At 40.0% G+C, this 267,749-nt stretch overlaps 3 protein-coding genes across 7 annotated transcripts in view; all 3 read left to right on the top strand.

The window, feature by feature from the left end:
• The window catches only part of osa (trithorax group protein osa), a 224,733-nt gene extending 193,263 nt beyond the window's left edge, over positions 1 to 31,470 (top strand). The window contains exons 21-29 of the mRNA XM_071599114.1: positions 6,136 to 6,351; positions 8,628 to 8,808; positions 9,613 to 9,877; positions 10,478 to 10,733; positions 12,502 to 12,752; positions 16,791 to 16,967; positions 18,063 to 18,374; positions 23,319 to 23,860; positions 26,680 to 31,470. Of these exons, the coding sequence (XP_071455215.1) occupies positions 6,136 to 6,351; positions 8,628 to 8,808; positions 9,613 to 9,877; positions 10,478 to 10,733; positions 12,502 to 12,752; positions 16,791 to 16,967; positions 18,063 to 18,374; positions 23,319 to 23,860; positions 26,680 to 28,792 (4,313 nt within the window). The 3' untranslated portion in view covers positions 28,793 to 31,470. The remainder of the gene's footprint in view (positions 1 to 6,135; positions 6,352 to 8,627; positions 8,809 to 9,612; positions 9,878 to 10,477; positions 10,734 to 12,501; positions 12,753 to 16,790; positions 16,968 to 18,062; positions 18,375 to 23,318; positions 23,861 to 26,679) is intronic.
• A 16,329-nt stretch (positions 31,471 to 47,799) lies between these two features.
• Positions 47,800 to 196,699, top strand: Sobp (Sine oculis-binding protein). Its single transcript, XM_071596106.1, has 5 exons — positions 47,800 to 48,289; positions 145,678 to 146,269; positions 188,485 to 188,762; positions 192,065 to 192,192; positions 194,579 to 196,699. Exons 1-5 carry the CDS (start codon positions 48,194 to 48,196, stop codon positions 195,945 to 195,947), a joined length of 2,463 nt encoding a protein of 820 aa, XP_071452207.1. The 5' UTR covers positions 47,800 to 48,193; the 3' UTR covers positions 195,948 to 196,699.
• Positions 196,700 to 209,434: 12,735 nt separating this feature from the next.
• Positions 209,435 to 263,505, top strand: Su(var)2-10 (E3 SUMO-protein ligase Su(var)2-10). Of its 5 annotated transcripts, none has more exons than XM_071589456.1 (12): positions 209,435 to 209,653; positions 216,597 to 216,763; positions 220,967 to 221,174; positions 223,681 to 223,837; positions 224,174 to 224,298; positions 224,572 to 224,673; positions 226,429 to 226,669; positions 228,669 to 228,903; positions 231,931 to 232,057; positions 234,505 to 234,550; positions 246,015 to 246,221; positions 260,006 to 263,505. In XM_071589456.1, the coding sequence occupies exons 1-12, from the start codon at positions 209,618 to 209,620 to the stop codon at positions 260,932 to 260,934; spliced, it is 2,580 nt and encodes an 859-aa protein (XP_071445557.1). In that variant the 5' UTR covers positions 209,435 to 209,617; the 3' UTR covers positions 260,935 to 263,505. The 5 variants fall into 5 exon arrangements, with proteins under 5 accessions (XP_071445557.1, XP_071445548.1, XP_071445540.1 ...); XM_071589447.1 differs by having other exon boundaries at positions 220,964 to 221,174; XM_071589439.1 differs by having other exon boundaries at positions 220,919 to 221,174.
• The last annotated feature ends 4,244 nt before the right edge of the window (positions 263,506 to 267,749 follow it).

Raw genomic sequence — 267,749 nt, 5'->3', positions numbered from 1 at the left:
ATTTATTTTTGCGGGACTCTTCTTTAAATTATTTTATGCATATGAATGTAAATGTTTGGATTTTTTTAAATTTTCATTACGTAATGTGCATCGTTATTTTTTCGATCATCTGAACATTTTTGTATAGATAACACGCAGGTTATCGATGGGAAAATACAGTGATTTTACTGTCAATCCTTCAGGAAAATTGTTGTTATGAGAATTTTATTTGATGAGTAAAAGTACTTAGAATCACAGAATCTGGTAATACACTGGAAAATATGGTTATTGTTCTAGATTGCTTAACTGTTCACCATATCACTGAAATGCAATTTCATGTCATGTGTTCAAAGTCCCTCATACGAGGGTCATCCGGAAAGTAGTACCCGTTCGTGCCGCATGAAGTGCTGATGACGCGAGTAGCCGCTGGACGAGGTCAGATAGCTTCAGTGGCTTGTCTGCCTTCTCTGAGCCAAGTTGCGTGACGCTAGCATTGCCTGTGTTGTTTCTGTGATTGTTTACAATGTTTAAAAAAATTGAGAACGCCGCCAGTTGTGAAGTGAGGGCAGTGATTAAATTCCTCAATGCAAGAAACGTTCGCCCATGTGATATTCATCGCCAATTAAAGGAGGTGTATGGAGACAATGTAATGGACGAGTCGTCTGTTCGGCGGTGGTGTCGCAACTTCAACATGGGGAGGGGGAACACACACGATGATGAGCGTTCGGGGAGACCGTCTGTCATTACAGACCAACTGGTGAGCTCAGTTGACGAATTCGTGAGGAACGATCGGCGCGTCACAATTGATGACATCTGTGAGCATTTTCCCAATGTTTCTCGAACAATTGTTCATGAAATTGTTAAACACCATCTGCATTATGCAAAAATTTGTGCAAGATGGGTCCCTCGCAAGCTTACAGATGAGCACAAAACCAAGCGTATGGCTGCAGCACTGACGTTTTTGGGACGTTATTCTGATGAAGGAGACTCTTTCTTGACTCGCATAATTACTGGTGACGAAACATGGGTTTGTTATGCATCACCTGAGAGTAAACGACAGTCAATGGAGTGGCATCATGCTCATTCACCAAACAAACCAAAAAAATTCAAGACAGTTCTGTCCACCAGGAAACTCATGGCAACCATTTTCTGGGATCGACGAGGTGTATTGCTTATTGATTTTATGGCCCGTGGAGACACTATTAATGCCAATGCGTATTGTGAAACATTAAAGAAATTACGGCGGGCAATACAAAATCGGCGGCGAGGTCTATTGTCTACTGGTGTCATTCTCGTTCATGACAATGCCAGGCCTCATGCAGCTGGGATAACACAAAAACTTTTGCAGCAATTCAAATGGGAAACTTTCGACCATCGACCGTATAGCCCGGACTTGGCCCCTTCAGATTTTCATCTCTTTACAAAGCTTAAAGACTTTTTGGCAGGAAAAAGATTTGACAGCGATGAAGAACTTAAAGGAGTGACCCTGTATCTCAATGAGCTGGCGGCGAAGGACTATGCAGCAGGAATACAGAAACTTGTCACACGTTATGACAAATGCCTTAATTTGCTTGGAGATTATGTTGAGAAGTAGTTTAAAGTATCCTCTTTCAAATAAAATTTTTTATGTTTGTTAATATTTACTTTTGTGTCTTTATTTCACGAACGGGTACTACTTTCCGGATGACCCTCGTAGATAGGGCTCACCATTAATAATGTGACAATCTGTTTTAATGATGATTTTCATTTAGGAAAATATCATGGTTAGTCAATAGAGTTGAGAATTTCAAGAATATTGGTTTGTTTAGTGAAAAATATGAGGTTGTAATCTAGGTTTCAAACTGAACTTCTACTGGAATTTTGGGTCTTTAGTTGCACAAAAACTAAAATAGCTAGGTGCACTGCTTAAGTAAAAATTCTTAATTATGAAAGTGAACACTTAACATACGTAGTTGATCTTGATATTAACTGAGATACCTTATACATTTTTAGCCAATTTTTCTTAACATCGAAGGAAAAATGTCATTACTTTCATATTTTGTGGCATTCTAAAGGTAATTGCGGTGTGAACTGAATGTGAAATTTATCAATTGTGGGCTTTTAGATTTAATCATCTAAGGTTAAAGAGTTACCTCTTTAAGACTTAAAAAAACCTTGTGTAATAGATATTCTTCATTGTGTTAGGCTAATTTGGTATATGCAGAGCTGTAGTTTTAAAGCATGCTGCAGCCTCACTAATAATGGACCAGAATATACATTATTTATTTGTATCTTTTTTAATGCTGATATGCAAGTGTTAAATTCTTAATGTGTACAAAGTCATAGTTACAATTGAATGGGAAAGAATTAATTTTCAACAAATGAGAATACAGAGAGTAATGAAACATGCAATGAAAATGTAATGTGATGTGGATAATTTCATGATTTATTGTCACACTAAGCAATGGTTCATTAGAAATCCTTTATTCTATTATTAGTTTGATTCATTAAATGGGATATTTCAAAAATTTTGCCAGTCTGTAGTTCAGGCAAAGAAGGCCTATGTTTGTGTGAAAAGAAAGTTATGTGGTTTAGTCACTCTATGGTACCCTTTAGACATTTCTAAAAGGGGTGCAGGGAAAATCAATATTTAAATACTGGTAGTAGTGAGGCAGATTGAAATAGTTAAAGGCTTTTAAAGTACTCATTTTTTTTAAATTTCATCAAATGCATACCATGCAACCTTTTTAAAAACCTTCTCCATATGTCTATAAGTTCCCATTTACATATTCCTTTCAGTACAAAACCAAAATGTTGGGAGTTACTCGGATTCCCTTATATATTACCCAGACTATTCTGTAGGATGTTGCCTGTTTTGCAGGTTAATCTATTGTCATGTGTGGAAGTGCATCTCTGAGGATACATGAATGTGGTGACCATTTACCAAAGTTTTCAGTCCAACTGGTTTGCTTGCCTAATGTAAAGTGGAAGCTGCAAGCAATGAGAAATGGTAGTAATTTGGTGTTCGGGCATTGTGTCCCCTGAGAGCAAAAATCTAGTCTCTATGGCAAAAAGAATAGACTGCAACTATAGTGGTGCATCCACTATCTTTCTTTTTTACTGTCTTCCCCCACTATGGCACAAATTTCAGGAATCATCTGGTTCAAGACAGACTTTGAAGATTCAGTTTGATGTTCTAAATGTTGACAAGGTTCATGCAACGGTTGACAAGGTTCATGCAACGAGCCTTAACAGTTGTTAATAATCTCTCTGGTCGGGCATTCATCATAGCAGTGTTCTTATTTCTTAATTTCTGTCAGATATGATCTTGTAGTCTACGTGCAAAAGTTTTGAATCCATTGTAAATAGTTTTGAAAGGACTGATTATCCTCGAAAAGAAGTTCTTTCCTAAAAAATGTCATGCTAACTCTCTCATCCCATCTACTGAACTATTTTTTATCTAACGAGATTATTTTTGCTTCCTTGTCCGGTCCATTACAATTAATACTGCTACTGAGGAAGAAGTAAAATGTCCACTTTTTAGCTTTTTAATATAATTTCAACCTTTTGTATGGCACAAACGGCCCTGGTGCGCACTTTTTTTCAAATGTGTTTGAGTTTTCGGGCCTCCCTGTGCACGCTTTACGCTTTGTCAGAATATGCGGGTTTCTTTCTATACACTGAAATGCATGCTCAAAGGAATATGTTCATGGCCAATGTAAAGATTTTTTCACTTCTATTCAAATGCTTTTTGTAAACGGTGACTAAAGCTTTTCCATTTTTCAAGTGACTGTCATTGCCCACACTTGTAGGTTAAAGTTTAAGAGTAAGAATATTTTGGCATTACAAAAGTTAAATCAAGGTGCATAGTGTATGTTGATGATGACATGACTTCTTTTGCTGTAATTTCACATTTGGCTGAAGGGTTGGTTAACCATCACATGAAGTTGTGACCTACCGAACACATTCCATGTAATCTCAGTTTTTTCTGTACATAATCTGTTGCTTCAGCTCTTCTTAATGTCCACTTCTTCATGCTCTCCGAAATTGCATATGTTGTCCTCCCTCCTATCTGTTAAACTGCATTTTCCCTTTTAATAACTCAACCTAAACATTCCTCCTTAAAGGTTTACTGTATTTCCCTTACTGACTTCACCATTTGTTAACATTCTATTAACCTCTTTGAGTTTTTTCTTCTTCCTATTCATTTCTGTGTTCACCACTCGTACACCTGAAGACATTTTCTTTCCTTAAAAACCGGATTTCTTTATCTAATCTTAATCAAATGCAGTTTTGATCTATTTAAAAATGTTCTGGCCTTTTCTTTATCATGCATTTATTCTAATTTCCTTGCTACTGTAACAGCTAAATAGGCTTTAGGCTTATTTATCCTGAAGTACTTTACCCTCATTTTTTTGGCCTTTTTTTTTAAGTCCATTAGCAAGGTATTTCTGAGAAAGAAATGTATTCTTACTGACATCATTTTTAATTATACATTTACAAAGTTGGAGTACAGTTGTTGAAATTTGCAACACATACATTTGGAATGCTATATACCAAGTGGAGCATAAACATCAGTGGCTTGTCAATAGTGTGAAAAAAATAAATAGCACCACCCAAAACTCAATAATGGAGGCCGGTGAACAACACACTATCATTAGTGATTACTTGTGTTAACTATGGAGATTTGCAGATGAGATTATATATATATATGTGATTATATATATATGTGATTATATATATATGTGAAGTCACATGTTAACGTGGGAGGTACAACAGTAGTATCTTTAGCAGTGTCACAGAATTTAATAAATGGTTATTCATTGGAGATGAAAGTAATGCAAATGTAAAGTATACAAGTACTAATCAAGCAAAAAATGCCTATAAAATCTAGTTTTTGCAGTTCTTTAACATCACAAAGACAGCAATTTCTGTGCATATGACACAGTTTCCAAGGTATTTGATTTTAAAATTTGGCATCATTATTCAGCATCTCAAACAATATGTTATTCATTCTCTTGATGTATTTGTGGATATTGTATGTGTATATCTCTAGTTTTATTCATGCAAAAAAAGAAATCATAACATTTTCAGAAGGATCCAATATTGTATTAATTTGTATTATGTTAATAATTTTATCATAACATTTTTCAATCAAAAAGCAGTTAATTACATTCAGTAACCAAGTTAGTTTATTTAATACGTCGTATCACACAGTTTTTATATTTAGCAAAGTAAGAGAAGCTCTATTGTGCATAATTATTTAATTTTTTTTAACTACAAGCTCACTCAAGATTTACATGTGCTTTTGCTTCTGTTACTTCTACTACTTATGGCAAAATATCTGGTAACCATTGCACCTATCATAATTTTTATGGGCATCTAACCCCATGTTTAATTCAGTCAATTTACAGAACAACTCAATTAAACTTCTTTAAAAGTTTACTAAAGTTAAGGTTGAGAAACATCCAATTGATACTGTGACTTTGCACATGTTGGTTACATGAAATTGTTTGTAGTAGCCCATTTCATGCTTGCTAAGTATGGGAGATATTCTCAAGCTTGTACTTAAAAATGATTTTAACCTTGGTTAAAGTCATTTTGTATAGACTTCAAATGAAATTTCAATATATACAATAGACAAATCTTGATGTTCTTAAATAATTTTGTTGCTCCTTTTAAGAATACAGTTGTTAAATCTTAATTGTATTTCATACTGCCTTATATCGTGTATTGTGTAGAATGCATTAATAGGGTTGTTAAGAGCACTTTAATTTGATGAACATGTTGATTACTTGAAGTTAGTTTCTACCATTATTGCTGCATTTCCCCAATTTCATTTATCTTGCCTCAAGTTCTTTGCTTAGAAAGTTTTATATCTTATTGGCTTGTTCTGCTAGGCCTAGTGAAAAATAGGTAGTCAATGATATCTTTTGGGGAAAATATCCTTTGTGTCTCGCCTCATGTGCCAACATGTTACTGAATTGTATTGGCCTTGGTGCCACTTAAATTGCCAAGCTTTACTAAACAAGGATTGGCTGGAATCAAAAGACACAAATGTTTCCCCAAAAACATTGAGAGCTTTTGAGATGGTGCGCTTGTCCCCCCCCCCTTTTCCTGCTGCCTTCTTGTCTTCGGTTGTCACCCCCTATTCCTTGTGCCCTGCCCTTGTGACAGGTGCTGTGGGAGCAGGGGATAACGTAAGCGTTTCCAACCCCTTCGATGATCACCTCGTACCACCCCCAGCAGGTCGGGGGCCCGTGCCTGCTTCCTCGGCCACTCCCACAACCCCTCCAACCACGCAGCAGTTTGCTGCCATCGCCCACCATCCTCCTCACTCCCATCCTCCACCTACGCCTCACTTTGGGAACTCCGTGCCCATCCGTTCCCCAGGTAAAATTGCCTTAGAAACAATTAGAGGTTGCTGTCTGATTGGTCTTGTTTTGTTTGTTTGTTTCTCTAATTGTGTCCTCGTTAACTCTTTCCTCATTAACTCTTGTGATATTGGCTGTAGCATGCCTTGAGTGTGGTGACTTCTTTCTTTTGGTTTTCATTTTTGCATTGAAATTCTTCCTTTTCTTACAAAGAAAACTTTTAAGTAGTATTCCTATAATGTTAATTCTTCAACCTTCGTGGATGACACATGAAATTGAAACAGCTTAGGTATGCCTGAAAATTATGCCAGTTCATAAAAGGATGTTAGAATATGATGATAGGAAGACGATTTAGATGATGTGTTGGCTAAGTTATGTTGTTCTAAGCTTTTTTAAAAACCAGAATTCTTGCAGAGCCTAGTTAATCTTCCATGTGCTATCTCTAATGTTAAGGATGCCTTGCTGTGAAATGAATTTTATGTGGCTTAACCTACAGCTGAATATGATTAATATCAATCTATTGGAGTAGCTTAATCTGGAGGTTGTTGTGAGCCAGCCACATATTTTTACTTCGACATTTTTTTGTTTCAAAGCTCATGTAATTATTTTGGTAAATTGATAAAAGATGGTGCTGCCCATCACATGGCTTGAAACAAATTATGAATTTTTAATTGATGAAAACTTATTTTAGAGATAGGTTTCTGAGTAAAGGTAGGATTTATCAACTTTTAATAATGTTAGTTTGCCGTAGGCTTCTTAAAATCACAGGCCAAGTGAATAGCTCTAAACTTATGTTTGCTATAGTTTTCCATTGTTATAATTTAAAAAATTTGAAATCTTGCAACATATTGCCAACTGATTTCTGCTTGAAAAAGCCTTTGAAGTCCATTAAATGGATATACTGTCCGGGAAAAATACAGCATACAACATGAGCAGAAGTATGTTAAATGATCTCTTTCTCAATGTTTTGGTAGCTTATCTTCAATGTTATGTGTTGTTTTATATCAGTGGTGGACAGTTGGCTACTTGTTCTCCTTTTTTTATTCCACAATTGGAACAAAGGCTGCACTTGGAATACCCTTGCATAAGATGTTATGTATCCCTCAAATGCATCATATTGTTCATCTTCTTTTGTTCCGTCTACCATGCGCTGGGTATATTCCTTTGCCCGACTCAGCCAAAAATGCATTTCTTCGGCTCTTCAATTGTAATTAAATGCTCAATGCAAATCCTAGCTTTCCAGAAGTCACAATTGACAGAAACATTCCTTTAACAAGCTGGATTATGATTTTTACAAGAAAAGGTCGCACAGTTTTTAATAGAAAATTAGGGACCGAAGGTATGGGGATAATTATTCTCATAAAATGCACAAAAACTTGAAGGTTTTCTTTTAAATAGCAGGTCTATAATTTTTGCTTTAATATGATTTGTTTCCCGATCTCTTGTGGAAATAAATTTATATTATTTTTTCACGTGTGCCAAACAATTCTGAATGAAGTGCAATGCTTAACCCTCATTCTTTGGAACAAATTTTATGTTGTTCCATATGAACGCAACTGGTGCATGCCTATCTTTTCATTATTAAATGGCAATGTATGTACATATAGATGTGCTTTGATAATTATTCCAACAGCAACCACTCTGTTTTCCATGTCATTACATGTATATTTTCCCCTAAGAAATCAAAGCAGACAACAATTTTAGCACAATTAATAAAGTCATGGCTAGTAAAAGATTGTCTTTTTTATGAGCAATTACAAAACAACATTGTAAACTCTTAGTTAAATACATAAAATCTCGTATGGACATAGTCAGATTATTCATTACATACTAATACAAAATTGATTTGAAATATTTGTCTTTGATAATTTAATTTTTATTAAAGGTATGCGAAACAGATTGAATTAATCGTTTTTTCATTTGTTCTGTATGATGTCCAGTATATTGTGTACCATGTATTTATCATAGGCATGTAAATTATCGGAATATAATTTTATTTTGATGCATGTTAATTTGGTAAAAAGTCTTAGTTTTTGTTATGTGTTTTTTTCTATGTTTTCAAATTAAAGTAGCATAAAGTTGGTTGGTAAATTTAATATAATTGAAAATAAATAAACTCCACAACTTGTTGACATGTTGATATTAAATCAGTTTGTTTGTGAATTGCTACTAAAATTATTTTGAAACATGATAATTTTAATAACATATTAAGGTTCAAGTTAAAATAAATATAGCTCATTTCATATGCAAGTTATCATAAATACATTCATTTAACGTTGCTGTTTCTTGTCATAGGTTTACAGCAAGGTTACCAAAGTCAGGGGCCATATTCTCAGTATGCACCCCATCAAGATCAGTATGGCCGTGGTCCTCCACCACCCCACCCAGGGGCAGTGGGGCCAATGGGTCAAGAGTTTGGACAGCAGTACCCTGGACGACCTATGTACCAGCCCTATGGTCCCGAGGCCACAGACAGGTACAAATATTGTCATTAATGCAACGAGACCTTAAGTGCTTTGGGAGGATGGAGCATTTTGGTTACCAAATAGGAATGACCAATTCTTTAAATTTGAATTATGATCAACTTACCAGCTATTGCTGGCTCTTATCTTGAGAAGCATCTGTTTTCGGATAAATATTTTAGGATAGGAAAAACAAGTGATGATGAGTGCTTCAATTTACATCGGGATTCCTCCTCCCTCTCTCAATCCTCTTCCATAGGTGACCATTTCCAAATCATGTAATGCATGTCGTAATTAATTTTTAAAACTCTATATGCTGAAATTTATTATTTCTGGTTCTGAAGCTAAGAATTGTTGGAATCCATTCTTATAGACCTCTTGTCATGGATAACTCTTGAAATAAAATATTTTGTAGTTAAATACTTCATTTATTACAAATTCATATGATAAAGTTGAGATGAGGATTGTATATCTTCGTGTGTAAGGTATAAATTCCTTGCCTTTTAGTTAAATCTAAATTAAATTGTGATTGATTCAAATGATGTTAAACTTATGGTTAATAATTCACATTTCTCAAAAGAAATTGTTTCGGTCACATCTGACTCAAATACCAAGAATATTTGTGGTGCATTATTTTTTATTAAATTCACTATGAATATTTTTTATTTGCTACTACTTGTAATTTTATGCAATTTTTAAACTTTTTATTATTTACTTGTCTTCAAATCATGTTAGAATTGCGTGGTATACTGAAATTAATACATGTATAATTTATGATAAGATGAAATGGCGAACCTTAATGATCCTGTTTATTTCAGGGGTTACAGTCAGCAGTCTGGAGGTGCAGCCCAAGGTTCAGCGGTGGCTGCTCCACCTATGCCAGGGGCAGGCAGTGGGGGGCAGGACCCCTATAACCGCTATATGCCTGGCCCTGGCGGTCAGCCTCAAGGCTATGTTGCTAGAGCCACAGCAGGCTATGCGGCTCCGGTACAGCCACCCCCTCCCACTGCAGGTCCTAACCAACAACCCCCTGCTGCACCAGGAGGCTATCCAGGGCAACAAGATTATTACAGACAGGATCAGGTAAATACATGTTTAAATCAGGGTGGGCTATGGTTATTTAACCTGATTACACAAGTTGTATTGAATGCAAGAACTAAAGAACTAGTGTTACAACTCATAAGTCAATCGATGCCATAAATATAGGATGGCATGTGGTTTGAGATCCGATGCATTAAGATGAATAAAGTGTGCTCCAGTGTTTCTCAAATTACATTTGGGAATTTTTTTGTTGTCAGTTTTCTCTATATGTCAGTAAGAAATCCAGTTTATAAGTGTATTATAATGGTTTTTAATAAGAAGTTTCAGAAAAAACCTGTAAATATTAACTCTATAACCAAGAGCGTTGATCATGTTCTGGGCGCTGTGTGATGCTAGATGAAGAGGTGGCAAGAAATTTGCTTTACTTTTAAATTTGAAAAGGAAAATGTCTGCAGTAAATGAGACTCAATTTCTAATCTTCATGTTTCTTTCACATTTTCAAGATAACTGTCCTTATAATTTCAAATTTCTGTGGCCACTTCACTCATGTCTCTGCTGAGTTTTATCATGAAATTTGTCTTTATTTAGTAAATGTGTAATGCTGGATTATGGCATTTTAATAACTTTTTCTTTTCCATTCAGGTGTATCCCAGTCAACAGCAAGGTCAGCAAGGCCCTCAACAAGGTCAGGGTCCCCAAGGACAACAAGGTGGTGGTCCTCCCCCTGTTGCAGCAGGGGCACCACCACCCTCCAGTGCTCAGATGTACCCTGGTGCTCCCCCTAACAGTAAGGCAATGCCCCCACCTGCACCGCAACCACGAAGACATCCTGATTTTGCCAAGGACCAGCCACCTTATCCTCCTTATGGACAACAAAGGCCACCAGCTATGTATCCAGGTATAGTACTGCTTGGGATTAATGTTGACGGAAATAATGTAATCACTCTGGTCATGATGCTTTGAGTATCGAATTACAAATTAGGTGGCATGTGCCCAAGTCTCCTTGAACTAGAAAGTTGCTGCATTGGCATAATAGCAGTGGCAAGTTAGTTTCTTATGTCAGTTGTGGTTCATTAGTAGTTGTTGAAGGAGTTGCATTTCATGGAAAGCTGATAGATGGAAAAATACTTCTAAGTGCTTGGTTGAGATGTAGAAGACCTTACACTGATCACTTCTGGCATTGCCTCAAGGCTTGGAAATTTAAGATTTTTTATGCTTGGCCAGATGTTAAAGACAGCAATATCATTTTGGTGGTGGGCATAGAAATCGTTGTTTTCATATAGCATTTAACAAACCAAAATCACCAATACTGAATGGCACAGAAATGAAATGCCATGTTCCAATATGCCCTTGTACCTTAGCCTGTCGGTAGAACATTTCTTCGTAGAGTATCCATTTCTTTAGGTTCCGAGTCCCAATCCAAGTAAATAATTACAGTTACCACAGTGTGATTACCTCTCTTGTGCATTTGATGAAAGATCAACATTAAAATTGCTAGTGATAAGTTGACAACCCAGAGGCAAAATTAGTTAATACCTTATGTTAAAGTATATTTCCTATAGTGTTTCATTCAGTGAAAGAAATGTAAAAAAATTATTACAATATTTGTTTAAAAGGAAATAATCATGACCATTAGTAGTATCTAGTAGAAGTATCTAATTTTATTTTTCATAACATCACCTCAATGTGCAATATTTTCCTAAATGTATGTCGGTTTTGAAAATGTTGATGGCTGTGTTATCAAATTAGCATGAGTGAACTTGTTTAGTGTTGTTAGAAGTGAGTCATGCTGGAATCTCAGTGGGGGAGAAACATGTTGTCAAAAGGCAAATTTCAACTAGAAAAAATCTTGTGTCTCTCAGAGTAGTTGACAAAAAATGTTCAGAATATTGAGTCTCCTCAAAAACCTCCATAAAGTTTACTCTGTATTTTAAAACTATACATTATTTTTGTGTGTGTGCATGCATGCCTACTTTATATTGCTTTGTAATCTATGTCATTGGAGTGTGAATTTTTTCACCCAATAATTAATGAAACTGCCATTGGGCTAATGCAAAAATGCTAAGGATATCTATGCATTCATGGCTGTTGGACCATTTTGGGGTGGTATTTTAGTTAATTCCAATTTTTTTTATATTTAGGTTAGTTTTAAAACCTCTGTTAAAGTTTCTGCTGTATTATTTGTAAATAGCAAATAATGACATTTTCACATGTGAAGGATTTATTAATACTTAACAACCAAGTGCATGTTGGGAAGGAGAGAAAATTTCTATTTGAAAGCGGTTAAGAAGCTTCTTCAAAGCATATTACGCATATCTCATGTATTTTCCATTGTCCTGAATGTCATAGTAAGCAGTTCTTTTAAAACATTGTGGGTACACACATTTTCATAATTAGGTTGAAAGAAACTCATTCTGGTGTTTTATCAAGACCAGCACTGATCAGCTACTTGGAATACCAACTATTGACATTTTTTTGTTCTCTCGGTGAATATTTGGAAATAAACACAAGGGTAATGCCATATGGAGACGCCAGGAAATCAAAAATAATTGTCCTCTTGTGTGAAGTTTTTTTTATCAATCGGAGGTGGGTGTTTTATTTACACCGATAATCTTGTGTGCTAGTTTGATGCTGTTGGACTCACTCTGAGGTATTTCTTATTCCAGGTTGGTCTAATAACAGCCAGTATAGAGGGCCATATCCACAGCCAGCCCCTGGTGGCCCTCCACCACCTGGTCCCCCTCAGCAATGGGGTCAGGGCCCTCCCCGACCAGCTCCTGGGGGAGGCCCGCCCGTAGCTGGTCAACAACCGCCACAGCAGCCACAACCTCAGCCCACACCACAAACAAACAACCAATGGGACCAACATAGATATCCTCCGGGAAATCAACAATCGCCTTATCAGACCAACCAGCAGGTGAGAGAATTGTTCTCTGTTTTAGGTTGTGTGAGTATTTGGGAATCATCGTCTTAATTTTTTTATTATTAATTGTTGTAAATCCATTACAAGGCATGAGTTATTATTTCTTTCCATCCTTATTTCATTTGCTTGATTCTTATTAGTTTTCTTTTAAGTACAAACACAGCTTAGTAGAAATAGTTATGTGTTTAGGGATCCTTATTTATTTTATAGAAATGAAATGTATAATATATCTGATGCGATGGCCATTGTTGCTTACATCATAGGCAATTCACTATCATGGTTATGCATTATTTCCAGATTCCATTGAGTAAAGATGTATTACATCATATCTTATACAGACGGTATAAATGTCTCTTGCTCAGTAGTTTTATACTGTTGAAGTTTTTATGTTATCACAATTTTTCTTTTATCACTTTTTAATACAGAATCAGATACCAATGTGAAGCTTCATGTACAACTGGCCAAGAGCAAATACTCTTGTCATTTTCATTCTTCAGGAACATTACACCTGTCTTTATCCAGAAATCCTCTTTTTGTAATGTAATTATTTTTCAAAATTAGCTGAGAGGAAAATGTTGTTGACTCAGGATTTAAAATTATTAAAATTAAATGGTAAATGACCACTGGATTGTGCGGATGTTGAGGGAGTTATGGTGTAACACTTTAAATTTGTATTAAGTTTCTGGAGATGTCAAATCTCCAGCAAAAAAATTGCAATTTTGATTTTCCCCTTTCAATTTATATCCATTATCTGCCGTCGTAGATAGAATATATACAAATGTTCAACAAATCATTAGCACATTCAGTAATATAAAAGTACATTTCACAAAATGTTAGAAGTGTGTAATAGTTAATTATTATTGTAATGGGTTGAAATATTACATTGGTTTAATAATATTATTTGGAGGACTTCGCTGTAAAGCCTTGATGAATTTTTCTTTCGTATGAAGCTCCTGAAAACATAGCATAAGATATAAATTAATCTGTATAACTGCCCACGGTTATACATGGTCTCAGCTAACATTGCTTGAGTAGTTTTATGCTCCAGCAAATCATTCTACTCCAATATTTTTCCTTGCACCCCCCCTGAAGCAACCACTCAACAAACTTTTCCTTGATTTTAGGCATTTTAGCATATGTTGTCATTGATACATGCTACCTTAATTGCTTATTGATTGCGATATCAACAATTCAAGAATCATGGAAGAGCACTATTTACCAATGAAAGTTTGTTCACTAAACATTTAATTGTTGTATTGACATTATGGAATTAGAGGTCAAAAGTTATATTGGTCACTGTAATATTATCAGCACAGTTTCATTGTGAAGATTCTTGAGCATTAAATTTGTACATACAGTAGAATTTTGAACCCAAGGAAACTTATCCCAAGTGTTCATAATTGATATAAAATAGTCAAAGTTACTAATTATCACGTGAATATATATTAAATGCACTTCAAATGAAAATAAACTTTTTTTTTGCTTTGCTTTTTTTGATTTGCTTGTCAAATCATTTTTATCATTAATTATTCACATAATATTTAGATTTTTGTTGTGCACGTATACATCATCTGCGTATGGCTTAATGATAGTTTATACCCCTCAAATCTCCAATTTTCTAACCTCTTTATGTTGTATTACTTTCATATTTTCCATTGTCCATTTCATCCACCAACTAGTTCTCCCCATTTCCCTTATTTTCAGTGTTGTATTTGTGATATCATCAAACTGTCAAATTAAAATAAAAACAAACTGGGTGATGAATAACTGCATGACACTATGAATAGGGTCATCAAGGTGCAGCGTAAACGTAATAAAGTAAAATGTTGCAGGAATAGGATTGCAGTTTTTTCCTAATATGAGGAGTGTTATCAGTTTATTATTCAAGTTTTTTGTAGGAATTTATCCTGTCATCTTAGATAGCCCAAGGCAGTTTTTTTTTTTAACTGCGTGTGTTTTAGAATTGGCAGGGTTTCACTCATGTTTCTTTGAAAAGTAAAATGTTTTAAATTTTATGTGGTGAATAATTACTTTGTAATAATTTTGATTTCAACATATTTTAAGTTATTTCCTAAAAGAAAATATAGTATTCACCAATGGTAGATGCTAATTTTCATAAATTTCTTTTGTCAAGCTGCTTATTTCCATATTTGTGTGGTTTAATCCTAACAGTAATTCCCTGCTTTTTTAACAGTAGTATATAGCATGCTGCTTTTCAATTGAATTAGCATTTTTGGGTTTTCATAGATTTATGTTGCCATTATTAAATGCTATCATGTTGTAATGGAACACTGGAAGTTATGCTGATTTTTTCAAAACTTAAATGTCCATTTAGCGAGTATATACTGTTGGTTGGTTAGAAGCGCTGTATTAGCATGCAATTGCAGAATTTAGTGAGTTACATATATTTTTTTGTTAATTTTATGCTTTGATTGGTGGATCCATTGGGTAACACTGAATTAAGATAATCTCATTCAGTACATTTACATTTATAACAGTTTGGAAGAAGTAAAAAAATAATTTTGTAAAAATATGAATTAATAAAAAAATTGGAATAAATGGAAAAAATTTTAATGAAGTGCATTAAATAAAAAAATTAAATCAAATTAAGGTGAAATGATAAGGCAGGTTCAAGATGCTGAAAGTGTACCTAATTTTACTATATTTTAAGCATTTTTCCAGTTTTTCCTGTGCTCAAGTTGTTTTGTTTGGTTGGATATTAAATTTATTGAACAGTTTTTAATTGAGCAGATATATTAACTATGGTATAATCTTTCTACAATATGGTTAGAAGCATTACTTCAAACAGTTGATTTATAATTTCAAAATATATAGTGTCTACTGGGAGATTGTTTAGCACATTTAGAGTGAAATGCTGTGGGGTAGATTCCAAGAAACTGCGTGAGATACCATAACAGTAGCTTTTAATAGAGTCATCCGCTAAATTAAAACCATTCTCTGAAATTGTTGAATGAATTAGGTGAATATAAATTCATACTTTACTTAAAGAGACAATGCTAACATTACCATGAAATATGTTTAACTCAAAATTTTCGGATTGACCCCTTACATTTTTAGCAAACTTTGGTCCACTGTGCATCAAAAGTTTGGTCTTAAAAAAAAGAGCTCAAATACGTAACGTCAAATATTTGGTGTTGTCTCAGAGTTGGGCCATTATGATATATTGAGGATGGCAATGCGTAAGAATCAGTCTACATGATATTCTGCTGAGTCACTTGATACCTTTCTGCAATGTAGTGAAGTTTTTTTGATGAAGTGTATTTGCAAAGTTATTCTCATCAATCAACTATTATCATTGTAAATATAGACTGAGTCAACCTCATAATACTGAAATGTGCAGATGAATGGGAAATGTGGTTATGGAAGGGATAGAAATTGGGAGACGGAGTTGAAAAAATGACCAGCAGAGACATCACTCCAGCAGAATCTCTTCATTTCTGCAAAAGTTTCTTTTTGAGCCAATAGACGGTACACTTCTTTTATCTAGGATTCTTATACCCACTAAAACTCCCCCAGGTCAGGTCCCCAAATTTTAAATCTCTGTATAGTTCAACTTGGTACAATGCTAATGATACATGGTTCTCATGTCCATGCCAATAGTCAACTCCCAGATCTTGTATGTTGGTACCTTCCCGCTGCCCAGAAATAGTTAGATTTTGCCAATGTTCAGAAACAAATTTTTAGTTTGAATTTTAAAGGATATATTTTAATTTCTTGTTGATTTTATTATTTACCACATGAATTTTATAATTTTGATTGCCAACAAGCAGGTGACAAAATTAGGTGAGGGCCATCTTTTATTGTGTTGCCTTACTATTTTACCAAGCTCACAGTTGGTTCAAGGTTTAATTGAATGTAAACTGTTCTTTGGTGTTATAATATGGGTCCACTGATGTGATTAGGTGGCTTTTTTTAATTACTGTTGAAGAGAGCCTAATGGTAATAAAGCATGGAATGCAAAGATTAATGTTTTGATGATTTGCTGGGATTTTTGCTACCTCACAATGTAAGTGGGTCCTACCTCTTGCCACGGGCCAGTCTCAGCAGCAGCAGCAGTGGGTCCCCTCAATGCCAGCCCCCGGCATTGGCCAGAGCTCTCCATTGCGGCCGCCCCTGGGACCCATGAGGCCTCCGTACCGCCCCGATGCCAAGGGCACATTTCCAATGCCACCTCCTTCAGGCATGAAGGTCTGTTGATAAGTTTATTTTTCTAAGATAGTGCTTTACTTGCTATTCTCTCTCTCAGATCTTTCTATCTCATTCTTTCTTCTTCAGCCTTCTGCATCACAATTCTTTGCCGCTAACCAATTCTTTCTTTCTCATGTCTATTAACATGCTTGTTGCCCATTCTGGCACACTTGCTCTTTTTATAGCTCTATAATGCTAAGATGGACCATCTCTGCACACAATAGTCCTCGAATACGTCTCTTCTTGCTTATATATCTGTTTAGATATTTAATGGTGGTATTTTAGATTCATAATTGTGTCCTAACCTGTTCATAAAAGTTCATACGTTGGATGTCCTTGGATTTATTTTTCCCTCTGAACTTCACACATCTTAGCTAATATATGTTGGTAGCTTTGAGGTAACAACATGTCATGTGAAGAAAAAAGGGTGTCTGTTTTTGTTTTTAATTTCTTTGCTAATTAATGATGTGCTATCCCTCAGATGAGGAATGTCCTGGCCTATGTTGGTGTAAAAAATTTAATCCATTTATGTTCTCTGGGGAAATCATATGGTGATTGCATTGAAAAGGGGTGGCTGTTTATTTAAACTTATCACAGGTGGAGAGAATTTAGAAATAACTTCTCTTATGTTTGGAGGGGGAGGCATCACCATGAGATTTCACATGTGTAAATTAACTGGGACTTGCCTTTGGGTTTTATGGAGTGATTTCAATGTAAAACTTGGATAAATGTTAATCTCTTGTATAAAAGTTAGTATTTCACATATGTATATTCTTTATTTTCAAGGAAATCTCTATTATAATGAAATCATTTCATATCTGTAAATGTTATTTTATTCATCATATGCACATAGGGATGTAAAGTACACATTCAAATGAATTCAAGTGTTGTGGAAAAATACTCTTATGAAAATTTGATGATGCAAGCAAGCCAGGCCAAAATGGTTGAAGGGGCTTTAAAATAAAGAGGTTCTTTTGAGGCCCAAACAATGAGGCCCCATCATTCGGGGCCATAAGAGTGTTCCCTATGAAAACGGTTGAAGGCATTTTACTACATTCCCACCATCCGTGCACCACTCCCAATTGCCATATCCAGGGGCCACCTGGGTCAGCCGGGGGTTACGTTGGGGGCCCCTCCCCACAGCCCCTTCCTCCCCAACCCCTACACCCCCACCAGCAGCCGCCTCCACCTCAGCCGGGACAGGCCACGACTGCCCCCACATCGGTGGCACAGCTGCAAGCTCCACCTCTCCCTGCGGGTCAACAGCCAAGGCAACAGGGGGCCACGGTGGCCCCACCGTCGTCACTGCAGGCCCAACCACCCCTCTCGCAGGCGCCCCCACCCCCATCATCACTGGCACCTCCGGCGGCCACCTTAACCCCTCACCAGCACCAACAGCACCAGCAGGTAGGGAGAGGCCGCGGTTGGCCGGGCCACCTCCCGTGGCACTCGTCCGGGGGGTCATCTTTCTCAAAAACCCACACCCCCTCTTTTTCCATGCTGCAAGGGATGCCCTGTCAATTAGGGATCCAGTTGTGGCAAGGATGGGGAGTGGTCAACCCCCGTGCCATGGCAGAGTAGTTGGTAAATGCTGTGGAATGGCTGGCTGCATTGTGCGTAACGTCTGGTCTAGGTCCTTTGGTGTGCACCGAGGCATTGTAGTGGCTGTTGACGTGACCTGTAGGCTTTCAATGAGGCTCGCTGGCCCCATCTTTATGAGCTACTAAAACATATCATTGCTTACACTCATCCATTGGAAACCTGAGGTCTCGGCATATGTTTGATTTTGGCTTAATTAACCTACAGCTTCATAAGTTCTTTGTGCTTGGACTAACTTGACATTCTTGGTGTATAAATGTCAGTTACTCATCACTGACGTGTCAGTGAGACTTCTGTATTTTTGTATTGACTCATTCTTGAACTCACACCTCCGGCCTGTGGCTCCCTTGGTCCCTGAAAGCCGTCCCTGCATCTCCCTCTGTTTTATTTGTCCAGTGAATCGGTATGCATTGGGAATGAAAATTTTTTAACCTAATGGTGCAAAATTATGTGTTTATTGTTGTGGATGTCAGATGAAGGAAAGGAAAACTTGTCTGTGTCTGCCTGTGCACCTTATATTCCTTCCCTGCCAGGCATGATTTTGCTGTTTGGCTTGTCTTGCCTCCACCTCTGTTTTGTTCAAGATATGTTTCTCCCATTTGATGTAACATTTTGACTTTTTTTATCCATGGTGTTGGTAGATGCTTTACTTAGGCAAAGGAACAGCTCCTCCTTTGCTTTGCCATTTGATGTTTTGGCTGTTGAGGTAAAAGGTTGTTTTAGGTTTTCTTAATTTTTGCGTTAACACATATTTAAATTAAAGATTTAGTGATTGATGTTGGTCTAGTATTTTTATGAGCAGTATTTTTAAATTATTTTTTGCTTTCTCTTGAGAATGAGTAAATAATTTAAAGCTTTTAAGTTACAAAAAATCCCTAAACTGGTAAATCAAAAACTAGAGTGAACATGTCAACTAATAAACAAATAATTATTAAAATAGCATAACTTTAAAAAAGTCCTACGTCTATCAATCGCCTGTATAAGTGTTGTTTTATTTCAATTTTGCATATACTTTGGCTATTGCTCTTTATGAGCTAATACAGTAATTATTTCCTCCTTGCCTAAGGCATGTGCATCGCTGTTGGCCTTTTCCATTTTCAACTGAAATATTTGTAAACTATTGTCAGACTTAGGTGCCTGGACTTCTTTGCCCTTAGAAGCTTTTTCCAAATCAATATGAATGCTGTTAGAAACTAATCATTGAATTCACTTTATGTCATGTGCAATTCAATATATTCTAAAATTCATAGCTTGAATTTTAGTGCATAGTGTCATTGTGCCTTAATATTTAATCTATGTAAATGGGGGTTTAAAAGTGTAATGAGTATAAACTATATTTTTAATTAATACTCTGATATGCAATGGTATTATTTCCAGATCTTATAAGGTTGCTTTAAAAAACAAAATAATTTCAGAGATAAGTTTGTGAAAAGAATTTTGAAATTTCAAGTCCAAAATGGTGAAGGTTTATCTAGTGTTTAACAAATGAAAAGGAAAGTGGTGTTGAACATCTTCTTAGTCAAAGATGTTACCATAGAGTAAAATTATAAATAATTTCTCTATACACTTTAGTATTTATCCAGTTATAAGATAAACCTTTGTAGACTCTTCCTCTGAGCCTTTGCAAAAAATAGTTTTATATGAAAAATCTTTGCCTTGATTTTTCGTTTCTTTCGTGTTTATTTGTTCAAAGGGTTATGATATTACTTGAGTTGATATTTTCCATGGACTATTCCATCAGTTAATCCTTTTTTCAACATATAGTTTATTTAGACATGTGTTATTGTTTTGGAAGGCAGTTCACAATAGCTGTCAAAAATGTTTCAACTAGTACATTCAGTTTTACTTTTGTTTAAGTTATTGTTAAATATCTTTCTCTGTGGTTCTTTAAATTAAAAGAGTTTATATAGGTGAAAGATAAAATCTGAATATAGTTTTTAATATGGTATTGTTTTTATATAATTTGATTATGGAAGACTTAAACCTGTTAGATAGAATTTCACAGTAGCCATGTTTTCCAAACCTAAATATTAAGCCCTTTTTTGCTTGAATAAAATTAATTTCTAAAAAAGTTCCTAGTAAGTTCAGAAAATTAGGTGAAAACTGAGATTCTTGTTATAATTTTTCGTCACAATTTTTTTTTCGGCAAAGTCGCATAATCATGGGTGGCCACGAGAGAGGGTATGTGTGCCCTGAATTCTAGTTTTTCCTGCTGCCTCTACACTCAGTTTCATCAATTATTTTATCTATTTCTGCAAAATCAGTCTCATATTGTTAAGAATCTGCTTTGGTTAACCAAATAATTATTGTTTCATGTGTGTTAATTTAGCCCGTACAGATATTTATTGGAGTTAAATTTCCAACACAAAACATAGGTGATGACACATGGTATCATCAGTCTACATTGTATCCAAAATATATATGTTTTGTGTCAGGCTTTGATTTTGCAGCATTAGTTTCTAATCATATTTTGATTTGGTTATGCACTTTTATTATTTAGATTTTGTATTAGCCAAAATATTATCAACATAATAAATGCAGTTAATGCCCCTGCAAGAAATTACTTTCAATTTCCAGTATTTGTGTTTGGTGAAGCGTGGCAAATCCCAGCAGTCTGCAATTGCTTGAGCCTATAATGCTCTCTGAAAGTCGAATGTTTCCTCATCTACTCAATAAAATTCGTCAGAATTTTTCTAGGCTAATACTACACTAACTGTGCAGTTTGGAAAATCACAAGTTCTGTTTTCTATTTCTCATTTTAAATATTATTCATAGCCTTTGCCTGCCTTCCTAATTGGTCATTGCCTCTTTCATGCCAAGACCCATCATCGCCACTGATTCAGTTGTCTTTCTTTGATTAGCTAGTGATGCACAAGTAGTATGTTTGGAAAGGATTCGTACTATCTTTTAATTTCCAGATAAGCAAAAAATTTTTGCTACTATTTCCCAGTGCTTCCCGTGCATTAATAAGCTGTGCCACACTTTTTAAATCACAACTCTAACACATTTTAACTTTGGGAAAAGATAAAAAAACTTTTTTATTTATAAATAACATTCTGTCAAATTCTTACCTTGATCTCTAATATTGTTTTGATAAGATAAAACTTATAGTGGAAATACAAAGCAATTAAAAAGTGCAACCCAAGCATCTTAAAAATAATTAATTGGCTAATTATATTAATTAAACATCTTAGTGGTTATGATTCATTTTTATTTCAATATAAGAAATCAAATAATCAATTCACTTGTTGTTTTGAATTTGATACATGGTATTAGAATGACGTATTTTAGGCCATTCATATATAAATCATCAGGAAATAGGAATAAAACTAGTCTACGGTGCTAATTAACTAATTTTATAATCTCCTGTGAAAAGAATTTCATGATATTTCAGAGGTTTAATGATTATTTAATAACAGTTGAAAATCTTAATGATGGGGTGATTATGAAATGGGATTGAGTCTTAAGCCTACCCCTCAATGCTGGATAGCTTGAAGTCAATTTACAAGCACTAAAAAGAGTCATGAGTACAATATAAAATTCTCTGCTTTGTAATATTTCAATGTTCAAAGTGTTATCAGAGCTATGTTATTCTTATGATTACGTACTGCAAAATTTGTAAATTGGTTTTAAGCTGTAATAGATTCCTGGGTGCAGAAGGTGCAATATCTCTTCTGCTCAAAATTATGCTAAGGTTCATTATTAAATACAGTGCCAAATAAGTATAGTCATCATTGGTACTTCATTAAAAACAAGTTCTTTAAAGTGAAATTTTGTAGATGTGGTACATAATATTAGGTTATAATATTTAATATTATTAATTTTAATAACATTTAGACATCTTGATAAGCAGGCTAATGTATGTGGCATGCTAGAATTGATGGAAAATTCCTCGCCCACATATTTACTTACTGTAAAAATGCATTATTTTTATGGAAATATTTGGATTATTGAATGAATGGAATATATCTGAAAAAAAATATGTGCAATTTGAATGGAACATTTTTGACTTTGAAATTGTAGCAACCACAATTTAGGATACTTGTAAGTGTATGGACTGTAATGGTAGTATATGACTAGTATGAAACTACTTATTGCTGTTTATAAAAAAACTGAGTGTGGTCCAATCTTTTAGTGATCATAATTATTGGCTCAAGGCCTTAGCTAGGAGATAGAGGATATTCAAGAGCAAAATGATGATGCATTGGACGTTTTAAAAATATTTCTGGTACCTTCCCATGCTTGCATGATATAGTAGGTGTCTAGTAATTTTGCACTTCCCCATAACCAAAGCCTGATTGTTTTTGGCTTTATTTAGTAAAATTAGTTATATATTTGTACAAATAATCTTGTTGTACCAAATTTGAGGAGTGTCATTTTACAATACAATTAATGTTAGAACTCCTCATGATATGAACTAAAAGTTGTTGGAAAGATGAAACTGGATGATAAATGTCTCCTGTGCTTTGATATTCAAAATTAAATACACATGGTGCTGACAACTTTTTTGTACCTCTCTGAATACACTCTTTTTTGTGGTACTATTTAGACAGTTTCAGGCCAAATGTTTTGTATAATCTGTGAAGTTAGTTTATCTTTTGGATTTTTCTTGGGTAATAGTTTCCAGCATGCATTTAAATGATTTATTAGCATGTTATTTAAATCACCTCTCCATTGATAGTTACTTAAACTAAACTTTAAACGATTTTATGCTTTTCATTGAGTATCATTTTACAATTTGAAATTCTCCAGCCGGGATACATGGCTAGTGATCCCCACCTGCCCAGAATGCCTCGCTCTCCGAACTCTACGCCCATATCCTCTGCTCATCACCACTCACAGTCCCAGCAACAACAGGCGACAGCAACTGCAACTACAGCAGTGGTGGCAGCCAGCTGCAAGCGAGAGTTGGTGTTTCCTCCGGACAGTGTTGAGGCGACCACGCCAGTTCTCCACAAAAGAAGAAGGCTATGCCGTGCCGATGTGGCACCTGTGGATGCTTGGCGGCTGATGATGTGCCTGAGGTCTGGGCTATTAGCCGAGACAGCTTATGCTCTTGATGCACTTAGTGTTTTACTATTTGATGACTCTTCAGTGGCTTATTTTGGGCTTGCCCACATGCCGGGACTGCTTGATGTTCTTCTCGAGCACTTTCATCGCTCTCTGATGGATGTTTTTGGAGCAGATGGTGGAGACTTGGAAGCAGGGCATTCACCAGGTACAGCTGTTTCACGTGTTTCATCTTCTGTGGGAGCTGGCTCTTACCATGATCGATTGAAGGCAGAAAGAAAATGGTGAGTGTCATCGTCAAGTTACTTGGTATCTAATGTAAAATTTCAAATGTATAATCTCTTGAAATTTTTTTTTCTGGAGCAAAGTATGGGAATCATTAAAAGCTATTGAGTTTTATGGGGAAATAAATGTTATGTATCATGTAAACATAATAATAATATAATGTAAATAGAATATCTGCTGACCCAGAATATTTGCTCATCTGAATAACTAGAATTTAGTGGGCATTCTGGAGAAATCCGTTATTATAGAGATTTTAGGGGATATTTCTTGCCTATGATTTTCAATTGTATTAGGGTCAACCAATGTGGCCAGTATATCATGCTAAACTATGGCGAAGGATTGATAAAATAGCTCTGGAATTTCATTTTATGCCTTTTTAATTTCATTTTTTTCAATTTACACATGATGTCAGAGTGGGTGTGTTTTTTGTTACTTGGAGATGAATTGTAGTTTTCTTCTTGGCTTCTAATTACCTGTTAACGGTTTTATTGGGTTTCCAAGTAAATTTCAGGCGATTTGTTGCTTTATAATTCCTACAAATTTTGCCTCTGTGTTAATTCAGTGCTGCCTACTTCATCCAACAATATTGCCAATCTGGTGAAGTAGCATAATTTTTAAGACAGCTCAAAAATTCTCCTGGAAATCCCAAAGAATTTATAAACATCTTGAAAATGATACTCTCTTTAAATTGCCCATGAAAATATATATGTTCAATTAACAAGAAAATATGGTTTCATGATGTACTTGATGAGATGTGTGTATATGCACTTAGTTTACCTAGAGTTGTGCTTTGAAATAATGACAATTTCATATTCTCATCGGTGATATCAGCTTCAGTGTATTTTACTTGGAGCATTCTAATATGCTAAATAAATATACATTATTTTCTGCCATTTATTGGTTAATAATGTTGTATAGTTAATGATGACATTACAAAAACTTTTCCTGTAGCTTAAATACAATGGCTAACGATTATTATGTTATTCCTTGGAAACTCAGCAAAGGGAAGGTTTTAACAAAACTTAATATCGTTGCTTTTTACTATTTTTTATAATTTAATTTAGGGTTTGGTGAAAATGATAATTTTAGCTTAAGGTGTGCACCCTTCAGCCTTTAATTAATTTTAGACTCATTGCTCAATCAAATATTATTCATAGCTCTGTATGCGTAAATATGCTGTATTTTTAGGAGTATAGCACTTATATTAGTTTTTAATCCAAGTAGTAGACGTTATTATTAATGTTGTGGAAAAAAGCAAGGATGGCCTGAGTATTTTAAGCAGGTAATCAATAATGCTTTTATGACATTTTTTTCTCACTGAGATATAATATTTGCAATATAAATTAAAACCTGTATTTTTAATGATAGGTTTTTCATGAATTTCATTCAAATTATGTTTTTATAGTACTTTGCATTATTATATTTATTAGTTATCCAAAGGAATTAGATTTTTTTTTTGAGGTTTTAGAATTAGAAGTTTTAAGTCTGGCAGAAGGCATTTAACTAGAAAGTCTTGACAAATTCCAAAGAAACCAAATTCCAAAATTTCAGAGTTTAGAAGGACACCTCGATAGCTTAACTGGCTAAAGCACTCAACCGGACATTGAGGGATATGGGTTCAAATCCTGGTCAAGGGGAATGATTTTTACACTCTGAAATTGTTGCATTGCATAGAAAGTCATTGAGTTCAAAGATTGGAGAGTCTCCAACACATACCACTTTTGACATTATACTCTCAATACTTTTGATAGCTTAATCAATTATTGGCTGATCCCACCAGAACTTCTGGTAAAGGAAATGACATATATGATAAAAACAAATTTGCACTTTTCTACTGATTTATTTGTAATGTACAACGCGTTTCAGTTCATCTAGCCATCTTAAGGTACTAGACTGAATCTGTTCAATGTACTCTTGTACCTGAAGTTGGTTTGATGAACTGAAGCGTATGATATGTTACAAATAAATTGTGGAAGAATTTAGACATCTCACAGACTTGTAAATTAGAACTTTATTTAACTTAAAATTTTGGGACTAGAAAATAATACCCTAAGTGGATATACTTCACGAATTAAACTAAACCAGTATGGTTCTAAACCAGTTCCAAACCTCAGTGTAAGAGTTTCCTTAAACATTCACCTATAGTCAGTTTCTTCCTGAACTTTGGTCTCTGATTGACCTGGGGCAGCACACTCTCAGCTGACTTATTTGTGAACAACAAAACATATTGGAAATAAGCAGGCATAAAGCAGGTCATATTTTATTTCTGATAGTATAGTTTTAACTGTAACAAATCTTGCATTTGTGTTAAAAGATAATTCAGTCATAATTGTTGATGTGTATTGATTATGTAGCTCATTTCATAAGTGTTCACTATTTACTGAGCTGTACATTGTTCTTTAATTTTTTAAAAATTTTGGTATTTTCAACTGAGTTTTAATTTTTCTAATATAACTTTCATTACCATTACCAATGTTACAGATGTTCATAAATGAACTATAATGTAATTACTGATCCAATATTGGTGGGCAATGTTAAATTGCTTGTTTTTGCTCTATCATCCATCTTCAGTACATTTTTTGTCTCACCACATTTAAACTTAATTCTCATATTACACCAGTTGTACTTAAAAGTTTAAAAATTAAGGGAAGTTTTGGTCTCCCTTCTGATGTGTTGTGGATGTTAATTTATATGAATCATATACTAGTGTTATACTTGTTAATTTTAAGTGTGTTGTGTCATTTCATGTTTCATTCAGGCTCATTATTTTTTTATACTAATTGCTTCAAATGGTGCAAAAACCAAAACCCATACCCAGGTATTACTCTTTGTCCAGGTATGAAACACCAGAGATGGTAGAGGAAGAGGTAGATCTTGGAGCAGCCACCCCTATTGATCCATCCGAGCATGTCGTGTTACTCCAGGGATCCAGCTACACCATGGTTTCTAGACGAGGGGAGCCAGTGAAGATCGTGGCTCGTGAGTCGGACGTGTTTGTCATGGATGGCCATCGATCATGGGATGAAGGTGCCGCATTGGTGGGCCCTGAGGGTGTTGCAGCAGCCGGAGCGACGGCAGAGACAGCCACTGCTCCCACAACAGTTGTTGTTCCCAGTGATAGCACTCGTTATATTGTGCCCTGTTTTCGTAGCGAGTATGGAAATGTGACCTTTGTGCGTGTGCTTAATGGTAAAGTGAAAGAAAGTAGCAAGTTAGGGCATCCAAAGGTGGACTCTGAGGTGAAAAAGTCTAATTCTTCAGACAATGGGTGTGTGGCTTTGAGTGAAGGAGAGAGTGTGTCAGTGGAGTTGGTTATAAAGAAGGAGGTTGTGGAGGAGGATGAGGTAGAGACTGAGAAGATGGCTGGGCAAGACGAGGAGGAGCAGAGGCTAGTGGCTGGGGACAGAGTGAAGGAGGAGGAGGAGGAGGAAGGTGATGTTACGGGGGAGAGTGGTGGGGATGATTCCTTGAAGTCACCGACCTTAGAAAGGTTGAACTGTGAGCGGAAGAGGCGGACTAATAAGAGCAGTAGTGATACTCTGTGCATAAAGAAGGAGTCAGGGATTGAGGATGCCCAAAGTAAGGATGAAGACAGTGTCGACACCCTCAAATCAGAGATTACAGAGGACAAGTCGGAGGAAGAGGCAGCTGTGAAAGTGGTTGGGAATGGTGTTTCTGGTGGTGAAGAGGAGAATGATGGCTGCAGCCTTGTGAATGGGGAAAAGGAGAATGCGGATAGCGAGGAGGACTCAGATGCACAAAAGAAGTCGATGACGCTGTCACCTCAGAACCCTACTCTGAAAATTCGAGATCCAGCAGGGACCCTCAAGAGAAGACGTTTGGAAGACTATGAGGACGAGTGTTATTCAAGAGATGAGGGAAGTCTTCTCTTGGTCACGGAGACGCAAGAGTCCCTTTCGAGACGATGTCTTTGTCTATCAAACATCCTGCGTAACCTCACATTTGTGCCAGGCAATGAGTCAGAATTTGCTCGTTCCCCAGCTTTTCTCTCTCTTCTTGGCAAATTATTACTTCTACACCATGAACACCCTCGTCGTGCTGCTGGTCACCGCCGAAATTACGACCGAGAAGAAGAAAGCTCCACTTCCAACACCTCTGGAATCTTGCCGCCTGGTGCCGACTCTTTGAGCAATGGCACGGGCCGTTCCATTTCAGATCCTTCCGGGGAGTGGTGGTGGGACACACTGCACCAGCTAAGGGAAGATGTGTTGGTGATGGCAGCAAACGTGGCTGGAAGAATCGATCTCACGCAATATCCTGAGGAGATTTCGAGGCCGTTGCTCGATGGCCTCTTGCATTGGGCAGTGTGTCCCGCGGCATATGGCCAGGATCCCCTGCCCACCGTTCCTCCCTCGTCACCTCTCTCTCCTCAGCGACTGGCCCTTGAGGCATTGTGTAAACTTTGTGTGGCCGACGGCAATGTGGACCTTGTGTTAGCCACTCCCCCTCGAGCACGGCTCTCAAAGCTGTGTGCATCGCTTGCCCGGCTCCTGTGCAAGGGGGAAGAACAGGCCTTGAGAGAATTTGCAGTGAATCTGTTGCACTGTTTTGCCGCTGCAGATTCTGGTGTGGCTCGATCAGTGGCCCTGGGCTCCCCTCCCGTTGTGTCCCTTCTCGTAGGTTTTGTGGAGCAGGCTGAGGCAAGTGCCTTGGGTGTTGCCAATCAACACGGTATTCAAGCTCTTAGGGATAACCCTGAGGCTATGGGGACCAGCCTCGATATGTTGAGACGTGCAGCTGGCACCCTCCTACACCTTGCCCGCCATCCCGGGAATAGACCTCTTTTCCTGCAGCAAGAACATCGACTTCTTGCCCTAGTAATGAGCCAGATTCTTGATCAGCATGTTGCAGCAATTATTTCTCGTGTGTTGTACCAGTGTTCACGTACGGATGATGAGTACACCTCCTAACATGAATAGAAACCGGCTTCAGAAATTACCTGCAACCCAGTGAAAAATCAGAGTCCTCAGTGTATCCCTCTCTGTTGGGTGAGCAAGGGGTGAGGGTGGCAGCTCAGAATGCTTGCTTGTGTCCACACAGACTCAAGGGAAGCTGTGACCTGATGAAATACTTACTCGTTTTCTCTTGCTGCCATGTCCTCATGGAGGCTTGGCCAATGGAGGAGGGTTAATCTTGTAATCTTAGGATCTTGCCTCTTGAGAGATTTGAGGGCCATCGGGTATTAGGAATGGCTATTTGCTTTCATGTCCATTCCAATGGAGTACCGGGGGTGTGCATGCATGGGTGTGTGCTTTATTTTGAAATGTATGCTGTGTGTGATTGGTGTGTGGTTGTGTTTATTGTTAGGGAGAATTGGCTCTTCCCTGCCTCATGTCCCTCAAGTACTATCTTCTTTTTTTTAGTACGACAAGATTTTGTATGTACGGACAGAAAATGGAAAAAAATGAAGCATAGGTTTTCCTACTTAGTATTGAGTCATCATTGTTTGTAGACTGGTCTTTTCCCTGTGATTCTTCCTCCACTCATCTACAAACATCCCCACCCCAGGAACCAGAGTGCTTCTTTTCTCCTGTATACACACTGGTTGGTGCCAAAGCACTGCACTTGCCTCGGCTATGGTAAAAGTGGAACAATATGTGTGAATAAAGGCCACAGGAAGGTGTAATTGAGTGTGAGGGCAAGGATTTATATGCCTCACATTATGTGTGTGTCGTATGCGTGAGTGTATTTTTTTCTTTTTTCAGCCGTGTACATGCGTGTGGAAAAGTTTTGTTGATGGATAATGGCTAAAAAAAATATCCTACCGCTGTCCTGTTCATCCATTATTGGATTCAAGATTGTAGGATCATTGAAAATAAGTTTGTACAAAGAGTATATATAGATAGAGAAGATTGGAGCAAGTTGTTAAGTAAATTTAGCATTCAAAGGACAAGATGCTCCGTTAGCAGACTTCAAAAATGAGTGCATGTTAATAAAGGAAACCGAGGTGTAGCATTGGCACACATTATATAAGCAGTTTTATGAAAAAGACATGTAATTAGGTTGTTTGAAAATTTTCTCTTCAAGGAAGGGATTTGCATTTCCAAGAAGGAGTTGGGGTTAAAAAAAAAAGCTAAAGCTAAAACATGGTACTTCATTTTAATAATTGCTATTGCAGCTATTCCATGTGCCACAAGAATGGAGCATCTTTGGGACGTCAACCCCAAAGTGTAGCTACAAAAGAACCGGTTACGATAAGCTTGAAAGTTGGGGTGGATGGTTAAAAAGCATATGCGGTTGGTGATAGTCTGCCATTGTGTGGAAGTGATGGGAGATTAGGGGGGGGGGGGCAGGGGCGGCAACATTTTACTTTTTACCTTATTGGACGTGTACCCTTTAAATAGAGGGAGAGAAGGTGGCAAGTGGATAGTTAGTCTGGTGTGCATGAAAATATTTGGGAAACTGTGTGTATGAATGGGTCTGCGTGGATGTGATTGAGAGGGAAAGGGGGGGTGAAGGGGTGGGATTAGGAAGCAAGGTTGATAGGTGGATAGAAAAGATTTTGGCATAATTTATAATCATGCAGTGGCAAAAGAGGGGAATTTACATTACAAAGAGATGCTTTGTTGATAATTATGACTAGAAAATTATAATTTTTTTGTACATATGATTTTGTTGGCAGTTGGCAGGTTCCAAGGTGACACAACGTGTTGAGAAATTTTTATGTATACTTGGATGTTATGTTTATTTCTTTTTACCACTGCATAATTTCTTGACCAGACTACCCCTCACAACACTGTTGCTTTCTGATCCAGAAACAAGATAAGAAAGGACGGTCAAACCAGTACTGACGAATGACAAACAGAGTTTGATCTGCTATGTTGTCATGTTGAATATTGACTGTTGTATTTATTATTTTTTAATTGTATGTAATTCTTTGTTCCCCCAAAGTCTCTCATTTCATATTTTGCAAATGCTGGTGTGGAAATGTGAGTGCAAGTTGCGTTTAGATGAAGTGAGTGGTGAGGTTCTGGAGGTTTGGTATTACTTCACACGAGAGGGCTGTTTTATACACAGCAGGCAGTACAAAAAAAGAGGAGTGTCTGTCGCTCTGTTTGAGCTTGCCCAGTCTCTCCCCCTTCTCTATCTTCATTTTCCACAACAATGCCTTTTATACCCGCAGTAACTTCTTCCATTTTTAGAATGTTACCATGTTCACCTGATTTTTTGCCAGTTTTCTTTGTTTCCTAAAAAAATCAGTCTGTTACTCAAAAAAAGGATTTTGCAGACCTTTGCTGTGAAACATTTGAGTGACAAAGTTAGCCAAGGTTTTGGTAAAAGAAAAAAAGTGTGTACCATCTGGCCCATCTCCTTGAAGAAATCCACTCTTGTGCCTCCTTTCCATGAAATTTAAACGTGCAAACACCCAAAAAATCTCTTCTGTTGATTGTATTGTATATTTTATAAGTTGCCAATCCAGTGGTCCCCTGCCCCAACTCGTATTATGAGAGGAAACACCTCCAACGTCCTCTGCCCACCCTTCTAGGTTTACCTTGGTTCTCATTTCATATTTGAATTTACTTGTGCAAATGCTGCTTTATATATGTCTGAATACTGAAAATAAATAAATGTACATAAGGAGTACTAATATGGCACCATTTGTATATTATTTTTTCTGAAATTGATTTGGTAATTCCAGAATGAGCTCCTTACCAAATAAAAAGTGCGGTTGCATTGCAACATAAGTTTCATAAATCTCAAATTTGATTGTTGATGTAGTGAAATAGGAAATGAAATGCTGTGTTGGAAGGGCAGAGAAGTAAGTACTTAACTGTTTGTTTCATTTGAGTACGGTAAAATGTTTCAAGTATGAACTCTAAGAGGTGAAAAGCTCTCCAATCCGGAAATATCAAAATAGTAATTTTTTAATGATGACTTTTTTCTCTGAAAGACTGGACATGTGAGGCATCAGTTAAGCATGAAATAATTATATTTGAACCAAAATATTCATTTCCATTTTTTTTTTAACTGCCATTCCCATAAATATTGCATGGTCTCCCATCATTCTGCCTATAAGAAGTTTCATTGTACTACAAGTTGGGAAAATGCATGAAATTTGTGTGCAAAAATCATTCCAACTTATTGGAATGTAAATCTGGATTCCATAATTTCCATCAGAGTGCTTTTGCTAGACAAGCCACCAGGTTATCACCTAGTATTGGTTGAAGTGGTTGTTAATGGCTAAATTACTTGACTAAAATTAAGAGATCCAGGTTCAGTATCCACTCTTGGTGAATGATTCTTGCACTGTGAAGTTCTTATATGTGTATGGACAGCAATGGGATTCTCAATTAAAAGTTACTCTCATGTCTTTCTCACAGATTCTTTGAATTACTCTGTTTGTTTTTACCAACTTAACAAGTATATAATAAAGAACCAATGTTCTTTTCATCAGCTTGGCTACTATTAGACAAGAATTTTTCATGATTAAAAAAGTTTGTTTGGAAGTTTCCTGTATAACTATTTCCTAAAAGTAAATCATGACTGCAGCATTCCTGGAGGCTACCTGAGCTGGGCATCAAGAACCAAGAGGAAATATGAAATGGTAAACGTTTTTGCTATATAACAAAGTCAAATTTGTCTGTGTTGTTGCTCATTCCCATTCTATATTGCGATTTAATTCCAAATTATTAGCTGCTTTTTGCCTAATTGAACAGTTTAAAGTATGTGATTAATATGAAAAGATATACCAAATCCTATCCAAGCCGTTGACGTGTATATTTTTTCAGTTGATTCTATTTTTTTTCACTTTAATAATTGCTATGAATTTTATTATTAGTCATTTAAAACTAAGAAAGATGCTGAAGAAATTCCATACTCGTTGAAAAAGGGAACAATATGCAGTAATGCTAAATTAATTTTAAATTAAAGTTACCTGCAATTAAAGATATGGGATTGAAATGTGCTGGAAGGGAATAAGATGCCTTATCATTGTATAGAATCATATTTCTCGGTAATGTAAAAATAGTTTGAATATATGGTGGTGTTTTACAATTGTTTTAGATAAGCATCATGGAATATCATGCATGGTAATTTACCGTTTGAAGCATGTTTCGATGCCATTGCCTTTGTGTCCGATGATGATGCATTGGTATTGAAATGGATTTTACACAAATTACTGTGGAGGATTACAATTTTATCATTTTGCAATGTTTCATTTCCGCTAATTATAGCCTGCCACTTCCACTTGGAATGCCCATTGCTCTTACTATTGCTATTTAGTAGAAGTGAATTGAGGAAGAAAGCTGAAAATTTCCAGGTGCTGAAATTGTTTCAATTTGTGTTCGAGCAAAAGTAACAAAATTTTAAAAATATAAATAGGATGATGACCATCCCCTCCCTCACTAGCACAGCAATATTAATTACCTGAGTTAGGAAGGGAAAAGAAAATGCCAGAAAAATTGCTGTAAGAGGGCACATAGCTCACTGTCTTCTCCAAATTACATATTCAAAAGGCAGGAGAACAAATTGGTAGCACTTAAAAGCACATTACTTGACAGAAGTTCATAAGTTTCATGAATGAGTTAAACCATAATTTTTTTAATTTCCAAAATTTTCTTTTTCTCGTTTTTTTAAATTCCTTGATCAATGCAAAGTAATAGGTAAGCTGATATTTTTGAATGTGTGTGAGGTGACGCCCCTATTCACTGGAGAGAGTCAATTAAGGAAGGGAAATATGTAATGCTCCACTGGAAGCAGAAATAATTATGAGAAATATTTCGTGTACTTCTAATCACTCCTTTGTGTACCTCGACCACTGTCCATGAATTAGTTAACTTAATATGTTAGTTTGAATGGATGACAAATAAGCATATATTTTCCAGAGTTACAGTGATGTTACTTTTCCTAAGTAGGTAATGCCAAGTTCCAATTTTTTTGGGAATATTAAAAAAAATGCCTGTAATTAAAGGTACATGCATTGTCCAATTTATTCTGAAGCTTCTTGAGACTTGTCTGCATTTTCTTGTAGATTTTTGTCTTAATATCACAATTTAAGTTTAATAGAGCGTTGGACTGCTGACCAGAGGGGCCCGGGTTAGATTCCTGGGCACAGCACTCTGGGCACCTGCATCTCCACCCAAGCTAAGTGATTTTTCAAGTAGCAGGTCTTCCTGGGAAACCATAACGGGTACAGGGAAAGGAACTGGCCCCCCTACCCTGATGTGTGAATTACACACTCCATCGGGCATAGTACTGGGTGAGCACTATCATCACCTACCCGAACCAACCTTCGGGTTGATTACTGTGTTTATGGTTACATGGTATTTACATAATTTAAATGGAATCCCTTGCCTCACCCTAGAACCGATTACCTGGGTAGCAGAGATGTCAGCCAGGCCTAAAATTTTCAGTGAAGGAAGGGTTGAAATATCACGGGAACAAATTATGGTTTATACATAATTTAAAGTAGGTTATTATGTTCAATTTCTTATGTAATTGAGTTACCAAGCTACCTGGTGTGCTTATAAAATGGTTTAGTTATCATAACCATAATGATGTGGCTGAATCATTGTAGCTCTTCAACCAATTCAAACTAGAGACACTTATTCAGCAGCCTTACAAAAAATCTAAATTCATCTAATTTTATTAAAAATTAAAAGGTTAAAGTTTCGATTCAGGAGATGCACTCAGTTTTCCTTCATACTTAAAAAATAAATGGGTACAAACCACCCATGTTTGCTTAATAAGTACATTTTTCTCTTGAAGATACACCTCAGATTATTTTCTTCTCTAGTTACCAAAATACCTTGGGTGGACATTCCCCATTGGCAGTGGAACATTCTCGACTTAACCTTTTGAAAATGATTGGCTTCTATTTTCTCTGGTTAAAGTGAAAGATCATTCCAATGTACAAGTTGAATCAGAATATATTTTGAATTAGAATTCAACGTTTATCAAAAGTTAATATAAATTTTTCCACAAGAAACAATAATGAGACAAATGCTAGGTCACCATATTTTTGTTTGAGCATAAAATTATTAACTGGCTTTATGCAATTATGAAACTGCATTTCACAATCTTTTTATGAAGCAGACTAAATTGTGGCATCTTGTTGCTGGGGCCAATGCTACACAGATTTTCTCTTATATATAAGCCAATTATTAATTAATCATTGATTTTCAGCTGGGTTTTGGTTAATTTTACTGATTGTCATTTTATAACCCTGTTATTAATATGGGAATGTTAATCAATTTAATTGAAACATGCAAAAATTTGCAGGACTAGGTAGGCATGCTTTATTATACTGTGAAGAGAACATTGTGGGCTAGGCAGTCTCTATGGGTACAGAGGCCTCCCATGGTTTATATCCTCCTATTTTGAATGTGTATGTTTTTCTTTTCATAGAAAAAATAATAGGTGTACCAAAGTTTAAATCTCTTTTTGTTGGCCTTTCAAATATATTAATAATTGGTAGCCTTCGGTTTCCTGTCTCTATTTAATGCATGCATGGCACAATTTATCGAATTATGGCTTTCATTTTTCTTATTCTGCCTGATATTTCTTCGTGCCTTGATGGACGATTCCATGAGGTTATCCAGGTAAGTAGGCACATTTTGAAGCGTACTCTACAAGAGAGTCTCTCCTCTTTTGTGCAGACACTTTTATAAAATCTTCCGAAATCAGGGCACCCGTCCTCTGGAACGAAAATTGTTAGCATTTTCCATTAATTCTTAATCTTTCCCGCTGACTCTGCCTCAACCGAAGAATTTTTTAAAATAATTTATTTCTTGTAATTTGTTTGCATTTGCTAAGTACTCGTGATACCTGTAAAACTCGAAAATATACAACCAGATTTGCCTTCTGTTAAAAAAATATCTATCTTCCTACTATTATTGCTTGACAGTTAATGCGCGCAAGCATGAACATTTTCGTTCATCTTTTTGTTATATTTGAGCCTCGCCCAATCGGACTAATTGTTCTATGAACTAACAGTTACCAGCAAAGGAATTCAAAATGAGCACGAGCTACTTTCACGCATGCATTTTCTACTGCTAAAAAAATCTTGAATAATTTTATAATTACCATTTCATATTGATGAAATGGTGCTTTTTATGAATATTACTCATAAGCAGTTGGTACCTTTTAAAATTATTATTTGTGGGCAAGAATCAAAATTGTGAGTTCAGTTCAGCAAGGTCTGAATGGTTGGCGACAAATTATGACAGCTCTCGCCGAAATGCCCTGCCACACACCTTTTTGGTGGCTTGCAGGGTATTGATGTAGATGTAGAAATGATTTCGAGATACAGGTTTAACGCGTTACAGGAGGATGATGAGTTAGGAAGTATTGTTCTCATGTGCAGTCTGAAAGCGAAATGCTGACTACCTGATAACGCTGAGTTTCTTTAAAGGATGAAAGAGTTCCTCACGATGGATATGGGTAAGTAGAGCAATATTATTTTCCTGATACCTATACTGGCCATGAATTTGTGAACAACTCGTTATTTTTCATTAGTTCATAACATGTTATTATCCTAATTGGCTAATGCTTTAATTATTTTTGCTGACTAATTGGTATTGGCTGCATACAATAATAAGTCAAATACGTATGTCTTGGTTATATTCGTAAACTAATTTTGTACCCTTCAAACATTCACTCCGAATATAAGAGTGCGGTGTTATATTCAGTTTATAGTGCTTATCAAGTGAGAATGTGTCGTTCGTAAATCGAATCATTAGTTTGGTTACAAATATGAAAATTAATCGATACTGTGTTTTAACATGAACTTAAAGCTACTCAACACGTGGACTTTATCTTGAAATATTAGCAGCGCTTTATGCATTGCATTGAATATGCATGTATGCATTCATACTAGTAATGATACGTAATAATTTGTAGTCACACTGACGCTACTCTCTCAGTAGAGCTCTCGTTGCTCGTACTCGTAAATCGTTATTTTGTAGTTGTGTTCAATCGTTTTTAGCTATAGGCGAACAAATACATAAATGCCGTTGCAATATTGCATAAGGCTTTGGTTAACAAACCTTTTTGGGTTTATGTGGGACATTTGGCCCAAAAAGGGACGCACGCGCGCACAACGTTCTCCATTTATTGGATAATTTAAGAAAATGATGAATATCCCTCTCTGGTGCTCATAAAAAGAGGTCATGTCCTTTAAAAACCGGATATTTGTAGCCATAAGTAAAACGTAATTCTTCCCTGTGTTATAGCCGATAATGTCATCGAAATCCAAGTCCTGTTAAATTCCACCATGGCATATCATGAAGGCGACTCGTTTGTTACGACTGCCTTTTACTTGTTGAGTTTTAAGATTGATCGATTTTGTTAGGTTTACTAGTAATGAGGTAAATTTTAATTGTGATGAATATAAGAAATGCACCAAAAATATTTATCGTCAAAATAATGAAGAAAAGGGCAAATGATTACTTGGGAGAAGATCAGTTTGGGGTTAGAACGGCAATGGTTATGCTTGAGGTCAAATCAGTAATGAGTTAAATGGAAGAAAGGGTAGCATATAGTAATAACGCATTTATAGGCCTTATACATTTTGAGAAGGCTCTCGGCAGAATACATTGGGCACGATTAACTGATGTGCTGTTGAAGATGAAGAGGTCAACTGAAGGGATATGCAGATTCGCTCATTCGCGCTTTCTTGGGGCGGGGGGATGAATTTGTGTGCCACTCACTGGTCTGCCTTTTCGATTATGGGTCGTACTCGAACATCCAGGATTCGTCTCCTGTTACGACAGAGTTAGGAAAGTCCGGCTCATTTTGAATCAAATCCAACAATTCTTGACAGCGCGAAACTCGAAGTTCTTTCTGATCTTCCGTTAACATTTTCGGCACGAGCTTCGCGCAGACCCTGGGCATTTCCAGATCCTCGGCCACTATCCTATTTACCGCAAATGTGAACATGTGTATGAAGATTGTCAGCCATTTGCTGGGTGGACGGTCAGAACACAAAACTTCGCGCCCACGATTCACGTTTTCGTCGGTTCTGGCCGTTATTGGGCGTCCAGAACGGAGTTCGTCGGCGACCTTCTCCTCCCGCCCCTATTTTAACGCCTTGTGCCACCTTCCGGACTGTGACCTTGTAATGAAGTCGTCCTTGAAGGCCTTTTGAAGCATCTGGAATGTTTCGGTTGCATTCTCTCCAAGCTGCCCGTGAAACTTGATGGCGTATCGCTGTTCAAGCGAATGCTCTGTCGCGCCGTGTTAAAAAGTCGAAAAACACACTTCACGCGAAACACTCTTTCCGCTCATACTGCTTGGAGCAAACTAGCGACTGGCTGCGTTGGAAGGGCAGACCTCTTACCACATTTCCCGACTGGTTTTACCGCGCTACCATGGATAGTCGCGTCACAATATAATGGACCATAAAGGACCACGTGAGGCTATGTTTACTGCCCATAAAATGTTTATGTTAGGCAATATTCAAACATATAATTATTATTCTAAGGCAATCTACCGGTTAAGGTAGGTTTTTGGATAGACACAACTACCAAATAAATATTTTGTGACTCCTAACAACACACAATCCAGCAACCCAGTTTACATCAGATCCCTCTTCATTTCTGAGTACTTCCTTCCTGCCAGTCAATATGCCCTTCATCCATTTTTCCTGCCTCCATAGGATTTCTCCCAACAAACCCCTCTCTTCGCCCACCATATCGAGTACTTCCTCATTTGTTTTTTCTCGGTCCATTTCACCATCTCCATTCTTCTCCAAACCCACATTTCATAAGCCTCCACTCTACGTCTCTCCTCCTGCTTCGATGACCAGGTCTCCGCGCCAGCTACGCTCCATATCAAAGTTTTTACGAGTCTTTTCTTAACATCCTTACTCAACGTCCCTGTCATCAACTCCCTCCTCCTTGTGAAAGCCTCTTTGCCTAGCGCAATTCTTCTCCTCACGTCCCTACTACATTGACCGTGTTGTTCCAAAACACTTCCGAGATACTTAAACTGCTCTACCTGCTCTAGTTTGTGCCCTCCTATTTTAATGTTTACCTTAGCCTTTTTCTCTCTGGAAAATCGCATAACCTTTGTTTTTTTAATATTGATTTTCATCCCCGGTCTCTCTAGGAGGTCTCTATAGCAGTGACGTTAAAAATGTATTATTACTCCATCGTACTACGGTAGGAGAGATCATGCCAATAAAATTAGAGAGATTGAGTGTAGAACAGATAGATTTAAGATATCATTTTTTCCTTGAAAAATAAGGGATCAGAATAACATTTTCCGACCGCGGGAGGGTCATGTTCGGGTAAAAATTAGTCTGGTTTGTATGAACCCCCTGCCACATACCCTAATGGTGGCTTGCAGGGTACTAAAATATCAAATAATATCTAATATAGAGGACCTTCTGCATCGGCATGGAGAAGATTCCCCAACCCCCTTACAGTCCCGACTTGGCACCAGCAAACTATTTCCTATCCCCAAATATAAAATCCTCCCTCAAAGATCTCCACCATAGGACCCTAAGTGCCGTCAAAGAACCTTACACGCGTACTCTTAAGGACCTTCGGAAATCTGCCTACCGGGGAGTCTTCGAGTCGGGGAAAAGTCGCTGGCAAACGCTCAAGGGATGTACTTTGAAGAATTTTGAGGTTTTGTAGTAACACCTAAAATAAATATTTTTTCCAAAACTTTTCCCGATACTTTTTACATACTATATACCATGCATTGAAGAGTGTTGGAGACAGAGCAATCATGCCCCACACCTCTACCAAACCAAACCACACTACTCTGTTATTTCTCTAAAGCAAGCTAGTCTGTTCTTTCATACCCTAGTGGCAATCATTCCGTCTGCTTCATAGATAATCTTTTGATTTTGAACGTGTTCTTTCAATTCACTCCTTTTCTCCTCAATATACGCATCCTCTACACAATCAAACACCTTCAGCAAATCAATAAAACGCAGACCACATCCTTCGCCATATTCTAGATTCCTCTCAACAATTAGCCTTTACCATTCCAAAAGCATCCTTTGTTCCCATTTCCTTCCTAAATCCAAACTGTTTTTCGGCCACATTTTCTTCCATTACTTTTTTCAGTCTTCTGCTCCATATTCTCAGCTTGATTTTTGCGGTATTCGATATTTTACATATGGTCCGGCATTCATCGCATTTTTCCCATTCTTCTTTGCTAATGAAATCATTTCAGTTATCAGAAAGTCTTTAGGCCACTCTCCCATCTTTTATATTTCTTTACAATAAGATATGATCTCTCTCATGTCTCTCTCCTTTTGATATTTCATTAGCTCTACAAGGATATCATCCACACTTAGATATTTCCCGTTCCTCGCATTATTGATCGCTGCTAATAATTAATTCTTTCGCCAAAATATTTTCCCCTTTCCCATCTCTGTCTACATGTGATGTTTTTTCAAGTTCTAGTTCTAGTCGTTTTCTTTTGCTCCGTGAAGCTCTTTTAGATACTCTTCCCATCATTCTGTAATCTCTTTTCTTTTAGTACTTTTCCGCTCTCATCCTCTGTCTTTGGCGAAGGAACCTTTATTGCTTCCATCCTAGGTTATGGTAATTACTTTCTCACACATTTGATCGCTTCTTTCTTTATTTCTCTCTGTTCTAATTCTTTGCATTCTTCCTGCAGTCAGTGCCCTATAGCTTTCTCCATTTCTTTTCACAGCTCATCATCCAATCACATTTAGTTCTTTTTGCTTTCTTCTGAGTTCGACCTCTTATATTTTCTTCTTTCCTGCATTTTCAATATCACCTCTGGCGTTACCCGTGGTTTTTTCTGCCCACCACGTACCCAGCGTCGTTCTCCGCAGCGGCGGGTAGACGTACCCTTCCTCACATGACTCTTTAAGTGCTCTCGAATCCTCCCTTACAACATGACTTTTAACTTTTCTATTTCACCTTCCATTATATTTCCAGCGTCATTAGTCTCCATGTTCTTGAGTTTTTCTGTCTCACTTCTTGGTTTATTGATTCCTTTCAACTTTATTTCCACTTCCGCCGCCTCTAACAATATGGCCACGGTCTGTAATCGTCCCAGATAGTCTATTTGATCTTTGTTGAGCCAAGGTATGACTGATCTTTTTCCTGGACCTGTCCCCTGGTGCTTTCCACGTGTGTAATCTTAGTTTATGATTTTTGTACCAAATTTTTTCCACCGCCAGATCATTTTCCCTGAAGAAATCTATTCATCTTTCATCTCTATCGTTTCTCGGGCCCAGTCCATATCCACCGATTTTGCTTTCTCTCCTCTTTTCCATACTAGCATTCCAGTCTATAAGCATTATATTACAGTGCCTTCTTCTTTTCTCCTTCATGATCTCATCAGGCCTTTCATATATGCCTGCCACTTCGTCGTGATCACTCGTGGGGATTTGCAGTTGAATGAATGGTATTCCTATGTTCCATTTAATCTTAATAGCTATTACTCATTCGCTGCCGAATACTAAAAATATACTACTCCACGCATTCTCTGGTCTTCTGGCTCACATTAAGTGTGCTTTTTTGTGAGTAAACTAACAATATGGCATAAAATTTAGCACACGATATGAAAGAACACATAAACACAGATATCAACCAGATGGTTGGTTTGGTAGGCGATGATAGATTCCACATAATTAAGCCCAACGGCGGGTGAAATTCGCACATCAGGGTATCAGGGGGGCCAGATCATTTCCCTGTGCCGCTTATGGTTTCCCAGAAAATCCTAATACCCGAAAAATCACGCAGCTCGGGTTAAGCTGAGGGTGCCCAGAGAGGCGTGCCCAGCAATCGAGCTCGGGCCATCTTGTCAGTAGTTCAACGCTCTACCCCTGGGCTCCCACGTCCCGATGGGCTCCCACCACGATGATTTCATAATACATTTTTAACATCACTTCTAAAGACACGTCCTTCCAATTAATGCAAGAGCTTCAATCTGTAATTTAACCTTCGCTCCTTGAGTAATTTCCAGCCTAGCTGCTCTAATATTTTGGATACACCACTAAGTTTATCATAACGACGTTTTACGGCTCTAGCTCCTCTCCGATGCACGCGATCAAATTCGGAATTAATCCACCTTCGTGAGGATCCCATATACTAGCAACATATTCTAAATTAGGCCTAACCAGCGACAGATAACATTTCTCTCTGACCTTTTCATCACATTTACCCAGTACTCTTCTAATAAATCCTAATTTTTTGTTAGCTTGTTCACATATTCCCCGCATGTATTTCATCCAGGAGAGGTCGTGATTGAGGTTAACGCTTAAGTATTTTATCGTGTCAACACATTCCATTTCGGTGTTCCCGATGCAGTAGGCGTTCGCCTATATCAGTGCTCAAGCAGAAAGATTTCTTAAAAGTAATAGAAGACTCCAGAGATAAGTATAATGGCCGTGGCGACTAATGATTCTTCCTATCGTAGATAATTATTTTCATATTCAAAGAATTCTTCCATATATTCGTAACAGATAGGCTTTAGCCTCCCTGCCAGCTGACCAAATGTTCCTGCCAGCTGATCAAATGTTCCTGCCTGGTGCTTTAATGGGAAGTTATTATATGCTTCTCTCGCTTCCGTATAGTCGCTACAAATATTACGTATCCGAATTTTTTTTAAAATCTCAAATTCCAATTTTCGTTAATTAATCCATGTTGGGTTCTGAATCGGTCAGTAATTCAAATAATCGTATACGAATAGGATTTCACCCTTGGGCTGAAACCTTTTCTTTCAAGATAGTTCATTTTTGGGGATAATGGACCCCCTGCTATAGGACAAAACCCTTTAAGTGGTGGAAGGGCATGAAAGTTACGGCGTCTACTGGGACTGCTCCAAGTAGAGTCACCCATACCAGTGACCTCCAGGTGGATCGAATATTAAGAACCAGACGAAATGTCGTCCGCACAGTAATTTTGTTCATCGGCGAGAGGTCTGATCCCACGGGGCAGTTTTTCAGTTCTTGATTATAAACAGTGAAAATGCAATGGGGAATATATCAGTTATTTTTCCCATGAAAAAATGATGGGCCTAAAGAATAATGAATCCTGGCACTACGAGACAGCTGATTTTGACGTGTGTCCTCTCGACAGCGTGGAAGGCTAGGTCTCCGCAGCTATCATTAAATTCATTGATATGGAGTTGGTAGGACGATGGAAATTAGCTAGAGGAGTAAGGTCAACATGACCGGACATAATAAGTAAGGCGAAGTGTATATAATGTAAAGAGGTGAGTGATTGAACATTAGCAGTGAATATCAAAACCGATGTATCACATTTAGTAATGATTCAGTCGCACACGTAAACATGTAACAGGGAAGAAGATAATTAGTTACCCTTGCTATGATAATTGGGATCGCTCTCCGAAGAAAATATATGATAGTGATGAGGAATCAGAACGCAGTAGCGTACAATGGGAGAGTTATGGTTTAGGGAGGGGATTTATGACTAATGGACAAGTAATTGCTACCAAAGACCAAATGCAGCTGCTATAAGTGAAGAGTGCCTGGAGGCGTCTGAAATAATGGAATCCTGGCCTTCCGGGCAGTAGGTCAGCGCTATATCGGCTGGACTACTACTATCCTGATCAAGAAAAGATAGAGTCAAGTAGTGATTGTAGGGAAATCGACGGTTATTGTGACCGTGACGTCCTACAGAATGATATCCAAAAGGTGGAAAATCGGATATTATACAACGAAATGATATTTATATTTCAGAAAGTAGATCTATTACCCCCTCTGATAGTAAGACGGGCATGGAAAGGGAATATACGCAAATGGAGAGAAACGATCCGAGAAAGTGATAGTTGTGAATACTTCAAGTTGTACATGTACGAGGGTTTCTACGAGTATTTGTATTGCTAGCCTAATAATGAAAAGTGAGTAATTTATTGCTGAAAATGGCTTTAATGTATTTCGAAGCATTTTCGTAACACTTTTTCCACTCCGATTGAGGTACCTCCGAACCATGGTTTTTGAATACATCAACGGCTTCTTCAGGCGCCGAAAAACATTGACCACGCAATTTTTTCTTGATAAACGGGATTCAAAAGAAGTCATTTGATGCTAGATCAGGGCTTTGCGGAGGATGACTCATCAATTCGGCGTTTTGGCCAGACAAATTGGTATGTAGTTGTTTCATCCGATCTATGAGAGCTTGCATTATCATGATGAAGAATGATCCTTCGTTGCCGCTTCTTTTTCCGTATTTCACTAGCCACCTCTGGCAATCAAATACTCGTGTACTATTCAGAATTCACGGCTCTACGTTGCTCTAACGGTGCGGTTGCCACACATCCAGTTATTCCGAAGAAACAGGCGATCATTTGCTTCGATGTGCTTCGTGAACGAATCACTTTTGTCGGATTTGGCTCGTCTTGGATGACGAATACAGTGGATTGCTGTTTTGTTTCGGGCTCATACGCATTGATCCAAGATTCGTCACCTGTGTAGATGTTATGCTCAGCTTTTGATACACCGTAATTGTATTTGTTGAGCATTTCTTCGCACCAATTGACGCGAGCATCTTTTTGAGCTTTTTGAGCTTTTGTCAAATTATGCGGGATCCATAGCGAACAATCCTATTTCACAGCTAAATGTTCATGCAATATTTTATTGATTCTCGTCATGCTAATCCCCAAGGATGCCTCCTCAATCTCACGAAAAGTCGCACGACGATCTTCCTTTACCAGTTCTTGCACAGCATCAATGTTTTCAGGCACAATAACTGATTTTGGACGACCTTCACCTCTTTCGTCGCTGAGCGAACGGTGGCCATGATGGACTTCGTTTTACCAGCGTTTCACAGTGGCAAAGGATGGGGCTTCATTGCCAAAAGTGGAAGTAAGTTGATGGATGCAGTCCAGTCTTGATAATTTACATCGAGAGTCGGAAAAAAACGTCGCAAGAAATTGTGTACGAGTTGAACTCCATTGTTTCGCCGAGACTAAATTTTCGAGTCTCTGTAAGCAATGCACCATATGATCAAACGATAAAATGGTTTGAAGAGAGTTAGCGTTAAAAGGGTTAAACTTCCAGATGGAAACATCAGATAGCGCCTAAAGCACTTAGTGTTGTCAAGGCTCAAAGTATAAATAACAAACCTCGTATGTGTAAATTTAAAGTGTTCGTTGCACTCGAACTATTTTGTCGGCAAGGCTCCACTGAGTCTTGCATGACCTTTAAGGCAGTAACAGGACAATTAAGGAAATGGCTAACACAACCATTGAGTGACTCATTGTTGAATATGCCACCACGGTATGGGTCCCTCTTGGGACAGAACAATTAAAGAAACTAAAACGGTAAGAAGAAGGGAAAATAAAAAGAAGAAGAAAGGAAAAGGAAAGGCTGCTAGGTTGGAATAGGAGAGCGGATAGTGCTACTGAGATGTTAAAAGTACTGAGATGGGATTCCCTGTACAACTAGAAGGAAACTCGACAGGCTCTGCTCCTTATTGAGAATTATCGCAGGAGTCGAGAACTGGAAGGTTTTAAACGGAGTGAATAAATCAAGTTATAGAGGTAGAAGTGATCACCCTTTTGAAATAAAATTAAGAGCACAAAAGACCAACGCTGCCAAGTTTTCATTTTTGAGTATGGGTATAAAAGACCGCAACCAGCTGCCTGAGAAACGTTTTGAACCCTTTTTTTATATCCTTAAATCGTTAAGGAAGGAACATTAAACATATTCTAGAGAAAATCAATTTATCAAGTGTCATTCATGCATGTTGATAAACATTTTTATTTTAATTTCCACTCAGCATTAGCCCAAATTCGTCGTCAATAAGTAAGTAAACAAATATATTGTTTGAGAGGATATGGGGACGGGAGGGAACTTATTTGCAAAAAAATCTCGTGTGCTATAGAGAAAAAATATTTGGTAAATATGAAAAGAATTGGGGAGCCATGGATTCTTGGAGAGATTTTCAGTGTGTGCACTGGAAGGATTAAGCCCGTAGTTGGAAAGGAGATTGTAGGAGGAAGAGAGAGAGATTATCTTTTACTTTCATTATTTTCCCGCCACCTTCCAGCCCCCTCCTTAACTCCGGGTTTCCGTTCTTTCTCACTTTCAATTGATTTAGGCAATGAGCCAATCAAATAAAATAAATGTGATGGGAAGAACTGAGTGATAGTTACGAGTAATCACAGAGACGGTGAAATTGGCGATATAAAGAAAAATTCGACTTATTGTCTGAAACAGAAACTATAGCTATAATAAATTAGGATAAGGATTAAAAAACGAATGGGTAGAGATTTGGGGAAGGTTGAGAGAATATAATGAGGATGTTTTTGGCAACGATATTAGAACAAATAGTTTAAATATGGAAAGTGAATGTGATGCAGCAGCACTAGATAGCGAGGAAAAATAAACACCATGGAAAGAATAGCAAATAAGACAGTTGAGATACACAATATATTTGACGAAATACTCAGGAATCAAATAAAAAAGGACGGAATAGTTTTTATGGGCTGAGATGTATCATTTATGAGGAAGGAGGTTGTGGTGACAGGTGATTTTTAATACTCATCCCGAAGAGAATATGGCGATTGAATGAATGTGTGGAGTTAAAGACTAGTTAAATTTATTTCAGGGCTTAAGTAGAACGAGAATCATCGTTGAAAGACTGTAGTGCAGAGTAAACACCTATCGTAGTTGAATATTTATCATTGCAGAATCGATGTTAGAAGCATGCTGTTAAGAACAAACTAGAAAAAGAGAAAAAGGCATAATTTCTTAAGTTAAGCATTAAAAGAGAAATGGGCTGATGATAAAGTATGTGATTGCATTTCACGTATATTGGCATTACTTTGTAGGAAAATTTGGTCAGTAGTAAAAATTAGAGGAGAATACTTACTTTATCAAATGTATTTTCGAAGTTGTATTTGATAGCGAGAACTTAGTGCCTAAAAGAATTAGACCATTAAACATTTCATTAGAGGTACTTGGAGATGAAGAGGGACCTGATGTAGAGAGTAGGTTGCTGGATTGTGTTTTGTTAGGAGTCACAAAATATTTATTTGGTAGTTGTGTCCATCCAAAAACCTACCTTAACCGGTATATTACCTTATAATAATAATAATAAATGTAATTTTTTATGGTCCCCAAAGCTTGCCGTTGAGGATTTGCATGAATGGAAGTTAAATAGCTTAATACAGGAAACATTGAAACAACATTCTGCAGAGAGAGGACGACAAAATAAATGATAAGAAGGCAAGGTGAAGATTGGAAACTCTTAGGGAAATTCGAAGATGGCAGGAAAAAATGGATGAAAGGGATATTGCGATGAAGTGAGATTTTGAAGGTTGTGATAGAAACCTGAATGTTAGAAAAGCGGGAAAAATGGAAGAAATGAATTGGCATTTCGAAGGGAATGGAGAAGTGGTGTTAAGTACGTGGATATGGAGAGGTAAGTAAGCTAGGGATTTAAGAGTTTTAGCTGTCAAGGACGACGTTTAAAATTTTCAGGTTCTTCACAAAACCCAAATTCCAATTGGTGGACACTTATGATTGATTTATCGTAATGGAGGTTTCCGAATTGTAAATAATTTGCCTGTTATCGTTCCAACGAAAAGACGCATTTATATTTACTGTGCAGTTTTTTATTTGATGGAAAAGTATGATGGTTGATGGCAAGATCATAGAATTTTTTTCTGTTGTTTTTTCACAACTCCTCGCTCGCTATCGCGCCGCTTCCCCCTCCTCCCCCGCCCCGCCCCACCCGCCACCTCTCTTTTCCTCGGATGCCGTTTATGTGCTCATGCATACATGCCACCCTACCCCCAATCAAAAAAAATAAACATTCACTTCCTCCTCCCTTTCCTCGCCGCCTCTCCACCCGATGCCGGACGCACCCCACTCTCCCCCCTGCCTCCTCCCACGTCGTCTCCTCCCTCCCTGTCCTTCCCCTCCGTCCGCGGCGGTTCCCCGCCCTCTCCCTTCTGCTGGCAGCAGACACCACTCTCCTGCGTCGCCAGTGAGAGACTGGCGTTCGGAGTTGGAGGTAGTATTCCGATTCGTGCTGTGGCGGCCTCGGCTTCCCGTCTTCGAGGCGATGCTGTGGTGTCTTCGTTCCCACTTGCGCCCTAGTGCCGACGTGCATCGTCGGAGTTCTCGAGACGGGGATGAAGAGTGAAGGTTTCACGGTCGCGCGGACATTCGTCTTTTGCTCCTCCCTTCAGCGTTGTCGAATGAGAACTGGAAGTTCTTGCAGTCCCGAAGACGAACTCTTTTTTTGTTTCTTTCAAAGTGGGGGATACATCCCGGTGCCCATCAAGAGGCATCTGGCCGATCCGAGTGTTGGTAAGAGGTGCCGCTGCGAGTGAGTATCTCCGCCTCGTTGGATTGGGGAGTGAGCCGACGCGTCACAGAGGGAGGAGGCTCCGGAGGAGAGACAATGGCCAGCAGCACACCTTCGCCGGCGGCTGCGTCCGCCGAAGACTGCACTCCCCGGGTGGAGATTAAGAAGGAGTCGGCGGAGGATGAAATCAAGGTTGGAGGACGGTGATGACGATGATATTTTTCGCTCTATGACTTGATGGTTTTTAACTCCATGTTTATCGTTCGTATGCTGAAGAAAAAACATTGATTCTTTCGGTTTCTGTTTAATCACATGCCATCAAATTCGGTGGACAGGATAATCATTATCAGAACGTATGACCGTAATTAATTTTAATATACAGTAAAAACAAAACCTTCGTATTTAGTATCCAAGGTGCCGGCAGACATGGAATATCAAGGAGAATTTGGCTATTGTGCTGTCAACTGTTTTGGTTTCATCTAAAATTACCTAACTACAAATAATTAAATAAAACGTAAAAACATCTCCAAAGGAAACGTGCCCGATCTTCTTTGTTGTTCTCAAAATCTTAATGTGATGCGTATTCTTATTTTTTTCAACTTTTATGAAGATACCTGCATGAAATGTTGATGTAAGTGTTTTCTAACTTGACTCGAATGCAACCGTGGTGAGTTCTTACCTCAGTCTGCATATCCCTCATTTGTATGGTCAATGATGCGTTGCGAATACGGAAGATACGCCACCGCATTAGCAGTCAGCGCTTCGGAGCAGCTGCCCCCGTCTGCCATTATTTATTTCGAAATTACATTATCTTCCACCCAAATTCCGAATTCGTTCCGCTTATTGTGCGGGGAAATTCAGAGCTGTTTCCATTTGAAACATTTATTGTCGAAGCAGTTCCGCAGTCAGTTTTCTCACATATCTGAAGAAGATTTCGACCTCGACGAAAGAAAGTTTCACACAATTATGTCATCTTAAGGAATCGTGAATAGGTTTCCTTACTTGGTGAAATGTGGCATAATAGTCATATCTACCGTATTTCACTTGCGTATCCTTAATATATTTTCGGTCGATCATTTTTACTCTTCTGGTCTTTTCTGGACTAATACTTATTGTTTTTCTGCTTTACGGTGTACCCTTTTAGGAGCGTAGATTCCTTACAAGTCCGTGAGTGCTTTTCATACCACTCCTGTGTGCCGTAGTATTTTGAAAATTCACGATGGTCGGCGTTGATGCATCTGAAGCGGGTGGAGTACATACATTAAATAACGCCGCAGCCTTGCTTTCAGTTTTTTGCTGTCATCATCGGGATGTTTTTCGACTCCGATATAGGGCAAGGCTCGAAGTTTGCCGAGCGATGCATGAATGTTGCGGCTGACTTCGTGGAAGGGATTCTATTAAAAATAGTCTTCGACCTATTTAATCACCTTCATTTTCCTTCGAATTCGCTATTGAACATAACAATTGTAGCCTCAACCGGTTCAAGTAGTAGGATTTTTCAATTAATGGCTATTTGAAGATGGTGAATTACACATGTGTGGTCGTGTTGATACATTGCCAGAGAACATAACATACGACGTTCTATTAGACGTACTATTACGTACACCATCTCATCTCTTTCTCCGCATATTCATAATTTTTAGTACGGTGCCTTGAGTTCTAATTAATTGCTAGGTGCGTGCGTGTTGATTTTCCTACATTTTATTTTAAAACTATTAGTGCGCGGGTAATATTGAAATATGAAGTTCGATTCTTTATTTCCTTTTGCTGCACATTTTCTTTCGTCCACTCTCGTGATAGTATCTATTTAGGTTTTGGATTTTATGGAATAAGCTTATCCAATACTCACCTAGCAAAAATTTTGCAAGAAGTGGGCGTTATTTAAATTAAACCCAGCCATTGATATTGGGAAAGTTAAACCATATTTTTGTGTCGCTATAGTAATAACACTAATTTTAAAATGTTGCGTAGAAAAATAACGGACATTCATAATTTTGGCCGTTACTAATTTTCGTGGCGGAGATGGCATTTTTTTTAAGAATGCCCAAGGTAGAAGAAATCTCCCCAAATCTAGGAGTAGTTTTTACTTTAGCCGAGCCTAAGATTTTTTTGGTTGAGTCTTTGTTCATGTCCTCTTCATTTATAAATATTTTTTCTGCGAAATAATGCTTCGTTTATTTTTTGTGTGTTTAAAAAATAAAACATAAAAGCCATTTATTTGCAGGTGTTGAGTATTGACAAGATAGGAAATAACTCTAACTCTTAAGGAAATTCTAGGTCCAATAATCCCAAATGAGGCGGTGTCATTGGTTTTACCATGGAAGGAAGACGTAGATATATGTATTATATAGGAACATGACTTAATCAAAAAGGAAGTGCAGCCCCAGAGGCTTATTTGCCTTATATAGTTCTATTTGTTGTAATTGAAGGCGTTCCTTCGAGTTAAGCATTCGCTATAAGGGAAAATTTTGTATTTACAATTTTTTCGATTGGCTAACGGATAGATCATGTAATTTCATCTTTTGTATGACCGCAGTAATTAATCCGGAGGTTGGTTCGGTGGGGGACGGGGTAGAGATTACCTCGCACTATGTTTGCCCCAACTCCTGTGAAATTCACACTACAGAGTATGGGAGCCAGTTCCTTTCCCTGAGCCGCCTGTGGTTTACCAGCAAGATCTGGTGGCCGAAAAATCACGCAGCTTGAGTGAATCCTAGGGTGGCCAGAGGCGTCACCAGGAATTGAATCGGGGCCCTCCGGTTCATAGCCGTATGATCTATCAATTGGTCTGCCCTGTCTTTTCTTATAAAAAACTAAGGTATCGTAAAAAACGTAAAAAAACTAGGTATCTTATTGATAAAATTTGGCGTTCGTGAATATAAAAAAATGGATTATGTAATTATTTTGTTTAAAATATTTTATTCCTGAGAAACATCAGTGGGAAGTTGTCGAGTTAAAATTAAGATCGTAATTTTAACTGAAATCAGTTAATTTGGCATTTTCAGTTTTAGTAGATTCGATCTGACTATTTGCCTGTGCTATTTGTTTGCATTGTCCGAAGAAGGACGTGGCTGGTAGAGTTTCATCTAGGATACACGTCTGTAGAACTCGTTGAATGCTTCGAAGTCAGCAGTCATCATTCTGTGCGGCAGGAACAAAATGGTACTGCGTGAGGATGTCACAACAAACGTCAATAGAATGTGGAGAAGAGTAATGAATAATTTAATAGTGTGGGTCAAGGAGAAAATTTCATACTCTCTTCGCATTCTGTTAAATAAAAAATAAACACGACAGCTGATCAATTTCCGCTCATATTATATGATATGGGCAGTTTTTTCATAGCAGAAACATACCGATGCATTTCTGTAAGAATGGGGGAATCTGCTCATTTTACCCAGGTAAGGTAGCTGCTGACGAGGCAATCGACTCTTCCCCTAGTTTAATTTTTCGATGATACGTCAAACGCTTAGGTTTGCTTTCCACGAGACGCATATGTTCCGGTCGATTCAAGGTCTTCTCGCAGCTCACCTTAATAAGCTGTTTTGGTGTAAGCGTTTTTGCTGGAACTTTCATCGTTAACTGTATATAATTCACGCTGGGCGGAGGAATCCCTGTCGGAGTGGTGCGATCATTGATGCGTTAAGTTTCGCCAGTTTTTATATTTCTCTACATTGTCAAAAAATAAATAGTTCTGAGCCGGTCTTGTTACTTTAAGTCCATAGAAATAACATTAACATATGTAGTGCATGGAAGTGGTTAGGTACGTAGATTCAATCTACCAAAGTATATCCATGATATGTGGACGTAAGTATGTTAAGTACCTATTTTAGCATTTGGGGCATCCGAGCTCACGCCCCGCACAAAATGAGCACTCGGTGGTGTTGGTAGAGACCCTCGGTGACCGTTAAGTCCGTCGCATGGACCGTTTTCTCGGTTTTCTCATACCCTTTTATTCCCTTATTTATTACTTTGCTGACATACTCATAATTACCCAGCAGCGACGAAGGGGACCACCTCCATAAGCGTCTCTACTGCAACCGCGTGATTACTATAAATACAGGTATGTATACTTGAAATCCACCAGAAAGACGTCTAAGAGGGTGTGTCAGACCATCAGCTAGTTAGGAAGAGAAGGAAACAAGGACATAAATTGCGAAGGGAGGATAAGGAGCTTGGAGATAAATCGAATGCAAATGTAATACAAGGATGATACTGAATTATCACATCGTTGTGGAGGTGAAATGCCGATACGTTAGTGTACACAGACGTTGTGCGTGGTTCTTGTGGCCAAAGTTGTAACGATTTCCATTTAGTTTATACCTTATATACGTTTAAGTTTTACGTCTGTAATATGGAGACTGTATTTTGTAAATGAGCTGTGAAGGGGTAAGGTTTAATTTCTTTTGCATTGTTAATTATTTATTTAAATAAATAAATTTTACTTCAAATTTTGATCCTAAGGAAGAACAGCATGAAAATGAAATCAAGTACGTTTTAATGGTGGCGTGAGCGTGGTTAACTCCTCACTTCCGGCGTTTGTTTCTTTGTCAACTAGCGTCGCAAGTTTTCGGAGAACCGATTAACAAGTCTGCGGAATACTGTCTTTAAATGCCATGTAGAGCATACAAATTCGCATGTAGTAGCTGTAGTCAAGGCTGCTGTAAAACTGCGTAGTGTAGGCAAGGAGCAAGGGCTGCACCATCAGCTGACTCATTTTCGTGCAAATTACAAGGATTTGTTAATTGACTTGAAACTTAGAGGAACGGTTCCCAGATCGCCTTGGGCAGTATGAGTCGCCGAACGTAAGGAGAGGATCACCCCTGCTAGCTGCAGGCTCCACGTGAGTTAGGCACGCGGATTTTTTGTCTCCTTTCAATTTTTGTCGCGCATTAGTAACCTTTCCCGGCTAAAGCATCGCGATAGAATTCTGGGAAATACGAAAGAAAGTTTCAGCTCGCGCGTTGTTTTTAATACCCGGGGAATATTTAAAAGCAAAGAAAATTCCTACTCCACAACCCGAGATCCTTGAAGAGACCTGAACCTTTCGAGTCGTATCGTATTACGTGCGTTGAATTTGTCTGCCAGATCCAAAAAATACACGGCTGGCGGGAGTGTAACGCTACACCGCAGGCCGTGTCGTCTTTCAACAGGCTTCCCTCGACATCCGATCCTTTCAACGAACTCGAATTCGTTTTAGAATGACTGCGGCGGAGAGCGGTAGGAGAGAGAGAGATCAGGAGAGGAACGGGGGAGGGGGGAGAGGTGAGCTTAACGGCCAAGGACGGAGAGTAGCAATAACGTAATAATAAATTAAGGCCCACGAAGCATTGAATCATCAATTTTAATGGATAGCGAGCAAACTTTTTGATTTTTAAACTCATGGCTCGAAATTATTCACACCAATGGAATTAAAATAATAAGACAAAACTCAACCTAATCGATACACTGATTATGAATGGCATATAACGATGGGAGAGCGATACGAAAATAAAGGATTGGAGAATGATGCCTAATTCGTCAACTTTATTTAAAACTTAGTCATCCGTACCAGTTCAAACGTTATTATTATTGCTCAATAAATATTATGTAATTGAAACTTGCAAATTTGTCCAGAAGTATATTTTACATTCACGTATACAGAGATTGTGACGGAAGGCTTAGCGGAATATTATCACGTGCCTACTATCTCCGTCGATTCGTTTCGTCTTGTTCCAAGATCATATCCTTGAAATATGAACGATGAGACGACGCCCCATGTAGAAAGTAGTCAGTATCCTGATCTATTTGATGAGGCGATATTTCAGTTATTTAATGAACATAAAAATTTCGCAACGGATTTTCCCCGCGTAGTTTTATATGTATCCCCTGAAAACTGAAAAAGCGAAAGGTGTCGAAATTTTCAAGGTATGTTTATTTAGAGATTATCACGGATGCACTTTGAAATTTTCCGATGTACGCGATTGGAAATAGCTGTTTATCTAATACGTCTTTGTTACTGTTTTCCTTTCCATAAAAAGATTTTCCATTCTTCGCTTTCCATATTTTTTTATACTTGATGCGTACGTTCCTGTCTGCCGCTCGAATTGCGACGCGTAGGAGTGTCCTGCCGGGTGGGTGCTTTTTTCGGAAGCGTGGATTGATATTCCGAAGAAAAAACAAAAATAAGCGCACGCGGATGCATCATAGAAGCGAGCGCGTTGGAACGGCGAATTAAAAGCTCCGAGTGCAGCGCGAGAATCCGTAGAGGTTCGCCGCTTGGGGCGAGACCCTCTGGTTTGAGTGCGTCAGTTCCGGGTGGTTGAGAGATGGGAGTCAGAATTTGTTGAACCCACAGAGGAAACAGCAAGAGCGTCAATTGGTTTCAAGCATTCAATCACTGTGGGGACGTCAATGCAATCTTACTCGTGCATACCATCTCACGCAACGGAGGGGGAGAGGTGGATTAAGGCTCCCGAATTTTTTTCTGCCTGCGATGAAGAAGACACATGGGTGCCCCGAAATTAAACAAGTAAAGACGGAGTGATAATAAATGTCACTGTTACCATATCGAACAGCGATTTTAAAATCACGAGGAAAGGTGGTGTGCGTATTTGACGTAATATTGGTGGAAGAGATTTAAAAATTGGGGACGAAATGTGACGAGCGGAGGTAAAGGGTGTGTGCGTAGTGCGTGGTAAAGGGTGTGTGCGCGCCCGTCGGAAAAAAAACCTTGACGTAATACAAGGACATTACCCAGAATATATATAAAAATTGTTCGCCACTGTCATTGTGGGTTCGAGTGACCGTATCGGGAATGTTAAGTTTGACCCTTTTATTATTTTTCGGGCATTCCACAATCGGGACAAAAACAGTCGAATGGGAACATGTCAGACGATATTGTTGTGGGCTCGGGTCTTCACTTCTCTTCCGAGTTCCGAGACCGTCACCCTTAGGGAAAAGGGTTGAGATAATGGTATCCCTTCGAACGCTGGTCGAAATTATGCCACCTGGCGGCTGGAGAAGCCATGACTAAGCCAAAAAAAGTTTGCACCCTCCGTCAAATTGAGAATGAAAGTGAAAATAATAAATCCACTGTCACCGGCCTACCCACACCTTCCGCTCTTTTCAAATTTTTTTCGACGGGTGTCCCTTATGAAATAGTTAATGGCCTTCGTGTGTTCTCTGACTAGCCGCGCGAGGTTTTCTTTGGGGGACATGCCCGCAGTGGCACACTGCCACGCCTCCCTGCTCCATCAGGGACCACAACGAAGGCACTCCGTCTGGTTCGCCAACTCCGATATTTTCCCCAGCGAGTTCAATCCCATTTATTGTAAAAGCACCGCATCATTAACGAAACTCGTTTAACGTCGCATTCGTTGCTGATAAAACATGGTTGGGATTGATTCTTTCGGCGGTGGATTTTAAGACCGACGGATTAAGGAGGTTTTGTCATCAACGAGGGAATATTTGTTGAAGATGATACTCGTTTGTTTGGATAGATAATCGTCGCCAGCACCTCACAGGAAGATAACATTGGCACGAAGTGTAGCTATGTGCAGGATTTGGGTATTTTTGGTAGGGAAAGAAAGCCATTTAATGATATTCCTCCCTCGGATTACGTTTTCAATCAAAATAATGAGCTGTGGAGTTAAAATGAATTAAATAATTTTAGTCTTAATGTTGTCCCAATATTTTTTGGATGTTTATTGGGGATTCCGTCTAGCGGTGTATGAATCAATTATAATATAATGGAACAATGGGCGAGTTATTTCATGATTTAATTTACATATTCTTACCTCTCCTTCGAGACCTTCTACATTTTCTTCCCCTTCACTCACGTTTATGTCTGTCGTGGACCTCTTCCGCACTGGACTCCAACGTGATTTGCTTTGCGAATCATTTGAAAATGTTTTGTTGCCCAGAAACGACGTTATTCAAGGCTGTGCATTGTGGACTTCGAATTTCTGGTCGAGAGCTATCCAATTACCCCATCGACATATAATCCCATTCTTGTAAAATATCAGCATCTTTTGGTAAATAAACTCGGTATTTTTTTCATGAAGGCCTGCGTATGTTTGTTTTTAAAAAATGGTAAATATATTAAAGGGGTAGGGTTTTCACGTAGGCCCAATCATTGACGAAAGTTGATTTACTAGAATTAACAGTATAGATTCTATTCTCCACCAAATTACACGCTGTTTTCAGTTTTGCTGCTTATTTTTGTCAATTTACTTATCTGCCATGTTAAAACTGTAATTTGAATGCCTTACGGAGGTGGTATAAAAAAACAGTACCTATTGATAAACTTATCTATGGCTTTTGTTGATTTCTATGACAACTGGTTTTTGTACATTTGAAAGTAGTGTTATCTTGAAGTTTGTTTTAACTGAATGTTAACATCATAATTTCTGTTTCACCGTTATGTTATTTTTATCCAATAATGTATTGTAAATTACTTCGCCATCGAAGTGCGGGATTGCGTTAATATTTCCTCCCTCCACCCTGCAATTTTAGTATGAAATTGCTACGGTCAAAACGTTGCGTTTGAAATCCGAAATCCTGTAATGGTTTGTATCCGAGATACTTGGATAGTGTGCCTCGTTCGCTGAGTATCATCAATTTAAAAATCTGAAAAAAAGAATGATCTTTTTAAAGGTACGATTTGACGGAAATTGTTCATCGTATATTTGAACTAGTAAACGTCTTGTTTACTTGGAAATTTTACCATCTACATCCCTTTTCGAAAGTATCCTAATTTTTCAAAAATAGGGCAAAAGGTTCTGGTCAGCATTCCAGAGGGCTTTTGATTCTATCTTACAATTCTTTGATTATATCTTATAATACAATAAGATACCCTTAAAACCAGAGACTTTACCAATTCATATCCTTTGTGCCCATTCCACCCACATTCTGCCTTCGTGGATAAGCGAGCGACGGCAATGATCATGATACGTATAACGTAGGATACATATTTGCAGCCAAAACTACCCTGGGTGTTTGGCTGAAAATTGTCTGGTATTATAGTCACCTGAGATAAACTCTCTGGAAAAAATCGACGTCATTTCAAAGTGTGCCTAGTTAGATACTAAAATTTTAAATATTTGCCATTTGATTAAAATCGCGATATCATCCAATTCTGTGAAATAGACGAACGGAGAAGAGGAACAGAAATTTCCAGGGATGGTACATATTTACACTTTTTGGCTTAAACATAAAAGCTGTGTACCTGGGGGTCCCGGGTTCGACGGAACAGCTTCTGATATTTTTTTCATTTTATTTACACGTACATATAAAACAATTTTCCATCATGGGTGGTATAGTTTTCTTCACTCGGTGAAATAATCACTCGGAGGCTTCAAACTTTGAATGCCATGCTGGAAATAGGTCGGGTAATATAATTTCATCAACCGTTTATCACATTTTTCACAATATTTTGCGGAAAATTTCTTCAACCTTGAATCTTGAGTGATTATTCCGCTATCAAAATTTAGTGCTCCATGGATGTCCATTGCTTATTCCGGCGGTTTCTACCAGATTTCAATAGGTAATGCAAACTGATAATTCACAAGTACAATTATAACAGGGTCTTTTCCTCGCAATTTTAGGACAACAATGCCGTAGAGAATGAGAATATTCATTAATCCTTTTACCTAGATCCTTAGACTCAAGGTTACTTTCGAGCATTGTCATTGTCACGATAAATGACGATCGTCAACCATCCCTCTCTTCCCGTACTGTGATTGCATTCGTTAATCCCCGTAATTTTTTTCCTTTCTATTTTTATATTCCGACAGGCTTTCTTGCATTCAAATTAGTTCATGTGCCTTATCTAATTCTGTGTCAATTTCGGAAAACCCTTCGGTTTAAAACCCTAGTGTATAGGATCAGAGAAGGGCCGGTGGCGTAATCATTATTTGAAAGAATTTTGTGCTTCAAATGGTGTTTAGCCAAATTGAAAACACTCCCAAGTTTTCTCTTGTGTAAGTATATCAATCTTATTCAGCTTATTTACCCCGCTGTTTATTGATTTTTCATATTTATTTCTTTTGTCTGTTTCGTTTGCTTGTTTTTCGCTGTCGCCGGAGACCTAGGGTACTGTTGAAGTTATCCTTTCATCTTGAAAAGTGTTCTTATTTTTAAGATGTGCCAGCGACGTACGCATTTAGCCTTTAATTCTTTCTTCAATAGGTGGCATTCTCAACGTTTAATGGTAAAATTATAAAGGTAATATATTTGCTTTGATATTAATTCCGATTCTTTAATGTAAGTAATTTACGATGTATTTTTCCATATTGATCATTGTGAATAATTATCAGTATCTCTTCCAATGGCGTACTCATTTTGTTGAATCTGAGTATCTTATATTGAGTGAGATAGAGGTGATGAATGGGAAGTTAATGTAAGACATATTAAACTATGAATATTTAAGCAATGCAACTGCGACTGCAAATGATCAGCAAAGGATCTTCTAAACCTTGCCTCTTCCAACATGGTGAATGCATTCGTCAATACTGAATTTTCTCTTTTTGATTCTATTCCATGTTTGAATTTTTTGATTGTTTTTCGTAAATTTCATTCTCATTTGACCTTGATATCTTTCTTTACTCGCACTCAGCCTCGGTGAATGAGTACTGCCGTACAGACCACAGTATTGCATAAAGGTGCATGGAAGTTCATTCTACGTATTTCTGGGGGTGAAAGCCGGGGATTATTTGCAGAGGATTAAAGTTATATCACTAATAATGACCAATAGATTACAATAAATATACGCTCCAAAGGTGTTTTTTTAAAGATATATGCGTATCTCTTCCGGTATTCCATTCTTAATTGAAAACCGCTTGAAAACTGCAACCGTCCATTTACTGGTTATATATTAGGTGATGTATATGTACATATGTGGGTAATAAATGTAAAGAAGTACGAGAATTTTATTTCTAATTTATTCATTACCTACCTGTTCTGGACATACGGTTGTGGAGTTTCTTCTAGAATGTTCAACTATATTGATGGATCGAGCGCATATATTTTCCTGGTATGATTCATTTTCGTAATAAATTCCTCATGTCACCGTACTGTGGACCTCTAAGCGAAGGACGTCCCTCAGCAACTTTCGTCCAAATTTGCTTTTGAAAACATCCAACTCAGTTTATGAGCCCAGGTTTATGTGATCAGCCATAAAAAATATCGATGCCATGCCAGTAACATATTGTGGGTGATAATTTGTCTGAATTTTATTTTTCATATTCTATGGCCTCGATACTTAGATAGGGGAACGTGGTAGTCTAGGGTTAGAGCGCGGGTACGGGTGTGATTTTTCGGGCAACAGAACTTCCTGGGAAACCATAGGCGGAACAAGGAAAAGAACTGATCCCCCTACCGTGATGTGTGAATTTCATACGCCGTCGGGCTTAGTATGAAGTGAGCTCTGTTTTCGCCGATCAAACCAAACGTTTGATTACCGTGAGTTTCTCCTCAGATAATTTTGAGGATCGAAAATTTTTCACTTGACTAAACTGAAGAAAATATTACTTACTTTGCTGAATGTTCCTTAAATTTACATTAGGTATCGACAGAGGAGGTGCTCACTCGGATTATGGATGGTCAATAAACATATGAGCAAGCGAGGGTCTCGAATTTATTTTTAATTATGTAATAGCGCATTATGTTCATGTATTTGAGGCATACTTAAAATTTACCACCTATAAATTCGAAATTCGTCGTAATTGTCGAGGGTATGGTGTTATTGAGGGAAGGAAGTATTTTCAAGATTTAATGAAAAAAATACTTGAGTTTCCAGTAGTAACGTTTTTTATATATTCCCCAACAATGTAGAATTTGTACGAAGTGAAATCTGAAATAGTTTGTGGAATTGGACTCTTCCTTACAACCTGCTCTTCCTACATCTCAAGCCTAACTCCGTTTGCGCATTATGCATTATTTCTTTCTTCAATATTTCATATTTGTACAAAGTATATTTGCTTCTTCATTCCGTTCATATGCGTTTTTCTCCTCCCACTTCCCCACTTACCCGACATTCTTTCTTCTGCTTGGGCATTAGGCATCCTCCACTGATTCCTTAATTCTCCTCCATCCATTTTTTTTCTTCCCCAAAAATTTTCTCTGCTCCACTATCAGGGGTAAATGCTATTTTCCGTTATTCTCCATACCCACGTCTCAGAAGCATCTAACCTACGTGCATTCTCTCTCTTCGAGACCCTCGTACAATATTTTTTTTCGAAATAATATAAAAAAGGGCATCACATCGCCTACCTCGAAAAATTTCATTTTACGAGTGACTAATCTCCCGGACGGTTATATTTTGGGTGATATCAGAGTCCGTGAGAGATTTGGGTACCACGGTTTCTTAGTAATCAGGAGGAATGGAGCTAAAGTGAGATATCTCTTAGTGTATATGAATTCGCGATATTTTTAGAGACGGGAGAGTGAGACTCAAACCTATCCTGGACTCACAAAAATAACGTATCTCAGGGGCAGCTTTATTTTACCGCCTTTTTCCTACGCGAGCGCTCGTGTATTGGCCATTTTTTATGCCCTCCAGTCTAAAGTCTTAATTCTTACGTCGTTAAGTAAACACATTATATACTTGGATCATCCAGGGACACATTGCGTACAGACACGAGGTGGCGCCCTCGTTGAAGATTTTTTATTGCGACTGGTAAAATCACATCACTCCAAACCATATTTCGCACTGTGAATTTCGCAATCCTTTAATTTATGGCAGGGAAATTCGAACCGAAGGAAGCAACACTTCTGCTAATGTTTACCAAAATATTTTCACCCTCGCTCTATACTGAGCAAGACGAAATAGTAAATAAAACAGTATGTGGCGTTATGGTGTGGGAACCCTGCTGTGAGGAATCAGCAGAAAGACGCTCGGCAGTAAAATTCGGAGAGTTGAAAAAATTTGAATTGGATGATCAAAGTGTTTATTTTTTTCTGCTGTTTCCGTGAGGACGAAATCGATTGCCATAATCAACTTCGATTTTCACACTCATTGCGTCACCCCTTCTTCGTTAATGATGTAAGCCCCTCGCTCCCTCTTTCCCTTCCCTCCCTTGTAAGTTAACGACGGGTGCAACTTTTATTTACTTTTTTTGCATGCAGGAAATTACTTTTCCGGATGTGCGGGGGCGGGAGTGCTGTTGCGGTTACCTTTTTTTCTCTCTCTCTCTTTCCCCTTTTAACGCCCGAAGCGACCGAAATCGCTAAACGAGCCTTGATGGAGATGGCCCCGTTTTCCTTCGGGTGTAGAGAACGTACCACGGTGTGCGTTTTCGATTATTTCGTAGTCGGGTGCGTTGCGGCTCTCTCTCGTATTTTTTTCCATAAGCGGCCGAATCCTTCCCCCGACCCCCCAATCCCCATCCACATCGTTTCCATCGTCCAGATCACCCCCGCCCCACCCACCAACCCGTCTCTTCCCACCCCCACTCCCTCCTAACCCCACGCCCCTCGTTATCCTCCGTCCCCCTCACTCCCGCCCCCTCCTCCACCAACCACCCTCAGTCCCTCCTCGCCTCGGGCCCAAATAGCTCGACTCCTCCCACTCTCCCAATTATCCCCCTTCGCCCCCACCCCACCCCCGGCCACGCCACTACACACTCACTGGTCGGAACCCACCCGCTCCATCCGCATGGCATTTCGGGCACGAGGAGAGGGAGAGAGAGAGACATTGGCTCTCTGAATGGAGAGTAGGATGGCTATCGATCTATCTATCGGAGCGATTCCTGTGTGAGTAGCTGTGTCGGAGGTTGGAGAAGAAGGAAGGGTGAAGTCTGGGCCGGGGGAGGGGCAGGGCAGGTGGAGGGGTCACTGTAATTGGCATTAAGAAAAGGGAATCGGGTGGGAGAGGGCGGATGGGAGACGTGGGAGGGAGTCTCGTGGGAGGAGGAGGGTGGAATGACCCGGAGAAAAGGTCATAGTGGATTATTATTATCACTTTCATAAATATCGAGAGGGGGAATGGTGGGGTGGTTGGAAATTTAGGAGCGGCTCCCACCACTTTTTCGCCGGGGAACACTAAACTAGACCCCCCTCCCCCTTCTTCAATTGGTGCGTCTCAAGCAGGGCACGCGAGCCAGTCCCAACAGTTTCTTCCCATGTTGTGGCAGGCGCTTTTAACCTCTTTCGCTCAATTTTCGTTTGAAGCGATGGGAATGGGAAGTGTGGAGCGGGCTAGCCACGGATCGTCTATCGAATGAAGCCTTCTGCTTTCGCGTGCTCTCGCCTCCTTCGGTACTGAGTAATTCCGTTGGTAGACTTAGACGATGCTCTAAGAAGGCTGAATTCATTTCTTACGGTAATCTGATTTAGATAAAGATAATCTTTGCGACATTAGGACGTGGGGTGGTGTTCGAACTCGTGAATCTTGTTTTGTGATTGGAGATGGCAAGATCCTCTCTGATCGCGAACTGGTCTAGTGAACATCGCCTCTTCGCTCAGAAAGCCAAAACGAAAGCTTTTCCCGGAAAGCGAATGTGAATTTGCGCACACATCACTTCACATGTGTTCGCGGGTTGTAACCAGTGGGATGGGGGTACTCGTATGTTCATGCTATGGTAGGATGGGGAAAACAGCCCTAAGCGGCGCATTCGTTATGTTATGAGAATGCATCGCTGAATGAGAATGGTGGCCGTTCTTAATCCTCCTCTGCTGCTGCAGTTGGCAATCCCCTGCGTTGGGAATGTTTAATCATTTATTTCTTTGGCAGATAACGCGTTGTCATCGTGAGTCACACATCTGCGTGATTCTGGCCGGTCCGAGTCATTTAAGCCGTCGCGTTTCCAAACAAGCTTTCACCTTATTGTCTGTCTCCGCCGTCCGAGTCATCGGTTCCCCTCCGTTCAAAATGTGTCCAACTAGTGCACTTTTCCCCAAGGTCCAAGTCGGGCATCGACGTATCCGCCTGAGATGATGTGCGCTGAAGAAAACATTCGTTACTCCGTTCTTAAATTATCTTCGACGCGGGTGAATCCTTCTTCGCGAGTCGCCCGTGCCGCCATGAGCGTGTACCCGTTTTGACGACGAACGGTGAATATTTTTAGCAAATAGACATTTGATCTCATGTAATCAATTTTTCACTTGGGCGATTCCAATCACTACAAAGAATAAACATCCTTGGTGCGACACACGGAGGAATTTTGCGACGGTGCCTTTTCATTCCGATGTTTGTCCCTCGATATAATGACTTCCAAAATTGGACTCGCCGGAGGGCTAATCACTCTAATTATTGAACCGAAAATAGATAGACGGACAGGATTGTAAGTGCGGAAGATAGGGAACGGAGCGTATTTAGGGCGTTCGGGAACACGGCTGTGGCGATTGCGCAAAAATTAGGCTCGAGTTGGCAGGGGTCAGGACGGTTACCACACTCCGTCCGGTTTAAGTTTGCCGCTATCGTTGTTCCATCTCATCGATATTGATAGACACCACCTGTCTCATCTCCGGTTGGATTCGTACGATAAAAACCATGCATGTGGGATTGTATTTTCTTCGTCATGTGAGAACCAGCGTCGATCCTTCGAAGTCAGAATAATGTGGTCACCGGATACGTTATGCAACGTATCGAAATAAAGTTGTTGGCATCATAATCATCTGACTCACACAATTTAACAGGCTCTGCCTGGACTACCAGAAGGCATAAATGGAACTAAATGGCTGCTTTGGAAAAATTGCTTGGATAGTCATTTGATTTAACTTTTTCTGTTATGATTTATGATCTTACCGTGTTACGTCAATAGAACAGTCAAGGTAAAATGGGAAATGATAGAAGCGCTCCGCCTCGAATCTTTTCTCCACCGCGGAGAGAGAATTGATTCGTTTTGCCTACGACTAACGAGCAACTTCTGTTCCTCCACTTGCATTTCGCAGTGGTGTTCCACCTCAGCGTGGAGCTGCGTGCTCCCGTGGAACGGTGATTCTTCTTCGCGAGGTCATTTAGACCCAAACCACGTTTCAGTTGTGCCTTTTCGAAACGTCACAGTCACTATGCATCCAAGACTACATTCCTCAATGTTTCGAGCTTCAGCCGTATTTCAGTAATTATATGCATCGAAATGTCGAGTCCTTGATTTTGACGAGCAATGTTTGGTAACTGATTGGCTCTTGTCCCAAACAGTTCTCAAGGGCCTTCATATTTCAACAAGGGGCACGGTATTAAATCGCGTTTCCCCTTCACCACCTGCGGAGCACCAGCAACCAGATTGTCTGGCTCAGGTATAGAAAGTAGAGTAGTGGGAGGTGTGTACAATGGCCCCAGGTAGTTGATAGAGTAGTGATTGATTTGCATCTAGATTCGCGTCTCCCTAGATGAATTAAACGAATGTTCGGTCTCCCAAAAAAACATGTTTTAATCGGTTAAACGTGCGATTAATGAATAAGTCGCGCCTCCCGCTTTGTAAGACAATGGGACGGACTACGGAGAAGGAGTTAGTTATGGGAAATGGTCTCTCTGATACAGGCCATGAGCTCGCGTACTCAAAGGGCGACGAAAGTCACTTTATCCTGCACGGACTAGAGCCTACAGAGTACGGGTTGTCGGTCAGCGACCAAGTCGGCCCAAGTGATCGAAGTATTGGAAAATTATGTGCCAGTTCTCTACGGAGATCGTATGGCTCAATCCATGCAGCCGCGATGATCAGCCCCAAATTTTTTTGGTAATTGGAAGGTAGGGGTAGAGGTTACTCGGAACTGAGAATTAAGGGGTGTGAAATTCACGCAACAATAGGGTAAAGAGGGTATTTCCCCCGTGCCGTCATTCGGTTACCCACGAAGGAACCAGTAAACTATTTTAGGTGTTGTCCGTAAGCATCGGTCACAAACTCAGGTCGGTAACCGCTTGGCCACTTCCCCTTGGTACCACTACCTTGATAGGAAAATATGCTAATAAGGGCCGTTGAATTACCTGGTTCTGAATCGTGTTCCCGTAGAAATTAAGCCTTCATGAACAAATATAGGAAGTCACGTGCTTTGGATTATTTATTCACAAAATCACGCGAGAGAATCGAATTTATGGGAATCAATTCAAACTCAAAGGAATGGCAGGGTCCTTCCTTTCATCCGACATTAGTACGCCGCTAAACGGTAACAATCGGTTGATATCAAAATTTGGGATCGGTTGCAGTCCCTCGCGAATTCTCCGGCGTAAGTGAGTTAGCGGGTGTCTTCGACCTTGTAATGAGGAACGTGCGGATGTCAACAAATTCAGTGACATTTTCAATAATGCCGTCGGATCAGGCAGCGAAAAGTTGCGAAATACGCGCGTGTCGTGTTCCACATCGCCTTATCCGAAAAAAAATCGAATATGTACTTTTTCACTCCACGTTGAACTGAGTTACTTAGGTTAAGCGTACAAATGCTGACGTGTGCTAAACAATTCATGCTAAGCCTTGCGTGAAACAAGAGTTTCCCCTATGTTAATTTACTCCCACCATTACTAAACAATTTCATTTCCGCGTACCGGCGTGAGAACTGGAAGATAGTTCCCGAGTCTATGATTGGTCGAGGCGTTTCTTTCTCGCTTCGCTGCGGCGTGAGCGCGTAGACGTGCCTCCGTAAAAAATCATTTTTAAAACGCGCCGTCGTGATCTCCTAAGGAATCTTTCCACTCCCGTCTTTTGCTTTCTCTCCAGACAACACCCCTCCTCTCTACCCTCTGGCTTCGCCACCGCTTTGCAATAAACTTAATGTCCCGCTCGGGCATACGGAAGGCGTAGGAGGGTCGAGCGAAAGATAAAATACAGCCGCCGTCCGGAATAAAACTCGGGTCCTAACGAGTGGCAAGCCTCCGTCTCGCAGATGCCCACACTCTCTCTCTCTCTCTCTCCCGCCGAGCTACTTGCTTTTCCCTAGGAATGCCGGATTGTGTAGTGTGGCGGGGGGGGGGGACGGGGAACATCACCAGAATGGGTCGAAAGAGTCGTTGGTTTTGTTTCGGAGTGGACGTGGTGAGCATCTCCCCAGGACTTTCCCCTTCACCGCCTCCCTCGCTGTCCCCTCCCCGCCTCCTCAATGGTGACACTGCCCTCCACTCCTGAATGTATAAATACCCCTCGCCCCCCCTCGGAGCCTTACGCCACTCCGCTTCGTCCTCGCTAAAATATGACGGGGACGGAAAATTTCGACGTATTTCACTCGTCGCGTCCCTGTACACTCGTGGAAAGTATGTGTAAATATTTTTATGGCCTAGTGTTTCTGGTTCCAGGAGGTGGGGGGGGGAGGAGCATGCGTATTCAAATCACGGCAATTTGCGGACTAGTGGCTTGATGATTTAACGCGACGATTTAAGAGCGTCTCTACCGGAGTGACCGGGTGCGAGGAGTATAGAGTTTCCGCCCGTCGCATGCGATGGAAATTTAGAATTGTCTCCTGCCGATGTTACCCGAGTTGGAAACTACCCGTGATGAATGACGCGAAATTTATGCATTCAACCAAATTTCAAAACATTCACCTCATGCGATGCAATTATCCTCTGAAGGGTTGTTGAGCAGGGGTTTATGATTTACAATGGCGTTACATTTTATCTTGGCTCTTAAAAGATTCGGTAGCACTCAGGTGTGCGAACAAACATGGTACGTTATACGAAGCGCTAAATTAGATGCGATAAAAGAAAACAAGAATGTATTGAGTGAGTGGTTAAAGTGGGGAGTTGTCGTCAAAACCGCCCAGGGAATGATCGTCTTTATTGGGAAAAGGTAGCACCTAATGCGAGAGTAAAAATGACTGGCTCCATTCATCCGATGTTTGAATATCATCGTCCTGACTTCGAATGGAATATGCGGGGAAATGTCAAGAGGTTTGACCCGAAATCCACATGGTTTGTAAACAAGTATTCGTAACTGGGTATTAAGTTTCGTGAAGGACGATAGTCTTGCAAAGAGCGAAGCACCGATAACTCAAAACAATCATTAAAATCTCCCCCCTCCCTCCGCTCTACTCGCCTTCCCAGTGCGGTTTCCAGAAATGGTTGTGGACAGCGGGAAGCCTCGAAAGAAAAATATTGCATTATCCACTGGTATTTCTGTTGTACCTATCCATGCAATTTTTCACGAAGACGTCCACGAGCAATATTTCAACCAGATGACTTCCAAGGCGACTAGCATACTAGAGGACGACGATTGTGTTAGCTTGTCCTTCACATGAGAGGCTGCAAAAGGGAATGATGGTTCTCATTTCTTATCGCAGGTGGTTTCGGTTGAATCACAGGTTCCCCTATTTAATGCTGAAAAAAACGTAGTCCTGTTCAATAAGAGCACACTGATTCATTCATGTTAAAGAAGTTCCGTGGTTCCACGGGTACTGAAAATATGGTTTTTCTTTTCTCGATCGAGACAGAAAAGTCCGCACTCATTCATTTTTTCAAAGGTCTGTAGTAACAGAGAACAGATGTAAAGAAAGATTCTCCCAGTATTTTCAAGCAAAGGTCCAGCATGATAACTTGGTTCAAATAAGAATCCATTCATTCAATACATGCTCTACCCCATCGTACTGTAGGGTATCAAATTTTTTTAGAGATTTTTAGATATAGAGTATTCCACGTTCATACTCCCCTGACGATGCACCAGTTGGTATTTCTCGAAAATGAAACTTCTTGTGGCCGAAGTTACCTAAGCCTTGGGAGGACGAGGGGGAAAGCTACGCGAAAACAAGAATTTCCTCTGAAAGGCAAATATAACTAATTACTCAAAAATCCTAAATAAAATTAGCTTCTTAAAATTTTGGCAAACAGATAAAAAATTGGCGAATCGTTGACATTTTTACACTACAATGGCAATAGTAGGGTTTTACATTAACTTATCATGGAAATGACAGGCGGAATGTATTTTCCTAAAATGCGTCCAGGAGCGATTTTTTTCACAAGTATCCCAAGAAAATCCCCGAATGCCTTACTTTTCAAGATGATCAAGAATCTGTATTTTTATTCGATTTTCAGACAAACGGACACGCTGATTTGGGGCAACCGATTCGTAGAAAAGTTTTCCATTTAAGACGAAAGCATTACTTCACATCAATTTCTACATTATTTGTCAGTTTATCTACCAGGCTCAGTTAGGTATAATGCCTTTGCTTATAAAAATCGTTCTTGTATAATTGGAAAGCATTCCGCGAGGTCTTTTCCTAGTAGTAGTAGTTTTGAGGGGAGGCGACCGACAGCTGAGGTCATTTGCGCCATAGGGGATGGATAGGAAAGGATGAAGGGTGGAGAGAAACCCGGCGTCGGCATTAGCCTACTCTTTACGAAAGGCGCCAAGGGGTCCGCAGTTTAACGTCCCATCCGACGGACGGCGTACTCACTCAAAGTGCCCTCCACAAAGCACCTCAAGGAGGGATCGAGATACCTCTGAAAAATATTCAACACCGCCGGGATTTGAACCCGGGCCCTCTTGGTGGGAAGCCAGTGCGCTAGCCCCCGCACCATCTCGATCCCCAGGTCTTTTCCTTTTAACAACATAGTTTGTTGCCTAGTTTAAAACTGGAACTTTCGATTCTGGAAAGACAAATATGTAAGTTATTACACTGCAAAAAGAAATCCTTATTTTCATATATGATACCAGTTACATTGTATTTATCCTAAATTGCAATTTAAAACTTTGTTTGAGTAACTTAGGATTCTGACGTATGCTGGGAATAGTTTCACAGGGTAGTGGTGATTATTATTATTATTAGCAGGATACTACCGAGATAGGGAAAGATTTTGATCAACCCTGGTACTATACACTACTGTATTCCGGACTAACTGCCCCTGACTAATATGGCACAAGAATTTTGTAAATATTTATGATTTAAAATAATAGAAATGAAAATCATAATTTTCTATAAACAATTAGACCCCATAATACCTATTAAAATGACTCATCCTTCAGCTCTGCATACTTACTACCTCCCTTAATTTCGTCCGTAATGCCTCTTGTTTTTCTCCCTCATTACTGTCTTCAGTATTCTATCGACTCTCAGGATCTTCTGCTCTGGTGATTATCCCTGGGTTAACAATTGTTTCTAAATATCGACACTCACCAGAAGATAACAGGCGAGCGAACATTGCGGCTCTTGGGCCGGGTGCGGAAATGTAAGCACTCCGCCTCGCGAAGGTGCCACGAAATGGTACACCTGACTAAAAATACGTCAAAGAGGCCTTTAAACTGCACTCCTCCTGCACAACATCCACCTACTAACATTAAATAAAGTGCGTATCCTGGTGCCCTAAAGTATCCCGGCCCCACATTTAGAACGTCCAGAAACATAGATTTACTGTAAATGGACCAAACTACGATATCTGAAAGCACGTGGACACATCATACGTGTAGTTTTATTTCCTGGAAAGCTTCGGATTTAGACTTTTCTTTGTGATCCACCCACAAGATTAACACTTGCACCTGGAATAGTCCGTCAAAACATTTGTCATCGATGGCAGTGATTCTCCATCTACTGTATGTAAGTGTTCAAGTGCAACCGAAACATTTTTTATTCATAAAACACGACTGCAAATCAAGTATGGCGAATCGAAATGGAGTGCTTCAAGCCCAAGAACACCTGCAGAAGCTAAGGCACGGCTGAGATAGCCAGGTGGCCACGTGTAGAGTGCCTACTGCTTCTCTGCTGGCTTTGATATCGGTTTGAAATTCCAAAGAGTAAAAGGTGTGATGCAAACAATCAAAACTTGGAATCGTGAGAATGGCAAATTGAAGTATTTATTTATTTTTGTGGCAATTTACCTGTAAAAATGTTAACCTACGTTGTTTAGAATGGCTAATTAGTTCAGAATGACCTCCCTAACGTGGCGCACACTGTCCAACATGATTCCTTGATTTGATAATGAACTCAAATTGTCCACCAAATGATACGGAGCGTCTGAGAATCGAATCCATTGCCCCGGAAAATCTTTGGTTATTTAAGAAGGTCAACGATTGTGACATTTGGGGATCATTCATGCAGCCTCCATCCAAAATAAATCGTTTTTATTATGTTTGAAATTGGTTTCATGGCATGTAACGTGATTGAATTGGAATTAAAATTTGATGTATTCTCAAATACCTACAGAGTCAATAATATTATCAGTGATAACAGTTTCGGCGTTGCAACAGGGTACTTATTGTAAGACAGTAATGGCATTTTCTCTGTGTGAATAACCCTCGTGGGAAAGCACAGTTTGTCTTCCAGTTATTCAGGTAGCACTTGGCTCAAAAGAGTAACTCGACCGGCATGATCTCCTGCTGACTTTCGGACACTGGGGTACCGAAGGTGGTTAGAAATCATTCGCAGAATATTTTACTCCAAACAATCCTTTGGGCGGCGTATGACGTACAATGGATAAGAAGTAGTAAGTCATACAGCGAACAGCAGAATTGACTATGTAACAGTTGTGGCTGAATGAGAGTATGGTCATTTCAAAGGAGTTTCGGCTGATATAAGTAATACCTCCTAACGTGGATATGTTAACCTTTGGAGTGTTCACTTAAGCATCAGCAATAACAGGGAATGAAAGCAGCATAATATTTCCATTTCATATCATTTATTTATATTTCAATTATTACTATCAGAATCTGTGTTTTATCTTCATCTTTTTAATTTTATCTTCAACTCGTCGCCTTGTGTTTAAGTATTAACCCTTGCCCATCACATGAGTTGGATGATTCAGTCTCAAACGTAGTTCAGGTATTAGTTTATTCTGAATTTCAAGGGTATTATTATGCCATCCTTTGTAGAATTCGGATTTCTCTCATGATTCATAATTAATATAAATATGGCATTATTAGCCAACGCATGAAATTGGAGCTCTGTAATGCAATCCGTGTTCCCGAAGGCGGAACGGCGTGGCGGTGCGAAGGAAGAGGCGATTGACAGTGGCCTCGGCGAGATAGTATTGTTCCCTGCGGTATTCTGAAATCAAGATCCATGATGCTCATTCATCGCTTCCAAGTGTTGATAAAGGGTCTGAAACTCACTTTACATGCGTATCCGTTGTTAGGTCCCTCATTTAGCTATGCCTCCCTTTTTCCGCCGATTTAAGTCGCTCTTGTGCGGCGAATGGGAAAATAATTTGATTTTATCGACGCGTAAATTTGCGGATTTCAGTTCATTCACGCGATGGGAGAACACGGCATGGATTCTCGCGGGGTCGGGGTTTAAAGTTCACTTGGTGGTCGTGGTGTGCTTCTTGATTGCTTGGGTGTTAAAAGGCTTATGCGTCGAAGCAAAACGAAGTCGTGAACAGTTTCGACGCTTTAGACTCCAGCCCACTTACTGTGTTCTGCTATTACCTTGTTGATTTCATTTCTAGAAAATGGTTCCCCTAAGTCTCGAACGAACAAATGATTCCAGTGGATGGATAATTATTCAATCGGTAAGCTCTCTTCACAAAAATCAATTAATAACTTAATTTAATATCAAATTATAGGGCATAAACTAAAGAGGAGCCGTACTTAGCAGGTGTTATTGACAAAGATGGTCTAAGGAGTTTGGAAATAAGAAAAATGGCATCAAGTAAAGAAAATCTTACAAGAAGGAGGCAGTTGATGACAAGGACTTCGATTAATGATGTTAAAATTTGTGAAAACGTTGATATGGAGCATAATTTTGTGCAGCGTGGAAACTTGGTCGTTGAAGTAAAATTATAAGCTTATAAAAGAGGCTTTTCAGATGTGGGTGTGGGAAAGAATGAAAAAAGTAGATCTGACGGAATGAAAAACAAACGAAGTTATAGACACGGTAGGGGAGTAGGTTTTTGTGAGATTCGAATAAAGTGGGGAACATGGATGCAGTTTATTTCGGTTTGTGATGGAACGTTGAAGATTGTGATAGAGGGGAGGACGATAGCCATGGAAAGGGGGGGGGAGAAGGAAGATAATAGGCATTTGGACGGTATGAAGGGAGGTAGGAAGTACGTGCATGTGGCATTGAAGGAGGTGGTTAGTCTCTGTGCCCACCTAAAACCTACAGTAAACAGTAGACTGCCATTCATTGTTAATAACTGAAGATCGAGAGACGTGCCTCTGGGCACCACAAAGTAGCTAAGTTACCTGAGAGTGGAAAGAATGGCAAAAATGGAATACATATTTTATTTTTTTAATTTGAGTAGTCCTTATTTTTAAATTTTTAAAACGATGGAGTTTTCGGAAAGAAAAAACCGACGGCACGGGAAACTGAACCAATAAATACACTATTTCACAATTGCTTTACGTCTCAATTGAAATCTCATCTTTCGCTCCTGAAGCTTTTCGACCGGCGGCACATTCAAAAACTTCAAATGTTTCCAGGAAGGCTATATCTTGATAATTATGGACCAACGGATGGTGCATGTCCCACCAGCCCCGTTCACATGGTATCTTCAAAAGTTCCCGTTACATTTGCATGCCGTGACTGCTACTTTAGGTAATTTTTCTCTCCTAACGTGTTGCTCAAGGGAACACACACGGCGGTACTTAAGTCGTATACTTTTTATGCTGGGTTGAAGCTGAATAAATAAGTTGACGGCTCCCATGAAAATTCCCCTCGGGTGAGCGGAAATGTTGAAATTGTGTGTGGAAGTTCCGTTGTCTCGTGGAGGACGAGGCGCCATGCATGCGCACGAGTAATGAACGTGTAGCATAACAGGGCTAATACAAGGACGGGGTTTTGCGGGAGCGGGGGAGGAAGGGAGTAATGGGACACCCCTAACTTTTCTCGAACCCGTCCACGCCCCACGAAGGCATCTTCGGCCACAGTTGTGGGAACCACACCTGGGTCTCCCTGGCGAGTATCCACCGGCCAAGGAGTGAAGCCAGTTTGTGGGCTGGTGGGATGTTGACGCTTGAAGCCGCTGTAACCATTAAAAGGATGGGAAAATCGACCGAGGAGCATTGTATGGTTCTGGCCGATGTGTTACGATAGTGTTTCCCGCACATTGTCACGCTCTTTTGAAATTTCCGCGGAGCATTTTACTTAACATTGCACTAGTGCGATGAATTTGCCAATTAGAGCAATTGCGGCCGATTTTTTGAAAACTTCACGGAGAACATATGCGTATCCCCTTTCCGAACCAATCCAGTTATTTTGCTCAATTTTCGTACCGTTCGTTTTTTGTAAATATCGAGTATTTAATAACCTGTTTTCAATACCTTAAGAGCTCCTAGCAAAGGTGCCAGAAGGTTGAAATCTTAAGCGGGGAGAGAGGTGGAATAAAACTAACGAAATTTTCCCAATTAAGCATGACTTACTCTGTCCTCCCTACTTTATCAATCGGTTTTTATTTCCCTTCATATAATTGGCATTTTTAGTTGGACTTAATGTTTGGGTTAACTGAATAAATCACGGCCATCTAGAATTAATGAAAGCGACGAAAATGTAAGGCACTTGCTTCTCTCCCGTCGGTGCCCATGGCTCCCAGGACAAATCCTACCTGTTATGTTTCCCTGACGATACTCCATTAGAATGGCAAATGTTCACCCTAGTATACACCCTAGCATTGACGCCCCTCATAACCTCACTGAAATTTTCATTCGGTGGAATGAAGGCTTTGTCCCGGAAAAGTGGAAGAATTTTCTAAACCTCAGCCATGCGAATACTCCGGTGAAGCATTTGACTGCCGACACGGTGGTTCCAGGTTCGAATCGGTTGACGCCCCAACGGATGCCTCGAAGTCAATCCTCCACATTTCTATAATTTTCTCATTACCTTCAGTCTGATAAGAAACCAATTATCCCGTACCCAAAGAGCGTGTATATTTTTATCCGCCTTATGAAGTGAATGCCGCCTTCGTGCCATTCAAACTAAATCTTCTTGGTGATGATTTGACGGCTTAATCCAATTAAAAAAATATAATCAGTAATTTCGACTGGGAAATGCGGTTCAGGTACTCCGTCCCTCGCGTGACTCAAACTTGTCGGCGTGGTGACTTTTTTTTTCGTCGCCTCGGTGTACTGTATTTCACCAGTTCAACCAATGTCCCATTCTCTACGCATCCAATTAAATTATTTTTAAATTAATCCGATTCCAATGTAAAATCGAGTCGATCCTTAAAAAAAAATATCTGCGACGATTTCGGCCGAGAAATGTTGCTCAGGTACCACCACCCACACCCGTGGGATTCCTGTCGTGGGGCCTGCGGCTAAGGCCGATCGGAGAGATCGGACGGGCGCGGGAAGGGTTGGGTTTGCCAGCGGCCGTTCGGGACGTGTCACGTGCAAAACCCTCCGTCGATTTAAGAGGTGGGTTGGACGAGGACGACCGGGGTGCGCGCGCGCGGACCTCGACTTTGAAGTCTGTTTGGTGGGGGGATGGGGTCGACGGGAAATGTTCGATTGGGGGCAGAGGGGGGAGGCCCCGCGGTTGGCGTTTGACGGTTGAAGGTGGGACGACGACTGCGGGGCGTGAGGGGCCGCCGTCCTCACCGGAGCGGGTAAGGAGGGGAAGCGGACACCCCGAGAGGCGAGCATCGCCGCCGACGGGCGGGAGGGAGTTTTAGGAACGCGAGAGGGTTCGCATTTCTGCGCGCTGAGTCGTGTGCGGGGTGACTCACGTTTGGCGAAGGAGCGCGGGGGGGGGTGAGTGGTGGGAGAGAGAGGAGGGCGCGAGAATAAGAAGCGCGGGGGCGAAGGAGGGATGAGCCTCGACGTAAAGGAGCAGCCAGCCACCCCGTCGTCCCCGCGGGATTGTCCCGGTGGGGGGAAGAGAGTGAGCGCGGGGAGGGGGCCGGGGTGGGACCGCCGTGGATTTAGAGGAAGGAGCAATCCGTTGGCACGGTTTCAAAGTAGGCAGTGCCCCTTGATTTATCTTAATGCGGGAGGCAGGGCGGAACTGGAGGGGTCTGCAGAGGGTTCCGCGGGTTTGGGGGTGGGTGGTGTGCCTTCATGTGGGGAGGGCTTGTGGTGATGGCGGGGAAAGGGGAGGGTTTGGGATTTCGGGGGGGTGGGCGGGCGGGAGTGGTCGGCGGATGGCAGTGGGCGGGGGTGGGCAATGTTCCCTCGAAAGCAGAGAGCGTGTGTCGATTGATGAATAGTCCCGCCCCCCGTCCCGCCGCCGTCCTCCCTTCCGCCCCCATCCCCGCGCGAGCCCCTCCCTCTTGTTCCGTTCACCTTCCCGTCCGCCCACAGCCCTCCGCGAGACCCCCCCCTCCATTTCACTCCACCCACCGCCACCGACCCTCTCTTCCCTCCCTTCCCTTCACCTCCGACGTTTAGTCCCGTCCCCATTTAACTCCCCCGCCCCCTGCCCATTTACCCCCCTCGCAAACCCGACTCGCCACCCCCGCCACTCTTTAACCCCTCTCCTACCCCGCCTCCACCATCACGCCCAGCTCATCCGAAACCCACCCCCCTCGCACATCCCCCTCCTCCTCTACGGTTCCATCTCGCCCCCTCACTCCCTCTACGTAAAATCTTCTGTGTGCCACTCCCCATGTCCGTCCGTCTTCCCCAGGCATTGCGCATATTATTCCGCCCCCGCCCACAGCTCTCGGAGGCACCCTCCCCGTCCCTGCCACTCTATGCGAGAACACTCCCCATATGTCTCTTTTCTCTCACTCGATCCTCTCCCGTGGAGCCTTGCCATTCTGCCCGCGATGCTGCGAGGGTGCAGTGTGCGGGCTCGCTCCCGGGATTTTTATCCGTGTCGGCTTTTGCGCGCGCGTGTCCTCTCTCCTCTTCCTCCCTCGCCTCTCCTCCACCCCGCCTCTTTTCGTTATTTCCCATCCGACACCGCCTCCCCACCTAACCCACCCTCCCCCCCCACTTTATTAACAACGGCCACTCTTCCGTTGCCAATTTGCCACACAAATATGTAACCATTAGTCCTTCTGCATCGGCAGTATTGAATGCAGTGCGGGGCGTATCTGTCTGGTGAATAATGGCGTGGAGTTTTTTATTTTTTAAATAGATAAAACTTTACTTGAGTAGCACTTGGGAATAGTTTTTTTAGAGGCATAAAAATATTTTGTTGGTGGAAATCGTGGTAATGTCTTCTTCGTCTACCCGTGTAAAAGGAGCCGCTGGTGCATTGCTTCATTTTACAGTGACGTTGGCACTGGGCACGGAGTGCTAATAATTTTTTTAAAACGATGTGTTGATTGTTTATTACGTTAACGATCGCTGCTGTTCGCAGTTTCCTTTTTTTTGGGCTCCCCTGACGGCCTTAATTGATTCGGCGCGGTTTTTAAGTGCGCCCTCGGAGAACTTAATATCGACCTACCTTGCTGGGTTTTCTGAAATTCATAATTTATCATAATATTTCTTCGTCTTCCTTTCATTATTATATCTGTAGATAGATTTTCGAAGGTTTCTCAAATTTCCTCGGCGAGGTTTTACCGCTCTAGTGAAATTAGGGCGTTCATTCTTATTTTGATGCTCATTTATTTCTTCCTTTTGCTGAGCGGAATCGGATTTATAATCCATAGAAATTAAAAACATCAATAAGTGTGGCCTTCAGAATTTCCCCTCCAAGAACCCATCGAAGACTTAAAACCTTAAAATTATCTCCCTTCGTCATCCACATAATTAATATATGATAAACCATTAAAACTTCGGCCCTTCATCCTCTGTTAACTCTCAATTTCTGGAGCTCGTCTCTCTTCTCTCATGATTCTGTTTTAAACATCACCTTTGGATCATTCATGATTGAACTCTCATTTGTGGGTGTTTCCGAATAGTTCAAATCCGCAACGGACGAGTTCGCATAATTCAGGTAGGGCTCTGAACCCGTGCGCAAAAACCCACGATTGGAATATTGAATTTTGAAGAATTCTTCAATCTCTTGGTCGGCTCTTCCCTCTCTCTGTCTCCCTTATTTAAGAAAAAAGCGACCGAAGGAAGTTTTATAGACGCAGTGCACACTCCCGCTGTCCGAATAAAGTGCTCTCGACGTGGGACTCGCCGCTTGGGCTTCTCGCGGTGATCCTTGAGCGGACGTAGAAGGGCGCCGACTACGGGAGGGAACCTGGCTCGGGGAAGGTCTTCCCGCATTGATTGTTGAATAATTTCAATTTTTAAGGAGATGGGAGGGAGACGGAAACTTCGGGGAATGGAGTGGAGACGGCGGGAATCGAGGGTTGTGGTTTGTTCTTTAAGGAGGCAGTGGGCAGTCTGGGAGGAGGAGGAGAAGGAAAAGGAAGTGAGGAGATGCCGGAGGGGTTGGGCGACGTAGTTTGAGAGCAGGGATGGGGTGGGTAGGTCGGCGGGGGGCGGCGTATCTCCACTTCTGCACAATGGCCGACCCGTGTCGTCGTTCGCGGTGGCGTGGGAAATGCGATCTCCCGTGCCAGTCAGCCAGCCTCCTCTTCTTACCTCCTCCTCCTCCCACACACACACACAACATACTCACCTCTCCTTCGTTTCATCTCTCCTTTACCCCACCCCCATACCACCACCCCCCTCCACCGACACTCCTCCCACGGCTCTCCCGCCCCAAACTACACACACCCTCCTCCCTCTCTCATCGCCCCTGGTCATCTATACACGGATAGGCACGCACCAATCGCCGTGCCCACCGCAATCCATGTACATCATTAAAATTCGACCGGCGCGGCTTTAACCACCATTCGCCGCCTCGTTATCGTGAAGCTCGCTCATCACGCTCCTCCTTTCCCCCGCCTCGCCCTCTTTCTGCCTCTTTTCTGGCCTTGCGCCTGCGATTTCCATTCACTCGGACCTGTGAAATTTCGCTTCCCGCCACGCTTGCATTGAAATTTTCCGTGGTGGGTATTTATGCCCCTGTGGAGGAACTCGAACGGTCGGCATTTGTCGGAGGGTCCGACCGATGACCTATTCCCCAGACGACTCCCAGCGCCACAGACAGGAAGGATATACGTTTTTTTCGCTTTTCGCATATCATTTCGGTCGCAATTTTCTGGCTTTGATTTCAACTCGCTATATTTTGGGATCAATTGTTTTATCGGCAATTTAAAGCCAGCCTACAGTAATATGTCTGATAGTTTTGCTGAAGAATGAAATTTTTTCTTTCTTTGTCTAACCTTGAGCTTGTTTATGTTTTCTTTCGTGTCTTATTTTTAATGCAATTAATTTTGGGATTCATTATATTTTCTTGATGCACCTAATTGCTCTTCAACTTAATAGTTTTACTAGGTAATTTACTGCATTTAGTACCGTTTCTCTCCTTTAATCAGCTAAAATAATATAGATTGGATTAAATTCAGCCACGTGTACGAGAAAAATTAAAAAAATAACTAACTTCAATTGAACTGCAATATTTAATTAAAGACCTTGGATATATAATAAGGTTTTATCATGCACTATGTGTCGAAGTTATACAGACAAACGTTTGAAATTTTAATTTCAACCTTAACCTAATCGCAAGTCGAAGGCAATGATATGGAATTAATTGAACGAATTCTCTAAGATTCAGCTAATGGCGTGATTTTTTCATGGATGCAAATTCCTAGTGTTTAAGTACGGAAAGGTGTTAAATGACTCCTTTGTAGTCTAATCTGCCTCCCTAAAATGAAGGTTATAAACATCTAGGTGTATTCCAAAGAAACTGCGGGAGATGCCGCAACAGTAACTTTTTAACGGAGTCATCCGCTAATGTGCATTTCAATGCAACAATTTCAGAGTGTAAAAATCATTCGCCTTGACTGGGATCCCAGTCAAGGCGAATGATTTTTACACTCTGAAATTGTTGCATTGATCTAGGTGTATATTAAATACTAATATCCTAAATACAATATCCTAGCTCTGTTTTATTCACCATAGGACCGAGTGATGTAGAAAAAAATGAGTCAGGATGTCAGAAAAGTCAATGAAAGTATGTTGAATTTACGTTCAGTGTTAGATATATGTGTAGTTGATAACATATTGGTAACTTATCAACCAGCAATCTTTATACTACGAGATCTAACTTATCAAATTTAAATCAGTATCTCTTTCAATTAATAGTTTCTATATGAAAATATTTTCCTACTTCTGGTATCTGCAACTAGCTTAGCAATTAATTTGCGACAATGTTTACCTCGTGCCTCCTCTACTCCTCATCCCCCCCCCCCCCGCCGAGTCTCAGCGGCAACTTTTAGTGTCGGTAGGGAGTAGGTTGGTTTAGCTTTGCGCTTTTACTCTTGAGGTGGTCGTATTCCGAAGTTTTTACGAGCGCTGAAATGGCCACTGTCCTTACGCAGTCGTAAAAATATTGTTCGTTCGGATGTTAAGGACAGCGAGTTTTTTTTTTGCCCATAAATTTTCCTTGCGTGTTAGCATGTTGGAATGTTTCAGTCCGCGTAGGCTGTTCATTTTGTTTTCAGAAATTGCGGGTGACGGGAGAAAAATTTAATGATTAACCGGAGTGGAATGAAATAGGTGTGAACATAACTCGGAGAAGACTTGGTCTTCGTTTTAACGGATCACTGCGGTCGATTGTTTGTTGTTTCCATGAATGCCGATTGGCGTGATCGTTGTGCCCCCCTCACTCCATCCGTACCAAAGCACAAACACACAAAGACCCGCGTTATAAGGATTCGGTTTGGGATTCGAACGTGATCCCGTTTTAACGAGTACCAATGCAATATCGTATTGCTCTCTTTGCGCCATTAGTCGAGTAATTGGAGATCTTGCCACTCCACGACGAAGGAAAAAATAATATCTAGCATGTCTCGCCTCGGGGCGAGACGGTGGAACTCGGATGCAAGCATGAGTGCGTTTGTTTATATTTTCTTAACTTTTTCTTTTGCATTATCACGACATCTTGATGCGGTTCTCAGTCTTAATGCTTCGTCTCCAAGTTCTTCGAGTGTTATTTTTATCAAGACCTCTCTGCTTGTACATTGTTTAGGCTAATTACCTTTTAGTTTTAATCAAGATGCGTGCTAATTCAATGATGTTTGAATGGTTGTAAAAGGGATCCGAAAGAATTTTCTTCAAACGCAACGGATAACATTGGATAAAATTTGGTCAAGACGACGTGGAGAGAGAAAAAATTTGTTCATTGTCAATATTTTAACGTTTAGCAAGTGATTCCAGTGAAGGCATTGCAAGAAATTACATGGCAGTATATATATTTGTGCCGGTGTAACCTGATGATGTTCTGTGGTGTGTTCGAAAGACTTGCTGAAATTGTTGTTAGCCGTACGTAAATGATAAATCTTACACTCGAATGATGAATTTCTTAATCTGATTACTCTGTACCTGTATGAGTAAGGGTGGCGACCTGAGTTTGGCAAAATAATCGAAGGGACGCTAGGGAATTCCTATCTATGTCCGAAGTTCACTTACTTTCGAAGAAGCCTCAAAGGCGTGTCGAATTCACCAATTGTGGAAGTCGAACCAATGAAAAACTGCCCACCTACTACTTCGACTTGGTCAAATACCTTAATGGTGTCATCCATGTGGGCAATTTATCAATTAAAAAGTACTCTTTTCGTTTCCTCATGTTGTTGTTTAAAGGTTTGTGAACAGATTAGAATCGGTCATATTTGGTTTAATATTTATCTTTCGTCAGTTAAGAGTTTGAAGGAGTTGGAGGTTTCTCGCTTTGGATCATCCTTGAGCGAATAGCTAGACAGCCCGGCGTTGGCTTAATTTTAATACATTAATCTGTAATTTAGAACAACTGGCATCAGCTCAACGTCGCACGTGGATCGCAACCGATTGGGAAAAATGAGACAGGATCCATTTACCTTGAACATATTCCATTTCTGGATTTATAATCGTCCGAAGTACAGAAGCCAATCCTTACACTAATAGCTCCGGTTTCCATGGAGATGGAGAAACCATTCAAAGGACATAGTATTGCTGTTTTCCTTATATATTCCTTATGCCAAATTCCAGTGTCCATTTATTGATACTGCTCCTAGGAGATCTTTGCGATGCATCACTTATTGCCATGTGCATTCTGCACATTCGTTTATATTTTCTGAAATTTTCACACCACTGACTCCTACTTCCGACCGTTTCGGTATGAAGCACTTTCGTATGCCGTGATGAAATGCTTTCCACCCTCGTTTCCACGCTGAAACACTTCCGCCGGCGTATTAAGTCAGGATCAAATCGGTCACTTCAATGCGAAATTCCATCCAGATGCAAAGGTGGGAGTTCTTCCGATTTGACCTTTGCGAAATCGTGCGATAAGGTGCTGTCGGGTCGAGGCGGAAGGGGCGGAGGGATGGGCGGAGTGAGAACGGGCAGACAGCTCACGAAAAGGATTTCGCCGATGCAGAATAGGGGTGGGGGAGGTGAGAATCAACCAAAGAGGCATCGAGGGGGTGAGTTCTATCGACTACTTCTGATGAAGATAGGAGCGGGAGAGTCGGAGCAATGTGGAGAGGAAGAAGGGAGGACGAAGGATGAGGCTGGTAGGTACAGTTGATCGTCCGACTAATCGAATTTCGATTCAAAACTCCAAGCTCACACGTGAGAGTAAGATCAGAACTATTATATTTTCATCGAATCGAACATAAAAATTAATTCAACTTGTAGGGCGACTTGTGTCTGTTATACGATCAAAACTAGTATCGTGAACATGAACTCCCATACGAGACAACTCCTGTGTGTAACTTCGCCGCTTGCGATATACGTACACCCGTCGATTCATCGCGATGGCCTGAAGCCATTGTCATCGATGGCAAGGTGTGTTCGCTACCCAACCATCAATAAATCACGTGATTTTTTTCAAATATCTTAAGGATAGCAAACAAAGGTACCTGGCCAAGAATGACAATAGTGATGAAGGAAGTAGGTACCATCGGAGATAGTAAAAATTCATTAGTAAATGCCATCAATCAATAGAAAGTATAAAATCGCTCACACGCCCTAGAGTCATTTCGAGGCAATTGAAGGGGGGTGTGGGGAGGCGAGGAACAAAATTACCCAATGCCCCTGTCATCGAAATCACCGTAATCAACCCGAAGGTTGGGTTGATGGATTGGTTTACACGGGTTGACCTCATACTGAGCCCTACGGGGTGTGAAAATTAAACATTCAGGGAAGGTTTTTGGGTGGGGATGGGGCGTGGGGGAGGTCACTTCCTTTCTCTGCGCCACCTTCGTCTTCCCATGGAATTCTGGTTTCAAGAAAATCGCACTCCATGAATTCCAGCCCGAAGGTAACGGCCGGATATGAACCCGAGGCCGTCGGGTCGGTACCCGAACGCTCTTCCTGTCACGATAAGACGTCTTCGACATTTACCAGAATTAGGCATTGTTACGAAAACCTTAATTGAAATAGGTATAAAAACCCGATAGAGAATAGAAGTAAGTAATAGAGCCCTGTTTTCATCAACGCTTCCTTACCACCAGGAGTTCTTGTTTAGTAACCATGATGTATGTAGGTGAAAGCGACACCGTGTGAACATTCCTTAACATGTTACGTGTCAATAACAATTTTTTTCACAATGCGCCCCCTATATTCCTTGAATTTTCAAGACTTCCTCACCCCCAACATTTTGTTTAGTGGACAATAAGGATTGTTAAAAAGCCTACGACGATGCTGTGCTGTCGTAGATTCGGTGTTTCCTACCGGTACGTGTACTGGGTATTCAGTTGGCTCGATGAATCGATCAGATTAGAGTACCTACTCGTTGATTTAGATCAATCGTTCCTTTGGTTATTATTATTAATTATTGTTTCCATAATTTCGGTGATCCCAACCGATTCAGTATTCGACGATCATTTCGTGCGTCCACAAATTCGAATATTAACATCGATTTGTTTTCGACAGGCGAGGGTCATTCATCGAGGTTCGTAGTGCAAATTTGACCGTCGAGAAACTTTTCGGGGTGAACGGTTTGCGCGAGAGAGGGAGAGGTGAGAGAGGCGCGTGGTGGGGACAGGGGGGGGGATCCGGGATCGACTGACGGGAAGAGGGGAGGTGGCGCGTGGGTGGGGGAGATGGAGGACGGGAGGGAGAGATGGGAAGAGAGAGATGGAGAGAGGAATGGGAAAGGGGGGGAGGGAGTGGGGAGGGGTTGCAGCAATGGGGAGGAGGGGGAGGGAGGGGAGGAGGGGGAGGGAGGGGTGGAGGAGGAGGAGAAGCACCGAGCAAGAGGCTCGCTTGCATGCTGCCCTAGACTGAAACATGACTCCTCCAGCATTGGGTTTCGGCTAATAAATCTACCAGAACAAGGCTAATGGATTGATCCGGCTTTGGTGGCTATAGGAGAAAGAGCGTGGGGAGGGATGGGTGGGGTGAGTGGAAGCAGGAGAGACGTGGGTGGGGAAGAGAGGGATGAAAGAGGAGGAGGGGTGGGGGAAGGAGGAAGGCAATGGAGAGGATAGGGGGGAGAGGAGAGGACAGCTGGTGGGGGGGGCAGGGAGGCGTCGAGGGGTGGGGGGAGAGAAGGGAGGTGGGGATCGTTGCGTCCAGCAATGTCGGAAGGGGGGGGGAATGGAGGGAAATAGGAAGGCTGGTGTCCTCTTCGCGGGAAGTTTCCGACGCTTTTCGTCAGAGTATCATATTGTGTTTTTTTGGAATGTACTCAATAATAGGGATGGGAAGACTCCTCGTCGTCCCGTCTCCTGAGTGACTTAGGAATTTAAAGGCGATAGTTTTGTTTTTAGTCCGATGACCCGCCATCCCCGCACCCCTTGTCTCTCCAGCCCTCTCTGCCCCTTAACTGCGTCCCAATATTCCATTTGCCATAAGTTGGTAGATCCCCGGCGTTCGGTTGGTGGGTTGAATATTAATGCACGGCGGTATTATACGGAAAGTTAATGTCCGCCATTTGTTAGAATATTCCCTCAGTCCTCGGAAACCTATGTGGGTGGTTATGGTGGACTCATTTTTTTAATTTAGCTTACATTTATTATATTAATTTGACGAGTTATCCTGTTTACGAGGAATCACGTCTGTAGAAGTTGCCAGCGAACCCTAGGTATTTATGAGATTTTATCCACATCTAGTTTTTGGGTTTCGCAGTAATTTTAGGAAAAATTGTATGGTGCGATCAGACAGTTAGGATCGATTAAATCGATCTAAATGACTTAACCGCTAGTGGCAAGTAAACCTCTCATTGAACTATTCCCATTGTTGTCAAGCGTTACAGTGAATAGTCTAGCTTTCGAAAAGCGGTGCTAGAAGCCGTCCTCGAAGATCAGTTGAAAAGATAAACTGCGAATCGATAAGAATTCTTCTAAAGAATAACAGAGGAAAAGACAATATGTATTCTTACGACAGTTCGCTTCTTCGTTACGGATGGAAGATTCATTCGTTATTGTTATTGCACATTGAAAAAAATACTCTATGCAGTTCCTAAGGCATCGTCAGGAGCCTTAGGAACTTAGGGGCCTTAGGAACACTTAATTATGTACCCGATGTCATCGTACTTAATGATGCCTTAGAAGGCGAAACTTGCTGTGCTTTTTATTGTCTCGTACGTTCTCTTTGCCCGACTGATTTCTTAATTCGTTTGCGTAACGTTGCTTGTCCATGCATAGGTTTAGGAGTCATCGCAAAGGAACGCTGAGGAGTCATTCAGTAATTAAGTTAGAAGAGTAGCGAGTGATTAATATTAATGACATTTGCCGTAGTGCCTTATCATGGCGACCGTTTATTTGACTAAAGAATCCTCCTTTGCCACTCGGATGACCTTCTAGAAGAAAAACGTTTCCGCTGATTTGTTTGTTATGAGTGGTGAATAGGCGGCGAGTCGACAATGCTGATGGACATGTTTCTACGCCCTCTCCCGATCAAAAGAATTCCAAGTGCAATGAAAGACGCCCTTGCGTGTCCTTGGACAGTAGCCCAGGATGGCAGAATCTCTCGCGATGCGCGCTTTTCCAGGTGCCTCCTACTACATTCACTTAAACCTATGCATCATTGAATAAAATCGCATATTGATACAATACGAGTATATGTTGTCGTACTCAAAATATTGATTTCAAGCATACAGAGCGCGTCTTCCTCCGCTTCACGTCAAACCCAAACCACCATTTGTTTGTTTTTTAGAATTTTTGGTGTGCTGATCCCAGACCATAGAATTATATACAAAAAAAGTATAAGTTATTGACTTGGTGCGTGTATAAAAATAGTTGAAGAATTTTCTTCGTCTTTCCCGTGCATCTAGAAGCCAGCGTTCTTCTGGGATCAGGATGAGCCTTAACTTGTTAGTACCTCGGGACGAACCGCAAGTTTTGGCGTCACAGACTGACGAAGCCCACGGTTTCATCTTTCCCCCCACTTAGTTAATTCGCTCATCCACGCCCATCTTGTGTGTCCCCGAAGGGTATAGAACCCTTCCATGTGCAATCACTTTTAAATTATGTAGGCGTAGGAAAAAATCGTAAATCAAATACCACGTGAAACATTATCTGGCTTTCGTCATCACAGTTTCCAGCATATGTTGTTTCCTTGAAGTTGTGATTGGGTCATCCTGGGTGCAAGGCCGCAATACCTTGTCGTTGAGTAGTGCACTACAGTACAGCGCGGAAGATCTATGCAAACATTCCACAAGGGACCTTCGTGTTATTACCTGTCCTCTCTTTATCTGAGTGTCATCTGCGATCAGTAGAATGTCATCTTACTGATTGCTTTACTCGACTTGTCAGTTTCCGAAAAAATTGCATCGTTGACTCTGTTTACCTTCTTACGTGAATGGGGTATTTGAGATCTGCATTTTCCTGTGGGATTAAGTGTTTGGGAGATGTGCGCGCTTGCTCTCCCTTCTCCTCATTCTCCCGAGGAACGTGGCATCTACCCATGCCGTTATAATCTACCATAATGCACTCATATGCGACTTTTTTGGTTTGGCATCACGCGTGAAATGATCCATGGCCAATTGAAACGAGAGCGCGCGCATCGAATGCGTATGATCGCGGCCACGACGGTTATTTTTTTGCGGGCGGGAATGTTCGTGCTCCGAGGAACGATCATTCATTCATCGTGCACACATAAGAGTTCCGTGGTTTTCCCTCCGGCCACGGCGAGGGCGAGTCGTAATAATTTTACAATTGCCGCCAAGCAGGCGTCAGCGGGGGAGCATCGAGAGCGTCTTAAGGGGCGACTCATTTCTGCCACGCCGGGCTCAAACGCTCAAAACCTCCTGCCCCGCTCCATCTCTTCCTGTCGGCCCCCTCCCTACACCCCCCCCCACTTTTTCCCCGCCCCCTTGCCCCTCTCCCCTCTCCTATTCCCCTCTCCATCTATTCCTGGCTATTTTCGAAGCGCGTCCCCGCAGGCCATGTGAATGTTACGCATCGCAACGGTATTCCTATATAACTCCCCTTTCTATACCCCCTACAAACACGCGCACACTCACTCCTTCTGTTCCTACCCACTTCTCGGCGACTCCCGCTTCCCTCTTCCTCCCTCCCTCGCCTCCTCCTCTCTTTCACCTGCTTTTCCCTCCGTCCCACGTATTCGTCATCCTCCTCCCCACCTCCTTGCTCTCTCTCTCTCTTCATTCTCTCTCTCTCTCTCTCGCCGACTTCTGACCCCTCTACTTTCCCCACTTTAGCCGTCAACTCGTTCGCATCCCATGGGATCCCTGTTTTCCGAAATTCAAAAGCGTCGACCCACACGTCGCCTCTGCGGTCCCAATGCATGCTCAGGAGTCTGGTTTAGCCTTGATTCAAACCGGGAGCTTGACAGTGTCTCGTTCGTATGATAATTTTTGTTGATTTTTCTTTGCTGTTCGTGATTCCCGATACATAAGCCTACTAATACCTGCTACCTGCGACCAAAGCATTGATTTTTGAAAAATATTTCTATTTTTTGCTTCATTTTACAAACTCGTTTTCACTTTTTTTTACACTCCTGGTGAAGGAGTCTGCTAAGACTACGTAGATATGCGCATGTCCATGCTTGCCTTATGTATAGGACTAGGAATAAACATTAAAAGGTTTGTGGAAGTAAATCGATTTTGCAGGTATGGTTTTTTTTTACATCATTCGTTATTTTAGCATTTTACTTTTGAATGTATTCTCAGCCTTTTTCACGTGAATTGTCGTGCTCTCGAGAAATATGCCCCATTGCAAAATTTAAGGTTTACCGCTTTAAAATATGGTGTTAGTCTCGCCCAGATCCAGTGAAACAATTTATTCGGAATCAAATCGACGCATTAAGTTTTAATTATCAAGATGCATCAGCTTTCAGGTTTGTAGCGATTTCATTAATTATTCTTTTGCTAGATAGAGGATGGATTTTTTTGACTCAGTAAATTTTAATTTTTTACCGTGGTTTAGTGCGCGGTTTGGAAGTAACCAAACCGCAGTTTAAAAACAGCGATCAAGTATACGCCTCCGTTATTAAAGAACAGAACATGTTTCCCAAAATTTGTCAATACTGGTGAATCAACCTAGTGATACTTTTACGTACTAGCCGACCGCAAACAGGTGGTTGTAGGCAGTGAACCTGTTGTTATGTCTTTCAAGACAATACTAATTCAAGTGCTAAGCTATAGCTTTCAAACATTAATACAAACAGCTTGGGAATTGAACAATTCAAAGCATTTCAAGTCCAGTGTGAAGTGTCTTATTTTTAAATCATTATTTTTTTAAACGTTCTCGTTAAACATTTCCGAACTAGTTGTACGCAGATCTCTTTCCGTCACTCTGCGACGATGATAATGCTCTTCTATTCTTTTGAGTCAAACTTTTTCCCTCTCGGGATTTCCTAATTCAATCCCGTTCTATTGCTTCTATAGAATGCTCTTTCTGGGCACTCCCTGTTTCTTTGTCTTTCGCTACCGTTCCTTTATTTTTCCTTCTCGCCACTCACTTTTACTTTTTGAAATTTTCCAAGGGTTTTTTAGCCTTTCACATCTGATCTTTTAATCCTTGGGATCTCTGCCAAAGTCATTCCTCTTCTAATAGATTTCCAGGAACTTCGTAAAAAAGTATAAACTGCGTTGCGTACCATGACTCGCCGTAGGGGAGGAAATACTGATTTTGTGTTTAATCTGCTGGTTTTGTCCATCATAGCGCAATAAAACTTCGGCGTTCGCCAATTGGTGGCTCGTTTATAAATATTGTCGTGGTAAATGGTTGTGTATTGAACGCTCCTGGCCGCGGGAGGGGCGGATTGAATCGACCTCTTCGCTGCACGTTCTGCCTCTGACTGAGGGTTACTCTATGACCAAGTGTAATTTCAATCACGGCGTTGCTTAAGGTGCTAAAGTTCGAAATTTAAAAGTAAGATTCAAAAGAATTTGATGCTCCGTGACCTTAGTTAACGATTCCGTAGTTTCTAATAATTCGATAAATATTTGCTCTTTGCAACTCGGTGGTGATTTATTTTGCATTAGTCCGAAAACAACTCTGTGGCTTTTACATCGGACTTTGAACAATGATATAGCAATGGACGCAATTACATATGCCCAAGCCCTAGTCGAAGGAAAACCCACCTAGGCGGGAATCAAACCCGCGACCTCTGGGTTGACAGTCGAGGATGTTACCCCGCTGCCACCGGGGTTGGAAAATTATTATTATTAATCCGTACCTTGGACGGACCCACAAAGGTTTATATAATTGCGATGAAAGAATATATCATCCCTATTGAGTTCCTTCAAAGCAGTCAGGTTTAAATACCCATATTTTGCAGGTTTTTCACTAGATAAAAGAAATATTTCATGAGGGAAAACGAAGTAATTGAATCACTCCATAATATTTATTTTTTTTCACTCCTGTTTCCCACAAAATATTTTTTAATCACTTATTAATGCCATCTTCTAAACTGACGTTAGGTTCTTCTGAATTTAGTCGCGAAGTCGGGCGTTTGCGAAATATTCCCCGGGTTAGATCGTATCCCAGAGCGTCCGTGATTTAGTTTCATGATCATCCAGAACGAAATTATCCTGGAGAAATTTTCTTTCTTTGCAATTGTAATAATGGTCCTCCCCACCCTTTCCGCAGGAGACTCGCTTACCGATTCGAGCGTGCTTCTATCTACCCCAGGGTGTGTAACGTGCGTGCGTGTCACTTCGGCTCGTTGCGTAATGAAAGGGAGGAAGGGATCAGCACTTTCGTTTGTTTTCGAAGTGAGCGTCTCATCCAGTCCCATCATTTGTGGTCACATTGACGGCCATGAAACGGATAATACCTTCAGTAGTGTCTGTCTCTCTCCCTCTCTCTCACACTTTCTCACTTAAAGCTCCTCCGCAACCATCGTCCTGGCGAAGTTGGACTGGATCGCTCGAGACCCTTTTGAAGTCGGCGAGAACAGTGGCGATGGTTAGAGAAAACACTTCGGTGAGGGAAGTCAGGTCGCAATGGGTTTTCCATCGACGAATCACCACCCGCGGTTCAGAGAGCCCCCGTAAGGGAACGATGAGAAGACATTCAACCCCTGAAACCTTTGACTGGTTCCGCATTAGTTGTTGTTTTGCTTAGACATGATTCATTAAGGAGGCCTTCTTTATCTGATATTATTCTCAAGGAAGCAACGTTAGACTGTTAAATGTATATAGGGTGTGATCGCGGGATCACATTTAATAGATTACGAAGATAGATCTTACGATGTAAACGTTCAGGCACGAGGCGTATTTCAAATGAATCTGTCCATTTCAAATAAAGCCGATCGACAGATCGGGTGAACCGAATATACAGCGTTTCTACCAGCGGCGAACTACTTATTTCCCCGGGGATTATTCAAAAGAAATTGATCGAGAATTTTTTATCAAATTCTAAGAAAATGCCGCGACTAACTTTTAACGGAGTCATCCGCTAATGCGCATTACAATACAACACTTTATAAGTGTTAAAATCATTCGCTTTGACCGGGATTCGAACCCCCAAAATATCGGAGTGTGTAGAGGACGCATGGGTAGCTTAACCAGGAAAAGCTCTTGGCCGGATATCGAAGGATTCAGGTTCGAATCCCGTTCAAGAGCAATGATTTTTACACTTGGAATATATGCGTTGCTAGAGAATCTTTTGTCCATGCTAATAAATGGAGGTTCAAATCCTGCAAAGTTGTAATCGTAAATTGCCAATGATAACATCAGTGTAAAACATTATGAAACCTCGCGAATGGTACTCCTAAATCTCAGCGTAAGCACTAAGCGAGATCTAGGTTTCATTCCACCAGAGTAAATTATCCCAAAATCCGTCGTCAAAAATCATCTCTATACTTCTCATCACATCGTATAGTTGGGGAGATTTATTTTAAATCAAACACACTCTTCACGCATTGCTACCGTGAATTTTCCAAAAATGGTAAATATATCTTAAAATTCGATTTTACTCCCATTCATCCAATATATTTTTGCTTCTACTTTCATGCGTTCTTTGGAAATATTACGAAATGATCAAAGTGTCTATAATTTTTATTAAAAATGTGGATAATGGAGTAATTCACAACGCTACTTGTTCGATTGCTATTGTATGAAGAATGTCTCTCCTGCTGAGCATTGCAGGAAGCGACTTCTCACGTAGTTAAATAATAATGCCACTTTAAAATATTTTCCCTGAAAGTAAATTGTAACTAATAAACTTTAATGTCGACATAAATGCTAATATTAAAAATGAAAAATGTTTTACTGAATACCTCCATCGATTTCGCCAAACTGTATCGAAATGCTCAATGCAAATTCCATAAAGTTACGCCTGAGACAACAGATTTGTTATTCTATTGATCGCCGGGGACATCAACCTTTTCCACGATCACGAGAATCCATCCGTGTTGTCGCCTGTTTCTTTCATTAATCCAAAAAGCAATCTCGGGTGACACTCTCCCCAGGTAATAAATGTACCCTGAGGGTCTCTCAGTGATCGAGGAGAATAATAATACGACTAAATAATACGTAGTAAAGAGAGCGCCGATGCCAGATAAAACCTGCCCGTTCATCGTGAATGATATTGTATACAGAGCCAAAAAGATTTGAATGAAAGGTCTCAAAAACGTCCATATTATACTTCTCTATTGTTTTAGATAATTCGAGAGCGGAGAATGCATCACACGGGAGTTAATGATATACTTCGGCTTATTAGGAAGTCCATGGGAAGGGAGAGGTCATTTATAACTAGAGAAAAACTCTTGAAATGCATTGATATTTCTTGATTCCAACGGTGGTTTACGTATGGTTATGTGGTACGAGAGGCGCGGGGGGAGTTTACTATGAAGAATAATTACCAATATTCACAAAAATTAATTTTTACTGCTTTAGAGAGTTCGGCATATGGCGGGATTGATTGCTCCAAAGAAACTGCGGGAGATGCCGCTACAGTAACTTTTAACGGAGTCATCTGCTAATGTGCATTTCAATGCAACAATTTCAGTCCCAGTCAAGGCGAATCATTTTTACACTCTGAAATTGTTGCATTGAGATTGATTGTCGTAGGGTGTGAGTTCATCAAATATTACCACGGATTTACGGGGATTAGCAATTGACAATAATTATAAACCATTGTTGTAAAATCACCGAAACCTTTTACTTAAAACACCCGGAATTTCTGGTGGTAATTATTTTATAAAACTTTTGCCGAATTGATAATTTAAAAAAATTGTCTTTACGAGCAAACATTTTAAAATTAGAAAAATTCTGTTTTTTTTCAGCGATTTTCAGCGAGCGGACCCAGGATGTTTTACATCGCGAAACTTCTGGCAGCAATTAATGAGCAATGAAAATTCTCCAAAATGGCGACGCTTTCTGAGGCAATTGGCGAAAATTTAATCAATTTAGCCAATTTTTTAAATTCCTTATTATTCGAAGAGCTTTACTCAAATGTTGTGTACGAATTTCCGCGTCTTTTCATACAAGTATTTAGATTTTAAATAATACCGACAGACTTATTTGTACGCATCACGTTCGATAAATAGGTTTCCGTGGAAAAAAAGAGCCGGGGAAGATATTTTTCTTCAGTTAAAGAAGCAGTTACGCCAATCTTACTCATAGCATGAATGATTCTGGCGAGGCAGTTTCTTTTTTCTTGATCCTTTCCCCCAATCCTGAATACGAAAGGTGAATTAGTCGAGCGCTTTCCTTGCACCAAATGTTACTATCTTTGCGTCACTTCCTAGATTTTTTGGAATCTACCCTTCGCGGACCCTCGACGCCCCATGACCTCGTTAGTGATGTTGTCCCGTTGGCCACAAGAATGCGGTATCACAATTCAATTAGTAAACTAGCTTTATAGCCACCAGAAATAACCTGTTCGTGTGGCATAGGAGGGCCTGATGAAAAAAATGAAGGCCTCTGCCCCCTGCCCCACTTCCGCGTAGTATTTCCGTCAAGCGCAGCAACTTGCCATTAAACTTATCATGCGGGAAGAGTTACTGGTTATGAAGTAAATACCTAATATTTTGCCTGGAATGCTTATATTTTTTACGACAATATATCAGTGGCAGTTTTATTCGACGAGGAATATGAGCTTTAAACTCCATGGTTTCTTTTTATTGTGGGTAATATTATTTTTCTTACGTTCAAAGAAGAATTTAATTTAAGGCTTGGCCTCTGAAAAACCTGGTCGCATGCCAAGAGTGGCTTATCGGGGTTCCGAGGAGCACGCGGACCACCAGAGATGCCCGTAAAACAAAAACAAGGGAAAAATTTTTTTTTGTGACTTGGAGATGATTCTAATTAAAGCAGTTAACTCATGATATTGACCACTCGCCGCGTGAATGTAATGGATCCATTGTTAGGGTTCAATGAACACTACTTCATAAAACCACACGGCGCGCATAATACTATCGGTTGATTGAGAGTTTGTCCAAGGAAATTGGTGTATGATGAACATTCAATGAGATTTCTAAAAAAGGAGCGACCGAAATTGCATGTATCCTGGATCCTTCCCGATGAAGGTTTTAGAGCTTATGCCGTGGTTTTTTCAGTAGTCATTTTATTTTACTCTCTTGGGTGCCTACACATAGTTAAGAAGCGATCTATTAACCTTCCATTACTTACACTTGCAATTAATTAAAAATAGCAATTTTCCACAAAAATAAAATTTAATGCGACCGGTTTCAATGTTACTACATCATCATCAGGTGATAGTTAAACCTCAGAGTCCAGTATATATATGATTAAAGGCAAGTAAGGGGAGGGTGGAGGAAAAGAGGGGAAGAGGGGGGAAGGTGGAAGGCAGAATGGGTGACTATGTGAGTGGGGTGGGGGGAAGAGGGTTGGGGAAGACAAGGTGCAAAGACCCTAGGAGTCCGGAGAGCGCGTCGTGGCCGAATGGAGGGGGGTGTCTCGTTGAGGGTGTCCCACGGTGCGCCGCAAAGCTCTTCGGGCCGCGGGGGAAGAGGACGGGATCGGGGGTTTTTCCCTATGGTCGTGGTCTGGGAACAAGGTATCAATACACAAATAAGCACTGAGTTGAAGGGTAAAGATTGGGATCACTGTATAGTTTTAAGGGGGCGCCCTAGCGAGGTTTTAGGGAAAGGGTGTAGGAGGGAATGTTATCACTAGCACATGCCGAATGGTGTATATGAAATTCGGTGTGATTGTGGGGCCATTTACATTGGTCAGACTGGCAGGAGTTTTTCGACACGTATCGGGGAACATAGGAAAGGCTACATAACAGGTCATACCAACTCTTTATTTGCCAAACATCTTCTCGATTCTAACCATTTCAGCAATTTCGAATTCAAAGTGCTTCACAATTTGGAAAAAGGAAGGAAGCTGGATGCCATGGAACAGCTGGAAATCTTACATCGCAAGGACTTGGAGCTGATCAACGAAGTCCAATTTTTATCTTCACCCTCCCCCCTCCTCTCCATCACCTTCCCAAGACGTACATGTGACCAGTGATCCCTTGCCCCTTCTCATTGGATATTTCCTTCCTTTCCCCCCCCCCCTCTGCAGACGGAGACCATGCTTTCCCGGACAAGTGGGAAACCCCGAGTCCCCACCCCTTTCCTCACGGACGAGGAGGGAAGGTTCACCGCTGCGGGACAATCCAACCCCCCCCCCTATTCGGCATGTGCTAGTGATAACATTCCCTCCTACACCCTTTCCCTAAAACCTCGCTAGGGCGCCCCCTTAAAACTATACAGTGATCCCAATCTTTACCCTTCAACTCAGTGCTTATTTGTGTATTGATACCTTGTTCCCAGACCACGACCATAGGGAAAAACCCCCGATCCCGTCCTCTTCCCCCGCGGCCCGAAGAGCTTTGCGGCGCACCGTGGGACACCCTCAACGAGACACCCCCCTCCATTCGGCCACGACGCGCTCTCCGGACTCCTAGGGTCTTTGCACCTTGTCTTCCCCAACCCTCTTCCCCCCACCCCACTCACATAGTCACCCATTCTGCCTTCCACCTTCCCCCCTCTTCCCCTCTTTTCCTCCACCCTCCCCTTACTTGCCTTTAATCATATATATACTGGACTCTGAGGTTTAACTATCACCTGATGATGATGTAGTAACATTGAAACCGGTCGCATTAAATTTTATTTTTGTGGAAAATTGCTATTTTTAATTAATCATGATATTCCACCATATCACGCCTGAAACGTCTCTTTTTACACTTGCAAGTCAAATGTCTTCGAATGATTGGAAGAACTGTGAGTGTGACGTCGGAATTGAAAGTTTTGGAACATCTTATCAAAGGAATTCTGGCGCCTTTCGTCACTGTAAGTGACATTCCCGAATCTTAAGCATAAAAGAAATTGATTCCGCGGGCTCTCTGGGCGTGGGCTCCCATTCGGAGAGGGTAAAACCCTCTCGGGTGGTGAAGCACCTCTTAAAACTGAATCACGCAATCAGGGCGGACGAAGAAGTATCATCCCATTTAATACGTTGATTGCTCGTCTCTTGATTGAAATTAAAACTCACGCGGATGACGTGGATGGTTCCTGAGTAAAAGCAAATCGATCGGTGGAAATATCTGTGTGCACCGATTTTCCATTTCGTCATAATTATTTTTTAATTTTATAAATCTTTGTAAAACAGCGTTTATAAAAAAGCTTTTATGGACCAGGGACGAGATTGAATTCCAATATACAGCGATTAATAACGGGCTTGCTCCCCCTGACGTGCGTTATGGAACATTTCATTGTCAGCATATTCTCCTGGAAATGTACACATACTGTACTTTGCTCATCTCACATAATAAATATGAACTAAGTTTTACGGGTTCATTCTTTGTCCGCCTTCGCGGACGAAGCCCAAACTCATGTAATAAGCGGGATCGTCAATTTGTAAAAATTGACCATCTGGTTGGTTCAGCATACTAGTATATTGCGAGGATCAATCGAGAATTTTGCAATGGTTTGGAGTGACATTTGTTTGGGTCATAAAAAATCGTATCACTATGGCATATGTGCTATACTTAATAGTATACAAATAATTTATTTCATGATCAATATCTATTAGAATTATTTATTTTATTTTAATCGTTTTCAGTAATTATCAAATGCGATTATTCACACACCAACGGACTTTCTTGGAAGGACTGAATTACTTTATAAGAATACGTATTTCCATTTGCTCGACTAAGGTTGACTTGCGCCGTTTTCTTGTGTCAAGGGCCGACTGCTCCCCCCTCCCTCTGAAAGCGTCTCGGTAATGTCTAATCAACTTCTGTGGGTATTTAATCAACCTGAATTATTACCAAAAGAATTATCGTATGGATGGGATACTAATTGGTCACCCAAAAATTATTCTATGGCCGGATATCGTTTCAGTATCACGGCATTTTATGCTGCCGCTGATTCATCGAAAGTATAAGTATTTCGCAGAGTTTTCTATTTAAAATTAGCTTCTATATTAAAAGTTTTTTAGGTGTATCATTATTCGTTGGTTGCTGGAAATGATCTAAGCTTCGTCCTTATTCGACCATATCCAACTTCTTCATCCTTATTGGGTATCGAGTGGGTCACATTTCGTGGTTCCGTTTGTGATTTCATAAATTCTTTTGTCATTCGTTTTGTTGTCATCGCTTCGGGGGAAAGTTTTTAATCCTCTTAAGGATAGTTCTCACATGCACCCCAAGTGCTCATAATGTCTACCGGGTAGAAATGAGGTTACTCTGTGAGAATAAATATCGCCAGGAGGCACGTGGGTCGTTTTAAGATGCCATTCTCGAGATGCGACGGTGGGTACTTCCAGGCGGGATAAGAGCGAACTCTCGACGTCGGTGACCTTAAGGAAATACGAGGAAGACGAGAGCATAAGTGGTAGCCTACCGAGAAACTTTCATTAGCTATAAAGAAGTGATTATAAGTCAAAGCCATACTGGCTAAATAACCGAAGCAGTAAATTCTGTTGGGCATGATTCTAGAAAAGTGACGGGAAATCATTGAAAGTGAAAATAATTGGCACAGGTTGGATGGCATGCTTCATGCCATGACAACTTATCTTGCGAGGAGAACGACATTGTGTTTGTAGTTGCGAACGTGAATTCTACTTGCTATTGCACGTGGAGGTCAACCTTTTGGAAAACTGAATTGATGCTTATCAAAGGAAATAAACTTGAATTTGTGACCATTCGACAAACATCAGTATAGGTAATATTAGGCAGAGGCACCCGCCCAACTCCATGCCTCACCCCTCAACAAAATTCAGCCCCCACACTGAAAGACTGAGAATTATAACATGTTTACTAATAAATGTTCTTATAATTCGAATTAAGTATCAAATGTGCATTTAAAATATTTTTATTATATTTATCAGTATTCTCGCGTTATCAACCTTCTGCCAAGAACAAGAAAGATTATTGCTAAACTGCCTTCCAACACCCCTCCCTCGCTGTAAAAAAATAGTAATTACGCAGTTTTCGTCTTGAATCCCCCTTCTGTGGACACCCTTAGGTTATAAGTGGATTTTGGAATAATCAATGAAAACTATTTTGCCTAATAGTGGACTTTGAAGCATTGGCACAAGCGGAAACAATTTTTTTGCCGTACACCATTGCCCTTTTCAGCTACACACACTTTCCGTGCCCCTCAATGTCGTTCGGAAAGTCCACTCTTTTTCTTCCATCATCCCGCTCGTCGTCCGATATCCTTCATTTTATTACTATTCGACCGCTTCTCACGGTTTTCTTAATACCTCGATATTCCAATGTTTCTTCTGTCTTGTTGGAGTTCCCCCAACGATTTCCTTTTTTCCCCTACCCCGTGTCTAACAATTCTTCAGTGGCTTCCTCTCGACTCGAGTCTTTCTCTCCCCTCTGCGCCTTACCGTCTCCTCACAAGCCACCAATTTACAAATATTCTCTTTCCTAAAGGACAAAGCTTCATAGCCTCTCGGCACCCCGCCACAAATGTGAGTCTTATTACCTTTTATTTACATTTTTACGTAGTCCCTGCATCAAGTGTCTCCGAAAGCTGTTTTTCGACATAAATACAGCCGAAAAGTGTGAATTGATCGATCAGATCTAATATATTTGCTCTCTTATGTTAATGATTGGCTTGATTTTCATACTGACTGAGAACTTCATTTCTTTCGTTTTTATGTAATTTTTCTTCATTCCAAACTTATCACTTTGACTCTGTATGGAACCAAATGGCGGTAGTTCATTGACCGGTCAGCGATATAAAGCTTGGACCACAAATATGAGCCATCGACTTTATTAGTTCCTCTTCCGTGCGTTTTTTTCTCCTGCTGCTGACTCCCCTATGCGTGTAATGATGGTCGTGGAGGCCTTTTCTCCCTCGCCGCTCTACAAGGCAGCCTGAAATGCTTTTAGAGTTCCGAAGTTCATTATTCTATTGCATCCAACCATCAAGATTTTATTGAAAAAATGATTCAGTTGGTTTCCTATTGCCTTTCTCAACAAGGTTTTTTAACCTGGCACCGTCAATTGAATTCCCAGCTAGCAGGCGCCTTTGCAGTCGCCTCACCGAGGCACAGGAGCTTCGTGGACTTCCTTTTGCCTGACTCATAATCTTCGAGCTATCTAGAATGGGTGATATTTCATCAAGACTAATGATTCTCCCTCCCACATCTATAGTTTTAGGGGTCATCGGAACGGCGCAGGCCAGCTACACAACGGCGGATCTCTCTTCTGGGAGGGATTATAGGAATAGTTTTAAAAAAATAAAAGAATAATTCATCGTAATTGGATGGTGAATATAAATGTTCACCGTCGAATAAAACTAGAAATTATCATTGAGTGGATTGGTTGACTCTACGAATGTTTCTTTGCGCAAGTGTTTGTTGGTAGAGGCTTATTGATGCGATCTTTCCGTCCGTCCACCACGGAATTACGTGAGGTTTATCATGAGGATAAATATCGTGCAACTCCATAATTCGCCAGACTGGTGCCGAATGGGAATTCGAAGTCGGAGTGGAAATTTTCCCCCTCGAGCCCCCCGGGTGGCGATTCCATCCATTCCTTCCGTTTATTTTCCCCGCCCTCCTCTCTTCCTCGTCCTCCACGATTTTAAGTCTCACTCTCCCTCGCCATTGGGAGCGTTAAGTCGAAAATTTAACTTTGGACGCCGGTAACCCGTTCCTCGACGAATTGATTCCTATCTCATGAAGTCTGGTTGTTTGTGGTATTCCAGAAAGGCTTTTCCACACGGCTCATGTGCTCTCCTCCCTCCAGTCCGGACCTCCTCTCTCCCTTCCGCCCTACCCTCTCCCTCTCTTCCTCTCCATCTCGCCGCGTATCGAATTACCTCTCCGTCTCACATTACACGACTCTCCCTTCACTCAGTCAGCCCAGACGCCTCTCCAACTCCCCTTTCCTCTCTCTCTCCTCCTCCTGCCGTACCCTCCCCGCTCTTTAACCTCCCTCCTCCTCATCCTCCTCTTTTTCTTTCCCTCCCCCTTCCCCCCTCTCTCTCTTTCTCCAACCCCCTCTCTCTCCATCCCACCGACACCCCTCAACATCCAACACCACACCCAATACGCATCCTCACTATTTTATCCTCCTCTCCCCTCTCTCTCTCCACCCTCCCCGCCAACTTCTACATTTCCCCCTCCCCAACACCCCACACTCCCCTCCCCAACACCCCCCACTGTTTCACTTTCTCCTCTCTCCTTCTCTCTCTCTCTCTCCCCCCCCTTTCTCTCCGCCTATTTTATAATTTCCCATCCGCCGATAATTCCCCTTTGGTCGCGCAGAGCTTTTCCACTAGTTTTCTTCCCGTTCCGTGGCATTCTCTCTTAAGTTCCATTTCCCCGTTTGCTGACCCTCAGGTAGACGACCATTCGGGTTCAAAAGTCAAGGGAGGCAGAGAGAGAGAGAAACAGAGAGGGAGGGTTGCAAGACGAGCGGAATTTGTGGAAATGTCCCTCGCCGCTCTTCCTCCTCTCCACCGCGAGCGAAGGGCTCTCTTGGGGCGTTCTTCGCCACCGTTTTCGGACGCGCGGCCCGTGAGATGGTTAACCAATGACAGAAAGGGTGGCCACGACCGGCGCCCATGGCTCTGTGGAGTAACCAACATAGCGAGTCAAATGTTGGAAGGAAAGCGAATCCTCAAATAGTATATGTGCGTTGCGATTTCGTATTGGCACTTCTGTACCACGGTTTAATCCCTGTCTGCATTGGTTCGATTTTGATGTGTAGTCTCCCTGCTCAAATATGCGGGATTAAACTTTTTCCAGCGTTCTCACGCAACCCCCGTGTTTTCTTTCTCTCTTTGTACCTACCTTGTTTTGGTGGCACCAAGGCAGAAATCCATGCCCAATAGGTCAAGGAGCATGACAAAATGAAAGGAATGTCGTAATATAAAATTATTTTAGGCCAAGTGCCCGCACAATAGGAACACTCAAAACTCGTGAGGGAATCGTTCGACAGAAAACTGTGGTATGATGCACTTGAAAAAGACCCGCGTTTAAACATGTAAGTTTTAATGGTGCTCGTTTCCGAAGATATTTGATGCAAATTTCCGTAAGGCACTCGCGTAGTTCTCTGAAACGGATAATGTCCGTGGCCATCCTCGGGAGAGCCATCACGGATTTGGGAACACCCCGAGAAGTTCGATTCTCTCCGCAATGCTGCTTCGTATGTTTCCCCCATCGAAAGTGAGGAAGGAGTGATCTCTAAGTCTCGTATTTCCGGCGAGGGAGATATACATGCATATTTTTGAACCCTGGGGGGAACGTTTTGTTTTTTTTTATTTTTAAACCGTTTGCAGGAGTGTGCTTGGTGGTCCTCCCGCACCAAGGGGCATGAGGATTCGAGCGAGTGCCCTCCCTCCTCCTCCTCCTCGCACATAATCCGGACCGTGCCCGCGAAAAGGTCCCGGTGATATCGTTACATATCGCAATATATCCTCTCCCAGCCTTCGAGCTTCTCCCTCGCGGAAATTTGCCTGCTTCCCTCCATCCATGCTCTTCTCTCCGTTCTTCTCTGCCTTTCCCACATCTTCCTCTCCACCACCCCCTTCCCCATCGGCCCCTCCCCCTCCGCCCCCTCCTCACTACAACACCCCTCCCTCCAGTGTTAGCCTACCCCTCAAACACCCCTCTCTCGCCTTCCCTCTCTATCTCTCTCTCTCGCTTGCTCTCCTCTCCTGCAACCGTATACAAAGGATCGGGTTACGCGGCGGGCAAAAATAGAGAGAGAGGAGTGTGTTGTAGAGAAGAAGCTGGGACGAACGGACGGGGAAGGGAGGGGGGGAAACTCGGTGGGGGGGGAGAGGAGGAGGAGAAAAGGGGGAGGGACGTGGGGTTAAGGGGAGGAAATGGGTGGGAGGGGCTGGAGGGAGGGAGGATGGGTTGACTCAGTGTGTAATGGGAGAGGGGAGAAATAGGAACGACCGTAGTGCGTGAGGAAGGGGATGGAGAGAGAGAGAATGGGGTAAATAGATAGGCGTACAGTTATAACTTGATATACCTACGAAGTTTCGCTATGTCGTAGGGACGTACAGCGAGAGACGTGCTTCGAGCTCCAGAGCATCATCATAATCAGCATATGCACTCCGGTGTGGTTGGAGTCGTCAAGGGATATCATTCGCGATTGTTGAGTACAGACAATAGATGCAATAATGCCTTAGATATTTGATAATAATTTCCGACTAAGAAGATGTGCAATTAGGGATGTATCTAATTTTCATTTTGAAAGCGTTGGTCCATCAATCTGAAGGTTAGTTGGATGCAATCCTCCTTTCTTTTTGTACAAAAGGTAATGCTCGGCAAGCTCCTCTTTCTAGCTTCCGCCTAATTTTTTTCTGCGTAATTTTTCCTTTCGCATTCCACGTGAAACTTTACCTTCTATTCAACACACTTTTGATTCACAATTTGATTTCTGCAAATGGCCATATTATTTTTCAGCGTGCATAATGGGGGTGTTCGCCGCTTACTACAATTGACTCGGGATGTCAGTGGATTTCGATTGTTTTCGGTCGGATTTATACTCGTACGCTTTCATTTTTAAGCCTTTTGTAACGAAAGACCAGGTAGTGGTATCCCATGAAAAATATTGAAATGGCGAAAAAAGGAAACAAAACTGTGACCTAACTATTTGTCACTTCTTAGATGGAAAATTATTTTATAGATCAAAGTTTATCTTTTAGAAATTTGCCTTGACGGCTTGTTTTGAGCTTATGCGCTGAGCATATTTTATATATATATATATATATATATATATATATATATATATATATGCTCAGCGCATAAGCTCAAAACAAGCCGTCAAGGCAAATATATTAGAGTGTAACTTAGTATACAAGACTATATTGATTGATATTCATGATAAATATCAATCCATTACTCCGTTGAATATTTTCTTTGCCTTTATCTACAGGCTGAAAATTCTCGCCTCCCTTCTCCAGCCAGTCTCTTAATCATTTCGAGTTACGATGACTGATTCGGCTCACTCACGAGACAAACGATCATTAAAAGAAGAAAGGCATAATTATTTAAATAATACAGATTTTACCGTCATTTAAAAACTCTTGGATTAATCCTTTTATCGCTGTGGAATAGTGGGCCAATTCATAGACACATTATTTTCAATGCGACAACAATTCGTTGTTTGGTTTATCTTAAACTTCGCCAACGAGTCTTCGGCGGGAGAAATCGAGAGTTAGCTACCCATGAAATAATATAGTATAACCCCTCAAATACGTCCGAACCCTGCAAAACACCCCAGCGTTGGCTTCCATGGAGGATCATGTAGTATATTTCAACCAAAGGTGGCGCTCGTGTTTCGAGTGGTGAGTGTCCCTAGCATCATTGCAATGGCGGATTTTCATCGGTCTACGATAGCCGTAGAGCCACCAAACAAAACAAAAACTCAAGTTTGGAGAGAGATCACATCCTTTCTTCGATACGAATATTTTCCAAGAGTCACCGGTTTTGGCGGACGGATATCCTACGCTTCTTCCCATCGTCAATTTTGCCGTTTTATCTGCGCCTCGTAATCATACATTTTAGTCGTCATTTATCGCGATATATTATTTCCTTTCAAGTTGTTTACTTGCTTGCTGTGCCGTAATAGATATTAAACCTGCCCATAGGTATTGCTTTGCGCCTTCCCTCTCATCTAATCATATACAGGGTGGAGCAGAATGAGACTCCCTGATTTTACGGGTGAATTATAAAAAACCGACCAAGATAATTAGTAAAGATTTTTATTTCTGAAAACTAAAAACTAAATCTAATGCCATTTTATTTCGTTGGGTTTTGAAAATTATTTCATTCAGGTGACGACCTTGGTGAGCGATGCACATGTTGAGTTGTTCAAAAAAGTTTTCGAAAACTCTTTATCACCATATTTTGCGTTATTCCAGCGATGAACTCGGTGATTGCTTCCTCAAGAGCTTCCATGGTCCTTGGTCGAACTTTGTAAACCTCAGCTTTGAGACATCCCTGAGGAAAAAATCACTTGGGCTCAAATCCGGAAAACGAGGGGGCAATGGAAAATTCCCTCGTCAGGAGATCAAGCGGCCGGGAAGTTGTTCTTTCTGGATTTGGCTTGAACGACAGACGGTATAAGCCGTGTCACCATTCTGTAGAAATCGAAAGGCTTCTGGGTCATATTCCTTACCATACTCTTCCATTTTTAGGAGTAAAACGTTCTCCAGCATCTCACAATTGGGCACAGAGTTCACAGTAATAGTTGAACCTCGAGATTCAAAAAAATAAGGCCCAATAATGCCTATGGATGACAAAGCGTACCTAAATGTCACTTTGGGACTATGGAGTGGCATTGGGTGAAGTTTACGAAGGTTTTCAGTCGCTCAGAAACGAAAATTTTCATTTACTAAGCCGTAGAGGTGAAAATACGCTTCATCGCTAGACCACAGCGCTCTTTGCGTCGCTACAACACAATCATTGTTCTTAAAGAACACTTCTACGACAAAGCCTCGGTGCTCACTAGACCACTGTATGGTAAATACTAAAAATGGAGTTGTTTTCCCCAGCTAACTTCACTACTCTCACTCCGTTAATTTACGTGCGCGCTCTTGAGGGACTTTTTGAAACTATGGAGTCCATTCTGCCCCACCCTGTACCATCATAAAAACCCTCCCTTCGACTTGAGGATAGTTCCGTGCGCAGACACACCTAACCCATCTCTTGCTTCTAATAATTCATCTTCTGTTTTCATCAGTATTTATTCCCCTTATTATTGTTTTATCTGTCTAGATAGCCTGGTGAATAGAGGGTTCGGCTACTGACCGAAGACTCCGGGTCTGATTCGACCCCCTATGCCTCGCCCAAGCTGTGCGATTTTTTTGGTAACAGCACTTCTTTGGAAGTCTCAGGAGCCACAAGGAAAGGAACTGGCTCCCATACCCTGATGGCTAAAGCTCACTCGCCGTATTGCTTAGTACGTGGTGAGTTCCACCCGCTCTACCACATATCGTCCGTTAGATCGTTGTGTTTGGCCATGGTTCCGTTCAGTACAACTCCAGTGGGGGATTGTGTTTCTGGATTGCAAATCATTTCAACTTTCTTCCTTTCGTCAGTTTCTCTTTGCTATAGCGTTGATATCCAAAGTTAAATCTTCTTCAGAAAAAGACGTGGAGAAACCGGCGTAAGCATTAGGTAAACTAACACAATTTTCGTCTCTCATCCTAAGGTGTATATGACAAATACGACTCTTTCATGATGTCGAAATAGATGTGACCAAGGGAGTGTTCCGTTGAGGATTTGGCTGGATCGGGAAGAGGTTAAAGGGAGAGGGAGGTGGGACAGGGAGTGGGGCCGGCGATCGCAGGTGGGAGTGATTTGAGGAGGGAGATGAATTTCACGTCTGACGAAGTTGACACCGAGTTTCTTCTTAACTCCGCGGGCCTCGGAAGCGAAGGATGACTCAAATGAAGATGGATCCACCGCAAAACTCATCAAATGATGTAATAGAAATAGAGGTATAATTTGCCCAATGGGAAGAAATGTTCGATTTGAATCTCGGTATGTTCCTGTCGTGAAAACATGATGCCTGTGGTTTTGTTCGAACGGCGGTAGGCAATGTTGGTTCAGAACCAACCATATTTACATATTCTACTCTATAAATTTAAATAAATACTTATTATGCGATTGATAACGTTTAAATCGCTCCTGTAGGAATGAAATTATTAAAATGCCAATTGTGGTGGAGAAAACAACATTTGAGGCAATTTGAGAATTTATCAGTATGGTCAATTATCAAAGTGACCTCCAATGACGGCGCACCAAGTAAATCCAAATCTAACTACTTACCTACCTGCGATCGATCATGAGAAAACTTGAGAATCACTCCCAAGCATGGTAAAATTAATTCTAAGTAATTAGGGAATCGAGGTGAAAAATGACACCTTTCATTCAAAGGAAAAAATGAGCTAATTCCTCATTCATGGGGAATATTAAGTAAAATGATACTCTTAAAAAGGAATCATTGGAACAAATTAAAAGTGGACTCTGCTCTTATCGTAATTCATCTTTGCCTCATTGAGGATTTTATTGAGCTTATTATGTAGTTAAAAATGACCGACAGGAAACGTTTCGTACTAAAATGTGTCAAAAACCCATTTTTTCAGGAATGTATTTTAATGTTTTTGAGTTCTCCCGGGAGATGGAAGTCCTGACTTCTACCTGTTTTACAGATTATAATCTGGCACCTTGCAGAATCGATGGAGATTAGTGATGCTTTCGACTTCATGTGTAAACGTGCCTGCATTTGATTCGAAAATAATCATAAAATGGAAAACCATCTATGATACAGATATAAACATACTCTATAATCATCATTTATGTTTTCATCATATCGTTTGGAATTAAGAATGTATTAAAATTTGGAAGTGCGTTTTTGTGAAAAAATTTACCTACCATGTCTACGGTATAGTTATTGAGGCCAAGCCAATGAGATTATGATAAGGCCCTTCATGAGGTTTGCCTGGCATTCGACGGTGCAAAAGCAGTCCATTTAGCGGAATACCACCTGTTCGGCTAATTTTACCTTATCCACTCGCATTGAATGTTTGTTAGGGTCGGAGGTTTGTAAACTTTTTTTTTAGCCTACCAGAGTACGCATATATTTCCAAATGAAGGAATCCCAATAAAAGGATATGAAAATTTGAATAAAAAATAAATTCGAGGATTTAAGCGATAAGATGTCTGTCTCGTGATACACTACTCTACACTCCCTCCTTTTAAAAATTTATTTGACCAGCTACTTGATATTTATCATCCTCCTCCTTCTCAGTGGTTCCTATCCCAGTTCCCTGAAGTACCTCCCAGAGGAGGAATGTTTTCACGTCCTGGCGCGTATTCCAGTTCCGCCGTCAACTACCCTGAAGTGAAAATAACGAATCATTGAGGGTTAACCAGGCCAAATACGTAAAAAGAAAAAAAAATTCACTTCAATGCCTTGCATCGGTCTGTGGTATCCACTAGGGAAACTTATGATGGCCCTCTTCGAATGGCCGAGTCAGAATTTCTTCCGCGACTTGAAAATGAAAGCGTTCACTGTGCGCTCCAGCTAATTGCTGTGCATAGTGAAACCATTCAGGTGTATTCATTTCGCGGCTCAGTCTCTCTCGAATGCGCGATGCACATATTTCATCGTGTCATCAGTCTTCGTTTCAGGAGCCAGAAAATCGTCTGGGGTCTCTTCGGATCCGTTTTCAAACTCTGTGTCAATTTTGAAGTCAACTGTAGCTCGCTCTTACGCAAACTTTTAACAGTACCTGCAATTGTTTAGGGTACTTGTCGATTGGCTTATATCTTTGAGAAGCGAGGCTCTAAGGACTTTCGTAATAAGAAATTTGAATGTGTGGATATCATTCTCCACTACTTAATATGTAGAAAGTTACTTCGTTAACACAAGTCACTAACAGGCAATGGAAATTTAATTCCAGTCACTTGGGTAAATAGCTCCCAAACATTTATAACCCTTCGGTCCTGTATCAGTAGTTAAAGTGGACAGAGTACAACCCATATTCTATTCCTCCTTGCTCATCAATCGCAAGAAATTCTGTATTCGCCACAATTCTACGAGTGCTACTCGACGAGCTTAGACCTCTATCTCTTAGTATTGTTTTAGATAAAATTAGTACACCGTCACATTAGTCGCCTCAGATGCGTGTGGTGGCAGATTTTAGGACTCTACAATCTTCAAATCTATAGTGAGATGTGGAGATGGGAGTAAATGGTATGGTGTAGTATCACTCTCCATACTTTGGTCGTGAATAATTTGACGGGAAATCGAACGCTTCTATCTCTCCGTTCGACTGATTGTCTCCCTGACGCGTACGCTATTGACCGACGTATTAGCCTTGGACCAATCACTTTCCTTAACCCCGTAAGCAAAATCTCTCGAGTGAAAAAAATATTGATTTGTAAAAATGTTTGTTTAGCGTTGACACTGCCAAGTTTTCACCCACTTCGTTCCCAGGTTATGCAATAATTATATGAAACCTTGAGAGGCAGTCCTCTGGCTGTTCTTAAGTGATTTTCCTTCGTACTTTCGCTGTGTTCTTGTGCCATTGTTTTCTGGGATAGGTTCGAATGTTCGCACCTCATTCGACGTAGTGCCTAACCAAACAGAAATAGCTACTTTACCTCACGATTCCATCTCTATATTTTTCCCATTACGTGTTCCAATGGTGCCAGCTTCTTCCAAGTGTCACCGCATACGTGTACGACGCATGTGTTTTCCTCAAAGTAGGTCCGATGTGGGGATGACAACCTAGGGCCTTACGTGACGGCAGCGCTCGTTTAAGCACCTCGTGCGGGTGATCCCGTGCCTGACGCCCCCTCCCCTTCTCCCTGGAGAATATTTCTAGGCATTCACAAATCCTGTCCGTAGATCTCTAAGCGTTAAACTATAAGAGTTTTAGTTAAGAGACTCGTAGTTGTTGCGAAATCAGGAATTGGAAGATCTGCGGGGAAGGAGGATGGATCTCTTAAGGGCAAATCGAAGTAAATGATGTCCTCCAACTAATTATATAATTCCCTAAGTAAGTACTCCAAATTTAAAGAATGAAGGACCTGCACACCCAAGATTTCAAAATGAACAAATTACTCCCGACATAATTACCGTATAATCTCGGATGGGTAGCTCTGGAGACGCGGTGATAGGGTTGGTGCGCTGGCTAGTGTACTGGCTTCCCAACCCGAGGACTTTGGTTCGTATCCCGGCGGTGGTAGAATTTTCGTAAGTTTTTGTGGACACCTTGAGGCCTTTCGTCCAGAGTGCGCTAATGTCGGCGCTAGGTTTATCTCCACCCTTCCTTGTCTTCTCTAAATATTCTCCCTCTACCAAATGCTACCAATACTACCAATCCATCTATCTAATGGCACTAATGGCCTTAACTGTTGGTCGCTTCCCATAATAAATGCCTTAGATATACGATTACTCTGCGCTAGATTAAGTCTATTGCTTACGATGGTTTTGATTCCGACAGAGAGCAAATAGTCCAGGCTCTACAACAGGTCGGAGACTATTGTGACCACATTGGACTGAGCCACCGTCGAACCGGGTATATACAATGGTTTGTTTTACCTTCCAAGGTCACGATAGAGGAAGAAGGAATCATGAAGAAAATTAAACATAACAAATATCCCTTTTTCACATCAAGTGCCTAAATAAAATGCTATTTCGTTGATGCGGATGTAGATGAGATACCCGTTAGTCTCCTTTTTAATGCGACCAACGTTTAAGGTCGACACAATGTAAATCCACGCTCACTGGCTATTTTTCTCCCGTGAGAAGTGCAGAAAAAATATCATGAGGTCAACCCGGCGCAAATAAACGTCCCCAATCTCAGGGCGTTGCAGAGAGAGAGACGAGGGAGGAGAGAAAGGGAAGGAGGGGTGGGGCGCCGTGGTGGGCGAGTTTCGAATGGAGGGCGTCCAGGGGGGGTGGCGCGAGAGGGAGGCGATGTCAAAGGGGAGTTTGAATTCCTGGCGGAGGGAGGGGAGCGGGGAGGCGGAGGGAGCGGCCAGGGCGAAGGGGGTCACAGCCGACCGGGGCGGGGGGGAGGGGAGATTTCGGTGGGTGTTTCAAGACCCACGCGAGAGGGAGGGGGGCGTGTCAGACGGGGGGGGGGGGGTCCGCCTCTCTCTCTCGAGAGAGAGGGAGGGGGCGTGTGGCTGGAGGGGAATGGGGGAGAGGAGGAGGGACCGCGGCTGCAATCGGCAGCCCCGCCGCGGGGATGGCGGCGGACCAAGGGTGGGCCTTGTATTCACCATTCTTCCGCCCCCCTCTGTTGCCCCTCCGCCCCACCAAGTGGGGTCGGATTAACGAGACAGGCGGATTGGGAACATGAAGCGCACCGGGAAATTCTCATCGTATCATGAAATCCAATCCTAATAAAAAAATAAAGGTTCAGAAGCCATGGGGTGCACGTGATGTTTTAAATGTTTATTGTTGAAATGTATGGCTTTTCTTAAATCTTAGCCTATGAATTATATCATTACGTCCAGCTTCTCCGGAAATCGTCATTTCGTGGACTCGTTGTCATTTCCCAGATAGCTATCCTGTTTTTAGCCGTCGGTGATTATTAGGCTGCAGTAAGGACTACATCTTGTCCATTCACTTGTTTTTTTAGTTCAGAGTTTAGCAAGAGAATAAAACCTGTTAAGGATGGAATTGCCCATCTGGACAAATAATTGTCATTTCAGCCAGCTATTAATTGGATAAGCCAGTCAGCTTAGTGATCTCCTGGCCATATCGAAATAACCGGAACCCTTGGCAGATATGTTGGATTTCCAAGCGTAGGATCCTCCCTTCCGTTCACCATCTCTGGAAGGCAATGCTGAAATCCCAAATCTTTCATTTTTTCATTTTTATCCGAACATACGGATGCAGAAACCTGATTTGCCTTTTTTCGGTGCATTTTCAACGACGACAAAGAGTCGATTTTAGCCTGATCAGAAGGTTAATTGACCCAAACGAACGGAATCTGGTAAAGAAACAGGAAATATCGAAGAACCTTGGGCAAAAGAAGTATTTTTTAAACCGCTCATTTCCATTGGTCCTTCGGAATTCTTAGGAAAGAATTCCGTCGTTGAGGCCGAGGGTTTATGATTTAGCAAAAAACTTTTTACTCACTGTGGGTGTCGCGTGGAGAAAATTTGTCCTTCGCCATGCATTTAGCGTTGGTCCATCCCTCCCTCGAATATGCTCTGGACTTCATTCGTCAGGGTCAGCATGATTCAAAGGCCGAATCCCCTTCAATTTCCTATTTGATTTTTCAACCGCCTTCTCAGGCTGCACCCCCTCGACAAACCGTCGTAAAACTGTCGCAGTGCTCAGCAGCCACACCTTTCTCCCAATAACCACCCCCTAGAACATCAACTTCATGGCACCATTCGTGAGATACCTTGCTTTTATTCCCATTTCCACATTTATAGCGAACCGTCGTGCATAATTGATGAGATTGATTTGGATGTGAATATTTTACTGGCGCACTTGAAATATGTGCTCACTAATTTGCGAAAAGGACCACATTTTTCCTACTTGAACAGCTGAATATTTACCAGATTGTATTTATGCCTGAATACTTCTCCAGCAATTTTATATTTGTCGCGCAGGGTATTCACAATGTCTGGAAGCTATTGCGCTCTATACTTCTGGTTACCACTGTACTAACTCGGATATCATGTCAAAAGTTAGCGTTGTGCATCGGGGCGTATAAGTACGTCTCATTATTCCGAATATTTCCCACAAAGAGAAAGACAGTATAAGAGGTTTTATGTCCGCGGAGAAGGAGAGGGCGTAAATGGTTCAAGTTAGAAGAACGCAGAGAGAGTAAATGGAGACAATGGGTTTTAGGATGGTAGAATGTTATGTAAGCGATGGTGGAGGAGGAAGCTAATCCCACAATCGGAGGAGGCATCTTATGACCACTCATTGGGAGATATTTAACATTGACTTGATCTGCGAAAATGAAGGCAGAGGCCCTTTTTTGAACCATTTTTATATGAAAAATGTCATCTACCATGGTTTGATGAAAGTTTAAAAAAAAACAAAATATATCGGAAAGCTTTGATATCTATGCTGATGATTCATGTCATTATTTGAATTTGAGTATAGTTTTCCGAAAAAAATTATTTTGAAAATTACACTAAGAAATTCATTGCAGTTAATACATCCGTTCAGTCTGATCATATTGTCAAAAAAGTCATGTTGGATAGCTGGAGATTCGTGGAACCTGACGCTTGCGCTTGTTCTAAATTTAAAGTTATGTTAAACATGCCGTAGGTTTAAAACGCATATCGCAGTAATATAACATTATTTGTTTGTTTTAATGGAGAACGGTTGCCGGAAGCTGCACTCTTTATTTTTGTAAAGAATCTGAGAAGACTGTATCGGGTAGGCTTCGATTACAGGAAACAATATTTGTTTGTAACTCAATAGCGTTGGAGGTTCTCCATACTCGCAGTTTATTTAGGTTGTCATGGTTTACTAATTGATTTCCCTCATTGGCATTCGGCGAAACAGCCTATGTAGGCTTAAATTAGTTTGCAAGAAAATTTTACTCAATTTTAGAAATATAACGTCCTTCCCAAAAGTAGTGGGACTGAGTCGATTAAAAATAATTTATTGCCAGAATTGATGCATTCACTCATAAGTCTTCAAAGGAGTACCCTTATGCGTCCACATACCGCTGTTAGCGGGTTTTTAACGCCTCGTACGCCTTCTGGAAGGCAGCGCGGAGTGGTGATAAGTTCCCTCGTCACGGTCTGTTGTACAGCTTCCACCGAGCCGTGGTGATGTCCTTTCAGGACGGATTTGTGGCGGAAGAAGAAGAAAAATGCTTGTGGGGCACTGTCTAAAAAATTTGGATCCTCCCTCAAATGGTCGAAAAGCTCTTCGCAGATCAGCGTGCGAGTTTCCTTTTGTTCGTCCGAGAGTACTCGCGGCACCACCTTCGCGCACACAATTCTCATTTCCATTTTTTCGGTCAAAATTATCTGCACATAACTTTTGGGAATGTCAAGCTCATCAAAAACCATGCGAAAACTTAACCTGCGATCCCTGTCCAACAAAGCCTTCACTCTTTCAAGATTTTCGTCACTTTTTGAGGTCAGAGGGCGTCCTGAACGTTCGGCGTCTTCAACATTTTCTCTTCCATCCCGAAAAAACTTGTGCTACTCCATAAACACTTTATCTACCCATGGCGTCATCACGATAAGCTGCCTTGAGTATGTCAGGACTCTCTTTCCCGGTTTTGCCCAGTTTCACGCAAAATTTGATGGCTTAGCGCTGTTCCAATAACTGATTCATTGAGGAGCGTAACGAGGGCACGTTACAGAGGTTTCGCAAACGAACGAATCGCACTTCGCAAAGGGAGAGAGCCAACTGCCACCAGCTTACAGCCTTTCCTGAGACTCCCCTCTCTTGAACCCAGCCAGAGAAACCGCCGCCCGTCCGTCACCTATCCGGGAAAAATAAACCATACTACTTTTGGGACAGATTTTGTAGTTGAAACATTGCGGAACTATTTTTTGTGACTCTCTCTTTCATCCACTTGTGTACAATTTGAATCAAATTCAATTAGCCAAAATCTCTCCGTAAAATACCATACCTCGGATATGTTGGATGCCCCTAGATGAGATCTTTTTTCGAGATGCACGCAATGTATCGAAAACCTCTATATTGATACGCATTTACACACAGGATGGAAATCCTCGACCATAAGTTCGACCGAAGTGAGCCTGAGGTTACCCATAATGTTATTAATTAAAACGGTAGCTAATTCATCTGAAGTCTATGAATGGGATTTGCTAAACCTATGGAATCACGCATTGATATCTTTCTTTTTTTAAAGTGACTGGTTGTGGCTTTTCTTGAATGGTTCTCAGTGTTTAAGTACGAAAAATTATGGCGTCGTAAGAACTTCTTGGAATGAACGGCAGAATTGAGAGCGTATAATGAAGGCATGAGGGGAGGGACAAGGACGAAGTAAGAGATAAATGAATTTTTCGCTAATCTTGTGGAATCTGCTCTGGTATTTGCGACAGTTGACAGGACGGGAGGACGGGTTTTCTGACTACTATTACTACTATTTTGGAAACAGAGATAATATTTTCGGTAATTTCGTGTGGATTTTTCTGATGTAGGTCTTGAGATAAAAGCCTATCACCTTTTTTTCGCAATTATACTCGCAGAAATGATTTTAATTGAGATTTATACTTTTTCCTTCTTTGACTCTTACACTTTCTTCAAACATTTCATTGAATCTCAGATTTTAGAAAAAAAACTGACACCTTTCCTTTCAATCGGGGTTACAGTGTGCACTCTTGTGGAGATCAAACTCATTGTTCGACAAAGGGGTTTTTTAATTGCTCACTTCGAGTCTGGGCTCACTCGAGTCTTCGGGTGTGTAATTGACCTCAATGATTGTGTAAGGAGGAAGCGGAGTAGTTCAAAACTTGGCTCGTTATTTACTATAGGGAATTCCTACCAAACACTACAGCGGATTTTAAAATTATGTAGCAACTCCTCATTTGGTTTAATTATTCATTCTCCTTTACTTTGCGCATTAGAGGCAAACCACTTCGAACGGGTGCGTGGCTCACTTAACTAATCCATTGTCATAACCCATCCGCCCAAGGTCAAAGCACAAGAATGAGATTGGAGTACGTCGAATCTTCTAAATGAAAGGTGGAAATCACCGAAAAAAATGGTTTGACTTCACCGAGATCCGAACCGAGTGGATTTTCCAGTTTCCGGTCAGGTGCGTTACACTGAACTCTCGAATCATATGAACATGTAGTCGTAAATTCTCGCTGGTAAGGGTTACTTGGTGGATTCGGGACATCGTCACATAATTAGAATGACATTTTTTCGGATCCACAGGTTGTTCAATAAAAGAAAGGGCACAACTGATTTTGAACCTTCAATCGCAACTGATGATGCCTTGGTTTGGAGTTACATAATTTCCTTTATGGTATATCTGGGGATTATAAGAAAAGTGTATTTTAATTTTGTAAAGCTGCAAGTCGCACTTGGCTAATACCGCCGCCGCATGAATTAACCCGGAAGTTGGTCTGATAGGTGGGGGTAGAGCTCAGCTAAGGCAAATCTGTTCGCGACGAATTCACGCCTCAGGATAAGCAGGCCAGCTCCTTACCCCGCGGTTTTCCGGGAAGAATAGCTAATTATGAATATCAGGAGACAAAATATCAAGAAAGGAACCATTTTTCCTCCGGTTGTCATGTAAACATAAATGAAAATGGCCTTTAAGAGACAAATAATCGAAACATTCCTCGTTGAAAATTAATATTCACCCATCTCATGGTGCCCGTAAGTTATTTCTCCGTAGAGAACCATTCCACGTCCACCCCGGAGAATGCAACAGCTGGCGTTATAAATCACATTCGGACGGCTGAGGGCGTTTTTTATTTACGTGAACGATGTGTATAGTGCCCCGCGCCATTTCTCCTGGAACAGGGTGCACGGCATAACGAACCACCAAAGACGAGATTTACCCCCCATCCCCGAAGTTTATTATTCTCCATATTGATGCCTCCCTGTCTAATGTTAAGGTTGAGGATTGTAAACCTGATAGGTCCGGGTTAGAGCGAATGCGCAAATTCTGGAGCTTTATTCTGCTGACGGCTAGTTCTCTTCATTTTAAGGTTTCCACTCACGTCACAAGCCCACGTTTCCGTGTCCGAAACGGGATCTCTTAAGTCGCTAGTTTTCCTAGGGGGCGATTGGAGGGTGGGGGAGAGGAAGAAGGAGGGAGGAATATTATTTCTCGGTAATCCTTCTTTCATTTAAATTCACGTGCCCATCAAGCGACAAGCCGTCGCGCACTTGCCGTGCTTCCGCGAGTCGAATAATAAGTTTCGCATTGCCTCCGCGATGTTTCGAACTTATTCCAACCGCTCACTCCGTGCATCCTTCCGTCTCATTCTCCCTCCCCCCGCCCCTCCTTCAGATGATCTCCGCTCCCCTTTTTTTATTTTCCTCCGACTCATCCCTCCCTCCTCCCCTCACCAGTAACCCCCTCCCGAACTCTTACGGACCACACCAGTATGTACCTCCCCTCTCCTCAATCCCCTCCTTCCCCCCACCCTCTCTGACCCACTCCATCACCCCCTCAGACCCCCCCCCCTCCACCGATGTGCCTTTGTAATGCGATATTTGTGAGACGCAGCAGTGTAGATCTCTCCTCCGGGGCGCGCTTCGCATTTCATTTCGGTGTTGTATCTCTTTCTCTCACTCTCTCTCTCTCTCTCCGCTGGATGTTCGGTTTTAGGCTCGTCACTCGTATCACGCCGCCATATGGGGATGAGGAGTGGGGGAATACTTTACTAGTAGTCTTGCGTGGTGGGCATCCTTCTTTCTATTTTTGCTCCCGATAATTATTCCGCTACAACACCGAGCATTTGGTCGTATTCGTATCGGTACGTGCTTCGCCTTCGGGTTGAAGCCTGTGTGCGGGAAGTTTATAAGTCCCCCCCCTCCCCCATTCGGGTGCAAGCTAATACGTATGGTAAAGGCGAACATAACACCACGGGCAGGTAACAAACTGGCTTCAGTTTTGCGCCCTTTCCGTTGGAGTGAAACATAACTTCGCAGAGGGCACTTTTCCAACAGTCACGTTTAAAATTTCTGGGATCATATTGATTTAACAATGGTAATCCTTTCACATTTGCGTCAATCTAAAATATCGCAATCTTTCTGATTAAATTACTTTTCATTATTCATTCATATTACTAAAATTCTTATAACGATTTGGGGGTAAAGAATGGGTTCCGACGTTTCAAAAATCCTAATGTGGAAGTTGGAAATCACACCGCCGCAATGACGTCAGTATCCAAAAACAAATATTTCATATATTTGCGTCCGTTTCTTGTCTATTCGCCAGTTTTACAGCATACACATAAGAATCTACTCGGTATTCATGTGAATTAACCAACCTTTGAAACTTTAAAATTTAGTTTTTATTGACAATGCACGACGGGGCCCAATGCGCCATTTTTGCAGGAAAAATGATATGAAATGTCGCGAAGACGGAATCAAGCGGGTCTTCTCAATAAGAACGTGAGTATAAATTGAGCATATGCGTTTAGTTCGCACAGTGAGTCGCTTTCACCGAGTGCAGCTGGAAACTATTCTCTGTATTCAAACGTTCTCTGTATTTCATATGAAACATGTTGGCTTAAGTCCTTTGGAAATGTATTGATCACTTAAAATATGTGTTCAGTTTGATTTGGACGCCTGTGGCTCGCGTGAGTGTTAATGTGTGTTTAAATCAAAAGTCTGAAAATGCTCCTCGCCATTCACGGTTGCGTTAGGCAAAGCCTTGGCCCGGGCTTGTATGTGAGGTTGGAGGGGCTGGAGAGATAGCATTCCTGGCGAATGCATTAGCTATTGCTGATGGAAGAGAAGAAAAGGGAAAAACAAGATTACTTTCATGCAAAAAAATATTCATATTCGTAGTCCTTGCGTGAATATAGTTTTCGTAAATTTATTCAATTGACCTTCGGGACTATAACTTATATCCGTTCCTTGGTGAGCATATGTGCATCCTAGGGAGCGTCTGGGAGTTTGCCTGAAATGCGATTATGGACGAAGGCTGTCATCAGGAACCGCCCCAACCGCTTCAACCTAAAATTTGGTCACCATTCAATAGTTTCACGAGGTAAAGTATCATTCAGTCGACAAATTTTTCAAATTACCGTTTTATTTAAACTACTAGCTCTGCAATTCTCAACTATACATTAGAGATCAGAGGGTGTAACTGCGTCACATCGTCCACTCGCCCACCCGTGCACAGGGTTGTGCTCCTTCTTTATGTCATTCCTGCTAACATTTATGGCATTTAAAGATTCTTAATGATGTGGTCACTGTTTTATCTTTCATTAAGTTCTTTAGCTAATCGTTTCTCAAGGATGACACCATCAAGTCCTCGCATCTTTCATTATTTTTTTACTGATTTCTTATTATTCAACCAACGCGGGTTCCGTCAATATGTGTGTGCGTTTCATAAACGCACACACATATGCGCACACCTCCGGTCAGAAGTCCAACGCTCTACCCCTCGACCACCGCGAGAAACAATGTATAATATACACATATATATATATATATATATATATATATATATATATATATATATATATATATATATATAAACCGTAAACACAGTAATCAACACCGTATCATTATATTATATAATATATACATATCTATGAATATATATATATATATATATATATATATATATATATATATATATATATATGTATATCTATGTATATATATATATATATATGATTTCGTCGACGTAACACGGAAGTGTTGAATAATAAATTGGACAGCAACAAACAATATAGAAACACATAAAAAGATCACTCACACATCTTATCTTAGCTGTCCACTCACTTAGCAGTCCTATAAAACCATAAACACAGTAATCAACCCGAAGGTCGGTTTAGTAGGGGATGGTAGAGTCCACCCAGTACTAAGCCCTGTACGGCGTGTGAATATTCACACATCAGGGTAGGGGGGCCAGTTCCTTTCTGCCTGTGCCGGTCATGGTTTCCCAGAAAGACCTGGTACCCGAAAAATCACCTTATATATATATATTATATATATATATATATATATATATATATATATATATATATATATATATATATATCACACGCCGTATAGGGCTTAGTACTGGGTGAACTCTACCATCATCTACTAAAAACCGACCTTCGGGTTGATTACTGTGTTTATGGTCTTTATATATATATATATATATATATATATATATATATATATATATATATATATATACATATATATACATATATATATATATATATATATATATAATGTATAACACTTAGCACTAGTGGACACAGACAAAAACACAGAAACACACAAAAAAGAGACTCACTATTTTTCGAATTTTCGGTGGTCGTTGCCACCTTTATCAAGGAGGAGAGGGACAGAACCAGTTCTGTCCCTCTCCTCCTTGATAAAGGTGGCAACGACCACCGAAAATTCGAAAAATAGTGAGTCTCTTTTTTGTGTGTTTCTGTGTTTTTGTCTGTGTCCACTAGTGCTAAGTGTTATACATTATTATTCACGTCCGTGAGTCTTTCAAAAAGTGTTATATATATATATATATATATATATATATATATATATATATATATATATATAAACCGTAAACACAGTAATCAACACCGTATCATTATATTATATAATATATACATATCTATGAATATATATATATATATATATATGTATATCTATGTATATATATATATATGATTTCGTCGACGTAACACGGAAGTGTTGAATAATAAATTGGACAGCAACAAACAATATAGAAACACATAAAAAGATCACTCACACATCTTATCTTAGCTGTCCACTCACTTAGCAATTATATATATATATATATATATAATTACTATATATATAAGCCACTCGAGCGTCGAAACGCTGGCCAACGTTGAACCCCTTTTCCTGTGGTGAACCCGAGAAAACTTCATCTTCCCCCACATTGATACCACTCCATGCTTGCTATTTATTTCCCCTTGGACACATTTGTTCCTTGTTCGCACATACTCTTCTTTTCCTGTGACTTCTCCGTTTTCCCCTTCGAGACTTTCTTAGTCCAAATTCACCTATGACTTCCTCCGTACATCCGTCCCCTCAATCCGCATAATCTTCTCTCACGCACGTGTAACTGTGTTGGATTCGACTGTCACCCATTCTACGTATGCTTAGACAATACAATAAAAAAATTGGAGGTGAATGAGAAGGAAATCATCTTGCTCTGTTTCGCAGATGGCATTGCAGTCATGAACGAGAATCCGAAAGAACAGCCGTCATTTTTGAGAGATATTGATTCAGTAATTCAAGGAGAGTAGTAGTAGTATTTAGGGGAGGCGACCGACAGCTGAGGTCATTTGCGCCGTAGGGGATGGACAGACAAGGAGAAAGGGTGGAGAGAAACCCAGAGTCGGCATTAGATTACTCTTAACGAAAAGTGCCAAGGGGTCCGCAGCTTAACGTCCCATTCGACGGACGGCGTACTCACTCAATAAGCCCTTCACAAAGCACCTCAAGAAGGGATCGAGATACCTCTGAAAAATATTCAACACCGTCGGGACTTGAACACGGATCCTTTGGGTGGGAATCCAGTAGGATAGCTACCGCACCATTTCGATCTCCCTTCAAGGAGATGATATGAATATCAATGTAGGAGAAAACTTAAATAAGATAGTGCAGAAGGGCAAAGGTGATGGCAGTGACAGCGATGCCTGACAAGGGGCTCCAAAACGGATGGTTCCCGAGTTTGCGGACCGAAATATGGAAATTGTAGCAGTCAATGCGTGCATTTGATTTATTTTATGAAGTAACTAAGTAACAATCATATTTATTTTTATATAATGACATTTAGATTGCTATTATTTCCGTGCAAAAGAAAAACTATTTTATGTGAAATTTCAATTATCGTTTAAAAAGAAATAATGGATTCAGCGACTGCGGGCCGCATAAATAAGCAGTTGGTGACTTAATGCGTGGGATGAGGTTTGTAATATTGAGCCACGAGGGTAGAAATTGTGCAGAAAGTGGAATTTTTCTCTTCCCTCCGAAGCGGCGTGGAGGAAGTTCGACCAGACTCCGCGCGCAGAATAGTTCCCCGAGCTGCGAAGGCGATGTCGATGAAGGGGCGCCCACCTACTTAGCTTTGAAAAGATACGGCTGCTTAATAAGGAAGAAGTACGCGGAAACCCACGTGTGGAACGTAGCACATCATGTGGACCAGAGGCTAAGTCCATTGGAAAAACAGACGGAAACTTGAGCCATCGAAACTTAGTACAGGAGACGGATGAGTGCGGTCAGAATGAGAACGAAGAAAGGCTGCAAAAGAGCTGGATAGGAAAAACCTATATGGAGCACTATAGGGAAAATGGATTTGAAACGCCTTTAGACTCGGTGAATGGGGCGTAATGGAAAGGAAGTTCCTCGAAGAAAACTAGAGCGAAAAAATAGATCGGACGGATGAAGTGGGATATAAATATATCAGAGTGTAGGTGAACTAGTTATAGGTATTGAATAATAGTTTCAAATACGGATTAGAGTGCAATTTTTGTTTCTATGGCTCCTATTTTAACAAACTTTCATTGTTTTCAATGGTTATTAGCTTATCTTTATTTCCAAAACGGGAGTCAAAATAAAGTTTGTAATGCCTGAGGGATGTGTCAGTGTCAAGAAGTTTTGGCAACGTTCGAGTGCGACTTTGACTGTTCTCTTCATTCTTTGCTACGTGCTTTCGAGTAAACGAATATCTAATTTCTGTTATAAATGTAAATCAGTAGAATCATGGACAAAAATGAATTTTTTTCTGTCTGTTCGACTCTGTCGTAGAGCATCTCTTCGGCTCTAAGTTTATCTCTCAATAAAGCATTATGCATTGGCTATTGCTAAATATTTGGCAATTATTGACGGCTTGGTAATATATGAATGATTGTTTTCTTTGTTCAAAATGAAAGCTTTGGCATGGAAGTTTTAATTTTTATGTCTCATGCTTAGCCTTCATTTAGACCTGCAAGATGAGTATTCAAAGAATTTTGAGTTGCCATTCAAGAGCTCTCAAAATTGAGCTTTCATGGTTAATTGGAGCGTATTAAATATCTGTGCCGATAGTAACCTCCTCCAGTATCACTATAGAACCAGGATAGAACTTGATATTTGGTATGGAAAGCTGTATTTTTTCATATTGCTCGTTTGTACGAGGTTATGTCTATGGTCTTTCGTGATTGCCAACATGTCGGACTTGAATAAGCAAAGAGTCTTGTGTTAAATATTGTTTCAGAGACTCTGGAAGACAGCGGCTGAGACTGTCCAAATGTTGAAACAAGGTTTTAGAGATGGAACCATGGGCCAGACTCAAAACTAAGAGTGATTTCTAAATGGCGGAGCATACATTGAAGATGGCGACGTTCTGGTCGCCCTTCAACTGGCATCACAAAGTCGCCATATTTCATTTAATGAATTCCGTCCATCCGAAGTCCGTCGGTAAACAATTCACGATGGTTCAAGAGGCCAATCGCCGAATGGGAAATTCTACATTGATGTTTTAAGACGACTTCGAGAAAAAATAGCCGCAAACTTCATCAGACGAGGACAGATTTCATTTGGGTGTTGCATTACATGACAATACGTGGTCTTGGTTCATCGTATTAACTGGTTCGTCAGTTTTCGACCTTCGCGAACACGACAGGCATTTCTCACCCGCTTATACCTCCCATCCTCCTGTAACTGATTTTTTTCCGAAGAAAAATGTAGATGAAACCTCGCTAGGGTAGAGAAGGGCTATATATTATTAATTTCTCACATCGGCCTGCAATAAATATAAAGTAATATATAAAGAATCGTTCAATAAACACACGTAGATCTCAGAGCCAAAGGTGACCGGTACCATGACGTGTAAGTTTTTACATCTTTTAAGTACGTCTTTCAATTTTAAAATTCGGCCACCCGCAGGGCCATTAGGACTATGCTCTCTTGTGTGACACTCATTGCGTCATCATTACATTAGCTATGTTTATTGTCAAATAAATGTCATTTTATTCAACTAATTATTATTGTTCATAATTTCACAAGCTGTCAAAGTTCTATTCATGTCGTTATATTCTGTCGTCTTAAATCCTTCATGAGCCAGAATCTGTGATGCATCACACCCAGGGCTCCCCTGATTCACCCCTTGGAGAACTGGCTGACGCTCTAACGAAGGATTGATGGCCGCATCATTAAGCTAATAAGTTACACCATTTTAAGAGCAGGTACAGCTACTCGAGCTTAAGAGTGGAGCGAGGTACTGGGGAAGCGAGCAGTGTGGGCGAAAGAGGAAGATGCCAAGATGTTGTGAAAGGGGCTGAGGAGGAAAAGCAAACTGATTCAGGCGACAGACGCAAGAAGAGATATCTACATATAACTCTGTAAACATGTATCGGTTCAAAATATATTGCTTGAGGAAAAGAGAAATATTCCATCGAAAGGTTTTCTCATCGTTTTGCGAAAGAAAAAGACGAACTGGGATCTGTGGATTTGGAAGGAATCGGAATTGAAGCACCCCACCGTGGACCTGGTAGAAGTATCAAACCGCTGTGATATGAAAATGTTGACCTTGGCGCGCGTGAAACGGGTCAGCGAAACAATGCGGTCCCTATACTCATTTAATGAGGGATATTGTGTTTAGGATAAAAGTTTGTATTTCTCTGCTCATTGTTGTATGGTTGCTATGGTAAGATATTTTAGTTTATGTCCATGTACTCATTCCATTTCCAAAGTTCTCTAGGGAAGCTATCTAATGTTAGAGAAAATAAAACAATATTATGATTCCTTCTTTTATGTACACCTCTATCATCATTCCTATGAAAAATTGTACCACCTGACTTGGTGGTGGCCAGAAAGCTTAAGCAGTATTTAAAGTAAGGCATAGCACATGATACATGTTAGAACACGCTCCATCCAAAGATGGAAATCGTAATGAAAATCTTCAGCACTTTTCAATCACCAACCTCATCAAGTGCTCGGGTATGATTTTAAACCGCAGAGGGTGGAATGCGAATTGACAGAGAACGTCAGCCTCGATATTTTTGTTTAATTTTCTTTCATAGTTTTTAAATCTATTAGGATATGTTCCAGCACGACGTTGGTCCGAATCCGAGGTATTGCGCCATCCCAGCTATACAGGGTTCGCCCGGAAAATAAGTGCACTGAGCTCAGGAAAAAAAATTGATTACACTTTTACATATCTTAAGCTAATATTCCTCAAAATAGGACCCTTGTGAGTCGATACACTTGTTCCAGTGGCGTTCCCATTCCTGGAACGCTCCCGCGAAGGCATCATCGGGAACCTCTCGAAGACTCGTCGTCGACCTCTTCTCTGCCCTCCACGAACATCTTGTGCCACCGAAAGATCATGTTTCTGGACATGGCTGACTCCCCGTAAGCCTGGTTAATCATACCGACAGTTTCGGTAGACGATTTCCCAAGCTTTACCGCAAATTTGATGGAATAACGCTGCTCCAAAAACTTCGGCATCGCGTTCCGTGACGTGGGTCGAGCGTGGAGGTTCGCGTTAACAGAGCTCCTCACTACACCACAGCTCAGAGCCGACTGCCTTTTTCAGCGTCGCTTGCCAACATGCCCCCCTCCAATCGCAGCCCGTCAGAGCGGTGCTGGGCGCGTCTGGAGCGGCGCGCCAAGCCCAGGAGTCAGTACACTTATTTTCCGGACGCATACGTATCTCAAAGCGGTCTGACCAGAGGGTCCCATGCCATCGGTCCCAATTAACCCCTCGACACTCACCTCCCCCCTTTTCTGTTGTCAAACTTGCAATTAAGAGGCAGGGCGAGACTTTTGAATTCACTCCGAGGGGAAATTCATAGTATCGCTTCTCCTTTCGCTTTTTTTCCAAGAAATGGGCCATAATGAATAACCCTTTTGAAGTGCCGTACGAGACGCGCTTATTGTGAGCTTTGAACATTTGGCATCATGTCGCGCTAAATATGGCATCGTATCAATCATCATAAATTTGGCATTATATCACGCTAAAGAAATTATGAACTATGTAGAATTACGAGTGACTTATCTCAAGTATCCTAAATCAATATTTGCTTGTTCTTTCTTTCTCTGTCGACATCCACCCCGCTCGAGGATGCGTAGGATAATTAGACGGACAAAATTATTTACATGTTATTTGTTCATTTAAAAATTCGGGAAAGAGTTCAAATGTACCCGAAATTTTCTCAGCCTTTCGCGTATTAAAATATTTAAAACTTCCTTTTATTGAGTAACGCTCATTTTAAAGGGTACGTCACGGCAAATTTAGCCTCCCTTTATTTCTGCGGTGTGTTTTGGAGTTTTCGATGAGAAAATACGTAAGTTAATTTGGAGAAAGGTGTTACGTATGGAACTCGTTCGAAGGTCATTATAACTTCAGTTAATCTTCGTTCGCTTCTCGTGAATATTTGCACATTCCAAGCTCCACGGTCTTTTCCCAAATGAATCATTTCATGGTTTACGGTTGAGACCGAAACTAAATGGAAATTCCATTTCGATTGGAAGTTAAAATATTCGAGATTTGGCGATCAAAAATCAATAGAGGTAATCTGTGGAGCGCGCTATGTCTATGGTCTATTTCAAATTATACTTGGTGAAAAAAATTGATGAAACTCCATAGTTTATCTTGAGTTTATTGAAATTATAAGTACAGTTTTTGTTTTCATCGACATAATTTTTTTTTGAGTTTTCAACTAACTCGTATCCTCTATCCGGGCATCTGCTTTTTCGGCGCGCTCAAAGAAAGCGTCTCATATGACGTGATGACTTGTTTGAGAGCCCTTCAGTTTTCATGTGAATTAATAATAACACCATCATCGTCATCCTTTCGTCGTATCATCTTACAATTAGTTCCAGGAACATGAAGCTCGCATTTTGATCATCCATGAAACGTATGCTCATAGTTCGTGTGCCGGAAACTTCAGATTTCAACCTGGATACGAAGAATTGTGGAAATTTGAACCTCACTTGCATGAATTTGTAAAACGATATGATTTTTAAGCTTCAGTTACACTTAAGAAAAGATTATAAGAGGTACGATAACACATCCCTTGGGAACACCCGAAGTGGCTTCCACTGAATCAGAGCTAACATCATCTATGACTTATCTTTGTACCCGACCATTCAAAGTCTTTTAGTATTTTTTTAGTGTTTACTAGTACCCTGCATGCCACCGCTAGGGTGTGTGGAAAGGGGTAAACACCAGACTTATTTTGACTCAAATATTTTTACCCCTACCGCGGTTGGAGAATGTTATTCTGATCCCTTATCGGTAGTGAAAAAAATTAAATCTTAAATTTATCTGTTCTACGCTCAATCTCTGTAATTTTATTGACATCAGTGCGATGGGGGTAATAATACATTTTAAAAATCGTTGCTAAAGAGACCTTCCAATTTAAACAAGAGCTTCAATCTGTAATAACCTTCGCTCCGTGAGTGATTCTCAGCCTGGCTCCTCAATGTTTTGGATACGCTACTCAGTTTATCATAACAACATTTTACAAATCCAGCTCCTCTCCGCTACAGGCGATCCAAATCGGCAATTAATCCAACTTCCCGAGGATCCCATACACTAGCAGCATATTCTAAATGAGACCTATGAAAGGTTTTAGTTACGCATTGATTCTGCCTACACATCGATCTTTAATCCAGCCCAGGATATTTGTATATACAAGCCTGTATGCCAAAGGCTTTTAGCTTTGTGAGTAGTTTACATTGAGGTGCATTGTCGAAAACTTTTTTAAAATCTTGAGAAACCGCGTCCACTGGAATATTGCTCTCTCCCGAAGTAATAATATCGCGAGTAAAAAGCGTAAGTTGTCCCCCGTAAAATTTATCCTTTCGGAAATCGTGCTGGTTTTTCTCCTGACTATCGAGGTGTCTCAGGATCGTACCAGCTACTATATGTTCCATGACCTCTCATGATATGGATGTGAGGGAAATAGGTCTGCAATTATCCGGTTCTTCCTTGTCTCTGTTTTTAAATATATGAGCTACATTAGCCGTTTTTCAATCACTGGGTACCTTATGATATACTAGCGGTTTCTTAAATATGATTTCTAGATAGGGTGAAATTTTCGACGCTAATTTCTTAAATATACGAGCGGGTAATTGATTGGGCCGGGAGGATTTATTAGGCTTAATATTTTTCAGTAAACGTTCTATTCCATTATATGAGATTTCAATTTTGGGCATCGGTTGGCGGGCGGGCGGGCTTTTGGTAAGCCATCGAAGTAATTCGGTTAGAAGGAATTTAGTAAGTTAGCCTTTTTTCAAACTGCTGCTCACTATTTCGTCCTTATCGTTTTTGAGCGAATTAACTGTTGATTTATTTCCTTGAACCTCTCTGACGTACAAACAAAATGCTTTCGGATTCTCTTTCAACTCTTCTTCTAATTTTTTCCTTTTGAATCCGCCTAACGTTTTCCGAAATTCCCTCTGGCATTCGCCGTAGATATCTTATTATGCGTGATCTCATTCCTTTTGTCACTTGAGGTATCATTCCTAATATTTTTCATCTCGGCGTGACGTAGCCATTGACGTTGCAATGGTTTTCTAACACCCGCGTTGTGTCATCTAGGTTCCGTGATATATATATATATATATATATATATATATATATATATATATATATATATATATATATTATATATATATATATTATATATATATATATATATATTATATTATATATATATATATATATATATATATATATATATATATATATATATATAATATTATATATATATTATATATATATATATATATATATAAGCACTCAGTGTTTACGAATTTACATTTGGTTTTAGTGCAGAGGATTCTGTGCCCAGTAAATGAGGGACTTGGCCATTCTTAGATGTCGTATCTCCTATGATCATATTGGTAATTCACTTTTTCTTTTTATGGATTATCGCACCTGCGCTAAAGGGAGAGGGTTTGATTTTTCCGATTGTAGTCATAAGCGCGAGTTATGTTTCCTATCAGTTTCGTGGTGATTCCCCCTTCATTATTGTCTTCACTAGCTAATATGTCTGCACAGATTGCATGACTCTTGAGAAATGAATTAAGTTCACCCCGTACCTTAGCGATACAAATCAACAGCATTAGCTTTTCTAATATTTGTGATGAACAAATTATTTTTTAAGACCGCATTCGGCGACTATCATTGCAAATTTTCTATCCCCTTGGAATGATTAATGCTAAATCATTGCCACAACTAAAGAGCTACAGGAAAAATTTCCAATTTTTTCTCAGCTTCAAATTTTTTTTTATAGAAATACAAATAAAATGGACCAGTGGTAGCGAAGGAGATTAGGCTTTCCCCAAGGTTTACGTCCTGCCGTACTCCAGTGCTAACGGTAGCCTTCGGTTTCAACGGCCATTCCCTCTGACACACCCAGTGATCCGTAAATTATATAATTCATTGTTCCAACGATTTCAGTGTCAAGTTAGAGAGAGGAAATAACAGGTACCGCGGCCGTGAAAGCCTTCTTCCCCAAGAAAAAAACCAGACCGAACGTGTCGGCAGAGAGAGAGAGAGATCAGACTCAGAGTTAGGCTCGTCTGGCTGGGAGAGACTGTTGAACACAGAAAAAACATTAGCTTGCTTCAAACTGAGTGGATAGCCATGAGGGCTGGTGGGAGGGGACGACCTATACTCATATACTCGATGTCTGTCCGAAATTTGCCAAGCATATCAGAGCCAGAGAAAGTGAAGAAACTAAGCTGCTTGAAACTGATGATTTTAGACGTTTGTAACTGAATTAAGTTTTCAATTTAAAAGACGTACAATTTTGAGGATTCGAGGTACCTTAGTCTTCTTAAGATATGGGCGGTCCAACAGCATTCAAACTCACTGCCTAAGCGTCTGGTTCGGGCATTATTCTCTTTTTTAATTTCCACGAACTAAGAAGACGAATGATTATTTTATGATTCAAAAATACAATCACTCGATTAAATAAAATTTGGAAAATTTTGAAGTTGCTATAACAGTGAAAAACAATTTTTACGTCAAGAAAAATATTTTGAACTACTTTTTGATCAAAAATCATGTTTACTTTTGCAAAAGGATCTTTTTTTAAAAATCCTAATACGCTTAATGACGTCGAAGACCTACCTAACTATACGAATACGGGCATTTTGTAAACAATTTATCTTGATGCAAACCTCTAAAAAAATCGCCAAAATTATTTCTTCCAAATAATATTCCATTAGGCTTTGTTGTGAGCAATTTTGAATAAATAAAAAGATGGATGCTGTCAAATCATTCGGTGAATGGAATGACCTGTATATGTACCTCATATTTCGAAAATATTTTCCTCCCCGCTGACGGAAACTTTCATGATATATAATGGGAGAGAGGAGGGTCGAAGCAGTATTCCAGTCGTGCGCATTAAATAGCGCCGACCATTGCGCGTTCTTTGAAGGAATTGGAGGACGGGCCACGATTTGTATTTTATCCATGCATTTTCGATTGCCTCGGACAAAACTCATTACTGTTTTCAATGCGATTCGGGCTGCTCTACGCCCGCTCTCACAGTTACAACAATTAGAAATCCGATCCTTGAATCGAAAATTTTATTCTTAAACGGAGCAGAATGGAAGCTCTTTCTTCCATTGGTGAAATACTAGACGAATTTCGCCGCTCCATATGACGGACGGGAGTGGCGGTGGTATATGGAGTGAGGGTCGTCGAGGAGAGAGAGAGAGAGAGAGAGAGCGAGGGGAGAGTGTTGAGAGGAGGGTCGAGAAGGGGGAGGAATGGGGCGAGGGGGTGTCTCATAATGGCGCTCCCCGTATCACGTTACGTTCGGGAAAAGCGCTGTGCGGACACTCTTTCTCTTCTCTCTGTCTCTCTCCTCTCTATCCTTCAACAGCTACCCCCTCTCTCTCTCGCACACACAAACACTCGTAGACCGCCGCCGCCTGCAGTCGACATGTTAGCATTTCTGGAGCCACCACGGTCATTGCGTCCGGAGCATACGTGTCGCGGATGCTCGAAGCGGTCGAAAGCGACGGAGAGATGTGCCGTCGAGAGTGGACGCCTGCCCGCCTGGCTGTCCTCTCTAATTCCCCCTCCTTTCCCCAAATGCCCCCACCACCCTGAACCCCCTCTGCTTCTCCTCCCGTCTCTACCCCACCGTCCACCTCTCCATTTCGGCGGCCTGAACGCGCCCGCGCCGCGTCCCGTCCCCGAAGGAATCGTCGGGATTATTGGAAACTGGAGTATTGTATATTATGCATGCCACGTTGGCGCCGTCACGCTGTTTTTGGCCGCTGTCAACCCAGGCGCCACCAACTCTCATTTTCTCCCTGCTCCCTCTCCACTGTCACATTCCGTCACACCAGAGCAGCCCCCCCTCCTCCCCCTCCTGGATCACTTCACCCCCCCTCAGTTCATAATGACGTCACGCCCCACTCTCATTAAGTCATCCTATTAATAATTTTTTCGGGAAATCCTCTCGCCTCGGCGCGATGGCCGTTACGCACTCGTTTCTTGAACCCGGGCGACGACGTTTGTTCATCCGCCACGTCCCGGCCGTTCCCATGGCTACGCCACTGCCCACGACCGAGAGACGTCGCGAAGTCAGCCACCAGCTCTAACCCATACAACCTTTTTTAAGTTTCTAGAATTTTGTGCTCAGCGCGAGAAATTGAGGGCGGTTGGGCATCAATTTTGAATGATACCACTCGAGCGTTGATTTTCGAGTTACATCAAGTGCCCGAGATAAGCGTGGGACAAGCACTGTTATGGACGTGAAGCAAAATTGTTTGTGTCCTCCCTCCAATTGTCTGGATGAGCATAGTGGGAGGGGGAGTTTGCAACACGGGCGGGGTAAATGTCTCCCTAGAATCTTCTGGGTAAAGTGACCATCGTCCTGAACGTTTTTGGTGTCGCAGATTTGGTTTCTCAGCTAAGCATCGTAGCTAACCCTTATCTTCCAATACTTGTCATACCTCCGCTAACACGCTAAGATCAGATACGATCACCCTAACCCTGGCGAATTTAGACTGGAAACATTGCATCCACGAGGCTAAGACTTCCTTTTGAGGATTTTTTGTAATGACGACCGAGGAAGCCTTGCCTCTCCGGCTGCACGGCACGACACATCGTACATACAACCGTCGGGTCCCGTATTTGCCGGGATCCATATTAATAATTTCGGTCATCAGGTTTTGGAATAATTAATGAGTTGCTTCCCAGTTGCCTTTATCAATCATGCTTTTAACGTGACACCATCACTCAATGAATACCCCACTCTTGTCAGACGCCTTTGCAGTCGCCTAATTCAGGAGCAGAAGCTGAGTGGACTACTTTTCGTCTGGCTCATACCCTTCAACCTATCTGGCATGGGTGACTCTACCAGGACTGATTATTATTGATCCCGTCGGCACAGCTCTAGGGGCCATCAGAACGCACAAACCCTTCCACCACGTCATGGTCGTAGTCCATGAGGGAGATATTTAGTGTAGTATTAATTTGATTTCGATGATACTTTAATCAATTTCTCTTTAAATGTCATCCGTTCAATCACGCATAAACATTCTAAAACCATATTTATCAACCCGAAGGTTGGTTGGGTAGGTAAGGGTAGAGCTCACGTAGTGTTAACATCAACGGCTTGTAAAATTCACACATCAGGGTAGGGCGGGTATTTCCTTTCCTTGTGACACTTATGGTTTCCCAAAATGATCTGGAACCCGTAAAATCACACAGCTTAGTGAGACTGAAGGTGTCAAGAGCGGCATGCCCGGGAATCGAACCCGGGTCATTTGGTCAGCGGTTCAACGCTTAATCCGTTGACTACTAAGTCCCTAATTATTATAATTATTTAAAGCATCATGACTGTCGGTAATGTACCAGTTAATCTGGGTTTTGGATGGACAAGCTATCAAACGCTACTGCGACAATTACCTTCCCTCTCCTAACAAAACACATCCTGGCATCTAACGGAACAGTTGACCCCTCTTCGATTCCACATATTTTCTCCCTTCCTTCATTCCGTTCAATTATCGCTATCCTATTTTTACGTATTCCTCGTTTGCCAGACATTCTCCCCGCTATCACAGTCTTCAACATCCTATTGCCACTCAGAATGTTATGCACCCGTCTTTCCTGCTTCCTTTGGATTTCTCCCATTGACCCTATCTCCTCCCTCACAATGCTTAGAACTTCCTCGTTTGTTTTCCTTTCTGTCCGCTTCACGTTTTCCATTCTACTCTACATCCACCTCATTTTCCATCCAACTCCACTCCATTTCAAAGGCTTCCAACGATGCCTATCATCTTGCCCCAATGACCATGTTGCCGCGCAGTCATGTGCATTATTTTATCTATAAAAATCTCAGAATGTTCGATATATTTGATTCATAATTTTAATTTTCAGTCCATTTTGAATTTGTGTGTGTTTGTATATGTATGTATGTATGTGTATAAATAAATAAATAAATAAATATATATATATATATATATATATATATATATATATATATATATATATATATATATATATATATACATGCATACTAAGCCCGGCGGCGTGTGAAATTCACATATAAGGGTAAGGGGCCAGTTCCTTTCCCTGTGCCGGTTAAGGTTTCCCAGGAAGATCTGGTACCCGAAAAATCATATAGCTTGAGTGGAGCTGCAGGTGCCGAGAGACTTGCCCGGGAATCAAACCCAGTACCCTCCTGTCTGTAGTCCAGCGCTCTAGCTCCACCCCCTGGTGGAGCTAGAGCGTTGTATATATATATATATATATATATATATATATATATATATATATATATATATATATATATATATATATATATACACTTGTGTGTGTGTTGTGTGTATGACGTCATTTCTTCTTCTAAAAAGTAGATAGAGAATCTTCCTCGTCACATTGACTTTTGCACCTGTCATGGCGATCCTTGCCAAATCGAGGGGTAGAAGTCTGCTTAAGATGAGCCGTTTTCAACAAATGTAGTTTCGCTCGAGGGACTGCGTCGGGGAAGTTAATTTTAATCCCTGAATTCAGAGAATCCACGATTCACCGTGAGACCAGGGGTGAAAATATCCCTTATTGCAACCCTGGTCTTTACATGTTCGATGTCATTAATATTCAGTTGTATGCCGAATTTTGTCCGTTACCGTTTTTAGTTCTCACTTTCCTCGGGTACATGCAGTAGTTCCAGCTTACCGTACATATAGGTGCGCTCTCTCTCTCTCTTTCTATGGCTTAGTGCAAATGTCCTAACCCAGGGACATGGAGACCCTCGATCTTCGATTTCATAGTTTTCCACTTCACAAGATGAACCCTGTGGACCAGTCTGGCCAGAGAGACTGCGGGGAGCAAGATACGCGTTCATATAGCACCTAACTTCCTGCCATTCCGCAGTTAATCGCTGTCCATAGTCTGAATTACCACCGGCCCAGCGAGGCAATGGGTGGGTACCACAACGAGTCTCAAGTCGCGTCCGAAGGGAGAAGAAAATCGGCTCGCTATTATAATTCCCACATATTTGTGCCTCAGATAAGGAAAGTTTCTTCAATCGAATCCAAATATACAGTAAGAGTCTGTTTATACTTTTATTCTCCTTTAGTTCACATGTTTTGACAATCTGTTTACATATTGTTTCCCATTTCGTTATTCAGTTTTAATCAAACACGCAGACATTTAGCTCTAGTTTGGAAATTATGTAGCTTTATAGTATTTTATCGTCAATTAATATGGGGGCAGTAGGTTACTGCATTATGTCGTACTGAAAAGGTTAGCTCTCAAGACACAATCTTTATGACTGAATTTTTGAATGTTTTATGTAGTATAACTATTATTTGTGGTTATAAACAATTAAAGTAAGTAGTATCAGTGCAGGGATGGTGGTACTTCAGGGGATAGAATACTAGGTTAATGGTATTGGGATCCAGATTCTGATTCTTGGTGCTGCTTTTTGCACCCTCATCTTTACCCAATCGTTGTGATTTTTCTGGTGTCAGAATATCCTGAGAAACCGCTGGTGACACGGAAAGGAACACCCTTACTCTGAGGTGTGATTTTCACACACATTATAGGGTTTAGTACGAGATGAACTCTACCCTCATCCATCAAATCAACCATCGGGTTAACTGCTCTGGTCGGTAGCAGATAAATAATTGTAGCAGTAAGTGCGTAGGTCTCGAAGTTAGTATGATGACTGAGGTCATATAGCACCGTAGGCTCAGCCATGGAGACCCCATTACGTGGCGACGCAACATCCATCCTGTGCCAGGATTCGAAACCGCAATCTTCGGGGGTTTTTCGACAGGCGCGTTTCCCACCGCGCTAATGAGGTTGGATCACAGTGCATTCACGCCGTCTTCATATGCGAGGACGCGTGAGCAGTCGGACGGAACACGGAGAACCGTATTAATAAATGCTCCCAAGTCCCCCTCTCCCGCAATCTAGGGTCTCGCCGCCCAGCCGACAGCCTTCGGCGCCACCGTCGGACCCCAATTAAAAAGTTCACACCGGAAGCTGACCCCCTACCATCTCACCGCCACCCCCACCCAGATCCTCTCCGTCGAAGAGGGATCAAACCTCCGCCCCCCACACTCTCAGCCCGCTGCTCTCTGCGGGACAATGGGAAGGGGGCGGTCGCCCCTTTCTCGGGGCGTTTCGAGTGGTTCGGCTGCACCCACTCCCGCCACACATCTCAACATCTCGCCGGGGATACTGCACTCGGCCTTTCCGCGGTCCCACAGAGAGGGGAGGAGACGAAAATAAAAGAATAATCCTTTTTAAGGACTGTAATTTCGGAGGAGGAGAGAAAAGCTTTTCCTATTATTTATCTGCTTTCTTTTTAGCATAGCTCTCTCTCTCTCCCTCTACTCCCCCCGCCATTCTCCCGCAGTCTTCTCCGGTAATTATCCCTCACCCATAATTCTCATCTGCTCTTTTCTCCATCCCCCCCGCTCTCCACCGCCTCCTCTCGATAGCTCTTCGTCCTCTTAAAGTCCGCTCCTTCCTCGCATTTTCCACTCTCGCGGCTCTCCACCCTCCCTCCCCCCTCTCCCCTCCCACCCCTCCCGCCCCTTCGATCTCTCTTTCTCTCTCTCTCTCCCCACGCCTCTTTTTTCTAACCCTAGCGCAATTATGCTTTCAAACGAGTGTACGTCAGAGAGCAAGCGAGGCCCAATAACAGTGATTATGGTCCCTCTCCTCCCTTCCCCCGCCCTTTCCCCGCGATTTCCCTCATCCCGCCGACCGCCCCTCCGTCCCCCGCACTCTCGCCCTTCTCCCTCCGCAGTCGGTACTCTTAACTCTCTTCTAAGAGTAGACCCTTTTCTCTCGTTCTCTCTCCCAATCTCTTCCTCCCTCTTCCAACCTCACCCGCCTCCTTTCCCTCCCACCTCATTACGACCCCTCCCTCCCTCGAGTCCTATCCCACCCCCCGGCTACTCCCGCCCTCCTCCTCCTCCCCCCCACCTCTTGCTTCTTCGAATCTCTCGTTACAGGGCGGTCCCGCGCGAGAGAGGAGGAGACTGAAGAGGCGGAAGATGTGCGCTTCATTCGCACCGTATGCTTTCGTTTCGCCGAATATCTCGGACGGGAGAGTGGGTACCATCGAAAGCCCTCCGCTCCCTTTCTCTCACTCTTCCGTTTACACACTACACGTCCATGATCGATCGAGTCGCAATCAGTCCCGAGGAGGGGTGCCGTTCCGAGTCGCAAGCGTTTCCATTTGGGTACCCTATAGGAAGTTAGTTCACGGGGACACTATCACCTTTCTCCATCCTGCGCTTAGTCGCTCACCGCTGTATGACCACGGCTCGAGTTTCCCCTGCGTTCGTCGCTGTGCAAGTGGTCGCGCTGAATACGATTCCGTAGTGCGAAATTCGAGGGACAGATTGCTCACCGTAGTTCAGCTCGATATTTCAGTATCGACCGCGGTCGATTTTAGGAGGGGCTGACCGTCATTCTAATTCCATTGAATTCGATCGTTCGGAGCAGACTGGTAGTCGGCGCACTAATTTATCTATTGTTTGCTTCGAGCATAAAATAATCATGCTATTCTCGGGTATTGTTTGAGCTATTTCGGTGACAGCTTTGCTATATTTGCAGCACTGTCGATGTTGACACTCAGAACGTGTATACACGAATCGCCTTCAAGTTTTGCCGATTGCCAATGTCGATTCTTTCAAAATCGGATCCGTTATGAATCCGCTCTCGCGCCTATCCGGATAGACGGCCGCCTGTGGCGGGCATCTCTTCGTGCTTCTGGAGATGTCACGCCGCGGTGTGCGTGCACGAGCGTGACGGCCGTTGTTAATTGGGCGGGAGGGTGTAATTGCGTGAGACGAGCCCGCCGAATACCATCATTTTAACCCCTTCGGCTCCGTTGGAAGACGTGGAGGGGAGAGAGAGAGAAGGGGAGGGAGGTTAATGGACGAATCAGCCAGTTACTCGAGGATTGTTTCTTCGGACGCATTTTTCAACTCGTCCCACAGTTGTGGTTGCGACACTTGGTAATGGCGAGAACACGAAAGCGGTCCCTAAAGGTGTGCCGCGACCTTGTTGAATGAAACGATCCGTTCTCGCTCGAATCCGCTTTCTTATTCGTTCCCATGTAACCCTTTAGAAAGGTCTCCGTTATACGAGTGCTTCGCGTTTTCGGACGCCATACATCACTGCTTCCTGCCGGTGAGACGAAGACGAACCCCTCGTTTCTGAGACGATCACCGATAATTGTATGCGCAAGACGATTGAGTGCATTTAGACCGTCGTTTCAATACAGTAGGACACCTGCTGAGGAGGCGAGCTTGGCTTGAAGATAAGTCAACGCCCAGGGACTTGCAACTGCTATCTTCGATTAGCAAAATTCGTTGAGCTGCAGAGAAAAATCAAACTCCCAGCCGCGTCCTTGAAGCGGTCGACCTTTCTCTGTATACAAATAATTCTGAGTTACATGGTGCCCTGGACTAGCCAGATGAAATTCAGAATTTCGATTGCCGGAGGTGGGGTTATAATGGCCCGTATCCAGAGTCGCCTATCTAAGGTTACCTTCGCACTCGTTTGCCGTGGTCACGCCTACTTCCTACCGAGAGTGGGAAAAAACCCTTTCGCATTCGAAGACTTCCTTTGTTTGAGCTGCTAAAACGAAGGAAACTCTGGGCCGAACTTTGTTTACCTTTGCTTTCTTCGTTTAGACTCCTTTTAAAAAGAAAGCCTTACGATTCTCATACAAAAATCCTTCCTTCGTTCTCACATGTGCCTTAGTAAAGGGTCGCTTCGGCCCTATGTTGACCCGTTGGGCACGGCGAGTTTTGTGCGAAGTGCACTTCATTCATTGACATCGAGTAAAATGGAGTCCATTGGTGATGTATTTCGGCGGAGGTCGTAACCCTGCTCATGGGGGATATAGTTGACGTGGGGTTACTAATATTTTGCAGCGTAGCCGTATCTTTCTCCCGAAACTTACGGGTCCAACAGGAAACACATTTCCCGCGGTGCATTTGCTGGGAGGAGTCAGCACGCTCATGCAGGCCTCTCTCTGCTGGGCGAGAGAGCTTTGCCACCACCCGCCGTTTTTTTATTCTTCTTGTTTCGCCCCAACGATCGGTGGCCCGCGAGATAATGGATTCCGTGAGGGCATCGCCCCTCTTCGGGTATCCAAGAACACGATCGCGAGTGTTTCTCCTCGACGCCCGTGCCCAAGGGGGGATTCGAAACGGCGACTCTGGGGTCAGAATGGGGACTTACCAACCGTAATCGCCCGGCCAACGTTGAGCGGAGGAGGAATTTTACTGAGCGTTTTTTTTGCTTCTATCCCTTACGGTTAACCGTGCACAGCGAGGAGAGACGTTGCCTTATCAGCCTATTCCCCTCTGAAAAAAACATCGAAATGAAGCTGGAAGGATTCCTAATCATAAATAAACATTGAGTGAGAGATTTTCCGCGATTCCTGTAGTTAAGAATTTCGTAGAGGCGCTTCTCAGGACATTGGGTGGTGATTTGAGTGATGGAGCACATCTTGCAAGCTGTTGTTAAGTTTTCAATCGTCCCGCGAAATAATTGGTGGATTCTCCGCAAGTTTTTCCTCACGAATACGTTATTTTTCTTTTCCTATAGAAATAATGATGTGCATTTAGTTTAAGTCATTTGAAAACCAAATAGTTTTGCCATATGCACACTACCAATTCGTGTTAAGGAGGTCGGACTTTGCTCCACTGGCTCGCGCACTTAGTGCCTGCCTGCGTCAATTCTCCGAAGGACGGAGAATCGTACTTTTGTCATATACATTCACTAAAATCCCTAATGCGTGTGCCATCACTGAATCCTAAGGTCTAAATATCTCCTTGTGATCTTCCCTTTCCTCCGAACGTTTTGGTGAAGTCTCCAAAACTGCGGGATGCGCATTTCGGGCCGTTTTGCTCATAAAATGACTAAAATTTGTGTGTTACGCAGAATAAGCGTTTGGCGTATGAAAAACGATGAAGGGAGACATTCGAGTTCATTCGCCGTTTTTATGCTATGTCCCTTCCTAGAATTACGAGACTTAAATGACCTCTCCCTGGCTTGATTAACAGCTTGGATTAGGCGTTTTCTCGGAATCCTATGACAGCTTGAGTGCAAGTCGCTCTCCGTGCCCTAATTTGGCCTTCAGCTGTGGCAGAACAAACATCATCTTCCTCTTGCTTCACTTCATGCTAGGTGCAGGGGTAATTTAGCATAATTGATAATGGCACGAAGATTATCCGGTTTCAAACTACTTGAATAATTACTACAATATCTTGTCAATTTCTTCATAGGTGTTCGTCCGCCGCCTCAACGTTAGCGTTAGTCTCGCGCTGAGGATGTAGGCAGTCGGAAGCATCTTCACTCGAGCTCGAAATGTTTCTTGTGTGTAGTTACATTTCCTTTCGTGTCGCTATTATCATTTAAAAGCTATTTAAAATGTGATCTTCATCCAGTAACGGATCCAGGAAAACTCTTGAGAGACGTTTTCATAAAAGAGCAAGTATAATTTTCTAACATTACACCCTCCGTAGGAGATAATTTTATCTTCGGGGTACATTAGCATTCAAAAGTAGTGTCACTTATGTTAGTAATTTTCATTTTGAATTTCATGAAAGATAAAAATAGTTCCCAAGGATTGTCGACCACCGTTGGATTGACCCCTATTCTTAGAATACCTTATAAGGACACTTCCGCGACGACCTCTGCTATTAGTCATTACTGCAAGAGTATACGACCTCAAAAGACTGCCTGAATATAATATGTGGCTGCATGGATTTTTCTGTATTTCGTGCGTATTCTCCCTCGTGATATCCTTGGCCTATGTTTAAAATAGAATCAGTGTTTGAGTTTTTGAACCTCTTTAAAAAGAAGAGCTATTTATAGATTCAGTGGCTTAAATAGCACTATACCTCCCTGGTTGGAGTAAGGTAATCACGATTTCTTTATTCAGGTAAATCAGTGGTGATATGTTTTTTGGAGTTGCTTTGGAGAGTCCGCGTCAATTTCAAGTAACGATTGATAATCGTTTCAATCAAACCCGACTGTGACTAGAGGGATATTGTGTGAAAATTGCAAGGTGTATTTTAGTAATTTAACAGCGATTTTCACGAAGTTCAGCCTGAAACAAAGAATTCGAATTGATGAGCGATGCATTAAAATTCGGATCAATTAGTTTTAACTATTGTGAAATTGCAAAATGAAAGTCGGATCGATACTGAATCGTGATTCATAAATGATTAAAGTTTCACAAATTGCATGATTACTGGTCCATTGGTGGCGGAAGTCACCGATGTCTCCACCAAATGAGGTTGGCGGCACCAGATTTGGCAATGAATGTCACAAACGCTCGTCTTCACCTTTTCGCCGGCCTGTGGTTGAAATTGGCTCTCTGGACATTGGACACTTGTCGAGGACATCGGACTTTTTTGTGCTTTTAAACCAAGTCATAAAGACCAGTGCAGAAAATTTTGAAATATTCGAGTGTCCACACTCCGATGTTAACGTGTTCATAGAATCCCCGTGCGTGGACCTGCATCATCGGTAGTAGAAGTCCGGCGTACGCTTAGATTGCTTGAGGTGGCACGAAACGTTGAATGTGACGTGTGCCGCGAGGATTAATATCATTCAAAACGCTTTCATAAAATATTACGCTATGTCTTCAGATGAAGGCACTGGTCGTGTGAAAGGTAAAGGAGATGCGGGAAAAAATAGAGGACCTCGTGAGTGAAGGAATGCGTAAATAGTAAGTGCATTGAGCGGTAAGCTGCGTCGAAACAATCTTAGGATTGATAATCGGGGAATTATTTTAAATCATATCGATGGATTTTATATTTAATTTTTATGGTAGACTACCGTGCATGCATTCCACCTATCTTTATATTTTCCAACTTGCCCATTCGTGGCCTCCCCCTTCCTCACTTATCAAAAGGCTATCCCTCAACATTAAAGTCTTCTTCAGTATCCCATCGCCAATGAGAATGCTCTTCATCCACCTGTCGTGCAACCTTAGGATTTTGTGCGCAATGATAAAATGAGAACCATGGAATTGACCTGCATCGCTAAATATGGATTACCTACCTACCTCAGAATGGACGGCTGATGTGCCCGATACCAGTCACGATGATCAGTGAATACATAATATCAAAGAGGTCGTGTAGATAAAACAAAGAAAACTATTTAGATAATGAACGCATTTTTACTAAGAATAGCCGTTCCACAAGGTCCGTTGAAATACGGAAATCAGATATGGTATAGAGTATTCCTTACGCTGTGGAAATTCCGTATTTTACCATAAATCATTCCATTATATACTTTTTAACTTAATGAACGCATATTGCAATGTATTTTTACGACTATATATATATATATATATATATATATATATATATATATATATATATATGCTAAAGTTGTTCTCAGGATCATAAACAAAAGGATAGAGAGTAGGGCAAACGATTACTTAGGGGATGATCAGTTTGGGTTTAGGAAGGGGAGAGGTACGCGTAATGCCATTGCAGCAATGAGATTATTAATCGAGAGGAATACTATATAGAACACAACCAGGAGGTATTTGCCTGTTTCGTAGATTTCGAAAAAGCGTTTGATAGAGTGAATTGGGAAAAACTAATGAGTATATTGCAGAAAATAGGAATAGATTGGAGGGAAAGGAGGCTAATCCGCAACCTGTACATGTCTCAGACTGCTCAGGTGCGGGTGGGAAACGGGGAGTCAGGATGGGCAGTGTTAGGAAGGGGTGTAAGGCAGGGTTGCCCATTATCACCGTTGCTGTTCAACCTGTACGCAGAAGAAATGATCAAAGAGGCATGGGAAGAACTCGAGGTAGGAATGAAAGTGGGCGGGGAATTCGTAAAATCAGTTAGGTTTGCTGATGACCAAGCTTTAGTTTGTCAGTCAGCCAAGGGGCTGCAAGCATTGCTTAGTGAATTGGAAATTCAGTGCGACAGGTATGGGATGAGAATCAATATTAATAAAACAAAGGTTATGCGATTTTCTAGAAAGAAAAAGGCCAAGCTTAACATTAAAATAGGAGGGCAAAAGCTAGAGCAGGTAGACCAGTTTACGTATCTCGGTAGTGTTTTGGACCAACACGGTCAAAGTAGTAGGGACGTAAGGAGAAGAATTGCGCTAGGCAAAGAGGCTTTCACAAGGAGGAGGGAGTTGATGACGGGGACTTTGAGTAAGGATGTTAAGAAAAGACTCGTAAAAACTTTGATATGGAGCGTAGCTATGTACGGCGCGGAAACGTGGTCATTGAAGCAGGAGGATAGACGTAGACTGGAGGCTTTTGAAATGTGGGTGTGGAGAAGAATGGAGAAGATGAAATGGACAGAGAAGAAAACAAATGAGGAAGTACTTGGTATGGTGGGCGAAGAGAGCGGTTTGTTGGGAGCAATCCTATGGAGGCAGGAAAAGTGGATGAAGGGGGTGTTGACCGGCAGTGGGATGTTGAAGACTGTGATAGAGGGTAGAATGTTGGGCAAAAGAGGAAAGGGAAGGAACAGGATAGGGATGTTGGACGGGATGAAGGGAGGAAGAAAGTACTCGGAGATGAAGAGGGACCTGATATAGAGAAGGATGATGTGTTTTGCTAGGGGTCACAAATTATTTAATTAGTAATTATGTCCATCCAAAAACCTACCTTAACCGGTAGATTACCTAATAATAATTATATATATATATATATATATATATATATATATATATATATAATAATGCGCTGACACAATATAACACAAATAGAAAAGAATAGACACATTTAAAAGAACACTCGCACGGTAAATTGTTCGAGCTTTCGGCCCTCTCAGAGGCCTTCTTCAAGAGAGACTGAAAATATGCTATTGCAGGGGAGAGGGGAAAGAGCTTGGAGAAGAATTGGACTGTAGGGTTTTTAGGGCATGACGTTCGTTCATGGAGAGGTTATTTTTCGGTCTGAGATGTTTTCTGAAGGATTGATTGGAAACTTTTTCGATAAGGAGACGTATAAAAATTTCGACAGGATGGTTACTAGGAAGGGGTTTTGGCTCATGAAGTTGAAGGCACCATCATACGCCAATCTCTTCATGGGCCAACTCGAAGAGACTTTCCTGTCACAGCAACCCCTTCAACCTCTTTTCTGGGTCCGCTACATAGACGATATTTTTATTCTCTGGACACATGGCTCTGATTCTCTCAACAATTTATTATCCGCCTTAAATTCATCTTTCACTGTTAAATTCACCTCTTCCATTTCAGACTCCACCATCACCTTTCTTGACACAGACATCTCACTTCAAAACAACAAATTCACTACTTCAGTACACATCAAAGCCACTAACCATCAGCAATACCTACACCACACAAGCTGTCATCCTCAACACACGAAACGCTCGATTCCTAACTCTCTCTCTATCCGCGGACACCGAATTTGCAACACCACAGCCACTCTCAACAAATACCTTGCCAATCTACACCTTGCACTCCTCAAACGCGGTTACCCAGAAAAGTTACTACGAAATAAAATCCACCGTTCCACCCGACCAAACACACCACACAATAACAAGCCCACATCTGACGCAGGACTCAACCTTTGCACCACCTATTACCCCGGATCACACAGACTGAAAACCCTCCTTAAAGAACTGTTTCCAATTTTACATGACAATGACGCGACCTCATCCTTACTACCCCAATGCCCATCTATCGCATACAGACGACCCGCCAATCTCAAAAACCTTCTGAGATCCACCAACCCTTTGGCGCCCCCCCCGTGACAAATTTCCCAATATTTCCCCAACTTGCAACCGCCCCCGATGTAAAACCTGTCCTCTTATTATGCCTACTCCCCTCTCCCTACATCCCCTCATAGCCCCCTCACCTCGTTCCCACGCTAATTGCCTCTCAAAAAATATTATTTATCTTTTATCATGCAAGCATTGCACTTCCTTTTACATAGGTGAATGCATTACCCCCTTATCCATCCGAATGAATAATCACCGGTACTCCTGCAATTCTGCCTCACTCTCTTCTCCATCTATCCCTTCACACGCCAATTCCCACAACCTTTCATTCGACCAGTGTTTTGCTCTAAGCATCCTAGAATCCCTACCTGATTCAGCCACCAACATAGAGGTGAGAACTCGTGAATCCGCCTACATACTATCCTTCCGTTCCTTTAAAATTCCCACCCTAAACCGCCATATTTAATTTCCCTCCCAGCATTCCCTCCACACCTCCCCTCCACGCCCATAGCTCTTTCCCCTCTCCCCTGCAATAGCATATTTTCAGTCTCTCTTGAAGAAGGCCTCTGAGAGGGCCGAAAGCTCGAACAATTTACCGTGTGAGTGTTCTTTTAAATGTGTCTATTCTTTTCTATTTGTGTTATATTGTGTCAGCCCATTATTGTGCCGCTCGTGTGAGTTTTTCCGTACAATCGTTATATATATATATATATATATATATATATATATATATATATATATATATATATATATATATATATATATATATATATATATAGGGGTCAGGGTTTGCTAGGGGTCACAAATTATTTAATTAATTAATTAATTATATATATATATATATATATATATATTACCACCGCCTGTGATTATGTATGTATGGTCGTGAATGAATCCTGTGTTTGGTCACAGCGTGAAAAAAACATTGTCTGAAACATGGAGAATATAATTAATAATTTTCTAAGGATCACTCAAATAACTTGGAGCAGACCTCATCTCTCTTTGAGTTTTAAAAAGGGAACTTTTAAAGAAGGTGCATAATCTCCATTCTTCAAAATGAGACCCTGGGATGTCAATCTTATGGTGCCTTCCTGAAGCAGCAACAATGCGAATTCGCCTTCGAAACTTACGCCTACTCTTATTCCTGTTGTAAATGGATTGCCATTATCTATCTCTTTTTTATATTATTTGGCACTAAAATGTAATTATATTTTCATTCAATGTATTCGACGAAGGGTTAGATGGAAGAAGGGACTGCGACAGTCTCAATCTCGTCCGAATAAAGCCGAATTATCATAATTATTATTCCTGGTTTGGGTGAAGTAGACACTCGGAAGACATTTAAATCTTAACGACCCTCGAAAGATACTTACTTTTATTTTAGTACTCATATATGACCTTTGCCGACTCAAGGACATGCATTTATTATAATCTCACACATAAATATGAATACATGCCTTTCCTTTAACGCCTGTTAAATAATTTATTCGTTGTTTGCGTCTACTTGCCTGCTCTGAAAGAATTCATCAAATTTCAATTGAACAATTCCTTCATTGGGGAAAAATTTGATAAAATCTTCGAATTTCCCAAAGTTTAATAGAGAGAAAATTGGGTGTCCACCGTTTAGCCGAAATAAGATTTATAATTAATGTATGTCCACCGTTGGGTGGATTTCATGTGGTCACCTTCAATAATGGTCCCTGAACCAGTACAGACGATAGCACAAGCAATCCTGCGCTCGATTAATGATAGTTGTTATTTCCAAATGATGGGAAAATATGGCTAATTTAACTAAATCAAATCAAATCTAAAAAATAATGCTCCACAGTGGCTGCGTCATAATATACAACAGTAGTGATACACTATCGGCACTGTTTGTATGGCTGAATTAGATGTAATGCAGTCCACCACACTTGCCCTTTAGGTAGGTACACTCCTTCGTCGTTGGTCGGCATTTGGCCCATGGTGTACGTAGCATCTTAATGCTAACGGGATGAAACATTCCCTCTCTTCATTTGTTTGTCTTTTTCTGTCGGCGTGTTTAGTTTGCCTTGAGGCACCTGATTCAGTGCCCTAACCAATTACCGGAGAATGCTGCCAGTCGGCCGATCTTACTGGTCGGGTTCCCAGTTGAGACTGGTTTGGGATTTCCCTTTTCTGTCGTCTTTTATAGTTTCTTCGGAAAGAGAATATGCAAAAGAAAGCCGATACGCATACATTCACCTCATTTTCTGTGCGTGCCGTTATTTTATAAGCTTTAAAGCCAGATCAAACTCAAGGGCTCGGTACGTGACGTTCTGGTAGCTCGAACCGCGCACAAGTTTTTAAGTAAACGAGTTTTCTTGAATTGTTTAAAGTAGCGAAATAGCATTGGCCGTGGGAAACTGACCAAGAGCAATGAAATACTAAATGAAAATTAACTAAATAACCAAGACTACATATGCATTGCCAGGATATTTCTTAGTTAAATTTTTACGCTTTTCATGAAATCTTTGATGGATTTCTCATTTAATTTGATTTGAAGGTCTTGAGTATTTCTACGTGGTGATATAATATCATCATTTTTTATGCGAATAAAGAATTATTTTATTTCAGTTTTAGAAAAAAAGAGGAAATGTAATATGATAACCTGTTGATTTTAACGATTTTTTATCATGTATTGCTGGATTCTAGCATCTGGAATCTTTTCTGGGAATATTTTAGCCTTAAGGCTCTAATGAAGCTCTTAAAATAGACCTCTAAAAATCAAAATTTATTTTTATCGTTCTTCTCGTGTAACTTACATGAAATACCTCTATTATTCAAGAATATTAGATTTTATTGTTCCAAGAGGACAGGGATTCCAGGATTCTTGTCGAATAAATAAATTTCATAATTAGTTTCATATGCTCTGTTGAGAGATATCTGTAGTTCCTTGGAATTTTGTAATCGGTCGTAGGTCTTCAGAGTAAAAGACAGGTGTAACGAAATATTTAAATAGCATTAAAGAGTAAACGAGTGAATGAGGTGTTCGCTCGCTTTAATTATGCCGTATTTGGAGTTCGCGGCAGTTATTTGGGATCCATGAGAGAAAAAGTAATTTAGGGTTTGGAAAAATCTCAGAGAAAATCTGCTTGATACAAGTAAGTATGTTAAAAAAATTATTACGAGCCATGCTATGCTATGCTCATACTAGAAACGAGTAAGTGTGACGGATTAGCTGGAGGAATAAGATAGGAATCCCCAAGTGATCTCAGCACGGGCAGTTTCTAATTCTTCTTCTTGAAGAAGTACTAGTTCTCATTACTGTAGTACTTATTCTTTCTTCGAACAATGCATAACCATTGCAAAATCAAACAAAACCGCTCATACCGTATCAATTCCAAATACAAAATTTCAGACTTCACTCGAACACAGCCATTATTGCACGGTGTATACGGTTGTCAGCTTACCTGGGTTTATATGCGGTGCTACAGCTTCCATTGGGATGAATGAGCTTTGGTTTCCACGTCATAACCATAAACCTTCGATTCGTCTCTAGGCTTGACCCCCTGGAGCAAATTTGGGTCGTCGCGGACAGAGTCATTGGCAATGTTAATGCGTTGCTGTTTTTAGTCGAAATTGATCAATTTTGGTACGAATTTCGCGGCGACCCGTGTCATGCCCAAATCATTGGTAAAAATCGAATGGCACGAGCCAATCGATATGTTTAGGTCCTCAGCAACTTCTCTAACGGTGATTCGACGATTGGCCAATGCTATTATCTTCACTTCATCAATGTTTTCGTCTGTTGTTGACGTGCTCGGGCGTCCGGCACGCTCTTCGTCGTTCACATCTTCTCGGTCCTCTGAGAACATTTGGTACCACCGATAGTCGTTGCTTCGGTCCAAGGTAGATTCTCCATATGCCGCAGTCAACATTCGGAAAGCGTCCGCGCACTTAATTTCGTTTTTCACGTAAAATTTGATACAGATTCTGTGATCCATTTTTTGGAACAGGCAAAAATCGAAGAAAAGCCAAAACACGTCCCAGCAAAAGAGCCGTGAAAAATTAACGCAACATTCAAAATGGCCGAAATTTTAGGCATAAGGGAATATTATAAGTACCATGCATAACGCCACAAAAAATATCAAAAATCAAATATACGCAACCCGCCGAAATTAAAAATTCGCGATACTTTTTGGACAGACCGTGTATCTGCAAATATATGTTTATATTTAATTGAATATTTACTTTTTAAAGCTTGGCGTCGTGACTCCCCCCCTCCGCCAACATCCTTGTGTTGGCTTGCTGATTTACTAGAAATAGACGCCTAATTTTTAGGACATATGTCATTAGGGGCGGCAAGGAGTATCACGGCTGCGTGCCAGCCTGCTGGGAAAAATAAAACTTTTTGCCAAATAAAAACAGAAGGGTTTAAGGAACGATAGCTATTACCAAGTGAAAGAATTACCATTAGATAGGTAAAGAGTTGCTGTATAAAGTAAACCAATGTTCGGATGATAATGCTAATAAATGCGTGGTAATTACTCACTACGAACTTATGTGATTGGTTGAAACCTCTCCAATTTAAATTACCTTCGGATAATCGACTCTGTTTTCTTTGCAGTACGAAATGTTAATGCTGACACTCGACAAAAATTGAGCTCTCTAACCGATGTCCTTTGCTTCGCAGGAGTACGCGGAGACGGCAATGAACGAACTCCTCGGTTGGTACGGCTACGAGAAGGTGGACAGCCGTGACACACAGGGGCTGGACCTGCACCACTTCGCCTCCGTGTCCAGGCACGCCCGTCGGCACCTCGCCACCCGCCTCCCGGCCCACCACCATCCCCACCACCACCACCACCACTCTCTAGCTCGGCCCTCGCCCCCACACCCCTCCTCCTCCGCCCCGGGAACGCCCCCCTCGTCTCTCGCCCCGCCACCCCTCAGGCCGCCGCCGCACCGGCCCACCCGCCACACAGTGAGGACCACCCTCACCAAATTGCCCCCGCCGCCCCCTGCACCTCCCCATGTCCCCCCGCCCCCAGCCCCCCTGCCCCTGTCCTCCGCGGCGGATCAGCACGGTGGAGCGGACAGCGACGCCTCCTCCTCTCCCTCTTCCTCGTCGGCGGGGAGCAGCGGCGGGTGCGGCGCCCTGGGGCCGGCCTCCTCGGCAGGAACTCCCGAGGCGCCGTCCCCGGCACTCCTGGGAATCATCCGGGTGAAGAAGGAGCGGCCTGAGAGCCCGGGGCCCGCGACGCCCAACGGAGGGACACCCTCGGGTCAGTTGAGTCTCCATGGACAGCCTCGCTCCTTGTTTTCCTTTTCGAATCAATTCGCTGGTCGCACGAAGCACCCGGATACGCGATTCGTAGCAGCAATGTGACAACCTTTTTTCGGGGGCCGTGCTACAGAAATGTTCCTATCTTTCACTAGGAAACTTATAGTAAATAGAGACAATTTTTTCTTGCATTTCAGTTATTTTATTACATTAGAAAGTACATAATGTAGCTAAGATGCGGATATTTTCAATTAATTTAAAAAAATAAGTTTTTAATTACTTCAATAAAAAATAAATGTGAAGTTTCAAGTATTGTTTGATTACTTAAAAGAATATCGTCGCAGCGTAAAAATTAGTTGCGGCCACGGGTTTTGCCCCACAGTTTTATGAGGTCATGCATCGACTTCTGGAGTCCAGTTAATCGCGGTCTATTTTATCGTCTAGTCCATGGCAACGTCCGTTTATCGTGGCATAATATCGCATTCTCGCAAGAATGCAGGTTCAGTGAAGCGCAGACCTGCGGTTCTTTGTGACAGCAGCTGAAAACGTTGGAGGGATGATTACGTTCGAGAAGCTATCGGATCACCGCCCCCCCGGGGAACAACTAAGGTTTCGGAATTTGTCGCGCATCTTCAGATTAAAGGCTCGAGACTGCTGACCGTCTTTCCGCTTGAATAGTTGGGACAATGAAGTGGAACAACTTCAACACCGTGTTTATCGTGGCAAGATGCAAGTGTGACGGCTTCTCACTTGACACCATTCCTGGGTGTCGATGGGCGTTCATTGTGTTAGTTGAGAAAATCGTACGTTTGTTTTACGATCAGTTGAAGTTTCGTTGAATTAGAGTAGTAGTAGTTTTGAGGGGAGGCGACCGACAGCTGAGGTCATTTGCGCCATAGGGCATGGATAGGAAAGGATGAAGGGTGGAGAGAAACCCGGCGTCGGCATTAGCCTACTCTTTACGAAAGGCGCATTGCGATGGTTTGGCGCTCTATTGATGATTCAACTCTTTTGATATTTTACTCAGTGATCTACTCTGAAAGAGGTGCCGTTATATTGCTTTAAGAAATAGAAAACACTTGTGATACATATGTCTGTTACACTGAGTGGTATTTTTAAGCTACACAAATTTATATATGTTGAATCACAGGTTTTTTTGTCAACGTTGGGTAGCAAACAACAGTTCCCTGATTTACGCAATGTTTTTTAACCCATACGACGCATAGCATGAGGTTCTCTCTTGACAGTTAATGTTTACATACAGCAGTTTACACATTCCCATTATTCTGCCTTTCTTCCAAATTTCTGCCATGTAGTTGCAGTCTCCAATTTATTTAGAAGTAAGCAACTGTATGTAAAGGTGATGATATACATTTAAACGAACTCAAAAATTTTAATTCCGCATTAAAATCTTTATTAAGCGACCCAGGTTTCGTTGCTGTGAGATGAGTTGCGGAAAATTTTCCACGATTGGTCGTGCACGAGAAACATTTTTTTGTGGAATTGAAAAAATTCCCAAGTTCTTTTAAATCATGAAGTAGTTCCATGAAGTCACGCCGGAAACTGTTTCCTATTGCAAAGTAATGATAATTGATGTGTTGGAAGAATCTTACCCCATCCAATAATACTTGATCTGCAATTTGGTAAATGTGTGGATCCCTCTATTGAGATGAATAATCCTTAAATTTGCTGTTATGGTTATCCTTCGATAGTTGCTAAGAATAAAGGCGCGCTGTCGAACACAATGAATCACTGCTAACGTGACGAACGTACTAAGAGTATGTGAGTGGGGAAACTACTTCCACTTCAGTTTAATTAAGATTTATGTGTTAAGAAGACAACCTCGGATGAGGAAAGGAAGTAGTTCAGGAAATGTTGCATTTCACAAATAGTCGTGCTGTCTAATTCAGCCGTTCAAAAATTGTCTGGCAGTTAGGCTTCATTCGGCCATTTCGTGTAGGGCGAATTCCCAGAAGAAATTCGTTCTCATGGAATCGAATGTGGGACAATGATTGGAAAATTCTTGGGAAGAGCGAATAGCTTGAATTTTGATTCAAGGGTGTGGATCGGAGATTTATGGAGAGATCGACAAAGATGCTGCGGGGCGGAGGGGTACGGTGAGGGCTCGCAGAGTTGATGGGGACGTAGGCGGAAAGAGCTGGCGTATCCTCAGCTGAAGAACTAAAAGTGTCTTCGGAAGGAGGAAGTCAAAATTCCAGGGAAATAAAGATGGTAAGTACTCCATCCAACCACTCAGGAAAGGGAAAGAGAAAATAAAAAAATACTCATAAAATCATGTTAGTTCGGCGTTTATAAACAGTATGACCGTTATAAACATTTAAACCTCCTGCTCAACGATCGTATCGCGAGAGCAGTGAATTATGTTCAGTATGTTTCATCAAAACCTGAAAATTATTGAATTATCTTGGAATCGATTGGAAGCGGGGGGCTTATTGAAAATAATTAACTGGGAAATACTTTTGAAACAGGGGCTCTCATAAGAGTTAAAATTACCAAGAATATCAGGCATGAAAAGTGGAATAAAATGTATATATCACTGCTATATACAGTTGCAAATACTAATCTGAAGATTTAAAAAGTTATCGTGAAGAACAACAAAACTGCATGTGTTCTTACGTACAACTTTTGGTTTTGAGATTTCTCATCTTTTAAAACTTCGTATTGGAGAGAAATTAAATTTTAATTGTTTGACTGGTGAATTTATTTCTACCGATTAACCTAATATTTCCACAAAGAGTTTTTGTGTATCTCCAATTCGATTCTTAAATACATTCCTCTGTTTTACAGAGTAATAGTCATTGAAATAAAGATAAACATTATTTCTACCATATGGAATGTCCATTTATGTTATTGAAAACCAAATCAGTTTCATATTTCACATTTTTACATGAAAAATAGTATTATGAAGACGAGTAAAGAGAATAAGCAGTTCAGTGCTCTCACTCGCGTATTTCAGCCACAAGGGCTACTCTAGAAATATTACAGGAGAAGCTTCTATATTGATGATATTTCACTGTGCGGTTGAAAATTAATGCGCAAGTGATTACTTCTAAACAAAATAATTAAAATGTTGATTTTAATTGTTTTTATAGCATAAACAATCAGCCCAAAATCGATGGCTGATTTTGGAGCTATATATGCGCCTCTCTAAGTATGATACCCCAGCTACATGTAGTCATGATGAATAGCGTCAACAAAAAACTTAGCAATTCCAAATTTCTGTGTGGAGTTACGAAGTTTTATTTTGACTTTATTCATCGTGAAGCGATTTCATTTAGTAACGTTTAAAACGATTAATCGTACATACATGTAGCCAATTGGCATATCTTCTCTTCAAGTTAGATTTTTTGATACATTAATAATATTATAATTATGTGCGTTAAACTTAAATAAGAACTATTTTTCTAATAACATATCTTCAGAATTATTGACATAATAATATAAATAACAATCAGAGAGGGGCAATTTTCCCTTTCGCCTTGGTTCCGTGCATATCCTACGTAAGTTTGAGCCCTGAAAAAGTTTATGCGGCTCACACGGACGTAAATACGAAACCCAGTGCCATCAAGGATTTTCCGCTACATCTGGCCGCCTAGATCGACGGGATAAATCCTATCACAACCCCATCCGAGCTCTTTGCTCCCCCGCCCCCCCTCCTTCCCGGCGACGTCAATCGACGTCCACTCTGCGACGCGTAACCTTTATGAGGCTGCGGGATAGTGGAGCTGCACTGGGAAAACGAAGCGATGCAAATGAGGCGTCTGGGAACATCACCCGGCCCCTGTTGGCGAGCCAAACTCTTTGCACACGCCCCTACTCACCCTCCAACCCCTCCCCCTCGCCGATCCCGCGTTGGAAAAAAAATTGTCCGGGGGAATGGGGTGCCTCTCGACTCCCCTGGAAAGGGCATTCCGCGCCCCAGCCACCCTTGCCAATACACAACACCATACAATGCCGGCCACCTCGCCCCCCTCCCGTCCCTTCCCCCGACCTCCCTGCCTGCTCAGGGCCGGAAGGGTGCGCGGGGGAAATGTGGGCGGAAAGAGTTGAGGCTCGGGGGAAGTGGGCGGGGAGAGAGGTGGTAGGGGGAGTGGACAGAGGGAGTGGCGGGAAGGATTAGAGGGGCTTTACTCTGCGGGATGTTATTACGGCTCATTGCAGTACTCTCTCCCTCTCTCTCTCTCCTCCCGCCCCCTCCCTCCCCGTCCCGCTCCCCCACACCATAGTCTTTCTCCCCCCCTACATCTCCACCCCCACCCATCGCCTTCCTCGAAATCATCTCGGGCACTCCTCCATCCTCCTTGGGCCGCGAATTAGAGCGATCGGGAACATAAATCTCGCTGCGCCGTGTGGCGGGTGAACTATTATTGAGTTACTCTCCGGCCTGGCGCTCGTGATGGGGCAGGTCGGCCCGCGGAGAGCGTCTGGAGGGACGGGAGGATGCCGGAAGGGGGGTCGGAGCAGGGAAGGGGGTGTGTGAACGTCGGGGGGGAGGGGAGGGGGTGGTAGGCGGGTGGGTGGCCGGCAGGTGGGAAAGAGAGAGAGGTTTGCCCTCCCGCACTCCTCTCTCGCTCTCCCACCGCGGCCGTGCACGTCGCCTCCTCCTGGCCTCGCCTTTCCCTCCTCCCTCCCGATGGACTCTCCTCTCCTATCTCTCTCTCCCCCAATCGTTGCACTGTTTACTGGGACTCGTATCTCAGTCCGTCACTCGCTTCCTTCCCTCACATGTTTGTCTCTTAAACCCCCGGTGTCTTGTTCCTCTCGCTTTCCTCCCGCGGAAACCACACATCGGCGATTCGTTTCTGGGGAATGCGGCCTGGCTTTCTGGGACGGGAAATGGGTATGTACGTGGATAAATAATGCCAGCCCCGCGGAGGTGGCGAGGTGGAGAGAATTATAGCGCGTGGTTGTGTGCGCTTACTTTTATGTTCCCCACACAGTCTTATTTCATGGGCATGGTTGTTCGCCCTTAGTTTGTGTTTCGGTTGCAGCCGTGTTTAGATGCAACTAAAGGCCTCAGGAATACAAATTTCCGTATTTAGGCCGAGGTTTTGTGGTGTCTGAACGCTTACGGCAGAAGATTCCACTGGCGGTGCACAGGCATTTTCAGTTTCAGCAGCAGGATCAGATGATGTCGATGTGCTCAAAATGTATTACATCCACAAATGGCAATTTTTCTTAATATGTTCACGGAAAATTTCTGATTCCGTTTTTCGAGAGGCTTTTGCGCTTTGGCTCCGATCTGCAAAAATTTTCTGGGCGTATGCCGGCTGATTTAAAATTAATACTGTGTTATGTTGATGGTTGCTGTCAACTCGTTTTAATTTTTTCAGGATACATCTTATTATTCTGTAAAATAGTTGTTTAGTCGAAATTGCTATTTATTTCAGGAGACCTCATTATTCCTGGTTGTTTCGCCACGCATTTTGTCCGACGATTGAGACTCGTCGATATACTGTATTGTAGGCATGCTTTTCGTGCAACGGTATTAAATCAATTTTGATCAACGTGAATCATTTCTTTTTAGTCTTTCTTGGCATATTTTTGGAATAGAATGGCCGTTCGACCTAAATGAGTCCCTTTTAATGGCAATCTGTTTCTTAATATTTCGAGTTTCAACCCACAGTAATGACATTTCAGTTAGACGCTTGTTCATTTTTGTGGAAGCAATTGGGGTCAGGCACTCTGGTCGTGTTAGTGACTTCGCGGACTTAGTGAATGAATTTCGAAGGAAATATAATATTTACTTTTCACTGGGCCCTCATCGTTCGAAGGGCTGTACAACTGACGCCCCGCTTCCCCTCCTTCTTTAAATTGGTCGCTCACCTGGTCGATGACAGCAGGAAGGGCCATCAGTTCTGAACTGTCTTGAGTTCGATAGGGTAAATAATAAATCAGAATTAACTCTAATCGCTTGGCTCTCATACTCTCTCCCTCCCACCATTACTTTTACCCATCCCACTTCTTCCCTTCCTTGTTATCTTCACGCTCTCCACCTTTCCCTTCTGCTTTATACGTATGCCTCGGCCTCGCCGTGGACGACACTTGAGAAAATTGCTCGGATTCAGAGCAAACGAGGCAGGCGCGATGAAGGTATGGGGTTAGTCCAAAATTTCCATCCATATAGACCTCCGAGTCCTGAGTCGACGTTAAATCTACATCTGGTAAGCTGTGAAAGGGACGTGTATAATGGAGTGTTAAGGAAAATGCTGTCATAGAAGAAAGGTAGAAAAACGAAGGGAAAATCTTATTCAGGAATGTGAGAAGATTAGCAAAATGCTAAATAGGGTGTGAAATAAATTCTTAAAGAAATAAAACTTAGCAGCCTTGCATTAGACATCTACACTGAAAGACCAAGCAAGTATTTATTTCCTCTATTTATTTATTTTTGTGCGTTTTATTTCAAATCCAAACGCCGGGGAAGGAAGTAGGGGTATGGCAATAAGTTTCAGGGAGCCAAAAGTTTAAGGAAAAATGATTTCTACAAATAATGATAGAAAAAACTTGCTGAATGGACTACCATTGTACCTTTTTATTAATTTTAAAGAGCAGAAAGCAAGTAGGTTTCAAATTCCCTTTCACCTTGGCCTACCCTTGTGAAATGAGTTTGGGCTCTTCCTTCCGTGTTTCATCTTCTTATGATCCTGATTTCCGTAATGAGTGTAATTTACCAACTACAGTCCCTACGTCATCTTATCGCCTTTCATTACTTCTTCTCTCCTTCCAGTGTGTGTGATGGTTGAAAACTCTTTTCCTCTCATCCAAAGTGTTTCCTAAAAAAAAACCTTTTCCATATTTCCCCATGTGTTAAGTAACGTAAGTCTCGGGCACGTTGTTCTCACCTTCAGATATCGGAGGCGCCCACCATGTCGTATTTCCTCACCCGGACAGATTAAATTTACCTCTTGGTTCTTCATTGCGAAAATTTAAATTTGCATCTAGGTGGAAGCTCTTTTTTTTTGATTCTGTCTGAAAATCATGTTGGGTCTTCCACTGTTTGTTTCCGGCCGACTCTTTCCGACATGTCTCTCGTTTGTGTTGTTTTTGTATGCGTGATTCCACGGAGTCATGCGATATTGCTTTACTACAGCAATGCGGCACCCCTTTACGATTTCGAACCGCCTAGGAGTACCTGAGTCATTAGCGTACGCTAAAATATTGACGCCATCCACGTGACGATGAGGAGTGTACTCGAATAGGCAGGCTCTCGTTCACGTGTTCTCAATCCTTCACCATAACGGAAATGCGATACCGCTGCGGGAACGCGGTAAAAATAATTTTGTCAATATACACCAGCTACAGTGAACAACCTTGTTCAGCAATCAAATTTCATCTCGTACTGAGCCCAATGGCGTATGAAATTTACAAAACAGAATAAAGGGACCAATTCTTTTTCCCTTGACGTCTATGATTTTTGCCAGGAGGATTAGTAGCCTAAAAATCACAAAGTTTAGGTGAAACTGAGGGCATCCGGAGGCGTGCCTGGAAATCTAACGGGGGCCCTCAGTTTTCCAACGTTCTACCCATTGAACTACCGCGTCCCCTCTGCACAAATAAATACATCGCAATGTCGAGATGCTCCTCGTGAGTAAACAATCCGAGGAATGGAAAATACATTTTAAATACCGCCTAATAAAAAACTTACAAGATATGTCTTCTTAGACGATCTCTGATTCCTTCAATGATTCCACAGTTGCTGACTTTCATTAGATAGATGTTTCTCTTAATTCTTTCGTCCTTCCCGTCGTTCTTTTCACTGTAACCCACGGTAAAATAGTATGCCTTTGACTGCGTCAGAAACGTCCAAGAAGAAGAATACTAATGTGATTCATGTAGTGGTATACGTCGTAGTTTTTCATGGGATTTTCCACTGACGCCGCTCCGCGGTGCTCATCGCCCAGCCCTGATCCCGTAGAGCATCAAGGAAGGAAGGGAAGGAGAGGGGGAGGGCGAACATATTTCTTTTGCGATTTACCCTCAATAGTTGCGCTTCTCGTGGCAAATTGAGAGAGGCACCACGTGACTCAGTGAAGCATTTACCATCACACCTGTGTGTTTGAGTTTCAAAACTTGATTTCCCCATTATGATGTTTCTCTCGTTCGACGCCTACGCCCTTGTTTCCTCCATCGTGAGATTTTGTTTGCTCGAAGCGAACGGGAAAGATTTGAAAATCGATGGTTTCAATGGCATCTCCACCGAACCGGTCATTCCACGCCTTTCTACAATCCTTCTCTTGGTCTGTTATTCTTCCTCCTTGATCCATCCTCCTATGAACTGAACGTGGGATTCTCTCGAGTGGTGTTGAAACTATCCGCGAGGAAGTGGCGTCAGAGGGCCTTCAACAAAATAAGTGATATCAAAGACTGAAGAAGCAACCTTTTTACTTTCAATTTGGAAGAAATTTTTCGCATTTCCGTTATGGATTGGAGAAACTTGGAGAAAATATTTCCAGGGGTCAAAAAAAGAAATGTCCTCTGTAACGATTACTTTTTTCAAAATTAGCAACATTTTTATGAGCATATAGAATATTCACATTTTGGAGGAAGTTCTGAATAGTTCAGCTTGGTTTACAACACTCGTAGCCAAAGTACTGACTTATTTGGTTATATTATTGTTTCCTTTTAACATTGGATTCCTGTGGTGAAAATACTGTTTTTCCAATCTAGGGAGCTGTCTTAGGGAATATGTCCTTGCGTTAGTGCCAGATCTCTTTCTCCAGCTCCAGAATGTTTCTACGCAAAATTATATTTGATAAGGGCGATAAAAATATTTTTAGCAAAGTAATTTAAGATATTTAAAATATTCAGGCAGAAATGCCCCCTGAATTGTCAAATCGCAGCAATCTAATGCATTTATAACTTATGTAGGCCAATATTTAAACGAGAATTCAAGAAAAAAAATATTGGTTTCTGCAGCGCAGGTGTAGTTGCGTCATCGGGACATCGGAAACGAAGGTATATAGTATATTGCATTCGTAAATCCCTAAGTGGTATTTTGAATGCCTTCCTTCCCAAAGGAGTTTGCTGAGCAATTCCACCTGCCCACTGAAGCCCAAATAAGTACCCCGACGCGCCAGCTGAGAAGCGCCGAATACACCGAATCATTGCTTGCAATCTGCCGAGACCCGTTGGGGGGGGGGGGAGTCACGGCGGAAGAAAAAAATATCCCGCGCCCATGCGTGCTGACCACCACCGTCGACGCAAGTAACCGCGTCCGAATGCGGATTCCGTGAACTCCTCAGAGTATCAGCCGTGAAACAGTACCACCGCTCCTCGGGTTTTATTTCGTATCTGCAAGGCGATATCCGCATTTTTCGATGAAGTGACGGGTAGGAGCTAGCGGGAAAGGGGAGAGGAGGGGGAGGTTTAGGGAGGATGCTGAGTCACCTGCCGATGATACTTCGAGACCTCCTACTGTCGTCGTCCCCGCTCGCGCGCTCTGCCCCGAGCGTCCCCGACGGCGAGTGTCACCTTCCGAAAAAACCCGATCTCGCGCCGCCGCCTCCCTCTGATCGACGGGTGCCTCGTTTCGCTCGAATCGATCGAACCTTATTGGCGAGTCCTCCACTACAATATTTCGAAGTGCGCTTCTTTCTCCTCCCCAACCCCATCCGAACCTCTTTCCACTCTCACGCACTCCTCCCTCACATGACTCCTCTCCTCCGGATACTTTTACCGCTCCTTGTCCATCTTCACCCTACCTCTCCACCCCCCCTCACGTGTACCCCCCCGCCCTCTTCCTCCTCCAATTATCCATCCCTTACCCCCTATCCTCCCCCCCTCGATTCCCACCCCTTCCGCCTCTTTTTCCTCCCCATACGGACCACCTCCCACCCCACCCCTCCACCCGTGCTGCCTCAGCACGCCCCCAACTATCTCGCCGCACCTTATAATTAGCAGACGCCAGGAAGACTGACCACGCCCACCGCTACAGAAAATGGGCGTGTCGCGACAGAGCAAGGGGGCGTCACCCTTCCCTCCTCTCTCTCTCTTTCTCTCTACTAGCCTCCCCTCCTTCTTCTCCTCCTCCCCCAACCCCCCCACCGCCCCTCCCCTCCCCCCGCCCATTTTCCTCCCCCGCCACTTACTCCTTCCTTCCGACACACCTCTTTGTAACGACCGCGCACCCCCCCGCCCCTCCGCTTCCACCCATCCCAATCCCTTCCTCGCATCCTCCGCCCCCCTCCCCCGGCCGCCGGCCCGTGGGAACATGTGATATCCTCCGGGCCGCCGCCGCCGCGCCGCTGCTGCTGCTCCTCTCTGGGGCGAAGTGGCCATTCGAGCGAATGCCCCCCGCCCCCATCCCCCTTGGTGCGGGGCCTCATGTTTCTCTCGTCCCTTCCTCCGCCCCCAAACCGACCCATACTCACTCCCACCCCCCGTTCGGAACGAGGCCTCTCCGCCTCCCCTTCGCCCGCTTTTTGTGCCACCCTCCTCTCCTCTCTTTTGTCTCCGTTTTCCCAAGTGGTGCCTGCCCTCTTCTTCCTTCGTTTCGATTTCCTCCCGCCGGTCGAGCATTCGTCATCGCCGCGGGAGAGGGACGCCCCGGTGGCGGCGAAGGAATCGCTTCCCTCGGGATGTTACGACAGGCGTGCTGAGTGCGCGGCTCGGTTCGTTTTTGAAAATTCGGGCGCGAAAAAATTTCGATGGCCCCTCGCTTAAGGGAGTATTTTGATTTTTCTCAAAGTTCGCTGGAAATATCACGTCCGTTCTGTTCGCGGCTCTCGTTTCACGATTCGCTTTACTTTAAAACGACATATCTCGCACCTAAGCGCCATCACCCTCAGAAAATCTGTTACTTTTATCCTCTTCTCATAGTTATGCGTGGGGACCACTCGGTGGCGGTGGGAAGGATGAACACCTGCCTTCAGGAGGCCGAGGTACGGCAAGCCCTCAAATTTTTGTCCAAATTGATGATAAAAATTCGATCAAATGGTGGTTAATTCCTTCAAAGAATTTTTTAGTATTTTATTGCTCTAGCTGTTCAATGTTGTGTACATTTTCGGGTGCAATTTGGAATTCCGAAATGGAAAGGCGATTACAACCTCGTTCCCTTTCTCTTTGACTACGAGTCCGATTCTGTGCTTCTCAAGCCTCTGACCTGTTCATAGTCATGTCACTAGAGGTATTATTACGTATATTATTTACATATAACATAGGTTATTCCTACAATACAAAATCCCATCAATGGCATTTGGAATAAGTGTTGACTAAATAAATATATTTTTAGAGTGACGAATCTAGTGAAAGCTCTGCGACCGAATATTTTACGGGGTAATATCTCACATCATCCTTGACGTGTCTCCGTCAACAAGCGATAAGGTTGGTGCTGCTTTCGCGTGCTGAATTTTGATATCAGGGGAAAAAATGATGCTATTTCACGTTTGCTTATCTTAATTCTCTACTGTAGCAGAATTAAGAATGGTGACATTTTGGCCGAACGGTTTCTGAAGGGGTAGGGGTCATGGCACTGAAGGACCTACGTGGATCATAATTATGATTATTAGTAATTTTTTAATTGGTTTATATCGTGGTAGCTACCTATTATGAAAATTTCTTTTCCTGCAGAGTAATATTTAGTGGTATTTACAGCTTTTGTGTGTGGAGTCGATTAAATTTTAAACCATGATTGACTAATTAAGTGTTTTCACGAGATGTGTTCAATTGTGTCACTGGATTTATATATATATATATATATATATATATATATATATATATATATATATATATATATGCAATAGATTGACTGATAAAAATTCAGCATCCTTCCTCTATGGATGGTTATTATAATCCCTAATAAATTATTGAATATTGGTTTTTAGATTAAGTGATCTGTTTTCGGGATATTGTGTGAAGTGAAATTAAACGCCGAGTCGCACTGTTTAGAGCAGTCATCGCATGCGAATCCATTGAACGAAAGGTGAGCCGGTCTACTCCTAAGTGCCGTTTTACACTCTTGACTCTAACGCATTTGCGGAATCATCCACATCCTGGAGTCTACGGCCGTTCACTGGAGAATATTCATTTTCGATCAAATTCACGTCTGCTGACCGTCCGAAATATATCTACATACATATTTTTTCTCAGACAACCGAACCGACGATCGAAAATTTTACAAATGGTCGATGGAGATTCCTAATTTTAGGCGGACCCGTGCACACACACATACACAATGAGGCCACCCCCTCCCCCCAGAGCGTTTAACACCCCAGACTCCGTGCACGGCCCGATCGCCGTTTCCGACTACAATTTTCGCCACCATTCCTCCTTTTTCCCCATCCGCGCGAGATGATATGCTTTATCTCCCCGCTTCTAATAGCAGGCCATTACTTCATCCTGATTTCCATACCTTCTCTCTCTCCTTTTCCTCCGCTCCCTCCGGCTCGAAGCCCCTCTCCCCTGCCTCCTCCTTTCCATCAAACCCCCGTCGCTTTTGACCCGTTTCCCCTGTTTCGACCCCCCCCCTCTCTCGCCCCGTTTTCCCCACGACATTCACCGTGCCCGGGCCCCTCCTCCCTCCCACCCTAACCTGACCACCCCCTGATAGTCCGAACCCTTTGGCATAGGGGGCGGGTCGCGTTTGCCCTCGTCTTGCCCCCCCCACTCTCCTCTCGCTCCTCGACCCCCGTCCTCCCACACACGAGGCGGGAGGGAATGGACACTCCTCCCACCACCTCCCGACCTCTCCTGTCCTCACACCCGATCACGATTTTCTTCCATCCCAAGTCATGCTCCCAGTGAGTTCTCTCTTTTCTTCTTTTAGACTGGCGAACCGGGGATCGGAGCGGCAGCATCCATTCTACATATATTCTGTTATCGTATTCGATAAGCATGTCGCGTGAGCCGTGGTGATTGCCTGGTGGTTGCTAAATTGTGCCCACGGCTAACCTGTGTTTAAAGTGAAAATCGGCAGTCGGGGAACGCGGTTGTTTGCAGCGAACCGTTTTGTCCGATTATTGCCATTTTACATTAATTAATGCGCGTCGTTATATCGGAAAGCCGAATATAGTTGTTGAATCCTTTGGCCTATTACGTCGTGGTCTCCAACGTGCGCCCATTTGGAGAAAGGAATGCTGAGGAGAGGTGATTGCTTTCCAATTATCCAGTTTAAGAGTTAGTTTTTTTCTAATTTTGTTTACACAAAACGATGACAGCCTATAGGTACAAGGTGACCCCTACCCTCCCCCATCGAACCATTTTTTGTTTAAATTAAAAAATTCTATGTTATGTAAAAGAGACTGAAGTAATCATAAGAGCATGACTTGAATTAGATTTGTGAGAAAATAATGTGTTCATTAATATTTCTATTACCAATGGCCATCGGAAGTCTGTCACCTTGGATCAGTTATTAAATTTCATCCATTGGCTTGGGAAAATAATTATTTTATATTTGATCCATGTGCGTTACGTTTGTCAAAAAGGCATTGAGATTTTCTCCACACAATGGATGTAACTCGTGGTGCACCAAACGAGTGCTATTATTCTTGACCGTTATGATAACGATGTTTTAGTAGTATGATAATGTTATGTTTTAAAATCAAATTTTGGGTAAGCGCTAAGTTAATAATTGATGCACAGGTTTTTACATACACTCTTAGCCACTATGACGTCCTTCCTCGCTGCCGGTCAGGGTTAAGTTTTCTCTGCTGACGCAAATTTCAACAACTACGGCAATCTTTGCGTTGCATCAGAATGTTAAGCATATTAACTGCTTTTTCATGGATATTGTGCGACACTATTAATTTCTATTCAACATTCTTCTTTGTTACTCCTTTCTTCCATTCTTAATAATTACTTCTGTAAATGTTTCTTCAAAAAGTAGATAAGTTGCTTAAACCTTGTCGCATAGATGACTTCTTCGTCAGCGGGCGCATTATGCCTTGCGGGACTGGAAATCATAGGTGTCAGACGAACATAAAATGTCACTGGTATAAATATAGTAATTCCTATATCATTTTTTTCAGATTAAACGCACTGATACTCTTATTGCCTCTAATTTGCGTTAGAATTTAAGATCCAACGATCAGTTTCAACACAGAAGTTGTCCCGGTGGAAAGAATAGAATTTGAATTTTAAATATTTATTTTTTCTCGCGCTATACATGAAATTATGGATAATGCATCAATAGTTTATGCGGTTGGGCTGGTGCAAATTAACCTCTGCTCTCACCTGTCAAACCATTTCTAGGTATTACAATCTTTCAATTTGAATATTATTGTTTTTACTTTTAAACCCTCTTATAGATGGATAAAGTCGAGAAAAAAGACCACTATTCATTAACTTCCATGTCTAAACGGAAATGGAATTAAATTCTTCAATATCAATAAAAGTAAATACTCTCAGTCATTTTACCGTCGGTAATGAACTCTCCAAGCATATTCAACAGAATTTGAGCTATTTTAGTTTTACAGAAATGGTGTATTATAAATTATTTGAATTAAACTTTCTGAAAGAGATTCCTTTAGTAGCTGTGGAAATGAATTATCGTTTTTCTGGGTCCCTGAAATTTTTAAATACATAACATGACGTTTTTAAAATGTCATAATCTACAGAAATCTTACAGGGGATAGAAAAAAATATGCCGTATATAAAAGATATCCCTAGAAAATCGCGATTTTTTTCCTTCGCTCCTTTAATCATTTTAGAAGTATTGCGAGTATTTTCGTAAGTGAGTACGCTGTTGCCTTAGAATTTTAATGTAGTTCGTCATGTGGAGGCGACCGTTACGAGAGGTTTCAATTTGCACCAGATAATGACATTACATTTTCAGTAAGATAAGTTTTATTTTCACCGCGAAATTCCTCCGTTTTAACAAAATGTCCCCGAGAAAAAAAAATTAATGCTTTGCTTGGATGTTTTCCGGCCATTTAGCCAATGTAAGTAGTCATTACCCTTTTCTGTATGACAGCGCGATGGTCTTACAGAACCTAACTACTCCAGGACATTTGAATATGTATGTGTCATAGAGTTTCTCTCGAGTATTAATAAATTCGTTACTTGGCGCTGTCCATTGCGTAGTAAGAATTTATTTAGCAAACTTTATTTTCCATTTCATGACAATTTCCTCAATATCCGAAGTTGATTATAATATATTGCTCTTTAGTTGGAGGAGGGATGACTGGCGCTACCATTTCCATGCTTGGCTAGCGTTTGCGTAGTAATTGCCTCGCTGTTTTCCGTAAATTGATCGCACTTTGAGAGAAGTCAAAATAGCTTAAGGGTTAGTTCCATCACGTTTCGAAATTGTATTCCTATCCATTTGCAGTATCATAAAAGTATGTTCACCTCGACATTGTCAAAAGTATGTTGGCCATGGTAAACATATTTTTATGGCACAGGAAATAGTCTCCTTTACGTCATCCCACTTTACCTCCATTTTCTCTGATACTAGGTGATAAACTCGGCTATTTGCGCGCCCCAAGACTATAAAATCCTTCATTATGGCCCTTCGAAATGGCATCTCTGTCGATAACTCCGACTCCTTTATTACTGCCTATAGAAGCGTGCCTAATTCGGCCAAACTGCCTCTGACCATCATCCTCAACTAGGTAGCGAGTTCCTTCTGGAACATGAGAAATCTAAAAGCCGTGTGTTTCGAACGTGAATTGCGCTTATTCACTGTTATGGGCGGTTCCTCCGTGAAATAAAGTGCATAGTCGGATACGATTTTGATGAATTTTCAGCACCCGATCTCCCATTGATCGATTTATTTTCATCAAAATTTTAATGCCTGTATTTCGAAGTAGCCATTCGTACATATGTTTAACTATTTAGGTGTTAAATTATGGGTCATTGTCGTCGAAATGATATCCCAGTTTATCAGTGGAGATCGGAGACTGAAAAATTGAATCAATACAGGTATGTTCTTTCCTAATAGCACTGTCTATGAAAATAACACGCAAAAATTTTCGAAAAAAATGGGACTTCTCTCTGTTAGTATAGTAATTAATGGTTCAAAAGAGAATTCTTTCCGTGTGGTTAGTAATTATTGGTTCGTGTTGGTAGAGTTCGAAATACGTAAAAAAATGAAATTACCTTGTTTTTTAAATCAGTATTGACCCTGCAAGAAACTGGATCACTTCTTTTTCGTGCAATTTGAAACAATGGCACCGGTGGGCACTGGCAAGGACTGCAATTGCAATTTATTGGAAAGGGAGAGGGCATAGGTCTCATAGAATTATGGCATTGTAATACATTTCAGGTTCATTTACCTAACTTGGCTATTGAAAGATACAAAGATTACAATATGAACGACGATACTACTTGAAAATGATCAGGAGTAGGGAGGAGTAGGTAGGGAGTGTTCTTTCGCCCGACTTAGATTTCAACCTTTCGTTTCACCGCTTGCAGCTTCGCAGGTCTGGGTTTCAATCTGATGGTGTCTTGCAATTTATTGGTCTGTGCGGTTGGCCGAAGCGTTTCTTCTAATTCTCACACGGAGAAGTCAATAGGCCTTTAAGTATAAAGCCGTGAGGAATGGTTCATATAATGGGTGGAATCAGTAAAAAAGTTCTGAAGCAGAAGTGCCCAACCTAATTAAGTGACGGCGGAGGTATGGAGGACGGAGTGATGGGCCACAAATGGTAAGCGTGGAGGCCGCCGCCAGTTTGAGACCACCGCACTGTGGTGCTCCCGAGCTTCAAAAACTCAAAAGAAGAGTGTCTTCCGAGCGGGAATATAGAGGTCTCCATTTAATTCAGGCAAACATGAGAGGATGTCGTGAGAACTATCCGATGCCACTAAACTTTCAGAATATTCTGGGGATTGTCTGCGAATCGCCTACGTTTCCTTGACAATCCGCTGTCACACGGTATTACATTACAAATTGGTATCTCTATCGGTAAATCGCGTAAACAATTTCTTCCAAATTTTTGGGAAAAAATCCAATAAAGGGTCGAATTTTTGAAAAAATTCGGGAATATTTAATGCGGTTCGGGAGTTTCTCTCTTGAACGATAAGACCAGTTCGTGCTCAACTTTGGCCACCGCACATGCAAGCCTTGATAAATACCAATACTAAAGCAGAACCGGCTTGGCCCAGCTTTGGTGGCGCGGTGATGGATGTTTCACAAAAGTGCCTACTCAGATTCGAAGTTCTTGGGGGTTGGAAAGACGCAAAAGAAGATATCGGGAAAGAGTCAGGAATGTGAGAAGAGTCCATAAAATGAGTGGCAGCCCTATTCTTCAATCGGAAAGGTAAAGGGGAGGAATGGTCAAGGATACCAAGGGATATCAGTCGGGTAATTTAAGGAAATGATTAAGTGCAGCAAAGAAAAACCTGGAGAAAGAAGTCCATAAAGGAATAAGATGGCGGCCAAGTAAGAGAAAGCCATCCGTGAAAATGTTCAGGAGTGTTGCATAATCCACAATTCTCTGCAATAAATTTAAGAATTTCCTCAAGATAGGTAATAATATCATTCACGTCGATATTAGTATAACTGTTTTCCGTCTTGATCGAATTAATTGGGACAACACTTTTATTTCTCCTGAAATTTATATTTTAAAAACATCGCAATCAATCCGAAGTTTATTATGACAGGTGACGGTAGAGCTCACCGTGTCCTGAGCCAAACGGCGTTTGAATTGCACCCGTCAGGGTAGGGGAGGGGGATGTTCCTTTCCCTGTGCCACCAATGGTTTCTCAGGAAGATCTGGTACTCTAAATATCGCTCAGCTCGAGTAAAGCTGAAGTTGTCCAGTGAGGCGTCGCCCGAATTCGAACCCTGTCTCGAATCTCTAGTCATTTGCCCAGTGCACGATCTTTTACTCCCTGGAAAAATACCATCCTTAGCTAAAAACGTGAAGTTGGAAATAATGGTATAACAATGCCGCCTTGGCAGTATTTCATTATCCACTTATGGTGCGAGCATATCCTGCTTTCTGGGAATTTCCCCAAATCTTAGATCGGAATTGAAGAAAAACTGATGAGAATTATCAATACATCAGCAACTGCACGTCACTTTGATCTTTTGAATTTTACAGATTATAATACCTCTACATGTCTTCACAAATTGCCACGTCTATGACCGCAGTAATTGGAGCACGAGTTTGTCTCTGCGGGGTATTTTATCAAATTTGATGCAGTCAAAAAATTCCATAGCATGTTGAGGCCACTGTTTGTAAACCTTTAAGTATTTGTACGTATTTTGAGAGAATTTCCAAAACTTATTAGAACACGAAAGACTCTGTGTGATAAAGTATCATCGATCCTCCATGTAATGTCTGAATACCCAAACTTGTGAGTTCACTGAAGAGTATTTTTCCTGCTGTACCTAACAACTGCCCGTGGGTAAAAAAGAAAAAGTAATCCCGATCACATAGAATGGAGGTTATCAACCTTTTCTAATGTTTTTCGGGTCGTCAAATATTGCCAACCTTGTATGTGGGGAATGTTTCGTATAATAGCCTCCAAGTTAAATTGTTGATAAGGCAGCCCTATTTGTTGTTGATGATCGAATTTTTCATTTAAATTATACCCATAAACTTGAAATACTGCTCATTCGCTGGCTGAAATCATTTAATTTCCCAATATTTTTCCTCGAAGCTGCGTATTCCATGTGTGCTCACACGTGGAATACCGAACCCGTTGATATCTCACATTGGAGATATCAACGGGCGAAAAAGCTGTGGTAGTTCAGACTTCAAAAATGAGATAATGGGTCCTAAAAAAAATAAAGTTCAATTCATAATATATGCATGAATATTTAGAAGTGTATACAAGTTTAGGTCACTCTTGTCGCAAGTGCACTTTCATTTCACTGTGAAATAGACACGAATTTACGCAGTGCTTTGAAACTGTATAAAGTCTCATTGCCTACGGAGACTTATATTTTTCTAGATGTCGAAGTACTGCAAGAAAAGTTAAGCGGTGGAAAAGTTTAGAAAAGCAACTCTTTTTATATCAGTGACGAATATGGGGTATTCTAACATGCAAAAGACTCTTGACTTTAGGCTCCAAAATTAAATAGGAAATAAAATAGGAGCTTTGTCACCGGGCAGTCACCTGGCTAGGGTCCACGCCTTATTTAATTTCGTTTAAATACAAATGAAAGTTATTTCTAATAACATTAAGCTGTTCTTACGGTAACCCATCGCCAACGTATTCTCTAGTGAGCGACTGAGCCTCTGGTAGACTCAGACTAGTTCAAGCTAAACGGGCAAATCTCTCATGGAAATTTCCAAAGATTTTTTCTACGTAAAAAAATATGAAATTCCATAGACATTCGCCCAATGGATACCAATGGAAATATTTTCTACGAGTATTTAATTTTCTGTATTTTCTATGTAAATCTGTTATCATCAATACTATTTTCTTTGGGATCTCATAGATTTGAGTTTTTGTATAAAATATCAAACAACAAGTACATTCCAGAAAATGAGATTTTTTTAGAAAACTGTCATTGAACAGAACTACATCTAAATCAGATTAAATAAATTCAATGATAATAAACAATATGGAGGAATGGTATCGTCAAATTGTTGATCAATACATATATACATACATGCAGCAATATCCGTGTTCACATCGTGGTCTCCCTCCTTATTTTGCACTTTGCCCCCCATCCACACGCGAGCTCTTTAATGGAATTTTTTTATTTTTGCCTTTGAATGCCAGAATTCTGAAGGAGATACGTTGTGATAAATAGGAATGAAGGCATTTTTAAGGTACCTAATATTCTGGTATGTTAGAATTTATTTATGTAAAACTTAGAAGTTATTGTTACCTTCTATATTGGATGGACACAATTAAAGGCATACGATGACCTATCAACGCTGCTATGATGGAGGCAACTACGTGTAATACGCAAAGAAGGTATGGTTACAAACAAGGAAACTGCAACAACAGGTAATTGTCGAACTCTCTGGATCAGAAACATGGGCCTTTGAGAATGCACATATGGAGAAATAAGAGTTTTAGAAACCTGGTGGTCGGGGCGGGTGCTGATTATTAGTGAACAGATTAAGCGAGAAATTTCGGAGGCGTTTGTAAGTAGGAAATTCCACTAATGGAGATGAAGAACAAAATGGATTGGGTACATAATGGGTTTCACGATAACTTAAAGAAGGGAAAATAGAATGGGGCGTCCCACAAGGAATAAATACGTATGTCAAAAAAAGAGGGCCCTACGGTGGATTAGATAATAAGGGTTAAGAGAGAATGGAAGTGGCCCAGAATGGAGTCCTGCAGTCAACCATTTCCGAATTGGAAGAAATTATGACGCTCTCTTGATCGTGTATTTGCATTGAGCTCGATCGTTTTGTTCTCGCCATTACAAGCTTCTTTCAATTAAGTTAACACACTAGCTCACGGTTCTAATTATTTCTGCAGGATAATGCCAACGCACATATCCACTAGAGAGTCCACTCGGTTCCCAGGTAGATCGAGCGGCACAGTTTTTTCTCATGCCAGTGCTCCGAGCAGCACCTACGCCTTTTTTTTAAAAAAACGGGGGAGCCTCTTTTCTCGGCGAGCGATGATGGCGATAGATACCGCGGCGAGATAGAGAGAGATCGGTCAAAGGATTTGCATATTTTACTTTTGAAGAAATCCCCTGGAGCAATAACGACAAAATGACACTGTCTGAAAAGTCGAGACTAATTTGTGGACTCTTTGAGGAAAAATGTTTATTATTATTTGTGAATAGTTAAAATATAGTAAATATAAAAATATAGGCGGAACTTTAAGTCTTCACAAAATTTATTTTAGTGCATATCGCACCAAATCCGTTTCAAATTGTGACGGTTTTGAAATAAAGTGTGAAACAATAGCATGGGCAAAGTTCTGACCTTGAATAAATGACCGATGACAATCAAACGCAAAGCGAGATGACGAAGTAGACATTACTTTTATGAATATGAAGGAAACGACTCGAAGTACCGTCTTGAAAATTCAATTGTGTACATTGGGTTGCCATTTCGTCCATTGGGATACCGCGATTTATCACTTAAATGAGCCATAAGAGTCAACTTTTTTTTTAGTTTGCCTGAAGGGCATTCCGAAGTTGCGAGGCCGTCACGGTAAATGATTTCTAAAAGACTGATGCCCAAGGGGTAGGGCAGTTTATATTTTTTGCGCAAGTTCTTCTACATCCATTGTGAAATAGGTGGACCTAAAAGGGAAAAAATCCTGTTGCTATTATGATTCCTTTGAAGAAAAAGAGAAAATAAGAACGCACCAAGAAGATTTTACGCCGTGAATTGGCATTTCTTCTTCCAAACTTACGACAGTATAATGAAAGCGATACATATTTACGGAAATGAAATATGGATCGAGCACCTGAATTAAAAACTCGGTGTAGTTCGGCATTGAGTGTAAAAATAATACGGATTTGGGTATGCGAGAGATATTCATTAAATAGTATCATGATATTTTTATTTACCTCATTCATTGTGCAAAATTTTAATTTTATGCTAGTTTGCTATCTTAATTTGTTAATCCATGTGTGGATTCACATGTCATCCATTTGCGTGCAGTATCCATTTCATTAATTTGAATCCGGTGTCGCGGCAGCCGTTGCAAGTTGAAACAGGTTCAGTTCACCCAGTTCACCCGATTGAGGTAACACGCGATGAGCAATGCTGCATTGAAATTTTGATTTAGCCTGAACAAATCGTCCTCTAAGGCCTATGTAATGCTATGGAGCGTCCTTATTGTTCAGCTAGGAGATGGTTTAAAATGTTCAAAGAAGAGATTAAATCAATTTCAAGGTAATATGGCCTCCAAGGTGGAGCTCCAATTGCTGCTCTTAACTTAAGTAAACATTACCACATTTGCTGCCATTGTGAGATAAAACCCTCGAATAACGTTGAGATGATTATCGAAAATGTGGGAAATATCATTGTCGTAAGTGGTTACAGAAATATTGCACATGAAAAGTGTTAGTGCACCGCGATATTCGCGGCAAAATCGCGATTGGCTTGCGACAATCAATGTGAAGTATTCTTCATTCTCCCTTCAGTCCAAACCTAGCTCCATGTGACTTTTTCCTGTCCCTCAATGTTAGGAACACCATAGTTTGCAGATGGCCTTTGCCATCGAGGCGCCCACAAATTAATTGAAAACACTGCGGAAAGCGTTTTTCATCGTCAGACGTAGGCGTTGACGAACACGTGTCAGCTTGCGGCGACGGCTGCCGCTGATTCAACACTTAAGTCAAAATCAACTAAACTTGTACCACAAATGCGCTGCACATTAAGATAACAAATTAGCATAAATGTACATTATTGCTCAATATAAACATTTTTATGGTCACTTCTTATTAAGCGCACCTCGTATGATTAAGAAGACAGGAAGTTGGCGTTCTTGTTTTGGCTCTCGGTTTTTGTTCTGTTCGCGTTGTTAAATTTACATGAATGCAATTTAAAGTTCAACTGTTAAGTATTTTGAGGCATTACGTATTAATCGAAATACCATGATTATGGACTGGAGTAGGGCAGGCAGCAAGTGGTCTGCCACTTAAATGTATGCTCCAGGTATAGAGTAAAAGTGATGGTTATTCCAGAACTGTATATTTCTTTTGTCCACAATAAAATTATCCCATTCTCACTGACCAGAAATGGGTGTTACGACTCCATTGCGGGTAGAAAGTGAATGAGGAGAAAGGTGATGGGAGGTACACGGGCGTTCTTTTAGTCTGGGGGCAGTGTGTGAGGAGAAAGAATCGAAGGGGAAGGAAACCGAAAAAAATTTCAGGACTGGAAGGTGGGTGGGGGAGGGAAAGAGAGAGAAATTTTAAGAGGGTATTGAGAGGGAGGGGAAAGCGGAGGAGGGGTTCGGTATGGTCACAGCGCCGACGTCGGCAGGGGGGTGAAATCCTGAAAACCGGCGTGTGGAATTTGTGGTTACGTGGGAGGATGTGCAAGGAGGGTGGGTTTTTAGGGGGGAAGGAAGGACAAAGGGGGGTCGCGGGGGGAAGGAAGGGGAGGTGATAGAGAGTGGAGGGGATTTGTGGGAGAGGGAGGCGTTGTATGGTGGGGGCCCGAGATCCGCGCCGGAGGGAAGGAGGCCTGCTCTGAGCAGATGATAGTAATTACGCGAGCAATCACTGTGTCATCCGAATGGCGGCAATAGCTGGATAAATAAAGAGGGCCGGGGAGGGAGGAGGGGTTGGGGAGCGGGGAGATGGGAGTCCAGTGGAGGAGAGGGAGGGGGGCGTGGGGAACGGGTCGATTGAGGGGCGAGGTGATGGGAGGGGTCGGAGATGAGGGATAGCCGTGTGTGGGAGGGGGGGGGGACGGGTGGCGGACCCTTGTGGGTAGGTGGAGGGGAAGAGAGGCGGGTGGCGGTCGGAGTAGGGTGGGGGGAGAAGAAAGGTGTGAAGTGAGGGTTTCGGGGTTAGGGGTGTGGGGAGCACGGGGAGGTAAAGTGCGATGGGGTGCCAAGGTCAAGTCGATTTCTTTTTTTTCTGTGCGTAAAAAAATACGGAGCCGAGCGGAGCCCCCAACTCCGCCACCATCGCGCGCTGCTTAAATGTGTGGAGCTCCCATGATGTCATTTTCATCTTGACGAGTGGGGTGGGGGGTTGTTGTTCTTTCTTCCAGAGTGCGACGGACTGGGTGCACGGGAGGGGCGTGGAGGGAGATGGGGGGGGGGGTCGCCCCACGATTCGTGAGATCGCGTGTGCCGTGCGCCCTTGATCGCATCTCGTCTGTTGTCTGTCGGGACGACCCGGGGCCTATCCTGCGGCGACTCGGAGGCAGATGATTATCTCGGAGAGACCGCCGAGGGATTGGTCTTTCATCTCCGGGAGTGTGAAGTCTTTGAGGAAGGTTAAGAAGATGGGCCCTGCTTATCGAATGGGATTTGTTTATTTTGCTGAAAAATCTAGACCCGAGGGTCGCAGATTGTTTTTTAGCAGTGGCACTGTTTCAGGATCGTAATGTGATTGTGTTAATACGCGTTCGCTCTCAGGTGGAAATACCATTTGTTTTATTTGACCCCTGTGGTTAATATTTGTTGTATTACCTTTGATCAGCAGAAAACACCAATCGCGTGGTGAAAAACTATGAATACAGTTATTTTGAGTCCTAACGTAATTTGCCACTAAAGATTGAAATCCTGACGGTGACATCGTGTTTTTAGAGTGCAGTGGCTAATACACTCATTAAAATTTTTATCCAGCCAAAAATGAAACCAAACCTAAGTGTTACTGGTGTAGCTAGAGAACCATTCATATTTTTTTCATGAATTAAAACCTAATTTGGTTTAATTAATGATTAATTTGGGACAGTATCTATCACTATTTAACATTTGAATATTTTACGTACTGTTGGTGTCTGATTATTTATTTTTTTGTCTGTTATCTGTTCCGGAGATAGCTCATCAAAGAGTTCGGATAAGTTATACATTTCCTCCCTATCTGAAGGGATTGAAAAATATCTACGATTTTCATTCCGTGGTTTTCCTGAATACCAGGATAAGATTTATTCACTCAAACATTATTGCCTTTTCGTATCGAATTCTTGTATTTAAGGTTTGATGCCTTTAATTTTTTTAAATTCGTTTATTGGTCAATAGTTACAATGTAAACTTAGCTCAACATCAGTCTGGGACCTTTCATAATGGCCCTGTATTCCCCTAGTATAAATATGGGGAAATCTCGAAGACCTGCAAAAGAATATATCATACCATGCAATAGTGCCAACTTATTTACTTATGGCTTTATTTTGTTTTTGATTCAAGCTAAAATTCTCCCGAGATATTGTGTAGAGCATTGTGCAGCAGGAATGAAAGCTATTCTTTCACGTGGTGTAAGAGTAGGGTACTTGAGTCATACTTTTTGAATAATTGATACATATCAAGATATCACGAACTGAATTAATGGCAATGATTGGAGTTGTTTCAAGGTTGTAGGTGGTTGTAGGTAGGTAAGGTGGTTGTAGACATGCCGTACTTAAAAATGTGGACGCTTCAAAAGTATAAATGAAGCTAGCATGATATGTAGGATTTGACTCCACGATCTATTGATTAACAAATAAAACTTTACCCACCTAAAAATGCCAGCTTTCCCAAAGCGGGTGTCCGGAGTCTCAACGTTTTCTCTGAACCGCGTTTTACCAAGCGTTTTAGAACGGAGGGTAAAAGCGATAAGCATGAGTATGTTGAAGGGGAGTAAATCACTCAAGAGTAAACTACTTATTTAAGGTAGGGTTTTCGGACGGCCCTTTAATATTCATCACGTGAGCTTCCTCTGTATTTGCTCTGAATTATTTCTTTCTTCATTTCTTCCTAACATTTGCCTTCTTTCATGCCGCCTGAACGTCTACTCCATTCCTTCCTCCACCCCGCTCACCTCTCGAATGAGTGGTGAGTGGGGGAGGAAGGGAGGAGGAAGGAAGGGGTCTCCCCTCTAACATGGCCTTCAACGTCCCACCTCCTCTGTTAACTTCTTCCGCCTACCTTTTTTCTGGATTCTCCCGGTAACCTCCTCTCTTCGCCTACCATATTTAAAACTTCGTTCTTTGGTCTTCCGCACGGACCGATTTACTTTCCCTCTCCCTCATTCCCACTTCTCAAAATGTTCTGATTTACGCTCATCCTCCTACCTCAAAGACTAGGTATCGGATCCATAGAGGACTCGCCAACCCTCTAAGTCTTCACCGATATTTTCTTTACTTAGCGCCCCTGTCATTGGTTCCATCCTAGCAAACGCTTCTTTCGCTAATGCTATTCTTCTCAAAAATCCGTATAGTCTGCGTCCATTTTTCCCAAAATATCTGAAACCCAAAATGCCCATACACTCTTCCACCACCTATTGTTCATTTCCCTCAACTTTAATGTTGAAATTAGCCTTCCTACTTTTTGGGAGTCCCGTTACTTAGAAGGAGAAATAAATTAGAACTTTTCCACTTTTTGGATGAACTTCGTTTCTGCGTAAAAATGTTGCTTGTCATGATTCCCATAAGTCAAATGCAAGGCGGCAACAAAATCAGGCTTTTTAATTAAAAAGAACTCAAACACCCAGTTGATTCCCCATAAATATCTTTATTACACGACCCAGGTTTCGTTGCTTGTCAAAATCTTCCGATGCTTTGCAGAAAATTATCCGAAATCATGCAAACACATTTTTTAGGGGGTGAGAAGGTTTTGCGACGGAAGGGGGAGTGTGGTGAGATGAGAGAGGAAGGAAGGTGGTTGGTTACAATGCTGTTTTTTGGGAAAGTGTGGCGAAGGATATGATAATGGACAGAGTAAGGGTGCATTTTTCCAAAGTTCGGTGGAGGTTCACCGAATTCGCGGGGAGGGAGGTGAAGGCTTTTTAGTCACGGGTTTTTTGTTAGGTACGGGAGAAAAATTGTAGTGGGTGGGATGGTATGCATTTTGTGGAGCAGGTATTTGGGTATCGGGAGGTCAAGGAGCAGAGAACGGTAACGGTTTAAACGAACATGTATTCATTTATAATTTTACATTTATTGAGAGATAGACAATTAATTATTTCAAATTGTTTGATGATGTCAAATCTGGAGGAGGAGGAGGTCTCACCTCAAGATGTTGTACAGCAACGAAACCTGGGTCGCGTAACAAAGACGTCAAAGACTCAGCACTATGTAACCACGAAGCAGTTCCAGAAGTCACGCTCGGAACCATTTCCTAAAACAAAATCAGTCACTGGTATCTGTGGGCTGCCATTTTGATAAATAAAGAGCCTATGCCTAATTTGACCTCACTTACGTGTAACCAGATTTCGATTCTGTGTTTCAGATGTGATTGTCATGAAAATAGTCATATATATTTGATAAAATATATTTCATTCACTGCGTTGATTATCTCACGTGGAAGAGAGTGCAAGATAAGTTAGTGGAAGAAAATATTTTTATTGTTGGATGAATATGCTGAATCGATGGTATTCTAACTGATTGTAAATTTTCACGACATCAGGACTTCACTTTCTCCCAGCGGATGATGGCAGTGAATTCTTCTCGGGATTTCATCCAAATAATCTCCTCCATCTCCATCGCTGCCGACGTTTCGATGAAATCCTTTTCCATCGTCATCAGGGCCGATGATGCCAGTCTGTAGGTGCCAGTTTATATATCCTCGGTGGTCATGTTGGGTCCCTTCTGATTGGCGGAGGCCGAGCACGTTTTCCCGCCATTTTCAGGATCGGGTTCCATGTCCTGCTTAGGCTGAAACCCTCGTCTCTGTTCACGACATGAACTTCTCTGTACATTAAAAAATGTGATTCCTTTTAAATCAATCTTACAAAATGCGAATGCACACGTGGTTGTGACATCACATGCGGTAAGTAATTTTCGCACTTCAAAGTACTTCACAGGCTCTCTTTCCACGTCCTCCTGTTCACTCCCCATTGCTTTTATTTTAATTCCAAATCACCACAGTAAAAAAAATATATTTTTTATTTTCACGAGTAATGCTTAATTAACCTTAATATTGCCAACTATTATAAATGATTTTAAAGTTATGATCCAGTTTACCCCTCTCTCGTTTTTAAATTTAGCACCTCACAAAATGTAGTCGATCGTTGTTTCTTGAGCCAGGGAATTAGATTCCTAGAATTCTTTCCCTCCAGCGTTTTATCAAAATCACCCAGAGATGAGGGTGAGGGCAAAGGGCGTTGGGGTACGGACAAATAACGTAAAAGTGGATAAATAAAGCCCTAAAACTCATAATGCCTTGCTGTTAGGGGTCTTTAAATCACGTAAACCCCGTCCACCGAATAAATCTCTGTGGTGTAGAATGTACCTAATGACCTCAGGAAAAACTTGGAAGGTTGGTTGGGAGAACCTGCCTCAGGCTCATGTGTGAGGGGATGAATACAGGCTGAACCTAAATATAGGGAGGGCCCTATAACATTCAACCACTATATTTCCTCATTGGATAATAGGTTGAATAACGTAGATTTGTATTGCAATTGACTCTAACATGTATCGTATGTGACGTGAGCACGAAGTTGGGAAAATGCCTACAGTATAAAAAATATTAAGATACAGTCGTGTGTTTAAAATTGGCTGCGTATTTTATCAGTCCCGCAAAGTTAAAACTACTTTTCGTCCCTATCGTTGATACTCGTAATTAATCCTGGGATTGGTTTGACCCCTGAGTAATAGGCAGTAATAATATTTAATTGGGAAGTTATTGGAAAACCATGAATTACGGGAGAGATGGTCGGGAAGTTAAGGGAATGGAAGGACGCAAACAGAATCAGGAAGAGGAAGTGCAAAGAGTTGAATGATGAACTAAGGTGTGAAAATTATGGGGCAAAATAAACTTGTTGGTAAGAGCAATGCGAGGGTGTGAAGAGTTTAAAGAGAAGGGGTTAAATGGATGCGATTTAGAGGAACGAGAACGAATCGTCGGGAAGGAAGAGAGGACAATCTTTTCAAAATGTCAGGACACGAAAGGGAAAGTATTAATCGATCCAGAAAGGTAATATGAGAAATCCGTAGCCATCAATATCAAGGCCAATATTTGAACTCAGAAATTCCTGTATTTTATTGAACATTAGAGTATGACTAGGTTTATGTTACTGTCTCTCTTACTCCGTCACTGTCTTAGTGTCTCTCGCAGTTCTTTGAAGATGAAAATAATGAAAAGAAGAATTGAATGACAGAGACGGATTTTAAGCATATAATTTCAGAAGAAAGATGATTTTGTCGATGAGGGCAGCTTTAATCCAGTCGTACTTCGTAAACCATTGTAGAAAATTAAAATGAAGAGCAATAAGGTTGGATGGCATCTTAGCAGAACTACTATTATATTTAAGACATTCCAAAAGGAAGGGTTTTTTGGGTATCATCCATAGTATTAATGAGAGAGGAACTTGGTTAAAAGACTTCGTAGGTTTAGTATTATTCTAATTCGTGGAAAGTGTAAAACAGCAGTACGTTAGGACTACAGGAGCATAAGAATGGATTTTCACGCTGCAAAGGTAGTATTTAGGATCATAAGCTCGAGGATGCAGAAAAGGGCCGATGATTATTTAGGATGTGATTAGTTTGGATTTAGGATTAACGGTGCTCGTGATGCCATGGTCATAAGTTGGAAATTGTTCAACTTATACGAAAATTCAGGAAAAATATGGCTAAATTCCTCATATACTGCAAATTTTGAGAGCTTTATATGCGAATCGGCAATATGGGTGCACGTCATGATCCCCAAATATCTAAGTGCCTCTGTTCAAACGGCTCAATTTTGTACTTAAGCTACATCGCGCAAATCTGTCGTAGACCATTGTCTTCTCTTTATTGCTCGTCCATCTGAAGGTTGTGCATTTTTAATCACCTGCTTCTAGCCAACAAGCATCCCCTTTGGTTCCCCTTCTTCTCCATCTCTACTGTTGGGTCGTCTGCACAACGCTTCATTTTTCCCGAATAGGCCCGCTTCTTGTAGTGTTTCCTTTAGTTTTTATTTATCGCCTTTTATTTTTGTTAATGAAACTTTAGGAGATGATAATTGGCGCACCGTGTAGGTCCATAGTCGACTGAAATCCTATCGTAAGATTTGTGTAAGTGGAGCATTTATAGAATACCCGACGGAATCACGTCAAATCGATGTCATTTATGACGTCTTCAATTCAAACAGTCGTGAGTAAAGAGGTGATTTAATGGGGTCAAAGGTTTTACTTCGACTTATCCTCCATCGCCGTTCTTTTACTCATTTTATGTAGAATGTAAATACAACTGGATGCACTTATTTAATGGACTGTAAAAGCAAAAGACGATTATAATTTGAATGCATATTCGAGAAAAATGGCATATTTTTGAAAATACAATAGCTTTTGAGCTGATCTTTTTAGTATCTTAAATGATATGATATATTTGTATTGAAATTGAGTTTTGGCTGGCTCAAATTCGAAAGAATTGACAAGTTTCAATGGTGAGACAAAAGGAGGAACAAAATTGGAAATTTTTCCGTGAGCTACCGACCATGTTGTCACTTAACACCTTCATCTTATCTGGCAATTACTTTTGCGAAAGCTTCCGTCGAGTTTCAAGTCGTAATCTTACAATTATCGTCGATAATTTTTTAGTAATCTCTATAGTACTGGATTTGACTGCAAAACTTGCAAATCGTGACAGAACATAGTTGGGGAATAAAACAAGTGTTTGGCGAGACACATGTACAAGGCGAGAAATTTTATTTCCCATTATACTATATTATCAACGATAATAATTAGTGGAAAAAGTACAGAGATATTGGATCTGGATAAAATTAATTGAACTTGGTTCTGTTCTGGTTCTTAAACGACGCATCGTCGCAGTTCTGCCGACGGGTTGCGATCTTGCGTAGATTCAGGCTGAGGAATGCCCGCTGATTTCTGAAGCATTCGTTTCGACACAGTCAGAGATTTCATTCTTCGCCTTCCGTATGGAAGGAGACGAAACGACGCGACGCGACAAAAAGGAAGGCAGCTCGGATGAAGTTGAGAGTGGGGTAGGGGGATTTTCATCCAAGCTCCCCATTCCAGTCACTGAGCTGATGGGGGCTCGTTTGGCAATGAAGCTTGGGAAATAAACGAAGACTTGAGTGACGGGAGGGTGGAAGTTTGGAATTTCTTAATTAGATGAGTCTCGTCCGCCGGTGGGACTTATTTTATTATAATTGCAATTATTGACAATTCTTGAGTTTTTTCCGCTGAACATTTCTCTTATTCCTTAATCAACACCTTCGATGGGTTCCAGTTTCTTGTAGAGTAATCAACGTGCGTGGAGAAAGATGGAAAAGGTGAAGTGGACAGAAAGGGAAACAGACGAGGAAGTGCTAGGCATGATGGGGGAGGAGAGAGGATTTTTGGGAGAAATCCATAGGAGGCTGGAAAGATGGATGAGGAAGCATTTTGATTGGCAATGGGATTCTGAAGACTGTGATAGAGGCGAGGAGGATATTAGACAGGCGAGGAAGGAACAGGGATACTGAATAGGGATGTTAAACGGAATAAAGGGAGGAAGGAGTTATGCGGAACTGGAGCGGGACTTATTTTAGTGTAATTGTAAATTTTTGTCAAATTCACTCAAAGCCCTCTTTGATATCATATTAATTTTTTTGATGATCTCGATGGTAGGGTTATGGCATTTTTTTTGTTCAAACACTTATAAAATACGTGAAATCTTCCATCTTTAACTGGATTGCCACGTTTGAATGGTCATGTCCGTCAATCATCCGCATATGTGCTCGGCTCTCCACTTACTTTCATTCCTACCGCCAATCCTTCCCATTGCTGACTATATAATGGTTTCTCGGCATAAACGTGAGTTATAAACCGCAAGCGAAAACTATGCCGTACTCCTCTGCCCATTTCGCCGAAATTCACAAAGAAATCGCAGATATCTATTGTTTTATATTTATGTACTCGCTATTACCATAGCGTCACCTGTTTTATCGCCTTCCTATGCTTCTTCTGATCTGATCTTCACCGAGGTAGTCGTTCTCTTATTTTTAATGCCATTGTTTGTTGATTGTACGATTGCTAAGGATTTGGTTTACTATTGAACTTCTTCCCCACCGCCATGGCAATCGCCCCATTGCGCTGTCTTCTGATTATCAGGATGCATTATACAATTGCCATCTTATTTCCGTGGGAAAAATGTTCGTGGTAGTTTCCCGTTGACTTTCTCAGTTATGTATTATGCGGGAACCATCACTCAAATTCCTACCCCCCAGGGAACAGACACCTTTGCAGCCGCCTCACTGAAGAACAGAGGCTAAGTGGGCTACTTTCATCTTGCTTCCAAAACCTAATCTATGTAGAAAGTGTGACCCATCTGGAAGCAGGGGTCCACGGAAGGCACAAGCTCTTCCGGCACATCGGGGTTGTTGCCCTCGGGAAGGCCATTCTACCTTAGCTCATGCTTATCCTCTCACTCCTCGATATCCCTTCTTCCTCACGGTCCCTCTTAATTCGATATACATATTTGCCCCTTGGCGTTCCTCGTGAGGCCTGTTACATTCCTCGGAAATTCGTCGGGTCTAAAGTTAGACCGTTCTTATTTTCTATGCAGTCCTTCACATGACTCTCCTCGCATCTATTCTTCGTTTATCATTTTATTTGTTAAATTGATGTGAACTTATCCTTATTTGGGTACGGGCCAGGAAAATTGGAACAGTTGGAGAACACCTTTCCTCTTTTTTATTACTGCATACGCATCCTAATAACTTGACTCGGGCGTCACATCGCTACCGTCTGGGTCAAGGCGGAGAGCATGGATGAGGGACGGGTGGGCAGACTTTTGAAACTTCTCCCAGGGCAGTCTAGTGAGTAGACCCGTAACACTGAGCGGAGGGTTCCGAGTTCAATTCCGGGGAAACCGCAGGCGGCGAGGGACACGCCCCGTCCGTCACCTTACCCCTCCCGTCCTGATAGTGTGGCGATCTTCACACGTCTCGATGCTCGGTATGGCGGCGAGAGCTCCACCCTCGCCCAACAAAACCGACCCTGGGGGGCTGTGGAGTGTGGGTTTCGGTTGCCGCGGCCGGGTTGCTTTGTGCGTGGGAGGGTGTGCAAGGGCAGTGTTCCATCAGTGGGCGCGGTAGGGTGTTGTGGCGGGGGCGGGCGGCTGTGGGGAGAGGGGTCGCGCGGGAGAGGGAAGGGGTGGGCCGGGGGCGGAATGGCGAAGATTACGGAGCGAGGAGTAAACGGAGGATCTGGAGGCGGGGGATGGAGGTGAGGGTTAAAGGAAGCATTTTCGAAAGGAAGCGATGGAGTAGGAAGAGGAGAGGGAGGGAGAGCGCGGAGGAGGAGTTTTATCGGGAAGGGAAGGAGGGTCGGAGAGGAGGCGTCAGTGGGCGGGGGGGGGGGGGAGGAAGGGGTGAGAGCGACGGGGAGGATGGTGTACGGGGTTTTGAGAGATTGACATCCGATCGTCGGGCCGACGTAAAAGTAAGCATTAAATAAAAAATAAAGAAAGGCCGCGAAAAATATGCCCCATTTTCATATTTCACGTTTTTAATGAGGAATCAGCACCGGGTGGCGGGCGGATGACGGCGGTGGGGGGGTGGCAGGGAGGCGAAGGATGGAGGAAGGGTAGGTGGGGTGAAGAGGGGTTAAAGGGGGTGGAGAGGGATATCGGGGTGCGGCGGCTTCGAGGGACGGAATATCGGGGAGGGAGAGGGGTCGAGAGGGATCGGTGGGATGGGGGAGGGAGTGGCAGAGGGGAAAGGGGGAGGAGGGATGGCGAAGGGTGTTCATTACACAGAGGCTGTATTCGGCATCATTAGTTCTTGAAGTTCACCCTCCTCCTATTTCACGTTCCCTCCGCCATCTTTAATTACTGCCCGAAACGAGAACAACTCGGGAGGGTAAGGGGGGAGGGCGGGAGGGAGAGAGGAGGTGAGTTGGGAGGGGAAGTGGGAGAAATAATTAATTTACCTCTCTATTCATAGGGTTTATTTATTTATCGAATTATGTTGGAACGGCGGCGTTCGGAAGGGAGAAGGGGTGGGGAAGGGAGGAAAGAATGGGGGTTGTATAAAAAACCAAGGAGGAGGATGAAATTGCCTCTAATCACTCTTCCACCGTCGTAGTCTCACGGTCTCATAACGTTCTCTTCCTCGGTAGCAGGGGGTGAGTGGGGGGGGAGGGAATTCACCCTTTTTACTTTAAAATATATATATTTCCAAAAAAACAAAATTAACGTCTCTTAAAAAAATCGGAAGCGTAAGCCATTCATTGATCGGGTTTCCTTCAATTTTTCTCCCTCCCCACCCCTCTCCCAATTTGCTTGGATGTCTCCGCTGCTACCTTCGCTCCCCCCACCACCCACCAATCCCGGGCAACCAAACACCCGCTTTATTTGCCTCGCTTTTTTAATTAAGCGAAAAAGGGAAAGACGATAATTTGATTACGCTCCTCTCGGTGGCGAAGGAGCATCGGCGGCCGCGCGTTTGAGTTCCCGGTGGGTGGGGTGGGGCGATGGCGCAATCGGAGGGGTGTGGGCGGTTGAGAGAGGGTTTCGGAGGTGTGGGTGGGTGGCCAAGGGGGTTTCCCGTGGACGAGGGGAGGCGAGAAGAGGTGCGGGATGAGGGAAGGAGTGCGGGTGGGTGGGCGGGAAGGAGTTGGAGGAAGAGGAACAGTTGGGAGGATTGTTGGGGGGGGGGGTGTTTGTCTGTTTTCGAGGTAAGGGAGTTGGAGGGGGGTTAAGTCGGATCGGTTGCGGGTCAAGAGGAGGTGATATTTTGAGGAGGCTTTTTCCTAGGGTGGGGTAAGATGGGAGAGAGCCACGGGAAGGAGAGGAATTGGCGAGGAAGTCAGAAGTCAAATTTCTTGAAAAGAGAAGTCAATTACGTGGAGCGTCTCGCTTCCGATTTAAATATATATTTTTGTTCTATTTCTCATCCCTTATGGCCACGAATAGCCACATGCATGATCGTCATGCACATATAATTTCGGCGGGCGGCTACTGAACGTTTAGCTACACACTGAAAGGTCCCGGGTTCACACTCTGATACTTCACTGTAGAATCTGTGCGATCTTCTGCTTACCAGAACTTTCAGGGAAGCCGAAGGTGGCACAGGGAAGAGAACTACTTCTTACTCTCCCCCCCCCCCCCCTATGAGTACATTTCAAAAGCCATAGAGTTAAGTTGGAATTGAACTCTATCCTCGCCTACCAAACGAACTATAAAATTGAGTTCGGTGGTTTCGCTTGATTTTTATGTACTGTTTCGAAAGTTCCTGCGTGGAGAAGCGATGGCCCTCGACAACTCCACCGATGCGATCCACTCGCAATCGCCATTTGAGTACACGCGCATTGGTGATGTGGGAGATGCAAGCAGTGTTGCATGAATGCCCATAAGCCACCTTTTTTAATGAAATTATTGGGATTTGGAAATGGCGAAATGTGTATAATCTTTCAAGTTTCGTACTTGTTTTACTTTCTTCAGGTCATTACTTATTACCTCTCAACCCCTCCTCAAACTGTATCTATGACTTGTAATTATTGTTTTATTTGAATTTTCTGTCCTGCGTGGTGAAGAGTAACGACAGGGTATGAACTCATGAAATTCGTGTCCACGAACACTTCAAACATCTAATGATGCGATGACATGTCATGAGTTGCGGATCCCGGACTGGGTATTTGGCTATTTTCAACCAAAATCAACGGAGCCGCTGGATAATTAAACCAAGCTTATGTTCGGACGATTCCCAGACGGATGTAAAACGAAATCCCGAGTGTTTGATTGTTAACCAACAGATGTCAGTCTACAGCGGGCCTCGAATTGTCGTGTGGTAAATGAAATGGATTTTATTTCATTCAGTATTCTATTCATTTGTTCATCTTGCCTCCAGAAAATATTTAGAGCTGCAAAATAACTACACGTATGCTATTTGCCTGTCAATAAGAAGTTGCGGCAGCAAGGACATAGATTTACTGCGGTTCTGGTGTGAATTTACTCATCATTGGTTACCTTTCGCATCCCCATCTTTCCGTCGTTTTATTTCCCACCCTGTCCCTCTCTACTAATCCAATTCGACTGGTTTCCCTTCCCTTCTTGTTTTATCATTGCCATAAACTCCTCATGAATCATCTTCGTTTTGATGCAGAAATGGACACTGCCAATGTATTCTGTAGATTCGTGTGGGTAAAATTTGCTATCATAATTTTCTGTTATATTTTGGAATTTGATGGATGTGAATGCATTCCATTTTTCCACTTCGATTGAACTACTTTTTTATGGTGTCTAATATAGAGTGTATTGTGTCCATCATCTTTCCAAGTTTTCATTTTTCATTTGTTAGGAGAATTAACGAGACGAAACAGTTGCTTCAAACCAGGGGATTCCGACAGGGAACGTTGACACCGAAGAGATCCCTTTGTTTTTATGAAACGGGAATGTATATGATGTAGCTCGTCAATGTGTCCCTTGTTGTTTTAGAGGATGCGATCTATCATTTTTTTATTATTTGCCCATATAGAGAAGCCTTAGTATGCAAGACTCCTGAAATGCTATCTCCCATAGAGAGCCCGACCGAATAATGACGGACAACGGAAAAAATAATTGGTTTATCCGTTTATGATTCTGATATACTATGTTCAATTTTATCCCGGGGGCTGTGATGCTTTTTTGGTCCATTATTTAAGCATATAGGTCGGATGCTTACGATGTGCTAACGAGTTATTAATAATGTTTTTTAATAGCTGTGTTAAAAATAATTATTCTTGCTGTATGCTGTTTTTCAAAAGTTAATTTATTTGGATTTAAAGATGATCAAATTTAAGTATTTTTAACCTCCTTTATTGTTTGCTCTTATATTTAAATATGCGGACGCCTCTTCAAGTTTTATTTTGCTTAGACTTTACCTTCTTTTCTGTCTAAGGTGACCCTTCCTATGGGGAACAGGTCACAGTATACCTTGGCCATGTTGAAGAGCAAATTAGCAGCAATACTAATTTAACTAAGCACTTTGCTGGATATGTTTTTTCATTAGCTTGCTTCAAATGTCTATGTCTCGGTCAATAGATATGACGTATTTAGGACCGAATATTCAATAACTTTGAGTGGACCCCGATGCCCCCTTGGCCATTTTGGTAAAAGATTGTATGTTTTCATCTGTCTGTGTGCATCACATCAACGACGTACTCCTAAATTCCTTTTACTCCTTTCTTTCCCGAAATGATTTTACCATAAAATTAATTAAATTACTGCAGTTTTTTCTCGGCGGTGCATTGTTTTAGGTACCTCATGAGATATGAAGAAAAAGCATGATAATTAGAGAAAACCTATAACGCACTGAATTTAAGGTTACATAATGAAAGTAATATTGGAAAATATCAATCTCTTCGGGGCATAACTTATATAAAATTTCTTCCGAACAGTCTTTTGTATTCTTGGTAATTTGATATACGCTACATGACATAATAATAATATGATACTAAAACGGAATTCAATATGTAGCGTCTATGTGACTTTGCGTACGCTAGATGTCTCACAATGGCGTGCATAGAAAATTTACAGTGGGGGAATGGCTGCCTAGAGTCCGACCTCTCGCTTCCTTCCCATTGGCAGAGGCGCTGTGAGCAACTCATCGATTTTTTTCGCCCCGTGAAAGGAGGATATTCGAATCTAAAAAACTCCTCATTTGCTGGAATAGACATAGTTCTCAGAACACTTTCATGGGTAAAATTCGCCGTTAGAATGCAATCAACAAGGTCTCAATACCAATATATCCGTTTAAATACTGGTGATTTTCACGTATTGATTATTCTGGTTGTCTCGTAGATGGATACTCTACGTTTGCTATAGTAAATTGAAAGAAGTAAAAAAAAATGCGTCAATGAAAGTAGAAGAATCCTTTGCCAACCAGCATATTTTCTGTGAAATTTGGCCCGCCATTTTGTCTTCATGAAAGACAGTAAATAGAAACGTAAGAAAAATGCGATTTAGGGCAGGATTTATCTCCAAGTTCTTTCGCGGTGAGAAAGCGAAATGCTGTTACTCCCCACAATTATTATGTGGAACAACAAAGTTTCCCTTTACTGCAAGCAATTTGGACGCGATATGTTCCACGTTGGGCAATAATATTTCATAATCAGTTTACGTCCACGACTTTTGAGGTGCCGGCCAAATGGCAAACGAACTCGAGTAATAAAAATGAATTGAAGATGAAGCCTTGCGTATGGTAAACATCTCCTTCCCTCCGTGACTCACTGGGAAAGGCGAGCAAAGGGGGAGGGATTTAAAGGGTGCATGCACGTATCCCTCCTCGCCCCTCGCTTGTTTTGCTTCGGCGACGATCTTCCTCCTCAATCTTCCCCCGTCACTCCGGAAAAATAGGGATAGTAAATGTTTGTCACCACACCGTGAGTTGAGTCATGACGGTCGTCTCCCAGAAGAAATTCCGAACAAATACGCCGTCGGCCAGAATACCTCCCTCGGTGCATCCCCTTCGCCTCCCTCCCCTTCGCCATTTGCATCGCCCCGCCCCTCCTCTCTCTTTCTCACCCCCCCTCCCAATCTCATTTCTTATCTTCCCACCCGCCCCCTCATTCCCGCCCACACATTTGCTCCTTCCTCCTCCCTTCGTTCCCTTTCATTGCGGGTTGCTTCTTCTCCGCTCCCATCCTCCTCCCCCCACATCTGCCTTTCCTGGAACTCCCGACAATGGGCCGGTCACCGTCCGGCACCATCTCCTTCGCCCTATCCCCTCCCCCCACCTCTCGTCGTCTTAATTGACTCGATTCCGAGAAGGCTCTCGGCTACCGGGTGTTCTGCTTTTGTCACGGCCGATGATGGGCGTGCAAGCACCCGGCCCACATTTAAACGCGGTGAGGTTCGAGGGAGGGGTGTGGGGGGTGTGCCGTGTTCATTCGCGGTGAGAGGTGTGCTTGTGCCTCCACTTAGTGGGGTTGTTTCTCGATGATTTTCACGCGAGGATTGTCTAAAAGCCGCAGCAGAATAATTGGTCGTTACGGCTCGGTTAAAATAGAAGCCCGATGATAATGCTCCGCAAACTTTTCGTTTTTTTCAGATTGTTAACCAAACGAATGAAAATTACGGATTCACGTTCATGTACGTACTTCCTTAATAATCCCCCGACAATGTCTCGGCGTCATTTCCGAGACATGTCGCAATTTCACTTTTAGATACCAATTAAGTCTGCGGGTCTCCTTTGAAAAATGACGATTGGGCGTTAAAATCTATTCAAAAGGATAACTGACGGTTGAATTTTTTTCTTAATGTTTTCATTATAAGCAATGGAGTCACACCGCAAACCGACCACCATCAGTTTCAGACTTAATTCTCCATCTTTGACAGAGGAATGAGAAGCGTTCCACCTGCGGCTTTTCGAGGGTAATTTGTGGAAGAAATCGATGGATACCAATTTTAAGGAATTTCCACGGTAGCAGACGTGTCCAATCTTATGGAGTAATGCGTCAAATTTGGGCCCAATTAAGTGTAAAATTGGTCGTTCAATATGACTTGAAATATTTGCTTTTATTTTATCCATAGCGTCAAAACCTTAATATGAAGCGTAGTTTTGTTCCGTGCGGAAACATGGTAATTGATTTGAAGCAGGATTTTAGGCGTAGGTTGGAGGCTTTTGAAATGTCGGTTGGAAAAGGATGGAATAGGTAAAATGGACCGAAGGGAAACATGCGAGGAAGTGCTAAATATGGTGGGAGAGTATAGAGGGCATTGTTGGGATGAATTCAAATGAGGAAGGAAAGATAGACGCGGAGCATATTGATTGGCGATGGGATGTTGAAGACTGTGATAGAGGGGAGAATGTTGGGCAAACGAGGAAGGGCTAGGAATATGGTAGAGATTTTGGACGGAAAGGGGGGAGGAAGGAAGTATGCAGAACTGAAGGTGGGCTTATTGTAGGGGTGGGTTGTGTTATGTTAGGAGAGGCTAGGCAATTGTCTCTGTACCCTTCGGCCGCTGGTGTCCATCAAAAATCTACCTTAACCGGTAGATTACTGATAAAAATAATAATGTAAATGTAGACTGGATATACTATACATTATGCTCAGATGCGTCTGGTGTTGTCGTTCGCTTGATTACAACATGCTTCTACCTACCTTTTTCGCGTTATTAAAATATCGTTTACATAAAAAGCCTAATTTTACTCTGCATTGATCTTTTTCCGTCGTACCTTCGATGTATCTGTCACCACATAAATGATGGAAATAATCAAAGTTGTAAAATCATGGACACATCGTGGAATTTATGCAGCCTCTCTGTAGGTCTTCTAAATTACAAGAATGCGGTCAGCTTATTTGAGACTCAATGACTGAATTGCGTTTATTCAATAGAAAATTAATGAGATCCTACTTTTGCATTTCTCCCAATCATTAAGTCGTTTTCTTCCCTATGGAGTTCCCATTCCTGTTGCTTAGCCCAGACTAGACCTGTAAATAATTGACGAATCAATGAGTTCGCAAATAGCCTGCAGTGTTCATTTTTCGCTGAAATATTGTAAAAATAGTGCGAAATTAAAAACCGCCAGAAAGGATGATATAAAGTAGAAAATTATTGCTAGGAAATCGTCAAGTTAGTAAATAAGTTTAAAAAAACGCTTTTCGTGACCACCGTTTTCTCGAAGATCACATATACGTGGGCGTCGTGATGCGCGTTTCGGAAGCCATAATCCTGTACCTTGAAACGACGCTGAATAAGTGCTTCTCTGGGGGGTATAGCGGTTCCAAAATTCAATCCCTTCATCATTTCATTACACGTACCTACTTTCAGGAGTAGTAATTAAATTGGTAGGTGCCTCAAGGACCTAGGTAATTTGCAAGCTGCTGATTTCCAATTGACAATGAAATATATAGTGTATTAATCATAAAAAAATTGCTAATCATAAACCTACCACCGTAAAAAACTTGTTTCGGCATACTGTATCCGAATGTAATGAAAAAGTAGAGGAGTTGTTTCGTCATATTTAACATATGTCTATGATATGAGGTTATATTTCATACCCATCGGAGAATGTTTTAAACGTGATAAAATAACATTCAAGCATTGTAAGTTATAAATGTCCAAAATATGAGTCACGAAAAAATGTCTGATGGAGTTTTTGGAGGAACTAGGAAAGAAAACTCACAATCAATTTGAGAGACTGGGAATTCTGGAAGGACACGGGACACTCAAGGTACCTTTTGACTCGTCGGGAATCGTTTACGCCCCACGCAATGTAAGCTGATTAGAAAATTCGTATAAAATAAAAGCAAGAGGCCACGCATGTATAGGTTTTCTCCTGCACGATTCGCCATTAATACAACATCTTAAAACTCTATAAAGAATTTTCATCAAAATACCCTCAACGCCATATACTACTCAATTAACAAGAACTTCATATTTCCCGAATTTCGTAGATAGATATTTAAGTTAATTAGAAGTTTGTGTCTTAACAAACTTCTCCCACTCCCTCTTGGGCGTTGGCAGAGTGAGATGTAGAATTTAGATACAGAATTTTTTCTCGAACATGGCACGTGGATTCTTCATGCGTTACAAAAATGAAAATATTGACACTATAGCATCGAAGTAAGCTTCCAAGGGCCACACTCAATTTAATGAACTAGAAAACTTCAACTCCTAGGTATATGAAAATTGGTGTTAAAATCTCTTGCTATCAAGACGCGTACAACCAAAGTAAAAGCTGTGGTTCTTCCATCAGGGCAGACATTCAATCTGGAGACGTTTTGATGGCTCACTCGCCTTGAGGTTGAAGAGTACAATCGAAACGTCGGCAGCTGACCTGGGAGATTTCACTCACATCATTGGAAAATTATCTAATTCTTCTTCAAAATAATTTGAATCCCTAAATCTGATACATTAAAAAATATTAATAATCGTTTTCATTATCAATTTTATGCTACAGAAATCCTCGCAAAAGAAGAATTGACCATATCATTATCCTAGTTATTGCCCTACTTGTAGCTATTAGTTCCTCTTATATGCGTAGAAAAAATATTTTACTCAGATACCGTAGTGTATGTACCTGTAGTTATAATATACATTATATGAAATATTTAAAAAATATTTATTGTAATAAAAAATGTAGAAAAACTTAATTTTTGTTGCCTGGTGTTGAATCACCACCTGCCACGCACTCTAGTGGTGGGTTGCAGGGTACCACATAGAAGTAAAAAACACCTACCGCGGGGGTGGCGAACTTATAGCAAGCGTGTCCTAAGGGGTACGCAGAGCAGGGAGGGTGCTTCGGGCAATTCCACGGTGATCACTCGTTGGGTTGGCACGCGAGTCAAGTATCAAATCTCTTATTATCGTACATGCATAGACTTTGGCACTCAATCGCCGAAAGGTTCGCCATCCCTGACCTATTGCCTCATTTTTTTTCGTTGACTTATTATCATCCTTAATTTTATTTCATATTTAATTTTTACTTTACATTAAAAACCTATGTTAAAGCTTTACACAAAATTGTATTACTGATCAATCGCATGTACCTTATCTTCTGCCGGATATCATAGTAGTTACCCATGTGAATATAATTTAGCCAAATATCAGCTGTTAAAGTTTTTATGTTTATCATACGTGCAATGTTTTCATAGAGTCTTGTCTCTAGCTGTATCTTAGCTGTTGATTCCATTTTTTCGACCAAATGGCACGTGATTTATTGTTTCATTTATGTATTACGCATATCGTCAATACGTATACGACATATCTTTCCAAGATGTTTCAGGAAAATATTGTTACTTAAGAGTGATGAAAATTTGTCAGCTCCGTTTCATTCGATGGACATAAATCTCATATCATTTTCCCTTCCATCCAGTGACGGCGGTCGGTGGTGGGTGCCTCGAGGACGCGGGCCGCTCCATCTCGTCCCCAAACCTTGCGGACGCCAAGTACGCCTCGTCGTCATCGGGCTCCCCGCAGTCGCCGGGCGTCGTGGCGGCGACGGAGGCGCCCCCGCCCCTCCTCTGCTCCTGGTGCGGCCGGCCCGCCGGGAACCTCCCCATCACGGCACCCTCGACCACGACCACGCTCTCCGTACGCAACGGAGGATCTTCCTCGGTGACCTCGACGACCACCAAAGCATTCTGCTCGGAGGTGAGTGAGGTGCTACCACCACTACCCTTGGGTTGAGAGGTGGTTGGCGGGGAGGGGGGGGCGTTGTGAACCCAGAGGCGGTGCTCATGGCTGTGGGACACCATGTCTCTCAACCCATGGCACATGGGGACACCAACGTTCAGTTTAATAATTGAGGATTGAGCCGGCCTGACACTAAAGCCCTCCCACAACACGCTTGATTGAAATTCATGCAGTCAGGGTCGGGAAGACGTCCTTTCCCTGTACCGCCCTCGGTTTCTCTGAAAATTCTAATCAATTAATGTTGAGCCTTGTGGCAGTTTCACTCATGGTTGACCTCCATATCTTCCTGTCTATGGCCATTATTTTCATTTCTTCGTATTTTCTCCCAATCGTAATCCTGTCCAACATCATACATGTATAACTCTTTCTCCCACATCCTTTCTTCCCTTCTATTATTCCCTTTAAATTCCCTGAAAATACTGATACCCCGAAAATCAGTGAACGCACGGGCACCCTGACTTCTTTGTCAATCGACCCCTTCAAAATTTTGTAACTTTTTAGCGACTCCTTCTACTTTACTATCTCTTAATTATGGTATTATTACTTTTAAGTAGTCTACCATTTAAGGTAGGTTTTGAAAGAACACACGCTAAATTAATTTATATTTATTTGCATTTCCTGGCTTTGCCTTAAAATACAACCCGACACCCTACAGTGCAATAGACCCTTCTTCAATTTCACTTACTTCCTCCCATCATTTCGTCCAACTTGCCTACCCTATTTCAACCTTTTCCTCGCTTGCCAAACATTCTCCCCTCGATATAGTCTTAGTCATTTATTCATGATCTTCAACATACCATTGCCAATCAAAATACTCATAATACGCCGTTTATGCCTCCATTGGATTTCTTCCAATAATACCCTCTCCACCCCTAGAGAAAGCCTAGGAACAAAAGAGGCAATATTCAACTTGAGGATACTGGCAGGGAAATTGATACCCATCGTAAGTAAGCAAGGCATTATGTGGCATTCATGGACTCGGAGAAGGCCTTCGACAACGTTAAATGGAACAAGATGTTCAAAATATATTATAAGCGCTTTGAATAGACTACATCGATATAAGAATAAACCATCACCTATATAAGAATCAGGGAACACCAAATGGAAAGCAGAAGGAAAATAAAAGCGAAAATGAGAAAAGTAGTTAATGAAAAAACACATGAATCGGGCATCAAAGGAGCCAAGTTGAATGGCAAAGAAATGAACAAGCCCCGGTTCGCAGATGACGTCGCAGTAGTTGCAGAAATGGAGAGGACCTGCAAGCAACTCCGATTACCATTGACCATTTCCCTCGCGAAGATAATATGAGTATCTTCAAGAAGACAACTAAAATCCTTGTTTTTGGAGGAGGGAGGCTGAAGACATATCACCATTCGCGGAGTGAAAATAGAGTAAGTGGAATGGGTGCTTTTGCTGCCATTCGGGTGCTACATGCACCCGAATGGCAGCAAAACTTGGAATTGGGAAGTTCAACCTATATCGGGCGGAGAATAGCCCAAGCTAAAAAGAGGCAACTACTATGTTCAAAGGACCTGAGTTTGCAAACAAGGGAAGAGTTCGTGAAAACGTTCGTATGGAGCATGGCACTCTAGCAATTAGAGATGCGGAACATTAGGAAAGTGAACAAGCAAATAATAGAAGCCTTGAATGAAACAAGGTTATGGAGGAGAGTGCTGAATATTAAATTGACAAAGTGAAGCACGAGGAAGTACAGAGAAGAACAGAAAAGAAGAGAACTCTATATGGAAAGAAACCGAAGGCAAAGAAGAAATGGATGGATTGGACGCACTTGGAGGCACAATGGATTTGTGAAAAACATAATAAAAAGAAAAATTGGAGGGGATCGAGATGGTGCGAGGGCTAACGTACTTGCTTCCCACCCTGAGGGCGTGGGTTCAAATCCCGGCGGAGTTGAATATTTCTCAGAGGTATCTCGATCCTTACTCGAGTAATAGTACGGTCATCATCATCATCAGTATTTCAATCCTAGGATTGGTTTACTGCAGCCCTTCATTCTATTCTGTTTAATGTCAATGCCCTCAATCCTTGATACCTTCTCTGCTTTACGTTCTTAATTTGTCCTATGTACATGTCTCTTGGTCTTCCTCATGGAATTTTCCTTTCAATTTTCCTTCTATTATATTCCAAATCAATCCATTGCGCCTTAATGTGTGTCCAATCCATCTTTTTCTTCTTTGCCGTATATAGTCCTATCCTCTTCTGCTCTTCTCAGTAGGGGATCGAGATGGAGCGGCGGCTATTGTACTGGCTTCCAACCCAGAGGGCCCGGGTTCAAATTCCGGCGGTATTGAATAGTTTTCAGAGGTATCTCGATCCCTACTCGAGGTGCTTGTGGAGGGCACTTTGAGTGAGTACGCCGTCCGTCGGATGGGACGTTAAGCTACGGACCCCTTGGCGCCTTTCGTTAAGAGTAGGCTAATGCCGACGCCGGGTTTCTCTCCACCCTTCATCCTTTCCTGTCCATCCCCAATGACGCAAATGACCTTAGCTGTCGGTCGCCTCCCCTAAAAACTACTACTAAGAACAATTGGAGGGAAGATCATGAGAGGAAGGCGAAAGGTTTAGTACATCGGACAAATTAAGAAGGAAGTTAATTAGAAAATATGCCAGGGGCTGAGGAGAAGCAACACAAAATAGAGAAAAATGGAGGAATGTAGTAAATCAATCTTAAGATTGAAATGCTGATGACGTTCAAGGCTTTGTGGTAAAAAATTAGTGAGCCATTGGTCCATCGTTGAAAAACGGCGTTTTGTGAGCATGGATACTTTTTACCTGAATTGCAGGTAACCCAATTACGTATCTCAAACAATGGTCTGATATGGCCAAACTGACCAACGCCCATGGCTAATACAGGGTAACGTACATGGGTAATATTGTATCATCAGATGTCTACACCATGAAATTTTCTTACTTAATTTTCCATTGAAATTCGATTATTTCTATATTTCTCCTCTTTCCGAGTGACTGGTTATTAATTTGCATTGATTCATTGGGTAATTTTTTCCCAGAATTACAATCTATATAAATTATGTTTTCTACGATTATGTATCTGAGAATAAATAATTGTGTTCAAAAAGGTTATTTTTGATTTTCAACGGCACGACGAAAAGTGAAGTGCGCGTTTCAGTAATTACCAATCCGACAAAATTCAGTTATAATTAAAGATAAATGGCGAAATGGGCTTTTGTCTTAAAAAAATCTTCATTTTTTTTATAGACTCTTCTTGTGCCTACTTTCAGGTGTGTTTTACGCAGTGTCGTCGAGCATCTTTCAAAAGAAGTAAAGCGTGTGACTGGTGCAGACATGTAAGACATACTGTGGCGTATGTTGACTTTCAAGATGGAGAAACTCAATTGCAGTTTTGCAGGTGGGTTGAATTATAATCGGTGACATTGAGTTTAAATGACAATTATTTACTTCACTCCTACAAACCCATAAACTCTGATAATTTTGCGTTGAAAAGAAACTTATGAGACTCTGGTAAATAAATCCAAAATTTACATACAATATATATTTAAATCCAATACGTATTGAGTCACTTGGTAAAATAAAATTTAATAATAATTTATAACTGATACTCTGACTGCCTCATCGATCAGTATTGTGTTCATTGCTTTTTGATCTCCTTACTCTTGCATGAGTTGAAAGGGCTCACGAGGAAGTACGGAAAGAGAGGGTAGAGAAAACTTTTATATGAAGAGTAATGTTAGGTACATGGCTCGAAAACCTGCTCTTCAGGGAGGGAGGTTATGGTTTATTTGGAGGCTTCGGGGAAATGGGCAATGATCGAAGAAATATGTTGGATAGAGATAAGCACAATGAAGAATCATTAAATATGGTCGGGGAAAGAATATTGCCGGGGAAATCGAAAGAAGATAGGAAAAGCGAACGGTGGAGATATCGAAAAACGGTGGAAAGTTGAAGGGTGTGATTCGCGAGGATATGAATGAAATTATACGGAAAGAGGAAGGAAAAATGATATTTAAATGGGTCGAAAAAAAGTTAATAGTATGAGGAGACGGAAATTGAAATGGTATGAAACAAAGCGTGTTTTCGTGATGTTTTAATGCTTCAAAGACCCATTCATGTGTACTAATTTTAATGGAACAGTCCAAAGCCTAACACCAAAGGTTTCTCGACCGTCGATTGCCGCTCATTCGGGTATCACGGTTCGCTAAAATCATAGTCTTGGATATTGCGCACTACTGGCGCGGAATTTTTATAAAAAAGCTACAAAATTTACAAAATAATGGTTATCAAAGATAAAGTCAATAAATATGGAATGATAATTGCAAGTGTTTAATTATGGCAAATCATTACATATTGTGTGTTTGTAACAAAATTGTTAGTAATAAGATAACGGGTACGGTAAGCCGCAAACGAAATAATAAAAACAGTGAATAGGTATAGGAATCAATGAATTACAAAAGAGATGATTAGGAAGGTAGACGAGAAAAGGAAATGGAAGAGTATAAACTCAGAACTGTGGAGAAGAAAACACAGAGGGATAAATTATATAAACAAAGGCATGACACTCAAAGGCGCAAGAAACCTGGTGGAAGGAGGAGTTTACGGATATGGAGTGTTTATAGAAAAATGGCACTTTGAAGGAAAGTGAAAGCACTTTCAGGAAGTAAAAAGAAAAAATCTGTGCACACCATCAAGTATAAGACAGGAATATTATTGGCCGATTGAGAGAAGATTCAGCAGAGATAGAAAGAATGCACAGTGGATTTATATGTTAAAGAGTGGCTAGGAATCCGCGTTTGCGCACGGTTAGTGGATCGGAAAGTGTTAGGCAGGAGGGTGACAGTATTGCCCATTATCAAATAAGGCATGGGAAGAGCTAGAGATGGGGCATTAGCCGAATAATTTATGAAATTAGTTAGATTTTTGGATAATCACGATTTAGTTTGCCATTCACCCAAAGGAATACGATCATTGTAGTGCGCGTTCCGAAAATTAGCGTGGTAGGTATGGGATGTAAATCGATCTAAATGATGTGTTCGATAAAGAGGAAGACCAATTCAAACATTTAAATCGGAATAAATTTGTTTTGCATAGTACCCTTGCAAGTCCTAAAGTCACGAAAATCAAAGCAGGTGGTTATATTTACCGATGTAGGAAGTGTTGGAAGCCAAGAAGATACCAGAAGAAGAATTGCGTAAGACAAGAAGCCTTCACAAGGAGGGTAGTTGATGATAGGGAAGCTGGGTAAGGATGTTAAGAAAATACTCGTAAAAACTTTTATGTGGAGCGTAGTATTGTGCGGCGGGGAAAATTGGTTTTTGAGGCAAGTTGATCGGCGTAGATTGTAGGCTTTTGAAATGTGGGCGTGGAGAAGGATGGAGACGGTAAAATGGATGGAAAGGAATGGAAATTTAACGAAAAATTACTGGACATAGTGGGGTAGAAGAGAGGGTCATTGGAGAAGGGTTAAAAATTAAAATTGACGGAAAGGAAAACAAATTTAAAGGCATGGTGAGGTGGGTGACGTGGTTGTTGCGTGAAATCCTAATGGGAGCAAGTAATGTTGATGTAGGTTAATTTGATTTGTTCCGTAATGTAGAAGACTGGCGATTGAGGGGAGAATAATTGGCTAGTGAGTTAGGCGGGGAAAGAGAATGTGCATGCTGAACGGATATAAGAATTGAAGTGAGCCACAATTGGTTTTGTCGACCGCAGTTTGGTGACCGCAGCTTTAGACTACTTGTAATGATGATGATGACATGGGACTAACTCTCTATTTTTAGTGACAAATGCCTCAACCAATATAAGATGAACATATTCTGCAAGGAGACTCAGGCGCACCTTGCCCAGCTGAAGGCGGAGGCGTCTGGCATGGTGCAGGGGAGCACGTCGGGTGGCGGGCCGCCCCTCATTATCACCCCCGACCTCTGGCTGAGGGACTGCTGCGAGAGGATCGACGGAGCGGGCGGGGACGGTTCACCCGAGAGCCACGAAGAGGAGGACCCGGAGGAAGAGGGAGTCCGTAAGGTGGGCGAGTCATCGATAGCGGCCGAGGACGGCGAGCGGTCGGAAGAGGAGATGGATGACGGGCCCATAGAGCCCCCGCCGCCACTGGCCCCTCCACCCCCGCGGACCTCGCGCCTTCCACCAGCCCCCCAGCAGCGTTTCGACGGCGTCGACGAGAACGCGTCCCCGGCGAAGGAGCGGAGGAGGAAGAAGAGGAGGAGGAAGTCCAAGGACGTGTCCACGGGGTTGGCGGTAAATCCCCCGGTGACCCTCCCGGGGCCCTATCCCCCTCAGCTCCGCCCGCCCCCCGTAATCCCCCAGCCACCGCCTCCGCCACCCCCGATGATGCAGCTCCACCGAAAGACGCCACCGCTTCCTCCCCGTCACCACCACACGCCACCCCCCGGGCTCGTCCCGCCCTTACCCCCGCCCCCGTTCCTTCCTCCCCACCTGGCCCCCCACCACCTCTCCTCCCCCCACCTCTCCTCCCCACACGTTCCCCTGCACCTCTTGCCCCCCCTTCCGGAGGCGCACTTCTCCCGGTTTATGCGCCCCCCCTCGGAAGCCATCCCGGCCCACGTCCTCCCCCCACCCCCACAGGCCTCTCCTCAGGGCCCGCCCAGGCAGCCACAGCACCCCCCACACCCGCCACCACCGAGGGTTCCGCCTCTCCCACCCCCCTCGTTCCTCCCGCCCGTCACCATGCTCGTCCCATACCCCATCGTCCTGCCCATTCCCGTGCCCATCCCGATCCCTATCCCCGTCCTGGGAGGAGCGCTCCTGCAGAAGCTGGCGGAGGCGAGGGCGATGGAGAAGGCGAGGTGCGCGAAGGGTAGGCCTGAGGGAGAGCGAGGGGAGGTGGGCGAAGACGTCCCTCCATCCGTCACTCCTCCACCCGCACCACAGCCGCCGCCGCCGTCGACCCCGCCGGCGTTGGGGGCGGAGCAGGGTGCGCCCTCCCCGCGGCCGTCACCACCGGCCTCCCCGCCGGCGCGGCCGCAGGTCACCCCGCCTGCGGCAGACGCCTCGGCGCCCAAAGACAAGGTGCTACCCGGGAAGAAGAGGACGAGGAGCAGCGGTGCCATGGTAACCGAAGAAGACAGGGGCGTTTTGGTCGGTGGCAAGAGGAAGTTCGTCCCAGTGTAAATTCTTTTGTGTGCTTTGGTGAGCCAGCGTGAAAATAATTTGGGATATGAAAAAGCATTTTCGGGATATACATACACTTGTGATATTGTTACTGTTGTAAATCTCTCCTGGTGTTCGTGACCACCATTAAGGTTTGTTACATGGACTAATTTTTTTCTTTAGGTAGGTTATGTTAAATAAGACTAACATGTTAATATGATGATTTTTTAATTCAGTGGTAAAGACCATGAAACGCTGGGTGATTGAGGCAGGCTGACTTTGGAAATGACAATGACATGGTTCTCAGTGCAAGGGATGTGAATTAACCGTAACTGCCCTCAACTTCAAAGTACTTAGAACCCTCACTATATGGTAAATGTTGTATGCCTGCTTTGTTGCCCCAATGTCAATGGTGAATGTGAAAGTTTATGATGTGATGTATTTATCAATGTGAAATTTTGATTTGATACATGAATATGACATGTACTTACAAACGAGATCCAATGCAGTGTTGTAGCTCTATTCTAGTTAAGGCTGCATGGTTTTTTAGAATGAACTACCGATGTACTTAATTCTGGAATGCAAGTTTAAGAAATCATGAGAATAGACACTGTGCTGTTTGTATTTAGAAAGACTCTGGTGTTCTTTCTATTTACAAAAATATTTGTACATGGTTGGACGTTTTCAAACTCTGTGATGCAATTTCCCACCACTTATTTTAACTGGCATTATGATGTTTATCTGTTTCATATAACTATAATGAGCAAGTTGATGTTGTCAATTGGCATTTTAATGAAATATATTATTTATAAATCCGTTTTTGCATATTAATCATTTTTCATAATGTTATAAACACCATTATCCTTTGGAAGATGTTCAAGTATAAACTTAGCAAAAGATTTACCTCTGCGAATAGTGATTTGACTATGCACCCTGACGTGACTACGGATACCACCTGGGTATCGGCTGTCATTTATCTATTTCCTGGCCTATTAACGCATTGGTTACTTTCTCAGGAGCAATATTTTCCAGTAATTTCTGATAGATAAGCTATTGTGAGTATAAAATTGTATGAAGCCATTTGATTTAAATGTTATCCTTGGCTTTAAAATGTAGAAAAATATTATTTGTAATAACGAATGAGGTTATATCATTTAACTCTGCATACTTTAAATTATTATGGAAATATGCTCAGTCAATTAATATAGCAGTTTAAACTAAACCTGCATTTATTCGTATTATGGCATAAAATGGTGGATTGATAAAGTATATCTCAATATTCTAATTATTCCAGCGCACTCAGTCTTCCAATGAAGGCAAAAATGAAAGGGGCATTGAGACAATGATATCCATTCTTACTGCGACGCGTCGCAGTGTGAGTAGGTCAGAATTTATCGCAATTAATGCTTAAAGTAGTTCAAGGCCGGCTCAACGACGCGTTACTCCAAGGTGTCTTATCGTACTCCCTTCTCCTCTCCCTAATTGAAGATAGCCTTCCTTGCGAGTCCGGTGAGGATTTGATGGGAAGACAGTTTTTGCTCTATTGTTTCAGTAATGATCGTTGGAGCAGGGTGAAAGGTTGTTACTTCTCCCCAACATCTCCTCTGAAAGCAATCAGCAAGCCCTGTGAACTTCTGCTTATCAAGGTGTCTCACGATCAAACTAGCAACTATATGTTCCATAACCTTGCACGAAATTTATGTGAGGGAAATGGGTCTGTATTACTCGGTTCCTCCTTGTCTCCGTTTTTAAATATTGGTGTTACCATAGCCGTTTTCCAATCTATGGGAACCTTGTGATCTACCAGCGATTTCTTAAATGTTATTTCTAGAAACAAGCTCCTTAAAGATCTTTTTCTAGAAGAAATTTCTAGAAGCAAGATCCTTAAATATACGAGCGAGTATTTCATCGGGCCCGGAGGATTTATTTGGCTTAATAGTTATCAGCAAACGTTGTATTCCATCAAATGAAATTTAAAATTTGGGCATCAGTTGACCGGCACGATTTCGTAACCTATCGGAGGAATTCGATGAGATATTGGTGAAGACGCTTTGAAAGGAATTAAGTAACTTAGCCTTTTCCAAACTGCTGGTTACTCTTTCGCCTATATCATTTTTGAGTGAATTAAAAGTTGACACTTTTCCCTGAACTTCTCTGACGTATGACCAAAATAATATTGGATTCTCTTTCAAATTTTCCGCTAACCTTTTCCTTTTGAATCCGCCAAACGCTTTCTAAAATTCATTCTTGGCATTCGCCCTAGATATCTTGTGATAATAAGTGGTCTCATTATTTTGTTACTGCAGATATCATCCCTAATATTTTCATTTTGGTATGACATAGCCTTTGACGTCGCAATGCCTTTCTAACATCCGCTTTGTACCATCTAGGTGCTATCTGATATAAATTTACTGGGGATGAACTTGTTGAATGCTAAGCGCGCGATCTCAAGGAAGTGATTTGAAGTATTTTTCGCCTCCTAATTCAAAGTTATATTAATTCTACTCGTGTAAAAAGAAGACGTCCTCAATCACAACGCAAATTTCAGGCAGATCAGCGAAGCTAGGTCAGTGTGAGATTAACATATTCTATAAAAAACAAACCCTTTGACACGATCTTTTGGCATCTGCATCCATCGTCTTGCAATCTTCCCCGCTGTTAAGTATGCCCATTAATCCGTTCCGCCACCGCTAGGGTGTGTAGCAGTGGGTGATTACACACCAGACTACTTTTGACTCAAAATAGTTTTCCTCCCTCGTGCGGTCGGATAAAGGCTGATACTGATACCTTGTCGTTCTTGGGAAATCCTTAAATATATCTGTTCTACACTTAATCTTTTAAATTTTATGTACATGGTTTCTCCTTTCGCTATTTTATTTTTTGATTTATGTACCCTGCAAGCCACCGCTAGGGTGCGTGGCAGGGGGTGAATGAATTTTATTATAGTTACTATCTCTACCATTATTCAAAGCTCAGGCACAGATAAAATTATTGGAACAGAAAGCTGGTTTTCCACTGATATCGCCGACAGTGACTTTTTACCCAATATGCTTTTCCGTCTAAAGCTATACCAGAATAAATAGAATCGGGAGGCGTTGTCTTCCTTCCAATTTAATATTCTTGCGTTGGGCTGAGATAATTCCAGATAACCAGGTTTGGAAAGCTTTTGGTGTTCAATTATAAGTCCTGAATTCAATATATATACAGGCACAATTTAAACGGAGAAGTGAGATAGCGGTAGCAACCAAAAACATATGCAAATGAAACTCACGCGTATTTCAAATTTTCGGTGAGGGAAAGGAAAGTTTTTTCTCCCTGAAGGAAAATTCGTATATCAGGGTAGGGGAGCTAATTCCTTTCCCTTTGCTGGTTAGGGATTTTCAGGAAAATCTATTACCCGAAAAAGTCACACAGCTTGGGTGGAGCTGAGGATGCCCAGAGAAGCTTGCCCAAGAATGAGAAGGGTAGAGTATTGGACCACTGACCCTCTGGTCAGTAGTCCAATACTCTACCCTTGGACTACCGCATGGGTACAGATATAGGAATATGGGTAGGAGCACATGTAAAGGACAAACACGAGAAAGGTGGAATCGAGCAGATCACAAGTGAAAAAATATTTTCTTGGCCGGGACTTGAACCTCGGATCTTTCGACTTGCCGAGAGCTCTAACCCAGTGGTTCCCAAAGTGGGTGCTACCGCCCTCCGTGGGGTGGTGCTCTAGTCTATGGGGGCAAAAAGAAGCAAGGAAGCGGCAGGGGGCGCCGGAGGGTTCTGATAATGTGACATTTACGAAGGCTCGGTAACCATCGTTTTTTCTCCGTTTTTAAGCTGCGCTTTTCAGGTTTACATTGTTTCCTGCATCTGGAAGTAATTTAAACCATGTGTTTCCTACCATTTTAAAGTATGAACGTTTGAAAAATATTTCCAAGCCTTTCTCGCATAAGGAAAATTTTTGAAGGGGTTTAGTCTCATTTGGGTTATCGTTGGCATGACTTCACGATACTGAGTATTTCGGTAGCAAGGTGTGAATGAAACGGGTGCGAATTCAGAGAGGAATCAGCTCATCTGATTATTAGATTCGGTGATTTTACATCAAATATTTACCTGGATAATCCTTTTCCAAACCATTCGTCTCCAACGATATTATCAAGGCTGTATTGGTAAGTTATTTTTCGTTCATCGCATGATTACATTCTTGTTATAGTACTATTATGTAATTTTTTGTATTATTTTATTATATTACGAAAATAAACCGCCAGTATATTGTTTATGTTTTCATGAAATGGTAATATATGTATAGTTCAAAAAGAGGATCTTTTCTCTCACACTTCGTATATATACGATTGAACTTTCCCTTTGCCGGCTGGATATCAATTAAATAAAATCCCGGTTCACTGATCTAAGTCACCATTTTGCTGCCATTGTGCATTTCCTTGAAGCTTAGCTTTTTTCAAACAATGGGTACTATTCACAATAATTATTTGAATAAAAAGAAAACTTTGGAAATATTTCGCCCTCTCGAGTAAATTGATCAGTAGACATACTTCTTCGCAAAATTCCTCTTAATAAAATATCATTGAATGAAGAGGTGGCCTTAGTATGGAATAAACTTTAGTTGAACCAATGCACATACAGGTATCCAAAAATTGAACCAAAGCCAATTTCACCGCAACAGTCCCTTGAACTTCCTTTCCTATGAATAAAATTTAGGGAATTGCATTGACTAATAGGATTCATAACGACATAATAGAGGCCAAAGAAATATTATTTCACCCTCAACTGACTAGACCAGTATAAAATATCGAATTCGAGAGGAGCTTACGTTGCAGCCGAGTTTCTGTATGAAAGACGGCATATAGTATGTGCATGTGCAGACCTCTGGCACAATCTCCCTAAGCACAATTTTCGAATTCGCTCTCGCGTGAAAAATGTATTGCATTTGTATATGAAACGTACAATATTAATACAAAATAAATAAACTGTATTAATATTTTCAGTTTACCCGAAGTGAAACTACTACCCTTTAAGAGCGAATTAACGTGTAGATAAATCCTGTTTTATACCAGGCATGCAGAACAAATATATATATTCAGTCTTGCTACCTTATATATTTTATACCTTATATAATATATGCCGTGAGCACAAATATTTTTTTTATGTTTTTCATATGGTTATTAGTAATTTTATTTTAAAAAGTAACCACTTAAAGATTGAATCCACATCTTATCATTAACTAATACGTGTATTCTATTTAGTTAATATATATTAAATTTTATTTTAACAAAATTTAATATTTCAACTATTATTGTAGAAACAGAATGGCAGGAAATTACTACTCAAAGAAGAAATGTAGTGTATAATGTGGATTATATAAATTACGGATTTATAGAGTCACCTATAAACGAGCACAGGCCTATGTGCTTACTATTCGAAAGGGTGTTTTCAAATGAGGCGATGAAACCTACCAGATTAGTTGACCATTTTGGTAAGGAAAAACCTGACAAGACAGAAAAGACTAACATTTTTTCAGTCACTTTGTGACAGAGCGCAAAATCGCCCAGCACCTTCAAGTATATTGTGTAATGCTTCAAAACATATCACTGATGGTTTGCGTGCATCATACAGTATTTCACTATTAATTACCAAATCTGGAAAGCCACATACAAATGTTGAAGAACTCATCCTACCGCCAGTAACTGAAGCCCTGAGTACTGTTCTGCTTAAGCCACCATATGATACAATACAAATTATTCCCCTAATCAACACTTCAGTTCAACGACGAAGAGATGAAATGGCTGAAAATGTGGAAAATACACTGTGCAGTATCTTGAGAACAACTGAATTTGCGTTACAGTTGGACGAGACAACTTTGTCAGGTAATGAATCTGTGCTTTTAGCTCACGCACGCTTTATTAAAGATGAAAATCTATCTCAAGAGTTCTTGTTCGCTGGGCTATTAGAAACTGACACTAAAGGGGAGTCAATATTTTGTATCGTAGACCAGGTCTTCAGGGACAAAAATTCCACTTTCTAACATAATTGCTGTTGCGACAGACGGAGCTCCATTAATGAGTGGTCGTCACCATGGTTTTATTTCATACTTGAGAAACTATGTACAACTATGTACTTATCACAACTTGGTGATCATGGACAGCAGACTGCGATACAAGAAGATGAAGAAAGTGACCCAACAACCCAGATGGAACACAATTATACCAAAAGAAAAGAGCGCAAGAGAAAAATTCACCGCGGCCATCGGAAGGGAAGGAAATAATGATAATATCAGTACTGACGATCGATGGAAAGAAATGAATAATATAATGACCGAAGTGGCAGATGAGTCCTTGTGAGTAAGGCGGAAATATCTAAGAAGCCATTGATAACAGCTCAAATAAGAGGTCCCATAGACGAAAGAAGAAAATACAAGAATCGGAGAAATGAGAGTGAAAAAGAATATAAACAGGTACGGAACCAGGTCATACGAGAGTGCAAATAGGTAAATGAAGAATGGATAGAAAGCTGCTGTGAGGAAATTAAGGACAACATGAAAATGGGAAATAATGAGATGGCTTATAAACTAGTAAAGAGGCAATTCGGGGAAAGAAAAACAAAATCGCAAAACATCCGAGCCGCTCATGGAAAAATACGAATACATGATGACAACATTGGGAATAGATGGAAAGAATACATTGAAGTACTCTATCAAGCTCCAAAACCACTAGAAGATGGCTTAATTTAAGATGAAAGCATGATAGGTAAAGACGATCGGAGTCCGCAGATATTAAGAAGCGAATTCGAGAGAGCCGTGGCTGACCTGAGAAAGAACAAGGCACCGGGAGTTGACAAAATAAACGGAGAAATAATCAAGGCCCTCGGAGTCAAAGCGAAGGATACCCTCAATGGAATAATCAAAGATAGCTTCGACGGCGGAAAGATACCAGAAGACTTATGGAAAAGTATAATGATTGCAGTACCGAAGAAACCGAAAACAGATAAATGCGAAGAACACAGAACATTGAGCCTGGTGACTCAAGCATCAAAAATCCTTACTCGGATGATTAGTTGAAGAAAAGAAGGAAAGGTAAAAGGAAACCTCTCAGAAAACCAATTCGGATTCAGGAAAAACCGAAGAGCAAGAGAAGTAATTCTCAGCTTGAGAGTTATGACCGAAAAAATAAGACACGTAAATAAGCCATTACATATGTCATTCGTGGGCTTGAAGGCCTTCGACAGCGTCGGATGGAACAAGATGTTCAAGATACTGGAAGCGCTTCGATTGGACTACAGTGACAGAAAAATTATCCATAACCTCTACAAGAATCAGGTTACAACAATGGAAACGAAAAATGGAAGAAAAATAGAAGCCGAAATAAACAAAGGAGTTAGACAAGGATACAACATCTCACCAGCAATATTCAAAGCATACCTGGAAGAGGCAATAAAAGAAATACAAGAATTGGGTATCAAATGAGAAATCAACATGCTCCGGTTTGCAGATGACATCGCAGTAGTACCGGAAACGTGAAAGGACCTGCAAGCAACCCTGAGTGCTATGGATCAAGTGCTGGGGGAATAAGAGTATCAACAAGAAGAAAACTAAAATCCTTGTGTGTGGAAGAGAGAAGCTTAATACAGATATCACAATTCGAGGAGTGAAACTAGAGCAAGTGGAATCCATCCACTCGGGCGGCAGTATAATTTGGGAAGGAAGAAGCTCGACCGACACTAAGCAAAGACTAGCCCAAGCAAAGAAAGCGTTCATTGAGAAGAGGCAACTATTATGTTCAAAGAACATTAGATAGCAAACCAGGAAGCAGCTCGTCAAAACGTTCGTGTGGAGCATGATACTACGGATCGGAGACATGGAATATTGAAAAAGTGGACCAACGAAGAATAGAAGCATTTGAAACATGGTGCTGGAGGAGAATGCTGAAAATTTAATGGACATACGAGTACAAAGTAAGGAACGATGAAGTATAGAGAAGAGTAGTAGTATTTAGGGGAGGCGACCAACAGCTGAGGTCATTTGCGCCATAGGGGATGGACAGGAAAGGATGAAAGGTGGAGAGAAACCCGGCGTCGGCATTAGCCTACTCTTAACGAAAGGCGCCAAGGGGTCCGTAGCTTAACGTCCCATCCGACGGACGGCGTACTCACTCAAAGTGCCCTCCACAAGCACCTCGAGTAGGGATCGAGATACCTCTGAAAACTATTCAATACCGCCGGAATTTGAACCCGGGCCCTCTGGGTTGGAAGCCAGTACAATAGCCGCCGCTCCATCTCGATCCCCTACTGAGAAGAGCAGAAGAGGATAGGACTATATACGGCAAAGAAGAAAAAGATGGATTGGACACACATTAAGGCGCAATGGATTGATTTGGAATATAATAGAAGGAAAATTGAAAGGAAAATTCCATGAGGAAGACCAAGAGACATGTACATAGGACAAATTAAGAACGTAAAGCAGAGAAGGTATCAAGGATTGAGGGCATTGACATTAAACAGAATAGAATGAAGGGCTGCAGTAAACCAATCCTAGGATTGAAATACTGATGATGATGATGACCGTTCGTGGGAAAAATGACTTCTTAAATGTATCTGGGCTACGCAAGCTGGTAAAATAAGTGACTCGACATTTGTGTGAGGGGTTTTGGCTATAAATATGAACCTATTGACTTAGTAACTTATTTCTAGAGCTCGATGAGATACCGCTGTGGATGATCTCCTGAAAAAACTTTGCGTTTGAATTCCGATGAGTAAAATAGTTGAAATCCTAATTTATACACGAGTAATGCTTGGTAGAAAGGCGTAAGTATGTGGAACATTCTTTTAAGTGACACCAACCCTTAATTTGACTTTCCAAGGCATCCCAGACATTGAGGTGCAGATGAGGAAAAGGAGCACATGAAACAAATTTTCAGACACCCTCTATAAATAGCCGATGTCGCGCAATAAATCTTTTTTCGGTTCAAAGTCTTAGGCTCACGAGTTAGATGCTTTTTGCTGATTTTTTCAAATAACTGTCGAATATTGTGGGGACTGAGAGTTAAATTTTATAGAAATAAAATATATGCATAATGCAAAAAAAAACCTTTCCATGGACTACGGCCATGACATGGTGGAAAGGCTTGTGCATTCCGATGACTTCTAGAGCTGTGCTGAAGGTAGCAATAATAATTGCTCCTGCTACGGTCATCCATGCCAGATAGGTCGAAGCCTAGGAGCCAGACGAAAGGTAGTCCGCACAGCGTCTGATCCTCAGGAGGCGGCTTCAGTGGCGTCTGACCCCGGTGAGTGATGCTGGCACGTTAAAAACACTATTGAGGAAGGCAACGGGAATCCACCTCAGTTATTATTCTCAAGATTTTAATGATGAACTGTATACAGAAAATGAGTCCTGGCAAACTATGGGACTCGGCCAAATCGGCCGTCTGCCGTGCAAGCAAGAAAGGCTAGGTTTCCGCGGTCGTCATTTCACGAAACCCTTAAAAAGCAAAACCGATAGCAGCAGCGCAGGAGAAGACCAAATTAATTAGAATAGGAACTTGTAATAATAGGACAATATTGAGGGTAGGTGAATTAGAGAATATAAAGCGAGAGATGGAAAGAGGAAAGGTAGATATTTTAGGTTTATCCGAGGTTACTGGAGTGATAGTTGTAGGATAATTTACAGCGGCGGGGATGAGAGCCAACGAGGGGTTACCATAATATTGACTAAAGAGGTAGGAAGAAGCGTAGTCAACATAGAACAAGCAGCGGATAGAATATTACTACTAGAGAAAAAAACAGAACCGACGAACTTAGTCATTGTTCAGGTATACGTGCCACCAAGTAATCATAAGGAGGAAGAAGTCGATAAGATATACGATCAGTTAGAGGACATAATAGGCTGTTTTCCTGCAGAGAAATATTTAATAGTGATGGGGCATTGGAATGCGATGGTAAGTGAAAGAAGAGATGGTGATGAGGTGGGGGACTACGGTTTAGGCACGAGGAAGACCGCGGGGAGAAAGCAATTGAGTTCTGCAGGAGACAGCGGTTAGTCATTACCAACACTAGGTTTAGACACCACAAAAGGCGCAGGTATGCATGGAAATGCCAGGTGACTCAGAAAGGTACCAGCTATATTATATTCTGGTCAGGCACAGGTTTAGGAACAGTGTGAAAAATTCGCACAGCTTACTGGGAGCGGATGCGCACTCTGATCACAATTAAGTAGTAATGTAGTGTAGCATCCGATTCAAAAATATAAAGCAGGGGCGGCGGGTTAAGAAATGGAATTTAGAAGCATTACATAGATTCAGAAGGAAGGAGTATTAGCAAGCTGTAGAGAAAATCATGGATAACGGTAAAGAGCTGATTACTATCGAAGAAAAATGGGAAGGTATCAAGAATAGGATATCGAAAGCCGCAAAAAAAACTATAGGAACCGTGAATGGGTAGAGGAAAAGGAAACGAATCACGGATGAGATGGTATCAAAGATTGATGAGAAAAGGAAATTGGAAAATTTAAATACAGAGTTAGGTAGAAGGAATTAGTAAGAGTTAAAGAATAAATTGAGAGGCTAACAAATAGAGCATATAACATGTAGAATGTTCGAAGACGCAGTGAAAGGATATGGAAAGTTTGCAAGGAAGGGTGAAATTGGTGCGCTATACAGCAAGGTTAAATCACCATCGGGAAGTAAGAAAGGAAGATCCGTACCAACAGTTAGAGATAGGTCGGATAAGATAGTAGTTTACATAGGAAAGATCCAAGAGAGATGGAAGGAATATATAGAAGAACTGTATGGTAAAAAACTTAGGCAACACGGTTAGGCAAAGAAAAGGAACATGACGTAGATGAAGTAGTCCATACATTCTCGACGATGAGATATAAGGGCCATTAATGGAGATGCCATTAAATAAGGCCATGGGGGTAGACAACATTCCTACGTTACTACTGAAATGTTAGGGAAAATGTGGGAGGAAGACTGTATGGGGACTGATATGTAGTGTCTATGAGAAAGGAATTTGGCCGGAAGACTGTGAGATCAGTGTTAGTTTCTATTCCGAAAAAGGTAGAGACTACATCATGTGAGGACTTCAGAACCATTAGTTTGATATCCCATGCAGATAAAGTTGTTCTCAGGATCATCAAAAAAGGACGGAGAGCAAGGCAAATGATTATTTAGGGTATGATCAGTTTGGGTTTAGGAAGGCGAGAGGCACGCGGGATGCCATTACAGTAATGAGATCACTAATTGAGAGGAATATAGGTTACAATCAGGACGTATTTGCCTGATTCGTAGATTTCAAAAAAGCGTTTGATAGAGTGAATTGGGAAAAACTAATGAGTATATTGAGGAAAGTGAGAATGAGTGAAAATGAGTAGATTGGAGGTAAATTGGAGGGACAGGAGGCTAATCCGCAACCTGTACATGTCTCCGACTGCTCATGTGCGAGTGGGGAACGGGGAGTCCAGATGGGCAGTGTTAGGAAGAGGTGCACGGCAGGGTAGCCCATTATCGCCGTTGCTGATCAACCTATATGTGGAGGAAATGATTAAAGAGGCATGGGAAGAACTGGAGGTAGGATGAAAGTCGGTGGGGAATTTGTAAAATCAGTTAGGTTCGCTGATGACCAAGCTCTAATTTGTTAGTCAGCCAAGGGGTTGCAAGCATTGCTGAGTGAATTGGAAACTCAGTGCGATAGATATGGGATGAGAATCAATATTAATAAAACAAAGGTTATGCGATTTTCTTGAAAGAAAAAGTCCGAGCTAAACATTAAAATAGGAGGGCAAAAACGAGAGCAGGTAGAACAGTTTACGTATCTCGGAAGTGTTTTGGACCAACACGGTCAAAGAAGTAGAGACGTAAGAAGAATTGCGCTAGGAAAAGAGGCTTCCACAAGGAGGGAGTTGATGAGAGGGACATTGAGTAAGGATATTTAGAAAAGGCTCGTAAAAACCTTTATATGGAGCGTAGCTATGTACGGCGCGGAAACGTGGTCATTGAAGCAGGAGGATTGACGTAGACTGGAGGCTTTTGAAATGTGGGTTTGGAGAAGAATGGAGAAGGTGAAATGGACCGAGAAGAAAAAAATGAGGAATTACTAGGTATGGTGGGCTGGGAGAGGGGTTTGTTGGGAGAAAACCTAAGGAGGCAGGAAAATGGATGAAAGACGTATTAACTGGCAGGAAGGAAGTACTCAGAGATGAAAAGGTATCTGATATAAAGTGGATTGTGTTTTGTTAGAAGTCGCAAAATATTCATTTGGCAGTTGTGTCCATCCAAATCAATCCAATCAAATTCATTAAAAATCTTGGGAATAATAATTGAGATGGTTTGCCGTAGCCTTCCTCAATAGTGTTTTTAACGTTTCAGCGTCACTCAATGGCCGCCACAATTGGGTCAGACGCCTTTGCAGCCGCCTCAATGAGGACCAGGCGCTGCGGGAAATACCTTTCGTCTGGCTCTTAACCATCGACCTATCTGGCATGACTGACCCTACCAGGAGTAATTATTATTGCTCCCGCCAGCACAGCTCTTGGGGTTATTTGAACGCACAAGCCCTTCGACCACGTCAAGGTTTTAGTCCATGGGAGGGGTGTGCTAATATGTATGTCTTCATCTGCGGTGATAGGAAAAAGTGCCTTTGTCTGCTAATAATATTTCGACTTATGCTTCTCAAACTATCACATTAGAAAAAGATGGAATACCATATTCAAGTGGTCTGTGTGAAATAGGCACAAACCACTAAGATCGCTGAACAATCAATCGAGAAAATTTGCAAAAATGATTCGCTCTTGAAAGCCACGCTCGTTGAAGGTAGTTGAAGTAGAAGGTGTGTAGTCACCCCCTGCCACACACCCTAACGGTGGTGTGCAGGGTAGGTACTAACGAAACACTCGACTGATTGATTCTATGATGCTCTTACAGGAAAGGACGAGATGCAACTGAATCAAGAGCAATCTGAATTCTGCGTGAAAATGTGCTCATTCTATGTTGATGCAACCTAAAGCGTGAAAATTGCTAAGAAATGATACCGGACTGATGAAAGATACATTGTTCGTTCTCAAAGGAGCCCGCCAAAAATCGGATAATTCTGAGAAACTGGAGAAAAAGCAAACTGAAAGAGAGAAGAGCAGCATATTATGCTACAAGATACATTTTAATAGAAAGGTTTCATAGACAGCGTTGCTACATCTTCGGGTCGCGTTTGGTTCAGGCTCACTTCGGCAGGTTCACCACCTTCGTTTCTATACGCCAGCGAGATTTCGAACTTAGTCAAAAAAGGAATAGAAAAAATGTATCCCTTGTGTAAGTAAGACGCTGAGCCATGACAATCACGTAAAAACAATTAGCTGCGGTGAAGATTACCTGCTATTACTGCAATAGCATAAGAAATTCGTTTTGCTGGTTCGCAATGACCGAAATATGTAGGACAAAATTGTCATACTCCATCCGCTCTTCTCGACTACACGACAACTTGACGTTGAATTTTTCATAATTGTAACGGTTTGTTTGTAGGTGCAGGGTTGAAGGGAATTGTGTTCATGAAATGGTACTTGAAAACTTTTCTTCCTACTTGTTTTGTGTTCTTACTCTTTCATTTTCGTTGTATTTGATGAGTTAAAGTTTCTTTGTGATTGGTGGCGGTGGGAAGTGCGATCGTCTGAGTTTAATGTGTAAAGCAAGTCGGAACAAATGGCTCGAAATATGGCGGACAATGAAGAGCTAAAAGTGAGTAAAAGTTAAAAGAAGAATAGTATATGAGAATGCATTTCCCTTATAGCACACGAAATGCAATAGCTTTACTTAATATTTTTGTAAAATTTCATCCTTGTTTTCACTATTAGTGAGACTATGAAGTTGTCAATCCAAGACATGTTATTTGTATGTACGTATTATGTAGTACACCAGTGTAAGTACAAAGCTCAGTTCTTACGACGGGAGAAAAGCTTCAAATTGATGGTACCTTTGGCCGGAAATGTTATTATATGTAGGTGTTGTTTACTTAGCGTGCATTTTATTCAGCTCTCCGGTAAACCCGCCAGTGTATTTTAGCGCAGCAAAGTGTGATATTTAACTGGTGGTTATTGTGTCGATATTTGTCCTTAATAATTGCTATGGATGTGCTTTGGTTAATCAAAATTCATCTGCATTGGGTATATGCGGTCCATCTCAATTTTTTCAAGTTAGGAAGACGTTGAAGATTTGTGTTCTTAATGCAACAAAGTGTGTTAGTCGTGTAGCCGCAATTCAATCGAGTAAAAATATGATCAGTAAATTTAGCATTATCTCTTCAACCATAGTCATGACTTGGTTCCGCCTTTACGATGGCCGGCTTGAATCGCTGTATTAGATGTGCATAAAGTTGAAGTAAGGTGCAATAATTTACAATGTCTCTGGAACCTACCTTACCAGTTGTTATTCAAATTGATTAATGACCGACTAAATAATATATTAATTTACCATTTGGCAGCGTTAGGGTAAGTAGATATGAATATAGGACATCCTAATGGGGATATTGCATGGTTAATAAACATTTTACGTTACGTAAAGTATTCATTCCAGACAATATTCTAAGAGCTATCAAAAGAAGTAGAACACAAGGGCTATGTACTTGATTCATCTCGAAGTATCTAGTATGATCCACAGATGGTAGGTAATCGCATGCTCAAGTTAGTGCTCATGATCTTATTTATTCCAAAATTTGAGAATATGGATATGTGAATAAGCTAGTAAATAAATACGAGTGGTTCGAAGTATTTGAAGTATGCAGAAAATAATGCTGTTTAGTTGTGAGGTTCCTTTGAAGGGTAAAAAATGTTTTCAATTGGCCTAGCTGGTAGATTTTTAATAATACTTTAAAACGTGGATTATTCAATGAAGGTACTCCATCCACACATTTAGGCTCTAAATCTTAACTTTTCGATGGTTCTGGGTTAAATATAACGCTGGATTTTCTTTCATCCTCAATGTCCTAATGACATTCAATAGTAATTTGCCATAAACTTATATTCACAACTTCCAATCATTCCTATCTTCCATTGTTGTATCTGCAATAATTTACAACCTGTCCTGAATGGTGAAAAGGATATCAGTTCTCCGGAGTTTGCTCATCTTCTGGGTACCATCATTGCCTTATAATTATCTATCTCAATAATGTCATTTGCTACACTCAAAAATTTATATATGTACTATTGCCTGGGACATCATTGATTGCAAGAATATTTTATTAAGAACAGGACATACCTATGGCATAGGATTATGAATAACTTCGTAGTTAAATTATTCATCTCTGAATTAAATCAGTCGGAGATAGTCCCAACTATTGATACTATTGTAGACTCTGAAGTAACCTGGGTAATAGTGGCCAGTTGAAGGTCAGGCTTGGCCTCATTTTTGTGATGAAAGATTTCATCCTTTGTGGGCTTGAAACCACCCTCTGGACAAGGGTTTTCGGTCATCTCTTAAATCAATGCTTGAGGAATTATTGGCATGAGTCTTGCGTAGAGAAGGGAACCTTATATCCTCATGCTGATTCCTTGCAATTTGAGTTTGAGAAGAACCTTTTGTAATGTGTGTGCAAAATGTTATGTTATCATAAGATTTCATATCATGATGTTATCAATTTTAGGTATAGCATATTTTATTTATTCTGTAGTACATAGGTTTTGTTGACCTTTAGTATCATCAGGGCCACTGAATCGTGGCTTGTGTTGAGAAATTCATTTGGAATGACCCCGTAATATTTATGTATATAATTGATTTCATCATGAAGCAGTTCCATAGAGTTGCACCAGTCAGTAGTTGTCAATTTATATAGCTTAGCAACTTAATATGATAGGATTCATTTTTATTGGGAATACTTCAAGAAGCAGAATGGTGATTCATCTAAGTATTGTTTGGAGATGTGAAGTTGATGAATGGATGTTTTGACCAAAAAAGGTTCTTTGTCCAAAACCAGTTTATTTTAGCTATTTTTCAACTTACTTTTCATTAATTCTATGGTTATGAGGAGTCTTAACACATTGGCAAGCAGATAAGTGGGTAACACAATAATTTGCTATTAAATATGAATTCTCTGAGAAACTTCATTAAATTTTTGTGGTATTTATAAAGGGTAGCATTCTGTTGTAATTCAAGGGTTCTATTTAAATATGGTATGTAAATAAACACTAAATAAAGATGATATCTTCTGATTCTTGGCTGATGAATATTTGTTAGTGTATGTTGTGGCTTACAATCCACCTTGTTAGTGAGCAAAAATTTAAATGTTTCAGTTTAGGAATGTAAGAAATTTTTATTTGTAAAATTAAGATCCATAAATCTGAAATTTATGAAAGTATTTTTTGTTCTGAAATAGTGTGTAAATTTCGCATGCTGTTGAGCATAGTGCCAGGTGAGCTCAAGCCTTTCATATCAACCGAACGTTTCGGTTGATAACTGTGGTGCGTTTGATGGTCATTGAGTATTGATGTCATTCCTTAGTCACTGAGCACCTAAGTGACTCTTGTTTATTTTCATGTGCTTCATTCTATTTTTTATACTTTTCTGACCTTGTAATGATAGTAGCATTTCTATGTATTTGCTTAAGTTTAACAGATGTAGGTAGTTTTTTCATTTTCAATTAACATATTGCAGGCATAAAATTGTTAGAGGAACAACGCATAGTGACTTAGTAGCAATAGCATGAGTTCGTTCAGTTAAGTTTGCATGTAGCATAGTTAATTTTTCATATTGTGAAAAACTTAAAAAAGATGCGATTTTAAAGAGATATTTTGGCTATTTTTAAATGTATTAATGCTAGTGTCTGTATGTAAGTAATGAATTTTTTCATTAATTTATGTAGTACTAACTGTTTTATTGATTTTTATTATTTGAATTAAAATAAAACACTGAAGAAAATTCTTTTGAAAATCATTCTTCAATATTGTTAAATGTCTTTCAAAGTGATGACTAATGCCATTGATTTCAACAGTAGCAACACATGACCCAGAAATGTTTTTTTAAATGCTTAGTTTTATAAAGAAAAATCCTGTAAATCAATATAAAAAATGAAATGGTATTTATAATTTGAAATGAAAATAATATTCAGAATGATACCTGGTGACCTCTGAAATAGGCTTGTGTTTTTTTTACCCTTGTGACGCTGTTGAAGTTTACAGATTTGCATATGTAAATGAGTTTAAAACTATAAATACATCTTTTGGATGGGAGAGAAATTATTTTACATGTATTTTGCTATTTATTTCATTTTTCTATTTTGCTATTAAGCTATGTTGGCCTGCAATTTGTATTTCAAACTAATTTTTATCAACCCTGGGAATGTTATAATAGACAAAGGGAGACATGGAGTGAGGTAGGGGAGCACAGTATGGGGAAAAGGAATGGTGGTTTTAAAAACCATGATAAACAGAGGTACCTCTGGAAAATGCTGAGAGATGTAAGAAGGTATCAGGTTATGTTCATAGGTAGACAGAATCAGGAACTGCATCATTTGACAGTTCCCTTGGAACAGATGCGGATTATTAGTGGCACCCATTGAGAAAATGGAATGTAGAAGTTATTATACTTGACAATATTATGAGTGGGGACAAGATGCTTGGTACAATAGACAATAAGAAAAAGCTCAAAAAATCTATTACCAAGGCAGAAATAACTATAAAGATAGGGTAAACAAACTCATAGGGCAAAAAAATTACAAGCAAGGACTTGGGAAAACATGGAAGTGTTTGTGAGTTCATTCATAGAATTTATTATGAATTAATTGGGAAGGCACCACTGTTTTACTTCTTATCGTGATATGGGGCCAAGGGGAAGCAGGACTGTAGGGCCATAAATATGTATACATATGTGGCAAGGTTAGAACTCATGATTGTCAGAAAAAAGTTAAAGAAGTGGGCTAGTGGTACTTAGGGGAAAATAAATTTGGTCTTAGAAAGAGTAGCAGTAAGCATGATACCATTGCAGTATTGAGATCTTTGATAGAAAGGAATGTAGAATATAATCCAGATGTGCTTGCATCTTAGTTTGGGAAGGCATCAACAAAATAATTGGGTGTAATTAATTACATTGAATTAGATTGGAGTGGAAGGATAGAAGGCTTCACATGAACCTGTATATTTCTCAGAACTGCATTAGTGTGGGTAGTAGATGGAGTATTGGAATAGACAGTAATAGGCAATGAGTAAGACAGGGCTGGATATTATCACCTGTTCTTTCCAGTATATGTGAAGAAGAAGTGATAAGGGAAGGGCTGATGGTATGGATAAAAGAAATTGGAACTTATGAAGGAAAATGATCAGGCTTTAAGTCAATCAGCCAAGGGACTGCTGTCACAGCTGAGTGTATTACAGGACCAATTAATTAGGTATGGAATGAAAATTAATCATAAGAAAATGAAGGTAATGAGGTTCATAAGAAAGGAAGTCAAAATAAATCATTAAATTTAGAGGGGATGAACTACAGTAGGTAGAATGGCTCACCCACCCATGGAGTGTTTAAGACAAAGGTTAAGGACACAATAAAGAGTTTAATTGGGCAAAGGATCTTTTATAGGGAACAGAGATTTGATGACTGGAACCTTGATTTAAAATTTAAGGAAAGGTATAGTGAAAATTACATGCAAAGCATAATACTATATGACTTGGAAACTTGATGTTTTATGCAAGAGATAAATGTAAATTAGAGACTTTTGAGATGTGGGTGTGGAGAAGAAATGAACAATTAAATGGACAGAAAGGTAATTAAATGAATTTCATGGCATGATAGTTGACAAGGAGAAGGTGCTTTGGAGTCATTCCAAGGAGGAGGAAAAGTGGAATTGTGAAATATTGAGTGGCAATGGAATGTTGTAGACTGTGGTTTGGGGAGAATGAATTAGTGAGGTAGATGAGGAAGTTATGGGCATTTTGGACCCAACCAAGGGAATGCAACAATTTCAGCATTGTTGCATTGAAATGCATATTAGCGGATGACTCTGTTAAAGGTTACTGTTGTGGCATCTCCCGCAGTTTCTTGGAACCAATTAAGGGAGGTAGCAAGGATGTATCAGGAGTTAGAATGTTTTATATTAGAGGAAAATGCTTGCTATTGTGTTAGGTGAGGTTTAGAAGTGTTAAATTGGTTAGTCTCTGTCCATCAGAAGCATTCTTATGGTGTTAGACTTGGTACCATTGATGATAATACTCATCAAGCCAAAGCAAAGCATTCATGCCTGCTATTGTATTCAAACCATTCTGTTTTAGTCAAAGCATTTTTTGTTTATAAATAATCAGCTTAAATATCATGTTGTAAACTGCTCTGGAGCATAAAAGAAGATAGGATTTGACTCAGTATCTTAAGAGTCTGCATAATACCATGTTTCTTTAATTATGGTTAGTTAAGAAATAGGGCATACACACATGCATGGTATATGCCTTATGGAAACCATTTTTGTCAACCTCATGACTATCTTGGTTTTTAAATGTCATGCACAAATGGTCCTACATTACTTGAAATGCTCAAGCATTCATATCATATTATGAAGGAATGAAGAGCGCTTGAAAAAAATGTGCCCTCGGCATGGATCAGCAGGATCTTTTAAGGCAGTTCAGAGGCTGAGTAATGGAAGAACTAATTTTTTTATGATCAGGGGTGTTTGGGAACATTTTATGATTTCTAGAAGTTTTGAAAAAATCAAGGAAAGCATTTTTTTTATAATTGAGAATATGTTATGCAAACTTGGAATTTCAGATGAGAATGATGCCTATTTTAATTGTGTGACCAAGTTATGCATGGTTTGAGGCAATGTGTACAGTCAGTGACTAAAGCCTTGAATATGGTGGGATAAACTTGAGTGTTACAAGTGGCAGGCACAACTTTGACAAATGATCCACTAAAAATATAGAATCAAATTCCTTAAGTCCTCTGAAGGAAAATAAGGAACAGATAGTGTATTTGTAGGTTAAATCAGGGATGAGATTCTAGAAAATGAGTGGCAACCCTGATGCTATACAATTTTTTATGCATTGACAGTCTTCTTGCATATTATGGCTAATTTTCTGCTTTGCTTTTGACATTTTTCCTGTTTCACCCAGCAAGCTAGTGATGTGGCCCATGTTAATTTACATATTATTTTATTTGCCTAGGCATGTAACATTATTTCGTATTAAATATTATCTTAAAATGGGCATTATTTGTTGGTAGAGGGAATTTATTTCAACTGAATTGAATCCACTAATTACATGTAGGCTGCCAAAATTCGTGACAACCTGGGAACGCAGAACATACCCATTTATGAATTTGTAGAAATGAAGTCTGAAAAGGTGAACACACTTTCGAGGGCATTAAAGATTTAATGGCATATATTTTTAGCAGGTTCTGCATGTGTAAAACAGAATATTTTTTACTTGTAAAAGTAGTAAACATAGGAAAGGGTTGAACCTCAAGACATAGGCCCTTCATCTCTCCCGTAGACTTTGTGGGTAAATGGTGATGATTTGGAACTACATGGGAATAGTCAAGATTTTGTTTCCTGCATGATTGTCCACAGTGTTCTTTATAGAGGTTTGCCCATGGTGGCATTGTTTTTGTCCATGGTGAGGTCAGAGTCATGCTCCTGACAATGAGTTAAGGGATTGTGCTCAAACTGTTGACTGTAGTGAATGAAATCATAACTTTGTGATTTCTGTTTTAGAATATGGTGCTGAGTTTTAGAGTCTCCGAACTTCAGATGTTATTAGGTTTTGCTGGAAGAAACAAAACTGGAAGAAAGACAGAATTACAAACCAGAGCATTGGATTTGCTGAAGTTACGCTCTACTCCTATTACCATGAAAATTAAGGAGCTTTATAAAACCATTCAGTAAGTAAATGAGGAGAGGAGGCTAAATCTTATCACATACATTGTTTCATGCTGTCAGATTGTTGGCACTTATGTATGTATATTTTTTATAACAAGACTGGGAATGTGCATGCATACGCTAATATGACTATGACATACATTCTGTATTATTAATCTTTTTTTATATGCTTTAAAATATTGTGGGACATGTACACCAGCTTGTTCTACCATAAAACTTTTTTAATTTACCACTTAGCTTAGAAGTACGTTCCCCTTTGTTAATTAGCATTTATTGCCTATTCTTCCTTGACTTATGATTACAATATAGCCCAAGTATATGCACTGAGCAGTGTATATAGTTTTCCATATCTCGGAGTAAATATTAAAAAGTAGTTTCACTTCTGTAGTATTATCTCTTAGAAGGTGTAGGGTGATAGCTGTGGCTTTTTATTTGGTGTTTAATTTGAACATTAAATTTTTAATGCATATTTAATTAAATAATCAAAATGGTAATGCTACTGTTAATATTTCACAAGCAAACATTATGCACAACTTCTCTAAGTCAGGCTTATTTTATGAATGTGAAATAGGTTACATTTTAAAAAAATACCACTCTGATGAAAGTAAGTGAGTTAAATACAATGTTGTAAATTCTTATACTTAATTGAATACATCAGCAAAGTAAAATACATATGCTGATGTAATAGTGTTAGTTGGTAGAGTAATTGTCTGTGGATTGGGGGGGGGGGGGTCTGCTTTTAAATGTAGCCAATGCCTCTGGATATTTCCATTTTGTCTAAGGCCAATTTTCTGGGCATTAGATTTTCCTGGGAAACTATAGGTGATACAGAAAAAGTAGACAACCTCGTACCCTGATGTGCTAAAAAAACATGCTAGAGGATCTAGTAATAAGATCTACAGTTAAAAACCTAATCAACCGTTGGATTGCCTCTACTTTGGTGGCTTTTAAAAATCCAGTCACTGAAGAGCATCTAACTACTTTGAAACAAAATGAAATTTAACATGGGTGGCACAATCAATCAGCATAAAAACTGAATAGTTGCATATAAGAAGACTAATGAAAGGAAAGCGATTTTCCTAGTTAATCCAACCTGTAACCCAAAAATATGACTACTTATTGTGGAACTAGCTTGATTGCCTGAGTGCTACTACAGTCAAAGAATCGAGAATAATAAATAGATAGGGAAGACAATACAGGTATAAAATGATGTAATATTCACTGTCAGGTAATAAGTATGCAATAATGTGTCAGATGTGACAGAAATACCTGCTAAGATTCTTTTCGGTTGAAATGATTTTATCTAATAATGGATTCATTCACATGAACTTAAAATTTTCAGAATTGAAGTATAATTTTAAAGAATCACAGGAAATAATTGGTTGAAATGCAGATGCTAAACAGTTTGCACTTTCCATGCTCACACATAAAATTAATATTGATTAAAAAATTGGTAATTTTCCTCAAAATAAGTTTTCTGTTTAGTGGGAAATTGCCAATTTTTTAATTAATCATGATGTTTCTCCATATCATACCTGAAACTTCTCTTTTTATAAAATTAGTAAGTAAAGGTAAGAAAATGAATTTGTGCATTCATGATTTAAATGTACCATTACATAATATACACATAAGAAATATCAATAAGTATTACCTCGAAGCACCAAACTAGTAGCCAGTAATCAGCATTGTTTTTGTAGCATTGGAACATGCTAAGATCACTTGTGATAAAAAAGAGGGCTGTAATTATTTTTAAACTATGTAAATTAAATGAGAGATTGTATTTGTGAAGTAACTAGTATGACATGAATTTTCTTAGAATGCCACTATTTTTTTCATAATTAGCCAGAAGAGGTAATTTAAATTTATCTTTGATTGTCAGGTTTTCACTATAGATTAGTTGCTGTCAACTGAGAAGATGAATCAGATGAAGAAAAATTATATTTTAGGATATCGTTGAAGTAAAAGTTGTTGATTACAGTGTGCATTTAGGGATTCATATTTATTGGACTTTATAAATATCCATTTAAATGATGGAAGCAAATTTCTTGTTTATTATCTTTCATTGTATCTTCATTTTGTATTATAGAATGTAAAAATTATTCTTTTGGGTTTTTATCTCTGGAGCTCATTTCTGAAATTGTTTGACTGGAACCCTGAAGTCTTATTTTTCTCTTTGTAACTATGTTAACTTTGAAACCTTATATATAACTCCCTCTTCAATTGGCCTTCATGTTTGTTGTTTCTTGGCTTTCCTTAAGGAACCTCCCTTATCATTTTCCTTTTTTTGTGTTTCCCACAAATTCTTAACATCTTGAGGTATGCTCAACTAATCTGGTTCTCCTTTTCAAAGTCAGACTGTATGCTGCCTCAATTCTTTCCTGGTCTCCTTTGCTAATGATTTAAATATCTGTCGACTCTCTTTTGTATAGTGCTACCTTTTTTGTAAAATGACTATTCTATAGAACCTCATACGATTGCTAAGCATTTGCTGATGAGGATGTTAAAGTGATGAAGTTCCACTTTAAGTTGTTGTGGAAACTGAGAAATTTAATTCCTGAACTTCAAACTGAATCTCTGGACTGCAACATTGTATTATTGGCAGCACGATGGAGAATTAATTCTGGCTTCCTTAACTCACATAGCCATGTTATGATGAGCCATACATTCTCATTATCTCTGTATTAACCATTCTGATATTAAGCTAATATTTTGAAATAACTGCTCTTTGTATGATTGTCATGTAATTAAATTAATCATTGGAGTCACAGTGTTGGCTAATGTGCATTGTTGTCTTCCACTTTGAATTGTTTTCAATTATTTAGATTTTGTTACCCATTCATTAATAAGTAGGCTTTTATTGCACTCTCAAATGTAGCTTCTTGTTGCTTAACTAGAGACAGGTTTCTTTCTTTGTGGAACATTTTCCTGTAACTGCATGAAATACCTGTGGTGGTTATTTAGAGGTATTTGTTGTCTGAAGTAAGTACAAGTTGTATGTAACTGTTTGCTAGAATTTGGAAAAAAGCTTTCCACTAATGACCCATAATTCATTCCTGTCAGGTATATTGTAATAGATTCTTTTCAAGTGTACTAATCTTCTTTTTTTATTAATAATAATCTTGTGAATCATCATGGTTAAATAACTCATGGTTATTTCGGGAAGTTTGTTTCTTAATGTTGAACTTTGAGATACGAATGAGAATATGTTCAATGCATTTAAAACATACTATCATACCCAGGTTTGTGAGTAATTCTGAATTTTTTATTTGTTGAGAGTCACAAGATTGATCGATGCATGTTATTTTGCTGTTCGTATTCATCATTGACTAGTGCATGTAATAGTGGTTTTTGTATTCATCAAACTGTTTGCATGAATTAAGTTTTTGTGCAGTGAGCAACTGTCATTTGAATCTTGTACAGGGTCTTTAAAATGTTTGTGAAAAAGTATGAAATTGGTAAGTAAGATGCCCACCAAAGAGTGTAATTGCAAAATGGATTTTAAGTGACTCCTAGTGAAAAGTCTGTACCTGACACTTTCTTTCAATGAGCAAATAAAGCATAGAATGCATGCAATTTTGTTGAAGTGTGAATGCATGAATTTGAAACATTGTGATGTCATTTAGAATTAGAGGCCATGTCGTGATGAAATGACTTAAGAGAGTATTTTGTTTCAAGGGATGCACTTCCATTCTAGTTTTTTGGGCACTTTCTTTTGGAGGTGGCATTAGGCTGATTAGAGCCATCATTGTTTCCTGTTTATTTTGGTAGTTAATTTGTACAAACTACCACCACCACACAGTATTTATAATTCTGAGGAAGTAAGTGAGCTACCCAGCATTTTGGTTCTTCTTTCTGAAAACACCAATTGAAATTGGCTTATCATTTATTTGAGTAAAAAATTTGGTTTTTGGTGCAAGCCATTTAAATCTTCATACATGAAGCCTCTCAATTGTATTTGGTGCAGAGTAATAATGCAGTCAAATATCATTTTGTTTGCCTATAGTTTTAAATTGGACCCATTTGAAGGTGCACAAATTTCAAATCACTTAACTCTGGTGCAATTCTAAGTTAACCTATATGCAGGCTCTTAGGTTAAAAATAGTTCCAGTCAGGGATGGAGGGAGAACCCTGACCGAGGCTATGTGATTTATTCACAGACATGGCATGGTAAGCCTGCACAGCCTTTCATCTTCATCATTCAGTAGGGAAATGACTATGCAGCAACAGCAGCAGGCGGCATCACAGCATGCGCAACAGGTTCCGTCTCTTGCGCATCACGGCCACCACTCAATGTCTCATCATTCCAATCCTGTTCATCACCACCACCAACAGCAGCAGCAGCAACAGCAGCAGCACCTTTCCAGAATCCCTTATCCCACCTATGGCACACAGCAAGTGGATCGAACCTTACAGGTGAGCGTGGCAAGTTTAAATCCTAAGTCAATTTTTGTTTCCACTGTTTAACACAATCACGTGTAGGAATGGAGTACAATTTATGATGTGGATTTCTATAGATGACGTGTTAAAATTTTGTTCTCTTTGAGCTGGCTAAATCACCATGTACACAAATATTCTAATCATCGACTAAAACATATTTTTAAAAACTTATGAAGTGCTTTTATGTAAAATACTCTAATGCAGTTGGTTATTATGGAGTCCAAGTGAATTCTCTGTGAAGTGAAATTGATTGCCATCTGGCTGACAGACTCTCAAAATGAGACAATTATACACTAGGGAGAATCAAAATACTTTGCGTTTCCGCAGGATAAAATTTTAGAATAAATTCTATCCTGTGGAAACCCGGTGTATTTTGATACTACCTTGTGCATTATGATGGAATTGCAAAAAGCATCTGGCTCAGCTATCCCTAAAAATGAGGCAGTTATTGTTTTGCCAAATGTTTTGAGTTTTATACATTCTTTAGTTGCAAATGCTGCCTTTCTTTTATTTGTAAGAAAGTTTTGTAAATTTCAGTTGGGTTTCAAACTTCCATTAGCACCATATGTCATGCAGTGATGCTTACATTGTAGGTTGTCAATATATCTGCCATTTCTCAAATGGGACTGTTGGGAAACTACATATTATGGAAAGGGTCCGCATAAATGATAAATAACAAAATATTTCATTTGATTTCATAATTATGAGTATCTGTTTGAATTGCTCCTAAAATGTTTAAGAAAACAGTTCTTGATACTCTTATAAATTTTTTGAGTAAAATTTTTATTGGGTCTAGGTCAGGAAATTCCCCCTCACTGTATTTTAAACTTTAAACCTTTCTTGGACATTTATATTGATTGAGCCTACATAGTATACCTAGCTGAAAATAGCATATGCGATTAGTAGTTGCGGATGTTTGGTTGAACTATCAATTGAGCTCATGGTGCAGTCTGGTCTTATTTGGTTCATGAAGTGCCTAAAAGAGAAGTGGTTCTTCAGCTCATGAAAACTTACATTCATGATCATGAACTGTAATAATACAGATGCTGAGAAAGGAGATTCCGAATTATTTTTTAAAGAGCAAATGTGAAAATCTCTGAAGTTTATGGAGCAGACTGTATGAGAACCATTCATTCGTCTATTGATAAGACAATATCATTTCTACTTGTTGCTGATAAATCCCAAATCTGGATCGTTGAGGTTAAAAAAGCTGTGCAACTTAATGAAGTGTATAAGACCAGAAGTGAATGCAAAGTAGAAATTCAGGGAAGTTATTGCAGGTTGGCAAGTTTTGAGAGCTCTCTATCATTTTTGGTGGTATGGAACTCTTATGCTAACTTCATGGAATATTTTTGCATGGGAACAAAGAAGCTCTGGATAATATTCACGCCCAATGTGGTCATTATTCAAATATCCTTAGCCCTTCTACCTAAAACTGTAATGATCAACTACAATTTGTGTTTCATATGGTCTGTGCACATTGCTAACTAGGTGTTTACCAAGGGTATTTCTTAATTATTAGATTTCACTATAGTAAATTTGGCATGCATTTCTGCAGTTTTCTTTTCTTCTGATGAATCAAAGTTGACATGAGATGCCATTTAATGCTTCCCCACAATCGTTAGTCCAAATGGAGGAGGCTGAAGAAACTTCCATGGCTGTGGCTTGATGACCATATTATTTATCCAAAGGAGGCTTACATTTTGATGCCAGTCTCATGAATCTTGTAGGAGGGCAGGGCACTCACAAATACATGTGTGCCCCACCAACTGCCCTCTGGTGCTCGTGCAATCATTTCTTTCCCTCCTTCCCAGTCTCAGCTAACACTTTAAAGCTGGCACATATGAGGTAGCCGTTGCACTTTCCAAGTGCACTGTTTAGACTCATGTTAAATGAATATAATCATGTATAGTCTACTTGTATTCTGCACACTAACTCACTTTTTATTTAATTTGGAAGTCCATCTCAAATGGCATTTATGTACTACACCAATTGCTTCATATTTAAATTTTCTGTAAATCATATTGTGGATGGTTATCAAAGAAAATATTATTGGAATCCTCTACGGTGATCAGCAATGTAAAAGGAATATTGATGCATGTATTGCTTTAATCAGGTGAATTTATGGAATTTTTTATTATATCTTGGAATGAAAGAGTTTATGAATCTGGATGGGAATGTGCTTATTCTGAAAGTCAGTGGATCATTCATATTCATATTGGTCCAAACATTTTAGTAGTGTGTGTGAATTTGTATGATAAAGTTAGAAAAGCAGTCGAATTTCCATACAATATACATGTGCTTTTACAGACCTTTTTTTTGACGTGAATAATATTTCTCCCAAATGTAGGAGTTAATTACACTTCTTAAAATGGGTTGTTTTTAATAAATGCCCTGAGCATTGTGGACAAATTTTGTTATTTAATTGCAATTTTCTATGCAATGTTACTATGATTTAACTGGTCATTGATTGTAATTTCAGAGTCGAGGGTCAGTTTTTGCTGCTAACTTGTACCACCAGTACCCTCCAAAAGCACCTGCTGCCCCTCCTGTGCAGTACCCCATCCATCCTGATGTCCGATTTAAGAGGCTGCCATTTTATGAACAAATCACTGAACTTCTCAGGCCCTCTACACTTGGTAAGTGCAAGTATAATGCTGTCCATAGTCACACTATGGTTATATTATTATTATAGTATGATGTAGTCATAGAATTCATAATCCTGTGTATTGATTTTGTATACAAAAATGAGCATATGCTTAAAAACTGTTTAGTCCTTGAATTTGATGAGTAAATTTGCAAGCATGCCAACCCACATTTTAGCCAATTTTAGGACTTGCTTCATGCTGCTCAAATGTGTGGCTGTTTTGCTGAGAAAACAATGAATAATAACTAAGCTTCATGCACCCTTAGTAATGCAGTTGTTTTTATTTTTGTTCAGTGTGTTTAAAATGTAATAATATGTTTAATTCCAGTTCCACAGGGACCAGGTAGGTATCAAGAAGCCAATTTTGTATTTCACTTAACTCCCCAACAAGCGACAGATGTGGCTACATGTAGAGATCTTCTGCCTGGAAGTAAAATTGACTATGCTATACAGGTAATTATGATTTACGTTTATCCATTCTTATGTACTTATTTTTTTATTTGTTTATTAATGAGGAAACTCCGTTAAAGATCTTTTTGCTTCAAGCAAAATTGTAGGTAATTATGTATTTTAAAATGTCATATTTATCAAAATATGTGTATTTTAAAGTATTGTTTCTTTCCTTAAAAAATCTTAAAGTTAGAGCATTTGTTAAGAAAATTATTACATTTAAAAACTGTAACATGCATCATGTGTCTAACATTTGGTTTACAACTGTATTTTCAGGTACAGATGAGGTTTTGTTTGTTGGAAACCTCATGTGAGCAGGAAGATGCCTTTCCTCCAGGCATATGCTTAAAAGTCAATGGAAAAATTTGTCCACTCCCTGTAAGTGTACTGATGTAAAATGCTGACTACAGTAGTTGTACGCTTTAATTTCATGATCTTGGTTTTGTTGCATTGTGACTTTTGGAACCTATCATCCATGATTGAATATTTGGGCTTATTAACTAGTGACATGGATTGAAGGAAAATATTAGGATAGATTATTCTGATACATCAAGAGGTGCCTCATCAATCAGTCATGAATCCTTTAAGATCTGAAATCTGTTAACGACTCTTATGCCTACCAATCTGAGATTAGTATGAAATGAAAATTCTTGCTCACACAAGAGATGCAAGGAATGCAACACTTTTCTTTCCATTCATGGAGTCAAGAATCTATATTTGTGTCATAAATTACAACCACAACTTGATCCCTGATAAAAACATTGTCATAAAAATATTTTTCTCTTGGTATCGCTTCAGTGATATGCCATTAGAGTGGCAGTAATGTTTGTGCAAGTGTAAATTTTGTTTCCTCATCATTTAGTTCATGCAGAGAATGGGAATGGGAGAGTCAGGGAATGAAAATGTGTAGATTTGCTAATTCCTTTTGCGATGAGATTTCATGCCTTAATCTACAGTAGATGGTATTACACCAGCGAAAATAGGTCTGCTTCTTTAAAAAACAAAATTACTCTGGATACGGCTTAGGGTTAAGGCCATGACATATAACACCATGGCTAGTGTTGAAGTCTCTCCTAAGATCTAGAGAATTGTGTTGTGCCTCATGTTATTTACATATTGTCAGAAGGTGGCAAACAGAAGAGAATTGCCGACCTGACACCATGGTTCTACTTTCTCTTCCGTGAAGACATACACATGAGTGAGGGCACATTGCCCAATTCTCTGATGTATCATCACAACCTCCTCTTGCTGGCATATCCTGAAAATACTCGTCATTATAATAAAAAGGTATGCCTTACAATGACCTAGTCAATCAGGGAGAAAGGGAAGGCAATAGAATTCAAAAGTGAAAGTATGATGCATTTTATATTCTAAAATTAGAATAAAAGAGAAAAAAAGGAGCTCAGTCCAGTTTATTCACAAGTTTGAAAGAAATCTGTTCTGAAATTTTCATCACACAGGAGGGATATGTGAATGGATGTCTTCTTATACTTAAATAAAAATTATGTAGTAGGTACCTCTTTACAACCCGATCTTTAGATATTTTACATTGAACCCTTAAAAAATATTTTAATTAAGTTGTAGTCTGTTATATAATGTGCTGAAATAAGAATATGGGAATATTTAAAAATATATACCTCATTTAACTTATTTACCCCACTTGCAAGTTTTCATTGAATTGTTTTTAAGCATGGAAATGCATTCCATCAGTTTAACTCCTCAGTGCTGGTGATGGCGTGGAAGGATCATTTTCAGTCTTTTTTACACATTGATCCGTGACAGGAGGTAAAAATTGGACTGAAGGTATTGAGTAATATTTACAGTTGTAGTATTCTAGAAGTAAAGTCTTGCCCCCAGTCAACTATGTATTACTTTGTCAATTGAAAATTACTATCCAGAAGTTTTGCTGAAAATTGAGTCATTAATGAAAACACAAATAGAAACATTGTATTACAATGCGTTGCAAGAGAAGACCTGGAATTACTTGAAATCTCATGCATGGATTTAAACTTTTACTGGAAATCAATCCTAGTTACTAGGAATAGGCTTAATTAGGATGAGACTTCAATATTTTAAAATTTCACCCAGTATATTCTATTTATTGATTATATTCTTCAAATCTATTTATTGCAGAATCCCATTCCAACAAATAAGGCTGGAGTTGAGCCCAAAAGGCCATCCAGGCCTGTTAATATAACACCACTGGCAAAATTATGCCCAGCCATGACAAATCAAGTATCTGTTTCCTGGGCTCCAGAATTCAATCGGAACTATGCAACATGCATTTATCTTGTCAGGAAATTGACTTCAACTGACCTATTACAAAGGCTTAAGTCAAGGGGTCTCAGGCATGCAGATTATACGAGAGGATTAAGTAAGTGTTCTTCTATAGTAATATTTTGCTTTGTTATCATAAAAATGTGGTAAATGAAAAATAAATCTCTTAGGTTTCATCTTGTTGAAAACAGTCAGTGAACTTATTTTCCTGTAAACTTGTTTAAATTTTATTCACATTTTTTAATTACATACCACCCATATTTGCTTGGAGGTGTTTCATAATTTTTAAAGACCCATTCAATGTGATTTCACTTCAGTGTGCTGGTGTTTTCACCTTTTAGAGATGGTATTTAAATTCTGACAGTAGTTTTTGCTGGCTGGAAACTACCTGGGGATTTAAAATTGACTATGCAGAGGTTGTGAGAAATTAAGGAAAAAAATAATAAATGAAAGTGAATAAAAGCTATTGTGATTTAGTTTTAATGTTATCTGTTGTAGTTATCAGAAAAATTATTTAGGAAAATAAGCAAACCTCGAAATATGTCTTAGATTTTTGATTTTTCAAATTACTAAAATTGGATACTGATTTTGAATAAGTTTTCTTGTAATCTCTGAAGCACTTGTCCACACAGAGGCCATCGTGGCTGAATGCTGAAAAACCATTTGGATTTCCTTGTTTTTAAGGAAGTGGTATCTGGCCCTTTAGATCCATTGTGCACTATCTCTTGCTCAAAGGAAAATGTTTTTGATACAGCTTAAGGCCACCCTTGAGGGTGATGAATAGGGTGACCATCTTCCTAAACTCCATGCAAAAGTTATCTAGCCCAAGCAAATTGAAAATCCCTATGTGCCCATCAAATATAAAGGCAATCCATGAATTCATTATGGTCAGTGATGGTGGTGGAAGAACAACTTTTTTGTCCATTTCCATATTCTTTTGCTGATTGAATGAATATTTATCGTTCCCTCTCTTTGACCAATGTAATATCTATATTTTTTTATTGTATTTTACAATGGCAGGTTTTGCTGCTTCCCTTCTTTATCAAAGACACATTTTACTGCTTGATTTACATTTGTCAACACATGTAAGAATCTTTCGTCTCTTCAAGAAATCTCTGTTGTGTCTCTCTGGTTATCACCTTTATATTCTTACCATTTCAATCATTTATGCTGAAAGGCTTTTGTTATGCCTCTGTGATGTGTTCTTATTGTCCCACAAAAATTCATTTTCTTATAAATGTCAAAAAATTTGAGACAAGGAAAAGTTATCCTTTTCTTTATACTTTTAATCAAATATTACTCAGAAATGTGTGTGTCATGTCTTTCATTGTGTTTCATAACTCTTTTCCAAGGTAAACAATCATATCTTAGGTATAACCTGTAGAGTTGCACAGTTCGTGGATATTTATTTGAAATTCTGTGTTTCTGTGGAATGTACCATTTGAAAATTACATGTGGAGAGCATAATAATTGCATCTACAGCTAGGTATTCAGAAGGTCTCTAAATTTGGCTAAGTACCTAAAATAACAGATGAAAAGACAAAATTACATTAGGTTAAAAAAATGGGAATAAATGCTTCAAATTAGTTTAAAAAATTGTCATTGGTAGAACTTACTGAGATGTTAGGAACTTCTTTGGTGTTGACACCCCATTCACCTCCAGCAAAATGGTAAAGATGTCGGGAAACAGTTAGCTAGCTTTTTTACCCAATTCTCTGGCTGATGAAGATCTGAATGACGGTTGAGATTGCCATCCTTGCCCTAAGAGGTTAATCTCATCAGTCAGATGTGCATGTGAATTACTGCCTTCCTGAAATTCATTTTCCTAGTCCCTCTGTGACAATTTCCATTAAACAACTCATTGTTGAGAAGAAAGGATCATAAATTAGAAAAAGGGGCAATAAAATTGCTGGAAAAAATTTATCTGTTGCATTATCATCAATATGATTACGTGCACATGTTGTAAGGTCCATAATCTTGATAATTGTATTTTTAACCAGATTATTTGCACTTGAATTCATTTCTTTTCATTACTATAAGAGTTATAATGTAGGAACATTGGCTCTGCTAATTTTTTTTTTTTTTTAATCTTTCAGTAAAAGAAAAGCTGAATGAGGAAGCAGATAATGAAATTGCCACTACCTCTTTGAAAGCATCTTTGGTTTGTCCCTTGGGTAAAATGAGGATGACAACTCCATGTCGTGCATCAACCTGCTATCACCTGCAGTGTTTTGATGCATCTCTTTATTTGCAAATGAATGAGAAGAAGCCCATGTGGATATGTCCTGTCTGTGACAAACCTGCGGTCTATGACAACCTTGTGATTGATGGGTAATGAATATTTGTACAAGTAAATTTAAATCTATCTGTAATTTAATGTAAACACTTCATCAATTTTGTACTACTAGGCTCTCTGGTAAATGGTAATAAAAAGGGAGAGTTTCCTATGCCAAGACCTGAATTAGGGATGAATCGAAACAAAAAATTTGCAATTTCCACCTCTGCTGCTAAGCAAAGGTTCATCATTTAGGATTGCTGCTTGGTACTAAGATTCCAGAAGAAGTCATAAAAATTAAATCTTAGTTTTGGTAAACTTAAGGTATCATTAAATGAAGAACACAATGTACCTTTCCATCGTTCTTTATTTACGTACAACTAGTTTCAACACTTATGCATTATCATCAGGTACGTCACCATACCTGGTACCTGATGATGACGCTTAGGTGTTGAAACTAGTACGTAAATAAAGAACAGTGGAAAGGTACATTGTGTTCGTCATTTAATGAGCATGAACTTCCACCAAGTGGAGCCAAGAACAATTGAATAAATTTAGTGCATCTTTGAATGTTATGAGGCCTGGAAAAGTTAAGATTTATGAGGGTTGGTGGTAAATAATGGCTGCTTGCTTAAATATAAGCGGAGATTTTTGCTACAACATACCATAAAAAATTGTGAATTAACAGGAACAGTAACTGTGGCCATATAAGTATTACGGGAAAGATCAACCCCAGCCGTACTCTAAATGGTGGGCACAGGACATGGTGAGGAAATATTCGGGGTAAAAACAAAATAAAACAATTAAATTGACGATGAAAGTGGGCTAGGATGGAACAAACAATTAAACCAACATACAATAACAAAACACACACTGGCTAAGGTGTACTAGATCCAACATTAGTCCTGTACCGCAATGAGGAAAGGTAACTGAAGTGCCCGAAACTGACACAGTGTTTTTAATTGTGATGAGACGGTTCTCTTTGGGAAGAACAGGCTAAAGGGAACCTATATTTGTGAAAATAACAGTAGAAGAGAATGCATTGCCCGACCACAAAGCAATGAAAGGCCATCTCACTTTGCTATTTTGGAAAAATGCGTGTGAAGGTTTGAAAATCCAGCCCTTACTTGTTTACCATCCAGAAACTCCATGAGTCTTCAAGAAGTGTTAAGTCCAAAACAGCATGCTAAGTGAGATGTGGAGGTCACAACAATCGTTTGCACCCAACCATGCATTTGAGAAATCGCCATAATGAGGCAGTGGCAATGTATCCCATAGATTTATTTAATGATCATTCTGGGTCGTATTTTTACCAAATTTTGAAGTGCTGGTGAAAACAAATGTCTCATTTAGGTACATATCATAAATAAATTATTTATTTCAATCCTTCTTGCTCTCACAAATCGAGTCCACATTCCCGGTTGCTTCATTCCACAATAGAAGAAAAGGTGAATGTGATACACCATCCTAAACAATCTATAAATAATTTTCTTTGGATAATCTGAATATTATTTATTTTTCTAGGCAGGAATGCATTACTGTATTTTCGATGACTTTATTTGCAAAAACTTGTTTCCATTTACAAGAAAGATTGTGGAATGGGTTATGCTTGTATTATGAGGTTTCACTGTAGAACTGTAGTTAAAATTGCACAAACAAGGCAAGGTTTGTTAAGGTTCCTTGAAATCGTATAACTGATTATAGAGTTCAAAGAAAAAATCACTGCTGTGACTTGTTGGAACATTTCGTTGTCAATGGTGAAGTCTTAGTGTCCCGGGTAGTCACAGTACTGGTGCGCAATTTTGAGTTGGAGATAGATAGTTGATCAATTGAGGGGCATCTTCTGAAATCACATCAGCTAAAGCAGTTGGGGCCATTTCCTTGGTCAGAAAAGTAATGTTATGGGAAGAATCAAACCTAGTCATACTAGTAATGTTTGCTGTCGGGGATGCAGTGATTCTTGTGGCCGTTATTACAAGAAGTACAACCATTAATTCACATGCCTAAGTCTAGAGCTTGGGAAAACTCAGTGCAGTGTTTCAATTTAGTTCAGTCTCACAAAAATCCAGCAGAAATATAGTTCCATCATGTCTATGCATACCTTTAAACAAGCCTGGCAACCTGAAAGCCAATTGCCAAATTGTGCTAGACTGTGCTGCTGCATCCACCCTTTTGACCCGATGTGGCTCTCCCAGCTTCTATCTTTTTGAGCCACTTAATGATGCACTCTACATGACAAAGTTTTAAGATGATAAAGACATGATTCATTTTTAGAGAACGAGACTGTGCAGAGCACAAGAACGAAAATAAGAAAGTGTGTGCACACTTCTTGCATGGTGGCGTAAGGTCATACAAGTTTAAACCTTATGCAGAAAATAGTGTTTGTTTAAGGAGATATCCATTTGAATTGTGAATAAGTTATACATTTTGAATTAAGTAATATTTTCTGAGAAAAAAAATGGAATGCATTACTTCCTGGCCTTCACATTTTGATCAGTTGATATGATAGGAAGAACCGATTCATTCAAGTTGATTTCACATTTTGGTCTACATATCGTGTGAGTAGCCCATGTAAAAAATATAATTATGCTTTTCCCAGCTAGAAATGAAATCTCTAACTATAAAAATTTGATTATTTAAACTCATCCTTTTTCATGAAGTAATCCACATTTTCACTTTTTTTCTGGAAATAATTAGATAGTAATAGTAACATGATAGTGTATTTCGGAAAATTTAAATGAAATTTTCTGCTAATAGGTATGCATTTCATTTTGAAACATTACTTCAAGTTTTCATTTTCTGAGGAAGTCAATCCTGCACCTCTGTTCTACAAACATATTTTGAGGCTTTGTCAGTGTTACCCACTACTGTTGAGGCAAATGAATGTCATCTTATGTTGTATCTATCAGTTTCAAACAAAATCCAAGGATTTTTGGGAGTGATTCTTGCCCTTATTTTGAATTTGATGTGGTTCATTTTCTGTTATGCATGCCTTTTTTGAATTGGTGTCCTGAAAAATCATTCTTCAGTTCTGTAATCCTTCTGTCCTCTAATCTTTTATTCCATTTCATTTTTAATTTCAGCTATTTTCAAGAGGTTCTACAGTCTGGAAGATTTCCAAGTGACAGCAATGATATCCAGCTACATAGGGATGGGTCCTGGTCACCGTCAGTTTTGAAGAAAGATCCATCATTGGTTGTCCCGTGTGCAGTAAGTAATTATTTACTATAATTGATTGTAATATAATGGACAAAATGAGATATTACTTCCTTCAACAAATATCTCTGATCACGTAACAAAGTCACAACAAATTTCATTCCTTGAAGCTTTGCAAATTGATGACACTAATCGAGACCATTTAGTTAAATGTTTAAAAGAAATACAATATAATGTCTTATCTTCCCTGGCTCCTTCTCATGCAAGTTAGTATAACTTATTTTCAAACCAACGTGAACCTTGAAATAGCAAATCAATACAGGTCCATAAGGGATTTATTGCACCACTGGTATACTCTTTATAGTTATTATGAAACATTATTGAGTAATTTTTCATTAAAAAATCTTTTAATATGTAAAGTAACGTGCTAAAAATACATTTTTCTGGGCTATTATAGAGTTGCAGATGCACTGCCTAGCTTGCCATCAAGTTAAATTGTAAGGTAGCTGTTCAATCGATAGCTTTAATAGTACTTTGCAGGGAAGAGCAGCTATAAAAAAAGATGCTTTAAATCAGCAAAAAGTTACAACAGTAATCATTGAAAAATTTTATTTGATTACAAAATTCACTGGGATCCTGTCGTACAATTTCTTTATCTCACGATAAATTCACTGTAAACTTGATTTATGAAAAATCTCATAGCTTACATTACGATTGAATACATGCAGTACAATTGTGTGTATCCTTGGAAATTTTGCTAATAATGTGGTTTGATTGCTGCTTCCATTGTTACTTTCCCTTAATTTCATAACATTGATGCATATGCTTAGTAATAATCCTGTATTATATACCCAGGCGTAATTTATGAACTGTGGTTGCATGTGGTCAATTGTACTTGTTACCTTAATTTTTAATGGGTGGGTGCTATTTCACTTAGAACTAGGAACGATTCAAGATTATGTTTAATGTCTTAACCAAAGGTGTGCAATAAGATGAAATGGGTCTGCATAGGAACTTCTTGTGTAGAGCGAAAATCCACTCTTTCTTTTGATTGTCAATTAAGGACTTCAGAAAGAAAGTTTTTCTGAGGATGTTTTTGTATATTTGAAGAACATATATGGATCAATGACTTTTTAATTGAATGTGCGATTCTTTTCATCTCAATTATGACCATATTGTTTGGTATAATGGTGTTATTTTTTTTAGTTCACTAAAAACTTGTTCAGTCACTTCACTGATAAGCAAAGAGTTGATTTGGATTGCTTGTATTTATATTCCATTATCAAAAAGTAAGGTGTTAAATGAGAGTATGTGATTATGTTATAATTTTTAAAGAAACCCTTGTGGCTTAAAGAATAGTTTTATATGGTCATTCTTGAAAAGGCCATAAGGAGATCAATTTCACTTTTCCATGTTTTACCTAATTTATTACTTATTAAACAATTTTTACTTAGTAAATGTAAGAATGAGTACGTCCTAAATATATTTCTTCATAGTTGTTAAATGATAGTGATAAATTATAGAATAACATCTGCAAAATCACGAAACCATCTGTAAAATAATCTGAAACCTTACACGTCTACAGTTTAAAAAGATTATTTTATAATGTGATCATGTTAAATTTACATCTCCAAAGTAGGTATCCAAAATTATACAAACATCCTTGTTTCATCTATTGCCCCAATATAACTCCTCATTGAAGAGAATGATCCCTTCTATTTCATTCATATAAGGAGTGATAGTAATTTGGTTAAAGGCAGTTGGAAAAAATACTAATAGTACTAATTGGTTAATAGATAGATGTCAGATACTGCCTGCCACCTTATTCATGCTCATGATTAATATGAGAAGTTTGTGAGTCTTGCCTCATCATAAGAGGTCAAGATGTTTTTATGTAATCATACTTAGTTTTTGAGTATGGATTAAAAATTATCCAAGTAGCTACTGTGGTAATTTTCCTTGATAGTTTATAATATTCTGTACATTCTGCATTCTTTTTTGGAGTGAGAACTGACCCTGATGTAGCAAAATCCTCCGGCCAAATTGGTCAATGCCTCTTTCTTTGTCATGTGACTGGGAAGATTCTCGTGGACACATGGCTACCATGCAGATGAGTGGTGCACTGTTGTGACTGGACGGCATGGCATTTCATAGTTTTTAGACTAATGTTTCAAGCTGCTTGTCTTTGAATTTTACATTAATTGTAATAATGGATATCTCAAATTAATTTGTGTAATCAATGTATCAATCCTATGTGCTGATGGAATTTACTCAGCTAAATGGTATTCTGCAGGTTTTCCCTCTCTAGATGAAAATAATTTCAACTTTTGGTTGTGTCTGCTTTGAAATGACCAAATAAGAAAATAATAAAGATTAGTTTTTATTGGTGTTTCATTTTAATGATATCATATGAAAACGGTAAATATTGTATTATGTATGATAGTTTTTGTAAAGCTGGCATTTGTTGAAATAGGCTGAACAAAATTTTGTTTTTATTTCAGCCTTTAAAGGTGGAACCCCAAGTAGAAACTGTGTCAGATGAATCAGGTGAGTGTAGGTTTTATATGGTTCATCTCATTTTAAACCCCTCTTTTGAGGAAACAATTCTCAAACTTAAGTAGAACTTCAGTGGCTAAGCATTGGGCAAAAGTTTCAAATTGTATTGTACTATCAACATTGACCCAAATTCATTGTAAATTTCTTGTACATGATGAAAATGCATCTAAATTTTCAGTTTGTCAATTTTAATTTTTAAAGTAACTGAGTAAAATATCTTAAATTATTATAATTAATTTGCTGATTTTATTATCAGCCCTATTCTTTCTTTTTGTTTCCTCAGTTAAGTGCAGACAAGCACAAATATCAAATAGCTGAACTGGATGGCATTTGTAGTTCAGATTTTCATTATTTTATCATCAGTTGTCTTGAGAATGTGTGAAATTTCAATTGCTTTTTCAAGTTTTGGTAATGCTCATTTAAGTAGAATTACTTTGGCCAAACAAAGGCAGGGTAATAAAGAGTGATCATGCATTTTGAACAGGAGGCTGCAGTCATAGTAAGTTAGAAATGCTAGTGTACAATTTAATCAGCAGGAGAGACCAGATTAAAGAGAAATTTGTAATGAAAAATGCAAGACATTGAAAATAGATTAGGGATCAAAATCATTTCAGGATTTTTGAATGAATGAGAGAGGAAAAATATTTTATTGATGTTTAATGGCTGGAAATCGGGAAAGAAACAGCTTTTAATCATTTTCTGTCATGTTGCAGAAGTAGTTAATACCCAACAGTCTGAATCTTATTTAATCCACAGCTTGAGGATAATGCACCCTATTGCTGGTGAAACTAAAATTCACTGCCACTGAGGCTTATGTTCTTATAAAATATTCAAATACAATAAAATACTTAAATGCACTTTCTAGGGATGTCAGAAAAAAATAATGAATTGCTGGAAACTACAAATAGTGGGAAATAGAGGATTTTCTCTTTTACATCTAAATTACTAAAGTCATTTTCTGTGGTATCATCATCATCACTAATAACTTCAATTGGAATTTCCTCATTACAATCAACATAAAATCCTGTCTTATTAAGGAATTGTTATATTTTACTATCCTTAACTTTCATCCATGCCCACGGTATGTATATAAAGTATCTAGTACATTCAATTTGATTGGCTTTATATTACTACCACAATCATGTATAGGTATGAATTTCTGTACTATCAGTCTTTGATAATGCACCTTAAATGAGTGTATTATACCTAAATCTAGTGGTTGGAGCTCACTAGTACAATTTAAAGGAAAAAATTGTAACTGTACATTACCCAAGTGTACATTCAGTGGATGGGCTGAACCCTAATCAACAAGCAGTAGAAATTTCTGTTTAGAGATTCCGTTTTAGCATCCAGATCATGAAGCTCATCCTCAAATATTTCTGAGTTTGCTTATGCTTTGTGATTTGCTGTGTGTCAAGTGAGCAATGTTTTTACATGATTGAAACACCTAGGACTCTTTGATTTACGAGGGTCATCCGGAAAGTAGTACCCGTTCGTGAAATAAAGACACAAAAGTAAATATTAACAAACATAAAAAATTTTATTTGAAAGAGGATACTTTAAACTACTTCTCAACATAATCTCCAAGCAAATTAAGGCATTTGTCATAACGTGTGACAAGTTTCTGTATTCCTGCTGCATAGTCCTTCGCCGCCAGCTCATTGAGATACGCGAGGGACCCATCTTGCACAAATTTTTGCATAATGCAGATGGTGTTTAACAATTTCATGAACAATTGTTCGAGAAACATTGGGAAAATGCTCACAGATGTCATCAATTGTGACGCGCCGATCGTTCCTCACGAATTCGTCAACTGAGCTCACCAGTTGGTCTGTAATGACAGACGGTCTCCCCGAACGCTCATCGTCGTGTGTGTTCCCCCTCCCCATGTTGAAGTTGCGACACCACCGCCGAACAGACGACTCGTCCATTACATTGTCTCCATACACCTTTAATTGGCGATGAATATCACATGGGCGAACGTTTCTTGCATTGAGGAATTTAATCACTGCCCTCACTTCACAACTGGCGGCGTTCTCAATTTTTTTAAACATTGTAAACAATCACAGAAACAACACAGGCAATGCTAGCGTCACGCAACTTGGCTCAGAGAAGGCAGACAAGCCACTGAAGCTATCTGACCTCGTCCAGCGGCTACTCGCGTCGTCAGCACTTCATGCGGCACGAACGGGTACTACTTTCCGGATGACCCTCGTACCAACCACAAATGGCTGAAGCACTTCCATCTGAATTTGTGATCTATAAGACAGTGTTTGTTTACTCAGCACCCCTCTATGACGTTGTTCCCCTGTGAAGCACAGTGTTTTTTTTTCTGAGAGCACCAATAATACACTCTTCTAATATGCATTGAGGACATCTTTTGGGCTATAGCCATGAAGAACTTTATTCAATTTTGACATCTTCCGTCGAGATTCGCTGAATTGCAAATGTTCTTGTTTTGCTTTGTCTTTCTATAGTCATGCAGGATAAAATGTGCATCCTGCCATTTTAAAATTCTTCTGTTAAACTTTTCACAATACTGCTCTCAGTCACCTTTTTCAAGTGTATATGTATGAAACATAGTTAATTTTTTTTATAAAGGCATGGGTAACTGTTTTAGAATGTGAAATATTTTAAAGTTCAGCTCATAGCGATGCAATTAGCGGGAAAAGTGAAAAGAAAATCATGTAAATATGGGGTTCGACATATGTTGTGGAAATAGGAAATTGTATGGGATCTGATAAAAATGTTGAATATTGCAGGAAGGCAAAAATTAAATTGATGCAAATATGGGGTTTCACTGTATCTCTTTGGTGGATAGTAAAGGATGAGAAATAGGCATTATTGATCTTTTCATATTTCTGTATCCTCACCATAATTGTTGCTCTGCATTGACAAAATATTTGCTCCGTGTGTTCATAGTCTTCAGGTTGAAGGTATTAGACTGTGATATCTGTCAAATTTGTATAGGTGTATGCCTCTTGTTGCAGCAGTATGATCAGTTGGCCTATGTAAAGACCGTTTCCCTGAATTGCTGGGAGAGTATGTGTTGCCTTCATTGATCTTCATCAGTATTTTATCAGTGGTGTCTCCTATTTGTCATTGATCAGATTAAAGACCGACATACTAAATTGTTTGTTCCTTTTCGCTCTTGGGCTTGCCCATGAACTTTCATATGATTGCCCACAGCAGCATTGGCACTTGGTTTAATCCAGGTGTCCATTTGCAACCATTTCATCTGTTTATCTATCACCCTCCATGGTATGATTAAACCTGGTGGCCTTCGCTTAGAAGAGGACTGTAAATTGTGACACTTCCATTCTTTTGGTGAAATCTAGGTGGTGTTCCTCTGTTTGTACCTTAAGACTTATTTCCCTTGCAATTAGCACATTGAAGGCAGTAAACTCCACTCAGATGAATTTTCACAGTGGGATATTTTGCTATTGGGAACAATCTCTTTAAATTACGATTGTTTTAATAAGCTATGCTAATGTCAATACTAATGCTGTTGTTCCATAGGATGGGAGGTATAGATTTCTCTCCATGGTAATTTCCTTGGTTAACTGGTCATAACATCATCCATGAGATACTACATGTAACAGTGGACTATATCAGTTTTTTTTAGATTGCAAATTGGTGTTGTCCATTTTTAATGGGAATCTTCTAGTCGAGGAAATTTTTTTAGTAAATAATTTGTCACTAATATTTCCTTTGAGACAGTAGAAAGAAAAAAATAGTAGATAAGAATGTTTTGAAAACAATTTTGAATAAAATTCTAGGATTTGATCAATATTTTTCTAATCGAAAATTGTTCTCACCTAAAATCTATAATTAATGAGCCATATTGGATTAAAAAATTCTAAAAACAGCTTACTAGTTAGTGCTGTTATAGGTTATCATTAATAAATAAAAATTTCAAATGGATTAATAATAGGATGCATTATTTTTATAAATAATTGACAAAATCACCACTTGTCAGCCTAGAAATTGGTAGCAAATGTCTATTAACTTTCAGAATTTTCTCGTCTAAATCACCCTTGGGTTCTGCATTTTAAATTTTTTGTATATTAAACATAATGCACATGCATGAAATTTCATGTATTCTTCACAAAAGTGTGCAGAACATTTTTGAAAAATAGTGAAGTTCATACAGGTATTTCTTATTTTATAAATTAGAAAACATAGAGCTTGATTTTTTGACCATATCTTGTAATTTTGTGTGCTTTAGAGTTACATGTTGTATAGAAAGAACATAGTTTTCTACACAAACAGTGTCATAACCTTCTTCAAATGGTCCACACTTAAAGGTTTGTATATGGTATCAATATAAATCAAAGTAATGCTTGTGATGCCATCAATTTTGCCAGACATGTGTATGCTCTTCACATATCGTTCTGTTGTAATGGTGAAAATTGCAGAAATAACAATGGCCATTGATCTATATGCGCACCATTGAAAATATTTTGTATGAAGAATCTTGAATCAGATGTTCATGATGATAGAAGCAAAAGTAGATTGGACGGTTTATGAATCACTTGAGCACAAGGAAGTTTCATGGAAGGAAAATAAGGGCATATCTCTTTCCATGTATGCAGCTCTTATGAGTCACAATACATTTCATTCTCAGTTGTCAGGCATCAGATTTGACGACATTGATACTAGAGACTTCCGAAAGCAACTTGGCAAACTAGCACCTATTGGTAAGATTACCGGCATCTTTTTTCAGAAATATAGAATCATGTACTAAGCATTTTGGAACCATTGAGGAATAGTTTTGAAGACTTGACACCATTGACAGCAGTTTTCCAAGGAAGATGCTCTTTGAAAGTGTACATGCCCAGTAAGCCTAGAATGTACGGGATTAAAATTTGGATGTAATGTAGCACTGAAACTTACTATTGCTGTAGCTTTGAAGTGCGCTTGGGTCTTGCAGCTGACACTTGTAAATCAAATCGAGGAGCAAGAGTGGTGAAAGATTTGTTTTTAACTGATGCAATTCTGGTATAAACATTAGTGCAGGTAACTTCGTTTAGTGGACATTCGCAGAAATTCTTTAGCCATAGAATTGCCAAAAAAGAAATTAACACATGTTGGTACCATGAAAATGGAGTAGAAATAAATGACTCACCTCAGTGAAGCTTTTTTATTTTTCAATGTAATCTCCCTGTACACCTGCTCTGTAATGCAATTGGTCCAGCAATGTTCCAATGTCTTGATCCCATCTTGAAAATCAGATTCCTTCAGGTCTGTGAAACATATCTAGTCCAGCTATTAGTTCTTTCTTTGAAGAGAATCACCATCCACCAGGGAAAATTTTGAGCTTGGGGAAGAGATGGAAATCTGATGCAGTCAAATCAGGTGGATTAGGCATATGTGGCAACAATTAGTATATCTTAATTGATATATTTTTGCCATGGCAACAACACTTGTGTGTGGGTATGCATTGTCTTAATGAAAGGTGGCTTCCTTCTTTGCCAAATCTGGCCTTTTCTCGTGTATCTTTTGCTCTAGTTGATCAAGTAGGTTAGTGTAGTATTGTCCAGTAATTGTTTGACCAGTCTGAAGTTAATGTATCTGCAGAATCCCTTTTGCATCCCAGAAAACTGAAGCCATAACTTTTCTGGCCAACCATATTGGCTTTGCTTTCTTTGGTGGTGTTGAATAAATGTTTCCACTGCTTTAAATACTCTTTTGTCTCTGGGGTATACTAGTGGACCCAGGTTTCATGTGTGGTCATAAACCAGCTCGGAAAATCTTGTTGGTTGCTCTTAAAATGGGCCAAACATTGTTTGGATATTTCCATTCTGATGAATTTGTGATCCTGCATCAAAAGTCATGGTACCCATCTAGCTTCTCATATCCAATTCTACTGTTAAAATGTGATATGCCCATTCAGATGACATCTGTACAGCTTCAGCAATTTCTGCATTCAGTTGGCGATCCTCCATGGCCATTTTATGCATTTAATCTACAGTTTTGGGGGTAGTGGCACATTTTGGCTGACCACTGCACACATCATCATCTAAGCTGCCCTGATCAAACTCGTTTTTCAACTTGGCAACAGTTGAATATGAAAGAGCAAAGTCCCCTAGGATGTTCTGAAAGTTGGAGTTTCCTTTGCTCTCATGCCTATCTTTATGAAATATTTAATCATGGCTCGAATCTCAATTTTTTTACCATCACAAATCACTACAAGGGAACAATAGCAGAGGGACGTCGGCACGGAAGATCTCTTCTGAGAGCACTGATGAGTTACGTGTTTACTCATAAAGGATTACCTATTACTAAGTGAGAAACTTGTTGCACTAGCGTTGACATCTGGTGATGATTCTGAGAACCTTTTAAACTACCTTCAAACATTCTGAATATGGGAAAATGTGATGTTGCACCTCTGGGTCCAAAAGCCAGTCAAGGGGAATTATTTTTGCACTTTGAAGTTGTTGCATTGTAGTGACAGCAAGTATTCTGCAAATTGCCAGAAGTGTAATCATTTCATTTGCAAGTATCATAAATAGACAATAACAATGTTCTTTGTGAAAATAAGTAGTATGATTTATGGTATTTCTGTTAATATTCATATTTGGAACAGTCATGAAAAAGGGCATGGGTCGTCAATATAATGCTCTTTTTTTGCTTCAAGTTTTGAAATTTTTATTTTGGAATTGTCAGTTCTTGTCTGGTATCATTTTGGAAAATTAATACATATATATCTTAAAAAGTTGTGTAGCTTTTATCCTTTTTCAATAACCTCATTCATTGTTAGAAATATATATGGGTCAATAATAATCTTGGCATTCAGAGGATTAATATGAAAATTTATGCACGTATATTTAATTAGGCTTCCAAAAATGTCCATATTAAAAATCAACTCGGTATAATAGTATTTATAGGGTGAGGCAACATAACTTCCTTTTTGAAAGGTGTTTTGCTTTATAAAAAAGGAAGTTATCTTGCTGCACCCTGTATAATGGGGACATGATTGACAGAGGCCATTTGTGGTTTGTTGTGCCATTAGGGATAGGTAGGTACTGTATTTCTCGGCCCATAAGATGCACTGCGATTTTTCAGGTTTTAACTTATTTGATAGATATATTTTGTTTTATAGTTATTATTCAAGTAGGAAAACACTTGAATCAGACATGGAAGAATCAAATTATTTTAATGTCAACATTTAATACAAAGAAAATTGTACTGTTGCATTAAAAAATTCCCAGCTATATCATGTTCATTTATCATATGAAGGTCATTCAATAAGTCCTCACAAAAAAAATAGAAAAAAATATTTTCGTAGTTTTTTTTTTAATATTTCAACATAATCTCTTTTAAGCTCGATACACTTTTCCCAGTAACTCTCCAACTTTGTTAAGCCTACATTATAGTAGAATTTCAGAAGGTCCTCAACATAGGCATCTGTGTTGGTGTTGACCTCCTCATTTGATGTGAACCATTTGATGCTCAGCCATTTTTTCAATATTGGAAACAAAAAACCTCACTGGGGACCAAATCTAGTGAATATGGTGGATTTCGTAATAATTTGAACTTAAATTCCATAATTTGTGTCCTTGATTGTGTTGATGGAAGAGAATTTTTGTCTTTGCCAAATGGGGACATATTTTCTTGATTTCTTTGCTCAAATGGGTTAAAGCAACACACACTACTCTCCATTTATCGTTTATCCTTTTTGCAAGTAATCGATGCAGATGATTCTGTGTGCATCCCAAAAAACTGTGTGCCTTGTGTTGCATCTGTTTGTGTCATTTAATCTACAACAATATATTTTTGCAATTTCTACCACATGATATAGCGGAAAAGTTTAATATGAGTAAGCTACTATACTCTTATAATGTATTTTTAAAGTTTTTACTGTTTGTGTCTAATTTTGATCCTCAATTCTGAACGCTGTTACTTATTACTAACCATAAAGTCACGGATGCCATGGTATGGGGCACATTCAGACACTTTTTAAAAATGTATCATCAATATTTACGCAGATATGCATGAAAGACTTAATAAAAAATCTCCAAAACTTTAAAAACATTGTGAAAAGAAAGGAAGTGAAGTTACTTAATTTTTAACCCCAGAAAATATTCAAGAACACCATTGAAGTATGCCTCATGGAGTGAGGCTAATTCAAACACTTGCAATATGTTAAATGTTTGTTCCGAGTTATCACTTTTGTGACAACAGGGTTCAGAGCATCTAAATATTTTCTTTCATTAAGAATTGTCATTTATTAGGGGTGTCATTATTTTAAGAGACAGCATGGTCCTTTGAGTTTTCTATTTTACATTCAAACCATTAAAATGGATAGGCTAATCAAAAAATGTTGTGATGTGGTGAAGGTAAATGTACTTTAATCTAAATTACTAAAGAAATTTCACACATGGTTAGTACTTGTTTATTGTAAGCCCTGAATTAGACAGAAAATAGCATGTTTGGAGAAATTGTTGATGTAAAAGGGAGCACATTGAAATAAAATACAACTATAGTTATCAACTTGGCATCTCATTTTCAAAAAACATTCTAAAAAAAGGTACAATAGAATGGGTTTTTCATTTACCATTTGTTATTCAAATAAAACAATTTGGTATTTTCTCATAGATGCGACTGAACACCTTAAAACCTGCATTGAAGTGATTCATGACTTACAATAAATAAATGATGATAATATTGGGAAAAGGGAAAATTTCAGTCATGAAAAAATCCAGTATTTGAATTTAGAAATATGTATTGGTAATATTTATGTGATCAGAAGGTACAATATATCAAATCTAAATATATCTAATGATAGAATCATAGGAAAAGTGCATAGGGCACTTCAGGAAAATATCATTCAGAAGGTATCTTACAAATTACCTTTATCTCACTGTATGGAAATTCTTGAACACTATAAAAACACCTGAACTAGGTACAAAAATAATTTTTTTAACAGTCAATTTTTATTCACTTTTAATGTACAATGGTAAATTATTATACAATCCAGTGCATATGCAATCAATGCCATAGTTTTCCTGAACAGTGTGAAATTATATAGTTGCCATCCACAAAAGTGAAAGACAGTATTTATTGACATTTTTATTTAACATTTCACCTGAATGAAGTGTTTTCTGGTGATTAAAGTATTATGTATTTCAGTCTTCAGGAAATCAGTATTCTACGGAGTATTGCTTAGAACTACTGCCTACAACTTGATTTAGTGTATTTTAAACAATATCATTTAAAGTTGAAATTAAACCATTTGGCTTTTCCACATAGAAAAAATTTTAATTTACTACCTAGGTTTCGTTATGGTATAACATCATCAGTTAAAAGTACAAGTCAAACACAGTATATATAGCTCTGGACGGAGGGGAAGAGGAGGGAGGGAGGAAAGCAAAGATTGTTTGAGGTAGGAAGAGGAGGATTGGTAATATTGATAAATTATCAGGCTGGGAGAAGGAATCAATGCAATGTTGAAAAAAGTTTTGCTTGGCATTGGTTAGTTGGCAGAGGACTGGGGGAATGGGTAATGCAAACGACACTGGGTAATTAGGTGATTAGGTGAAGTTGCAGGCTGGGAGGGGTTACTACATTGTTAAAAAAGTTTTGTTCGGTGTCAGTTTAGTTGGCAGATGGGCGAGGAAAATACAAATAACGGGGAACGTGAAGGGTAAAGAAATTTGTTGGTCAAAACATCTTCTCAGTAATCCATGTGCTTAAGTATTTCTAATTGCTCCAATGCATCGAGGCGGTGACCTTTCTTATCAAAGTGCAGGATTTCGGGAATGAAATCGCTGCTTTTACCTCAATATCTCCGGTGTTTGGCAAAGAGTGACGTGGAGATGTTTTTTCTAAGGCATGCTCAGTGCTCCTTTATTCTCGTCTCAAATCTCCTTCCCGTCTGGCTTATGTATATCCGGTTGCAGTCTTTACAGAGGAGTTTGTACACCCCACTCTTGTTTATGGGTTTAACTTGGTCCTTCGTGTGGCATAACAGGTTGATTAATTTTGTTTTAATGTAGAAGGCCGGTCTCACCTTTTCTTTTGGGATGATTCTTTGTACTTTTATTGACAAGTGTCCAAGAAAATGGAAACTCCACCTCTGTGGTTGGTTTTCTGCAGATGTGGGAGAACTATACAAGGCTAACTTGGCTAAACGGGATAGTTTATTGTTTTAAAGTTTATGAATTAACACTTCTCTATATCCATTGTTCGCCGCAATCTGTTTTATGATGCTGAGTTTTTAAGTGTTCTCTCTAGACATGGGGAGAGAACATGCTCTGTGTACCATGGCGTGGAAGGCTGGTAATTTTTTAGGGAAGCAGTGCCTAGAGTTATGGTGAATAAGTTCAATATTAATTATAAATCCATAATCGGTTCATAATAATTATATAATCTGTATAATTTTAAGTTCAATATGAAGGTTTTCCACCAAGTGATGCCAGAAACTTTTATTTTAAATATCATTGAAGGTCACATAATTTTTATGGTAAAATATGTGTAAAAAATAGGTGAATAATATTTTAAATACTGTGGCATCTAGAGGCCTTTGTCCATGGATCATAAAAGCTTCAAGAAACGTGTCATCTATTGGCATTGAGAAGCTTGTTTTTCTTAGTCAATTTAATGACCCTTTGAATTTATTACTAATTAGGAGGTTAAACTGCCTGGTGATATAATAGATTTTCTTTCTATTACATTTAATAATTTTTTTTATCTTGTTGTGTTCTCATAATTTCATTATCACTGAAAGCGAATCAAAAATGAGCTACCAATTTCTCATGTTCTGATTTCAGTGCTACAACAATTCTAAATATTGCATGCACAGTCATTGAATTTTTTTATGCTTTACTTGAAATAAAAACCGAACAAAAGTAATGCATTCATACTGAATGCATTACTTTGCTGCCAAACTGATAATGAAATGGAATGAACTTCGGCACAAATATCTCTAGAAAACAAACTTATTCAAAACTTGTTTTGACACAATTGTAAAACTAGATTCAAATAACACAATTTCTTCTTTGTGTTCTACTTCCTTTACATTGGTCAGAGGCACTATCTAGAAAGATAGGGTTGAGAAACTTTGAAATAAAAGTTTGTGTGATAAAGTGTTACCCAAGAAAGACTACCATTATAAAAAATTAACACCTAAGCAATAAATTGTAGTCATTCCTTAATGTATGTATGTTCCCTGATAAGTTTTCTCTTACACCTGCTATTGGCTGTAATTGATTTGTGTAGAATTATAATTATTTATGCTGCATCACTGTTGCCAAATTTTTTTCCAGGCAACTCTTTTTTTTAACTTGAGTTTATGTTATGGCATTATAGTGGGTACCCACACATTTCAATGTTGGCTTCTGCAATCCATATTTTCTGTTTACTCCATCTAAATATGTTATCTGTGATAGATTTTAGCTCTTTTTTTTATTCATTTCACCTGAGTTTTTTTACAATCTCCTTTTCACTGCAGAGACTCCTATTGTTGTGGCTACTGAAGTTAAAAAGCAGCCAGTTGTCATTGACTTGACGCTCAGTGATTCAGATGACGAGGGCTCTGGGAAGATGGCCATTACAAGCATTCCAGACTCATCCATCCAGGAGCTCTCCACTCACAGTGTCCCTCCGACCGTCCCACCGTTAAATAGTACGGGGTCAAACAGCTCGAGGACACATTCAGGTGAGTCAAGATCGGGGCCAGAGGTGGGCTGGAATGAGCAGGAAGTGCAAAGTACCAACAGTGGCTATGTAAGTGGGGAGAATGAGAAGTCGAGGAGAAATAAGCGACCACGGGTTGATGAGGACTTGGAGTTAGTGATCATTGACTAGAGTGAAGATTTGGGGGACATTGAGCTGCTTTGTAAGATTGCTGTGAATGAAGATTCTAATTTGCAGGTGATTAGTGGTCAAGACAATACATATTATCTCCTCCTGGAACATGCATTTCTCAATTCCTTTGACCTCCTAGAGCTACTTCCCTGAATTATATCCAGCTGATGGTATGTGTTTGAGTGTTAAAGTCTTCATTTGAGGCTTGACTGTGAGTGTATCTGTTATTGTGTAAATCCAAGGATATAAAGACAACTTTCTAAATTTTGTTAATCGTGAAGATATTTAAATGTATTTTTATACTGTTGACAAAAGATGTTATTTGAGTTTAGGTGGGGAAGGATCATAAGATCATATTAAGAAGGATCATTTGATGTTACATGATGTGTAGGTGTGTTGATTCATGATTCAGAAGTGTCTTCATTTTTGGCCGATGCATTATTGTTGGTATCAATTTACGATTGTTTGGAATTCGATCTTTCTTATTTATTCACATTACAGTCAATATACTCAGTCGTGTCATATCAGACGTGGGCACTGCAAGTTACTTAAAATTGTTACCTCTGCTGTTGATTTGTACCCTCCTTTCACTTGTCCTTTCAGATTGCATAGAAAAAAGACTGAAAAATTAGTCCTTTTTGTCAATTGTCTCTAGAAATGGCATAATTCAAAGACATAAAGCGATTAGAATCGTAAAATGTCTAATATTACTTTGATTCTGCCGTTGATCTTATCATGACCTCTCAGTTGCTTTCATTGATCACTAGTCAGTTTGTCCTTTTTAATGTCAAGTCAACTCCATAAGATGTATCTCATCATAAGATTTCTCTATTTTCCTGTTGCTCAAATTTATTTATTCAGGAAAGATTTCTTATAATATATTGTAGGTCATCAAGGCTTCAATTCATTCAAAATGCCGACAATAGCTATTTTTCAATGACAAGGAATAAGGGTTAATTTCACCTTTATCAACTTGAAAGTGATTTGAAGTTGTTTTATGTTGAATTCGTTGATTATTAGGGTTCCTTTTTTTTAAATCAATGGTGGAGATTGGAGAGGTGATGATAGTCAGTGTATAAAAACTTCATAAAATTTTTCTAAACCCATTGAAAGTTATAAGTAGTCTTTGAAAGCCTAGTCAGCATTGTTTACTGCATTGCTTATTTTTCCATGGCAACTCAAGTTCTTGAAAGGGAAATTTGTAAGAAGTATTTTGGCAATTATTTTGAATACTAAGCAGTATTTTTTAGTTTTTATAACTGTAAGTAATAAGTAAAGAATGATTTCTCAAGAGTATCAATCCATGGTTGTGTGTATGATGAGAAGATTTTAAAATTCAACTTCATTTTTCAAAGTGTGTTTGTGAAATAAAACTTGAATAAATGTTGATTTATTTGTTTATTAAACTGCATGGAGTGGCACAAAAATAAAATGTTTGAAATTTTATCAAACTTAAGTGTTTTAGTCAATTGTATTCGTCTAATGATTTTTATAGCAAGACCCATCTTGGCTTGCTGTCAAAAATCTCAGAGTCAAGATTAATAACATGTGAGTCCTCAATTTAAGGAAAGAGTTATTTAATTTAATTAAAAGTATATTCATATTAAATTGAACATCAACTGAAAGCAAAACTGAATTTTGTGCCATGGTTAAGCATGTAAAAAATTATTGAATCACTGCTCCATTTATTTATTCATTTATCGAAGCTTTGCCATAGAGAAAATATATTAATATGTGGGTGTATCCATTAATTAAAGTAGATACTCATTTGATAGTGCAATGAAGGAGTTCCAGCAACAGTGTTGTCTTGCTGGGACCAATGCAAGGCAAAATCAATAATATTATTCAAATGATGATAACTTAAATTGAGGACTTGATAAACTGACTATTTGCTCTTTACGTTACATCCAATCTTAAATGAGGAAAATCCTTATTGCTTTTATATGATAATATTTGCTGTAAATTCAGCCTCAGCTTATCACACTGTAATGAGTTAATATTTGTTGGTAATTTTTCATATTTTTCAATTATATCTGACACAATGCCAGGGTGTTGCTGTATCATTATCAAACATGTAAGTGGTTGTATTTTTATTCTGATAATGATACTGAGTCATTAAATGTGCAGTTAGTAAAAATTAAAAATTGCACCAAAAATTACTAATTATTTAAATGCTAATAACCCTGATGGTGTTTTGCCTGAAAAGTTTAAATTCATGTCACATTGTGCTAAGGCTGACATATTTTTCAAAGTCTAAAGGAGAGAATAGTTATTGGCTGATTGAAACACATTGGGTTGAGATTTTTTGCATAGTTAATGCTGTCACTTCCTTGGGTTGCCCCATCAGTTGTAGGTTTTATAGGTTGTGTAGATGTTCTCAATATTTGTCATTTGATCCCTTGAGGAAAACCTTTGGTAGATAGATTCATGCTCTTTTATTAATTCTGTCTTTTTGAATTAAACAAATAGAATTCATGAACTTGTAGAAAGATGTTTGGAATTTGCATTTTAAGTTTTTTTATGTTGCTAAGGCTTCAAACTAAAGTGTCTCTTACATATTCCCATGAAAATATGAGATGCCATTTTATTGATCTCATTTCTAATTCTGAAAACATAGGTAAGATTTTAGGCATGTCTGGCTTGTAAAAAGATGAGCCCCCTAATCTGGATTTTATTTTAAATGGTGTAGGTACATATTATATATATATATTTATATGTATGTATGTGTATATATACACACACATATATATACACATATATATATATACATATATATACTATATATATATGTGTATATATATATACACATTCAAACACGAAATCCCGCCAAACGGCGAATAAATACTCATATATACAGAAACATATATAAGGAAAAGGGATAGGAACACGTATAAAGGACGAACACAATAGAGGTGGGGAAGGCGGAATCGAACGGATCACAAGAGTAAAAATATTTCCTCAACCGGGACTCGAACACCGGATCTTTCCACTTGCCGGGCGGATGCTCTTAACCACTTGAGCTATCGAGGATATGTAATTTACCCTGAGATCCGTGGGTCTTATATGTCGCCAAGCGCCCCGATTCTTTAGCCAAGAGATGGCGTGTATATATATATATGTATATATATATGTATATATATATATGTATAGATATATATATGTATATATATATGTATATATATATGTATCTATATATATATATATATATATATATATATATATATATATATATATATATATATATATATATATATATATATATATGTATATATATATATGTATATATATATATATGTATATATATATGTATATATATATATGTTTATATATATGTATATATATATGTATATATATATGCATATATATATATGTATATATATATATATGTATATATATATGTATATCTATATGTATATATATATATGTATATGTATATATATATATATATATATATATATATATATATATATATATATATATATATATGACTTAAGGAAAGGGAACAGTAAATATGCTCAGTGCCTAGCGAAAACTATCTCATTTATGTTTGGATGTACACACTTAAAAATAATATTTTGCAAATTTATTTGACTTTTAATATTTGGTAAACTACTAGTACATTTATTTTTCCTTTAAGATGTTGTGAGTCACCTGGCATTGGAAGACTACGAACTCTAATTAATATATCATATGTCTGGATGCAAAATATTGTTGACAAAATTTCATGCTACAGGCAGTTCTCACTTGAATGTCGGGCTATTTTTATGAAAACAGGAATCAGAAGCCCGTATGAAAAGTTGCCAAAGAATTCATTTACAGAAGCTCTTCAATGTAGAGATGAAATTTATGTATTCATTTTTCCAGAGGTAGATATTGATGTTGAAAATATTTCTTTCAATAAAAGTGTGTACAAACTTCTATTATCTCTGATTTCATTCTCTGCTTGTTGAGCAGTACTTCTACATGATGAATAATCATTAAAGGTTGGCAAGGCAAGCAGCACATATGTAATAAGTGAGGTCACGGAAATGAAAGAATCAATAAATTTTTATGTGCAAAATTGGAAATAAGGAAGATAGAACAAGATAAATTAAGGACTGGCTATGTAATTTCATATTTGGCGTAAGGTTGGGCATAAGAATGAACCCTCAGTTTTTCCTGGCTTTAACCCTAATTTCCATGCCATTTATCATGGAAATTAAGGAAGAGCCAATGCTGTCTTGATCTCTTTCAATTCATCTCCTACATTCTCTATTCCCGCCCAAATAAAGACCTCTATCTATCTATCTATTCCCCAGATTTACCCACTATTCTAAATGATGTGAAATGCTCTATCCATTATATATTTTTTAAAGTTATTAATTGAAATTATTATTAATGGATATTCAGTGACATTTTATTGAAAAACCCCAAAGAAAACTTTTGGTTAATACATTTTCTGGTGACTAATTCTTGGAAGTCTTGAAGAAATATGATTTTCACCAACATGGAATTTCTTTTGTCTAAACTCGTTTTACTTTGTGATTTCATTTGTTAGCATGTGTAAAGTAGAGTTGAATTTTACCATAACCATAGCAAGCAAAAATTTCATGTTTGTCTTACAACAAAAAAATCCAGTGGAAAAGAATGTATGAGGAGGAAGTTATATGACTGATGTTGAGTCAGAAAGGTTGGCAGATGAACTGTTTTCCAGATATGGGAGATCGTCAAGCTTGAGTGGAATTAGTGTTGTTAATGAAAGCAGATGAGATGGGAGGAGGTAAATGAATATGAAGTTAAAACAATATACGTTAGCCATTAAAATCGATAGAAAATTTGTTCCAATATAGTTATCTTTAATGCTGTGCCTAGCTCTTGGCCTCCAGATGAATAACATGATGGAGCACAAGCAGCTTAAGTAAGCATATCATTCATGAAATAAATGATTGTTCCTTTATCTGGAATTTAACTTAAGAATGCAAATTGTCTGCTGCCTAAGATTGTTCAATCCATGAGAAAATTATTAAACGATAAAGGTATGCCATTTTCAAACTACTATTTGTGACCGGAAAAGAAAAATTCTTGAGCATAGTTCCCTGTCCATTTCGTCAAAAAAGTTGTTTTGACACCATCACCTCATATTTTAAAAAAATGGCAAGTTTTATTCCACCATTGAGTCAAGTGATCATAATGCATTTACTCATCTGACTAAAATAGTATTTTATTTCCATAGCCTCAAATTTAAGCTCTCAATTTCTTCAATTTTAGAAACTTACACCATAAGGTGCACTGTAGCTCTAAAAAAATAGTATTTCATTAACTCGTTCCTTATTAAAGCAGTTTTACCATTAGGCCCATCAGATTAGGGAGATTTTGGGCCCCAAAAATATCGGCTTGATTGCAAAAAATTTCTTTTTGCAAGTTTTAGCAACAGTTTTTTGAGAGAAAATGGTTAACTGCAAATTTTATTATCGATGAAACGTATTGAGATGATACTTTATTATCTAGATGAGGTGACCATTTTTTCTGATCATGCTGAAGATATCTTCTTTTGTCCCCAGCAATGGAAATAGCTTTTATATTCCTTGTATATAATTTTTTACCTTTTTACAATATTTTCACTATTAAATAGCTGGTTGATCATTTTTTGGGAATAAATTATAGTAAAAATGGTGAGATGTTAAATGGTCACAACTCAATGTTGGAATAAAACTATCTAGGTTTTATCAAAGTGTAATGTGATGGTGGGTATCATGGCTTGATTGAACTTACATGTAATGGCCATAAAGCTGATTGCAAGGAATATATAGGAATGAATTTAGGAAAAGAGAGAGAACTTAAATCTCCTGATAAGAGTCTCACCTTAAGCAATTAACCAATTGAACTTAGATTTGTCTGTGTAGAGCTCTAATACGATTTGTGGGTACAAAGGAAGCTTTGTGCATTCAGCTCTTTAAAGACAACTAGATTCACTATTCATGCCCAATTAGGAACATAACAATCACTGTCTGGTACTATTATGTTGAAAAGTAATTTAAAAGTACTAAATAAATCTTCAGGAACAAGTTACAATTGCTTGAGTACTTTGACAGTGAATACATTTTAAATATGAATGAAATTAATGAGATGTACATGGAAGCCTCTGTTTGACTCATCCCATTCATAGCTGAATGATAGCTGCTTTATATGTTCTCCTGTGATCCTTATGTGTAATCAAATTCAATAGTTATTAAACCTAGCATGGAAACTCCTTAATGGGCACATAGACATCTCACTCTCCCCAGGAATTGAAAATTTATTCCTCATTAAAAGAACTCTGAGATTAATTGAAACATTTGGCGACACAAGAATTTTAATGACAAGAATAAAAGTAGAGATATTCGAAGCATAAAAATGCTTGCCATACACTAAGTGTGAAATACTTAATTTTTTTGTTTGCTGCTATAACTATAGAAGTTGGTGAAATGAGGCATAGGCCAGGTGCATATTCAGGATTTGGTGGTGTCATTAGGAGCTTGACCCCACCAAAATCTCCTCCCCAATGGAAATGCTAAGTATTGAGTACAAAATTGCAGCCCTGAAGTAGAGCAGAATTAATAAGTTTGCTCTCTGATGCTTTGCTCATTTTATGTTGTCACAACCCATATGCAAATTAAACTATTCATTTTAAACTTGCATTTTCTCTTTTACAGTTCCTTACACTCCCATTTTCATGTATCGAGTCGCTCCCTCCCAGGCAGTTGTTCTGAATATGTATCTGGCCTTATTTAAGTGCTTCTTGAAAATAGATATTTAAGGATACTGTCAGTCTGTGTGGGATTATTTTCATTTGTTAGCTGGGTTTTCCCAATTGGCCACAGCTACCCATATTATTTAGTTGTTATATTTCAAGTGAGCAGTTAAAATTAGGAATTGTGAATTTAACTTTGAAGGACTCTTTTTAAGACCGGAGATTAATGATTCAGTATTATAATACATTAGCATGCACAAAAAACTTGTTTCCAGGGACTTGTGGTACTTTGGTACCATTACCCATTTGAAATACTTACAATGAATAGAACAAAATTTTATGAAAATTGATAAAAATTAATAATGATGCTCTCTTGACACTTTCTGGTATTTATTAAGTCAATCCTTTCAAAGTCTCAAACTTTCAAATGAAAGAGTATAGGATATTTCAGTTCATTTATATAATCCTTAGGTGGGGTATTTGTTTATGGTTTGGAAAGGTGGCAATCATAATTTATGAATAGAAACATATTAAGATAAATAAAAAGCTATCTTTATTTGATTCATTTCTTTTGAAATGGCTGGTAAATTCTCCAAAATGTATGACTGTTCATACAAATTCAATAATTTGAGGATGTAACTTTTACCAATAGAAAATGAAAACTGATTTTAAACCATAATTTATGATACTGCAATAAAATAAAATTCTTTATCATTTGCCATTTTAGCCATTCATGCACAAATCCTTTTAAAGGACTGTAAATAATTTTCAGTACCTGTCATCTCTTAACTGGTGCTTTTGAGAAATAGGCTTCATAGGGTGTGATCAGTATTATTACTCATAAATCCAACTTCCATGCCTATAATTAAAATGCTTCTGACCCTAATAATTAACCTGGCCATTAGTAGGCACTTAGTTGTATGAATGAATGATTGGGGATGAGCTGCTATGTTTTTTACATTGCTATAGATACATAATGCCGTAGTTGGCAGAACTACTACTAATGCAACCAAAGTCAAATGCCAGTGATGCTCATGATTAAAACTAGCCTAATCTTTACCTTATACCTGTTTAACAATAAATTTGCAGCTTTCTTAAGCATATTTCTCTAAAATTTAACATATTAAGTAAGGCTTGTTTGAATCCATTGCATTGTAGCATATATATAAACTATATACTGACATAAATCATATTCCAATGGACTTCCATTAAATTTATGTGTGCATGTAAATGGGAAGGAACATGGGTTTGAAAAAATATAACCAATATTTAGGAGTTAAATTGGTGATAATTCTTACCTTAATTCAAAATGGAATAATTGTTTGTCATCTGCTTTTGGTATGAAACCCGTAGTGTTGACTTTTGAAGTCTATTATCGATTTTTCAGTCAATCCTCCATTCATGTGAATTCTGAATGAATCTTTGATCGTCACCACTTGTTTATAATCAGCTTTAATTTTTTCCCTCAAACGTATCAAAAATGCTTCAGAATAATCTAATTACTTGAAAAATATCTGTAATGGAAAGGCGAACAACACAGCCGGTAATAAATGCCAGTATATGAATGAATTTTTAAATCATTTGGGTGGGCATTTTACTCATAGTCTCAGAGAATTTAAACAGGTATAAATTATGTTTTGAGAATAGATTTTGCATTTGTCCAAGAAATCTTTGCCTCTAGCAATCATTTACTGGAGAAAGTCACACCCTTGCATGTATTTATTGCTATATACAGCTTCCATTTATTTTGTGGTCAACTTAGTTCAGTAAGCTATTTAAGATAAACAAAAAATTTCTTAAAGAAGAATTTTCATTGCCCCTGGTAATGTTTTAAATAGTAGCAATGATTTTGTTGTAGTTCCTTGTTTACCATTGGTATTGATTTGAATTAAATTCAGTAGCTCTATACTAGAGGATTTTCAAATGCAACTCATGACAGCTAATACCACTCATAAAATTACACCGTATGCCTCAATTTTGCTCACTACCCATACCACGCTACTTATGAATGGTTTAAACCATATATTATGCATTACAATTGTTTTCCTGGTCATGGAATTTTACTTCAGGATGGGAAGAACATAATGTTGGACTTGAAAATATTGGGATATACCTGTGGGAATGAAACAGCCGAGAAAATAATATTTAATGATAATAAAAAATCACTTTTTTGCAAATTGTCTCATTTATCTTGAATGGAATGATCTCATGTCCAAGAAAATGGAGGAAAAAGTTTTGTCCAGTCCACTGAGATTTTAGTAAAAAATTGTTCTGCTTTGCAAATTTGAACAGGTGTAATATCATTTCTTCTTTGTTAACATTTGGGATCAGAATGGTCAAATGATATTTTTCAATGAATTTTGGTTGAACAACTGAATTCCTCACTCTATAATTGAATCTCATTAGAATCTGCCATCAATTTTTTTCTTGTCTCAAAGACCCCTTAATCATACTCCCATTTTTAGTGGACCCAGCCTTATTAAAAGCTCCTAAAAATGGGAGCAACATTAATCATTTTGGTATGTGAAGTTGGGTGGTCTTCCAAAACTCAATCTTGCAAGAAATGAAATATTTCTTATGCATTATGTATGGTCTAAAAAATGCCATCTGAAAATCCTTGGCAAATTAAACTTCAAACTTAAATTGTTTATTGAACAAAAATATCAAAATGTTTTTTAAAGGAATTTGATTTGTATTAATACCTTGTGCATTGTATCTTGTATGTCTTGTGGTTTTGATGATATTATGTATCTCTGTTACCTCTGCTACCCAACTTCATAAAATTGCTGTTGAGAAATGAATTAAAATTTTAGATATCATGATTATTTCAGTAGGGATAAACTTATAGTAGTTTATTATCAGTGGATAGTAAGGAATTGTTCTGGCCAATCAATTATCAGGTCCTCTGGGTATTATGGCAATCAGTGTCCATTGGATAAAGCTTTATCCTCTGTTATGCTTTAATGGTGTGGTATTGCCCATTTGGCTGAGAGCCAAACCTCAACCTTCTGTTCTTTATTATTAATGGACTAAATGTTTTTTATTCAAATTCTATTGTGCAATTTTTTGGTCAATAGGGATAAGGAAGTAGTATATATAATTGTCCCCATGTTTGCAATCCTGAAATTTTCATGTGGAAGAAATTTCAGTTTAGATTTTGTGTCGGTAGAAGAGAAGTCCTTCTTGATACTTAGTTTGCATATGTTTGTAGAATTAAAGAGCAAACAGTACCAAAATAGAACATTTTCAAGGCATATGTAGCATATAGGTACATTTTTCTGTAGAAAGTGTAAATCTAGTATCTCATGATATTCTTTCATCAGGCCAAATGGGTTAAGGAACCATTAGTGAAATGACGGGTGATTCAGTAAACCTCTTCTCTGTCCATAAATGTATAATTAGGAAATTGGTAACCTACAGTGTTGCCTTGTTTGTTAAAATTGTGTTTTGTGTGGTATATTGTATATATGTTTCCTAAAAGATCTTGACAGAAATTATAATTGATATTTTAAGGCAGTGTCTCCAAAAGTGTAGTATGAATATGGTTGTGGTATGCATGGTGATGATTTAGTTGACACACAGCTAAATAATTTTTCTTCAATAACTATTTAAATTATTTATTGATATTTCCTCCAGAAAATAGTATTTATGCAAATATTTTATTTGTTTAAATTAATTTTTTCAAGAAGGTCAACATGAAGTAAATCATTACATAATAATATTAGCACTTGTGGTATAATAAAGTGGTTATAATGATATGTGAAATACTGAAGTTTGGGAAACTGCTAAAAATAATTGTAAATGCTTTGTGAGAGGTCATAAAATCTTTACTTGTTGTTTTGTGAGTTAAACTTTGAATGCCATGTATGTATCTTTTTGATAGTTGGATTTATGTAAAACTTATCATTAATTGTTACCGTTTTCAATTATCATTGGTGCTGATCCAATTTATATTGGTTGTGTAAAGCATGGAATGTGATTTTGAAGGGATGGATGAGGATACATCATGCTAGGGTGTAACCTCTGGGAAATTCAGTCACTCCCAGACCTCCATTGTGTTCATTCAAGCTATGAATATGCATGCCGTGTTGCCAAAATTTCATTCATTTGCTAATTTTCCTTTTTTTTTCCTTGGTGCAATCTTTTTCCCAGCCAAATAAATTGGAAGTGATTTCAATGGTGGGTGAGCAGAGAGAATTTTTGGGAAAAATCCAAAGGAGGGAAACTGGATGCAGAGCTCTTTGATTAGTGATGATATGCACATGGTGTGGGGTGTCAGGTTGTCTTGTTAGGCAAGGCTAAGAATTATAGCTGTGTTTAGTCTTCTGTTCATCCAAAACCTACCTAAAACACTGTATTACTAAATAATTATAATCTTTATCCTATTTTACGTTCTTCCTTCACCCTATCAGTAGATATCCTTCCCTTTCCCAGTTTCCTTGCTTCTCCGCAACCTTCCAACTTTCTTGTCGACTTGTCATCTCCACCATCATTATTCGTTTCATCCTCTCTTATGATAATATTTCTTTGAGGGCTTATCAAGGTTCTTCAAAAAGTTTATCAAGACAAAATTGTTGATAGATAGTACCTTGCAGTGTAAAATCAGCCAGGATATGAAGTAACATGCTTATGAAATTTTAATAATCACCTTTGAACAGGGAAAAGTTCTTTTTTTTTTCAAATGTCCCATTGGGACTCAACTGTGAAATTTTTCCAGACAGCTTCACACTCATGATGATTCGTTAATTTCTAAGACGTGCCCCTGCCATGAAAATCATAGAAACCAAGGCCCTCCTCCCAATTGTTTAGTGACTGTGGAATCGACCTGCCGATCCCAGATGATTCTTCATATTAGCCATGGAGTTACTTCCTCGTGAAATCTCTTTGGAATGTTACAAAGTACCTAATCAAATGGTAATCTCCACCACCACCTGTATCCAAAGTAGAGTGTATTTGGCAACGTTGAGTATCATCTGTCAATCATAGCAGTACCTCCTCTCCCTCCCCCCACCTCTTAGCAGCAGTGCCATCCAATTGGTTCCAATCAAACACAAAGGACCGGTCTCAAAGATATTTGAAGACAATAAAAGTGAAGGCATGAGGAGGATTGGAAATTACAGAAATTTTGTTTATCCCTTCTCGGTGAGCCTTTAACATCCCTCCATACAGTAAATAGTAGTACTCTAGCCTATTTCATGGAATCATATTTCAAATAAGCAATAGCGTACACACAAAATCACAAGCCAATGTCAATGAGCCAACTATTCCTAAAATCATTCGGAGAACTGACTAGCTTCAAACAGTCATTTTTGATTCCCACATTAGCTGTAGGTTTTTATTAAAAATGTTGCCTAATATCTATTTCCATGGTGAAGTTAATATGTTTGTGGCATTTAAATAAATTCATGGAGAGATTGAAATAGAATATGGTGTTGAGTTTTTTTTTGTAGTTGGCATACTAAAAATTATTTTGATGATTGTACTCAATCCTTATTACTCCTAATTAACTGTGAGTGATTCTGACAAATCTTCGCAGAAATGCCAATGTCGCCCTAGGTTTGACTTGATATTTAGAAATGTATATCACTATTGAATAATTCTTGTATTCATGCTTTTTTCTTTTTTTTTGTGCCTCATTATGCTTTATTTAATTTCAGAAAATTGTTTTAAATAATGTTTTAAAGGCATTTTTCATAACTTCTACAGTTCTCTTTAAATAGTGCGGCAATTTTCACTCAAAATAAAGCAACTATGAATGGCACTCAAAGGGTTAAAAGTAAAACCTTTGAAATTATCATATTCTCTCTCACAGTTTGTGAATAAATATAATAAATCTAGAATAGCTTTGTGGGAAATTATTTTATTTTGTGTTTATTTTTGGCTTATATTTCATGCAGAGTTAGCATTAATTTTGTTTATCTCGTTACAGCAAGATTCAGTTAGGACTGCATTAGGTGAATACTTCTTTGTAGCCAATTAAAGATGGGAGGTCAATCACACTGTTGTGTGTGCTTTGTTATCTCCTATCTATTAACTTTAGATCATGGAAATATGATTGTGTGATTTGAAAATGTGAAATAAGTCAAATTGCTATCTTTTTAGATGTTCATGTGTACTTGGCTTCATATGTGACCTATATTTGGTCCATACAAGAGAACTTTTCAATGGGAGAATGGTTTTCTGCCGTAAAGTATGTGTTATTGAATATATTACTGTATTGCTTATGATGTACTTATTACATGCTATAATTATGTTCTATTGTGATGACTTGTACCTACTTGTATGAAAGAAAAATGCTGGTTTTGTTATCCAAGCATTGTGAATGTGATGTATCATCTGATGAAAATTGTATAGTAATGTTTTTATTTGCAGAAAGATAGTCATTATTCATTGTTAACTGTAGTGAGTTTTTTTTAATTGTTTATAGATTTTTATTAGTGAAAACACTTTTTTACTGGCAAGAATGGCTAATGCCGATTTGGCAAGATTTTTTTCTACAGATATATTTTGTGGAAATTGTGTCACCAGTTAAGTTAATGACTTAAGATTCATGATTCTACATTGGAGTATATTAAGAACTGGAGTGCATAGAAAATAATGTTTTCTCTCTACTGCATAGTAACAGTCATTCATGATGAATGCCTTTAAATTATTACCAAATATATTACCAAAAATTTTACTAGTTCCTTTGTTTCTTTTGTGGGAGTGTAAATTGAATGTGCGCTCCAGAAAAAAGCTTTAGAAAAGTATTAACCCAGTCATAAAACATTCATTGGCTTGAGATGCAAAGCAATCATTCATGGGATTGCTCATCACACCATATAGTCTTGCATGAAGTATTGATGAAGTCAGACATTCAATTTTAACTGAAGTGAAAATTATTCCACAAAAAGGAGCTTCTCATGATGGTGTTCATACGTTCCCAGAGCGTCGTGGCATTGGTGGCGGTGGCAGCCAAGGGGTAGGCGCTGGCCATCATTGCACTAGAAGTGGTGGCAGCGGTGTCGGCAACTCTGGCGGACCGTCATCTGTGAGCAGTTCAGGTTACGTGAGCCCCAGTGTGATCACTCTTGACAGTCCCTCCCCACCCCCTGCACCCAGCCCCCAGGTTCCTGCCCTACCCACCCTCCCACTTCCCATCTTTCCCAACTCGTCACCCACTCCATACACATCTGCCCTTCCCCCTCAAACGTCTCCATCCTCCTCCTCTTCCTCCTCTTCGTCCTCGTCGTCCCCGGGCCTGTATGCTGCCCTGAGGCCACGGCGTGTTCGGAACGTGAACCGCCAGGTCATCTTTTCATCCTCCTCCTCGTCGTCCTCCTCAGCCTCCGTTTCTCCCATGCCTTCACCCCCCTTGGATGCCCTGGTGTCATACCCCAACTGCCCGCCGTCGCTGCAGCCCATCCCCTCTCCCCAAACGCACCAGGCGCCCCACTACCAGCAGTCATCGGTGCTACCCGTGCATACGATGCCCCAGCCCCCCATCCCCCAACAGTCAGTGCCTCAACAGACCATGTCCCAGCATGCTATGTCACAGCACACCATGCCTCAGCATACCATGCCGCAGCAGACGATGCCACAGCAGACGATGCCAATGCAGTCTGTACCCCAGCAGTCTATGCCGCAGCAGTCAATGCCCCAACCAACCATCCCCATGCAGACAATGCATACGCAGCAATCCATGGGGATGCCCCAGCAACAGTCGTCTATGTCAATGCAAACGCAGCAGGGTATGGCGTCAACTTCTCCTCTGCTCGACATGTTTGTTCCTGTGTTGCCTCCATATTTGGACCTTGATTCTGACTCAAATGGCTCTCATTCAGGTGGCACAAGTAACATTTTTCACAGGTTTTAAAGACTTCTTAAGTTGTTGAGCATGAGAACTCAATGGATACTGATATGACTGGTTTTACAATGAATTTCTTATGAGTCTTGGGTCTCTGAGCACCAAGGGAGAGTGGCTTTCTCTTCATTTCTTGTTGTTTCTTTCTCTTACATACTCTATAAATATTTCTTCCATCATGTGATGTTTATTTTTATGATGTTTTTAGGAGGAGTTAAGAATCTAATCATTTTATGGCTGTTGACAGTTATAGGGTTGCAGTACTCCTTAAATGACTCATTGAAGTTCAGCAAGATATGTTTGGAAGTGTTTTGGTAAAACTTGTCATGATGGTGGTTCTTTGTGAATAATAACGGTTACCCATTTGAAACGACTATGAAAGTGAGATTCTTGAAATGATCAATGGACAAAATATCTCAAAAAATGACTGTAATTGACCAAGTTACAAATGTCCTCTCGGTGTGAGGAAAACCACAAAGAAAAGTTTGCAGTTTGGCCTGTGACATGAATAATGAAACAAACTTGGTTGAAAAGTTTATGACTCTAAATGGTTCATACCATAATGGTGGCGAGCGAACAGAGAGAGCAGTTCTTCCGTGATTTTTTCTTTTAAATTTACCAGTATTCATAATTTGATCTGGATGTACCTGTATTAAGAAACATCACTTGGGATGATTGTTATTTGAATAACTTATGAAGACGTCTTCGTAAATATGCCGCATCTCATTCCATGCATGGGACTGTCATAATGCAGTTGTCAACGTTGGCAATTCTTTGAAAGAAATAGTGTGTGCAATTGGTTGTATTTTTTTCCAGTTTTATGTCACCAAACCGCCATATTTTTCCTAAGTCATGCATATTTGACAACTGTTATGTAGCTATTTTTGAGTGGTGAGAAAGAGTGCTACATAGAACTTTTCTCACAAATGTCTGAGAGAGATCAGGAATTTGGAAAATACAATCATCAGCTATATAAAAAATAAAAAGATTGCTTCCTAAGACTAAAGAGTTTTCACTGTTCAATTAATTTCTCTTTCAGACTTTAAATTTTTATGTATCTTTGCATACCTACCATGATAAAAGCTAAAGAAAGATATATAATCTTACCAAGTAAAATTCTTAACCTTTCATGAACGGGATAGATTGCCTTCAGAAATAAGTTGCTACTGTATGTAAAAGAGCCCTTCTATTTCCAAGACATTTGTTAAGTGGACCAATAAGAAATTCTTTTGCTTGGAAGAGATATCTTGAGGGGATGCTGTATTTCTACTTAGTGGGGAGGTTGGCTACTTTTTGCTGATTCAATGTGTCAACTGGTCTACAGTAAGTTTAAAACATTTTATAAAGCATATTTTTGATAGTTACTCAGCATCTGAGTTGGCTGTCATTTGCAAATGATAATCAGAATTGCTCGAAAAGAGTCTGCTGTACTACAATGTAAAGATTCACCAGAATTGGAGTTAATTTACAGACTTTGAAACTGCTCTAGCAAATTACACCAGTAGTAATGATTACTATTGTGAAATTGAATATTACTTTGTAGACACAGTGTCCACAATCATTGAAATCAACCTCACCATTCCTATTAAATCTTGGTACCTTATTCTGAATTTTGGGGGCCTCAACCTCAGACAGGCAATTAGAGTTTAAATTTCATGCTGTTATATTCCCATGAGGCATTTGTCTTATATCACATCATCTAGCTTCCCACACAGAGGGCCGGGGTTCAAATCCTGGAGACAGCAGGTCTTTTTCAGTGGTATCCTGATCCATACTTGGGGCTTTGTGGAGAACACTTAAAGTGAGTACGCCATCCACTGGATGGGGCGTTAAGCTACAGCTCCATGGCGCCTTTCCTTAACAATAGGCTAATGCCAATGGTGGGTTTCTCTCCATCATTCCTCCTTTCCCATCCATCCCCAATGGTGCAAATGACCTTAGCTGTCCGTCGCCTCATCTAAATATACTACTGCCACATCATCTATGGAGAAGTCAGTAAAATTAATTGTGAAATGAGGATTTTTTAGGCAAAAAAATCAACTAATTTCTTGCAATTAAGTATTTAAAAAAATTTTTTGGACATTAGAAAATGTTGAATGTAAATATTATTATGTTACACATATGATATCCATCATTTGCCCTACGTTGACAACCATCATGGCGGCTCAGCGTGCATGTATTCCTTGTTCAATAAACACCCATGAAAGTTGGATAACCAAGTCAAAATGTTCTTGGAATGTTTCTATTTGGTAGAGTGTGTGTCAGTATTGAATCTCGAGAACCATGTTAATATTTTTCCCAATATATATATGGTTGGACAAAGAAAACAAATGAACTTAACATAGTGAACCTGAAGAAACAAATTTTGAAAATTGTTCTAGTGTACTTCCCTTAAAGTTTATTTATTTGTGGTGATTACAGTTTACAGACTAATGAAAGATATATTGAGGAACTTCGTATATTTTTAATGTATTTACCAATGGTCTGATTTCCTTTGAAATTCTTATGCATTTTATTGTCACCCTGATCATTTCCAAACATGATAATATTCAAATGTTGAATCATGACTTGGACTTAATTTCTGTCTTCAATTTTCATTGTAAATATATATGATCATTTTTTGTTAATTTCTGTCTTCAATTTTCAATGTAAATATATATGATCATTTGTTGTGAAGGTTCATTACAAAAATGATTTGAATGAGAGTATTTTTATTGGATGTGTTCTCCTTATAAGTTGCGGATAAAATGATGGATTTAATTGATTTTAATTTGACCCCCACATTTTTAAAACATGAAAAATAATATTTTATTTTCAATTTTGTAGATAGCATAGACCTTTTTCTCAAATCTAAATTCCATGGATTCCAGTGTGTAATTAAATGAAGATTAATGACATTATACCAACTCAATAGTCACACCCTTAATAATGTTTTCAAATAATTCAGTTTGTATGAGAGGCATGTGGCTCTTTTTATGTAAACAAGTGATGCCACTACATTAAGTAGCACCTTTATTCTCATTTACAAAATATATTACAATCACATTATACTGCATTACATAAAATAATGTATTTATTAAGGGGATTTGGTAGTCCAGTGGGTAGAGCATTGGACTACTAACCCGAGAGCCTAGTCATGCCTATGGGCACCCTCAGCATGACCAAACTGTGTTTTTTTAGGCACCAGATCTCCCTGGGAAACCATAGGTGGCACAAGAAAAGTAACCCGTGCCCTTAGTTGTGAATTTCATATGCCGCTGGGCTTAGGTGAACTCTAATATCACCAGTCTTACCAACCTTGTGGTTGATAACTGTACTTTGGTTTCTGGTCTTACATTTTTCAGTGATCCAGGATCTTTCTTCATTGCATTTCGAACAAATTCTTTTCTTTACTTGAAAGTCCAACCAGTAGAGCACTACCCAAGGTTTTTTCTGAGTATACCTATGGATCTCCTCAGCTTCACCCAAGCTGAGTATTATTTAGGGAACCTGATCTTATTGGGAAACCACAGATGGCATGTGGGAAGGAACTTCCCCCCCCCCTCCCTGATGCATGAATTCCACTCACATTATAGGGCTCAGTGTGAGGTAAGCTCTTTCCTCACCTATCTAAACAAACTTTGGATTGCTGTGGTTTTGTTTAAAATACTAATATCTTATGTTAATGCAATTAAAAAGCTTGATCTTCCATACAATTAATTATCTACCCTATGTAACATATTAATGAACTGTTACTTATTGGGTTACTCTGATCAGTTTTTTCTCCATTGGTAGGAGACAGTTCATTAATTCTTAAATGTGCTTTTATCTTTGATTTTAATGCAGCATATTGATTGGATCAGCATCATAACTGTATTTATTACAAGTTAAAATTGTTTTAAGCAGTTAAGTCCTAACTTAAGGTGCCCCACTTAGGGCAGTTATAATGTTTTGCGGGTTCCTTCCAATATCCCTTCTTGTCCCTTCCCCCAGCCCTATGCCCTAATTGTGGTTTGTAGTCGTTAATATGTTCCTTATATTCAAACCCTATTTAATGTGGTAATCCCATTTAATGGTACCAAACCATGGTAATGCAACTTTTTCCTTTCTTTGGTGAGGCTTGAAATGACACTAACCACTGGCCATTTTGCTGGTGATCAAGTTGAAAGTCAATAACACCTATATTCGAGAGACTTTTTTCAGTATGGAGGACAACAATTTAAATGTGCTTACAATAAAGTGGAAAGCAAACCCTTTGTCTTTTAAGAGTAGTGAGAGCATATTGTTCAGATGTAGTTTATATTTAAAATGTCTGGTCTTACGTGAGTGATACATATATCATGCATCATAGCCTCTTGATAGGAAGGCCAAAAGACATAGATTTTAGGTTCAAGGTACATATTAAGGAATCTGGATATTTAAGTAGTTTGGGAAAAAGTCTCCAAAGCTCCAAAATTAAAAAAACTAATGACGAGTGAATATTTGAATCATCAGTGATTTATTTTATCATGACAGAAATTTGACAGGGTGTGCTCTAGAAATTTTTGATGGACCATTTTACTGTTAATTGAAGGATAGCATTTCACAGCAATGGGGCTTTTGAATCATATAGCTGTGATCCACTCCTTGAATTTAGTAATGATAAATTCTATTGGAGGTACTCTATAACTTGGATAAGTTGCATCTCCTGCTTCATATTGTGCTGCCTTGAGTGGTGGCTCTGATGAAGAATACGGCGTACATAAATTGTATTTTATGATTTTTAAAATCCTCTGGTGTAATACTTACTTTTCAACCTTCCTTTCTCTTTGGCAAAATAGGTGTCCTTTTCTCCTTGTACAGTTAGATGGGAGTATCATTTTGATGTGAATTTCTAGAATTCTCCTAATGTTGTTTTACTTTGCCAAATTTGATGGATTGTTCTCTTCTGGTTAATCATAATTTGATGTTTTTGTGTGCCACACTTATGTGTGAATTATAATTATATACATCTTTGATATTTTAAGAAACATTTTACAGTGCGTCTTTGTATAGTGTGACTATTGAACTTTCAATTATTTACCAAATGCATTGTGTATTTGCCTTATATTATATATAGGTATGAAACAACTTATGTGAATAATAATGTATATTAAGTTAACACTAGTGAACAAAGACAAAAACACAGAAACGCACAAAAGAGAAAATAAACTCACTAGTTTTCAAATTTTTGGTGGTCCAAGCCACCTTTCTCAGGGAAATTTAGGAAGGAACTGCGGGAAAGGTTATAACAGAAGGGCTGGAATAATATGGAAGGTGTTCGGAGCAGAGGGGGATGAAAATATGTGAACATCGGAGTAATTTATGTCTAATATTGATACTTAGGTGATTCCAGGTACCAGATAAATGCGTGCTCTATTGTTTTGAGTTTTAGTGGAGGGTCAGAGGGTGGGAGGAATGCTAAAATGGATACATTATAGTATTTATCAAAGGGAGTGTTGTGTTCAAAGGTATGTTTTGGGATTAGGAGCATCCCAATCAGGGAAGAATTCTTGCATGAGGCCCAGTGGTTGGTTATTGATTCTAATATTGAGGGGTGTTGCACGCTGTCCAATATAAAAGGCAGGGCATAGTTGGCACTTATAAAGGTCAACTATATTGCTGGAGGTACATGAGTGGGGAATTAGTGGGAGAGAGTTAAAAAGTGGGTGGGAGAGGGATAGGATTCAGGTTTTGAAAATAGGATATGTTTTGCATCTAAGTTTATTGCAAGGCATGGGAGTGGTTTTGGGATGGGGCAGGATTTAAGGAGTGGATTGGTTGATTTGAGGAGATATGATAAGTTGGTGGGTCATTTGAAAGTAACAGAGGGGCATTTTAGAAAAAGGTTGGTGGTGGAATTATGGTTTTTGAGGATAGGGTAGAGTTCTTTTAGGATTGATCTCTGAGACTAGGTCAGGGAAGTACGTGTTGCAAATTGAAAGAGGGAGGGTTTCTGCAGTGGAGGAAGGTTTGGGAGTGTAAGCATGTCTACATATTCTTTTGCTTAGGAGCAATTCAAGATAACCTCGTTTGAGGAGGGAATGGTGTAGATTTGAAAGGAATTCATCAAGGGAATCTGGTATTCACCCTCTTTCAATTTGTACTTCCCAGGCCATGAGTCTGAGATTAATGGCGAAAGACGGCCGGGCCGGAGGGTATCATGAACGCCATCATCGCCCAGATGCCGATTTCCCTTACCACGATGCTGCTGAGCATCTTCAATGCATGTCTCGCCATCGGGTATTTCCCATCCGGAGGAAAGAGGCACGGGTTGTGTGCATTCCCAAGACGGGGGACTTTCGACCGATTTTGCTGCTCAACGGCCTAGGAAAGCTATTCGAGCGGGTCCTTCTTCGTCCCATTGTCGCCATTGCTGAGGACTTGGATATCTTGCCGGCGAATCAGTTTGGACTTCGCAGTCCAAAGCACTCCACGTCGCATCGGGTCGCTCGTCTGCTGAACTTCGTCACGGAAGGTTTCAACCGACGGCATCCCACCGTCGGCGCCTTCTTTGACATCAGCAAGGCGTTCGATTGGGCCTGGCACGAGGGCCTGCTTTGGAAGCAAATCTCTTCGGCCTCCCTCGCTGGTGGACGGGCACTCTTTGTATACTGGCTCCAAGGCCACACCTTCCGCATCGGGGACACGCATCTTCCACGAAGCGGCGAATTCGAGCGGGCATCCTGCAAGGGAGTCAGCTCTATCCGCTTCTGTTTAATATATATATTGTAATGAAACATTAATATTTGTAATTCAGCGAAAGCGAGGATGTTGTATTTTGATGTAATATACTTTTTATGAACTATTTAACGTTAACTGATTAATTG

The sequence above is a fragment of the Hetaerina americana genome, unplaced genomic scaffold (assembly GCF_022747635.1).
Source record: "Hetaerina americana unplaced genomic scaffold, ioHetAmer1.1.p SCAF_1, whole genome shotgun sequence".
Classification (NCBI taxonomy): domain Eukaryota; kingdom Metazoa; phylum Arthropoda; class Insecta; order Odonata; family Calopterygidae; genus Hetaerina; species Hetaerina americana.
The sequence above is the reverse complement of the archived record's forward strand: the minus strand, read 5'-3'. Positions and strand labels throughout refer to the sequence as shown.

Bases quoted from the DNA above. Each gene is read 5' to 3' on its own strand.
- Sobp (XM_071596106.1), top strand. From the start codon at position 48,194: ATGGCCAGCAGCACACCTTCGCCGGCGGCTGCGTCCGCCGAAGACTGC. The intron at 146,270-188,484 runs GTCAGTTGAGTC...CCTTCCATCCAG, and splicing joins CAACGGAGGGACACCCTCGG to TGACGGCGGTCGGTGGTGGG. The intron at 192,193-194,578 runs GTGGGTTGAATT...CTCTATTTTTAG, and splicing joins ACTCAATTGCAGTTTTGCAG to TGACAAATGCCTCAACCAAT.